Raw genomic sequence first — 245156 nt, forward strand, 5'->3', positions numbered from 1 at the left:
AGTTGAGTCATTTGGTGAAGATTCTTCCTTCAGTACAAGTAAGGGGTAATCTGCCACAGATGTGTGGCTGGGCGTGTCTGATTTTATCAGCCCAGAGACTGGAAAGCTGAGCTCCGTGGAACAGAACAACTGGCAAACAATCCCTTTCTTTAGTAAAAGTAGAGTTTGTGAAAGAGGAGAGAAAACTTGTCTGTGTATATCAGCAAGGCCTGCAGAGCAGTGAATGCAAGCACAGGGAGGAGGAGTAGAATGCACACACAGAGTAGAACACACACACACTGCTTTGCCTGTTTTGGAAATGCAGCCACCTCTGGGGAGGAACATGGTATAGCAACAGCATACAACAATTTAGGATAGGACGTGAAGGAGAATGCGGTGTATGACTTATGCTGTCAGGGGAATTTTGGAGAGTGGTAATTACTGGAGTTAGAATTTGGATTGACCCCTGAGTTACCACATATAGGGTGTTTTTAATACCACATGTGGTCAAGGAACATCTGTTTTTCAACAACTCCAGCAGCTAAGGTAGGGGTCAGTACTGACTCCAGATGGCACCTGCTGAGTCGCCTCCCCTGCTCCCTGCAGCACAGAGACCGTTAGCAACTCACTGAGGCACCAGGGTCAGTACTGAATGAGGGGAGAGCATCCCCACACTGCTCCTTGAAGCGCAGTTCCCCCTAGCACTGCGGGGGGATCATTGATCTTAGCAGTGATTCAGAAGGGAAAGCACTCCTAATTGAGTCACCCACACCACTGCATGGAAGCACATCAACCCCTAGGACGGCACTGTGTCTTTGGGGTCCCCACTGACTCAGAGGGGAAAGCATTCCCTGGTAATAACACCCATCACTGCCTGCAGCACCTGGGCTTGCTCACCAAATGTTAAGCAACATGATTCCCTGAGGTTGCTGCTTAGAACTAGCACTTCATTCTCTAGTATGTGTAGCAATGTTTTTAAAAGCATAATTATTATAAAAGTTATTTACTTGTATGACAGTAGCAGCTAGAGACTCATCAGGGATCAGGGCCCCACTGTGCCAGGTGCTGTACATACACATAATGAAAACACAGTCCCTGCCCTAAAGAATGTACAATCCCACTAGGAATAATACACAAAGCTATAGCAAGGGCGTTCTAAAGACACAAAGCTCCAGCCGGTTAGCTAGGGGGATGGGCAGTTGAAGAGAGGAAAGTAACAGAAGGGAAGAAGATGCACAAAGGTCAGGGATAAGCCAAGTAGTAGAATGGGACTGGATCCTTTTTTTGAATATTGTCCAAATCCAGGATTTATGGAATCATAAAAAACAATTGGATTAGAGAAAGGCTGCACAGTCAGACAAGGTGCATAGGAAAACCACACTGCTAGGTAATGGGAGATGTGAATTACCTGCACAGGCTGGAGTAGCACTGGAAGAAAAGGGATCAATAGCATGTCAGCCTGGCTGTGTATAATAATATTTGACACTCTCTAGTGAGTATTCATTTGATGTTCTCAAACATCACTCAGATACTATGGACATAGGGGCATAAGAACCTACGTAGATCAAAATGCTTCAGTATTCGTATCCTAATGTCACAACGTAGAAACAGAGTCACAAAAAAAGGAAGTGGCTTGTACACAAGTCAGTTACAGAGCTGGATGCAGAGCCCAGGTGACCTGACTCCCATCCTGCTGCTCTACCCTCTAGATCATACTCCCCTCTCATAGCCAAAAACAGAACCCAGGCATCCTGATTCCCAGCTTGCTACTCTAACCCCTACACCAACATGCTCTTTTGGAACTAGGAATAGAACCCAAGAATCCTGACCCTCAGCCCCACCGCTAGATATCATTCCCTTCCAAAGCTAGAAAGAGAAACTCAGGAGCTTGATCTGTAGTCCCCTGCTGTAACCACTGAGAAATATACCCTCTTCCAAAGGCATCAGTGGAACTCAGGAGTCCTGCCCCCTCCCAGCCAGACCCCTTAAGTCCAGTAAACCCTGCTCTGCCCCCACCCTCCTTCATAACATCTCCATTTTTCTATTGGATTTTATCAGCACTGCCAGATGGATAGGGGCCAAAGTCTGACTCTTTCAGTTCTGAAATGCATTCCAGATGGAATCTAAACAAACACAAAGAACAAAGAACATGCTGCCCGAGATTGCTGGGGGGGAAACAGTTAAATAAACCACTGGCAGAGCAAACCTCAAATATTTCCTCCCATCACTGACTTCTGACCCTGTGTCCGCAGTGGGTGGAGCAGGTTTTTATTTTGGGCTCCAGATGGGAAATATTAAATCAGATCTGATCTTCAGGCTGGGCTGGATCAAGGCACAGAGCTACAGGCCCATGCCACCCCTCCCTCTCTGGCTAGGACATGGGGAGAGGGACACCTGTTGCAGCTCCTGCTACTCTTAAGAGTTTCTACTGTTGCCCCTCCCTCTCTAGGGGCAGAACCGTGGGGGCCACATGTGGTGATATGCCCAGGACCACCCATAGCCTTAACCTAGTCCTGGTGCTGGGAGCTTTAAGCAGCAAAATCTATTGCCGCTGTGTTCCGGTAGGAGTCCTGTGAGGTCACCTCACCTGTGTCCTGCCAGGCCAGGTGTGTGATCATTACCAACCACTTGAAGGAGCAGGATACACTGGGCAAGGTTTTATACTAAAATCCTACATTACCAAGTGTCATCTCACAGCTGATTCCCTTGTGCGTGGCTGGCTGGCACTTTTTGCATCACTTCATTGTTACTCATGAGGCACAGCCCCATAAAACATACAACACTGTACACAAGACAGCAAAACACAGAAGGGGAGATGGCCCTGAAGTGGGTCTTGGAAGATGTGAGTTCAATTCCCAGCTCTGCCAGAGACTCCTTGGGTGACTTTGATTAAGTAATTTAACCTCAGTGTTCCACCTAAAAATTAGATAACAATCCTTCCTTTGTCTATTTCGATTGCAAGCTCTTTAAGTCAGCAACTGTCTCTTACTATGTCTATACAGTGCCTAGCCCCAGAGACGCCTTGATCTTGGTTGGAGCCTCTGAGTCCCAGGCTAGTGCCTTACCCACAAGACTGTCATTCCTCCCAGGTGATATACTATTGGATTAACCCTTCTTACTTTTGAGCAGGGTCAAACCTCCTGGTGGTTGAAATGCCACCCCCTCGCCTACACTAGTGCTCCAAAAATTGCAGTTGATGGGAGATTTCATGGGGCAGACCCAGCCGCCAAAGCAATCATGCGCCCTCACGGTCCATGTAGAGAGCTAGGGAAGTGAAGTAATCCCATGCAGGCACAGAGTGAGCTTAAAGGGAAGGATGACTGGGATGGAAAGGAAACTGGAGCCATCCTTTTCTGACGGGGCAGAAGGGAGAATCCCTGTAAGGGAGGGGAATCAGATTTCCACTCTGAGACTTAGTGATTAGAGAAAAAGCTTGGGCTCATTATAAATGCAGAAAAATGAAGAATCAGCAGAAGAGGAAGCAACGCTGGGTTCACTCCTGGGAGTAGGAGAGAAGTCGAACGCTTGCTTCTTACTAATGAGCTGGATAGGGCTGTTCTAGCAAAAATATGACAACTTGCTAGGTAGTGGATAGTTTATTGTATGCTGCAGGTGGGACTTGACGACTCTTACAAGCTGCTGCATTACTGACAATGCTTGGTGTGTGCAGCAGAAGTAGTGTTATGTCAGCCCCAATTGAGATCAGGGCTCCGTTCTGCAAGATGCTGTACAGAAACATAGGGAGAGACACTCCCGGAGCCAAAGAGCTCACAATCTAAACAGAGACGGCAGAATTATTATCCCCATTTCACAGATTGGGAGGTGAGGCCCAGAGAGAAAATAGGTATTGGGTTTTAAAAGGCCCATTTGGGAGTTAGCCACACAACTGCCACTGAATTAAGTGACTTGGCCAAGGTCACACATAGAGGCTGTGGCAGAGTGGGAAATTAACACAGATCTCCTGAAGCCCAGCCAAGTGCCTTGACCACAAGACTCCCTCCTTCTTCCCAGAAGTTAAATGGAAGCTAGGTACATCCCTCCAGCTTTTGGTAAGCCATGACACAGTGGCACAGAGGTGAGCTAGGAAAAGCTCATTTATATGGAGAGAGGAGTTCTGACTCAGTGATGATGAAAGGGAGGCTGCTTCCAGCAAGTTTTATATTTAGCGGTTCCCTCCCAGCCCAAGCCATGGACTTCTAGCCCTGCTAGCAAAAGCTCTGTGAGTACCCAACCCACTTCAAAGGCAGACAAGCTTCAATCACTGCTGGCACCAACCACAGGCACCAACCCTGGCAGCAAATAGCTCTAGAATCCTCTCCGAGGCTGCTCTCAGAAAACCATGTTTATTAATTAAACTAATCGGACATAGCCACAGCAAATCTGCCGGCTCCATTGATAATTTTCCGTCCTCTCCTTCCCTGGTGCCCTAATTACTATTCATCACGTTTATTATGATGGTCCTTACGGACCGACTGAGAATGGGGCCCCATTGTGCTAGGCACTGCAATTGACAGCCCCTGCCTGGAAAAGCTCACAGTCTAATAGACCATGCTTTTGCTTTTGCCCTTGCTTTCCATGAGCTGCTGGTAGTCCTAATCTGGACCCTTTTTAAAGCTCTCTCATTTCCCTCTTTGTGATTTGTATCCTCCAACAGAGATCAGGGTCCTATCATAAGAGACAGTCCCCTAGAGAGCATCTAGTCTAAACAGACAAGACAAAGAGTAGGAGGAGAAACCGAGGCAGAGAAGTGACTTGTCTAAGGTCACAGAGCAGAGTCAGAAATAGAACCCAGGTCTCCTGAGTCATTGCCTTAGCCACTCAGCTTCCTATCATAGAATATCGGGGTTGGAAGGGACCTCAGGAGGTCATCTAGTCCAACCCCCCTGCTCAAAGCAGGACCAATCCCCATATTGCTCCCTCAAGGATTGAACTCACAACCCTGGGTTTAGCAGGCCAATGCTCAGACCACTGAGCTATCCCTCCCCACATCGCTTTGCCTAAATTGTAGTGTCTTTTGGGACACCAGTTATTGTTTAAAGAAAATTAGTTGGTGAATTTTTCTGCATTGTTGAACTGTGTATTTATTTAAAAGGCCACCTCAGCAGTAAGAGCTGTCCATTCTAATATCAACCTCACAAGGAGGCTGTGAAGGGCTTCATTCATTCATGTTTACCTAGGTAATTCAGGTTTTAATAACTCTCATTATTTTATCATGCATCTCATGGTATTCAACTTAAGGAGAAGGCAGTGTGGCCTAGAGGATAAACCACTTGACTTTGATTCAGGAAACTTGTTTTCTGTTCCCAGCCCTGCTAGTAGCCAAATAGTGACCTTAAGCAAGTTATTTCACCTTTCTCTGCCTCAGTTTCCCTGTCTGTAAAAATGGGAATAAGGACACTGACCTCCTTGTAAAGCACTTTGCAATCTACTGAGAAGAACTACATATTTTTATATTACTTATAGCCCCAGCTTGTGGAGATGAGCTCTTATGTGGGAATCTCAGTTTTAATTTACAAAAAAAGTATGTTTCTTTCCTTCATAGCTGTGGAGAAAAGCCTGGAAATGTGATCTGACTGCACATTAATGGCTCAAATAAAAATAACCAATTATGTAAAAAATAAAATCTCATCATTTTTGAGCCAGTCTCATACTTTTGTGGTGCCTGACTTATGAATATGCAGGTTGGTAATTCAGGCATTTGCATGTTCCCACACTGCCATAGCATCGGAGACATGGAGTCATCCTCACAACGCCTCCTGAGGTAGGGAAGCAGCATAGACCTCCATACATATAGATGAGGCAACTGAGGCACACAGAGATGAAGTGATTTGCCTGAGGTCACACAGGGTGGCTGTGGCAGAGCCAGATCTCCAGAGGCCCAGTGCAGTCCCTTAAGCATGTGATCATCCTTCTGCTAGCATGAAGTGTTTTGAGATCCTAGGATGGAATGTGCTACAGAAGTGTAGTATATTGTTGACAGCCTAATATTATGCTCATAACATTAATCTAAATAGCATTGGGGTTGGTCCAAACTTTCTGCTACCATCCTCTGTGATAAGTGAATGGAGTACAGAGTAACACAGACAGGGACAGACATTAGAGCAGCCACGGCTGCTAAATGACAGCCACTGGTCAAAGCAGCAGCTGGTGGCAGATCCATTTCCTCCCTTAAAAACACCAATTCCAGTTACATGAAGGCAGCCTGCTCAAAGGACAGCAGATCTCAAGGAGTCACGAGTAGAACTTGAAATCAGGGAGGAGAAGCACAATGAAACCATTCCTCCAGGGAAGCCAGCCAGTCCGCCCCACCACTGTCCGTTAGCAAACCCACCAGACATTCCAAACAAATTGCAAGTCAGAACCACGGTGCTTTGTTACTTAGGACAGACAATGTTCAGTGTGAGGTGGTTTGCTAAGTAAAGGTTACAAGCTGGCATGACAGGCTAGGGGTTTCTGTCTATGCAGCATATCTACCAATTTAGGACTCCTATGCTAACAATCCAGAAGAATCAAAGTCACCAAATCCCTACACAATTTTACGACAAACCCCTCGTGTTGCTTTGACCAGGGTCAGGCAATACAATACACATAAATAATTCTTTCCCTGCATATGAACGGCCACCTCAACTCAGCCCCCTTTCCCAGCTTTGCTATTCAAATCCTACCACACAGGAACCCCAGGCTTGATTGGATTTTGGACTATTGGAATTCTCCCCACGTAGCAGCTAACAGCCTGGGAACAAAAGCAACACTCAGTTCTAAGTGTGTGGGACCAGCACAGGCTACTGAGCGCTACATTTAAACTCTGCTTGATCTGGAGGGTGGGGGCAGGGGCGATAGGGTGGAGGGGGTGGCCCATTCTTCCTCTCTAATTGCTGTCTCTCTCATTCAAGAATTCTGAATAGCAATTTTATAGAAACTTCTTGATTGTTTTGCTTCTCTTCTAGGACATTGAAGCAGCTAAACAACTCTCAGCTCTGCAAACTAGGCTTGATCGACCCATCCTTGAATCTACAGTGATAGTCTGTTTTAGTTATAATCATATTCATATGTTACATGTTTAATGGGGGTGAGGGTTCAAAGCACTTTAGAAACATGTTGTTGTTTGTATTGCAATAGGATTTAAAGAGGCCCTAAATGAGGTCAGAGCCCCAAAGATTCATAGATTTAAGGCCAGAAGGGACCATTAGATCATCTAGTCTCACCTTCTGCATAATACAGGCCGGAAGATTTAATTCCAGTTACAACTGCATTGAGCCCAATAACTTGTGTTTGGCTAAGCCATACTTTGTTGGTTCCCATACCACCTTCTTAAAAACCAGTTGTGAAGTAAAGGGATGGAACATCAAGCTCCTGTACTACAGTATGGAAATCTTTGGACTAAAGCATATGGTCCAGGAAGGCATCCAAGGCTTGGTTTGGAGACCTCAAAGGTTGGAGAATCTACCACTTCCCTCAGTAGACTGTCCCAATGGTTAATCATCCTCACTGTTAAAAATGAGTACCTTATTTCCATTTGTGCTAGGCACAGTACATACTCATAGAAAGAGATGGTCCCTGTCCCAAAGATCCTACAATCTAAAGAAAGGAAGGATTATTATGCCTATTTTACAGAGGGGGGCTGAAACCCAGAGAGTTTTAGTCCCTGTCTACACCAAAAAGTTGGACCACTTTAGTTATATCACTATATTTAAAACGGTACAACCCGCCCCCACCCGCCAGTGTAGACAGTTGTATCAGTATAAAGATGCTTATAGCAGTACAGCTTATTCCCATATAGAAAGGAGAATAAGCTATACCAGCACAAGGCACCTTTATGCTAATATATCTATATCCATACTAGGGTTTGTAGCAGTATAACTATTGCACATAAAATAAATCACCCCCCAACCACCATAGTTATACAGGAACAAAATTTGTGACCAGATCAGGCCCAAGTAACTCGACTCTTTAAGCATTTTCCATCTTCTTTATAGCCCCTTTGTGAGGAAGCATGTACAATTTATAGAGTAGAGTAGATGAAATAGGAAGTCACTTCATGTCTCTATGGTTCAGTGTCCCTCTCTATGCCATAGGGATAATAGCCTTACCCTGCCTCACAAGGGGGTTGTAAGAATAAATGCACTGAAGATTGCGAGGTGCTCAGCTACTATGGTAATGGAGGCCATAAGCACCTCAGATAGATAGAATAGCAATTAGTGTTTTTCCTAGAGTACATTGCCAGAAGGGACCACGGTGATCATGTATTACTGCAGGAGGTCAGACCTTCCTCACAATCATTCCTAGAGCAGATCTTTTAGAAAAACATCCATACTTGATTTAAAAATTGTCAGTGATGGAAAATCCCCCGCTGGGAAGCTGTTTAATGGTTAATTGCACTCACTGTTAAAAAATTACACCTTATTTCTAGTCTGAATTAGTGTTGCTTCAACCTCCAGCTATTGGATTTGGTTATATCTGTGTCCGCTAGATTGAGGAGTCCATTTTAAATATTTGTTCCTCAGGTCCATACTTAGAGCCTGTAATCAAGTCACCCTTTAACCTTCTCTTCGTTGAGAATTATAATTAAGGCCCGCGATGGGGACTCAGGAGCTGCTATCATCACTGTGTGACTTTGTGGCAGGCACTTCATCTCTTTGTGACTCAGTTCTCCACCTGCAAATTAGGGATAACCCGGTTCCTTTGTCTACTTAGACTGAATATCTCCAGGGCAGGGACTGTTTCTCCCTCTGTGTTGGTGCATCATATAGTACTACAGGGCCCTGACCTCAGCTGAAGACTCCAAGCACTACTATGATACAAACAATAAAAAGTTGTAAGGGGGCCTTCCAAAAACAGGAACACGTGCCTTGAATTCACATTAGAGTTAGAAATCAGCACTCTGGCTGCAGGTAAAATCTCCCAACAACTCTAGGTAAAAGCAGTTAATCTTTTCAGCTTAGAGACAAGATGGATGAGGTAACTTTTTTAATGGACCAACTTCTGTTGATGGAGACAACCTTTTGAGTTACACAGAGCTCTTCTGCAGCTTAGGGACATTCTAATGCATTGACCCTGCCTGCCCACTCTGCAGGACCCCAAATGGCCTTACTTCGGTAACTTCCACTTCGCAGCATCTGCGCTTGGCCAGCCCAACATTTGCCACTAGCATCAGTGCCACCAAAAACAAAGAATAGGGCTGCGGAGGAGAGGGTGAGCAGATTACCAACCTCATAGAGAAAACCATGCTGCTCTGTGCGTTTGGGAGTTGTACTTGTGTTGGGGGAGGGGATCCAGTCTAGAGTAAGCGGGGGAAGAATACGGAGACAATTTACACAGAACCCAAGCATTGGGAAAGATTAGAGGCTGCCTATAAGTCACTCTGAGCTGCTAGTTGTTTCCTAATAGTGGAGGTAAAATAGGTGCTTGGCATGTGTGTTGGAGCTCTCTCTCTATGTACATACACACACTGATCAACAGAATTTTTAAAGTTACACATAGACCATATGGCCCAGTATTACTATTCAAGTCCTGTTTTTTCATACGAAAAAGGCCCAAATCAGGCCAGATTTAGGAGTGGTGACTGCACAGTGTTCAACACTTGGAAGCTCAGACAGCTAGACATGTATTTGTGCCAGTACCTTGGCATTAAGGAAAAAAAATTTCAGTAAGAGAAAGGAATAGCATGTGGTTAAAGCATTCGGTTGGAACTCAGGAAAATCTGGGTCCTTATTCTGCCAGAAAATTCCTGTGTAACCTTAGCCAAGTCCCCTCTGATCTGTGCCTCAGATTCTCCATTTATACATTGAGAATAGTAACCCTTCCTTTGTTTGTCTGTTTAGATGGCAAGCTCTTTGGGACAGGGATTCTCTCTCACTATGGGTCCGCACACGAGTTTCCCATTTTGGCTAGGGTTTCTAGCTGCTTCTGTAACATAATAAAAAGAAATGGGAGGCAGGATTGAAATGATCCACATATAGTAGATTATATAGTACCAGCTCAGAGGCCTCCTAGTGAAGATCCAAGTGCCTCAGTCCAATGGCGTATCAGTATTTTGATTAACATATAATAGAAATGCAGATCATATGGCACTTAATCACCCACACAAGCCACTTTACAGCAATCCAAGTCCAAACAAAGACCTTTGGAATTAACCAGTGCAAGGATCAGAGTTTAAATTCCTCCAGTTGATAGTTGCATGGAAGAACTGCAAAAAAATTTTTAAAAAAACCCATACGCTTTGCTTTAAACTGAGAATTGTCCACAGGTTTGGACAAGTAACACCTGCCTGTCCAAGTCAGACAGGCCTAGCAATGCTGCTGCAATGCATACATTACATAAAGTATGATGGACCCCACAGGGCTACCCGAGTAGAGAGAACCTGTGTGTAATATAGAAAAAGCAAGGTTACTTTCCCAGCTCAGTTGGGATCAATTTAATTTTTGTTTGCTGTAATTTTATGGTGCCAGAGATTGAAACAGATCATCCTCCTTGGTTCCAGGCAGAGGTCCAGGAAGTGTGGATATTACCCAAGAGAGGCAGAGCGATATAATAGATAAGGGAATAGAATGAGATTCAGGAGAACTGGGTTCTCTTCCTGGCTCTGCTACGTGCTGTGTGAACTTGAGTAAATCACAGTCTACCCTGTGTTTCAATTCCCTATCTATGAACAGGGAGATGACTGACACACACTGGTGCTGAGGGCCAGATTATCTAAATAAAACAGACAAAAACCCAGCATGACCTACAGCAGGATCTGAAAATAGAACATCCAGCTCACCTTGAGCAGAAGCCTCTGCTGATACTGACGAAACTAAAGGGATAGCCTGGACACAGAGCTGAAAGCATGAACTTTTAGAAAACTCAGGGTGTATTTTATTTGCAGTTCACTTTGATGAGCTGACAACTTCCCCCTTGGCAAATTACAATGGAAGACAAGCTGATCCAAGTCAGGGCTCCCAGTACACATTTGCATTGACAAGGTTTGCATTCCTGATTGCAACAGGCCAAAGAGCCTTAAAAAACTCTAATACAATGTCTGATTTGCTACAACAATCTATGCACAAGATTCTCCAAAGCATTAGTCCTGAGAGACGGAAAGGTATTACACGGCTCTCAGAGCCCCTTCGCCAGATCATCCTTGTATCTTTTGACCAAATCTAACAGATGTCCAACCAGGCTGGATTTGAACTTGTACTGAACTCAAGGCCAGCATCTCTGTTTTAAGGGTAGGGTGCAGAGAGTCTGTTTAGATTTTGACAACTTGGGCAGCAATGCAAGGACTCTTTCGCTCTTCCTCTGTATCCTGCCTCTGTATGTACAGACGGCTGTAGGTCCCCCCCACCTGGCCTTTGGTGAGTCGTCCTGGGTTCACACACACACAGCCTAAGACATCCTGTGGAGAGATAGGGAACACATTAAAATGACTATAGAGCAGGTAAGAATTCAGGCACAAGCAATCACAGCAAGTTGCAAAGTTATTGGTTTGTTTGAAATGGTTTCCACTACGGCTGTCAAGCGAATAAAAAAATAGTGTTAATCGCATGATTAATTGCGCTGTTAAACAATAATAGAATACCATTTATTTAAATAGTTTGGGATATTTTCTACATTTTCAAATATATTGATTTCAATGACAAAGTGTACAGTGCTCACTTTATATTTATTTTTTATTACAAATATTTGCACTGTAAAAAACAAAAGTAATAGTATTTTTCAATTCAGTGAAGTACTGTAATCTCTTTATCATGAAAGTTGAATTTACAAATGTAGTTACCTAAAAAAAAAAAAAACAACCTTCAAAAATAAAACAATGTAAAACTTTAGAGCCCACAAAGTCCACTCAGTTCTACTTCTTGTTCAGCCAATTGCTCAGACAAGCAAGTTTGTTTACATTTGCAGGAGATAATGCTGCCTGTTGGTTTACAATATAACCTGAAAGTAAGAACAGGCATTCGCATGGCACTGTTGTAGCTGGCATTGCAAGATATTTATGTGCCAGATGCACTAAAGATTCATATGTCCCTTCATGTGTCAACCACCATTCCAGAGGAGATGCGTCCACGCTGATGATGGGTTCTGCTCAATAACCATCCGAAGTAGTGCGGACCGATGCAAGTTCATTTTCATCATCTGAGTCAAATGCCACCAGCAGAAGGTTGATTTTCTTTTTTGGTGGTTCACGTTCTGTAGTTCTGCATCAGAGTGTTGCTCTTTTAAGACTTCTGAAAGCATGCTCCACACCTCGTCCCTCTCAGATTTTGGACTGCACTTCAGATTCTTAAACCTTGGGTCGAGTGCTGTAGCTATTTTTAGAAATCTCACATTGGTACCTTTTTTGTGTTTTCTCAGATCTGCAGTGAAAGTTCTTAAAATGAACAACATGTGCTGGGTCATCATCTGAGACTGCTAATAACATGAAATATATGGCAGAATCAGGTAAAACAGAGTAGGAGACATACAATTCTCCCCCAAGGAGTTCAGCCACAAATTTAATTAATGCATTATTTTTTTAATGAGCATCAGCAGCATGGAAGCATGTCCTCTGGAATGGTGGCCAAAGCATAAAGGGGCATATGAATGTTTAGCATATCTGGCACGTAAATACCTTGCAGTGCTGGCAACAACAGTGCTATGCAACAGCCCGTTCTCACTTTCAGGTAACATTGTAAATAAAAAGTGGGCAGCATTATCTCCCATAAATGTAAACAAACTTGTCTGTCGTAGCGATTTGCTCAACAAGAAGTAGGACTGAGTGAACTTGTAGGCTCTAAAGTTTTACATTGCTTTGTTTTTGAGTGCAGTTATGTAACAAAAAAATACATATATACATTTGTAATTTGCACTTTCACCATAAAGAGATTGCACTACAGTACTCGTATGAGGTGAATTGAAAAATACTATTTCTTTTGTTTGCCATTTTTACAGTGCAAATATTTGTAATAAAAAAACCAATATAAAGTGAGCAGTCTACTTTGTACACTGCATTGTAACTGAAATCAATATATTTGAAAATGTAGAAAAACATCCAAAAATATTTAATAAAATTCAATTGGTATTTATTGTTTAACAGTGCGATTAAAACAGTGATTAATTTTTTTAATCGCGATTAATTTTTGAGTTAATCACATGAGTTAACTGCAATTAATCAACAGCCCTAGTTTCCAACTCTTCAGGTGCTACCGTAATATAAATAAATTATAATAGTAAAATCCCAACTGAGAGTGGGGCCCCATTGTGCCGAGTGCTGCAGAGACATATAGTGTGAAACAGTCCCTGCCCCAAAGAGCTGACAGTCTAAATAAAAGATGGGAGATGAAACAGAGGCAGAGGGGGGGAAATGACTTGCCTGGGGTGACTGAGTCAGTAGCAGAGCCAGGAATAGAAACCAGGGCTCCTGATTCAAAGTCCTATCCACTGAACTATATTGCCTCACAATACAGCAGGTTCCCAGTTGGGCTGCTGCATTCCAATAATATTTTGACAATTTTAGCCCTACAGCAGCTGCAAACCACAAGGCTGAGTTTGTGCTTTTACAGCTCCTCTAGAATCACAGACATGGTCAGACTGGATCAAGATCTAGCCCCTCTAGCCCAGTATCCAATCTCTGACAGTGCCAATACCAAATGCTTCAGAGAAAGGCGAAAGAAACCCTGCAGTTTATATTTAAACTGCCCATAAGGAGAGTTAGAGATAGTAAGCCTCCTGAAGCAGGACATAAAACTATCACTTCCAAAACTCTTGGTTATGTTTTGATCCGTACTAGTGTAACTCTAGAGATTCCTGTCATCCACATAAATGCCCTAATCCTTTTGGAATCCTGCTAAGCTCTTTAACCTCTCTACAGGTTAATTTCAGTGGCAAGGAGGCAACAAGGCTCTCATTGCTCCCACTGTAATTCCTTAAAAGTTTCTCCACATCCTTAAAAACATTTTCACTGAAGACTAGGGATTCTGCTGCGACATCTAACTCCTTGCCTACAATGAGAGAGTTGCAATGTAAAGTCCCTTGAGAAGGTCTGTGCTGACTTGATCAGAGGTGCCAAGGAAAAGAATCTAAAAGTGAAGGGACCTGTTCGTATGCCTGTTAAGACTCTGCGAATCACTACTAGGAAAACACCTTGTGGTGAAGGTTCTAAGACCTGGGATTGTTTCCAGATGCGTATCCACAAGAGTCTCATGGACTTACACAGTCCCTCAGATTGTTAAGCAGATCACTTCTATCAGTACTGAACCAGGTGTAGAAGCTGAAGTTACTATTGCTGATGCCTAAAAGCCCGTCATCTACTTTAATAAAAGTTGATTTTTTTTTTTAAATTACAAGAGCGAGGGAGTTACAGTAATAAATAGTTTCTCTCAGCTAGGGATGGGAAAAAAAACTAGCTCACCAAATGAAAGAGGAAGATCAGTGTGGGCGCAGCCTTCACTATCTGAAACATGGGGAAGTCTAGTTATGCAGATTAGCTGAGTAAAATTTTCAAAAGCAATTAAGGAGCTTAAAACCCATTTTTCAAGTGACTTAGACACTTCAGTGTCCTGGATACTTCTGAAAACCAATGCAGTTTCAGCACCCATGGCACTTCTAAAAATGGATCTTAGGCACTGTTGAAAATTGTATCCAACATTTGTGGTATTGAGAGCAGAGAAATGGTATTAACAGAGCTGAGCCCCATTCCTACCACTCATCTTGCTCTTCCTGTAGGCTGAGTTCTATACTGAGGCTGGGATTCTCAAGGGCAGCCACTTCCCACTGAATTCCAGCAAGCGATGTGTGCCTAACTCCTTAGGCACCATTGAAAATCCCAGACAAAAATGTTTACATGCCCCCAGCTTACCTTAACAAAATATCTCAGCTCAGATGGAGCAACGAGGACATCCGGGGTGACTGGCAAAGGTACGTAATTATAGAAGTTCTCATAATCGACATTCATCTCCTCCGAGGGAGGGTAGAGTGGGTAATAACTGCATAGATCAATATTAAATTATTGATTACACTTAAATACACCACCTTTGCTCCGTTCTCCCCACACACCTTGCTGTCAGCCAGGTGACCAAGTATCAGTCCCACTCCTCCAGCAGCTTAAGGCTTGTGCATTGTGCTATCAGCAGTGTCTCTGTTTACAGAAGCAGAAAGTTGTTCAAAAATGAAACTGAAGGCCTGATTCTCTGTTACCATGCTCCAGGCAGAACAAAATCCAGTGGCTGGAAACTGAAGCTAGACAAATTCAGACTACAAATATGGTACACATTTTCAACAGTGACAGAAATTAACCACTGAAATAACTTAGCATTCTCCATCACTTGGAAGAGTCTTTCAATCAAGACTGGATGTCTTTCTAAAAAGATATGCTTTAGCTCAAAACTTACAGGATCAAGGCAGAAATTATTGGATGAGATTCTTTGGCTTGTGTTAAGCAGGAGGTCAAACTAGATGATCATAACGGTCCCTTCTGGCCGTAATGTCTATGAATCTCATGGGATCATCTACACCAGTGCAGGGCAGGTGTAAAACACTACCAAGTCAGGATGGTGGCACTTTTATACCACTCTCCACTCGTATAAGTGATTACACAGAGTGCTGGCAACAGAGTATAAGGCCCAATATATCAGTGGCAGGTACATGTCACTTTAGACAAGGAAATGTCTTGTGATAAACTCTAAATCCAGAAATTGATCTCACCTCCTCTGTGTCAGAACATGCTTAAGGATTCGGGTGAACCGGTCTGAGACACCGGAGGAGCTGTTTTAAGAGAAACATCCAAAATTTAGCTACAAAAACCAGGGGGAAACGTATCTCTTAAGAATAAGGTAATTTCTTTACTTTCTAATGAGTGGATGGTTTTGTGGTTAAGGCACTGGACTAGAACTCAGGACATTTGGGTTCAGTTCCCAGCTCTGCCACAAACTCCTGGTGTGACCTTGGGTAAGTCACGTGGCCTTTCTATGCTTCAGAGCACCATCTTTAAAATGGGGATAATAAATTTTCCCTTCTGTCAGTCTTGTCTTCTTAGACTGTAAAATTCTTCAGGGCCAGGATCGTATAGTAGGATTCTGCACAACACCCAAAAAAACCCGGGCCCTGATCTTTGCTAGGGCCTCTAGATGTTACTCTAGTACAAAATAATAGTAGTCCTTCAACCAGCTAACACAACAAGTTTAACTTTGTTTTTACATTCTGTTAAGAACCACAGACTCTTATTAAAATAAAATTCTCTAATTTAAAACAGACACTTGACTTGTGAACACATCTTAACATGCTGCAGCTAGGAGAAAAACGCCTTGAGAGAAAATGCCATCCAAGTTTTATTTGGCAGGCAGGACGCCAATGAAACCGAGTCTGCAAGGAAACAAGGAGTGCATGCTTAATTAAAATAACCCCGAGGACACTGCAGGAGTTTTACAGTAGCTTATTCTAGCCCCAAATTTCTAAAGTTCTGTTAAGATTTGTATTATGGTAGTTCCTAGAAGCCCCAATGGTGAGTGGAGTTCCAGTGTATGAGGCACTGTACCCCGTAAGCATAAAAGACGGGCTCTGCCCCAAAGAGTTTACAGTCTAAATAGACAAAGAGTTGGAGTTGAAAATGGAGGCACAGAGAGGGAAAGGGATTTGCTCAAGGTCATTGGTAGAGCCACGATTAATACACAGGTCTCTTGACCTCCTCCTGTGCAGTGCCCTATCCACTATGCCCCACTAGCTCTGATCAAGTCTTCTTTATGCTACAGAGTTTTTCAAAAATCCTATCCCCAAAACAAAGATACTCCGCAACTTTGTAAGCGGGGGCGATAGGACAATGGAGACGGGTGATCTATTCAAGGTTATATTTGATCAACATGCTTTGGGGCTGCATTTGATACTACACAAACCCAGAGTCCTGTATTGGGTTTCCAAGCCAACGAGACAACAGTTAACTGGCAGGAATTTGGAGAGAAACAACCAAAGGGCTGAAAGGGCTGGAGGGAATGATTTATGAGGGAAGATTCACATGAAGAAAAATATGCAGGTCTTGACTAGACAATGGCTATAGGGGTAGGGGAGATAAGGATAAATGCTGACAAGTATTTGTAAACACCAAGGTGGGCGTGGAGTTGTTTAAGATGGTCAGTCAGGTATGTGCATGTGGTGCACACACTCAGTACCTCAGAGCTTGTCTGTGTGCTCAGTCATACTAGTTTAGCTTAAGGCATTATTTTAAACTCATTTAGTCAAACTGATACAAAAGACTGTTTGAACACACTTCTCTTAAGTTTAAGTCAGGCTTAATTTGTTTTAGCTATGTCTTCACTGACAAAAAGAGGTATGTTTTTACCATGGGATAAATAATGTGTGTTAGCGAATCTGCTGTAAAAACATAGTGGAAACAAAGCACTTAGTTTAGGGAGGCACTGTGGCCTAATGGCAGAGGGCTGGACTGGGGCTTAGAAGACCTCAGTTTTATTCCTAGCTTGGCCACGAGCCTGCTGGGTGACCTTGAATAAATCACTTCTCTCTGCCTCAGTTTCCCCATCTGTAAAATGGGGATAATAATACTTTTTAATGTGCTTTGAGATCTGCTAATGCAAAGCACCATATAAGAGCTAGGAATTACTATAGCAAAATAAGCTGCTCTTAAAATAAGTATTCAAACAGTGGTTTGCACTAGCTTAACTAAACTGGTACAAGGCAGTGCATAGATAAGGCCTCTGAGGAAGGTCTACACTGCAGCTAGGAGAGAGCCTCCCTGGTTAGGCAGACTCGTGCTGGCGAGGCTCGAGCTACCAGTAGCAGAGCTCAAGCTAGAGTGCTAAAAACAGCAACATGGACACACTGGCTCGGGCTGGAGCTCAGGCTCTGAAGTTAGGGGGCCAGGTGGACTTGAGAGCCCAAGTCAAAAAGATCCACATTGCTATTTTTGGTGCACTAGCTCTAGGTCTACTAGCATGAATCTTTCTACCTGGGTTGGGAGTCCCAGCTGCAGCGTAGGCATACCTTACAGCTGCTACAGCCATTGTCCTATTTAAAAGTGCGGCAGCATGGAATGCCTAATGTCATCCTAGAAGGCACCAACTCCCAGCTTCCTTGTGTACCTGGACGGGGAAGTAAACATTGGCCCCCTACACACACATTCCTTCTGGCTGTCTCTTTTCAACAAACCCCTATAAGCAATATTGTGGGAGATTAACAGGGGAGAAAGAAAAACCACTGAATTGTGCAAGAGAACTGGAACTCCACATAGGACTGGGAGTCAAGCATTTCGCTCCTATGACCTGAGCATGTGACTGGCCCTGGCCAGCAAGCACACACACCCCAATTTAACATGTGAATCCCTTCAAATGTTCCTTCCCCTCCATTGTGTGTCACAGGAGTTCAACCACCAAGTCCAAACAAAAATGCCTTGCTACAGCCAATAACATTTCCCCCCCAGAACAACTGTATTGCAGCAAAATACCATGAGAGGTCTGGAATCTTGCTCTCTGGTCAGTCGTGACTACCCAGATGGGACTGCATGCAACAACATGGACACAGAATAAAAAGGACGCAAGTAAGTTTGGGCTTTGTCTACCCTGGGATTTTAATCACAGATATATTATTAGTCATTGCAGTACAGTAGAGCCAAGAGGCCAGGGCCTCGTTGTGCTGGGCACTGCACAGACACAGAGGCCCAAAAGAGCTTAGAATTGAAAACTATAGGGTGGGAAGAGAAACAGAAGCACAGAAAGGGGAAGTGACGTGCCTGAGGTCACAGAGCAGGTCAGGGGCAGAGCTAGGAACAAAAGCCAGGTTCCCAAGTCCCAGTGCCCTAAGCACAGGTACAGCTGCACCAGTTCAAACCCAGTGCAGACACAATCTTCCACTGAAGATCAAAGGCTTTGCAAACAGGAATTAAGCTTCTCTGCAAGGTATCATCCTTATTTCACAGACCGGCAAAGCAGCTGTTCAGCATCGCTAGCACATCGATGAGTGTTACTCAGATCTTGATTCCCTTGCATGCAATTACTGCATTACTATGCAGGAGAACCCAGAAGTGTAACAAACAACGATGGGACTACACAATAAAATGCAGCCCTATTTTGACTGGCTGCTGAGTAAGGGGCTAGATATTAAACAAAATGTATAAGTGTTAATAAACAAACTAGTAGTTTTTTAAAAGACTCTTTTGGCTCAAATGTGAATCATCATCTTTCAGATATAGGCCCTGACCCACAGGTAGTGTAAATCTGCATTGATTTCAATAGGGCTACACAACAGTCACCAGCTGCTGATGACCCATGACTTTTTCAACTCAATATCCCTTTAACCCAGTGTACTTCATTTTCTCTGCAAGCTTCTGCTGTGTTATGGCCTGGTAGAGGTGAACAAATGTTTTCAATCAAATTACATGAGCGCTGGGCCCCACAGCTGGTCTCTGTTAAACTAGGAAGGACTTTTCCAAGGAATTGTTTACCCTAAAGTTTCACAGCTTGTTCTAAGCTCACATACCTGCTAATCTCTTCAGCACTCATATGGAAGAGCAGGTCTGTGGAAGTCAGGCCAAAGATGACTCCATTTATTGCCAGAGTGCAGGGGTCGGACACAAAGTGTACTCGCTGAAATGAGAAAAGAAAGGGCAGAGTGCACTTCGGATTCAGCTGTTACCAACATCCTCCAGCTTGATGAATGGGTTTATGAACAGGGTGAGCTGGCCCTTTCAGGGGAGTTGGGCCCCATCTGTCATCCAGTTGATCATCCAGGTGATGATTTTGGCTTTGGGCCCATGGTTAGGTCAGGTGACCAGAAACCACATGATGGTAGCTGGGGAGGGGGGATGTTCCGTCAAAAAGTGGGAGATCAAGGGCTAGGAAGGGCCTATGGGAGGTCTTTCCAGAGTCTGGAATGGGCCTGGCAGAACTCCTCTTCTCAAAGAGTAAAGAGACCCAAAGGGGAGCCAGGGTCAGGGAGGACTGAGGAAGAGGCTTTCCATAGCAGCCAGAGGGAAAGACCTGGCTGGAGCTACTTGCAGTGATGGGCCGGAGAAAACTTCTTAAGAGGAGATTAGGAGCAGAGAAGGGGCACACTGGAGCCCCACAGGACAATGCTGGGAGATTCTGGCTTAGAGTTGAACAGTTATTTTATGTTAATAAACCAGAATCCAGAAGGGTAAGAGTACTCCAAAAGCACCAGTTGTGGCAGTTTGTTTGACTGGGGAAGGAGGAAAACTGAGGCAGTGGCGGTGTCTGACACCATGAGGCAAGACCATGTTAAACCTACAAAAGAAGTTTAGTGAAGACGGGTTGTGAAAGGCACTATTCCAGATACTTTGTAGCTTAGCAGACTGCTTCTTTCTATGGACTGAATAGATGGAGGTGTTTGGGGAATTCAAAGGGGAAGAATAGTAGTTTCATTTTGTGAAAGCAACAACCTCTTCCACGGAGAAACTTTTCTAAATCTTTAGTGATTGTCATGGGGCTTAATCAAGCGATAACCGTGCCTATGGATACACCACAGAGGGTCTTACCTCTTTAATGTCTCATCTACACAGGAAAAATGACCAGAATAGCCATTGTAGAAAAGCTCCCTGTATGGGCACTCCTATTCCGAGACAAGAGTGCCTTTTTCCAATTTAGCTTAATCCAATTTTAAAAGTGGATTGCACTAAATCAGAAAAAGGCACTTGTATCCCAGAATAGGAGTGCCCATACAGGGAACTGTGCTACAATAGCTATTGTGGTTTAAATTCACACCCTATCTTATTCTGCAATAATTTTCCCATATAGACAAACTTTAAGGGGAAACGTTGTTGGTAAAGCTGTATGACTAACATACAGCTCATTGCAGCTTCACAGCTGTATGTTTGATGTCACAATTCCCCACCTCCCCAGTCACAGAGTTAAGTGATGTGGATTTCCTGGCAACAGGCACAGAGATAGTTTGTCACCTTGTATTTCATTTCCCACCCATTTCCTCATGGGGTATCTGAGTGTTTTAAAAAACCACATGGTATAGGGTCTTAGATACAGGACAAGGAGCCAGCACAGCCTGAGTTCTGTTTTCAGCTTGGTCTCTGACTAAAGTTTCAGCTCTGCCTTTACAAGAGGACAAATGATCTGATAAAGCTTTTCCCATTTCTAACTTCTATGAATTTCTGTTCTGGGCTTTCAATTGTTCTGTGCACCTTCCCCCAACAGGCTTAAATCTTTCATTTTTGCTGCACATTGATTGTACCAGACCATGGAATGAGTGAAATGACCAGCTCTTTAGCACCCAGGCCAGGGTGAGTATCCCACCAAGGCTCAGCACTGTGAGTGATCACACTCTATTGAGAGAAACAATAAAACTGAGCAAGATTTTTCCCAAAAGTGACTAGATTTTCAGAGTGTGCGAGCACTGTACTTCCAGGTGGTGCTATTGCAGTCTTCCAAGTGTGAACAAGTTTTGACACTTGGAGAGAAGCATTATGTTTTGGGTTATACAAGTGGGGTTTTTTCTGAGAGCATCAGCTTCAGGTGAAAGGGAGCTTCAAGAGAGTGTGCTCTCTGCCTTGGACTCTGCTTAAGAGTCAATTAGTTGCTCCCTGGGAACCAAGGATTGGTGGTGGGCTGAGTTTCCTGAAAGAAGGAATTGCCATGCATGCCATTTAACCATCTCATGTCAGGACTGGTGTACATGTGTAAATAAATATACCTGGACTAGAAGTCACTGATTTCTCTTCCACTGGGAAGCAGACTTCCAAGGCCCGACATCTGCTATTGCTCAGCAGAGGGACAATGTATCAGAAGTGGGGAAAATGTTTCAGGTTGGGCACCCAAAAAAACGTAGTTCCTTTTGGAAGTCTTGGAAGCCAAAGGTTACATTATATAAGGAATCCAAAGGATTTCTAGTTTTAAACTTTGATTAAGCAGGCTGTGTAGCAACTGATCAAATCCACTTTGCTCTTAGCCATTTTCCTGTTTGGGTTGAAATGAGAGACTTTTCTTTTAGGCTCCTGACCTGCCGGTCCAGCAAACAGCCCATCAGTCACTTTCTCTCTCAAGTGAGCTAGTCAAAGGAAAAGTAAACAAACTAGGTGGTTAGCTATCGGAAGTTACCTGTTTGTCATCTTTAGACAGCTCATAGCAGCTGAAAGGCGGCTGAGGATATATGTAGTCATGGTGCACGTCTCTCAGCGATGGTACAAACACGAGCTGTGAACCAGCACTGTTGGCAGAGGAAAGAGAAGCATTCTAAGAGAGAGACCAGGAACCTAAGAACCCAATACTTGACAAACTAAGCACATCAATACAACAAGTTTAGAGTCCTCCACCTCTTAGTGTGGAAAGCCTTTGAAATTCATTACACAGGAAATTGCAATAATGGATCAGATCTTCCAGAAAGTTGATCTAGACAAGAACCCAAGGTTCTGGAGCACAATACCTAAGTCTGTTACAGGCTCCCCGTGAGAGCTTGGGGTAAGTCACTGAGGCCAAGACTTTCAGAAGTGACTAATGATTTTTGGCTGCCACAATCTGAAACACCTTAAAGGGGCCTGATTTTTTCAGTAAGAGGATGCTCAGCACTTTCTGAAAGCCAGGCCACTTAAGGAGTCCAGCTGTACACTCCAAAAAAAGTCACTAGTTGCTTGTAAGCCTTCGATTTAAATTGGTGACTCAGTTACCCATCTATAAAATGGGTCTTTCCCTTTCGTCTGTATAGACTGTAAGCTCTTTGGATCAGGGACTGTATTACCATACGTCTTCACTGCAGTTAGCCCAGATGATCGGAACCTGGGTTAGCCTAGCTTGGGGGTGTCTGCCGAGCCTGATGTGAACAGTCAAACTGCAAGCCATACCCAAGTCATTCTCTCCTCACTGGTCCTGCACTACCCTGTGTGAGTGTTGATAGGATTTCTGGGGGCATGTCCCATGGTTCTTTGTACTGCCATAAGATGAGCGGCTCTAGGATTCTTTCCCAATGAACTGTGAGAGAACTTGTCTGTTCTTCTGGCAGACAGGGAGAATTGTGGGAGGACCATCACCACGTCAGTGATTTAGCTTGCGTCCTCACTGCAAAGTGGGCAGGTTACTAGTTCAAGTGTGAGTGGAACCTGAGCTTTAACCAAATCCCCAGCTGGGCTAGCTAGTTACATTTTTTACACTGAAAATATCTCTTATGTTTAAGTACAGCTCATCAGTTGGGGGCTCAGTCTTGACTGGGGCCCATAATACAAACAACCAGCAAACTAGTTTAAATAGTCTATCCCTGCTGAAATTGCAGCCTGAGGTACAAGGGAACCCTTCAAGTCCCAACAGTTCTGATCACACCAAGAAAAGGGATTGCTGTGCATTCATTAGGAGATAAGATAAGTAAACTAAGGAGAAACTCCTGTTCACTAGTGAAGAGTTAAGATTGCCTTAGGATTCCTGGAAACAGCTATGCTGCCACAAACCTGATTTTGGAACCAGATCTATAGTTATTTCTTTAACCATCAGATGACGCATCCATTCAAAGCAATCTGTTGTAATAACGAGACCATGAGAGAGTTACGTGATGGATACAAGAAAGCTCAATAGAAGCAAATGGGAATGGGCGACAGGATGGATCACTTGATGATTACCTGTTCTGTTTATTCTCTCTGGGGCATGTGGCAATGGCCACTGTCGGAAGACAGGCTCCTGGGCTAGACGGACCTTTGGTCTGACCCAGTACGGCCGTTCTTGTGTTCTTAATGGCCCATTATAAGCCTGAAGGTTAAAAATCAAGGTGTTTGAGTTCCCGTTGCACAGGCAGCTACAATTCTGTTGGTGGCACTGGTTTAATTGCCGTTGCTACTGCTACAGAAGAGGAAAAATAATGTCTTTACGAAGTGATGAACAACAACACTTCTAGGAGGCTACTGATTGGTTTCAGGGCCTCACTGGCAGATACTTACCCATCTCTTCCTTCCCAACCACAGGAACACATGAATTGTCAAACTGGATCAAGTCAGTGATCCAGGCAGCCCTGTATTCAGAACCTTCTACTTCTAGCGTAGAACTCATCTGCACAGGAGACAGAGCTTTCTCAGAGGCCAGTCTGAGACAGATTCAGGGGAACAGATTCACCCCAGGAATTAAGGACCATCCAGAACTTCCATCTTTGGCTCCAAGTGCAAGGCGTGCTGCTCCGACATGCCTTCTCTAACACACCCAGGCCAGTGCATACATTTAAAAAAAAACAAAACAGAACAAAAAGGGAAACTAACCGCACCCAGACAAAATAATGTCCTGCACACAATACTCCTCTTAGGGAAAGGATGGGAGAGACAACCACATATGATAGATTTAGACATGTCACTTAATGCATGTATTCAGATACTATAGGGATGAGGGTGGAAGACCATCTAGTTCAGGGGTTCTCAAACTGGGGGTTGGGATCCCTCAGGGGGTCATGAAGTTATTACATGGGGAGTCGTGAGCTGTCAGCCTCCACCCCAAACCCTCCTTTGCCTCCAGCATTTATAATGGTGTTAAATATATTTTAAAATGTTTTAAATTTATTAGGGGGGTCGCACTCAGAGGCTTGCTATGTGAAAGGGGTCACCAGTAAAAAAAAAGAGTTTGAGAACCACTGATCTAATTCTTATTTAGCACTTTTCATTAGTAGATCTCAAAGTGCTTCAGTCTTGAATGTATTTATTCACACAACACGCCTGTGAGATAGGGAAGTAAGATAAGAACTTATATAGAATAGAATCCCATCTCCAATAGTGCCCAGCTGTTTCAGAGAAAGGTGCAAAAACACTGCAGTAGGTAGATGTGAGAATCTGCCCCCAGGAAAAGTTTCTTCCTAACCCCATCAGAGGTTGGGCCATGCCCTGAACCATCTGTTGCTATTGTAGTACCCCCTATACAAATTCCACTCTCCGTGTTACTCTGAAAAAACCATTCAGAACAAGAGCAAACTCTTCATGTTTCAGTGTATTAGCTGATCACCAGCGGAGGGTGAAACACTTCCCCTGTTCCATAGTACATGTAGATGCATTCTGGGAGTGGAATTACACCTTCCTCTGAAACAACCTGCAACAGCTGCTATCAGAGGACAATGGACTAGATTGGCCACTGGTACTCTCTTGTATGGCATTTCTATGCTCAGTTGGAAGATATGCACATGTGCAAAGAGCTGAGCAATTTTTTTTTTTAAAATTAACCCCAACATACCATGCAGCTTTGGTAGTAAATGCTGACACAGACAGTCAGGTCAGTAGCTGCTTAAATATTCCTCTCTCAAAATCCACATTCAAATACAATTTGTATTGTGCTTTTTAAAAAGGGGAGGTATTGACCCAATACCAGTGTATGACAGACTCTGGCAGCAGATGAAAGAACCTGGTGGTGCGCAGCGCTCACCCCAAGGAAAGAATGTCTTGTTTGTTCTTTGTTTTCTCCCTTCCTCCTTCCCCCACCCTCACCCAGGACCACACGAGAGGGAGATCAGAGAGGATGAAAGCCAACAGCAGATACTGTGAGGCCCCCAGCCCAAGTCATCTGGGTTTAATGCAGGGGCTGGGGTGGAGGAAGCTGGGGAAGGGACAGGAAAGGCAGTACCATCACTAGAGGTAAACTGGCCAAGCAACAAGTCATCTTTAACCATACAGCTACACTGCTATAGAAATCCTTAAGTGAGTCTACACAGCCTTTTGCAGTTACAATGATGTCAGTTAAGGGTGTAATTTGTAATAACTCTTCATACTGAAAAAAAAAAAAGTATTTTTGCCAATATAGCTTATTTTTTTCAGGGAACTGGTATAAGCTATACTAGTAAAAGCACTCTTTGGCCCGCATAAGCTGTGTATACTCTAGTAGGGTTTACCAGCATAGCTATCAGCAAACCTTTTCTAGCTTAGACTAGGCCTCGGGATTCCAGTTTACAGCCTCTTACAGTATAACTCTGCTTATGTGAAAGACTCTGGGTTGGGAAGCAGGAGGGAAAAAGAGGTCAAGAGAAGGCAGCACTATAATTTATTACAGCAGCATCTAAGGGCCCCAGCTATGATCAGGGCCCCACTGTGTTAGGCATTGGGCAGACACACAGCAAGATCGTGCCTGTCCCAAAGAGCTTACAGTCTAAATGGACAAGACAGACAGAGGCCTTCTCTACACCCAGAATTCATACAGCTATACCTTTTTAATTAGGGGTATGATTTAAAAAACAAAAACAACCAGATATTAACCCCCACCTCCCCCCAATGTGAGTACTGGAATAGCTTATTCCCCTTCCTGTACAGGAGTAAGGTATAAATAGACAAGCACATTTATACTGGTGTAACTGCATCCACACTAGGGGAGTTGTACCACTTTAACTATACCGATACAGTTAAGCAGTAAAACGTGTTAAGACAAGCCCAGAGAGTGGGTGGGGAAACAGAAGCAGAGAGGTGAAGTGACTTGCCCATGGTCACACAGCGGGTGAGTGGCAGAGCTGGGAAAAGGACCCAGGTTTCCTTACTCCCCATTCACCACCCTCTCCTGGGGACAGACTGGAACTGCAGGTCAAGTTACAGCACAACTGAGTCAAGGGACCTAGTTACATAGGCTGACTCTGAAACACGGTTAAAGGGCAGCCCACCCTATGAAACGGGGGAACAGTATTAGAATCAGGACAGAGGACAGCTGCATCCCTATTTCCTCTTGTGTACAATGGCACTTGGAAGACCAGCTAGCTGGTTCTTCAATTTGTTTGGTGTTAAGATCAGTTATGTTTCCAGACAAGATAGGAACAGCCAGATGTGTATTGAACTACCCAGTAATTTAGCTGCGGTCTGAATTCAAGAAAACAGTTTACTTTACATTATGCTTCCTCTCTATTCAAATTTGAGGAGACATCAACAGGCCGAGCTCATCTCCTCCAAGCAAAAGGTATAACTTTATTGGTGTCAGTCTGGAGTACAGTTGCTTAATGAACTGAGTAAGACAGGGGTTCTCAAACTGGGGGTCGGGACCCCTCAGGGGGTCACGAGGTTATTATATAGGGGGTCACAAGCTGTGAGCCTCCACCCCAAACCCCACTTTGCATCCAGCATTTATAATGGTATTAAATAAGTGTTTTTAATTTACAAGGGGGGGGGGGTCGCACTCAGAGGCTTGCTATGTGAAAGTTTGAGAACTGCTGGATTAACATCTCACTGCTGAAGATGTACCAATGAGATACAAATGCTGATTCAAAGTCAGGCTGCTGGCAGGAAGTGGCTGTTGTCAAGGGATGATCAAAGGGAGGGGCTTGCCATGCTGACTCACTGAGAAACCAGCCTCCTTTTGCATTTATCAGATGGTTAACCAGGCATAAATTAAAGTTGTAGGGGACAACTTCTCCCCTATTGTTCAGGGAAGGCAAATGCCTCCAAAATTCCCTCTACAAGACAGGCTGGAAGCATGCACTTCATCCTGAAGTTTCAGTGTGTGTATTTCTTTGTAAGTCTACCATGAAGGAGAGTACGACAAAAAAAATTAGGCCTAATAGTCTACACTGGGGGTGCCTCTGCATGTAATGGGGCCCGTCGTCTAGGCTATGAACCACAATCTACATCGTATCTGTGCCAATCACAGCTTTCCCCTGGTCTACACTAGAAACACATGTCGATATAACGACGTTGCTCAGGGGTGTGGAAAATTGTAGTTATACCAACCTTTAGACAGTGCAATGTTTATGGAAGAGCTTCTTCTGTTGACATAGCTATACCTCTCGGGGAGATGGAGTACCTATGCTGATTGGAGAAGCTCTCCAACCCAGTGGATAGCGTCTTCACTTGGGCTGTCGATTAATTGCAGTTAACTCACGTGATTAACTCAAAAAAATTAACTGCGGTTAAAAAAATAAATCGTGATTAATCGCACTGTTAAACAATAGAATACCAATTGAAATGTATTAAATATTTTTGGATGTTTTTCTACTTTTTCAAATATATTGATATCTATTACATCACAGAATATAGAAGTGTACAGTGCTCACTTTATATTATTTTTTATTACAAATATTTGCACTGTAAAAGTGATAAAGAAATAGTATTTTTCAATTCACCTCATACAAGTACAGTAGGGCAATCTCGATTGTGAAAGTGTAACTTACAAATGTAGATTTTTTGTTACATAACTGCACTCAAAAGCAAAAAAAATGTAAAACTTTAGAGACTACAGTCCACTCGGTTCTACTTCTTGTTCAGCCAATCGATGAAAACAAACAAGTTTGTTTTAATTTATGGGAGATACTGCTGCCTGCTTATTTACAATGTCACCTGAAAGTGAGAACAAGGGTTTGCATGGCACTTTTGTAGCTGGCGTTGCAAGGTATTTACGTGCCAGATATGCTAAACATTCATATACCCCTTCATGATTCAACCACCATTCTGGAGGACATGCTTCCATGCTGATGATGCTCGTTAAAAAAAACGGTGCGTTAATTAAATTTGTGGCTGAACTCCTTGGTGGAGAATTGTATGTCTCCTGTTCTGTTTTACCCTCATTCTACCATATATTTCGTGTTACAGCAGTCTCGGGTGATGACCCAGCACGTTTGTTTTAAGAACACTTTCACAGCAGATTTGACAAAACGCAAAGGTGGTACCAATGTGAGATTTCTAAAAATAGCTACAGCACTCAACTCAAGGTTTAAGAATCTGAAGTGTCTTCCAAAATCTGAGAGGGATGAGGTGTGGAGCATGGTTTTAGAAGTCTTAAAAGAGCAACACTCCAATGCAGAAACTACAGAACCTGAACCATCAAAATGAAAATCAACCTTCTGCTGGGGGCATCTGACTCAGATGATGAAAATGAACATGCGTTGGTCCGCTCTACTTTGGATGGTTATCAAGCAGAACCTGTTATCAGCATGCACGCATATCCTCTGGAATGGTGACTGAAGCATGAAGGAACATATGAAACTTTAGTGCATCTGGCACATAAATATCTTGCAACGCCGGTTACAACAGTGCCACGCAAATGCTTGTTCTCACTTTAAGGTGAGATTGTAAACAAAAGCAGGCAGCATTATCTCCTGCAAATGTAACCAAACTTGTTTGTCTGAGCAATGAGCTGAAGTAGGACTGGGTGGACTTGTAGGCTCTAAAGTTTTAGATTGTTTTATTTTTTAATGCAGTTATTTTTTGTACATAATTCTACATTTGTAAGTTCAACTTTCATGATAAATATATTGCACTACAGTACTTGTATTAGGTGAATTGAAATATACAATTTCTTTTGTTTTTTACAGTGCAACTATTTGTAATCAAAAATAAAGATAAAGTGAGCACTGTACACTTTGTATTCTGTATTGTAATTGAAATCAATATATTTGAAAATGTAGAAAACACCCAAAAATATTTAAATAAATGGTATTCTATTATTATTTAACAGTGCCATTAATCACGATTAATTTTTTTAATTGCTTGACAGCCCTAGTCTTCACTAAGCTCTACAGTAGCGCAGTTGCTGCAGAGCTGTAAGTGTAGACAAGTGGTTTGCTTGTGTAACACTAGGGATTTGTACACTAGGTTATACCCATAGGTAGCTAAAACCAAGACACGGCCTTAATCCCAAAATCTACATGAGCCAGCAAGTCAATCAAGATAGTCCCTCTCCAGCACCTCTGCCATGTGTAACTTCTATGCTCTCCCAGAGTAATCAAGGATGTTTGCTGCTGGCTACACAGAAACCCCATCTATTTTTGGCTTTCTACTCTTCCGGAAATAAAAAGGCTCCCTTTTCTCATTAGTACCTGCCCTTCCTTTAGGCACATAGCTGACATGCTGTGTTCACAGCCCTGTCTGTTTGGAAGAGAGTCAGAAACTCCACCCATACGTTACACTTCCACCAACACTATTTCTGGGTTTTAATCCTTTGTGCTTGTGGTCTGCAGCTATCTGACTGTTGGCAGCTTTAAGGAATGGGGAAGAACTGTTTCTGGGGTGGGGGGAAAATAGGATAAACTTTAGGAAAGGAAAACTCAGGTATGACATCAGGAGAGAGTTATGAACAGTCTTCCACTTCCCTTGGGAAGACTAACTGTAAGCACATAAAGAAAACTATCATGTCATTTTATTCAGTATTTCTCAACCTCTTCTGGTTCACAAAAGTAAAAATTGTTTAAATGATAAACTACTACTACTACATTTAACCTCACAAGCTGTAAAGGTTTTGGATGCCCTGAAGTTATTCTGAAAAGTTTCTTCTCTTGGCTTTGGATTGTAATAAAATGTTCAATGCCTCGTGACCCTGCCCCAGCAGTTGCGACTCACCAGTTAAGAAATACAGATCTAGTTCACCTCCCTGGCAATGCAGAGTTGTTTGTCCATTTATCAGTTTTGTAGTCTAGTTTTAAATGTCCCAAGTGATAGGCTACTCAGACTTACGAGAGAGAGACAGACAGACAGACAGACAGCAGATGGGAACAGTCACACACGAGCAGTAAAGGGACTATTATTAAAATTATCTGTATCACAGTAGAAACTAGAGGCCCCAAGATGAACCCCACCCCCCCCGGTGTTGGATGTTGCACAATCACAAAGTAGGTCTTCACGGCAGAGTTTGCTCGGGTGATTGGCACCCAGGTCTGAGCAGCCACATTGCAAGCCATACCTGAGTTATTCTCTTCTCACCGGTGTTGCCTTCTCCCATGCGGCTCACTGGATTTCTAGGGGAGTATCCTATCATCCTTTGTGCTGCAGTCAGGTGAGCTACTCTACGGATTCTTTCCCAGTGACTTGGGGGAAAACTCGTATGTTCTTCTGGGAAAATGGGGCGAATCGTGGGGAAGGCACTGGAAGACTATCAGCACTATTTCCTCAGTGCACAGTGGATGGGTTACCAGCCCTGAGTGGAACCTGGGCTCTAACTTACCCCACACCAGTCAAGCCAGCTAGCCTGAGCTGGAAGCACCACTCAACTCAGGTGAGGTGTCTACATGTGTGGATCGGAGGGCATTGGGGCAACACCCAGGTAAAAACCTCAGCTAATTCTGCAGTGAAGTTATACTCACAGGGAGAGAGTCTCTGCCCTAAAGAGTTTATCTTAACTAATGGTGAAATTTTCAAAAGCACTTAGTGACTTAGAAACCTAAGTCACATTTAAAAAAAAATAAAAAAATCAATGGCACTTAGGCTCTTAAGTCACTTAGGAGTTTTTGAAAATTTTACTGTACATTTGTACAATGGGGCATGACCTGGCTGACTGTAGTAGGACCTACCTGCATCAAAGTGATAAATCATCTAAATGAACACGAGAAAGGAAGGATAATTACACTTATTTCACATGAGTAATTGAGGAACAGAGAGACTGAGGGCTTGTCTACACTTGAAACTCTATAGCAGCACAGGTACACCACTGCAACGCTGACACTACCTACGCTGACAGGAAGCGTCATCCTATCGTTTTAGGTAATCCACCTCCCCGAGAGGCACCAACTAGGTTGACAGAAGAATTCTTCCATCGACTTAGCGCTGTTAACACTAGAGGTCAAGTTGGCTTAACTATGCCGCTCAAGGCTGTGCATTTTTCACAGTCCTGAGTGACGTAGCTAAGTTGACCTAACTTTTTAGAGTAGAACAGGCCACAGTGACTTGCTCGAGATCACACAGCAAGTCTCTGGCAAACAACAAAATTGACCCCCCCTTATCTCCACAATCCCAGTCTAATGCCCTAACTACAAGGCCATTCTTCCTCTCAAAGGCAGACTAGAGAATCAGACTGGCTTAGGCTCTGTATTGTGAAACGAACCATTTTCTAGTAACCTAAGGAAGGGACAAGGAATCGGGTTTCATGTGTTCTAGTCCCAGTATTGTCACACACTCATCTGCAAATGTGGATGAACATCTCATCTCTCAGCACCTCCCTGAGATACAGCACGCACAAGGGATAGAAAATTTTTTAATTCAGTCACGTTTCCGAATGCTTTCAAATCCTTGGATGGAAACTGACAAAAGAGCACAAAGGCTATTTAATACTTACCTTCTTGTCCCTTCAATTATCATCTTCAGACAATGTTTAAAGATATCCTCAAATGATCCAATAAGTTGACCATTCTACAGACAAAGAAAGAACAACTTGATTTGTTACAAGTTTTCTCTGAGGAAAGTCACATAGACCATGCCAAGAGCAGAGTTCAGCCAAACAGACTGGGAAAGACTCTGGTAGCCTCCCCACTCCCTCAAGGAACATCGGGGAGATGCCAACCAAAGTTTGAAGGTCATCCTTTAAAAGGCTGCCCATAAAGTTAATAAATCCTGGTTTCATTTGGTAACATGGTGATAGCCTCCTAGAGAGGCTGGGATTCATCCACATAAAGAAGCCATGGATATTTGGGTTGCCTGGCAATTCAAGGATTCTAATGGGCAGTAAATACTTCGGACAAAACTCATCTAAATTCTTGGGCAAACTCAAGGAATATCCCTCCATTATTGTTGTACCGGCATTACCTTTGATGTGCCATCCCTCTGAAGGGACATGCAGCGAGGGGTAGGAGAGCCTTCCAAGGACCTGCTCCATAGCAGCCCCAAAGATGTTAGCTCATGGTATTTACTAGACCACAGAGAGGAAATGCATGTGGATCCTCAACTCCCTTGGGGAGCAACTTACCTCAACTTGCTCGTGTTTAGCATCGAGAAAAGGACCAAACTGGAAGAAAACAAGAAATCAAGAAAGAAATTCAAAGAGAGAAAAATCTATCCCTTGCATCCTGCCTGCTCACTGACTTGTGCTCCAGCCCTGAATTGTGACCAAGGCTGCATTAAACATAGGTAATATACAACACGCAGCTGGCAAGAAAGTTTTCTAGAGACTGGGAGCCAAGACTCTTGGGTTCCATCTCCTGGCTCAGGGAAGGTGTGTGGTCAAATGAACAATAACGGAGGAAGGACAGCCAGGATTCCTGAGTTAAGGAGAGAGCATAACTTAGTTGATGATAGCAGTGGACTGGGAGTCAGGTCTACTGTGCAAAAATGGGATAGAAAAACTACGTCACTTTGCCCCTCTGTGCCTCAGTTTCCCCACCCAGGGGCTAACATCTAACTGGAACCCTGGATACCTGGGTTCTAGTCCCAGCTCTGCTACTGGCCTCTGAGTGATGTTAGGCAAGTCACTTTCCTCTCTGTGCCTCAGTTTCTCCATCTATAAAATGGGGATTATGTTACTTGCCTCCTTTGTAAAGCACTCAGAAAGCTACAGATTAAAAGTGTTATCAGAGCAAGGGAAGCTGTGTGATTGATCATATACTGGGAAAGTGCTTTGTGATCGCTGAACATAGGTTTTGCAACATTGGATACGAATGGTGCATTTACTCAGTCTATTGGCCATTACCAGCTGCTTTAGAAAGAGGAGCCCCTTTCAAGACAACTATGGGGAAGTTTTCTTCTTAACTACAGACAGTTAGTGGATGGCTTCTAATATAAAGGAGGAGGGTTCGTCTCTTAAAAAAAGTGACCCCCATCTAATAAATTGTCTGAAGGTATTTTTTTATTTGTTTGCTCTGTCTGAAAAGTTCAAGTCAAATCCATTGGTACTATCCCGTAATCTTTACTAACAAGACCAAAAACCCATGTTAATCTGAACACGTGTTTCTCCACTCCTGAGACAGAAGGTTCTATAGAGTCCTAATAGCCCACGGTGTCCAGATAAAAATCAGCTTAGGCCACGGATCACCTTGTTCTTCTTCGAGTGCTTGTTCATGTTCCCATCAGGTGTGTGCGTGTGCACGTGCACGTGCACAGTAGCCGGAAGATTTTCCCCTAGCAGCAACTGTAGGATTGGCCTGGGTGACCCCTGGAGTTGCGCCTTTATGGCGCCCAATATAGAGCCCTGCCTACTCTACACCCCCTCAGTTCCTTCTTACAGCCAGTGACGGTAGCTGGAACTTCCCCTTGCTCTTCTCGTGCTTTGGCAAGTGGATTAACAGTGCTTTATATGCTGTACATAGTTAGTTTCCATCCTGGCACCCCATGCAGCCTAAGAGAAAGCCAGCGATGATGGCACGCTGATCCCCATCACCTCGGCACCCTTCTACTCCAGCATCGTCATCCTGTGAGCGCAGTCGGTCCCTTGCTTCTCGACACTCTACATCGAGAGGAGTAGCACCACCCTGGTCCTCCTACTCAGAGTTGGACTTATACCGCTCCAACTATAGCAGGAGCAGAAGATCCTTCTCACAGCACCATAGGCGGTCCTGACCGACGCAGTGGACCCCTCAATGACAAAAATCAACCACAGTGGCGCTGTTGGACTCTGTGGGCTTTCCATCAAGTGCAGGGTCAGAGCCAGGGGTCCCACTTGGGTGCAGCATCAGTGGTGTCTGCAACATTCGTTCTGCCATGATTGGCACCGGAGCCAGTGTCTCCGTCATTAACACCGTTATCTTTGGCAACGGAGGCATCAGTGGCCCTGATTGCGGCTATGGCACACCCTCGGCACTGACGCTACAGGAACCCTGGCACATGTTGCACCGGGTGCCGGCACCAGCATGGGGCCCAACGTCAGCACTGACACCTGTGCCTTTCACAGCACCAGGATCAGGCCAACCTACTGCAGTTTCCACGGGGTCAAGAGATCCCTCAGGTGGGAACAGTAGGGAGCAACCACCTCTCCTGGTGGTCTCCTCCTCCTCCTCCCCCCAAGATGAGGCCCTAGCGCAGGGGTGGGCAAACTTTTTGGCCTGAGGGCCACATCAGGGAACAAAAATTGTATGGTGGGCCATGAATGCTCACAAAATTGGGGTTGGGGTGCGGGAGGGGGTGAGGGCTCTGGTTGGGAGTGTGGGGTCCACGGTGGGGCTAGGGATGAGGTGTTTGGGCTGTAGGAGGGTGCTCTGGGCTGGGATCGAGGGGTTTGGAGAGCAGGAGGGGGATCAGGGCTGGCGCATGCGGATGGGGCATGAGAAGAGGCTCAGGGGTGCAGGCTCCAAGTGGTGCTTACCTCAAGCGTCTCGCGGAAGCAGTGGCATGTCCCTTCTCTGGTTCCTACATGGAGGCATGGCCAGGCGGCTCTGCACGCTGCCCCATCTGCAGGCACCATCCCTGCAGCTCCCATTGGAGGGGGCCATTGGAGGATGGAGGAGCTGGAGCAGGGCCGTGGTGTGGCCCCCAAACCTTCGCCCCTGCAAGAGCACCAGAGCGGGGCCATGCCGTGTGGTGCGGCCCCCGACCCAGCGCCCTGGCTAGAGCCTTAAAGATTCCAGAGCCACCTTCAGGTCCCTGGGCCTCTAAACTCCTTCAACGCAGCAGAGAGACTTCTGTCTGCAGCCCCAGCAGCGGTTCAGTCAGCAGAACCCACAAAGATGGATCCAGAAGGAGGAATCAGAATGGCAGGAGAAGACCATGCCAACCCTCTGGCTAGGGCTCAGGACAACCCTAGCCATCTTCAGGCACCAAGCCGGCCCACTGAAGGCACGGTCGAGGACGGTATACCACACCTGACAATGGATCCACCCTGCCTTACCTTCTCGTCCCGACTATCCCCTTTCTACCGTACATGGTTCTGTATCACCTCAGACTGGTGGGTGCTCTGCATGGTAGAGAGGGGATTCTCCATCCAGTTCTGTGCCCTCCCGCCCTTCCAACTCTCTTCAGGGACCCTTCTCATGAGCAGCTCCTTATCCAGGAGATGCAGTCACTCCTGTCTTTAGGGGCAGTGGAGGAGGTTCCTCAGGAGCACAGGGGCGAGGGCTTTTATTCCCGGTATTTCCTATACCGAAAGCCAAAAGGTGGCCTCAGGCCCATCCTGGACCTGCGAGAACTCAACAAGTTTGTGAAGAAACTCAAGTTCCGCATGGTCTCTCTGGCCTCCATCATTCCCTCATTGGATCCAGAAGACTGGTATGTTGCCCTCGACCTGAAGGATGCGTACTTTCATATCGATCATCCAGCCCCACAGGAAGTACCCCAGGTTTGTGGTGAACAACACCCACTGCCAATTTACAGTCCTCCCGTTTGGCTCATCAGCAGCACCTCATGTTTTCATCAAGTGCATGGCAGTCGCTGCGTTTCGGTACAGCTGTTTCCTTAACTCGACAACTGGCTGATCAAGGGCTGCTCCAAGACCCAAGTAGAAGCTCAGGTCAGATTCATCAGAGCCACCTTCGACAACCTGGGTCTCCTTCTAAAGGAAGCGAAATTGACTCTGTCCCCCATCCAGAGAATAGAATTTATAGGGGCAACATTGGACTCGACCCAGGCCAGGGCATGCCTGCTGCAAGCGAGGTTTCAGGCCCTGACCGATATGATTCGTGGCTCAGGTTCCCACCACCACAGCAAGGAACTGCCTGAAGCTTCTCGGACACATGGCTGCCTGTACCTACGTGGTGCAGCATACCAGACTCAGGCTTCAACCTCTTCACGGCTTGCAATCGTGTACCGCCTGGCCAGGGACAGCTTGGACAGGATCATGACCCTGCCTCTCCTGGTCCTTGACTCCCTCCAATAGTGGCTCAACCCTCAGGAAGTATGCTCAGGGATCCCCTTCGCCAGTCTGCAGCCGTCTCTGTCGCTAGTGATGGACGCATCAGACTTAGGCTGGGGAGCACATCTGGGAGACCGCAGGACTCAGGGTCTCTGATATCAGGCAGATCTGGCTCTTCACATCAATGCCAGAGAACGGAGAGCAGTGCGCCTGGTGTGCCAGACCTTCCGGGCATACACATTGTCCCGTTAAATATTAGTCATGAGAGGCAACACCACGGCAATGTTTTATATCAACAAACAGGGAGGTGAATGCTCCTCTCCCCTGTGCCAGAAAGTCCTCATGCTGTGGGACTTCTGTGTAGAACATTCAATACACCTGCAAGCGTTGTACCTCCCTGGGGTACAGAATGAGCTGGCGGACCACCTCAGCAGGTCGTTTCACGGCCACAAGTGGCCCCTTCATCCGGACATCATGATTTCAATCTTCCAGAGGTGGGGCTTTCCCAGATAGACCTATTCGCCACGCGATACATCAGGAAGTGCCAACAATTCTACTCCTTCCAAAAAAATCACAGCTCGGGCTCCAGCGTGGACGCATTTCTCCTCCATTGGGGAGGTTATCTCCTATATGCCTTTCCACCCATACCATTAGTTCACAAGGTACTCCTCAAGATCCAGAGGGAACAAGCTCAGGTCATATTAATAGCACCAGCCTGGCCCCGTCAGCACTGGTACATATCTCTCCTACCCTGCCGCTCTTCCTGGACCTTCTGAAACAAGATCATGGTTGTCTTCAACATCTGAACCTCGAGTTGCTTCACCTCACGGCATAGAAGCTCCATGGTTGAACCCAATTACACTTTCCTGTTCAGGCCAGGTTAGACAGGTCTTTCTTGGCAGCAGAAAACCCTCTACGAGAGCCACATACCTTGCCAAGTGGAAGAGATTTTTAACCTGGTTGGTGCAGCGCCATTCGTCCCCAACACTAGCATCAGTGCTGCTTATTCTGGACTACCTCCTCCATCTGAAGCAGCAGGGGCTTTCGTTACTGTCAATAAGAGTGCACTTGGCTGCCATCTCAGCCTTTCACCCAGATGAGGAAGGCCGCTCTGTGTTTGCTAACCTGATAGTCAGCCAGTTCTTAAAAGGGCTTGACTGGCTATACCCTAACGTCCATCAGCCTGTCCTGATCTGGGACCTCAACCTGGTCCTTTCTAGACTCATGGGACCACCTTTTGAGCCCTTGGTGATGTGCTCCCTGCTCTACCTCTCTTACAAGGTGGCGTTCCTGGTGGCAATAACTTCGGCTAGGAGGGTGTCTGAACTCAAGGCCCTAGCCTCAGAGTCCCCTTATACAGTGTTCTATAAGGACAAGGTGCAGCTCAGGCCTCACCCTGCTTTCCTCCTGAAAGTTGTGTCGCAGTTTCACATTAACCAGTACATCTTTGTCCCGGTGTTCTACCCTAAGCCACATTCCAGCGGCAGGGAGCAGACTCCACTCACTAGATGTCCGCAGAGCGCTAGCCTTTTACATCGAGAGAACAAAGTCGTTCAGAAAAATCGGTCCAGTTATTCATGGCGATGGCAGACAGAATGGAAGGCCTACCCATGCCATCACAATGCATTTAGTTGTGGATCACTTCCTGTATCCATGAGCGCTACAACCTGGCGGGAGTTCCTGCACCCCCGATCGCTGCGCACTCCACCAAGGGGCAGGCTTCATCAACAATGTTCCTGGCACAGTTCACTACTAAGGAAATCTGCAGAGCAGCGACATGGTCCTCCATCCACCCTTTCACCAACCGTTATGCAATTACGCAGCAGGCCTGAGATGACACGGTCTTTGGTAGAGTGGTGCTCCAACCAGTGGATGACTCCGACCCCATCTCCTGAACTCGGGCTTGGGAGTCACCTGATTGGAATTGACATGAACAAGCACTCGAAAAAGAAAAAATGGTTCCTCACCTTCTCGTAACTGTTTGTCGAGATGTGTTGTTCATGTCCATTCCAATACCCACCCTCCTACCTCTCTGTCGGAGTAGCTGGCAAGAAGGAACTGGGGGGGGAGAAGGATCGGCAGAGCTCTATATTGGGTGCCATGAAGGCGCGACTCCAGGGGGCACCCAGGCTGACCCTACAGTTGCTGCTAGGGGAAAAATCTTCCGGCCACTGTGCACGTGCGTGCACACACAAACTGATTGGAATGGACATGAACAACACATCTCGAAGAACAGTTACAAGAAGATGAGTAACTGTTTTTTTCAAGGTGCCTTTCACCTTTTCTGAATAGAAGGGTAAATCACTGACTCCCAAGGGAATTTAATAACTGCCTGTATTTGTTGTACACTCTCACAGAGATTGTGAGGCTATGGGTAACTTTACGTAGTTACATACAGAAACTGGGCTTCATTTTTGGTTTAAATTCATTATGCATTTTTAAAAAATATATATATAAAATGAGATTATCTAACATAAAAATGTTACTGCAACCAGCCTCTTCCGGGCAAACACAGGTTGGTTTTGAAGTCACACTAGGACCTCTAGTGGGCTATCCGATAAACTCTATCCCTTGTGTGGTACATAATCTAAAAGCTCTTCGGTTCACAGCTAGTCTTGTTTAGAATTCAATTTAAAGAAAATCAAAGAAGAGGCAACATGGGCTAATGGATAGAGCACTGGCCTAGCAGTCAGGAGACCCAAGTTCTATTCCCAGCTCTGCTACTGTGTGAACGTGGGCAAGTCACTTCCCCTCTCTCTGCCTGTTTCACCTCCCTTTCTTTATTTGTCTTGCCTATTCAGAGCAGGGACTGTCTCACTGTATCCGTGCAACACCTTGGACAAGAAGGCCCCGAACTCAGTTGGGGCTCTAGGCTATACTATAATACAAAAGCTTCCTCTTAATACTACTGTGCACTTAACTCAGTAACTTACAGGAGTGAGTGTATTTCTCTCTAATATGGAGGAGCCTGAGACACACAGACTTTCCCAAGGCCACAGAACAAGACAGTGGCAGAAACAGAGTCTCTGGACAGATCAGCTTGAGAGGTCCTAGAATCTGAACTGTTATAGACATCACACACTTTGGAATGAGCTTCCTCTGCCCCAAGGAAGTATGTAAACCATTAATCAGTGTGTCTGCCTCCATGCCCGATCCAGAGAGGATGCTAGCATATTACAGCTCAGTTAGAGACAGATTCACATCCTTTATGGATTGGGCACAGAGAAAGGCATGTACTAACTCTAGGTGGCACTCACTCTAGGGCTATTCCTGTCAACCAAGAAGATGTGCACATTACAGCAAGGTAGGCATTTGCATCAGGGAATTCAAAACTTCACATGGAGATAAAAAAGCATTCATGTATTATGGGCCTTGTAAGAGGACTTGCAGCAATAAGCTTTGACCAAGAATGGTCATCTTGCTTTTGGATTGTAGCCTAATTGATCACAGCTGAATTTTCACATCATTTTTTAAGCCTAGTATTTTTGAATGGAAACAGTTTTCAGCTACATGTTATACCATTTAGTTACAAAGCAACGGCATAAAAAAGGGAAATAAAACCAAGGTCCTGAAAGCCCATGTTCATTAAATATCCCATGGCACTTTTCATAAGAGCATTAACCCCAGTGTCCTGGCCAAACTCCAGCTTTGAGTAATTCCATTCTGCCTCCTTCAATTCCCGACCTGCAATTTTAATTAAATATGGGAATCTTCCTCTTTTCTAGTCCTTAACAGTTATGTTGTGTTGCTATGCAGTCAAACAGCTGCAATGATTCTCAGAGGATTTGTGCTTTAGAATCCTATTATTATGGACCAAGGCCACAACTGGAATCAGGACCTCATTGTGCTAAGAACTGTACAAACATACAGGAAGAAACAGACACTGCTCTGCAATGCTTACATTCTAAAGCCCCAATCCTGCAAAAAGTTATGCACATGCTTAACTTAAAGCATATGAACAATTCCCTTGATTTCAATGGCACTACTCACATGCCTAGAGCTAAGCACCTTCGTGCTTTATCTCATCCTGCCCCTCACACTGAGAGGAACTCCCGAAAACATCTACAAAACTACCTCATTATCCTCCTTCAAAACCCTCCTCAAGATCTCTGTTCTGTGATGCCTACAAAAAAAAAAAAGTGACAATAGTTAGGCTGCTGGCATGCTGAGACCACAGCCTAGTATGCTGGCCAATATTGTCTCATTGTTTCCTTGTACTCCCCTGTCTGTCTGTATCCATCTGTTGTCTGTGGTCTTATACTTACAGTTTAAGCTCCTTAGTGCAGGGACCATCTTTTTGTTCTGTTTGTACAGCACCTAGTGCAGTTGGGGGCCTTGGTCCATGACTAGAGCTCCTAGGTGCTATGGTAATACAAATAATAATAAAATATGCTTAAGTTTTTGAGAGATCAGAATGTAATTGACGACCAGATGTAGTAAGTGTAACAGTTGGAGGTAGAGGAGAACAGGTCCTACATAAACATAAGAAATATTTCAGAATAATTACTAGAGCAAAAGCCATTTCTCAGGAGACCCCTAGTTGGGACCGCAGCCCTTGTTCTGCCAGGAACTCCATGTGGGAAGGCCCCTGCATGGAACCCCATTGAAGTCAATGGGCTCCATGCTGGACAGGTGTCCATCTGCATAGAACTCATTGCAGGATCCGAATCCAAACATGCAACTCTTCTCCTGAATAACCCAAAAGGAAGAAATCTTCTCTCTTACCAGGATGCAGACATCTGGCTTGTCTTTGTTGATAATATCAATCAGATCCAACATAGGGTCATAGGTGATGCTGTCGGAAGTTGTGTAGGGCCCACAAGCAAACAAGACCATTTGCAGCTCCAAATCTAAAATGTATTGCAACAGTTTTAGCACAAGTTTCTAAGCTCCCCCTTTGCCCATAGGGCATCCTCTATCCTGCCATCATACACGTGGGGGATTTCCATTTACCTTTGCTTGGCGCTGTTTGCTCTCTCTAAGATCTTGCTCTCAGATGTTGCACACAGAAGCATCCATCAAATGGAAAGAGAGGCACTGTGATGTGATGTTTAAGATCTGATACACACACACAAACCCAGTGCTATTTCTTAGCTGTTCAATTTTTCTGGCTGGGGTGTGCAATATAAAAGAGCATCTCCCCACCCTGCCACTTAAAATATTTCTCTTTAGGGTTCTATCCACAGTGATTCTGGATGATTTTAGACCAAAAAACAAACGAAAAAAACCACTTCTCTTCTTATGCGTCAGATGGTCTTACAAGGGATGCTATCCAGGCAATCATGTTGTGCCACATCACTGATTGAGGGAAGGAGGGTAAAATCCAAGACATTGCTTGTGTTAAGTATTTGCATGGGGAGGATGAGAAGTAGAAGGAAGAGAGACAATTCAGCATCATGAGTGATTCATACTGCCCTGTTTAACTCACCCCCAAGTTTAGCCAGAGGATTTATTGTGCAATGAAGATATCAGTACAAGCCAGAGGTTCTCAATGAAGGGGGCACATCAGACTTTGAGGGGGCTCAATGAGCCTTCTTATGGTTCAGTGGTTATGGTAGAAGTGAGGGGCTGGCAAGTTCCAGGTCACAGCACCACTTGGGTGTGGCCTGTCCACCCCTCTGTCATGACCAGGGGGTGGGGGAATGGGCCAAATTTAAGTGGGTGGTGTTGCCATCTGGTGCGCAGGAGGGGAGATGTGGCATCACCTCTCAGGTTTGGCTCGGCCGCCCCTCCATCTGAGGGAGGAGAAAATGGGCCAAATTTGAGTGGGTGCTGTTGTGACTTAGTGTGCTTAAGGGTGGGGGGTATTTTTGTAGTGGGGGGGAGCCTCCAAGTGCTAAATTGGGCAGTGCTAAAGTGGGGCGTGGTTCAAGGCAGGTTGAGACTCTGATACAGAAATACTGGGGAGGTCAAGAGTGACTCCTTAGCATGTTATGATCTGATCATTTTTCCTCTGGTTCCCTCCCCGATTGCCCTTCCAACAGATGGAAAGCTGCTGAAATATATATCTGGGCGCGTCTTAAAAAATTCTAACTAAAGGCCTTTGGTTGGGTTTAAGCCAGCCCCTGAAATTAATTCAATTTTTCATGACATTCTCAGTGCAGAGTCAGAACACAGGAGATTACTTTAACAGATCACTGGGATTGGATCCAAGAACAATCCCACAATGGACCTATTAAAAAAATAGGAAGCTATGCCCAGTAAAGAGTACGTAATGATGCTTTTAAAGTTTAACGTGCACCAGATCTGAGAAACTGCACTAGCTGCAGTTTGTGCTGTTGAGTGTGTATCTGTCTAATTCTCTAAAGAACCAGTATGCAAAGCTAACCTTGATTTTCTAAGATGGGGGGGATGGTGGGGGAGGGAGAAATCTTTAAAAATAATTGAACTCACCTTCAGCTTGCTCTGTAGATTGGTAGAAAGGAAGAGGCACCCCCTGAAGAGAAAGGATACTAGAAAATCATTGCAAGCAAAGGGAATAATTGCACGTGGCCAAATTCTATTCTCAGCAACACCAATATAAACCCACAGCAGGATTTGGTCCATAGGCTCTACATGAAAGACATTTACTCCAACCCTGCAGGAGTGAGGAGAAAGTTTGATTTGATTAACTAATAGGGACAAATACATTCTTGGGTGATCATCAGATGCCTCTGTGGTACCGTGAAACACAAGACCATAGGGCAAGTGACCTCAACCACCTGTGATGTGCATTAAGCTCTATAAATCTACTACCCACAGGGGCTTAGTGAGATTAAAAATGGGGGGGGGAGTCAGCCTCATGCATTACTGATAGATATCACATTGCTGCAGCAGCCGTCCAAAAACTATACATCTCCAAAGGAGCACTTGGATAGTCTCAGACAAACCCTGTGATACTTAGTGAGATGCATTTACTTAAGAGGTCTTTGCAAGATGTCTAAGTCATGGAATAAAGATGAAGTGTAACCACCCCAGCTGCATGTGCACAAACAGGTGGATGGATGCTTGCTAAGGAAGTAAAGTTAGATTGCTGTTTTTTGGTATGTAGATTTCAAGGAACATCAGCACTACAGGAGGTGTTTGGAAATCAGAATGTGGAGCTGGGGGAATATCATTGGCCTATTAGAATCAGCATTGAAACTGAACAGAAAGTATTCCCTTCTGCACTCTTTAGTTTAAAAGAGCCCTGTTTTATTGACTTTGCAAGACCTATTTACTCAAGCCCTATCAAAGGTGATGGGACTCCTAGTGAGTTGTGGATAGTCTTTCTAGCAGTTTGATTTCTGAATGCCACATTAATAAGTGTTGTATTTTCTGATGTTCTAGGGTGTCACCATATCTAACACCTAGCGATACACAGATGCAACAAACCTGACACAAAAGATGTACACTGAAAAACAAATCTTCGCCTAAATTTTTCAAAAGTCCCTCACAATGTGGGGGGATCCAACCTAAGGCACAATAAAGGGGCCCAGTTTTCAGGAAGTGGGTGCTAAGCACCTTTTGAAAGCCAGGCTTTTTTAAACATATCATGTTGGGGACTCAAAAATAGAGGCACCCCAAAGTCTTTACCTACTTTTGACAGTTTAGACCCATGTTTTAACAGATGTGCCTCACAAATGGTAAGATTAACTTGCACGCAGTACAAGTTACTTAGATAGACAAGACTAACTCCTTTTCCAGAAGGGTTAATTATTTAATCATTCAGAATTATTTCACAATTAAAATTGTTTGATCATCCAACTATAAAAATCGCTTGTAAGCATATGCACCAAGTTTCTAATCTGCCCGGGGGTGCTCCCCCTGGCTCTGTCCCAGGCCCCACCCCCACTTCACCCCTTCCCCTGAGCACATCCAGCCCTCGTTCCTCCCCTCACCCCCATAGCACCTCCTGCACATTGTGGAACAGCTGATCATGGCAGGTGGGAGGCGCTGGGGGGGGAGCAGGAGGCGTTGATAGGGGGGCTGCCGGTGGGTGCTAAGAACCTAGCTTTTTTTTTTTTTTTTTTCCTGTGGTGCTCTAGCCTTGGAGCATCCATGGAGTTGGCGCCTATGTTTGTAAGAACAGAGAAGCCAGTTTCTGGGAAAAAGTTCTAGGCCTGCTCCTGATGTTTCATTGACAGCACAAAGACATGGGAAGAGTAGAAAAGGATTTGTGCTTAGTTGGATTTACTCACCTCGTACAGCTTAGATGCAACCAGTTTTGCACCCGTACTGTTAATACTCTCCATCACCACAACCTGGAAAACAGTTAAATAGAAGAAACCCATGACACCAGGGTGACTGCTTGTTCAGACTCAGGAAAGGGCTAGGCTATCAATAATACCTAGCTTTTATTTAGTATTTTCTTCAGTAGATTGCAAAGCACTTTACAAAAGAGATCAATATCATTAGCCCCATTTTACAGAGGGAAAACTGAGGCACTGAGAGGGGTCATGACTTGCCCAAGGTCACCTGATAGGCCAGTGGCAGAGCCAGGCATAGTATCCAAGTCCCCAATCCAGTGTTGTATGTATTATGCCAAAATAGTTTTATTAGAAAGTAATATATTTCTGCCTATCCCCCAAGTAGTGATAATAAGACCTTGGCTATTATTTTTTCATATTCAGATTTCAAAGTGCTTTACAAAACAAAGTAAGCATCATCCCCATTTTAAAGATGGATAAATTGAGTCACAGAGACTAAATAATTTTCAGAGTTACCCAGATTCCACTGAAACTCATTAGGCTCCTTTGACAATTCTAACCATCCGCACCCAGCATTCTAGAAACCAAGACTCAAACCTTGAAAACTCTCCTATATAATTCCTGCATCTCAAAGTAATGGACAGATTTCCTAGCCCCTTCTGCCCCCAGCAATATGCCCTGTCCAGCACCTCACCTGTCCTGGAAAGAGGGAGTATTCTTTCAGTTCTGATAAATCCACAGGAACTTGCCCTCCTGAAGAGTGTTCTCGATCCCCTTCTAGAATGACTGACTTGGCATTCAGTTTTCCGTTGCTGTCACAGGCAATCTGTCCCAGCACAGTGACCGGTTCCTACAGAACAGAAAGCATAGAATGATCTTAGCCAAAGGGATCTTACTGCACAAATTCATTTCCCATGCAAGACAGCAGTCTCAGAAGCTCCACAAATTTCCAGTGCCTTAAAAACTAAGCTGAATCCCAGGACAAGGAAGAGACCCCCCAGCCCTAATTTTCAGGCCCAATTTTTGACCTGCAATAAACTATCCTAACAATGGACTTCTGGGGAGAGAAATAAAGTTCTCTCTCAATGAATCAGTTGTGGATGCAACTCATTGCAGACACAAATTTTTACCGTAGTTTGCAAATCAGGCCCGTTTTTGCTGGGCCAACTTGGCTTAAGGAGGCGGCAGAGCAAACCAAGCAAACTGATGCATGGTCACAGTTGTATCTAAAGTACTTACACATATCTCAATACTGTAGTATCTGAGAAGCTCACAATATTTAAGGCATTTATCCTCATTACACCCCGGTATGGTATACAAATCACTATTATTCCACTGTACAGATGGGGAACTAAGGCATGCAAAGATTAAGTGACTTCCCAAGGTCATACAGGGAGTCTGTTGGGCAAGCAGGGAATTGAACCCAGGTCTCCAAGTCTCAGGCCAGTGCCCTAAACACTAGACCATCTGTCCTCTCAGCTGGAACCCTTTTGGACTGTTCAGGTTGTGCAAGTCTGCTATGCTGCTCTCCACATCCTACAGACATCCTCACATGCTCCAGCTGGTCTTCTGGCTCTGTCCCCTCAGACAGTTCCAACATACTGCTGACTTTCTGGCTATTGGTTCTCCTTGTATGTAAAAGATGGAGTCTACTTAAGCCTAATTTATATGGATAACATTAACATCCATTGTTACATAAGACAGGAAGTTTAGAAGGAATTTAAGCCCTCCTGCCTAAAGGCATATGCCAGTGCATAAATAACAGGCAGGTGGAAGGTCCCCGATAGGAGTAATTCCATTGTTGTCCTCTTTGATGTTTCTTATACCTTCCTCTAAAGCATCTGGTATTGGCCACTGTCAGAGACAGGATATCGGGCTACGCAGACCCCGGTCTGATCCAGTCTGGCAAGACTTCTATTCTTATAAGTTTCCTTGAGAATAAGGAAGGAGAGAGTAACTACACAACATGCTATTGACCAACAGTCTCAAAGGTGCAACTTCTATATATCCTGCAATATTTAATGGAAAAATCACTGCCAAGGCAATGTAGTGACAGACAAAGAAATAACAACAGAAGAGACTTGCAAACACACCCACTTATGAAAAAGCTCCTGAGATGCAGTGCTTACCTGTGCAGGGACTAACACAGAAGTGAACTCCTCGATCTTGTAATGTTTCTTCAGTGCATCCCCGAGTTCTTCTATCTTCCAGGACAGTACTAAAATCATAAAACAGTGTAAGAACATTTCTGATTTCTGCAGAAACAAGCAGACAGAACATGAAGTCAGGAGCCAATTTAAAATAGAGTTTCTCTTTCAGGATCCAAGGTACTTATCTGCCCCCCACCACCACGAGGGAACCCAAGTGTCTCCCAAATCTTTAACATATACATCCTCACATTACCCCATGTAAGGTAGGGAAGTGCTGTTATCCCCATTTTATAGATGGGGAACCGAGGCACAGAGAGACTAAATGATTTACCTAAGATCACACAGGAAGTCCATGGCAGAGCAGGGAATTGCACCCAGGTCTCCCAAGTCCGAGGATCCATAACGCCCCTATCTCCATATACCCCAGTAGTCACCAATGTCTGATACTACTCTAAAGCAGAAGAAAGTACTCTGCCTAACCAGCAAGGGAACAGCTGTACTCATGGATAGTGACTTCCTGAGATCAGGAAAGGCAAACTTAATTGCCTACTATAACTGGAGGTCAAATGCCATCTTTGAATAGTATGAAGTACCTGGATCATTCCATATGAACATGTTGAACAGTATAGAAAATGTTAATCGGGGGGCTCCTAATTACCCTCTCTCATAACAAAAGCAAAGAGGCAATCAATGAAATTGGAAGGCAGCAAATTTAAAACACACATAAAATAAATAGGTTTCAGAATAGCAGCCATGTTAGTCTGTATCCGCAAAAAGAAAAGGAGTACTTGTGGCACCTTAGAGACGAACAAATTTATTTGAGCATAAGCTTTCGTGAGCTACAGTCAGTCAGTCAGTGGAAATACAGCTACAAGAATTTAGTAGGATTCAGCATTTATATGGACAAGACTATCCACAGTTCCATTAAAGAGGGTTGGGGCAGAGTGGGGGCGGGGGAGAGAAGAAGGAAAATAAACCCACTTGCTTCAAAGCTTGAGCCAACTTCCAACCTGCCCTATGGGCAGGTTATTCCATAACTGACCACCTCAAGTTTCTTGCAGCTTCCACAGAAGCACCTAGCACTGTTCAATATCTTGTGTCCTAAACAAAATGCTGCCCTGAACCAGTTTTGGAATTCCTATTTATAGGGGCAAACCAAATCTCTTGTGTCTCACTAAATTATTGGCTTGATTTTCAGTGATGCTGAGTTCCCACATCCTGAATTCAGTGGAAGCTGTAGATGGCCAGCACCTCCAAATACAAGACCTGATTTTCAGTCAGTCAATCACTGTAGTATCAGAGCTCCTTCCACACAAAAATTAAACGCAAAAGTGAAGTTTATAGCAGACTTCATGGCACTGCTCCCTTTTCAAGGTCTCAATTGTGTGTGGGGGGTGGTTTTTTTTTTTTTTTTTTGGTCTGTTGGTTGGGGTTTGGGTACAAAGGGGTGTCAGTTTTTTGCATGCTATTCTTATGGCGGAAAGGGTTTTGCAAAGAAGGTTTTGCAGCATTTTCTAAATGTGGTCAGGGCCCAGACTCGCCTGATCCCCTCGAGAAGTTTGCTCCATAGCTGGATCTCCTTATCCAAAAATGCACTGCCCCAGTTCTCACATTCTTCATCTTGTGCTTTGTAGTCTGTACTGTCCCAGAGGAAGACAGCTGTCATGGCGGTTAATAGAGCAAAATTTGCTATTTGATCTCACTGGGGGTTGACCCATTAATTGCTTTGCTCAGACTGGCATCGGAAGCTAACTGGGAGCCAGTGGAGGGACTAGGACATAGGCCTGATGTGCTCACAGCAGCCTTCACAATGTTCACCAGAACATAGAGTTTTCATTGGGAAGAAGCTTCTGGCTTCTCTAGTTAGTAAAGATGTTAAGAGCCGAAGCGTAAGGTACCATAAGTCTTTAGGGGTTCTTACATACAAAAAATCTTTAAGGTACCTTCCCGGATGTCATGAAACTTTTGGAACATGAATTTGTAACTCTTGGTTAGCGACTGTTCTGGTGGACCAAAGAGCTTCACACTTGATCCGTGGCCTCCTTTTCCACTCCAGGATGTGCCCTGCACAGAGCCAAATGAGGTTACCACCTCACCTCGGTTGCTCCGGGAGCCATACTTCTGAGAGGGAGTAGCACTGCATGGAGGGAAGAAAAGGAATTGTGAAAAGTGACTTGATCTCATTTGACTTTAAAAGTAACAAATCTAGTACAAGTTAGACCAAGCCTTCTGTAACATGGATTTATTCGGATATCTAATGGCTTAGATATAGAGACGACTTCTTCTGCCACAGAAATTTAGCCACCTTTTGGGTGGGATGTGGCAGCTGTTTAACACAGCATAACAATACAATACAATGGTTTAGAACAAGAATAATCTTGTATCCACATGAAACTGCAGGGGGAGTTTTAAGCAGGCAAGAATATAGGTACCCAAATTGGAATTTAACCAGGTGATGGGATTATTGTCACTAATGCTTACAAAGAAAAAAGCTTCAACACAAACCGTAACTCAGCGGGCTCTTCAATGGCTAAGTGGTTGAGGCACTGGTAGCAAGTTTCTCTTTTCACCTGTGCCTTTCCTACTATCCATAGGCATGTGCAAGTATCAGGATTCCCAGAAACTGTCCTGGGCCAGCAGCTTGTTGAAGTCTTTCCTGCTATACTCTGGGTGTCTCTTAGATAGCAGTACTCTAACCTGTCAGTAGTTTCTGCCCACCCAAACCCAGTAGTGGTAGATCTTTGTCTCTGTTGGCTGTCTTTGGGAGGGGAAAGCAGAGACATCTCTGATCAGATAGCGTCCCACAGTGGTCAGTCATTTCAGAAGAAGGATTGTCCAGTGGGTAGGGCACCAGTTTAGGACTTGGGAAGACATGGATTTAATTCCTGCCCCACCACAGAGTCCCTGTGTGACCTTGAGAGAGAGAGAGAGAAAGTCACTTAGCCTAAGCTCCCCATCATTAAATAGGGGATAATAGCACTGCCTCACCTCACAGGGGAGTTGTGAGGTGATTTCATACTAGTGATAGGGACCATATACGTGGTTAAAACAGACAGACAGATCTGCTCCCTGACTTACTCTAGCTTTGCCCCCATGTCATCAGATTAGCATACACCGTGAGACTGGGAAGGCAGTGTGGATTAGGGCACCAAACCAGGACTCAGGAGACCTGGGTTTTACTCCCAAATTCTGCCACTGACCACCTTTGTGAGCTTGGGCAAGTCACTTTGCCCGTTTCTCTCTCTCTCACCCTTCATCTGTCATGTCTAAGTAGCTCTCTGGGGCAGGGATTCTCTCACTATGTTTGTAGAGTGCCTATCACAATAGGGTCCCCAACCTTAGGTGCAGCCTCTAAGTGCTACCGCCTAGTTATTAATAATCTGTGTCCATCACCAATAGGGTTGTGAAGACAGGAGCTGGAAAGATTCACAGATTTTAAGGCCTGAAGGGACCATTATGATCATCTAGTCTGACCTCCTGTATAGTACAAGCCAGAAAACCTCATCCAATAATTTTTGCATCAAACCCATAAATTCTGCTTGAGCTACAGCATATTTGTTAGAAAAAATATCTAGTTTTGATTTAAGGATTTCAAGGGATGGAGAATCCACCACATCCATAGCTAAATTGTTGCAACAATGAATTACTCTCACTGTTGCATATTTGCACCTGTTTCTAGCCTGAATTTGTCTAGCCTCAGTTTTCAGTAAGTGAATCTCATTCTGCTAAATTAAAGAGCTGCCTACTATCCAAAAATCTCTTCCCCATGTACATACTTGAGGACTGTGACCAAGAGTTTTGGGTAAAATAAAGAGATTGAACTTAAGTTTCTCACTTTAAGGTATGTTTTCTAGACAGCAAATAATTATTGTGGCTCTTTTTTTTTAAACCCTTCCCAATTTTTCAAAATCTTTTTTGAATGTGAACACCAGAACTGGATGTTGTGATCCAATAATGGTCTCACTAATGCCACACACAGAGGTAATACCACTTCCCTACTCCTGCTTGGTATTCCCCTGCTTATACAAGAGGAAATTCAGTTTCTAGTTTCAAATGTCTTGAGGCTTTAGCTTCAAAGTTCAGCCACAATTTAAACCACATTCAAAGTTAGTGTGAGGAGGAGTCAGGGAGCTGCTAGAAGAGCCAACTCAAGTGGGAGACCAATAATACCATACCTTGGTGAGAAGCTGTTTGGAGAGAAAAGCAGGTGGGGGCTACGGGTGGATAAAGTCCTTTTAGACCGTGGAGTTTCTGGTGTCGTTATGTTCCGTTTCTGAGAGCCCTACAATACAGGAAGAACAGATGTGTCAGTCTTTCCCAGACTATTTTGAAATTCAATTGAGGGTTTTACACATATGCCATTTTCTCTCAGCTACTGCTCCTCAGGAGACGCATGAGAGGGCCTTATTCTCCACTGCAATGCACCTTGTGTAGTCATTTAGATCAATACCATGTAAAATTGGTGTAGAATGCTGCCAAACCAGATTAGTAGGGCAACAAAGAATTAGGCCTATGACTTTTAAAGTGACACAGGCCCCGATCCTGCAATAACATTTGCACAGATGGACCCCTGCACCCATACCAAATTCAAAGCAGTACGCAGAAGTCATTGCTGGACCGGGGCTTTATTCCTTAAAAATAGCCCTGCAACAATCATGAAAACTGTCCAGCCCAGCCACAAGATCTATCTTCCCTCCCTTACCCTGATGAAAGGGAAACAATATTTAAATCACACATCCAAAGAAAGAAAATTGTGCTCACCCCAGATAAGAAAGTAAATCTTTGCTTGCATTAAGACAGATGAAATAGCAAACAAACAGTAACACTTTCACATGTGCCCCAAAGCCTTAAAATTCCACCCAGCTTCCAACATCTCAGAGGAGAATGGAGCTGGGTAGCTCTTTTTGGAACAGAAACATACAGAACACTATAGACTTACCTTTGACGGTGTTGTGTAGGCATCTAAGAGGTTCTCCTCTTCCTCCTCTACGTCAATGCTAACAAATATTAGTCACGGAAGAGAACAGAGTAGCGTCTACTGAAATATAGGGTTTGACCATTTGTTGCCCTGCACCTTTACTCAGTCGTTTGCAAAATCCTATGATTCTGTCTTGGAAGTATGTTGCCCTACACACATGCATCCATTTACACTAGTGCAATGGAGAATCTGGTCCATAAATTTCAATTAAAGTGCTTAAAAACAAAAAGACATTATAGAGGTAAAACTATCTTTAGAGGGCTATTGCCCTTCTTGTAAAACGGAGGTCACAAGATTTTTGCCAAGCACTAAAAAATCATTCTTGATGGATTCCATTCCATTGATGGATAGGAAGTATCCTAGGATGCCTAAGGTATCTGAAAAGTTTGCAGTTCTGGGAGCAATTTAAGATATTGACAAGAAACATTACACTAAAGGAATGCATTTTCCAACCCTAAAGTTAACAGCTTTCTCCCATCCTGCTCTTTTATGCATGGAGAAGCCTCCTCAAAATTCAATTCTGCCATAACCACAGGAGACTGCCAGCTGATGCTGTCTACATAGTTTTTGTCACAGCAGAACTATATCAGTTATCTTAAATTACACTGTAGGCTCTTTGGGGTATCTTCCTAAATTTTGTACAGCGTCAAGCACAGAGGAGCCCAGTACAAGCACTGACTCTTTAGCAGTTTCTCCTGGTGTTGCAGAGTAAGTTGTTACTTATCTTTCACCTAATGCTAGGAGAACATTAATATTAAAAATCTTTACTAGAGAAAGTTGACTCTCTTAGGTATTTATATGATTCCTATCATCATAGCATTGGAGACTCTCACAATCTTTAATGCAACATACACCTGCAAGGTAGGGCAGTACTATTGTCCTCAATTTCCAGATAGGGAAATGAGGCACAGAGAAACTAAGTGACTTGCCTATGGTCACAAAGAAAGTCTGCAGCATAGCAGGTAATTGAACCGGTCTCCAGAGTTCCAGGCTAGCACCCTAACCACTGAATGAACCACCCTTCCTCTCTTGAGTAACAGATTACATGTAATTAATTCCTTGTAAGCTATGCTATATAACAATACCAAAGTACAGGCTGAATCAAGAAAGTCAGCTAAAAAAGGACTTATTTTGCCTTTTTATTTAGAAGTCCTGATATTAAACAAATAGAGAAGGATACAGTCCCTGAATGGTGTTGATATCCTTGATTCCGGAGTATCTGTTGTCCTTTTTTTGATGAGCTTTAGTAACTCTTTTGTTGAGTACCTGAGGAACAATGAAAGTCCAAGACTACTTCAAGCTGTACACATAACTTGATTATATAGCACTTCGCATCTCTAAAGATCTTTAGAGATGTTAACCAATTAATCCAACCCAGGGTATTAATCTTCACCACCATTTCACAGATGGAGAAACTGAGGCAGAGAGAGATGAAATATCAACCTAGGCCACAGAGAGAAACAGTATCAGAGTTGGATTAGAATTTGGGAGTTCTCAGCCATGAGCTCAAGCCCTCAGACTTCTGTTGAAAAATAAGTTTAATTTTTTTTTCCCCAAAAGCAATTTGTGATTTTAGAACGTGCTAAAGTGTCTACTGTCTGCTAAAAATATTGCATAGATAGGGACCTGTATAAGATTGGGGGATCCAATATCAACCTAGAAAGCAGTTTCTTTTCCTGCTTTAAAAGTGACGGAGTTTCTCAAAATATTAAGCTTTCCTTTCTCCCACTCTCTGAATGTTTTGTCTGTTTAGATTGTTTGCTTTTCAGAGCGGGAACTTGCTAACTGTGCATATATAGGCCACATCATCATAGGACTGTGGTTCTTAGTTGGGACCTCTAGGTGTTCCTATAATACAAAAAATAAGATAATAATCTTCAGAGCAGCAAGAAGCCAAATCACCATACTCAATTATACCTATATTTAGGGCAAGAGCTGGTTTGAATTTGTTTCACTCTCGGTAGATTTGTTTTAATTATGATAAAATTATATTAAAGAAAGTGTTTCTAGACAACACGTTCTAAAACTGCACCATGTACAAGGCAAGTTGTACGTTAGCTGTGCCTGCAGGCACAGGTCTCATTAATGCCCAGCTAGGTTTCAAGTTGATCTGCTGGTATATACATGCCTCATTTACACCAGAGTGTAGGAATTTAGTGCTAGCTATACGTTCTTCAAAACATGACCTTTCCCCCCAGTCTACACAAAGCAAACTATGCCTCCTTCCAACCCTCTATTAGCTGTTTACTAAACATCATTCTTACTTCATGTTCAAAGACATTCAGAATCTCTACAGTGAGACGAGACCCGTCTTCTTTAGTTGTAGTGAAGGCAACTAATTCATTAGCCAAGTCACTCTGTGCCAGTCTGTGCGTCATGCATAGTTCAACCACTGTAAGAGGACAGATATTTTATACAGAGTTGAATCACTGATGAATTTACAGATGTCATCTCTCTTACTTTAATAGGCAGACACCACAACTACAGTTGTTTAGCACTGCAGAGGATAGATTACAGTCAAATCACAGTTGTTCCTAGCCATTTTCAGACCAAACAAAAGGGGCACTTCGGCCCACCTCACAGCCTCTGGGGCAGAGCACTTTATCAGCTAGCATCCTTGATACAAACAGCAGCTAGTCCCAAACACTAACTTCCCCAACGTTAAACACAGGAAGTGGAGCAACAAAGGACATAAGCGCAGAAGGAAGCAGCGTCCAAAGAGCAAATTATGCCGCTCATCGCTTTTCTGCCTCATACCCCCAAAACCCCTCCTCCTGACCGCCCGCAAGCCCTCTCCCCGCCAGGATTTCAATTTACCCCATCACCTTACTCCCACCACCCCACAGCCCTGTTACCCACCCCCTCCTCACAACCCGCAGGACACAGCCCCACCGGTCCGCTCCCTGCGCCCCCACAACCCCCGCTGCACCTGCCCCAGAAGCCCCTCCGCCCTAATTCCTCCCTCAAGCCCCGTTCCGGCTCCTGCTACCTCCCGCACACCCCCACCCCCAGTGCCCTCCTCCTCCTCCTCCTCCCCCCCCCCCCGGCGGCACGTGCCGCCAGCCTCACGTTTGTCGGGCACCGCCTCCTCTTCGTAGCCCACCCCGAAGACCTTGAGATCCTCCAGCAGCTCCTCGACACAGACCGACCCCATTGCCCACCCCCGCCGGCCGGCTGCTGGGACAGAAAGCAAGCGAAAAACCCGCCACCCTCACGACACTTCAGTACTTTACGGCCGCCGTCACCTTGCCGGCTCCGGCCTCCAACAGCCAAAGGGGCGGGGTCTATTCCGACTGGGCGTGGCTATCTACCCCTGAGCCGCTCATCGGGAGAAGGCGGGGTAGCTGCCTCGGAGATGCCGCGTCGGTTGTGGCGGACCATGGCTGAGGGGCGTGGCTACACACCCGAGCAGCCTATGCGAAGCCCCAGGCGTGGCTGGAGCCCAGTAGGGGCGGGGCTGTTTTCCCATTTTCGGCTCGCTGGGGAAGGTGGGACCGGCGGGTGCCAGGGGGAGGGTGGCTCGCGGAGCTCCCCAGAGGGAGGGGCTGGCCTCGCGCTGCCGTTGGCGCTCAGGGAGCGGGCGGGGGCACGGGACAGTTAGGGTCGAGGATGAGGAGCCTTAGTGAGGGGAGAGTGAGCGAGCTGGGCAGGAGCCTCCTGAGCGGGATGAGCTATATTGAGCCTTCCCCATTTCTCCCCCAAAGGTGGAGTTTATATAACCTCTCCCTGAGGGAGAGCGGTCAGGAGGCCCCAGGGATGGGGCGGGAGCGTTGAAGGGGAAATATTTTAAGGGGGGGAAGGGTCCTTTGATTAGCAGAGAAGAGAGTAGGGAGAAACAACCCCCTTAAAGGCCTAGTGTACCCTCAATGTTGTGTTGCATGGTGTTAAGCCCAACTATACACATTAAATGATGGGGTCTAAATTAGTTGTTATCACTCAAGAAAGAGATCTTGGAGTCGTTGTGGAGAGTTCTCTGAAAATATCCGCTCAATGTGCAGCGGCCGTCAAAAAAGCGAACAGAATGCTGGGAATCATTAAGAAAGGGAGAGATAACAGGAAAGAAAAGATCATGTTGCCTCTATATAAATCCATGGTATGCCCACTTTTTGAATACTGTGTTCAGCTGTGGTTGCCCCATCACAAAAAAGATATATTGGAAAAAGTTCAGAAAAGGGCAACAAAAATGATCAGGGGTAAGGAATGGCATCCATATGAGGAGAGATTAATAAGACTTTTTAGCTTGGAAAAGAGATGGCTAAGAGGAGGTATGATTGAGGTCTATAAAATCATGACTGATGTAGAGAAAGTAGATAAGGAAGTGTTGTTTACTACTTCTCGTAACACCAGAACTAGGGCTCACCAAATGAAATTAATAAGCAGCAGGTTTAAAACAAACAAAAAAGGAAGTATTTCTTCACACAATGCACAATCAACCTGTGGAACTCCTTGCAAGAGGATGTTGTGTGAAGGCCAAGACCATAACAGGGTTCAAAAAAGAACTAGATAAATTCATGGAGGATAGGTCCATCAATAGCAGTTAGCCAGGATGGGCAGGAGTGCTGTGTCTAGCCTCTCTTTGCCAGAAACTGGGATTGAGCGGTGGGATGGATCACTTGATGATTACCTGTTCTGTTCATTCCCTCTGCGGCACCTGGCACTGGCCACTGTCCGAAGACAGGATACTGGGCTAGATGGACCTTTGGTCTGACCCAGTAGGGCATTCTTATGTTAAACACAGTGAGGTAAACTGCTGTAACTTTTCACGTGGTTGCTCTTAAACAGATTTAAACTTCACTTGTAGCAGTTTAGCTTGCACCTCACAAGCTAATCCAGTATCACTAGTTTTAAACTAATGTAAATGTGCCCACACATCGGTTTGTGCTGATTTGACTGAATTGGCTTTTAAACCAATTTATATGAAACTGTTACAACTTGTGTGTGTAGCTATGTCATTAGAGAGCCAGGGCTGCATTTAGGGAATAAGAGAAAACTTGGTTTTTTTCAAAGAAAGAACTACAAAGGATAGAAACAAGATCACACCTGATGAACACAGGGAACAGGAGGATGAGAATGGAAGCTGTAGGTGGAAAAAGAAAAAGCAAGAAAAAACAGACTTTTAAAGTTAGTGAATTTTATTTTATTCCTTCATGTCCCTACATTTTGCTGTATTTTCCTGACTCATGCCCCACAGCTCCACACAGAAGGGAACAGCAGAGTGTTGTTAGTATGTGGAATTACCAGGCCCAATCTCAAGCATTGCTTTGCACTTTTAATTCCCATTGGCTTCAACAGCTAAGGCCCTGTTCTTGCAAAGATGGAGCTGCTGGTGCATAAGTCAAGCTTTCCTCACTGTCTCTTAGGATCATACTCCTAAAGATAAACTGTGAATTATATTTATCTTTGGGCCAATGACTGTCTGCCTTTTTGTTGTGTAGGCTTGCTTGCACAATGCGGGTGGGGTGTCTAGGGCAATGGTTTTCAAACTTTTTTTCTGGTGACCCAGTTAAAGAAAATTGATGCCCATGACCCAGCGGAGCTGGGGATGAGAGGTTTGGGGTGTTGGAGGGGCTCAGGGCTGGGGCACAGGGTTGGGGTGAGGGCTGTGGAGTGGGGCCAGGAATGAGGGGTTCAGGGTGTGGGAGGGGTTCTGGGCAGGGTTTTGGGGTGTGGGCAGGGGTTTGAGGTCAGGGCTCTGGGGTGGGGCTGAGGATGAGGGGTTTGGGGTGCAGGAGGAGTCTCTGGGTTTGGGAGGAGCTCAGGGCTGGGGCAGAGGATTGGGGCACGGGGTTGGGGTGTGGGAGGGGGTCAAGGCTCTGGGCCGGGGGTACAGGCTATGGGCTGGAGCTGGGGATGAGGGGTTTGGGGTGCAGGAGGAGGCTCTGGATTTGGAGGGGCTCAGGGCAGGGAATAGGGGCATGGGGTTACCTTGGGCGGCTCCTGGTCAGCAGCACAGTGGGGGTGCTAAGACAGGCTTCCTGCCTGTCCTGGCACCGGAGACCACGCTGTGCCCCAGAAGTGGCTGGCAGCAGGTCCGGCTCCTAGGCGGAGGCGCGCAAGCAGCTCCATGTGGCTCTTGCCTGCAGGCACCACTCCCATTGGCCGGTTCTTGGCCAATGGGAGTGCAGAGGCTGTGCTTGGGGCAGGGGCAGCACACGGAGCCCCATGGCCTTCCCGCCTACAAGCTGGACGTGCTGCTGGCCACTTCCGGGGCGCAGCACGGTGTCAGAACAGGTAGGGACAAGCCTGCCTTAACTGGGCAGCACCGCCAACGGGACTTTTAATGGCCCAGTTGGCGGTGCTGACCAGAGCCACCGGGACCCAGTGCCTTACAGTACTGGGTCGCAACCCGCAGCTTGAAAACCACTGGTCTAGGGTAGGCACCATTGCAATACAGCTAATAGTAAGAATTGCTTTTCTGGGCTAATAATATTAGCAATTTTGTAGAATTCAATAGTGAATACAATAAACTACCAGGATAAGAACTGACCACTCATCACATCTGTAATGTAAAGTTTAGAGGTGACTTGCAAAGACTTTTTCCATTTGATTTCTCAGTAGGTACTGAATATCTTTAATAACTTCCCTAAGAGGGCCGTCACTATGCATAAAAGAATTAAAACGTTAAAAAAAAATCTTAGATCCCTCAGGTCACACAAAGGGATCCTGGTGGCTCTGGTCAGGCCATTGAATGTCTGGTGTGCGTGGCGCCGCAGTGGGGCTGGCAGGCTCCCTGCTAGCCGCCGCACCGTGGACCATGCGGCTCCCAGGTCGGGAAGCAGCTGGCATGTCCAGATCCTAACCATAGGTGCTGCCCCGCTCTCAGACATAGCTCCCATTGGATGGGTCAGGGCAGGGGAGGAATTAGCACCACTTGTGAGTGCTCACCACGCGGCTGTTGAGGGGTTGCATGGTGCACGCCTTTCCCACTGCTGCCTGGCCCCCTTCTTCTTGCACTCCTTGTGTGGCTGGCTTGAGTTGCGGCAAACTGTGGTCTGTTGCCCCATCAGTGGCACCTAGGAGTTGGAGGTATGTGTATCCCTGTCTCCAAGTGCTGGGAATGGGGCTGCACCCCCATCCTCCTCACTGCATCCCTCCCTGTCCCAACCACCCCCGCACCCCTATTCCCCCTGTCATTGCATCCCTCCCTGTCCCACCATCCCCCTGTCATTGTATCCCTCCCATCCCCTTCACTGCATCCCTCTCCCGTCCAATCCCATCCTGCCCCCCACACCTACCCATCCAGCTCTGTACTCCTTACAGTGCTCTCCCACCCATCCTCTCCACCTCCCAGAGCCACCACCCCCATGTCTGTCGCCCCCTGCACCCCATTAACCTCCATACACTGCTGCACTCCCATTATATCCCTATACACCCTGTATCCCCCACATCCTCACGCACCTGTAGCCTTCTGCCTCCCCCTGCATCCCCATCCACCCCACATATCCCCCCACACCCCCTACTCTCCTTCACTGCCCCCTCTCACCCCCACTCTGCTCTCATCCTTGGCCTCTTTCCCTCCCCATCCTCTCTCCTCCAGCCCCCACCCCTGTCCAGCCCACCCTCCTTCCTTCCTGGCTGGGTGACTTAGGCAGCCCCTGGAAAAGTGTATGGAAAATGGTCTCCACAGGCAAGTGTGTGTAAGAGACTGTGTCTTTGTGTAGGGAGGTGCTTGTATTGCTGCATGTGTGTATACCTGTGTGAATAAAATTTGCAGCCTTACTCTTTGATTTTTATTCCTTTTGCTGGCTTGCGCACAAAAAAATTGATGACATAAAATGTGCGAAAATTCATTTCGTAACAAGTTTTTGGAAGAGAAGGGAACTCTAAAAGAAATGTATTATTTCTTAAAAAGTGAATGTTGTTGACTAGTAATTGCAGAAGAGCCAATGTGTCATACATTTCTCCCCATCTTTGTCTAGCTACATTATAAAGTCTTTGTTGCAGACTCTCTCTTTTTATGGGTATGTCCAGCACCTTCCACCCTGGAGCCCTGATCTTAGTTGGGGTCTCCAGGCACTATACAACAATTGTAATAATAAATAACTCGGAAGTATATGTGTTAGCGCATGCTAAATGTGTACACATGAATACACGTGTGTATCTGCATGTAGGTGTGGGAGTCAGTTTCTACAGATTTATTTTTATAGGTATCTGGACAGGTGTGCATTTCTGTGGTTGTGCTCTATGGATTTGTATTTGGGCTTCAGGAGTGGGCCTTTAATGGACCCATTGCAGCTGTGATAATGTGTGGTCCTAACTCCACACACAAAATTACAATATAGGCATTTATGAAATAAAAATATATTTATTGGTTTATCATTTCCACAAGTTACCACCACTAACAAATGTGAACTGTAGTCCATTTTCTCACAGATGGAACAGAATTGCTGCACCAAAATGTTGCATTATATAAAACATTTATACGGATGATGTGACATGAACAAATCAGGTTTTGTACTTGTCAAGAGAAACATCTGACAAGTTATGAAGAAAATAGAGCTAAGGGTGGAGCAGATTCTTAGTTTCCCTTTTGGATTACCCATTATCCCCCAAGAAAGTAAAATTGATCCCCAATTTCTGTTTTACAAGTTATATTCTTACTAGCTGTCTTAATCACCTGCATTTGAAGCTTAAATTCACTTTGACCTATTCACCCTTTTATCATTCACCATTTTGGAGAGCAACACTAGCGTGTTGGAGAATATGTATATGGCACTGGTGAAACAAATACTCGAATACGGTATCTGTTTCTGTTGTCTACATTTTAAATGGAATGTTGAAAAATTGGAGAGGGTGTAGAAGAAAGCCACAAAGATAATTTGAGGACTAGAGAAAATGCTTTACTGTGAGAGGCTTAAAGAGTTCAATATGTTTAGTTTATCAAAAAGACAATGGAGAGGTGACTTGATTACAGTGTAGAAGTATCTTCATGGGGAAATAATATCAGATACTACAGGGCTCCTTAATTTAGCAGAGAAAGGCATAAAAAAAGTCTGGAAGATGAAGCCAGAAAAATTCAAATTAGAAATAAGGCATACATTTTTATCAGTGAGAGTGATTAACAATTGGAACAAATTACAATGGGAAGTGGTGGGTTCTCAGTCTCATAAGGTCTTTAAATCAAGACTAGATGCACTTCTGGAAGATATGCGTTAGCCAAACATAAGCTATTTAACAAGTTATTAGACTCAATACATGCATGATGGGGAAAAAAAACCCAGAAGAATAAATTTAAGTAGTTTCAATTGGCACTCTCATTAAAACTGTTTTTGGTCTATAGTTTGTGTCTTCTTTACACTTCAGAAGAAGTTTTAAAAGTTTCATTTTCCAGTAGTGTTTAAAATATCTCCCTGGTGAGGTGAAGGGTATCTGAATCACACATTCTATCTCCCACATTCAAACTGTTGCATCTCCTGGTCTTCTCCTGGTGCCTGTTGGGCTTCGCAGTGAAAATGAGCATGTGAGCGAGGGTGCGGAAGAGCAAGCAAGTAAGGAGGGATGGAGTAAGTGGGGGTGGAGCCTCGGGAAAGGGTGGGGCAGGGCAGGGGTGTTTGGTTTTCTGGAATTATAAAGTTAGCAACCCTAGCTGTGAGGTATCACTTTAAAATGTCCATGTCTGTCAGTGACAGGGCTGGGGCAGGGTTCTCTCATCTTGGATTCCTTTCTGCACACAATCTTCATGCACACCACTGGCAAGTTCAACACTATGTGCTTTATTTACAATGTTCCTTGCAGCATAAGGCTTTTCCCCAAGCCTTTACCTACGACCAAGGCACAGGGCAGGAGGGGAAGAGACATCACACGTCTCTGAGCCCTGGTCTACACTACGAGTTTGGGTCGAATTTAGCAGCATTAGATCGATTTAACCCTGCACCCGTCCACACAACGAAGCCATTTTTGTCGACGTAATGGACTCTTAAAATGGATTTCTGTACTCCTCCCCGACGAGGGGATTAGTGCTGAAATCGACATCGCCGGGTCGAATTTGGGTTAGTGTGGATGCAATTCGACAGTATTGGCCTCTGGGAGCTATCCCACAGTGCTCCACTGTGACTGCTCTGGTCAGCACTCTGAACTCGGATGCACTGGCCAGGTAGATAGGAAAAGCCCTGCGAACTTTTGAATTTCATTTCCTTTTTGGCCAGTGTGGTGAGCTCATCAGCAGAGGTGATCGTGCAGAGCTCATCAGCATAGGTGACCATGGAGTCCCAGAATCGCAAAAGAGCTCCAGCACGGGAGGTACTGGATCTGATCGCTGTATGGAGAGACGAATCCGTGCTATCAGAACTCCGTTCCAAAAGACGAAATGCCAAAATATTTGAAAAAATCTCCAAGGGCATGAAGGACAGAGGCTATCACAGGGACCCGCAACAGTGCCGCGTGAAACTTAAGGAGCTTAGGCAAGCCTACCAAAAAACCCAAGAGGCAAATGCCCGCTCGGGGTCAGAGCCCCAGACATGCCGCTTCTGTAATTAGCTGCATGCAATTCTAGGGGGTGCCCCTACCACTGCCCCACCCCTGTACGTGGACTCTTGCAAGGGGGGAGTCTCACGCAACAAGGATGAGGATTTTGGGGACGAGGAAGATGATGAGGAAGGGGAGGTTGAAGATAGTGCACACCAAGCAAGCGGAGAAACTGTTCTCCCTGACAGCCAGGAACTGTTTATCACCCTGGAGCTAATACCCTCCCAACCAGGGCTCCCGGACCTTGAAGGCGGAGAAGGCAGCTCTGGGTACCCCTGGCGGTTTATGTACTCGCCGGCTTGGTGCTCCAGTGCCAAGATAGGGATACGGGTTCCGTCTATGGCCCCACCAGAGTTAGGGAATCCCATTGCAGCAAAGCCATCCACTATGACCTGCACATTTCCCAGGGTCACTACCCTTGATATCAGCAGATCTTTGATGCTTTGGCTACTTGCATCACAGCAGCCCCCACAGTAGATTTGCCCACTCCAAATTGATTCCTGACTGACAGGTAGCTGTCTGGCGTTGCAAGCTTCCACAGGGCTATTGCCACTCATTTCTCAACTGTGAGGGCTGCTCTCATCTTGGTATTCTTGTGCCTCAGGGCAGGGGAAAGCAAGTCACAAAGTTCCATGAAAGTGCCCTTATACATGCAAAGGGGTTCTCCACATCAGAGAGAGAAAATGCAAATGTTCTTCTTTTACAAAATGTCCAGTTAATTTCAGAGACATTAAATCTAGTAATTTATTTTGTAAAATAGGTAAAGATCCAAATAATGGTGGTCCATTCTGACCATATTGCTTTATTTAATTCTGTTATAAAGGTACTAGCCTTCTGGGCAGAACAGTTAATTTTAGTCATACCCACTAACTAGTTTGGTTTTGTACCAGAAACATCTACAGCATATACTCAAGCACTTAGCAGAATATTAAATATCTACAGCATTGGTCACATAATGAAGGATTATTGACAGAAAAAAGCTTTCAACTCAGTTGAATATAAATATTTTTATTTGCTCTTCTACAGAAGATAGGATGTGGGCCAAGGAATACCCAGTACATCTGTTGAAACTGTTAAGATCTGTTGTACCTCCAACAGCTCCTTTCTCCTTTCCTAGTGCATCTAAATGAATTGTGCCTCCACTATGCATAGGATTTTCAGAAACCCCATAGCTATTGAGCCATGGGTTAATTGAGGATAGGTATTCAGACTGGTAACATACAGATCTCACTTTATATACCAATAGCCAACAGTATGGATTTCTGATATCCTTAATCAATTTGGAATCTGCTCGGGCAATAGATTGAGTATAAAAGAATTTTGCTTCATTCTTATACCTAGAACTTTTTACCTAAAGATCTCAAAGCACTTTACAAACATTCTCTCACTCTCACACTTGTACAGTTTTGCAGCTAAAGAGCCAAGTTAGCTGAATGATTGTTTTATTGACCAATGCCAAGGATAGTTATGCTTCTAACATATAAAACAAATTATTTAAACTGAATTAACAGTCTGATTAAAATATTCAAAACCCCTAAACCCTTCAAACATGGATTCATCTATGATGCTTAGAATCATAGAATCATGAATCATAGAATATCAGGGTTGGACGGGACCTCAGGAGGTCATCTAGTCCAACCCCCTGCTCAAAGCAGGACCAATCCCCAACTAAATCATCCCAGCCAGGACTTTGTCAAGCCTGACCTTAAAAACCTCAAAGGAAGGAGATTCCACCAACTCTCTAGGTAATGCATTCCAGTGCTTCACCACCCTCCTAGTGAAAATTTTTTTTCCTAATATCCAACCTAAACCTCCCCCACTGCAACTTGAGACCATTACTCCTTGTTCTGTCGTCAGCTACCACTGAGAACAGTCTAGATCCATCATCTTTGGAACCCCCTTTCAGGTAGTTGAAAGCAGCTATCAAATCCCCCCTCATTCTTCTCTTCTGCAGACTAAACAATCCCAGTTCCCTCAGCCTCTCCTCGTAAGTAAAGTGTTCCAATCCCCTAATCATTTTTGTTGCCTTCCGCTGGATGCTTTCCAATTTTTCCACATCCTTCTTGTAGTGTGGGGCCCAAAACTGGACACAGTACTCCACATGAGGCCTCACCAACGTCGAATAGAGGGGAACGATCACGTCCCTCGATCTGCTGGCAATGCCCCTACTTATACAGCCCAAAATGCCATTAGCCTTCTTGGCAACAAGGGCACACTGTTGACTCATATCCAGCTTCTCGTCCACTGTAACCCCTAGGTCCTTTTCTGCAGAACTGCTGCCTAGCCATTCGGTCCCTAGTCTGTAGCGATGCATGGGATTCTTCCGTCCTAAGTGCAGGACTCTGCACTTGTCCTTGTTGAACCTCATCAGATTTCTTTTGGCCCAATCCTCTAATTTGTCTGTGCCCAGGTCTACACTACGAGTTTAGGTCAAATTTAGCAGCGTTATCTTGATTTAACACTGCACCCGTCCACATGACGAAGCTCTTTTTTTCGACTTAAAGGGCTCTTAAAATCAATTTCTTTACTGCACCCGCGATGAGGGGATTAGCACTGAAATCGGCCTTGCCAGGTCGAATTTAGGGTACTGTGGACGCAATTCGATGGTATTGGCCTCCAGGAGCTATCCCAGAGTGCTCAGTTGTGACTGCTCTGGACAACGCTCTCAACTCAGATGCACTGGCCAGGTATACAGGAAAAGGCCCGCGAACTTTTGAATCTCATTTCCTGTTTGGCCAGTGTGGCGAGCTCATCATCACAGGAGACCATGCAGTTCCAGAATCGCTGAAGAGCTCCAGCATGGACTGACCGGGAGGTATGGGATTCGATCGTTGTATGGGGAGACGAATCCGTGCTGGCAGAACTCCATTCGAAAAGATGAAATGCCAAAATATTTGCAAAAAATCTCTAATGGCATGAAGGACAGAGGCTATAACAGGGACCCACAGAAGTGCCGCGTGAAAATTAAGGAGCTCAGGCAAGCCTACCGAAAAAACAGAGAGACAAACGGCCACTCCGGTTCAGAGCCCCAGACATGCTGCTTCTATGATGAGCTGCATGCCATTCTAGGGGGTGCAGCCACCACTACCCCAACTCTGTGCTTTGACTCAGTCCAGGGAGTGGGAGGCAACACAAAAGTGGGTCTGGGGGGCGAGGAAGATGATGATGAGGAAGAGGTTGTAGATAGCTCACAGCAAGGAAGCGGAGAAACCGGTTTCCCCAACAGCCAGGATCTGTTTATCACCCTGGAGCTGGACCCAGTACCCCCTGAACCTACCCAAGGTGGGCTCCCGGACCCTGAAGGCGGAGAAGGGACCTCTGGTGAGTGTACCTTTGTAAATATTATACATGGTTTAAAAGCAAGCGTGTTTAATGATTAATTTTCCCTGGCATTCGCGGCCAGTACAGCTACTGGAAAAGTTTGTTAACGTGTCTGGGGATGGAGTGGAAATCCTCCAGGGACATCTCCATAAAATCTCCTGGATGTACTCCCAAAGCCTTTGCAAAAGTTTTCTGGGGAGGGCAGCCTTATTCCGTCCTCCATGGTAGGACACTTTACCATTCCAGGCCAGTAGCACGTAGTCGGGAATCATTGCAGAACAAAGCATTGCAGTGTATGGTCCCGGTGTTTGCTGGCATTCAAACGACATCCGTTCTTTATCTCTCTGTGTTATCCTCAGGAGAGTGATGATATTCATGGTCACCTGGTTGAAATAGGGTGGTTTTAGTAAGCGGACATTCAGAGGTGCCCATTGCTGCTGGGCTGTTTGCCTGTGGCTGAACAGAAATGTTCCCCACTGTTAGCCACCGAGTGCGGGGAGGGGTGAAGCCATCATCCCAGAGAATTGGGTGGGTGTGGGTGGGGGCGGGATTAGTTGAGTTTCTGCTGCACGTGAACCCGGAAACCGCAGCCCCTCCTTTTAAACTGCCAACCCATTTTTAATGGCCAACCCAACGGCTACTTTTTATGGGAAGTGAAGGCTCTGCTGTTCAAAACCATTCCCACATGTTATGAAGGTTAAAGAAGCCAAAGGACTGTGGCTTACCATGGCTGCCTGCAAGCCGAATTCTGCTGCCTGGCCCTGCGTGAGTGATCTCTCACACCAAACCGGCATACCCTCAATAAGAGGCAAAATGCGACCTTGTAATGAAAGCACATGTTCTATGTAATGTTAACAGCAAGGTTTACCCGTGAAAGAGCATACCCATTGTTCTATAAAATGTGTCTTTTTAACTGCCACTCTCCTTTTTTTTTCCTCCACCAGCTGCATATGTTTCTCCTTCCCAGAGGCTACCAAAGATTAGAAGGCGAAAAAAAAGCACTCGTGATGAAATGTTCTCTTACCTCATGCTGTCCTCCCACACTGACAGAGCACAGCAAAATACATGGAGGCAGACAATCTCAGAGTGCAGGAAAACACAATATGACCACGAGGAGAGGTGGTGGGCTGAAGATGGTAGATGACGTCAGCTTGCTGAAAGAAGGCAGGAGTCAATGCTCAGGCTGCTGGAGGATCAAACTCATATGCTCCAGTATATGGCTGAGCTGCAGGAAAGGCAGCAGAAGCACAGACCGCCGCTACAGCCCCTGTGTAACCAACCGCTGTCCTCCCCAAGTTCCATAGCCTCCTCATTCAGACGCCCAAGAACGCGGTGGGGGGGCCTCCGGCCACCCAGCCACTCCACCCCAGAGGATTGCCCAAACAACAGAAGGCTGACATTCAATAAGTTTTAAAGTGCTGTGTGGCCTTGTCCTTCCCTCCTCCACCACTCCACCCGGTGCTTCCCTCCTCCACCACCCCTCCCAGGCTACCTTGGCAGTTATCCCCCTGTTTGTGTGATGAATAAATAAAGAATGCATGAATGTGAAGCAACAATGACTTTATTGCCTCTGCAAGCAGTGATCGAAGGGGAAAGCGGAGGGTGCTTAGCTTACAGGAAAGTAGAGTGAAACCCGGGGAGGGGGGGTTCCATCAAGGAGAAACAGAACTTTCACACCATAGCCTGGCCATTCCTGAAACTGGTTTTCAAAGCTTCTCTGATGCGCACTGCGCCCTCCTGTACTCTTCTAACCACCCTGGTGTCTGGCTGCGCTTAATCAGCGGCCAGACGATTTGCCTCAACCTCCAACCCCGCCATAAACGTCTCCCCCTTACTCTCACAGATATTGTGGAGCGCACAGCAAGCAGTAATAACAGTGGGAATATTGATTTTGCTGAGGTCTAACGGATTCAGTAAACTGCGCCAGCGTGCTTTTAAACGTCCAAATGCACATTCTACCACCATTCTGCACTTGCTCAGCCTGTAGCTGAACAGCTCCTGACTACTGTCCAGGCTGCCTGTGTATGGCTTCATGAGCCAGGGCATTAACGGGTAGGCTGGGTCCCCAAGGATAAATATAGGCATTTCAACATACCCAACGGTTATTTTCTGGTCTGGAAAGTAAGTCCGTTCCTGCAGCTGTTCATACAGACCAGAGTTCCTGAAGATGCGAGCGTCGTGTACCTTTCCCTGCCATCCCACGTTGATGTTGGTGAAACGTCCCTTGTGATCCACCAATGCTTGCCGCACCATTGAAAAGTACCCCTTTTGGTTTATGTACTCGCTGCCTTGGTGGTCCAGTCCCAAGATAGGGATATGCGTTCCGTCTATCGCCCCACCACAGTTAGGAAATCCCATTGCAGCAAAGCAATCCACTCTGACCTGCACATTTCCCAGAGTCACTACCCTTGATAGCAGCAGCTCAGTGATTGCATTGGCTACTTGGATCACAGCAGCCCCCACAGTAGATTTGCCCACTCCAAATTGATTCCTGACTGACCAGTAGCTGTCTGGCGCTGCAAGCTTCCACAGGGCTGTTGCCACTCGCTTCTCAACTGTGAGGGCTGCTCTCATCTTGGTATTCTTGCGCTTCAGGGCAGGGGAAACCAAGTCACAAAGTTCCATGAAAGTGCCCTTATGCATGCGAAAGTTTTGCAGCCACTGAGAATCGTCCCAGACCTGCAACACTATGCAGTCCCACCACTCTGTGCTTGTTTCCCGGGCCCAGAATCGGCACTCCACGCCATGAACTTGCCCAACTGACACCATGATATGCACATTGCAGGGGCCCGTACTTTGTGAGAAGTCTATGTCCATGTCCTCATCACTCTCGTCACCATGCTGCAGTCGCCTCCTCCTCGCCTGGTTTTGCTTTTCTTGCAGGTTATAGTTCTGCATATCCTGTTGGATAGCGCGCGTGGTGTTTATAGTGCTCATAATTGCCGCGGTGATCTGAATGGGCTCCATGTTCCCAGTGCTATGGCGTCTGCGCTGAAAAAAGGCACAAAACAATTGTCTGCTATTGCTCTGACAACATGGCTTACAGGGAATTAAAATCAACAAAGGGGGTGGCTTTGCATCAAGGAGAAACAGAATGGCCCCCTCAAGGATGGAACTCAAAACTCTGGGTTTAGCAGGCCATTGATTTCATGGAGGGAGGGAGGGAGGAAGGGAGGAAGGAAGGGAGGAGAAAATGAATACAAAACAAATCTGGTCTATTTCTTGTTTTGATCCACTTCATCTATCTTTACACATCTTGCTGGCAGGAGACAGTGCAGTATGACTGCTGGCCATCGTCGTCTCCTGGCTGCTCATTAGAAGACGGTGCAGTAGGACTGCCGGCAGGACTGAATCGCCATGAGACAAAACTTAAAAGTGAAATGACCTGGCTGAGTCACTCCCATGTTTGCCCAGGCGCCCCGACTGCCCCGAGGTTGGCCAAAAGAGCACCCTGGAGTACGGCAACGATGGCTACCAGTCATAGTGCACTGTCTGCTGCCAAAAGGCAATGAGCTGCTGCTGTGTAGCAATGCAGTAGCATGTCTGCCGGCACCCAGGAGACATACAGTGACGCTGAGCTGAATGGGCTCCATGCTTGCCATTGTATGGCGTCTGCACGGGTAACCCAGGAAAAAAGGCGTGAAACGATTGTCTGCCATTGCTTTCACAGAGGGAGGGAGGGAAGGAGGTGCCTGACAATATGTACCCAGAACCACCCGCAACAATGTTTTTGCCCCATCAGACATTGGGATTTCTACCCAGAATTCAAATGGGCAGCGGAGACTGCGGGAACTGTGGGATAGTTACCCACAGTGCAAAGCTCTGGAAGTCGACGGTTGCCTCGGTACTGTGGGCGCACTCTGCCAACTAAATGCCGACTAAATGCACTTAGAGCATTTGTGTGGGGACACACACAATCAACTGTATAAAAACGCTTTCTACAAAACCAACTTCTATAAATTCGACCTAATTTCGTAGTGTAGGCATAGCCTAGGTCCCTCTGTATCCTATCCCTACCCTCCAGCTTATCTACCACTCCTCCCAGTTTAGTGTCATCTGCAAATTTGCTGAGGGTGCAGTCCACGCCATCCTCCAAATCATTAATGAAGATATTGAACAAAACTGGCCCTAGGACCGACCCTTGGGGCACTCCGCTTGATACCGGCTGCCAACTAGACATGGAGCCATTGATCACTACCCATTGAGCCTGACGATCTATGGATTCTTTAAAATACAGCCAGCTCTCCAGGACTTCTTTCCCCCTCATGTTATTCTCCCAGGGGATCCTGCCCATCAGTTCCCTGAGGGAGTCAAAGTCTGCTTTTCTGAAGTCCAGGGTCTGTATTCTGCTGCTCTCCTTTCTTCCTTGTGTCAGGATCCTGAACTCGACCACCTCATGGTCACTGCCTCCCAGGTTCTCATCCACTTTTGCTTCCCCTACTAATTCTTCCCGGTTTGTGAGCAGCAGGTCAAGAAGAGCTCTGCCCCTAGTTGGTTCCTCCAGCACTTGCACCAGGAAATTGTCCCCTACACTTTCCAAAAACTTCTTGGATTGTCTGTGCACCGCTGTATTGCTCTCCCAGCGGATATCAGGGTGATTGAAGTCTCCCATGAGAACCAGGGCCTGCGATCTAGTAACTTCCGTTAGTTGCCGGAAGAAAGCCTCGTCCACCTCATCCCCCTGGTCTGGTGGCCTATAACAGACTCCCACCAGGACATCACTCTTGTTGCTCACACTTCTAAACTTAATCCAGAGACTCTCAGGTTTTTCTGCAGTTTCATACTGGAGCTCTGAGCAGTCATACTGCTCTCTTACATACAATGCAACTCCGCCACCTTTTCTGCCCTGCCTGTCCTTCCTAAACAGTTTATATCCATCCATGACAGTACTCCAGTCATGTGAGTTATCCCACCAAGTCTCTGTTGTTCCAATCACATCATAATTCCTTGACTGTGCCAGGACTTCCAGTTCTCCCTGCTTGTTTCCCAGGCTTCTTGCATTTGTGTTTATGCACTTAAAATAACTCGCTGATTGTCCCACTTTCACAGTATGAGGCAGGAGCCCTCCCCTCTTGTGCTCTCCTGCTCGTGCTTCCTCCCGGTATCCCACGTCCCCACTTACCTCAGGACTTTGGTCTCCTTCCCCCGGTGAACCTAGTTTAAAGCCCTCCTCACTAGGTTAGCCAGCCTACTTGCGAAGATGCTCTTCCCTCTCTTCGTTAGGTGGAGCTCGTCTCTGCCTAGCACTTCTCCTTCTTGGAACACCATCCCATGGTCAAAGAATCCAAAGCCTTCTCTCCGACACCACCTGCGTAGCCATTCGTTGACTTCCACGATTCGATGGTCTGTACCTGGACCTTTTCCTTCCACAGGAAGGATGGACGAGAACACCACTTGCGCCTCAAACTCCTTTATCCTTCTTCCCAGAGCCACGTAGTCTGCAGTGATCCATTCAAGGTCATTCTTGGCAGTATCATTGGTGCCCATGTGGAGAAGCAGGAAGGGGTAGCGATCCGAGGGCTTGAAGAGTCTCGGCAGTCTCTCCATCACATTGTGAATCCTAGCTCCTGGCAAGCAGCAGACGTCTCGGTTTTCCCGGTCAGGGCAGCAGATAGATGACTCAGTTCCCCTGAGGAGGGAGTCCCTGACCACCACCCCGCCCGCTTCTTTCTCTTGGCAGCGGTGGTCGTGGAACCCGCATCCCTAGGACAGTGCATCTCATGCCTTCCAATCGGCAGAGTCTCCTTCTGCTCCCTTCCCTCAGATGTATCATCTAGTCCACTCTCCGCATTACTACTTGTGGAGAGAACATGAAAACGGTTGCTTACCTGTATCTGCATTGCTGGTACATGGACACTCCCCTTTCTTCTTCTGGAGGACACATGCTGCCAAATTCCTTCACCGTCCTTCTGTCCCTGCTGCGCAGCCTGCTCTGAATCTTCAGAATGTTGTGTCTGTAGAAGCATATCCTGTCATCTGTCCAGGAAATCTTCAGTTTCTCTTATGCAATGCAGGGTTAATTCTTGCTTCTCCAGACCTTGAACCTTCTCTTCCAATATGGAGACCAACTTGCACTTTTTACAGACAAAGTTGCTTCTGTTCTGTGGAAGAAAGACAAACATGGCACATCCTGTGCAGGTAACAACAGCTGAATGCTCACCATCCATATTACCTTCCTTCTAAGAGCTTCCTCAGGTGTTGTAGTAACTACTCAGAGAAGCCTGCAAGATGAAAGCCTCTATGGTTCACAGCTGACTGGCTTTTTATAACTGTCAGGCCCACTCAAGGCTCACCTGGAACAAATTTTACAAACAAACAAATTATTGTAGGCAATAATCCAAATTATCCCATTTTCTGTCTCCCAAGCTAATACTAATCTGTTTGAGGCAGAGCTTCATCTGATGTAAGTTGTTATAGGGTCATAATTGTCATAGTTCCAAATTCATGACCTCAGTGGAGCTATAAACAATTTATACTTGATGACTATCTGCCCCCAGGTTTCCAGTAGTATAATCAGAATGGTAGAATTGCTTTTAAAAGTATTTTATTTTCAACATGAGTGGTAAGTAGGCACACTTTTTTTTTTAATTCAACACACTATTTGGCTTCTCAGATTCAATATATTTTACACCTTAGCTTTAACTCCACAATTCAGAGTGCCAGTTAGTATTTCTCTCTGCAGACGGATTGCTGGCCCAGACCTTGGCACATAACCACATAAGTCCAGCCTGAACCAGAGAAACTTGGATATAGAGTTTATGTTTTGCTTTGTATTGGAGCCTTGTGTATATGCGCTAAGCTAACAACCCAAAATGACAGGATGGCTGAATTTTTCAAACGAACAGAAAGGAATAAACCACAGAGAAAATGGTTTTAATAGTACTTTTAAAATTTATTTTTGGCATTAAAACATTCGGTTTCTGTAATACAAAATAAAACTACTCAATATGTGTGTATAACATAATCCCTGATATTGATTCTTCTGGCAATGTCAAATAAGCATGCTAATCACCTCAAAATCCCCTTATCACATACAGGAATATAAAAAATAGCAAATGACAAGAACATTTTGACCTCAGAGAGAGAAGGCTTTGGAGAGTGTTCATGCCACTTTAAGCTTGGATAAGTACACCAGAAGTGTGAAAAGGCAAAGGTGAAATAGGTGAAAGGTGTTTGGCTATTGTAGTCTTGAGGCTCAAGAAATACCAGGTCAACCATCTCAAGGTGAAGGCTTTTCACAGTGCACCATGAATGAGGTTCACACATTGCCAGTTCACTGGGCCCTTTCTCACTGTCCCTCTCTCATGTATATTCTCAAATGTAAAGAGAGCATGGAACAGGGCTCATTTAAAGAGACCTGCAAATACAGCCCTAATCCTTTTGGGGTCTGTCTCAGGAAATTGAAAACCAAAAAGCCAGAGCCTGAAACGGAAATTCTGGGGGTGGGCGAGGAGAGAAGAGTGGAGAGTAAAGACCAGTAATACAGGGACAGGAAGGGAGTGGGTTGAGGGAAAGAGGTTGCCTTGGCACATTGTAATATTTAGCACTTCAGTTAGAGTCTTCACTAACAAAGCAATCAAGAACAAATCCAAAAAGCAAAGGGCAGAGAAGGAGCCTAGAAAATGTGACCTCTGGAAGGCAGCAGCTTTTCTAGGATACTCTGCATGGTGGGCTCTACATCATCCCCCATTGGCATCATCAGACGTACTTATCCATTTAAAAAAAATAAGCACATAATTGAATGAGAAGGCCCATATGTGGCTTTGGCACTGTGTCCTGCAGTTTCTCACCAAAATGTTGCACTAAAACTTAAAAACAGCACGGCTTTATCTGCCTGAGGGAAGGTGCAGAAAGGCTTCCAAGGACAAGGCAACCAGGCATAAGGGTAGGAACTGATAAGATTATGTCCATGCTTAGGCGTGGGGTCCCTTTGTCCAAAGTGAGGCTTCTGTAGGTGTGGGGCAAGGAGTAGAGGCAGCAAGGAGGAGGAGACATCCCCCCTCCCCCTTATCCCAAGGCAAAGGCACTTGCAGCTGAGATTACATGGGGAAGAAAGCTGAATGGCTGGGTGGGAGTGGCTCCTTTTCTTCTTCAAGCAAACATGGTTAGCTGTAACCACTGCAGAGGAGAAAGAAAGAGAATGTGTATCATCTCCAGGAACCTGCATCTCCATTTCCACCTGAAACCATTACCATATTAACGAGGAATCAGTGTACATTTCTTTGTACTACATCTAAAGGAAGGAAAGCGCCAAAGCATGTATAGCATAACATGTTTGTTTGTACAATAAAAGTATGTGTATATGCCCTCTTCTTGCTCCAAGCCTTTCAGACTCTACTTTCATATCCACCTAAGGGCATGCTCCAAAATCCATTGAAAGCAGTGGAATGACTTCTATTAAAAGTGGTCTTTAGATCAGGCCGCAGATGAGGAGACCACTAGCTGACAGCATTACTCTGCTTGGATAAAATAAATCAGAAAGTCTTGGTAAACCTACCAGTTTGTATTAAAAACCGAAGTAGTTTATGGGAACACTTGGGGGGCAAATTGGTGTTTGAGACAAATTTACAGATTAGTAATTAATTATAATTGCATATCCATAGCCACTTTCATCAAGGACCACAAATTAGTAGTTGTAGTAGTAAGTATTAATAAATTCAAAGCCTCATAACACCTGTATGAGGTAGGTATTTTTGCTAGAGATGGACAAACTGAGGCATACTATTATGCCCAAAATTCGTGAGAGAGCTGGGACAGAACCAAGAAATCCTGATTCTCTATCATTTGCATTAAATACTGGAGAACACTATCACTACCTCTTTTGTGGCTGAATGTGTAGTGAATCGTAATTATTTTTCTTATGACTCATAGAATAATGAGCAAGGGGAGGAGCAAGACTAACATGGGAGGTGTTAATATCTACTCCAGAGTGCCAGCTATGGGAAGTAAGAGACCCACGCAAACCAGGGGGAGGAAAAAAAGTATGTACCTTAAATAAGTCGAAAGTGACAATTCCATCTTTATCTGTGTCCAGAGATTGAAAAAACCCTACATAGATGGGGAAAGGGGGGAAGAGGGGAATGTTTTGTAATTATTATTTTTTAATTGCACCATTTAAAAACTTTTATGCCTCTGGGTAATTCTCAGATCTCCTATAGAAAGTAGTATACCTCTGAATTCTCTCCAAATGGAATAGGTACCACTTCACCAAGAAAACCTGCTGGAGAACGTTTACCTTCCCTTTACTGCATTTTAATCCAACATTGCATCAGAATCCATTGAATGAAACTCATGTACAATTCTTGCTACCAACAGAATAAAGGTAGGGCCCAGCCCTTTCAAATTGAAATAAAGACGGGGTTAAAAAATAAACTGTGGTGCTGGTATTTGCAATAAAATTACTAACAGATGCTTCAACTAGTAATCTCTCCATCAAAGAGCTCTCTGTCCTGCATATTATCCTTGCCTTCTGCCATCTACCATCGTTGATAGTCTACTAATCCCAATAAATAGCTTTACAACAGTTATTAAATATTCTGTGAGTAGCACCATCAACCAATGGCTCACGGTCAAGAGTTTGAATAGTGCCAACGCAAAATGCTGACTGTTGGGAAAATACTCACTGTCAGCACCAAATGGGTTACTTGATACCATGGGCATTAGTACCCAAACTTCATGAGCTGGCACAGATCAAGAAAATATTTTAAATCTGAGTGGTTAGAGTCTGATTTCCAGCTGGGTTGTACACAAAAATATCTATATAGTACCATAATAGGAAATTCTTACCCACATGGTAAGAAATAACACATTAGAAACATAAAAATACTTTCAGAAATTTGTACTTACTGAACATGGTTTCAAGTCGTACTAAACAGCAGACAAAGTTATCAAAGTCAACAGCCAAGTCAGGCTCAGAATAACGGGTGATGATCAATTCATACAGTTTCTTGTTCAGTTTAAAGCCTGTCAAAACATTACTATATTAAAAAGTCAAGCAAGTTAAAACAGCATTACACCACTTGATTTCAGGCACACAGGTATTACATGGAGTAAACAGACCAGTGTTGGAAAGTCTTGTATGTATAGAGAGATCTGTTTATTCATCACTGAGGCCAAGAATTTAGCTTGATTCAAAAAAGGATTGGCCATTTATATGGATAACTAGAATATCCTGGGTTATAGTAAGGATTAAAAAAACCCAGAGTTTTGGAAGGGATATAAATATTTATGTTGTAGGACATTAGCCAAGAGGGGTTAGGAAGAAACTTTCTCTGTGGGCAGGTTACTCCATAACTACAGGGTTTCTGAAGCAGCTTGTATGGGCACTGTTCGAAATAGGGTAGACTGTTAGATGGACCACTGATCTGATCCAGTATGATTATTCTTTGCTACTACCAATCAAATCTTGTCATTTTGGATTGTAACAAGCAACTACTGCGGTTTTCTGTGCAACCACAAGAGGGCAAATAATTTCTTGCACAGAGCACAGTAGCACTTAGGTCAGCTACATCTAAAGCAGAGTTGCATAGATCTTACTGGAGCTCTCTTCTTTGGCTTTACTCAGAATTTTAACCTATCATACAACTGTTTGATCATTTTTCTACAGTGTCTAGATGGATTATCTGGACAAACCTATCGAAATCTTGGTTCCATCGTGGTTGGAATAAAGGGTACAAGTGGTATTTGTTTGGTTTCTGATGGAAATGATTATGAATTAACTGACAAATGAATTAAATGGAAGGTAGTAAGTTAACTCTATCATAGAATGTGATACATCACCTGCAGACTCCAGCGCCATTCGCATTTCATAGGCGCTCATGCATCCAGACTTGTCTAAATCAAACTTCCTAAAGACAGCCTTAACAAAAAACAAAAAAGGACACATAAGGGTACTGGACACTCCTGAAGTGGGGTCAGCAATCTCATGGACTGTAATAAACAGAGTCACACAGTCTACTGAAAATGTGCAAAGATACCACATTGCTGTGTACATGAACAACAAAGGCTGAATAACAAAAAGCACCAAATTGTCAGTGCTGGTACCAGAGCATTTTCAGGTGACATCAGAAATTCTCTGTCATTGATATGGATAAGCTAAAGGAAGCAGGGGATCAATAGCAACTTCACCTACCAGGTAACTCCTAATTTTGTTCCAGAGGATGTTGAATTCCACCAGTCCTAATTTCCCATTTCCATCTCTCTATTCAGGAAAAATTATTAAGGAGAAATGTTTATAAGCTATTGTACTTCCTGAAGAGGAACTTCCTCTCCCATCACACCCCAAGAAGAAACCAATCAAAGTCTCCACTAAAGACTAGCACCCTGGCAGCTATAATATGTCATTTTTACTTAATCTTAAAAAAAATCCCCTCATGACCGGTCTACATCTTACAGGCATGACACAACCCAAAGGGCCAGGAAGTCACTTGCATGTAACAAAGATGCAGAAGGAGGATACATCCATGAGGTTCACCATACTTCGGCATGACTCAGTACTGAACCCTTTAGTCCGGAGGTCTTTATCTGGAATTTAAAGCAAAGAGGGGGCAAAGGTAAGGCACATACCAGAGTTGTTTATAATGCACTGTGTGAAAAGCTAGCACCCTCGTTACAAACATTTGAGGGTTTTTTTTAGATTTCTTGTAAGAATGCAACCTTAATGAAGGAGTGAGGCAATAATTATTTTCATTTCCATCCTCTGCTAGTAGATAATGAGACTGCTTCCAACTGGTGGAAGAGAGAAATATATTGATTCTGTCTCATATACTGGTACAACACTGATACTCAAAAAAGAGTGCCAGAGCCCAAGCTACAGCTACCAGTTTGGATGCATCAGATTGCTAGTACTACTTCAAGCAGAGAGCCACATGGTACGCTGGATTACAGAGACTGACCAAGAAATACCCAGATTCAGACTATGACACTAATAGGTCAGCTGGTTTTCCCATTACTTACGTTTACTTATGATTTTGTTGAGGATAGTCTGCAGTTCTGAGACACTGATTTCCATATCCTGGAAGAACCGAAGAAATAATACTGCATTTCTATAGTGTCTCTCACCTCAAAGTGATTAAATTGTTGTACAAATTATGTACAGAACCACCCATGGCTAAGATGCAGCCACATTTATTAGATGAATGGTGGCAGCAAGTAACAGGGCATAGCAACACCACACATTAGTTTAGGATGGGAAGTGAAGAATATGCTAGCCAACCGAAACTTCCGGAGACGTTTTAGAGGCAGAATTGGAATTTGGCTAAAATGACTTGGGCCAAACCCTCTATATTTCTGTGAGAAGTCAGTGTCTTGAGATTCATAGATTTAAAGGCCAGGAGGGACTTACTCTGACCTTCTGCAAAGCATAAGATGGGGAGTCTCAACCCATAACTTCTACTTGTGCTATAGCAAATCTTTTAGAAAGATATCCAGTCTTGATTTGAAGACTTCAGGTGATGAAGAATCCACCACATCCCTAGCTAAATTATTCTAGAGATTAATTTCCCTCACTGTTAAAAATGTCCCCTTATTTCTAATCTGAATTTGTCTACCTTCAGCTTCCAGTCACTGGATCTCATTGTGTCTTTTCTGCTAAATTAAAGAGCTGTCTATTTTCAGAAATCTCTTCTCCATATATTTACTTGTGGAATACAATAAAAAGTCACTTTTCATTCTTCTCTTGAGTAAACTACATAGACTGAGCTTCTTATGTCTCCGACACGAAGGTATGTTTTCCATACCTTGAATTGTTCTTGTAGCTCTTTTCTGTACCTTTTTCCCAATTGTTCAACAAGCTTTTTGAAATTTGGATACCAGAATGGTCTCACTAATGCCATGTACAGAGGTAATACCACCTCCTTTCTCCTACTTTATATTACCTTGCTTATATATCCAAAGACTGTGTTTGCTGTCTTAGCTACTGCATCACACAGGGAGCTCATGTTCAACTTTAATTACCATAAACTGTCAAGGCAAAACCTCCAGCAGCAGTGCTCCCTCCTACTACCACATGGAGGCATTAATTCAGTAATGATGCAGTTGGAAAAGTGTCACCTAAAAAGATAGTCAACACCATTTCGCATAGAACCTCATTTTTCTTTGGAGGTAATCCATTCAGCTACTGAGGCCTAATCATACTTATCTTCTTACATCATGTGAAGCAAAATATTAGTCTAGCAGCTGGACTAAGGTATGGTATGGGGAGAAAAGATTTAGAATTAGACGATTCACACCTCAAGTGTCCTAAACCTGAAAGAGGACAAACAATACAGCCAGCTCATTTTGCTGAATAATTGGAAAGCATTTCATCTTGTGTAGAGATGATGCTTGTATATGTTAGATTAAAATGTAAGTAAAGAACTGGTTTTGGGGCCTAAAATTTGGGCTTGATAATAATAAGGCCTAGTAAAATATAAGTGAAGTAAAGTGAGACAATTCAGAGGCAAGTTAGAGACAAATTATGGTCAAGTAGTAAATATGTTTTTGTTTTAACTGATTTTAGCAGGTGTTGTAAGGAAATTTTTGGATGGTTTGGAATATTGGTAACTATTGAAACTGCATTGATGCAAATGATAATTAGAATGATGTTTGATATTTATAGCCAATGAGTAAAAGACATTCGGTTTGGGGGTACAGAAGATTAAATATGGTAGTGGAAATATAGATATGGTAAAAGGTAGACTTAATTAATTAACGGATGTTGTTACAATTGATTATAAAAACAGTAGTATGCTAACTTTATATTAGTGCACTCATTCACCATTAAGATACCATTAGAGAGAAGATTATATTCCCCTTCTTCTCATCCAGGGACTGATCATCTCTGGATGCACCATTTCATCTTGGAATGTGCGCATAAAGGTAGTGTACGGTTATATTGTAATGCCTGTTTGCTTCAACTAATTATTTTATTTTAAATGAAATCTTTAATTCTATCACTCATTGTGTCATTCACAGTCCTCCAATAAATTAAATTATCTGTAACTGCTCTGGAGGATCAAATTGAATGAGTGCAGTTTGGTTCTATTTCTTATCTTTAAACTCTTACTTGGGAACACATAAATCAAGGTTACACTTGCTCCAGCTGCTTAGAAAATGATATTGTAATAAGTAGGGACTCCTCAATGGGACCACTATGTATAGTACATAGATTTTTCTTTATACATGTTGCTTTTCCACCCATCGCCAAAGGAATAAGAGCTGCAGCCACACCTCCTTCAAAGTTAGCAGGTTTGACATATACTTGCCCCTTCATCTTAACTCAGTAAGAACAGCACACTTACCGCTCCAGCGAGCTGCTTGAAAAGTTGCTTGAAACTGTCATCAATCTCACTTTCAGAAAGCACTTTCTGAGGAAAGAGAACAAACTTTTGATTGGCTACTTCTCAGATGAGTAAAATACACAGCCCATGAAAGGCATGCAGCAAGGAAATATGTATCCCAGGAAATCTGTTGTGAGCCCATGGCTGGACAGGAGAATACAGAAGTAGTAAAGATATCATGGCAACAATAGCCAAGCAGTAGAATCCCACATTTGAGTATTTGAATCCCACATTCAGCTTCTCACTCCTTAAACCAGTAGGGGAGGGGTTGTGCAGTAAAAATAATGCATTTAGCTCCTGAGGGAGTTAGGTTAGGTCACTTGAGCAATACCTTAGCACCACTAAATCAGAAGTCTTACACAAGTCCAGTTTCCCCAGAGAGCAGAGACATGTTGCATAGGGATGGGGAACTATAGTAGGTAAAAATCTGCATTCAACCCAGATCTTCTGCTGTTCAGGCCGCTGGTTACATGACAGCTAGGTTGAGTCAGCCTCAGAAGTTGTACTACATGGATAGAGCCATAGTAGCTAGTTAAGGATATGGCACTGCAAGAGATGGATCTCTGGCTTCTTATGCAAGGAAACAACACTTTCTAGCTGCCTATTCTACTGGAAAGGGCAAGCATTGGCATGCAGTTTATTAGCATGGAAAGAAAATAATTTTAAAAAGTTATCAGAAGAATGTAAGGAAACAGTAGGAGCCTCTTATGATTGACTATATGAACAGAGCTCTTGGAACATAGCCACAGGCTGTGAATTGAAACCAAGTGACTGTGCTAGAACTCTGAGTGGTCTTAAACCTCAAAAAGGAATCCTTAGTCTCTGCTCTTGCAGAGGTTAGTGGATAAGGGGTTCTTACTTCATCTGGAAGATTAGCCTGGATCTGATCATCCATCTCCCTGCAGAAACACAGACAAAATGTCCATGAAGGAATCAAAATAGCAAAACCCTTGTGGCAAGAGAGGAGGTACTGTGTGGCCACAATATTGTGTGAGCATGTATAAATGCTATACATTAGTTCTCAGGGGGACAAGTTTCTGGGTGCAAGAGAGGCTGGTACCTATGTTTCAGTAATGTTTGGCAGCCCCAAACCCTTATGGGTCCAGGGAAATAGATGTAAGGCTCTAATGCAGGATCTCTAGCATAGCAGGACACAATACTATCCATTGTATCAGCCCTCTCTTTTTCCAACCATCACATCTCCTACATATTGGTTTCCACAGCCACATGAACTACAGGCCTTGGCTGATCTAGAATAAGTAAGTTTGTGACACATTCCTTCTTCACAATCAGTCAGAGAGAAAAATACGAAGCTTGGGAACAAAAGTTCCCAAAGATTACAAAAACCTGATAATAGAGATACATGAATAAAATCCCACACTCGTGTACTAACTGCAGTCCTGTGAAAGGGCCTTGACATTATTAAAGTTTCCCCTATATTGGAAAGCCCTCATAGGCTAGCATCAGTTAGAAAAAGCAAGTAGGGGGATGCCAGAGGTGGTAGTGGTATTGGACATGATTCATCCCTCTCTCCTCTGGGACCCAATTCCTGGAAAAAAGCTACTAGTTCACACAAACACCTGCCATAATCAAAGATGAGCCTTGAGACTTACTCAGTTCCAGCTTTTTTCTCTGAGAAGACCCTGAGGACAAAATCTCCTTCCTTGTTAGGTTCGAAGGTGGAAGGCACAACAATATACTCCCCTGGAGGCAACTTGAAGCGTGTGCTGACTTCACGAAGGTTTATGAACTGCTCCGAGCGGGCTCGTGAGGCATTCGCCAGGAAGAAATCTCGTTTCAGGTGAACTGCAGACTGGCCTACAAACTGCCAGAGAGAGACATATAGTCACCGCCACGAGCTGGCAAATCTTCTGCTCCACACAGGCTGCTAAAGGCCCAGTACAAAGGTCTAGCCAACCAGGATGTTTAAATAGTACCACAATAAAAGATAAGGAAGATCCCTGGAAAAAGGCAGAGGGTCCTTTGGAAGCACACTGGTCAAGACATTGGCATTTTTCCTCTGTGCCACATAGGTTTTCCTGCTCAAATAATGAGTGAAAATAAATGTAATGGCTGCCACACATTGAATCAAACCTAAGGTTCCCATATTCCCAGCCTGCAGGGTCTGAGAACTGCATCGCATTCCTTTGGCTAACTCAAGAGCAGTGTTAATGGGCTCTGATGGGAACTGTGCCCCTCCCTCTTAAAACAAGTATAGGATGGTCCAACCCAGGGAAGCAGAAAGGATAACATTAAAGAGAAAGGATGGTCCAGTGGTCAGGGTAATAGCTGAGGACTTAGGAGACCTGAGTTCAACACCCTGCTCTGCCAGACCTCCTGTATGACTTTGGGCAAGTCACTTAGACTCTCTGTGCCATAGTTCTCCATTTGTAAAACAGGGATACTTCCCTACCTCACAGTGGTATAATGATTAAGGATTTGGAGGTGCTCATATACTACAGTGATAGAGGCAATATAAGTACCTAAGAGATATTTAGAATAAAAATAGGACCTTAGAAAACTCACACACACACAAAATGTCATTACAGTACATCAGTTCCTGTTAATGGTGTGTCAATAGAAGAATGAAAAATTCCATAAAAGTAAGACATGCTGTTCAGACCATGATCTGGATGAATATCAAAGAACTCAGATTGTCTGGGATGGATACAAAATAAAAGCCTTGGAGCCACCTTGATCATTTCTAAATGAAGAAGTGTCTGAATCCAAAGTGAAGCCACATTATGCATCATCATGCAAGGTTATCCCTACCAAAAGGATTGATTTAAATATGCATTACCTATAGTTGGTATCTGATGAAAGAATTTCCATACATACCTCAGGAGGAACCTTTAGAGATACAAATTAGAAGTCAGTAAGTTACAATGAAACTAATGTTCTGTTAGCCAACAGGAAAAAGATAACATCTATATTTAGTTATTTACTTAGCCAGTCATCTTCTGCATTCCTATAATTACCATTTCAAGTATTTATGCTTGGATCAGAGTTTAAGCAATGGTTTCCCCTCACATCTCTTACTTCTCTTGTGTCATTGCAATGAAGTATACATGGTGTTCAGGGGCACCCACCCTTGAAGCCCTAGGTCACCTTCCCCTCCCTACTCCCCATACTGCTGTTCCTATAAGGAAGCCCTGCTGCCCCAACAAGCTGGGGTGACAGGTTAATTCATCCAAGGTACAGAGGCAGTTCCACAATGAGCTAACATTTGAAGGCTAATTATATGCAACTGAGCCTATTAATCTTATAAAGAACTGTTATTCTCAGAGGGGAGAGAGACAAGGAGGTTGTGCTAACCAGAAGCTACGGATCTCTGGGAGCACGGATTGTTACAGAGCCCATAGTTACCTCATAGACAGCAAAGCCAATGGTCTCCATGTCCTTCCCATATTGCCTTTCCCTGCGACGGTGCTTCTGCATGAGTGCCAGGAGAAAGCTGCAGCCCGATTCTCTGCTGTAGTCATCATCATTATCATCCACCTCTTCCAGTCGGATTTTAAACTGAGGGTTTATCCAGAACGTAGCTGAAGGGAAGGAAGAGAAAGGAATAAATTAAACAACAAGCTATCCTTACATATTCCTGGTTGTTTTAAGGTGTAGGGTATGTCTGCACTGCAATCACGGGGCGTGACTATGGATCATCATGTACACATACTTAAGATAGCTTTAACATATCTAGCTTGGGCACTGTTAGCAATAAAGCCATGGCAGCATGGGCTAGCTGCCCAAGTAATAGCCTAGGGTTCTGGGTGAGTTTGTACACCCTATGTTGAGGCCCAGGATGCCATGGCTTCAGTACCATTGGTACCCAAGCTAGGTTGGGTTTATCTACACAAGCTGCAGTCACACACACTGTAGATTTACCCTTTGAGCCAGGAGTCTGTTAGTCCCTGAATGCGATGAAAACCTGACCACCCCAGTACAAAACAGTCACTGGAAATGGATAGACCACTATTCACGGTTATCAGAGTTTTCACTCATTCATAGTTTAAATTGATCGCAAAAGTGTAGTTCAGCAAATATACATCTAAAAATGAGCTTTCCTCATTAACATGGGTCTCTGCAGCGGGTATTCTCAGTAAACGACAAACATTTCCTCAGGGAGCAGTGAAATTGTTATGTCTCAGTGTAAAACTGTTTTAACAGCCAGCATCAGGCTAGTTTGATAAAATCAGGTGTTCTGGGTGGGTTAGCACTACGAGTAGCACACCGGACCATATACCTTACCTGGAAAATTCCTGCAGCCTCCAGCTGTGCTCCCCCGTCTCCAGGTGCCATCATAGAGTGTTGAGTTCCACTTGCGGAACTTGCGTGCTTTCAGTGCATCTGGAGTAAGGTTACAGATCTCCAGCCGTGTGAACTCTCTCAAAAAATCTTGGAAGGACATCCTAAGAAGAAAGAAATCCAGTGAGCTCACACAGGTGTCAGTCAGAGAAACTACCGCAAAAATTTCTCTCAAGTTGAGCTGGGTGTGAAGCGGTTTTCCTATCCCATGTAAATTTTTGAGTGCGCAAAACGTTTTTCATCCCAAATCAGGACAAAATTCAATCACATTTTCACAAACTGAAAAACCAAAAAAAAAAGAAAAAATTCAGCTCAGGTCAATCAAAATATTTCTTTTTGGTAATTCCAAAACATTTTGATTTAGATTTTTTAAAGTTCTAGTTAGCTTAGATTTCTAAATAAAATCATCTCAGACCAGAAAAGTAGATTTTTCTTTTGACAATGTTGAAATGTTTCATTTTCACAATTTCAAAACTTTTTCCTTAAGATATTTTGAGTCAGGAAATTTGTATAAATTGCCCTGTTTCACAAACAGCTTCAGTTTCAACAAATCTGCATTTTTTGGTGAATAAACGTTTTACTGAAAAATTCCTAATCAGCTCTATCCTCAAGACCCATGATGCATTTGATGATCATGTTTTATGTAGATATCAAAGCTTTCCACAGCCTCACAAAGAATAGAGATCTTTTTGTTCTACCCTGATCCTTCACCAATTCATGCCTTTTATTCCTTGCTTGTATGGTAATAATTCCCAGCTATAGTGAATCCAAGATCTTATATTTTGGATTTACTTCTTATTCAAAATCCCACAGCAAAGGAGTCCAAGCCTTTTCAAAACCTTTTTATAATGATTGGTGAAAACCAACAGCACTACTCATTGTTTCCTTGTACCTCCCCACCCACACTTTGATCTGTTATATCCATCCGTTGTCTCTTGTCCTATGTTGAGATTCTAAGCTCTCACAGGTAGGGGCAATCTTTTTGTTGTTTGTACAGTACCTAGTACAATGGAGTCCTGGTCCATGAGTAGGGCTCCTAGGCTTTATGGGAATACAAGTAAAAAATAATAATACTCTATAACATCTAAACAATATATAAAATAAATTTAGAGGGCCAGATCCTCAGATGGTATAAATCAGTCTAACTTCATTATCTTCAGTTGAATTTCCCTGATTTATGCCAGCTGAAGATCAGCCCCATTGAGTTCACGGTGGATTTTTTTTTTCTTTTTTCTTTTTGGTAGGGGAGCAGGAGGGTGGGAATATTATTATCAGCTGCAAAGACCAATCTGTTTTGGTGTTTTTCCAAACTGACTTCATGGTCACTGACTTCATGGTTAGCTGAGTGCCACTCTCCAAAAAAGCACAAAACTGATTCCAGACAGCACTGAGATCCATTTGCAGCAAAAACATTTTCAAACATTTGCTTCATGTAGCATGGGTTTTCACTGGTAAAAACACCACTTAAGACAAATAAAAAAAAACACAGAATCTCAGCTTATTTGTGCATATTTAAAACCCCTTTTAACTTGGTCACACGAGTGTAAAATAAGGGTTAGTGCAAACTGTGCTTTCCACTTACCAGAATTCCCCATCTTCCATTTTAATCCTTAGCTGCTGTCCCACAGATGGGTCCACCACGTTCCACTCAGAAGAGCTGCAGGGGTGAAGCAGTTCATACATGCCGTGAGTCCTAAAGCTTGAACAACTCACAGTAAATTAAATTCTGGAAGAAGGAGATGCAACTCCACTGACCTGTTGGAGCTATGCCAGTTACAACAGTGCTGAATTTGGCCCATTGTGGGCAACATTATCATCCCACACTGCTCATTAGTAAGAAAAATATTATCATTACTGGCTGTAGACACGTGTGGTCTGTATTTCAAGCAGTTCCTGTGCTGTTGCTCAGCAGTTTATTTCCAATTCCACAATTTGGGTGTAGGATCCAACCAAAATAATTCTGTTTTATACAGGTGTGACCCTAAGAGTACCCCACTGCCAGGTGACACGTTGTTAGGATATTCACCCAAAGGGTGACATGTAACGTATCACTGGAAAACTCAGAACTCATTGATCATTAATATTATGTGTGGTGTATGTAATAGGTTCATATATCATCCTCATCACCATAATATCTGACTAACATCTGTCACACACAGTTCATTCTGTCTCTCATCCTCTCCATAGGGGAAGAATTGTGTGTGCAGTGGAATGCTTTGTCTTGGGATTTTTAATTTATTTGTTAAATGTACATGCTGGGGACTGAACAAATTTGCAATAGATAGAGCCTTTTACCTCTAGGTCACTAGTTCTGATACAGATTGGTAATGACTAGAAGCAGTTCCTTTCTGACAGCTATTTGCCATTTATCCAAGGTCCTTATCACCTTGATATCTAAGCAATGAGAGCCTATAGGAAGTGAATTGATACATCTGCAGTCCAATTCCTAGTGGGAAGATATCTACATCTCATGAATCATTATCCTAGTTGGCACTATTTGGTCCCCTTTTTGCCAGTTGCAGCAGTGTACAAGGACTGAACTACCCTCAACTTCAGATCTTCCTTTTAAGTCAGAGTGGAGACATGCTAGCAAGGGTTGTGTGTGGGAAGACTGACTGCTACCTAACCTATGCTGTGGAAGTTCAGTGTCTAGACCTGTCAAGCTGACACCTTCCACCAAGAGTAAATTTTATTTATTATTTTCCCCCTCCAATCTTCAGCATGGGCGCTGGAACAATTTGTGTAGTGGGGGTGCTGAGAGCCATTGAACCAAACTGTAAACCCTGTATATGGTGGAAACCAGTTCAAACCAGGGGCTGTGGCAGCATCCGCAGCACCCCTAGTTCCAGCACTTATGATCTTCAAAATCTGTATAAAAAGGAATTGATCCTTACTTATCACTCCAGGCTCCAGTCCATTCCACCTCTCCCCATGGGTTTCGCATTCGAATTAGATTAACATTCTGTCCTCGGAAGTTAATCTGTAATCACCACAGATATCCAGTTAGAGATACAATAATACTTGCTTTCTGTAGTATTTATGCCTTACAGCCAGGTGCACAAAGAATTGTCATGCAAAAGACTATGATGGAGAGGAATAAAACATAACTAGCTTTTAACATGAGAGTGCTCTGAGGTGATTGCTGTGATTAGCTTTAAATGAAAACAACTTTTTCACTCTGCAGAAACTGTTGTGCAGAATTTGGATACTATTGGGATGAATGCTATAGGAAAAAACCTAAAATAGATCAGATAGTGAGAAAATTATTTCTTATGACCAAGAACTGTGTGCATACATGCCACTGTGCTCCATTAATTAAGGCCCTAGCCACAATGGTATCAGGACCTTACTAGCTACAGTCATATTTAAACATCATTATAGCTAATAAGGTTCTGATTCTATTGCAGACAGTGTTTTAAAGGGGCATTTTCAGGTATCCTCAGATATAGATATTTCTCTGCAGATGTTTAGAAGCCATACATAGCAGGTAGCATTGTGCTTTAAAACTGACCAGTCTAGTTTCACAGTCTTGGTGAATCACATATAGGCATCAAGAAGTATATGAGATTTTAAAATTCTTTCAACTTTAGTAATCCAAAAGTGTTATTAAGTAACACATAGAAACACATGGATTCTCTGCTCCTTGCAGTCTTTAAACCACGATTTGAGGACTTCAATAGCTCAGACATAGGTGAGAGGTTTATCGCAGGAGTGGGTGGGTGAGATTCTGTGGCCTGCGTTGTGCAGGTCAGACTAGATGATCATAATGGTCCCTTCTGACCTTAATATCTATGAATCTATGATTTGTACATTGTGTGAAATCTGTCACAAGTGACAACCCAATATTACAAATGAACAAACAAACAAAAAAGGTTGCCTTATTTTTAAGGCTCAAATACAAAATACTAAATCATGCAGAGACTTTAAAGTGGTAGTTTAAAAAAAGTGAGTTGCTGGTTCAAGGGTATAGGTTTTTATTGCAGATTTATTATTTTTAACCTGACACATTCCCTTAAAACTACCAGGGCATCTAATTGCTGCAGAGGGCATGGGTAAAACAAAGCTGGAGAAAGCGTGTTAATGTGCCAGTTCTGCTCTGTCTCATGGGATTTAAGCAATAGTTGATGGTCACCCAATTACATCAGACAGGAAAAAAAAAAAGAACTCCACTTATTTTCTGCAAAGTCACAAACTTGTAACAAGATACATGCTAGGTGGTTGTGCCACAAAGACCTGCTACAGCAGAGCCACTTGGTATGGGGTGGGCAATGGGGTAGGCAATGAAACATGGATCTGCCAGTGTACTGCACCCACTCCTCTTCTGTTTGACTTACTACCTAGCCCTATAACCCCACGATAAACACTGCAGTTATGATTCTTTCTGAAGGTCTTGAAAATCCCTCCAGACAACACACAACATATTTTGTCTTTTCAGACTGCTTTATATCTGAGACTCTCAAACATTCATGATTTAAATCCCAGGACATGGGTGTCTAAGATATTATTGTTCCTACTATATAGCTGGGCAGGCTCAGGTGAAGTGACTTTTGCAAGGTCACACAGCGACAGAATTGGGAATAGAACCCAGGAGACCTGATTCCCTGTTCTAACTACTGCACAACATTCCCTCTCTTCAAACTCTTCAAGGGAGTGAAGATTGTACCTGTTTGGCTCCTGTGACCGAATAGGCATGACCCTTCACCAGCTTTTTAAATGTTACAGCCTCCATGTCAAAAGCACTGGTAATCTACATTTAAAAAGCACACAAGAATACATGTTAAAGTTGACACTGGCTTCACCTCTGTCCCTAAAAGAAAAAACATATTAACTCATACTTAGCTTCTACACACACAGTAAACCCCAGTTCATGCAAGGACCACAGCTGAACACATACGAATGAGCCACATGCCACTGTTTTATTTTGTTCAGGTTTTTACAATGCAACCATCACTGTGGTACCTAAGCAACAGCATGGTTTTTTTGGATGTGCAGCCTTGCTCTCTCCCTGTTGCTGTAGTGCAGTGTTTCTCAACTTTTTTAGGTTGGTGACCCTTCATTCAAAGTCAAAAAATTTTCCACCCCCCCCCCCGCCCCAATATTTACTAAAAAAGAGTAAAAAAAATGATTAATTATAAGCCCGTATAGTTGGTTTGGGTGTGTTTTCAGAGGTTGACAGAATAACTGACCTTGAAGGTTAAGAGTGTGCAGAGAATGAGAAAGCAAGATTTTCTTTTCTTTAGATTGTAATAAAATATTCAACACTGTACAATGCCCCTGGATTGACTTTCATGACACCCTTGGGGGTCATGACCCACTGATTGAGAAACATTCCTCTAGTCTTTTCTAAGTCATTTATAAAATCTTTTAAAATGAATGCAGATACTCTTGAAACTTTATAGTGTTATGAGCTGGGTGAAGCATTGTTATGGGATTGAGACTGAACTCATCCTTCAATTAACAACTGTAAACATAAGCCCCATCTTAGCCCTGGTCTACATACAGAGTTAGATTGATGTAAGGCAGCTTACATTGACCTAACTCCAAGCATCTACACTAAAACGCATGTCCCACCGATGTTACTCACCCACTACACCGACTTAATAACTGCATGTCCGTGAGAGGTGTAGCACTTAAGTCATTATAGTTAGGCTGACAGAGTGTCAGTGTAGACACTGTGTTGCTTACGTCGACTGTTCCTGCCTTTCAGAAGCAGACCCACAATGCCCCACACGGACAGTTAAATCAGTGCAAGCACTCCTGGTGAAGATGCACACCGCCGACACACAGAAGATAATGTGCATATGCAAAAGCTATTTAACTACTGCGGTGGCTGTACGCTGATATAATGGAGATCAACTTAATTTTGTAGAAAGAAAAGGAGTACTTGTGGCACCTTAGAGACTAACCAATTTATTTGAGCATAAGCTTTCGTGAGCTACAGCTCACTTCATCGGATGCATTCAGTGAATGAAGTGAGCTGTAGCTCACGAAAGCTTATGCTCAAATAAATTGGTTAGTCTCTAAGGTGCCACAAGTCCTCCTGTTCTTTTTGCGAATACAGACTAACACGGCTGCTACTCTGAAACCTTAATTTTGTAGGGTAGTCTTGCCGTTTGGGTAAGGATGTGTATGGGGGAGAAGGTGCAACAGACAAGAAAGAAAGAGAGGAAGACAGTCTAACGGAGCAGCTGAAAACACGGTGGCTGACCCTCGGGGGAGGTTTTTGGGTTAGGAGTGCAGGCTAATGAGTGTTCTTGGTGCTGTGAGCAAAAAGAAGGTGTTTCCTGCTATTTAATTCCCATACCAGCACCGGTCAAGAAAAGAAAGCTTCATCTCAGCCTTTTGTCTGAATTGAGAATTCTAGATTAACAAAAGAGGTTATTTCAGCAATAGTGCTGGAGCTCATCCTGTTGTCATCAAATACGTAGAACCCATTGTCATCATGTTACTATCACAGATAGCAGAGACTGCCATGTTACTGAACAGGCCCATGGTATACAGGCAATAACTCCCCTGGGAAAAGGACCTCTGGCTGCCCAGTGAGAGGGCGAACCATGGGATGGCCATCATGTACAGTTGGTATGGAAACAGCAAAGTAACAGCCAATGGTTAAGAACTCTGTGCACTTTGTATGTGTATCTGAGCTAAGGAAGAAGTGAACCTTGCAGTTAGAAGAGCTGGTAGACAGGCGAACCTGAGACTGGTGCACACATTCGTGAGCTCCAGTAAGTCACCTGAGGGAATTCCAGTGGAGTTACTTTCTGAAGCACATCTAGATTAAGTGCAGTTTCCTACAGTATATATGCAACCATCACCACTTCACACATTTATTTGGATTGGTGCAGAATGTAAAAGCAAGCCTATCCAGGGCTCTAGGCACCTTTGCCATACAAGCTAAACACTAAACAAAACTGAATACAACAATTTTCAAAAAAACAAAATGGAGATGGGAGGAGCCATGGTCCCAACCTTCAATGCATGAATTTCAGCCTTGAGAAAAGACGGGCTTTGCAATGTATGGCAGGGTGTGTATGTGCACACTGCAAGCAGTACATGAAGCGAAAGATTAAGTGACTTTAACCTCCTGATGGTCAGTGAATCCTTGGACACCAGAAGGTTTTGTTGCTATTCTAAAACATTTCTTCTAATGTGGGACTTGGGGATTTGCTGTAAATATTGATAGGAGATGCACATAACTCAGCAGCCATGATGAGTGCTCCATTTGTTTCCAAAGCTTAACAGCCATTTTGGAACAAAGCTCTGTTTTTGTTAATGAATTTGGGCTTGAGAGCCTGCCTAGGATGGGGGCCACAATGTGAGCCTGAAGGTTTATTTTAACTGCAGCAGTTACCTTGGGTGAGTACACTCAAGTTGAGCTAATCTACCTCGAGTGAGAGCAACCATGCTGCAAAACAACACTTGAACTACAAAGAGGGACTGGATTAGCAAAGTGATATTGGATTGGCATCTAGTTTATTATAACTCAAGCTGCTGTATCCCTACTGCATTGCAGTTGGAGTGACAGCAACACTCAAGCTTCAACCTATACACCCCGACAAGCAAATCAGCTCAAGCGTAAAGCACTACTTTCAACTCGACATAGAAATCTTTGTGGATGGGAACCGGGTTGTGGCAAAAATTGAGCTATACCTCAAGCTAACACTGCAGTGAAGAAAAACCCTTAAAAGTGATGTGGCTTGCCTGGCTGAGTAGATGGTTGAAGAGTCCAGCAGACACCAAGAGGAGTTTGCGTGTGTGTGCGCGCGCCTGAGTGTGTGCATTGAATGGTTGACAAAGGAATCCAATATGCCCGGCTAGATGCCCAGGAGCAAAGGGATCATTGAGCCACTGCCTTGTTTTGAGAATGAGCAGCCTCAAATCCCCAGCCTATTCAAATGGTCCAAGACCCACTCACCCATCATCACCACCACCAATAAGAAAAAAGTGCAGGATACCCTACAAAACAAGAACTCACGTCAATGGAGCAGCCAAGCAGAGATCCCCTTTCCAGAGCTTTCAGAATAATTTGGTAAAGGTCACTGGGGGGTTTCCGAAGCTCATACCATTCGGTGACCCCTCCAGTGAAGTCTTCAAAGCCCTCCGAGGTGCTTCCTCCAGACAGAGCTTCATAGCAGCCATTCACCCTGAGTGAGAACGAAGAAGGCAGATAGTTAGAATTTTCCTATTGCTGTCACACACTCTGGGCCACATTAGTCAGGAAATATCCACCAGCCAAGTGCTTAGTACATCATGGCCATTTCCAAAGCAGAGATGGGCAAGCCCAGACACTGGCACTTACTTGGCATAAGCCTTCTCGAGTAGGGCACTCCAGAACTCATTGCCTTGTGCCGAGTGTACAAAAGCCAGCTTCCCATCCTTCGTTGGGAGAAGATCGTCCACTACAACGTCCACCCACTCCCCAAACTGCCAGATCTGCACAGAGGAGAGACATATGTATGCAAACTGATGGTGAAAACAGCTATAGGTTCTAAGGTCACCCTGATCACCATATTATCCAAACACCTTCCAAAAACGCATTAAGCAACATAGTTAATAGGTGGTACATGTGGTTCATTCTCTAGCTCATCTCCCCAGGGAAAGAATTGTGTGGGCAGTGTCTGGTGAGCTAGGTTGTTTAGTGTGTGTTTAGAAGTTCTTGTAAAACACGGTTTCAATTCTAGTGTAGACAAACCCATTTTGAGACAAGAATTAATTTGTATAATACCCCTGTGTAAGCATGGACACTAATCAACTGATAAAAATGTTTGCATTGCCAGTTTTGCTGTACCCTGCGCTACTCACACTGGTGCTGCAGGATGCAAAGGCTATGAAAATGAGAAGGTCTCATGTTCTTTGCAGAGGTCTGGCAAACTGCCCGGGCTATTTGTTACTGCTCATGCCCAAACAACTGTGCAGTAATTAAACCCCCAAAACTTTGCAAGTCAAGTGATGGGGCACTAAGATTCCATTCAGTCCTTACAGTTAATGGGCAAAAAGGTCATGTAGTTGTCTGAAGCCTCAGTTCAGCAAAGTACTTTTGCAACTGCCTAACTTTAAGCATGTGTCTAATTTACCTGACTTCAGCAGGACTACTCACATACTCAAAGTTAGCCGTGTTCTTAAGTATCTTGATGAATTATTGCCCAAATGCCCTGTGAATGTGAACCAGAAATGAAATTTTAATTAATTGGCTGAGCTCATGAGGCATTACACTCAACTTGATGGCAGTTCTCTGAATGGATGTAGAATCAACTTCCAAACATTGGATCTCATTATGCTTTTTTCTCCTAGATAAAAGAACTGTCTACTATTAGAAATCTCTTCCATGTAGATAGATACTTGTATGTAGACCATAGTATAGTCACATCTAAACCATCTCTTAGATAAACAAAATATTTTTAACTCCTTTAGTCTTAATATAAAGCATGTTTTCCAGACTTTGAATCATTCTTGTAGCTTTTTTCTGAACCCTTTCCAATTTTTCCAACCTCCTTTTTGAAGTATGGACACAAGAACAGAACATGGTATCCAGTAATGGTCTCACTGATGCTATATCCAGAAGTAACACCTGTGACACAAGACATATACAATATCATGGACAAACCTTATGGAATTAAATTAAACCTTACTGAACTAAGCTAAACTTTAAGGAATTAAGTTTTAATACCTTTGGAGTCCATTGTACTGAAAATGTAAATGTTTCTATGCAATTCCACCATAGTGCACAACTTCTATAGGAGGAAGGCAGGATTAATGCAATTTCTGGGAGATAAGAATTTCAAAGGACTTTTTGGGACAATGTGTGTGCAGTGGATTTCCTAGGAAATACATGGGGGTGAAGGGAATGCAAATGACCCCTCTCGAATCAGACTTTTTTAAGCTGCATTTTGAGCAGAGACCCATTATTTGGCTGATTACCAATTAGTCTTTTCAAAAACCCAAACTGGATAAATAAGTGAGTCTCTTGGGAGTTCTTGTTCAGAGCAAAGGGTGTGATGAACTTGAAACCCCAGGAAAACACCCGAGTGGAAGCTGAAGGACTGTTCCATCTAGAGTCGCTGTTACAGTTGGGATGATCTCTTGGAAGGTTATCAGCAGGTATATAGGTTCTTTTATTGTTTTTAATATGTTTTCTCTGTATTGCTTTTACCTTAAGAATAAAATGTGCTTGCTTAGGAGGAGCGGTGTGGTAGCTTAACTGTAGTAACTACACTGTTGACCATCGCTGAAGAGAAGGCAAAAGAAGCCTGCTTAGGCAGCCTGTCTTTTGATGGGGATATCACAGGATGGTCAAGGGACTATGCAGTGTGGAAATAACCTGGTCAGAAGGGAGAGAGAGACGTGTCTTCACCCAAGAGAGCCAATGGATAGGGAGCTATAAGCCTAAAGTGGGTGCTCTTGCTGGATCACAGAGGGGGAATACAGGTGCAGTTGCCCTGAATTGTGACAATACCATCTCCCTACTCCCACTTTGTAGTCTCCTTCTTATACATTGAAGGACTGTGTTCATCATCTTAGCTACAGTATCACACTGGGAACTCATGTTATCCTGTGACCCCTAAGTCCTTTTCAGAGTCACTCTTAAGTGACTTATGGCTTGTCTACATTTCCCGCTGGATCAACGGGCAGCAATCGATCCAGCGAGGGTCAATTTATCGCGTCTAGACAAATCAACCGCCAAACGCTCTCCCATCGATTCCGGTACTCCACCAGGGCAAGAGGCGCAGGTGAAGTAGATGGGAGAGCATCAGCCGTCAACTTACCACAGTGAAGACACCACGGTAAGTAGATCTAAGTACCTCAACTTCAGCTATGTTATTCACATAGCTGAAGTTGCGTAACTTAGATCGATCCCCCCCAAGTGCAGACCAGGCCTTAGACTAAGTCCCATTGAAAGTCAATGGGAATGCAGCTCCTTAGTGGAGTAGAGGGATTTAACAATATTTGATATACATGCTTCCTAGGAAAAAAAAAATCTCCTCCTTGTTTCTGCTGCTAGAACTGTAGCAAACTTTGAATGCAGCCTGCTATGATAGTGAGATCTTCCATTATCTGATTTGATAGAGTGTGACATCTACTCACAGCCGCTGGGTACTGGTTGAATCAAAACACTGCAATGTCATCCTCTGCCATCCATGAAGTTTTAAATGCACAGCTCGTGGGACTGGAAAATAAGGTTCTGTAGATATCCAGCTAGTTTGGACACGTGATCAGTAACAGAGCTGGGTGTGGTTCAGTCACAATGCACAAGGGAGGTACAATTTTAAAAACAGTAGAGAATCAGACCCACATGCCTTGCACATTGTGCAGTCACTAACACTTGTGCCAAATATTCCTACTCTTATTTAGCAGCATTTTACAGCTTATTTAGTATCATTCTGCACCAGAGTAAGGAACAAGATGGAGAGTCAGGCTCTTTTTTTTTTTTTTTTTTTTGGTGGTTAGATGGCCCCCATTGCTGTAGTATCTGTGCACATCACACTCAATATATTTATCCTCAGCCCTTGAGGTAGGCAAGAACTATTCTCCTCATTTTATAGAGGGAGAATTGAGGCACAGAGAAATTAAGTGGCTCGCCCAAGGTCACACAAAATCTAGGGCAGAACAGGGTCTTGAACCGAGGTCTCCTAGATCCTGTGTTAATGCCCTAACTACCTGATCATCCTTCCTCTCACAGTCCTGTTGTGAAGACCTCATCTTGGCCAACAACTGGTGATTGAACTGGGGACCACCACAGCTAAAAGCATGCATCTCTAGCATTTGTGCTAAAGAGCCAGGTTCTGTAGCTGTGGGCTAATACAGAATAGGCTTGGGGTAGGGGAAGGGAATGGGTGACCCTGTGTGTTAATGCACTCGTCTTTCACCAGTGGAGACTGGGGAAGTTTAAATGACTTTGGTGGTTTTAACTTAGCCCCTTGTCAACATATTGATCAGATGAGAAAACACACCCTAGTCTGTGCTCAGAAGAGAGTCAGAAATGGTATTTAAAGGGTAGATAGCTGCATTTCAGAATACAGGGACGTTGGCAGAGCTGCTTGCTGACTGGCTGGGATGGAACAGACTGCTGCAGATCAGGACTGAGGTGCACTGGCAGAGTTGGGGAGGGAAGAACATACACTATACAAGTAAGCATTGCTCTCACCAGAACTATTGGGCTCCCTCTGTGGGAAGCACCTATTCCCTTCAAATGTTTCAAGTGTCAAAAACTGAATTTTCAGTTTGTTTTCATGAGAATTCAGAATAACTATTTCACTCTTCAGGGTTTCTACACTGCTTAGTCATTGCAGCAACTCAGCCCGCAGAAACTGGCCTCTGTCCAGATCAGTTTAACTGTTAGAACCAAAATGTGATGGTTCAGTTCAAGGCTGCCCAGAGAACAAGCACAAATTCTTTTATAATCAGCCTGCTTTCATTCCCCATTGGTAAGAACATCTAAGAGGTACCTAGAAAGGCATCAGTGCATTTGCAGTTCCTCTGACATGCAGTAAGACCACAGATCAAGATTCCAAGCTTTTTATTTTATTCAAGTGCCCCAGAAATATCATGATCCTGAAATTAGGCGGTCAATTTTAGGGATTTCTAAGGTGCCTAACACATGGTATATTAAATTCCAGCCTCCAAGGAAGTCATTGGACACTTAGGTAATATGAAGGTGCAGAGAAGGTGCTAACCCTCCAATTAAAGACCAATAATTCTATAAAGTTTATATTAAAATACTTATAAAAAGTTTTAAATTCCAGTTTTCCAAGTAGAAATGCCACAAAATACATGACTGTCAAGTCATGATGCAGCTGATATTTGCCAAGGCGACAACACAAAATTGTCATGCCAAATTTCTACCTACATTAAATATAGGAAATTTATTTTATAAAGTATCCTGGTTAGATGATCTGGTAAAGAACAAGAGCAACGCATACAGCATTTTATATCTGCAAAGTGCTTTACATAATTAGGTAATTAATCCTTAGGGAATTTAAATTAATGGATTTTAAGGCCAGAAGGAACCATTAGATCATCTAGTCTGACCTGTAGAAGATAGGCCGGAGTATTTCCCCTTCACCCCTGTATTGAGCCCAGTGACTTATGCCTGACTGAAGCAGCTCTTCCAGAAAGGCATCCCAGCTTGATCTGAAGACTGCAAAAGATGGAGAATCTGCCATTTTCCTGGCGTGTTTGTTCCAATGGTTAATCATCCTTACTGTTAAAAATACGTGCCTTATTTCTAACTGGAATTGGTCTGGTTTTAGTTTCTTGTTCTTCTTCTAACAAGGCACTGGTTCTTGTTATGCCTTCCTCTGCTCGATTAAAGCCCCTTTTAGTACCCAGTATTCTTCCCCAGGAAGAGACTTACACATTGTGATCAAGTCACTTCTTCATATTCTTTTTGATCAACTAAACTGATTGAGCTCTTTAAATCTCGCACTGAGACTGTTGTCAGAACTGGTATTAGTACCAAGCATTCCTGGCTCCTAGTCCTTTATTACTGCAATAGCAGCTACTGGCTTCAACTGAGATCGGGAACGCATTGTGCTAGATGTTGTACAGACACAAAGACATAGAGGAAGTGACTTGCCCAAGGTCACATGGCAAGTCAGAGGCAGAGCCAAGAACAGAATCCAACTCTCAAAGGCCCAGTCCAGTGCCCTATCCAGTAATTCCCACTGCCACTTGTGGTCCTGTGTTCAGACTGTGCTTCTGCCTACATGGGCCAAACCTAAATGCAGATAATGTTTGTAATTTCTCTTTATTTGGTCTCTCTTGCGCCTAGTGTCAGGCTTGCCTCCAACCCCACAGCATCTTCCCTCCTTTCCCAGCCTGGCACTCCCTGCACAGGATGGGTGTAACCGTGATGAATAACGAATCAGCTTTGCAACTGCAATGAAATTCACTTGACCTTGGGCTTTACGCCACGGGCATTGCTCAGTGGTGATTAAACCTACTGGTTTACTAGCCAAACAAATATTTCTTGGTTTAGATAGAGATCAGTGCAATTTTCTCCCTGCTAAATACACATGTAGAGCACTACACCCAAAATAAATAACAGTGCAGGTAAAGCAAAAATAAATAAATGACATTAGTGTTAACTTTGAATTCCTGCTGAGGATGGAGAGCTGGAGCTGCAGCACAAAGGTAACCACTAGGACCATTGTCCCAACAGCCACTGGCATTGCACCAACAAGGTACAGTTTGTTTAGAACTGAAAATGTGCTCAGTGCTGAACAAAGGCAAAACAAAAGTCTCTTCTTAAAGAGCCAACAATCTAACAGGCAAGAGGGAGAGAGAGTAACGATACCAATATATGCAGATTTATACCTGTATAACCGTATCCACACCAGGCCCTGGTCTACACTAGGAGCTGAGGTCGAATTTAGCAGCATTAAATCGATTTAACCCTGCACCCGTCCACACGATGAAGCCCTTTTTTTCGACTCAAAGGGCTCTTAAAATCTATTTCCTTACTCCACCCCCGACAAGGGGATTAGCGCTGAAATCGGCCTTGCCGGGTCGAATTTGGGGTACTGTGGACACAATTAGACGGTATTGGCCTCCAGGAGCTATCCCAGAGTGCTCCATTGTGACCGCTCTGGACAGCACTCTCAACTCAGATGCACTGGCCAGGTAGACAGGAAAAGGCCCGCGAACTTTTGAATTTCATTTCCTGTTTGGCCAGCATGGCAAGCTGCAGGTGAGTGCAGAGCTCATCAGCAGAGGTGATCATGATGGAGTCCCAGAATCGCAAAAGAGCTCCAGCATGGACCGAAAGGGAGGTACGGGATCTGATCGCTGTATGGGGAGAGGAATCCGTGCTATCAGAACTCCGTTCCAGTTTTCGAAATGCCAAAACATTTGTCAAAATCTCCAAGGGCATGAAGGACAGAGGCCATAACAGGGACCCGAAGCAGTGCCGCATGAAACTTAAGGAGCTGAGGCAAGCCTACCAGAAAACCAGAGAGGCAAACAGCCGCTCCGGGTCAGAGCCCCAAACATGCCGCTTCTATGATGAGCTGCATGCCATTTTAGGGGGTTCAGCCACCACTACCCCAACCGTGTTGTTTGACTCCTTCAGTGAAGATGGAGGCAACACGGAAGCAGGTTTTGGGGACGAGGAAGATTGATGATGATGATGAGGTTGTAGACAGCTCACAGCAAGCAAGTGAAGAAACCAGTTAGACAGCCAGGAACTGGAGCCAGTACCCCCCGAACCCACCCAAGGCTGCCTCCTGGACCCGCCAGGCGGAGAAGGGACCTATGGTGAGTGTACCTTTTTAAACAGTATAAATGGTTTAAAAACAAGCGTGTTTAATGATTAATTTGCCCTGGCATTCGCGGCTCTCCTGGTTGTACTCCCAAAGCCTTTGCAAAAGGTTTCTGGGGAGGGCAGCCTTATTCCGTCCACCATGGTACGACACTTTACCACTCCAGGCCAGTAGCACGTAGCTGGGAATCATTGTAGAACAAAGCATTGCAGTGTATGTTTGCTGACGTTCAAAGAATATCTGTCCTTTATCTCTCTGTGTTATCCTCAGGAGAGTGATATCATTCATGGTCACCTGGTTGAAATAGGGTGCTTTTCTTAAGCGGACATTCAGAGGTGCCCGTTCCTGCTGGGCTGTTTGCCTGTGGCTGAACAGAAATGTTCCCCGCTGTTAGCCACGGGGAGGGGGGAAGGGTGAGGGGCTCACCATGTGGTGAGGGGAGGCAAAATGCAACCTTGTAACAAAAGCACATGTGCTATGAATGTAATGTTAACAGCAAGGTGGTGAAAGAGTGTACCCATTGTTCTATAAAATGTGTCTTTTTAAATACCACTGTCCCTTTTTTTTTTCTCCACCAGCTGCATGTGTTTCAAGGATCACAGGATCTTCTCCTTCCCAGAGGCTAGTGAAGATTAGAAGGTGAAAAAAACGCACTCGCGATTAAATGTTCTCTGAGCTCATGCTGTCCTCCCACACTGACAGAGCACAGACGAATGCGTGGAGGCAAACAATGTCAGAGTGCAGGAAAGCACAAAATGACCGGGAGGAGAGGTGACAGGCTGAAGAGAGTAAGTGGCGGGCTGAAGAGAGGGCTGAAGCTGAAAGGTGGCGGCAGCGTGATGAGAGGAGGCAGGATTCAATGCTGAGGCTGCTGGAGGATCAAACTAATATGCTCCAGCGTATGGTTGAGCTGCAGGAAAGGCAGCAGGAGCACAGACTGCCGCTACAGCCCCTGTGTAACCAACTGCCCTCCTCCCCAAGTTCCAAAGCCTCCTCATCCAGACGCCCAAGAATGCGGTGGGGGGGCCTCCAGCCACCCAGCCACTCCACCCCAGAGGATTGTCCAAGCAACAGAAGGCTGGCATTCAATAAGTTTTAAAGTTTTAAACTTTTAAGGTGCTGTATGGCCTTGTCCTTCCCTCCTCCATCACCCCACCTGGTGCTTCCCTCCTCCACCACCCCTCCCGGGCTATCTTGGCAGTTATCCCCCTGTTTGTGTGATGAATTAATAAAGAATGCATGAATGTGAAGCAACAATGACTTTATTGCCTCTGCAAGTGGTGATCGAAGGGAGGAGGGGGGGTGGTTAGCTTACAGGGAAGTAGAGTGAACCAAGGGGGTGGGGTCATCAAGGAGAAACAAACAGAACTTTCACACCGTAGCCTGGCCATTCCTGAAACAGGTTTTCAAAGCTTCTCTGATGCGCACCGCGCCCTCCTGTGCTCTTCTAACCATCCAGGTGTCTGGCTGCGCGTAACCAGCAGCCAGGCGATTTGCCTCAACCTCCCACCCTGCCATAAACGTCTCCCCTTTACTCTCACAGATATTGTGGAGCGCACAGCAAGCAGTAATAACAGTGGGAATATTGATTTTGCTGAGGTCTAACGGATTCAGTAAACTGCGCCAGCGCGCTTTTAAACGTCCAAATGCACATTCTACCACCATTCTGCACTTGCTCAGCCTGTAGTTGAACAGCTCCTGACTACTGTCCAGGCTGCCTGTGTATGGCTTCATGAGCCATGGCATTAACGGGTAGGCTGGGTCCCCAAGGATAACTATAGACATTTCAACATACCCAACAGTTATTTTCTGGTCTGGGAATAAAGTCCCTTCCTGCAGCTTTTGAAACAGACCAGAGTTCCTGAAGATGCGAGCGTCATGTACCTTTCCTGGCCATCCCACGTTGATGTTGGTGAAACGTCCCTTGTGATCCACCAGTGCTTGCAGCACTATTGAAAAGTACCCCTTGCAGTTTATGTACTCGCCGGCTTGATGCTCCGGTGCCAAGATAGGGATATGGGTTCCGTCTATGGCCCCACCACAGTTAGGGAATCCCATTGCAGCAAAGCCATCCACTATGACTTGCACATTTCCCAGGGTCACTACCCTTGATATTAGCAGATCTTTGATTGCGTTGGCTACTTGCATCACAGCAGCCCCCACAGTAGATTTGCCCACTCCAAATTGATTCCCGACTGACCGGTAGCTGTCTGGCGTTGCAGGCTTCCACAGGGCTATTGCCACTCGCTTCTCAACTGTGAGGGTTGCTCTCATCTTGGTATTCTTGCGCTTCAGGGCAGGAGAAACCAAGTCACAAAGTTCCATGAAAGTGCCCTTATGCATGCAAAAGTTTCGCAGCCACTGGGAATCATCCCAGACCTGCAACACTCTGCAGTCCCACCGGTCTGTGCTTGTTTCCCGGGCCCAGAATTGGCGTTCCACCGCATGAACCTGCCCCATTAGCACCATGATGTCTGCATTGCCAGAGCCCGTGCTTTGAGAGAAGTCTGTGTCCATGTCCTCATCACTCTCGTCACCGCGCTGACGTCGCCTACTCGCCCGGTTTCACTTTGCCAGGTTCTGGTGCTGCATATACTGCTGGATAATGCGTGTGGGGTTTAATGTGCTCCTAATTGCCAAAGTGATCTGAGCGGGCTCCATGCTTGCTGTGGTATGGCGTCTGCACAGAAAAAAGGCGCGGAACGATTGTCTGCTGTTGCCCTGACAGAGGGAGGGGCGACTGACGACATGGCTTACAGGGTTGGCTTACAGGGAATTAGAATCAACAAAGGGGGTGGCTTTACATCAAGGAGAAACAAAAACAACTGTCACACAGAATGGCCCCCTCAAGGATTGAACTCAAAACCCTGGGTTTAGCAGGCCAACGCTCAACCCACTGAGCTATCCCTCCCCCCGGTATTTCAGGCAGGACTGAATCTCCATTCAGGTTTTCAAGGTGCCCCTGACAGACCTCACTGAAATGACTGCTGGCCGTTGATTTCACGGAGGGAGGGAGGGGGGAGCAAATGAATACAAAACAAATCTGGTGTATTTCTTGTTTTGATCCACTCCATCTATCTTTTACATCTTTGGCTGGCAGCAGACGGTGCTGTTGGACTGCTAGCCATCCACATCTCCTGGCTGCTAGGCAGAAGATGGTACAATAGGACTGCCGGCAGGACTAAAGAGAATAACCTGGTCGAGTCACTCCTAATTTAGTCCCCGCGCCCATGTCTGCCCAGGCGCTCCTGACCGACCTTACCGAGGCGGCCAGGAGCACCTCGGACACGATGATGATGGTTATCAGGCCTGTTGCACCATCTGCTGCCACAAGGCAATGGGTTGCTGCTGCTGTGTAACAATGCAATACCACATCTGCCAGCACCCAGGAGACATAGGGTGACAGTGAGCTGAGCGGGCTCCATGCTTGCCGTGGTATGGTGTCTGCACAGGTCACTCAGGAAAAAAGGAGCGAAACGATTGTCTGCCATTGCTTTCATGGAGGGAGGGCCTGATGACATGTACCCAGAACCACCCGCGACAATGTTTTTTGCCCCATCAGGCATTGGGATCTCAACCCAGAATTCCAATGGGCGGCGGAGACTGCGGGAACTGTGGGATAACTACCCACAGTGCAACACTCCGGAAGTCGATGCTAGCCTCAGTACTGTGGAAGCACTCCGCCAAGTTAATGCACTTAATGCACTTAGAGCATTTTGTGTGGGGACACACCCAATTGACTATTTAAAAACGATTTCAAAAAAACTGACTTCTTTAAATTTGACCTAATTTCGTAGTGTAGACATACCCCAGGACTTGTACGCTTCAGCTATATCAGTTTAAAACTGATACAGAAAAAGTGGTACAAAAAACGTGTAGACAAAGTCCTAATACAAGTGCCCTATACAAGTTGTTCTAAGGTCTTTGCTTACTGATGGTGACATGATTTCTTGCTTCCTACCAGCTTCAAGACATGCATTTCTCATCAGTAACTGAGCTCTTCAGGCTGCCAGAGACCTCTGTCTCTAGCAGGTAACAAGTTGCTACTGATTTCTCTCTCTCCAAAGCCTCTTACCAAAATTAGGCCAACACCTTTCCACCAAGGTTTAATGTTCCACCCCTGCCTGCAAAACCCTGGGGAAAGCTTGTCCTACATGTGATCCAATGGTTTTTAAGGTTACAACTGTTAAAAGGTGCCAATGAACATGATACAAAATGGGTATCACACAGCCTGATAGGAACCTTTTTTTGGTCTATACATTATTTTCACGCATACACACACTTTTCACTTGGGCATCTTTGGGAAAGATACCAATAGTCAAGTGTTATAGGGTGGGCTGGCCCTTTAAGGGGAGTTGGCCTCAGGTCTATCTGTACCTAGTTATCTGCCTCGTATGTGATGGGTTTGGCCCAGTGGTTGGCCAGGAATCATGCAATGGTAGTTCAGAGGGTGGGGCTTCCTATAAGAGATTTTCCTGCTTCAAAGAAGAGGAGACCTCTCTGAAGAAGCCCAGAGTAAGCCTGGAGAGAGATCTGGGCCCTGATGCAAAGATAAAGAGGGAGAGAGACCTGCAGGGGATACAGGGTCAAAGTGGGACAGGGAAGGAACCTGCTGGGAGCTACCTGCTGCCAGGGCAGGTAGCAAAGCCCTTAAGAAGGAACTGGGAGCTCAGGAAGGGTGAATTTAACTGCTGAGTTTGGAGAAGAAGGCTGGGAGATTCTAGCTTTGAGTTAAACGGTTATTTTGTATAAAATAAACCAGACCCCAGAAGGGGAGAGTAATCCAAAAGCACCAGTTGTGGCAGTTTTACTGGGGAAGAAGGTAAACTGAGGGAGCAGCAGGGTCCAACACCAAATGAGGTGAGAATTTCTTACATCCCAGCATCTCACCTGTTACGAATTACACCTGACAGGACACGCACACAACTGCTGCGAATTATACCTGGTAGGACACGCACACAAATGCTGCGAATTATACCTGGTAGGACACGCACACAAATGCTGCGAATTATACCTGATAGGTCACTCACAAAACTGCTGCGAATTATACCTGATAGGTCACGCACAGTTTGAATCTAGGCTGAGGCACATGAACAAAGTCCACAACTGCAGAGTTCCCAAAAAACACCAAGTTTATTACCCTCGAGCATGGTGCCCCCCTGCTAGCCAGGAGGGGACACCGAATACAGATTATGCAAAGGTTATATACCTCTTAGCAAAGCATGTTGCCCTCGTGCATCGGAAACCTTAGCCAATAAAGAAACCCTTTTCTTATCTACCACCTATCCCTGCTTGGTGCATTCCTCATGCTAAACTAGTATGTTAATTACACAGCATGGTCCTAAAGCAATGCATCAGTAACTTTTATTATCAGGATGGGAGGCCTCACATCAAAGGCCAGGAGATAGGGAGTTAGGGACAGACAAAGAACAGATACCGGGAGTCAAGGCAGGCTGGAGACAAGGAGGAGGATTTTCACAGGAATGCAGTATCTAAGGAACACTCCTCCTGGTGCATGATGTGCTTGCTTTTAGACAATGGTGGGCCCCAAACCAAAATGGAGTCACATGTGCTAACTTTTCCTTAACACACCTGGAAGTGGAAGATGCCAGCATATCCATTCTGGAAGCTCTGCCCATGGGGGACCACTCGATGGAGGATGGTATCATTCAAGGTGAGACAAGCAATTGCAGCTAGGAGCCAGCAGTCACCTGAATGAAGGCAGAAAGAAAAGTTAGTCAAGAAAGTTCCATTTGCACCAAGGATGGAAAATAACACTCCCGTTTCTTCAGCAGAGCCTAGCTGCGTTGGATCAAATAACTGCATGGTATGCGGCAGTCACATTTTATCCTCAGGAGAAAAATTAAAAGGTGCAGGCCGCAAACATAGTAGAGCGCAAGATTTCAGGCTTGTACATTGCGGGAGCCATTTGGCAACTCAGGCACCTACTGGGGAGAAAGATATTTGCATAAACCACACACCAACTTTTGCAGCTAACCAGAACTAGCTGTGCAATCCCCCATATGAGTCAGAGCAGCCTGGGGCTCCCGCGCAGACATTCTCCTCAGCCTCCTGCTGCAAGTTCTCACACATCCTCACCATTGTTTTCCAAGGCTGCTCATTCTAAGCTTTGCTGCTGATTTGCTCTTCTCACTTATGTGGCACCAAAAATATGGCAATGCTGACGATGAAAGGGATACTCTGGGCTTTAGTCTGACTCCGCAAAAGTCTGATATCCACTTGGTTTTTTAGACCAAAAGTGATGGAAGCCCCCTTGGATTTTTGCACTATGACTGTTACTTGGCAGAGATACGAATATCCAAGGTGAACGGCATAAGGGAAACAACCATTTTGGCCCTCAAATTTACAAGCTGCCTAAAACTCATAGTTCCATGCAGATGAGAGGATAAATTTCCTTCCACTGGAGCTCCTGCCCCCTCACAGTTTGATCAGGTACCTCATAAGTTACAGTCCCCAAGCAAGTTTATCCAGTTCTCTGTGCACTTTGCACAGGGTTTTTGCTTGGGTGTTGGGGGAGGTGAGATCCTGTGCTGGGCCAGAACTCACCGCCCAGGGAGAGAGGAGCTTTAAACAACCCTTGTGATCCTAGGCTGCTCTGGAAACTGGAGCAGCCCCTGGCATAATTGAGACAGCCCCAAGGGCCTAACTTATGGCAGCCTCCTGGGGGTGCCCTATGGGCTGCAGTTCAGCTCAGAATCTATGGAGCACTATGTACTGCAGCCCCACACCTAACACGGCCCCCCTGCCCAATGCCCACAGCCCTAATCCCCCATGCCAGGGCTTGCAGGTTCCTCCCCTGACCAGATATGGAGCTTTTAGAGCCCCTTTTATCCAGCATAAAGGGGCCAGAATGGGGATGAGGATCTCAGCCAGGATAGGTTTTACTTTATGCTATGCCACTATAATTGGTTACACTTATTCAGGACCTGCTGTGGAAGACAAAGTATCAGATGACTAGTACCATCGGCAGGCCACAGAGCTCAAGGCCACTCCGCACAGCCGAGGAGACTGTAGGGAAAGGGTATAAAAATAGTGACTCTTGGCACATCCATAGCACCCTTCATCTCAAACTGCTTTTGAAAACATCAATGAAGCCCTGTATGTCTGTGCAGTCAGTCCTCGTGGAAAAATAGCATCAGGGAGCAGTGAAACAACTTGCCCCAGGGTTGAGCTGCAAATCAATAGCCAAGCCAGGAATAGAACCCAGGAATCCTCTCTCTCTCCTCCTTGCTCTAACCATTAGAGCACTGCCTTAGCTAAAGAACAAGACCCCAGCGTGTCAGTGCCAGGAGGCATGGTCAAAGTGAAGCTTGGGAAACGTCCACACACTGTGTAAATAAATATATATTAAAGATAACTTATAACTTATTTCTGTGCCAAAAAAAAAAAAACCAAACCCCTATGTAACACCATGTGGAACTCCTTGCCATAAGATATCCATGAGGCTAATAGCTTAGCAGGATTTAAAAAAGGACTGGATATTTATATGGATAATGAGACTCTCCAAAGTTACAATAGTAATTTAAAAAAAAATGAAGATGGGATTTTATCAATCCTCTTGCATCAGGCCATCAGCCAATCTCGAACAGGGTTAGGAAGGCAGTTCCCTGAGGGGTAGGATCTCTGATCACTATGGGATTTCTTGCATCTTCCTCTGAAGCAGCTGGTGCTGGCTGCTGTCAGAGAATGGGCTAGGTCAGGGGCGGGCAAACTTTTTGGCCTGAGGGCCGCATCGGGTTTCTGAAATTGTATGCAGGGCTGGTTACGGGAGGCTGTGCCTCCCCAAATAGCCAGGCATGGCCCAGCCCCTGCCCCCTATCCGACCCCCCCCACTTCTCGCCCCCTGACGGCCCCCCTGGGACTCCTGCCCCATCCAACCCCCCCCGTTCCCTGACGGCCCCCAGGGATCCCTGCCCCATCCACCTCTCCTGCTCTCAGTCCCCTGACCGCCCCCAGACTCCCCACCCCTAACTGCCCACCACCACCCCATCCAACCCCTCCTCTCCTTCCTAACTGCCCCCCCCCGGGACCCCTTCCCCATCCGCCCCCCCCCACTCCCTGTCCGCCCCCAGAACCCCTGCCCCTGATTGCCCCCCGCCGCCCCATCCAACCCCTCCTCTCCTTCCTGACTGCCCCCCCCGGACCCCTACCCCCATACAACCCCCCTGTTCCCCGCCCTCTGACCACCCCGACCCCTATCCACACCTCTGCCCACCCCCCAAACTCCCCTGCCCTCTATCTAACCCCCCCCCCGCCCCCTTACCACGCTGCCTGGAGCACTGGTGGCTGCACCAGATCAGGCAGCTGCGCCGTGCAGCACACAGCACTGGGTCAGGCCGGGCTCTGCAGCTGCGCTGCCCCAGGAGCTCACAGCCCCGGTGCCCAGAGCACTGCGCCGGCGGCACAGCGAGGTGAGGCTGCAGGGGAGGGGGGACAGCAGGGGAGGCGCTGGGGGCTAGCCTCCCGGGCCAGGAGCTCAGAGGCCCAGCAGGACAGTCCTGCGGGCCGTAGTTTGCCCACCTCTGGGCTAGGTGGACCCCTAGTCTAATCCAGTTTGGCAATTTCTGTGTTCCCACAGCTTGACAAGGGCAAGGGCACCATAGCAATTTGGGCTTAACTTGTTTCTCATGTCTGCTTTGCTGTTCACCTTTAATGGGGACCAGAAAACGACTTAGTAACCAAGTAGAAAAAGCCAGACGTGGGGCTGCCCATCTTGCCAGCCCGCTCCTTACAAAGCTCTTTCCGTGGTCTCTGCTGGCCCACACTTGCTGCCTCCTCTGCTCCTGCGCCGTCTCAGAGGGACAGTTGAAAGACGGCTTCAGTGCAGTGGCAAAGGAGGAGGTGGATGAAGGCCGGCAGCAGGTGGGAAGGAGTGGACAAGCCGATGAGGCTTTTTAAGTCCAAAGAATGCTGAATTGGGACTCACTTTCAGAAACAGCTGTGACAGCTGGCAACCAGCCAGGTGCTGTTAGTGCCATTTCCCTCCCCCACACTCCCCCAATGGACATCGGAATGGCATGGTTTAATTCTCCACACACTTCTCTCCCCGCCCAGCCCCCCCACGTGGTCCTGGGATATTTAAAGTTTTGTGGCATTTGCACAGAGCTAGACTCCATTCCTGCTCCAAAGGCCAATCTGCTGTCGGGAGGGGCACAGTGCAGACACACATGCCCCCATGCTGACTCTGGGAGGAGCTGGACTGCAGCTGTCAGGGGGCTTCCCTCATCCAGGGCAGCGCTCATCCCTCCCCGGCTAGAAAAAACACAGGCAGCAGGACTGCTGCTGCCAAACTTACTGGTTAACACAGTTCATTGCAGCTTACTAAAGATCCAGTTGGTATGACTCCAAAGTTTGCATCACTCCAATGCAGCTGCTGTTAAGCCTTCCAAATTCAGAGACTCTCCTCCCATTTTGAGACACACTTAAAAAATGTTCATCGTGGGAGGAACATGGCTTCTTTGTGTTTAACTGATTTGCATCTTTGCACTGTGTTTCGATTTAAAAAGTGACTCATGGGTCTGGGAGGAGAGGCAGCGTCCAATACCTGGGAAGAGTGCAGCATCCTCCTGGGGTCGGAACTCTACTGAGCTAGGTTTGCGCCTGTGTTAGGAACACTTCGTGTTAATCTTAAGGCACCCCTCTTCTGGCCAAAGTTCAGAGCTAAAGTTAATTAGTGCTCGTAAAGCACACTGAGATCCTCAGATGGAAGGCGCCATGTAAGTGCACTGTATTATTATTATATAGCTGACTCCTCCACCCTCCCATCCGCTGCTTTGATGGCCCTAATCTTGCCTTTGACAAAAATACAGCTATGCAGGGGCTGTGATTCAAACAGGCTATAGACTGGACTCTACAGACGGGCTTGCCGCTCACAGGAGTAGCCCATAACCCAAAAGGCCTGGGGTAAAATTTCCAAAGGTGTCTAAATTCATCTTCAAATGGGATTTAGGCACTTGGAACCCTAAATCCCACTGACAATGAGACTTGGGCTCTTAGGGTCTAAAGTCACTTAGGCACTTTTGAAAGTTTCACTCTTGATCTACATACAGGTTTTGTACATATACACACACACATATATATTTTAAACGGATATAGTTATAGCAGTACTGTACCTGGTGTGAATGCAATTATACTGGCATAAAGGTGCCTTATACTGATATAACTATTCCTGAATGGAAGTGGAATAAACTATACTGATCCAAACACCTTTACACCAGTATAACTGGATAAAGCTGTACAACCTCTCGCCACACTGGGGGCAGGAGGGAAGGAAGAGGGGGTTGTACAGCTTTAACTATATTGATCTAGTTTGAGCAGTACAACTTGTGTGCATAGATGATTCCATCTGTCTCAGAGCACTATCCCCTCTGGTTTAAATTAATCCAGATCTAGCCTCCAACCTGCAGTAGTCGGGATAATTCATCCAAAGGTAACAGCGCAGATTTGTACATTTCCAGCCCTAGGTTTCTCTCAGGGCCGGCCCACAACATTTTGGCACCTGAGGCGGGGAGCTCAAATGACGCCTCCATGCCCCCTCGCTTGGGCCAAAACTTTGAAAGGTCTCAATTCTGCCTTCTTCCTGTTCTACTCCTCTCATGGTACTGCTCTGCTACCTACCCCATAAAGGAGAACTAACAACTTAAAATGCCTTGTTCAAAAATTTTAAGTAACACTTAACTTTCAAAGGCCTGAACAGCAAATGTAACTTCTCTTGTCTGCATAGTAAACACTGGCATTTTTATCTGTTTGAATAATCAAAGTGGTGCTTTCCGTGCCTTCTTGGTTGCAAAGATTTGAACTGCTGTTGCAAGGCCGACCAGCCTCTCCTGTGTCATTGGGGAGCGTAGATGTGTTTTTATTAACTTCAGTTTGGAGAAGCTGCATTCTCCACTGGCAACTGTTACAGGAAGTGTTAGAAGTATGTGTGACGGGTTGGATCACAGAAACCCCCTTGGGACTGCCACCTGATGTGCCAAGACTACTTCTGCTCCTGCTTTCCTGCCCTGTCAGCTTAGGACTTCAGTGCCCTTCCTAGTTGGAGCCAGACCCACTAGCCTGTTGCAAACCCAGACCCAGGCCTGAACTATGTCCCCTAACAGCTGTAGGCTTAATTGAAAGCAATTTAAGAAATGTTCCTGTCCTTGACACCCAGATGCCCAACTCCCAATGGGGTCCAAACCCTAAATAAATCCATTTTACCCAATGTGGCTGGAACACTAGATTGGAAGAGCTTGCAACAAAAACAGTATGCAGCATTCTGGGTTTTTGAGTGCATAAGCCATGGCCCCTCCGCTTTGTCACCAGTAATGTGTTGGATGGAAACTTCTATTTTCATTGTCTTTGAGGAACATGAAGTTTTTCACTTGCTGTGGCCCAAGCAGTACAAGCAAGTCCCTCAGGCTACTGCTCAAGTGGGTTCACAGTCCTGGATCATCTAGACTTAAGGAACTAAACTCAGCAGCAGCTGTTTCTTGCGCCTCCACCACACTCTTCTCTGATCTACACTTTTCTTCAGGAATGTGCATGGTTACATCCATTTGAGATAGAGATATGGACGCTGCAGTAGCTGCCTGATCACCTGCACTCTGACTAACTGGAAGATCAGGCGCCTCCTCACCACTCACATTCTCACTGGGGCTGGAAGGCTCACCGTGAACATTTGTGTCTATGTATCTTAGGGTTAGCTCCTTCCTGCTTAGATAGAAAAGCTTCCTTTGCTTGCTTTCTTTTTCTGAACGCTGCCCCAGAGGGGCGTTTTCTTCTTTCACTCATGACTGCTGTTCTGTGCCAACTATAGTGACTCTCAACACTCAGTTGAAGGGGACAAATAAGCAGGCTGGTAGCCGGGCCTGAGTGAAGGAAGATATCAGCGTCTTAAGGGCCTAACTGGCTCCTACTACTTCAGTTGACTGCCTGTTCTCCTCAAGTGGGTTCAGGGAAGCAGCAGGAAACAAGAAGCTCCCTGGGAAGCTGGTGTTAATCAGGCCAGGCTGCTGGGGATGCGAGAGAGGTACATAAGAGGCTCCTCCCCCACCCTCTCCCTGCAGCTCCTGCTGCTTTCTGTTATTCCCTCTCACCTTTTCACCTGCCTGCCAGTTATGTCTCTTGTGCCCTCCTTCCTCCAGCGCAGCACTCCACCATCTCTGTGCATCCAGAGCAGAGAGAATACATATGCCCCAGCAGCAGACAATTTTCTACACTCTGGGTCCTAGTGGCACCCCCCACAGTCTGGCACCTGAGGCGGCCTCCTCAGTTCGCCTCAAGGTAAGGCCAGCCCTGGTTTCTCTAGCTCAGAAATATTCTCTCTAATCCATTTTTTGTAATTTAAGGCTGGGGAACTTAGAGAACATTACAGAGAAGAGAGAGCACATGCACACACGCACACATACTGTGCCCAAAGATAAAGCTAAATAGAAACTACAGTAAAGGAAACCAGACACAGAATATCACCATTTCATCTCAGCAAAAGGCAGGACCAGTCTTTCCTTTCTGCCTGTTTTAAAACCTCACGGGGGGAATCATATCTCTGTGGCATTTTTTCCTTCTCTATTATGTGTAATGTGCCAACAGTGGCCTGCCTTGAGTTGCAAAAAGGGAGATTGTTATGGAGTCAGACACATTTTTGCTGGATGAATTGCAGAGAAGGCTTAAAACCACTTGGAAAGCAATTTAGCTTGACCATATCACTAACTCCCTTTTCTCCAGGGGAAATTCAGAGGGTTAGAAGTCAGTGTCAGTCCCAAATAGATCCAATTTCTTTGTAAAAATGGGGCAGTGGCCCTTCATTGGGAAGTTGCAAGAAAAAGAAAGAAAAAAAAGTACAGTTTCCCCTGCTTATTCCCTCCCCCTCGCCCTTTTCTCTGAGCTCAGGGAGCTGTGATATTTCACAAAAGTGAGAAAGATGCTGTGTGTCACATTAAATCCAATCTACTGTACTATTTAAAGTTACACCTGGTGATCTGATGGTTTGGACTAGCCCACGAGAAACCAGAGCTTGGGGGGAGAGAAGAACTGGGAGCATGCAGTCTCGCAGGGCTGGGAACAGCTAATAACTGCAGGAATATGCTGCAAAGGAAGCTAGGAATTACTGGGATTTGCACAGCAACCCTCATGGCTGCCTATAATGAGGGGGCAGGGGAAAATCATGGAATATTCAAGCCCCTCTGTGCACTGATATGCCAAGTCCCTGCCCAAGACCGAGGTCCTGCATCAAGCTCCATGTGGATGGATCCCTCTGAGAGCGCCAGTGAAGTTATCGGCAGCTCCATACAGGACTCTGCCCAGGAGGATCTCATTGTAGGATTGGGGCATAAAGGAGATGAAATTGTAAGTTTTTGGGGGCAAGGACCATTGTTTTGTTCTGTGTTTGTACAGTGCATATCACAATCGGATCCTGGTCTGTGACTCCTAGGTACTTGCACAATACAATTTAATTATTTAATTAATTCATATGGACCTAATCCCCAACATAAGAATACGCAGGACAAGGATTCTCTGCTAGAACAGTGATGTCTGAATGTTATATTTGTCCCTTTACCTTATTCTTAGGTTACTTTCAGGCTTCCATTTCTGTAGTATCCGAGTACATCATTAGCTTATTTATCCTACCAACAGCCCTGTGATGGAGGGAAATGCGATTATCCCCATTTTACTGATGTGAAAACTGAGGCACTCAGAAACTAAGCAATATGGCTACGGTCACATAAGAAGTTCATCACAGAATATGGAATTGAAGACAGGTCTTTTGAGTCACAGGCTAACACCCTAACCACTGGGCCATCCTTCCTCAAATGCAGAATTGGGGGGGGGGCATGGAGGGGGAGAGTTGGACATACAGATTAAAACATATAATCTCTAAAGGCTTTATGAAAGAAGGAAGCAGGAGATGCTAGTCATGTTTAACAGTCCTTCAGAGATGCACCTGTTCCAGCATTCATGTGAAACCACTAAGCATAAATAAGCAAGCACTTAGGAGCAACATTTCTCCAGCAGCAAGAATCCAGCTTCTGCCCCCAGATTCCGTCCTTCCCGGTTTCTCAACAGCAGCACTAATAATAAGCAAGACCCCCAAATGGAAGCCAGCAGCATCCCTACCGAGGGCTCCCTGGCAGATGTCTGTGCGGGTGGCTCCATCAACAATGAACTGCGGGTTGGAACACATTTCCTGAAACAAAACATAGTTTGGTTTTTAAAGTTCCAGTGACTGGGATATTGGTTCTTACAATGCTATGCAGTCCAGTTAGGCAAAGCCATCACCTTTGATCTACATTTGTTAACCCTTAAGTATGTGGCCACTCTTTCACAATGGCAGCCCAGTGAACATTTAGGATTATGTGCATGGTAAGTATCCAAAGTCTCTTAATCATCCTGGTTGGAGACAGTTTTTGAAAGAAGGACAAAGACAATTACTGTTGAGCCTAGCACAATGGGGTCCTGTCCTGGTCCATGACTAGGTCTCTTTAGGTGCTGCGTAATACAATAAATAATAATACTTTTATTGTCAATTCTTTCGAGCAGTCCTTTTGTCACATGGTTATACAGTACCTAGTGCTATGGGGCCCTGATTCCCCATGGGGCCTCTGGACAGTACTACAATACAAACAACACACACTCCTCCTCCATGCTGTGTCTCATAATACAAACACAGGGGAGTCACTCACATTTAATAACAGGTGCTCCACAGGTAGAAGGAATACAAAGAAAAACATTTTCACAAAGCATGCAGTCAGTGGAAAATCCCATTGCAGGAGCTCAGAGTTCGCCACTATATGCACTCAGATACTACAGTGGTAAGGCCATATAAATAGATAGGTATGCTGTTTATTGATTTTAAAGAGAGCTGGATGGTTTAAAGCAGTGGTTCTCAAAGCCGGTCCGCCGCTTGTTCAGGGAAAGCCCCTGGCGGGCCGGACCGGTTTATTTACCCGCCGCGTCCGCAGGTTCAGCCGATCGTGGCTCCCACTGGCCGCGGTTCACTGCTCCAGGCCAACGGGGGCTGCGGGAAGGGCGGCCAGCATGTCCCTTAGCCCGCACCGCTTCCCACAGCCCCCATTGGCCTGGAGCGGTGAACCGCGGCCAATTGGAGCCGCGATCGACTGAACCTGCGGACGCGGCGGGTAAACAAACCGGTCCGGCGCGCCAGGGGTTTTCCCTGAACAAGCGGCAGACCAGCTTTGAGAACCACTGGTTTAAAGACTAGACAGACATGCAGCAGTAAAAACTGCACAATTCACTAAGTATATTCCTCTGAAGCACCAGGTATCAGCCTCTGCTACAAGTGGGATTCCAGACTTATCTTACGAATGGTCCAATCTAGTACAGCAAGAAGCTGGATACCAAAGTAGATGGCTGATTGCTCTGATTTGAAACAGCAGGAGCCAGGTTACTAAGCTAGTAGCATTGATCTGATACAACATGGCAAACCCTGGGTTCTAATTAAGCAGTTGCACTCATTAATCGTTGAAATCAGGGTGGATTGCCAGTTAAATCAGCTAAATCAATGGCAGAAACAGGAATAGTTGCCAGTTCTTTGGCTCTAACCACCAGAAAACTCTGCCTATAAGGGTTTGAAAATTCTACCATTACAGAATTTAGGGAGGCAAACGAAAAACAAAAAACTTTCCTTGTTTCATTGATTGCCCAAAGAAAAAGATTCAGGAGCGATTCTCTACATAGGACACAAACAAATATATCCCATAAGTGGTACGTGGGAGGAATTGATTCTTGCCTCACCGTGGGTCTCTTCCACTTGATTCCATAGGTTTTGGAGGAGTTTGGACCCAATTCTTTGAAGCCCAAGGAGGCGGCTGCAGGAGGGAAGGTGTTATCTCGGAAGAGGGCTCCACTCTGTAAGCATGCATTCCGAAGCTTCTCAAAGTCCTGGCCCAAGTACTTCACTGCATTCTCATGCTGCCCAAGGCCTAGATCCTTAGCCCTCTGCTTCTGGACCTGAGCTGAGACGCCTGTGCAATACACTGGGGTGATGATTTCTTCTGCCATCTTTGGCAACTATTGGACTAGGCAAGCCCCACTGAAACAGAGAAGACAAGAATAAACAGCATAAGTGGAGAATTGAACCTCACAACCCCTTACACAGCTTCAGCCAAGGGACCTAATAGCAAAGCATAGCGTGTAACCTGCTGAGCATACATAGCTGTACTAAGTCCTCACCTTCCCAGATGGACCTGCTCTCAGCTGCATGTAGTTCTCACCTCCATAGATATCTTCCAACAACACTTAACTTTACATGTGTTTTTCTCTCCCCTGCTGTGTGAATGACCCAGCCGAAACAGAGACAGTTCTCTCACACTATCTGTAACAACAGTAAGGCCTTATCTATGCTAGCAATCTGTACCAGGAAATGTTTGGTTTCAGAGTAGCAGCTGTGTTAGTCTGTATTCGCAAAAAGAAAAGGAGTACTTGTGGCACCTTAAAGACTAACAAATTTATTTGAGCATAAGCTTTCGTGAGCTACAGCTCACTTCATCGGATGCACTGGTTTGCATAGTGTCACTAAGGCCATATGTACACCTTACAAGCTTACAGGGCCATATGTACACCTTACAAGCTATAAGATCGCTTGTGTAGCCGCATTATGCCAATAGGAGAGAGCTCTCCTGTTGACATAATAAAACCAGCTCAAGGATCAGTGGGAGAGTGTTTCCCACCAACATAAACACTCATGTGCACAACGCTATGCCAACAAAACTTATGTCGCTCAGGGGTGCGTTTTTTCACACTCCTGAGTGACACAAGTTTTGCCGACATAAGTGCTAATGTAGACATGGTCTAACAAAACTATTTAGGCAGAGCTTGTTCACATCTGGCCATTTGTGCCAGTGTCCTGTGTCTACGCAGCATCAAGTTGCATCAGCAAAATTATGTTACACTGTGGGTAGTGTGACGGAGCAAGGCCAGATGGCTATAGTAAAGTAGTGAGGAACAGGTATGTTAGCCCCAGGCTAAACAAATCCCTGGTACCATGGTAACCAAATGGCAGTTGCTCCAGGTTAATTAAGACACCTGGGGCCAATTGAGATCCTTCTAGAAAGCAGTGGCGATAGCTAGGTTGATTGGGACACCTGAAGCCAATCAAGGGCTGGCTAGAACCAGTTAAAAGCCTCCCAGTTAGTCAGTGAGGTGTGCATGTCAGGAGCTGTAGGAGGAAGCCATGCTGTTGGAGGATCTAAGCAGTATAAAGCCTTATCAGGTGCTAGGAAGGAGGCCCTGAGGTAAAGGTGAAGGAGATATTGAGGGGGGGCTGTTGGGGGGGAAGTGACCCAGGGAATTGTACATGTCCTATTTCCAAAAAGTCAGCTACCAAAGCTGCTACTATTAGGGTCCCTGGGCTGGAGCCTGGAGTAGAGGGTGGGCCTGGGCTTCCCCACTCTACTCCCTGATTAATCACTGAGACTAGGAAACAACAGAGACTGTGTGAGGGAAGGTTGCTTCTCCTCCCCTCCCTTGCTGGCTTATGATGAAAATGGCTCAGTAGGCTGTGACCCTTGTCCAGGGCCAGTGCAAGGATGTTTTGTGCCCTAGGTGAAACTTCCACCTTGCACCCCCCTCTGCCCTGAAGCGCCACCTGTCCCCTCAGGGAGCTGTGTGGCAACTCCCCACCCCAGCTCACCTCTGCTCTGCCTCCTCCCCGAGCATGCCACTGCCGCTGCTTCTCCCACCTCCCAGGCTTGTGGTGCCAATCAGCTGTTTGGCACGCAAGCCTAGGAGGCAGAGAAGCAGAGCGGGGCGGCATGCTCTGAGGAGGCAGAGCAGAAGTGAGCTGGGGCGGGGAGTGGATCCCCTGTGTGCCACCCCTGTTACTTGCTGCAGGTGTCCCTCCCTGTGCCCCTCTGCCCCAGCTCACCTCTGCTCCACTGCCTCCCCGGAGCATGCTTTTGGCTGCCCCCAACCACTTGGTGCCCTAGGTGACCACCTAGTTCGCCTAGTGGTTGCACCGGCCCTGCCCTTGCCTCTAGAGAGAGAAGGGCTACGTGGAGGGTCACAGTGAGTCTCTGAGGCTAGTGAAATCCACCAGGAAGTGTGGGACCCACTGAGATAAGGACAGAGCTCTGTCACAGTAGGCATCCCAGTGTCCTCCATACCACTTTCAGGCACACTACCTTGTGGGAAGTTGATGCTGTGTATTGTACAGCGGATGCTGTGTATTCTGGGATGCTTCCATGCATCTCAGGAAATTGTAGGGTGATGGACTCCAAACAGGAGTGTGATTTTTAAATTGACCATGTGCCTTTGAAAATGCCAGCCTTACTTCGGGGGGGGGGGGGGAGAGCAGAGGCTTTCAATGGGAGTTTGAGAGCCTCAAGACCCTGTGGAATAATGTTCTGAACAGACCCAACAACTGAATGGCTGGCCAGCAGGATTTAGAACACAATGTAAAATGAGGTAACAACCGTTGGATTATACAAACCACTGGAGCCTGCCCATTGCATTGGCAGAATTTCATGAGTTGATTTATTATCACATTTGTTTTTTTATTTCAGCATAGTAACAAATGCAGTGCAATTTCCAAAGTTTCCCCAAGAAGAGACAAAAAGAAAAGGAGTACTTGTGGCACCTTAGAGACTAACCAATTTATTTGAGCATAAGCTTTCGTGAGCTGCAGCTCACTTCATCGGATGCATACTGTGGAAAGTGTAGAAGATCTTATTATATACACACAAAGCATGAAAAAATACCTCCTCCCACCCCACTCTCCTGCTGGTAATAGCTTATCTAAAGTGATCACTCTCCTTACAATGTGTATGATGATCAAGTTGGGCCATTTCCAGCACAAATCCAGGTTCTCACCCGCCCCCCCCCCACACACACACTCTCTCTCTCTCCTGCTGGTAATAGCTTATCTAAAGAGTGACCACTCTTTAGATAAGCTATTACCAGCAGGAGAGTGAGAGTGTGTGTGTGTGGGGGGGGGGGGGTGAGAACCTGGATTTGTGCTGGAAATGGCCCAACTTGATCATCATACACATTGTAAGGAGAGTGATCACTTTAGATAAGCTATTACCAGCAGGAGAGTGGGGTGGGAGGAGGTATTTTTTCATGCTTTGTGTGTATATAATAAGATCTTCTACACTTTCCACAGTATGCATCCGATGAAGTGAGCTGCAGCTCACGAAAGCTTATGCTCAAATAAATTGGTTAGTCTCTAAGGTGCCACAAGTACTCCTTTTCTTTTTGCGAATACAGACTAACACGGCTGTTACTCTGAAAGATTATAGCAGACAAAGCTTTACCCTGTGAAGATCTTTAAAGACTGAAGAGGAATATAGCACTCTGGAGTGGCTGAGTGTTCTTTGGGTACTTTAGAATTTGTTCACATACAGAATAACCTATCCATACGATTCCAATTAACGTGATAGAGTTTTTCATAGAACTAGCATGCAAGAAACCCGCCCCCGCAGGGGATAAAATAATTGACTGTTATGCTGCCCAACACCACCAAGTCCTGCAGCTGCAGAACTAATTACATGATAAAATACCAGACCTGCAGCATTCGCCAGCCACCCAAATAAACAGCAATTCCCACACCCACAACTCGCTCCTTTTCTGGTTACTGGTTGTGAAAAGAATGTGAATCAAGATTCACGGAAAAAGGAGGGAACAAACAGGAACCACAACCACACAGCTGGCAACCTCCTGTGGGCTCAGACCAAGAGCATGGATCTGAACTCTTGGAAGTCTCTCCAGAACCCAACACTTCCAGGCTGCGGTGTATTTCTATCACACAATTAGCCACTTCCTTTCTCCTAGCTGTCATCTGTTTAGAGCAGGGATCGGCAGTCTTTGGCATATGGCCCGCCAGGGAAAGCCGCTGGCAGGCTGGGACCGTTTTGTTTACCTGCAGGTTCGGCCGATCACGGCTCCCACTGGCCACGATTCGCCATCCCAGGCCAAAGGGGGCTGCGGGAAGGGCGGCCAGCACATCCCTTGGCCCACGCCACTTCCCACAGCCCCCATTGGTCTGGGACGGCGAACTGTGGCCAGTGGGAGCTGCGATCGGCCGAACCGGCAGACGCTGCAGGTAAAGAAACCATCCCTGCCTGCCAGCAGCTTTCCCTGGCGGGCCACGTGCCAACAGTTGCCAATCCCTGGTTTAGACTGGTATGCTTTTTGGGGCAGGGACTGTCTCTCAGTATGTATATTTAGAGCACCCAGCTAGGGTTGCCAGTTTTGGTTGGATATATTCCTGGAGGTTTCATCACATGACAAACTTTAAAGATTAATCTCTAGTTCTTGGAGAATCCTGGAGGGTTGGCAACCCTACACCCAGCTCAATGGGGGCCTGACATTAGTTGAAGTCTCTAGGCACTGGTGCAACCTAAACAATAAGGAGGCAGGATTCTGCAAGCACTTCTATTCTTGACGTCATGTTGTGCATTGAGGAACTGCCTGGGAAGAAGTATTAACTCCATTCTATGTTCTTGTTAGGCCTGACCACATTACAACAGAGCCATGATCTAGACTAGCTCTGTTATAGTGTTCAAACCTTCTTCCTTAACATAAGGTATAAAAGTCACATTATGGACCCAGCTGCTGTCAGCCATTTTTAAATGACACTATTCCTCTTAATGCAGTTAAACAGCTGCACAGAGGGGCCTCTCCGATTATACGCTGTTTGTATTATGGTAGCACCTAGGGTTCCAACTGACATCTGGGCCCTACTGTGTTAGACACTCATAGTAAAAAACTGTCCCTGCTGCAGACTATACAGTTGAAATAGGAAAAAAAAGACAAACAGAGGCTGGCAGGGAAAACAGGCACAAAGAGGGAAAGGGTCTTACCCAAGGTGACACATCAAGTCAGATAACTTGACAACACTAAACAGGTGATGTGCTCGGACCACTGCCTATCCTGCTGACCAAGTGTATTATTGTTTCCTTGTTTCCTGCATCTGTCTGTATCCAGCTGTTGTTTCTTATCTTATAGTTAGATCGCAAGCTCCCAGGGGCAGGGACCATCTTTTTGTTCTGTGTTTGCACAGTACCTAGCACAGTGGAGTCCTGGTTCACGACTGGGGCTCTTAGAAGCTACCACAATACAAATAAATTACAACAGAGGCAGAGGTGGGAATTGATCCCAGGTGTCCTGGTTCCACACAAACCATACCACCTCCCCCCTCAGACTTCTGAAGCATTTGCATTAACCTTAGAACAGGTCCTTCAAGTAATACCATGCCTGAAGGAAGAGGGATAACTCATGAGTCTCCACAAGAACATCTCTGCTCTCTGAAATAGACTGACACACCTTGGCCCGGGGGAGGTTGGCATAACTCAGGATCAAAATTTGCAAGTGTTTATCAGGAGGAACCAATCAATGGACATAGGTGCACCTAAATATGTTCTCGGCTGAACTGAACTCCTCCAAGCCCAGGTGAGATTTATTCACACAAAGTATGTTTGGTTGGAAGTGACTCCAAAAATCAGAGCACCAATCTCCCCTCTGGTGCCTTGGAAAGCATTTACATTCAGCTGATAGTTAGAAAGAAGACTGCTTGGCTTATATTAATTTTATGGTGGGGGTTGATTGTTGCTTTCTACTGTTGTATTTTTATTACAATAGTGCCCCAATGCCCCAACCATATAAACACATAGCAAGAGGTATTCCCTGCCCCTTACACTAAATAGACTAGAAAGAAATTTAGACAACATACGTTAAACAGAAAGAGGCATTCACTCATTTACATTGGATTTAGATTATTAAGGGCTTTATATATTAACATCAGACAGATTATCAGTAAGATTTAATTTTTTTTTAATTGCCACAGCTACTAAATATTTCTTATCTGCTGATTTATCATCACACATTTATTTCATCTGGGCACTCCCAAAATTACTCCTTTCCTTTTGGGGGTGAGCAGTAACTTTCCAGCCCTCAGATTTAGTATTGAAAAGGTGAATTTTTAACCCAAGCTGGAAGTCCCCAAGAGCTAGGAAGGTGTGGGGACTAATGACTGAACCCACTTCCCCAGTACAAGAGAACTTTGTTAAACAAATGAACCTTGAGAGCCTCCAGCTGAGTCAAACAAGTTGAGCAGAACAACCCCAGATCCTCCCTGAGAATTCACACAACAGCCTAAAAACATTTACAATTTACATGCTCTATCCTTTAGAGTTATTATTTGTAACATCACCTAAGATTGGAGCCCCATGGTGCTGGGCACTGTCCAGACACACAGCAAGAGGCAGTCCCTTCCTAAGAGAGCTTACAATCTAAATAAGCAAGACAGATAAAGGGCAAAATTATCCTCATTTAATTTTTCTTTACCTGTAAAGTGATTTCCCCGGGATCATTCAGGGAATCTGTGGCTGATCTGGGAATTGAACCCATATCTCCTGACCCCTAACTACAAGACAATCTATCCTCTCATCCTTCCTCTTTATGGCAAGAACAATCCAGCTCATAGGGTCTCAATCCTTTTAATATTTAATGTAGTTGGGTTCAAATGTCAACTGTTTTCATTGGTACCCTGATACCACCCTGGTGGCTTATTAGAAACACCAACATAGAGAAGAATGCGGGATTCACACTTGGGCCTTGAGAGGAGGGAGCCTCTTGAACTGCTCAACAGCAAATACAGAAATGATGGAGTCGCCATCCAGACCCTGGTAACACTGGCTGATGGTGGGTCTTCAGTCAGCGACTGCGGGGAGACTTGGAACAGACACAAAACAAACCCACAGCAGGGCGGAATATAAAATGTCCTGCTTGATAGCATAGTGTACTAGCTGAATAACTGGTGATTGAATCAGGACATAAGCACCATAAAAGAGATGACTGGCCATTTTCAGTGCCTGCAAGGCAAAGGCCTTGTCAGTCCTGCTCCTGCCATAATGCTGGAGGGTTTGGCTGAGACTTCACCAATTCAGACTGAAAGAGGGATGCAGCACCATTAGCTAAGCCTGTCTCACCACCATGCAGCCCAGACAACAGTACTGCTCAAGAATTCTTTCCTTTTACATTTCTTATCTGACTGACACCAAAACATTCCAAAGGCCTGGAGCAGATTATTGGCAACTAGCTTTGGCACACAAAGCTAGAAGAATGGAAGAGACAGTGTCCTCAGTTTGGAGAAGAGAACATCTTCTGGGGTTTTTCAAAGGAGCCAAGGGGAATTAGGTTCCCAAATCCCATTGATTTCAGCATCCAACTCCTTTAGGCTCATTTGACTAGTTCAGCCAGGCGCATTGCTGCCAAACACCAAGCCCACTCAGAGCCACATTACGGTCTCAAAGCACATCCTGCTGCAAGGAACATATATTGCACAGCTGCAATTATGTATAGATGGGACTGGATTTAAGAACAACATCCCGGAACAAAGAAGTGGATGAAAGCTCCATGTTTCTCAGTCTCTGAATGAGACAGCCTCTAAAGAGAGATGGTCTAGTAATTAGAGGACAGGCCAGACTGTGCATTACTGACTCTGTTACAGTCTCTCTGCCTAGCCTTGGGCAAATCACATACATTCAGACCCTCAATTAAATCAGTGGGAGTTAAGCATCTCAATACCTATGGGGACGTAGGCCTTATCCTCTCTACCTCCTGCATCCCACTTTACAAGCAAGGAAATAAATACACCTACCTCACACAGGTGCTGTCAGCATTAATAAGTTAGTTGTAAAATAGAAAGCTCCATGTAAGTACCAATTTCCTCCCGTCCCTTTCTTCACTTTGCCCTGATGGGGCCCAGGGCAGGCCTTTTGGGACTAGTGAAAATCTCAACTCTCACAATAAAAAGCAGGGTAAAGACTAGCAGAGAAACTTCGGACTTCCAGCAAAAATTCAGATCTCTCTCCCCAAACCATGGAAGATTTTACTGTCAATTAAGAGCAGGGTCAATAGCTTGGCAGCATGCCCCCGTTTTTGGCAATCAAATCAATAATTAGGGGAGAGTACAGGTCCCGGTCCCCCTCCTTACGGGTTAAAGAAGGAAATATTAAGAGGGAGAGAAAAATAAAACCAAAGGATTTTGCTCTGTAAACCCTCCCGTGCCGGGAAAGCTGCAAAACAGGCACTAGGATTGTGTAAGAGGCCGTGTCTGCTAAAACTGAAAATGGCTCAAAGGAACAGGAGGACTTGGGGCACCTTAGAGACGAACACATTTATCAGAGCGTAAGCTTTCGGGAAAAAAAAAGCTGATGCTCAAATAAATGTGTTCGCCTCTAAGGTGCCCCAAGTCCTCCCGTTCCTTTTGCGGAAACAGACCCACACGGCGGCTGCTCTGAAACTCGGCTAAAGGGAAACGTCCGCCCCCGCCCAGCCCTTCACTCCCGCAGTCCAGCGGTTTGTAAAGCCCGTCGGGCGCCGCACGCCCAGCGAAGGCAACTCCTGTAAGCGGCAGGTCGCAGGTGAAGGAAAGCAGCCTACCTCTCGGGAATCGCCGCCAAGGTCCTGATCCCTTTACGCTCAGCCAGCCAAGCCGCTCCTACCCAGGGAGATCGTGAGTTCCCCCCTGCGCGACTCCTCCCTTGCAGGCTCCTCCTTCGTGCCCCTGCCCGCACGCAAACCGCTTCTCGCAAATACAAGAGCCTGGCGGGGAACGAGAAGAGGAAAGAGGGGACATTTTGGTGCGGGCAGCGCCCAGCGTTAGCCCGCCGCCCCCCCGCTCCCAGGGGCACCCACCGCGCGCTTGGCAAAGGTCGCTTTAGCGGAGGAAGGGCGGCGGGGGCAGCTGAGGGTTTGTTTCCAAGCCCGAGGTGGCCGCACCAGCGCGGCGCCGGGCACGCTCTCCCCCGCCTCCCCGCAGTTCCTTCTCCGCATTGCGAGAGCCTCCCGGCCGGCCGGCGGCCAGAACTCGCTCTCCGGAGGCAGGGGGAGCCCGGGACCGGGGAATACCGCCCGGTGGGCAGCGGTGATCCGACCCTCCAGGGGCCTCTTTGCTAACGAGTACGTACGTAGCTCTCAAAACACTACGGCAGAGAAAACGGAGCAGGGGAGGAGGGAAAATGGACACAGCCCCCTCGCCGGCTGTGGCCACGCCTGAGCTTCCCGTCCCCTTAGATCTCTGCGCCTAGACACTCACGAACGCTGAGCCCCCTTCCATCCCGGATCCTGGTTCCCTAACCCGCATTTCTGAGCACCCAGGTGCCACCTCTACTCCCTGCTCCTGGCTCCCCAGCGCCTACCTCTCTGCTCCCGTCCCACGCCACTGATCCACCCAAGCCTGCCCCTCCCTCCCTTCCTTCTCTGTGTTTTTGGCAGAGAGAAGCCAGCTAGGGTAACCTGTGTGCATAACCTGCCTGGCTCCCCCCAGATGCACAGGATATGCGGGGTTTCCTTAACACCCCCCCCCGCCCCTAAAATTCTTTCCATCTCTCTTGAGGCAGAGCCAACCCCAAGTGCCTGCCCCTGACTCAGGGCCTGCTCTCAGTTCTGCTCATTGCTGACAACCAGGAGAAGTTTCAGAGTAGCAGCCGTGTTAGTCTGTATTCGCAAAAAGAAAAGGAGTACTTGTGGCACCTTAGAGACTAACCAATTTATTTGAGCATGAGCTTTCGTGAGCTACAGCTCACTTCATCGGATGCATACTGTGGAAATTGCAGAATACATTATTATATACACAGACACCATGAAACAATACCTCCTGCTGGTAATAGCTTATCTAAAGTGATCATCAAGATGGGCCATTTCCAGCACAAATCCAGATTTTCTCACCCTCCGCCCCCCCACAGACAAACTCACTCTCTTGCTGGTAATAGCCCATCCAAAGTGACCACTCTCTTCACAATGTGTATGATAATCAAGGTGGGCCATTTCCTGCAGGAATCCAGGTTCTCTCACCCCCTCACCCCCCTCCAAAAACCACACACACAAACTCTCCTTACAACATGCATGAAAATCAAGGTGGGCCATTTCCAGCACAAATACAGGTTTTTTAAACCCCCCCTCCCCCCCACAAACTCACTCTCCTGCTGGCAATAGCTCATCCAAACTGACCACTCTCCCCACAATGTGCACGACAATCAAGGTGGGCCACTTCCAGCATAAATCCAAGTTTAACCAGAAGGTGGGGGGCGGGGGTAGGAAAAAACAAGGGGAAATAGGCTACCTTGCATAATGACTTAGCCACTCCCAGTCTCTATTTAAGCCTAAATTAATAGTATCCAATTTGCAAATGAATTCCAATTCAGCAGTTTCTCGCTGGACTCTGGATTTGGAGTTTTTTTGTTGTAAGATAGCGACCTTCATGTCTCTGGTTGCGTGACCAGAGAGATTGAAGTGTTCTCCGACTGGCTTATGAATGTTATAATTCTTGACATCTGATTTGTGTCCATTTATTCTTTTACGTAGAGACTGTCCAGTTTGACATGAAGGTCGCTATCTTACAACAAAAAAACTTCAAATCCAAAGATAGCGACCTTCATGTCAAACTGGACAGTCTCTACGTAAAAGAATAAATGGACACAAATCAGATGTCAAGAATTATAACATTCATAAGCCAGTCGGAGAACACTTCAATCTCTCTGGTCACGCAACCAGAGACATGAAGGTCGCTATCTTACAACAAAAAAACTCCAAATCCAGAGTCCAGCGAGAAACTGCTGAATTGGAATTCATTTGCAAATTGGATACTATTAATTTAGGCTTAAATAGAGACTGGGAGTGGCTAAGTCATTATGCAAGGTAGCCTATTTCCCCTTGTTTTTTCCTACCCCCGCCCCCCACCTTCTGGTTAAACTTGGATTTATGCTGGAAGTGGCCCACCTTGATTGTCGTGCACATTGTGGGGAGAGTGGTCAGTTTGGATGAGCTATTGCCAGCAGGAGAGTGAGTTTGTGTGTGTGTGTGTGTGTGTGTGTTTTGGAATGGGGGGGGGTGAGAAAACCTGTATTTGTACTGGAAATGGCCCACCTTGATTTTCATGCACGTTGTAAGGAGAGTGGTCACTTTGGATAGGCTATTACCAGCAGGAGAGTGAGTTTGTGTGTGTATGGGGGTGGGGGGGTGAGAAAACCTGTATTTGTGCTGGAAATGGCCCACCTTGATTTTCATGCATGGTGTAAGGAGAGTTTGTGTGTGTGGTTTTTGGAGGGGGGTGAGGGGGTGAGAGAACCTGGATTCCTGCAGGAAATGGCCCACCTTGATTATCATACACATTGTGAAGAGAGTGGTCACTTTGGATGGGCTATTACCAGCAAGAGAGTGAGTTTGTCTGTGGGGGGGTGGAGGGTGAGAAAACCTGGATTTGTGCTGGAAATGGCCCATCTTGATGATCACTTTAGATAAGCTATTACCAGCAGGAGAGTGGGGTGGGAGGAGGTATTGTTTCATGGTGTCTGTGTATATAATAATGTATTCTGCAATTTCCACAGTATGCATCCGATGAAGTGAGCTGTAGCTCACGAAAGCTCATGCTCAAATAAATTGGTTAGTCTCTAAGGTGCCACAAGTACTCCTTTTCTTTTTGCAGATACTGGACAGGGATTCAAGTGTGTTTGTGTGTGCGCGTGCGCGCGTGCGAATTAAAAGTTCAGTGTGATAGTTTTCCAGTGCTTTCCATCCCAAACGAACCCATACGACTTTAAAGATTACATTGCTTTCTCAGGGATCACTCATTCTGGAAATGCAGCCACCTTGTCAGCAACTAACGGCAATGCCAGAACAAGATGGGGACAAGCAGTGGAGTGTACGGTCTCCAAATTAAACTGCACAGAGACTTCTAGGGAAACAGTATTTTGCTGTACTTTACCAGTGTAGACTGTGCTTTGCATTTCTTCCCATTCTACAGATGGGGAAAATTGAGGCATAGTGCAAGCCTCCACAAGAGCAAGAACAGGGAAGGATGGGTGGTCTAGAGAATAAGACAGCATACTGGGAATCAAGAGATTGAGGGCTTGCCTACACTGCAAAGTTGTCGACAAAACTTTTGTCTTTCACGGGTACTTAAAAAAAGCACCCCCGCGAAAGACAAAAGTTTTGGCGACGCAAGTGGCAGTGTGAACGCAGCTTTGTCGGCAGGAGTGCTCTCCCGCCGACAAAGCTAATGCCGCTCACGGGGCTGGAAGTAGTTTGTCAGCAAAAGTGCCGACAAAGTACTGAAAAAGAGCCTTTACACACGCTGACTTTTAGCGACAAGGCTGTGTCGACACAGCCTTGTTGCTAAAAGCTGCGTGGTGTAGACAACAAGCCCCTAGATTCTATTGCCAGCTCTGGCACTGATCCACTGTGTGCTCTTGGGCAACTCCCTTCCCCTCTCATTCATTATTGATTTAACATATAAGCTCTCTGGGGCAGACTCACTTTTGTCCAAGTGATGCACCTAGAACAATAGGGCCTGGATCTATTTGGACCTGTAGGTTGTACTGTCATGTAGATAACTTATCTACATTAACTAAAGGAGCTGACTGTTTTAAAGAGTGTACTGGACATACAGTGATCCACACTTAGCACAGAAAAGCAGTGCCCTCGGGCATGTATTTTATTTGTTTAAACAGCAGTGCTAGCAAACACTTGTAACTGAATCAAGTGGAAAAAGATCCAGGCTCAAGCTGACACGGGCCTGAGAACTTGGAAGACAGCATATAGCACACATACTGAGGTTAGAAGTAAGGCTGTCGAATAATCGCAGTTAACTCATGTGATTAACTCAAAAAAATTAACTGCGATTAAAAAAATTAATCACGATTAATCGCACTGTTAAACAATATCATACCAATTGAAATTTATTAAATATTTTTGGATGTTTTTCTACATTTTCAAATACATTGACTTCTATTACAACACAGAATACAAAGTGTACAGTGCTCACTTTATATTATTTTTATTACAAACATTTGCACTGTAAAAAATGATAAAGAAATAGTAGTTTTTCAATTCACCTCATACAAGTACTGTAGTACAATCTCTTTATTGTGAAAGTGTAACTGAAATTGTAGATTTTTTTTTTTTTTTGTTACATAGCGGCACTCAAAACCAAAACAATGTAAAACTTTAGAGACTACAAGTCCACTCAGTCCTACTTCTTGTTCAGCCAATCACTAAGACAAATAAGTTTGTTTACATTTACAGGAAATACTGCTGCCTGCTTCTTATTTATAATGTCACCTGAAAGTGAGAACAGGCTTTCGTTCGCATGGCACTTTTGTAGCCGGCGTTGCAAGGTATTTACATGCCAGATATGGTAAACATTCGTATGCCCCTTTATGCTTCAGCCACCATTCCAGAGGAGATGCTTCCATGCAGATGAGGCTCGTTAAAAAAATAATGAATTAATTAAATTTGTGACTGAGCTCCTTGGGGGAGAATTGTATGTCCCCTGCTCCGTTACCCGCATTCTGCCATTTATTTCATGTTATAGCAGTCTTGGATGATGACCCGCAGCACATGTTGTTCGTTCTAAGAACATTTTCACAGCAGATTTCACAAAACACAAAGAAGGTACCAATGTGACATTTCTAAAGATAGCTACAGCACTCGACATAAGGTTTAAGAATCTGCAGTGCCGTCCAAAATCTGAGAGGGACGAGGTGTGGAGCATGCTTTCAGAAGTCTTAAAAGAGCAACACTCCAATAAGGAAACTACAGAACCCAAACCACCAAAAAAGAAAATCAACCTTCTGCTGGTGGCATCTGACTCGGATGATGAAAATGAACATGCATCGGTCTGCTCTACTTTGGATCGTTATCGAGTGGAACCCATCATCAGCATGGACGCATGTCCTCTGGAATGGTGATTGAAGCATGAAGGGACAGATGAATCTTTAGCACATATGGCATGTAACTATCTTGTGACGCCAGCTACAACAGTGCCATGCAAATGCCTGTTCTCACTTTCAGGTGACATTGTAAACAAGAAGCAGGCAGCAGATTGTAACCAAACTTGTTTTGTCTGAGCGATTGGCTGAAGTAGGACTGGGTGGACTTGTAGGCTCTAAAGTTTTACATTGTTTTATTTTTGAATGCAGTTATTTTTTGTACATAATTCTACATTTGTAAATTCAACTTTCATGATAAAGAGATTGCACTATAGTACTTGTATTAGGTGAACTGAAAAAATACGTCTTGTTTTGTACAATGCAAATATTTGAAATAAAAATAATATAAAGTGAGCACTGTACACTTTGTATTCTGTGTTGTAATTGACATCAATATATTTGAAAATGTAGAAAACATTTAAAAAGTTGGTATTATATTATTGTTTAACAGAGCAATTAATCGCGATTAATTTTTTTAATCACTTGACAGCCCTAGTTAGAAGTGAATAGGGCCTCAGTTTTGGGTTTCACCCAGCAGAGGGCACCCTCCCACACCATATGCAGGAAGAGCGTCCTGTTGCTGAGTGAGCAACACCATTTACTGTAGCAGGTTGGTGCTGGAAATTCTTTAAGTGCAAGTCCAAACGAGCTTTCAGAGGTGGGGAAGATGAAGTGCACAGAGAGGTAGCTTGGCACCATTAGTTTGCCTGCTGCAGTTTCAGAGATATTATTTCATGTTTGTGTAGCACTGCTGTCTGTCATTAAACTACTACCATCTTTCAGCCCAATCTAAGCAGCCTCTCTCAGTTGTAGGTGGTGTGACTCCTGGATGAGCCATTTTTCAGCAGCTACCCTTCAGTTCAAGAGGAGAGGAACTAGACAAGACAGGAGCAGATCCATTGCTATAGAGAATGATATACAGAAAGCACAAAATTATTAGCACATGAATTAATACTATACATTTGTTCCCTCTTCTCTTTGGTAGTTTATGTGGGGTATGTTCTGGTCAAAACAAAGGCTCTTCCCTCAAGGAAGAAAATGATACAACTCAGCTTGTTGTTAGTGAATCATAAAACATGGTGCAGGGTATTAAGAAGAGGTGGGATCTTTTTCCAGCTCAAACTGCTGCATTCACTGCTGGAGTGTGACTGAAAGCAATCAAGTGTTTGGGGGGTTTATGCAGGGATTTGAGCACTTTGAACATCATAGAACCATAGGACTGGAATTGGAAAGGACCTTGAGAGGTCATCAAATCCCATCTCCTGTACTGAGGCAGGACAAAGTAAACCTAGGTGAAGGGCCAAAATCCCAATAATATGTAGGTAAGATCTTGACCATAGTCTCTGTTAATGACCTTTCACATAGGCCCTAATTCCTTGGCTTGGTCTGAGGCCTAGTTAAAAATGGACAATACATGACTAAAGAAAGATGGGATGAGCAGGAGACAGCCTTGTTTGTTTCAACTATACATAAAATAAGCAGAGACAGCATAACTCCAGGTAGAGAGCAGTAATTGGGAGGCTTATCAGGAATCATAGGCACATAACTCACTGAGAGGAGACTTGAAGTCTACTCCCTGGTTCAGGAAAAGATAATGGTACATACTCCCCTAATGCTAACCAGGGTTCAGAGAGGCCTAACGTGATAGCATGAGTTATGGCATCCTCCCTCACAGATGCCAACCCCAGTTCGCAGAAACGCAGGGGTAAACCATACACAATTGTCATTGCTGTGTACTGTTTACTTTTCTTTTTGCTTTAAACCCTCCAGCAATGTACCTGTGGGCCAACCTGTCTGGAAAGAGCCACCGTCATTTCTATGGACGTGAAATCAGGATTTAACTTACACATTGCAAGAGGAGAATTTGAGGGATAACAACTGTGTATTAGCAAACATGTTAACCTGAGCTATGGGCGGAGCCATTATGTAATCTTTTAGACTATTGCTAGAACCTATCTAGGGGCTTGGAAACTTGCACTCTGTCGCTTCTCTCCACCCATTGGCACCCTATATAATCTATTGTAATCAATTGTTTAGCAGTGTCTTACTGAGCCTAATAAGCAAAGTGACACTCCGACAGCACTGTGTGTAATAAACCCTCGTGCTTGGCTGTACATGGTGTCGAACTTCCATTCCTTCACTAGGCCATCCCTTTCAGGTGTTTGTCTAACCTGTTCTTAAAACTCTCCAACGATGGGGATTCCACAATCACCCTTGGAAGTCTCTTTCAGAACTTACCTACTCTTATAGTTGGAAAGTTTTTCCTATTGTCTAACCTAACGCTATGGCTACACTGCACACCATACAGCAGCACAGTTGTGCCGCTACAGCAGTGTAGCTGTTCTTTGTTTCTCCTGCTGACAAAATAAAGCCACCCCCATTGAGAGATGGTATCTTTGTGGGTGGGAGAGTATCTCCCGCCAACAAAGCACTGTCCACGGCGGCGCTTTTTGTTAGTAAAACTTTTGTTGGTCAGTGGTGTGGTTTTTTTTTTTTTTTTTTTCAGACCCTCTACCAACAAAAGTTTTACTGGCAAAAGTGCAGTGTAGACAATCTCCAGTATCGAAGACTTAGGCTAAGCCCACTACTTCTTGTCCTACCTTCAGGAGATATGGAGAACAAATTATCACAGTCCTCTTTATAACAGCCCTTAACATATCTGAAGACTTATCAAAGTCCCTCGGTCTTCTTTTCTTAAGAAACACAACCAGTTTGTTTTGTTTTTTTTAACCTTTCGTTGCTCCCCTCTGCATTCCTTCCCATTTGTCTGCATTTTTCCTAAAGTGTGGCACCCAGAATTTGGCACAGTTCTTTGGCTGAGCAGTGAGGGACAGTTACCTCCTATCTGACATACAACACTCCCTGTTAATACACCCCAGAAAAATATTAGCCTTTTTCTGTAACTGCACCAGCTTGTTGACCCAGGTTGTGATCCACTATAACCTCCCAACTCCTTTTCAGCAGTACTACTGAGGGATCATATTAAAGTAGTTCTGTATTAAAATCACAAATGAGTTTGATTCCCCATAGTTTAAATTCCAGGGTATTACTAATTAAGAGGTCTCTTGGTTTTTGGTACGGTTTCTCTCCCTCTCTGTGTGAAACTTGCAAGCTGCTAATTGTGTTAGTACATCCTAAGACAGAGTCTGTTCTCAAAGCAATACTTTGTAACAGAAACAGCACACAGAGACTCCCCCGCTCTTTTGTTGTATTTATCTTGCTTTGGTAACAATTGTGATTAAAATAGAGATAGAGGATGTATGTGGATGGATGCTTGGTGTGGATAATAATTGAATGATCAGGGAGGTGCCAGCCTAAGAATCCAGTGTCCAGCGGCCAAAGAAGGCATCAAGTGGAAACAATCAGAGGACCCCAGAGGGCAGACTGGAATCCACCCAACAGCCTCAAGGATGGGAGAACCAAAGAACAACACAGAGCTGTCAGGAACGTGCCATCTGCTGATAGATTCAGCAACAGCATGATGAAGCAATTCCCAATGATTGGCATAGGAATAAATTCCTATAAAAATGGACTCTAGAAACTGAGCACTTTGGGGTCTGATTCTGCAAACCATCTTCCAGGAGTGTCAGATGGGCATCTGACAAGGCCCTTCTCCCTCCTTGTGTCCAAGCCACTGGCTTGGCATGAGCAACTCTAAGGCTGGTAACTATGATAACAACCTTGCAGAACCTGTGTGTGTATGAATGAATGTGTGAATAAATATGAAATTGAATGGAATGTTTAGCTATAACTAACTGCTTACTACGATTCTTTCTGTATTCACAATAAATGTGGCATGTGAATACAGAACTGACCCCTGTTGGGCCCCCATAGGTCTGGCCTCCCCACTTTGACAGCAAACCTTTGATAACTACTCTGAGTATGGTCTTTCAATCAGTTGTGCGCCCACCTTATAGTGCTTTCATCTAGTTTGCTTATCAGAATGTCATATGGGACTGTGTCAAAGGACTCAAGAGCTGTGACAGGCACCAACATTTTTAGTAGGTCTCCTCTACACATGCCATTTGATTAAGGCATGTCTCAGTGAAGACACACTCTTGTTCCAGAATAGGAGCATCCGCATGGAGAGTTATTCACAAATAGCTGTTCTTAGTTCCCTGTGTAGACATACCCTTAGATTTCTACCACTAAGGTACTGAGAAGGGACATATCCCTCCCATATAACAAGTCAAAGGCAGCCCTAGGAATACAGGGGCAAGACTCCTGTCACCCTGTTTAGTGGTTAAGATTTGCATTTGCCTATTAATTGGAAATAAGATGGAGTTTCATGCCCCACCCAGACGCTGTCCCTACCTCCATAAGTGATGCCAGGCACCACAGCCTGAGAAAGTGCTGTGCCCTGTAGCCCAGGCTCTCTCATTGCCTATAGACAGCTGGGGAGAGGGATGCCAAATTAAAGAGACTACCAAGCTTTGATTCCACATCAATTATTTTACTTGCATCAGATACTGATCCAGATGAACCGTGGCAGAGAGCATTCAGCTTGGTCAGTGAAGTCACCACGGCCCTGACAGAAATGGCATGTGTTGTATTTGCTAACCCTTGTGGTCATTCCCAGTAGATCAAGATAATGTGACTAACACTCCTAACATTGTGCAATTATTCTAGGTTAGAAAAGTGTGTTGTCATGTGTTAGCAGCCAGTACTAGTTGCTCTTAAAACAGAAGCCCAGTATTGATTACATTCTTCCCTCCCACCCCACCCAAATAAAGCCTTTTTGGTGCAAGTGGATATTACTGGCATTGAGTTTCCTTTGAGACCTGAAAGATTCAGATGCTCTGCTCAAACAGACCTACCAGCAATGTAAAAACTCTGATTTTCTTCTCCAGGAATCCCTCCTCCACATCTGTGTTCATCCCAAGCCTTAAACAAGTACAACCATGACACCATAGGTCACTGCTATGCTCACTCAATATCAAGTTTTGTTGCCCTGATAATTGTTACATTCACCAGGATTCTCTATGAACAGAAAATAAACTTTTTTTCCTGGACATTTTTATTAAGAGCCTGTCCAGCTATTACATTGGCATTTGCACATTAAATAAGGCATATTTGAATAGCTGCATCAGCAAGCAATTTTTTTAAATACATAAGTACTGCCCTGTCTTCCTGTTCACAACCAGAATATATTCATAAAGTGCGTGGGGAAAACATAGTTCTGTGAACAGCAGAATGAGAACAAGTCCAGTGCCACTTGCAGTTCCTTGGGAGGAGACATCTTGGTCCTGGAACAGTCAGTCACCCCACAGATCGCCAATCCATGCCAGTTCCATCAGGCTCCATAGTGACTCCTGGCTCCTGCAGGACTGCAGACCAAGAAACCCAAGAGGCTTAACATATAACCACACTGGCAAATCAAGTACCTATACACCTTACTGGGAAATACACAATTATAGCCACTAAACATTAAGTCAGTGGTTGGAGACCACACTGGCTCTTGGATTCCAATAAAACAGCAGACAGCATCTTGGTGCCAAGAACAGACTCCGAGAAGCAGAACTACTAGAGGGATACCCAGAGTCAGTACTTCTGGAGTGTCATCCAAAAGTCACACCCCACCTCTTTGCTGAATTCTGCCCAGAGAAATGCAGCATCAACTCTGGAGGCAGCACAATCCATGCTTAATTTTCCATTTATGGTTTACAGATGTATGTGGGTGGCCCTGAAAAGGTTAAAATCCAAAGGGCTCCCAATAGCAGGCAAGTCTGAGGAGTAAAACTGGCCTCTTTGCCATGCGAGAGGGATTGTTTCCAGTTTCCTGAAAGAAACCATTACACTTAGCCTAGAGGGCTAGTTCTTCAACATGAGGTTTAAATTAACTCAAGTACAGTAACTGCATCCAAACAAGTTTAACTTGCTTATCCCTAGAAGAGAAAGTGATTCCCATCAATTCATCTCACCACTAGTTATGAATATGGAAACTGGGCACTTAGGAACCCTGTTCCTCTAAAAAAGTGCGCGCATTCTTTCCAAATCAGATAACAGAGCTGGAGGCCGGGAGAGAGGGACTGAGCTGGAGCCCGGGAGAGGGACTTGTCCCTACTTACTCTGCAGGCTATATGTTGCCACTGGATCCAGCATTATTTTATGAGGGAAGATAATAAAGTTCTGGGACCACTTGTTAGTGAATGGCAATAGGTCACCATCAGAAGTAATACTGGCACTTGGAGCATTTTCTGGGCTGCCTTCCTCTTCAGTCAGCTCACAAGTGCAGAGGGGGCAGCTTGGAGGTGTAACACCAGGTCCTCGGGGAAGTGAGTCCTTTTCATTCTTCAGGTAGCTTCTCAGTGCTCCACTGTGATGAAGGGGTCGTTCACGTGACCAAGCCCAGTGGGATGGCTCCTTTGACATTATCTAGATCAGAAGAGTATAGACCAGCCAATTTTTTTTCCTCGCCACTGAATCTTTCTGGATTCATTTAAAATTGTATTCAGTAAGATTTAAAACTAAGGCTATATATATATATATATCTTGTCATATCTAGTCGTTTTAGTGTATAGTGCATGGGTGGCCAAACCATGGCTTGTGAGCCACATGTACAGTTAAAGTGTGGCTCGTCGAGCCCCTCCACTCCCCTATTCTCTAACTACCAGACTGGGGGTGGAGGAGCTTGGGACCCTGAGCCCCAGCAGGTGCATCCCAGCTCTTGAACTTCAGAAGATTGTTGTACGAGACTCAAAGGGTCACTAAATTTGGCCACCCCTGGTATAAGGCTTCAAAGACAGTAAGAACTACAGTGTAGCATCTGAACATTCCCCAGATGGATTTATCAGACAGATTTATTGATATAAGAATGCTTTGATCATAACTAAAGCTAGAATAGCAACTGCTAATTAATGTTGGTGGGGAAGACATTTGTAGAACGTAAAGGTTGTGACTGTTCAGTAGAATCCTAGCCATCGCTGATCCACGAATCTTTAAACTTAAGTAGGATTCTGTACTAAGAGTGGTTTGAAAATCCTAGAGACTGAGGTTTTATTTAATGTCTGAGAAATAGCTAGACAGATGCACCCACTACGATATTCTTGACCTTCCTAGTGTGCTAGCAGAGACACTTATCCTCCCATGGTCAGTTCAGGCCTTAACCCTTTATAGGTACTGGATTTGCATAGATTATTGATTCTAGTGACTATTAACGTGTTAGCCATAGTCCCAGTATTACAAGCATGCAAAAAATATGTCTGCCATGGCTAACCTCATCACAACAACGCCGGCTGACCACTGCTCGGTAGTTCATTTTAGCCCAGAAGCCATCCCTCAGTTTTAAGAACTGTGGGAATAGCTGCCGCCAGTTGTCACCAAGGGCCCAGGGAAAGATCTCATACTTGTAATCCTCTTCATCTTCCTCCATGTCATTAGCCAAGTACCTGCATCAGGAAAATGGGGCAAAACAGGCTATATCCACAGAAATTCTTCTAACCAGTGCTTCTCAGAAGCACTCAGCCTAGGAAGTTGTATGGTACAGCCTGGAATTGTTATATTAGCTTTCAGTGTAACAAGTGTTAAGCCTTAACACTCCAGCATTACATTGTATAAAAGAGGGAGCATTCTAAACCCACAGAACTCCAACATAAGAGGCTTTTGCAAATCACTCATTTGCAATGAAGGCCAATTGTGTTTAGGTGCATACAATAGCACGTGAGTTTTTCCTATAGCTGCACAGAATACAAGTGGATTATGTTGTAAATGAGTTCTCACACAACATACGTATGACAGTAGATACTGATTCTATTAGATACATATAGTTTGCAAGGTGATGTGATTAGTTTGGGATTGGATTGATGCTGTGTTTGCCCTTAACAGGAATAATTCTCATTCACACCAACGTAGCTCTACACCACTTTGAAAGAGTAAAGTATCCTTACAAGTGGGTCCATAGCCAGAAGAGCTTTAGCGTAAGAATCAGGCCTCAAGTGCCCATGCAGAACATTCAGCTGCAGGTGTCATACCTAAAACCTTAGTACACGAAGGAGGGATTGAAGAGCAACCCATAGAGGCCTCTCCTGCTACTAGATCATGGAAGTGGAATTCACTTGCAAGCACTATGGGAGATTTCTGCAACTCCTGAAATAGTAATTGTGTTAAGACGGGGGTGGGGATTTTTTACATTCTCTCTCTCATTCATATATAATAAAATGTGTAGGAGCCCAGTCAAGACCTGGACACCAGTGTGCTAGGCACTATACAAACAGAATAAAATGCTCCTTATCCATAGAGAGAGAAAAGACATAAGTATGACTTTGGGATCCCTGCATCCAGCCCATGTAATTAAAATTCATCAGGATCCCACTGATTTGTGTTTTATCATCATTAGCCTCTCGAAACAGAAGGTTAAAAAAAATATCTACTAGCCTCTACCCAATAATGAAGTCTAAAATTAGTGTTAGAGGGAAACCCTTTGAAATCGTCTACTTAAGCTAACTGGAAACACTGCAAGTAAATTGTGCTTTTCTGAGCTGGGGGACAATTATGGCTGATCAGTATGGCATGGGGAATTTTTGGGGGGTGGGGGGGTAGGTGCAGGGAGGTTTAAGTTGGGTATAACTTCTTCAGATACCAGTGTGTGTAATAGTGTCTGGGTCCACAGTAAAACTATACTCCTAATAGCCATTCCTCCTGCCAAACCATTTGGTGGCATGGACTAGGTAACCCAATTCGTCTTCTCCATTCTGCTGTCTATGCATTATTTATATGGTGGGATCGTTACAGACTGGGATCACAAGGTTAAGAGCCACAAGGTACTTACAGAGCAGTGAAAAGGTTCATCCGTGTGTATTCACTAATATGCAGGCCAGCACGTTTGAAGTAAGTCAGAGCCATGGCTAGAAGATACTAAACAAGAGTTACCTTTAATAGACACAGTTCTGGATCAGAAGAAACAAAATATGTTCTATCTAGTATTTAAGTTTAAAAACAAAAGAAATTGAGCCATAAGGGGAGTGAGTGAAGAAAGGAAGCACTTTTGTGGAGGCTTGCTAATTATTTGTATTATCATAGCCCTTAGGAGCCCCAGTCATGGACCAAGACCCCATTATGCTAGTCCCTGTGCAAACACAGAACAAAACTTCCAAGTACAAGACAGGAGGGATACAGACAGGGGCGTACAAGGAAACAATGAGACAGTGTCGGTCAGCACAATAAGCAGTGGTCTATGCACACCAGTTAACTAACTGTTGGCAAAAAAAATTTCCCCTAAGCTTCATGGCAGAGGAATTTGAAGGTGGATAGAGTTAGTTCTCCAGACATTTACAGTGAGCTTCTCCCAAGCGTGACAGGCAGCATGGGAAAAAGCATATGACAGCTTAGGACTGTCGTTCATTTTAATGCAACATCTATAGAATCCCAAGGTCCTTTACCAGAGTGACGGCTATAAGAAGTCAGACTGAGTGTCTGTTCTAAGCAGTGCTTAATTTGTGCCAGGGCTGAGCCCCGGCACCTTGAGGCTTGGCAGTTCATAGCCCCAGCACTTCTGGACTTGCTGCATCAGTTATGAATGTAATAAAAATATTGCTTGACCCCAGCACCTCTTTCATTACAAATTAAGCACTGGTTCTAAGCTCATCCATCCTCCCCGTGGAAGGAAAAGGCCTGGGTAGAGACTGTTGAATCGTGGAAGTCAACGAATGGCTATGCAGGTGGTGTCGGAGAGAAGGCTTTGGATTCTTTGACCATGGGATGGTGTTCCAAGAAGGAGGAGTGCTAGGCAGAGATGGGCTCCACCTAACGAAGAGAGGGAAGAGCATCTTCGCAAGCAGGCTGGCTAACCTAGTGAGGAGGGCTTTAAACTAGGTTCACCGGGGGAAGGAGACGGAAGTCCTGAGGTAAGTGGGGAAGTGGGATACCGGGAGGAAGCACGAGCAGGAGAGCACAAGAGGGGAGGGCTCCTGCCTCATACTGAGAAAGAGGGGCGACCAGCGGGTTATCTCAAGTGCCTATACACAAATACACGAAGCCTGGGAAACAAGCAGGGAGAACTAGAAGTCCTGGCAAAATCAAGGAATTATGATGTGATTGGAATAACAGAGACTTGGTGGGATAACTCACATGACTGGAGTACTGTCATGGATGGATATAAGCTGTTCAGGAAGGACAGGCAGGGCAGAAAAGGTGGGGGAGTTGCACTGTATTTAAGAGAGCAGTATGACTGCTCAGAGCTCAAGTATGAAACTGCAGAAAAACCTGAGAGTCTCTGGATTAAGTTTAGAAGCGTGAGCAACAAGGGTGATGTCGTGGTGGGAGTCTACTATAGACCACCGGACCAGGGGGATGAGGTGGACGAGGCTTTCTTCTGGCAACTCGCAGAAGTTACTAGATCGCAGGTCCTGGTTCTCATGGGAGACTTCAATCACTCTGATATCTGCTGGGAGAGCAATACAGCGGTGCACAGACAATCCAGGAAGTTTTTGGAAAATGTAGGGGACAATTTCCTGGTGGAAGTGCTGGAGGAACCAACTAGGGGCAGAGCTCTTCTTGACCTGCTGCTCACAAACCGGGAAGAATTAGTAGGGGAAGCAAAAGTGGATGGGAACCTGGGAGGCAGTGACCATGAGATGGTCAAGTTCAGGATCCTAACACAAGGAAGAAAGGAAAGCAGCAGAATACGGACCCTGGACTTCAGAAAAGCAGACTTTGACTCCCTCAGGGAACTGATGGGCAAGATCCCCTGGGAGAATAACATGAGGGGGAAAGGAGTCCAGGAGAGCTGGCTGTATTATAAAGAATCCTTATTGAGGTTACAGGGACAAACCATCCCGATGTGTAGAAAGAATAGTAAATATGACAGGCGACCAGCTTGGCTTAACAGTGAAATCCTTGCTGATCTTAAATACAAAAAAGAAGCTTACAAGAAGTGGAAGATTGGACAAATGACTAGGGATGAGTATAAAAATATTGCTCAGGCATGCAGGAGTGAAATCAGGAAGGCCAAATCACACCTGGAGTTGCAGCTAGCAAGAGATGTTAAGAGTAACAAGAAGGGTTTCTTCAGGTATGTTAGCAACAAGAAGAAAGTCAAGGAAAGTGTGGGCCCCTTACTGAATGAGGGAGGCAACCTAGTGACAGAGGATGTGGAAAAAGCTAATGTACTGAATGCTTTTTTTGCCTCTGTCTTCACGAACAAGGTCAGCTCCCAGACTACTGCACTGGGCAGCACAGCATGGTGAGGAGGTGACCAGCCCTCTGTGGAGAAAGAAGCGGTTCAGGACTATTTAGAAAAGCTGGACGTGCACAAGTCCATGGGGCTGGATGCGCTGCATCCGAGAGTGCTAAAGGAGCTGGTGGATGTGATTGCAGAGCCATTGGCCATTATATTTGAAAACTCATGGCGATCGGGGGAAGTCCCGGACGACTGGAAAAAGGCTAATGTAGTGCCCATCTTTAAAAAAGGGAAGAAGGAGGATCCTGGGAACTACAGGCCAGTCAGCCTCACCTCAGTCCCTAGAAAAATCATGGGCCAGGTCCTCAAGGAATCAATTCTGAAGCACTTAGAGGAGAGGAAAGTGATCAGGAACAGTCAGCATGGATTCACCAAGGGCAAGTCATGCCTGACTAATCTAACTGCCTTCTATGATGAGATAACTGGTTCTGTGGATGAAGGGAAAGCAGTGGACGTGTTGTTCCTTGACTTTAGCAAAGCTTTTGACACTGTCTCCCACAGTATTCTTGCCAGCAAGTTAAAATAGTATGGGCTGGATGAATGGACTATAAGGTGGATAGAAAGCTGGCTAGATTGTCGGGTTCAACGGGTAGTGATCAATGGCTCCATGTCTAGTTGGAAGCCGGTATCAAGTGGAGTGCCCCAAGGGTCGGTCCTGGGGCCGGTTTTGCTCAGTTTCTTCATAAACGATCTGGAGGATGGTGTGGATTGCACCCTCAGCAAGTTTGCAGATGACGCTAAACTGGGAGGAGAGGTAGATACACTGCTGGGTAGGGATAGGATACAGAGGGACCTAGACAAATTAGAGGATTGGGCCAAAAGAAATCTGATGAGGTTCAACAAGGACAAGTGCAGAGTCCTGCACTTAGGACGGAAGAATCCAATGCACCGCTACAGACTAGGGACCGAATGGCTCGGCAGCAGTTCTGCAGAAAAGGACCTAGGGGTTACAGTGGACGAGAAGCTGGATATATGAGTCAGTGTGCCCTTGTTGCCAAGAAGGCCAATGGCATTTTGGGATATATACGTAGGGACATTGCCAGCAGATCGAGGGACATGATCGTTCCCCTCTATTCGACACTGGTGAGGCCTCATCTGGAGTACTGTGTCCAGTTTTGGGCCCCACACTACAAGAAGGATGTGGAAAAATTGGAAAGAGTCCAGCGGAGGGCAACAAAAATTATTAGGGGACTGGAACACATGAGTTATGAGGAGAGGCTGAGGGAACCGGGGATGTTTAGTCTGCAGAAGAGAAGAATGAGGGGGGATTTGATAGCTGCTTTTAACTACCTGAAAGGGGGTTCCAAAGAGGATGGCTCTAGACTGTTCTCAGTGGAAGCAGATGGCAGAACAAGGAGTAATGGTCTCAAGTTTCAGTGGGGGAGATTTAGGTTGGATGTTAGGAAAAACTTTTTCACTAGGAGGGTGATGAAACACTGGAATGCGTTACCTAAGGAGGTGGTGGAATCTCCTTCCTTAGAAGTTTTTAAGGTCAGGCTTGACAAAGCCCTGGCTGGGATGATTTAATTGGGGATCGGTCCTGCTCTGAGCAGGGGGTTGGACTAGATGACCTCCTGAGGTCCCTTCCAACCCTGATAGTCTATGATTCATTACCACTCCCTACAGTTTTCCCAAGGGCTAAAGCCTCATGCTTTCTCTCAGCCTAGAATGGGATTTATGGAAAGTTTGAAGAAAAGTGGTGGAGTCATTTGAGTTATGAATGCAAAAATATCAGTCTTCAGTGGTGATGAGGCCCTGGCCCTTGTGTTGAAGTTTGGTTTATAAGTTAGAGATCATAGAATATTAGGGTTGAAAGAGACCTCAGGAGGTCATCTAGTCCAATCTCCTGCTCAAAGCAGGACCAATACCAACTAAATCATCCCAGCCAAGGCTTTGTCAAGCTGGGCCTTAAAAAAATCTCTAAGGATGGAGATTCCACCACCTCCCTAGGTAACCCCATTCCAGTGCTTCACCACCCTCCTAGTGAAATAAGATACTGCGTAAGAGTCAAAAAGTTAGAGTCATTAAACTACTACACATTGCTATTTAGAAAGGTTGTTATAGGGAAGTTGAAGGGAAGTAGGAGCATGAGGGACATACCTTATCTGAAATCTTGTAGCATATGTCCATAGACAAGAATTCTTGTACCAAGTCATCCTCTGGTAAAGGGAAGAAAAAGTGAGGCAGCTGTATTTAGTTGTTTCATATTGTTCAGTGATTGTTGCTTTCAGAATGTGAGTACTGTTTCCTACTCTAGCAATGGTGGAATCTTTGCAAGAATCTCTCTAGAGTGACCTGCCAAGGTAGTTTATAGCATGAATTTAGAACATGGTTCCAACACTATTCTCAGACAAGAGACTTTCACAGCCTGTGGTCAAAGAAAGTTGCTGGAACTCTACTAAATATAGCAGCTTAAACATAGCTGTAGCTAGCAGTGCCATACTCCCAGAGTGGATAAAGTCTAGACTTCCATCAAACTATTCCATTTCTAAAATGGAATTTTAAGTATTTTGCACTTATGACACTTTGTTCAAGGTTCTCAGAGCACTTTAGAACAGTGGTATCATCCAACATTTAGAGGTGGAGATAAGGGAATTAAGTCAAAGAGAATTTTTTTTCCTTGAGAAACCCACATTTCCTTACTCCCCATACTGTGTGCTAAACACAGATAACATTCCCCTTTTGCAAGCAGTTATCAACTTGAACAGTCAAATCATCAACTTGAATCCTCCAGATCATTTAAAATTTATCTTGGATACAAAGCTTATCTTGTTACAGACAGTTAAAAATACCCCTTCCCTGCAATTCCCTACTTGGGTTTACTGCCAGTTGGTCACTGCAGTCTTATCCAGCCTTGGGAACCCATTCCCAATACACAATACAGTTTTGTATACCATCTTTTGTCTAAACTGTATATCCCAAGATGCTGGACAGTTTGAATGACTGGTCTAGCCTCCTACCCAGTAGGTTGAAGAAGGCTTCTTGCTCTTCCTGGTGTAGATGGAATGGAGGTCGCTGCATGCTTTTCAGCACTGCTATGGAATGCTCTCTCTCAGGGATTCGCATCCTGCTACGTGCTCCAATGCCCTTTGTGCTGTTGTGATGCGGCCTCATGTTCCCTGGCTTCACCCCAGTGGTGACCACAGGAGGGACATGGGAAATACTCTGAGTATGCCTCATTTTTTTACTGGTATTAGTGGAGGCTCAGGGGCTTTTCTGCAGTGGAAAGGGATTAAGAAGTAGAATTAACAGAACTGGTAATTCAATAGGAAGCTCTTTCAGTAAAGGTTACCATTTCCAAGTCAAGCTTGAATCAGCAGCAATCAGCGGGGGGCGGGGGGGGGACCAAAAAAAACCAAAAAAACTTGACCAATCCAGTTTCACTGTCCAAGCTGAGTAAACGTTTCGAAAAAAAGGAAAAGCAAATCAGGTTTAAAAAAAACCAAAACCTAAGGCCTATGTTTTCACAAGATCCTAATGATTATGGGTACTCGAGACACCTTAAAGGGGCCTGATTTTCAGAAAGCACAGAGCACCTACTCTCTGAAAAATCAGGCCCATTTAAGGTGTCTCGAGTTCAGCACCTGCAATCATTAGGATCTTGTAAAAATTGAGACCTTAGTTTTTAAATCAAAGATTTTTTTTCTTTACAACGTACTTAATCAAGATAAATGAATGTAAGGGCAATGGGGAGAAAAATCCCTCCAAAATGAAAATAAGTCAGTAGTTGAATACATACAGACAAACCAAGAGAATAATGGTCCTCTGCTAGCCTTTCAAAATTACTTTACAAATTTACAAAATTACTGCTCATTATACATCCAGTGCTGCAGCACAAGACTATCAATTTACATTCTCTGTTTATTAATTCAGAATATCCTGCCTTTGCCCACACAGTGTGGAACTCCGTGACTCATTAGCTATATGGTGCTGACTTGTATAAATCTAAAGGAAAAGCCTAACTTGTTTTAAAACTCCTGTAACTATGTTTTAAATCACTCCTACAATACTCTGGACTTGCAAAGAGCCTTTTGCCAAAACTTGAGCACAGATTTACCAATCTAAACATTTAACTGTTTTTAAAAATAAGAGCTTTAACCATTTAACTGTGCATGTGGGATGGGGAAGGAGGGAGCCATACAACAATACCTGTTAAATTTAAAAGGATAAAGTCAGCAGAGATAGGTGAAAATGGAACTGTGCAATTAAACATGCTAAAGACACATCAATCATTGGTGCCTTAAAGCCTTCCAAAATACCAGTTTAGACCTCTGAATTCCCATTTAAAATTCCCTGTACAACACACACTCAGCCAGTTACTTGTTTTAGGGTGAAGAGTAGGTGTTAAGACATTGTCAAATCTGTTATTGTAGATTAGGATCTAAACTCCTCCCCTCCTTTTTAATCCATTTGCAGAACTATGGTCCCACCAACTCAAACCGATATTTCCAATACCATTTTCTAACCCAATAACTAATTTACACACCGAACAGAGAAAAAGTAATTAACATACAGGTGTCAGGATTACTATAGACAGTGAGAAAATTATAATATAAAAACTTTCACAAAGGAGATGTTTTCCCATTCCTTTTAAGGTGTTTGCCCTGGTCCTACATTTCTGTCTATGAATGCATTTAGCTAGAATACCCACATTTAAGTACTTTAGAAATTAATACAAGACTATATTTTGGGAAAGGAATATTACTACAGTAACTGACCACGCTCCCCAGCAGGGGCACCAGGCGGGCAGAATGGGGCAAGCCCTCGCGCCCCGACCCCGCTCCTTGGCAGGAGCGCCAGGGTGGAGGGGGGCGAGCCAAACAACCTTATAACAGAACGTTGCACAACTTTAAACGAGTATGTTCTCTAATAGATCAGCAAACTAATAATGAAAGAATGTTAACTGGGACGACATTAAGTGAGGAGTTACTGTATGTCAGACCTACTATGAGTGGAGAGAATCTCAAATCACCTCATGTTTAATTTCCACATGCTTTCCATCCCTATAACCTTGTCAGGCCCCACATCTTTGTTCAGCTTGTTTTTCCAACCTTCCCTCCTCCCCCGCCAACTTCACCAACTGTTTCCTAACTTAAACACCTTCCCCCTACCTCCACTTCCCCCCAAAAGAAAGAGTAGTTTAAGTTTAGTGGTCTCTTCCCAGCAAGTGGTAAATAAAATTAAACTGGAAAACAGGATTTAAAATTTGTTCTGAAGTCTAAACAATTTTTTCCTACACCTACACAAGCCACAGGGATTTTTTTGGCCTCCATTTGACCATTCTGATAATATTTTTAACAATCTCACCAAAAAATTAATATGTAGGTATTCTGTAACCTCTTAAAGTCCGTTCCTCACAGGAGGCAATGGAAATAATAACATTTATAGAGAGAAAATACTTATTCAACAGCAAGACTAATCAACTCTACCAGACAGACCTTCTATGACTGCTGACTCCATATTGTATGTAATATTCTTCAAGAGTGAATTTTAATTAGTGAATTACCACCAGTCTAGATAATTAATACAACATTGGGTAAGAGGGATCATTTCTCTCTCTCTTTGGGGACATGGGGCAGAAGATAGGCAATTTGTCTCAAATGTAGATTGAATTCCCCCATTTAAAAGGTTTCCCTTCCTAAAGTGAGTGTCAAATCCAACACACTAGTTTTCTCCTCCTCTCCTATCCCCACCCTACTTTTCATCTGTACAAGCATCCTCCTAACCTTTAGTGTAAAACCAATCCCAAGAATACCACTAATTAACCTTGAAGTTCCCAGAATCACTTTCAGGGCACACACTATTAAAACAGTTTGATGGGTCTAATCCTTGCATCCTTTTTTAGCCATAGAATGAGTGTGTGTGTGTGTGTGTACAGCTGGAATACCAAATAATTTCTAAGTGATCAAAATGCCTCCATGCAGGATATCACTTGGTAGTTCTACTACTATGAAGTCAGATCCTGCAACTCTGAAACAATCAAGCAGTACATGTTGCCATTATATACTGTAGCCCTTTTCAAGTGCATGCACTATCCCAATATTACAGAGAAGAAAAAACTGGGGCACAGAGATGTGAAGCAACTTTGCTCCAAGGCTCAGAATAAGGTATGGAACCTGGGCATTCCAATGCCTAGTTCTGTGCTCTAGGCACTAGTCAACACTCCATTCCAGAGCTGGGAATAGAATAGAAGCCCTCTGCTTTAACTAATGGGCATGCTATCTAGCCACAGCCTACCTGGCCATTTTAAGTACCTACTTAGACATACAACCTTTCCCCCCAGCCCCATTTAATTTTTCAACACCTCAAATGAAGCAAAAGTGATCCATTTTCATATTTTTGAAATGAACTATGGACTGTAGAGGTCACAATCGCCAGTTTTAGCAAACATGGTATCCAGTTTGGAATGACCTGGGGCCAATACCACATGACACATGGAAGTTTTGACCCAACACCTGGGCTTCTTGGCATTAAAGGAAGTTTTGTGCTTTGCATGGACTTAAGCCACCAAACTTTGACCACATAACTCAGCCCATCAGGCTAATGCAATTGGCAAATTTAGGGCAAGAAAGATTTTCACCTCAGATTTCCACATCTGGGGTTGTTTTGTGTTTATTTTAAGAGCTAGACCAAAGTCAGATGAAACCCAACCATTTGGGGCACTTACAAATATCAAACAAAGGTTTAGGCTCATGGACTTTTGTGGAAAGCCTAAGCCACCACATTAAATGGGGCAGAGCTAATTCACCAAAAAGACAGCCTTTCAGGCAAATGTAGGGTTCATAAGAAAAGGGGAGGAAACAGTTTGCACAAACCAAGCCAGCTGTATTTCATCCCTCAGCTTGACCAACCATCCCCTTAGTCTATATGGCAGCTATAAGAAGAGTATTTGGGGGTGGGGGGAGCATTGGTGCCTTATTTCCCTCAGGTAGGGGAAATGATTGGGGATCTTTCACACGCACACTCCCAAATACATACATAAAGGTACATTGTTACCCTCTCAGTATGTGTAGTGGAATAATATGAAAGGACTTTTTACACCACCACCTTACCCATTACAGCAGGGCATGAGGGTGGTAGGAGGGACATTTCTGGGGTCACCACTGACACCCCACCTGATGCATTATTACCACATCGGTGCATGGAGCCAATACTACGCCCTCAGTATCTGGGGTGACCCTCCCACACACACCTTGGTGTCTCGCTCATCCCCGGGGGGGGGGGGGCGGGAAATGTAAGGCACCATTTTGAGGAAGAACAGAGATTCCCTTTTCCAGGCAAAGGAGCCTCCAATTTACCCCACAGTTTTAATATGAGGAATGGTTAATACCCATTACCCCTAGGGGGCCATGGGGGGAGCGTGAGGGGAAGGGAGGGAGCCGCTACTCCTCCCATTGTGGCTCCTCCCAACCAACTGCTTTTCCCGCCTCCCCCGCTCACCTGAGCAGAGCAACCAAGCAGCGCGCACGCGCGCAGCAATCACACAGGGGTGGTATCAACCTTACCCTGCCCCCTTACCCACTGTTGGCTTCTATAGGCTCAAGCCTGCCAGCTCCTAGCCAATCAGCGATGGGTAGACCGGCCTCTCGCAAACCCCTGTCAATCAAAGAGCAGGAAGTCAGAGGCGGGACTTCAGTCCCTACTAGCCCGTGGGAATAGGCTGTGCGGGAGGGGAGGGGTGTTGCTCAGAGCGTAGGCTAAGTTACGCTTCACATGGCTCTGGGCTCCAGGGGCTCTATTTGAGGCCCACACAGCAACTCTCACTATGTATTTATTATAGGGTCGCCTGCAAACATAACTTCCTATAGTAGTATGTATATCAGGTCAAGCTGCCCCCATCCCACACTTGGGAGTCAGGACTCCTGGGTTTTATTGGATTCTGATGAGGTTTCTGGGAGCTATTCAGACTCCCAGCCAATAAGTCTAAAGGGATATTTATTATAGAGTCACCTGTCAATATAGCTTCCTATAGGAACTTGTGTGTCAGAGCATGGTGAAATCAGCCCACATTTAGCACAACAGAGTCAGGACTCCTAGGTTACATTCCCAGCTCACCATGTGACCCTAGTGTGTGGCAAGTCACATACCAGCCTGGACCTCCCATCCTTTGTCCAAATGTCCCTGTTATTTTGCAGTGGTGAGGGTGACAGCTAAAACAAAGTCTCATTGGGGCTCAGGAAGCACAACACACCAAGAGCAGTGCCGTGACTAGATTATCAGACATGGTTGTGTGAGCTACAAAGCCTCAAGATCCCTGCATGGCATGCACAGCTATAGTCTAGTCTAATACATGCACAACTGCCAGCTTGTCAAAGCCCCCAGCCAGCCATCCACTTTAACGCACACACACATACCTACCTGTCATCCATTTTAAAGCACATTTCAACTGGCTTCCAGACAGTCTTAAATACACATACACCCTTTCAGATTAACACACACTTCTGCCATTCAGTTTTGCACATGCAAAGGAACACCTGATGCCCAGTTTTACACACATATCTGCCATCCTATTTTACGTTACTTAGCCCTTAAAATTCAGATTACAATGCCCATCATACTGACCAATATTGTCTAATTGTTTCCTTGTACTCCCCATCTGTCTGTATCCATCTGTTGTCTCATATCTTATACTTAGATTGGAAGATCTTTGGAGCAGGCAGCATATTTTTGTTCTGTGTTTGTACAGTGCCTAGCACAACGGGGTCCTGGTCCATGAATGGGGCTCCTAGGTGCTATAATAATAATAAGTTAATAAATAAATAACCTGATGGAAAGGCATTTGCAAGGCCTGAAACACAATAGGTTAATGTACTCGGCTATCAATTCTATGCACATGGGTTCAAATTTTAGTTTAGGTCACAAGTGAAAAGGTCCTTGGTGCCTTATTTGTGTGCATTGCAAGCATATTTGGCAGTCAGCTCAAGGGAGCTCTGGACTGGAAAATCAGTCAGTACTGTGGGATAAGATCGAGATGTATTGGCAAAACTGTGTGTAGTGAGAACAAGGGGCCCAGCACTACTTAGACATTTACATGAGTGGTGGATATAATTTGCTACCAAATTAGAACAGTGGAATTTTACACACCCACTTTTGAACTCACTTTGCACTGGTGTAAATGACTACCAAAGGTGAAGGGCAGTGCAGAAACAGACCCCCAGACTAGAACAGCAGTACTGCTGAACCATCTTGAGAAGCATTGGTTTGGCAGAGCTATGTGGTGAATCTGGGATTAGAAGGGTATTGCAAATCAGGAGAAATTAACAGTATAAGGGAAGTTTCCAGCAACTGCCCACACCAGAATGCTAGGCATATGCTTTACTTTCTTGAGCACTAAATTAACTCACAAATAAAATGAAAGGTTTCAGAGTAACAGCCGTGTTAGTCTGTATTCGCAAAAAGAAAAGGAGTACTTGTGGCACCTTAGCCACTAACCAATTTATTTGAGCATAAGCTTTCGTGAGCTACAGCTCACTTCATCGGATGCTTATGCTCAAATAAATTGGTTAGTCTCTAAGGTGCCACAAGTACTCCTTTTCTTTTTGCTAATAAAATGAAGCACAAGGTTGTTTGTTTTGCAATAATTTTATTCAATAATAGAGTCACAGAACTGCATTTAATTTAGTTAAATACATTTGCACCCTGAAGGATTTCTTGCAGGAAAGACTGAGCATCTCAGATACAGAAGTGTTCACTTTCTGATGCAAGTGAACAGTAAGACAGAGTCAGATCTGTTACCATAGTGGCAGGGAGGTGACAAATGCAGAATAGAGAGGATACTTTATTCTCTCTGATCTCTCTCTTTCGCTTCTTAATGCTCTCAGGACTATAGCACATACTATAGCATGGGGTGCAGCATATTTTTCACTTGTGTAGGAAATTTTACAGTCAAACTTACCACTGATATCCAAGGATCTCACAGCATTATCTCATAGTATCCTTATCCCTATTTTACATCTGGAAAAACTAAGGCACACAGAGCTTACTTGCCCAAGGTCACTCACATGGCAAGTCAGTGCCAGAGCTACAAATGGAACCCCAAGAGTTCTGACTTCCAGCACCACCCCACTCTAACCCACTAGATCCCACTCCCCTCCTAGAACTGGGAAAGAACCCAGCAGATATAGCTCTCACTCTTGGGCCCTATCTATTGTCTCACAGCGTCATCCCCACCCCAGACCTGAGGGACTCACTTCTCCCCTCAGGGGAGAGCTGGTGGGGAGGTGACGAGAGGGGAATCTGGGATGAGAACATACCCAACTCATTTCACACACGCAGAGTCCACCATAGGTCTGTTCTATAATCTGCCCCATCGCCCCTAGCAACAACCGTTCCTTTCTCATTGGCCAGCAATGGGGATTTTTCTGATTAGAGGAGACCCATGACGCTAGACCAATCAGCAGGAGCCACGGGACCCTCTTTAACCCTTAGCAGTAGAAGGCGGACGATACCAAGTAGACACTGGGATCGTACCGTCTGAAATAGTGGGGGGCACCAGGGAGTTGTGAATTTGATTCAGCCCTGCTGCATCTTGAAACGGGGGAGCTGGTTGGGTTCGAATTGTAACGCTCGCTGCTTTAAGTAAGGGAGGGTTTGAGGCGAGACCCCGGGGCGTGACTGGAGCTAGTCCCCGTAGAGGTGAATTGGGTGGGGTTACCACGATGTGTGCGGATGGTACATCCCAAACGGAAGTGAGGTGTCTCCTAGCTTCAGGACTTCCGGTGGAGGGCGGGGGGAGGCGCAGCTGGTTGTGGTGGTGGGAGCAGCAGCCTGAGGGGCTCCCGGATCTTGGTGAGTCCGGGCCTGGGAGACCTGGCGAGGGACCGATTGTGGGGTGCAGCGGGTATGAGGGAGCTGGGGAGCAAGGGGGCCTGGGGAGGGGCTGAAATCTGGGGAAGGAACAGTGGGAAGTGGGGTTGCTGGGGACGTAGGGGGTTTGGGGAAGGAGCTGAAGCCTGAGGGACATAGGGAGCAAGGGGGGTGCTGGAAGGTCTGGAGAAGGGGAGATCGGATGCGGGTGGGCTGGGTACGTGGTACGTGAGAAGGGGGCTCGATTCTGGGCACCTGAGTAAGGTGGATTTGGGGAGGGGGGCGTGGAGTGGGCAAGTTTAGAGCCTGTGTAGTAGGAGGCATCTGAGAAGCTGGGAGGGGAGTACTGGGATTTAAGTAGTTGTTGGGGGCCTGAGCTGTTCTGGTTGGGGGAAAAGAGGGGTAAAGATGCTGGGAGGGGTAGTAGAGCTCACATGGATGGAGAGTGTCCTTTTATGGCTCCCTTGAAAGTGCTGGAAGCGGTGGGGATTATTGTGTGTTTTGGTGTCACTCATATGGACTGGGGGAGAAGAGACCCTTAAGGAAATTGATACCCTCCCTTTCTTTTCAATATTAAAAATGATGGGAGAGAACTTCTGAAGCAGCTCAGGAAAAAATTAACAATTCTCCCCATTCCAATTTGTGTAACTTCTTCATTTTCCCATCTTTCAAACTTCAATAAAGTTTAAAACCCAACTGGCAGGAGGAAATAATTTGAAGGAGAGGCAAGTATTTAAAAAAATGGATGTGGGAGGAGAAAGGATTGGAGCTGTGAGGGAAATAATATGAATGCTGACTGTCTCCTATCTGCGAGCAAGATTGAAGTATGTCCCAAGCACTTTATATGATAAATCTTGCTTACGTGAAGGGGAAGGCTCAGTTCTACCCTCAGGTTTGAAAGGTTGTCAAGATTCCCTGGAACCAGAGATCGAAGCCCAGTGGGGATAACATTACCACGCTCGAGGCTGATAAATAAGATTCATGCAGTCTACAAACAAGGTCTTATCTGCTCAGGATAGAAACTATAGATCCCGCCTAATCACTCCCAGTACTTTCTGCAACAAAGAGGGCTTATTGGAGAGTCTTTGATCATGATTCACCTGTCCCACCCCCTCATAACACACTGTGCCAGCTACAGTTTTACTCCTTCATCTCTGAATTGGCTGTGCTTTCTAAGATGCTCTGGGTCTGTCTGTCATATGCTCTCCCCCTCCCACCCTCTTCATCTGTTCTATCTGTTTAGACCAGGGGTGGTCAAGTTGTGGCTCTGGAGCCATATGCGGCTCTTCAGAAGTTAATATGCAGCTCCTTGGATAGGCACCGACTCCGGGGGGTGCTCACTGCTCAACCCCTGGCTTTGCCACAGGCTCTGCCCCCACTCCACCCCTTCCCATCCCCTCCCCTCAGCCTGCTGTGCCCTCACTCCTCCCCTTCCCGCCCAGAGCCTCCTGCACCCCATGAAACAGCTGATTGGGAGGTGCGGGGGGCAGAGGTGCTGACCAACGGGGCTGCCAGTGAGCTGGAGGCACTGGGAGCAGGGGAGAGCTGGTGGGGGCTGCTGACATATTACTGTGGCTCTTTGGCAGTGTACACTGGTAAATTCTGGCTCCTTCTTAGGCTCAGGTTGGCCACCTGTGGTTTAGACTGTAAGCTGTTTGGGGCAGAGTCTATTGACTACTCTGTACAGTGCCCCACATAATGGAGCCCCATTCTTGATTGGCCTGTAGGCACTACTGTCATAAACAGGATTAATAATGTATAATCAGTGAAGTGCTTCCAGAGCCTTTGGTCTGAAAGGCACTAATGAAATGTAAAATATATTAGCGAACTCTGTGTTATAAAAGATCCACTTCTAGCACATAAGTATTTAAAGAACTAAATTGTTTTAGTGCAAGGTGGACTGACGGAAGCTGAAAGTGTTTAGTGTGGGACATGGAAATGACATCCGTATAAGAATCTCCAAGTGGTACTCCCTGTAACTTGACTGGATACAGGCTGTCAGCATTTCTGTTATAAGCTACTTGAAATGGAGGGTGTGCATGTAACTCCACTGTTAAAGTAACCTAAGTAGCTAGTCATGTGCAGGCTCATAAACTGTTGTCTAACATTTTAAGGACAACTCTGCCATCTGTTTTATAGAATTTAAATTATCTTAATCTAAACATGGAGATTATAATTCACAGGTTTAGGGGACAAGGGGACAGACCAGTTCTGGTTGAAACTTAACCAAAGAGAAAGGTGTGGTCTCAAAAACTCATCTTATAAATAACTTCCTAAAAGGGGCAAGACATGGCCAAAGAAGCAATCTGGATGGCTAACTAAAATTCCACCCCCCTACATGTGATTTGTGAAATGTATGACAGCCTTAGCGCACAGAACTGCTTTATGTTCACTCTTATGTGTCAGTGTTTTGCTTTGTTATAATGTGATGCTTTAATGTTCTAGCACAGGAATGCTGCTAATTGGACTTGAGTATTTAGACATTCAGAAAGCACAGGTGTCTCTCAGTCTGGTCTGGTAGCTGGAGGATTGTAAGACAATCCTGTGTTCTATGCCTGGCTCTGGAAGAGAATGCTCTTTAGTTACTAGAGCAGAGACTTCTGGGAGGCATGAGACCTAATTCTCTTCCCTTGACTGCTACTGGCATATTTTATTATTTATTATTGCATTAGTGCCTCGAGGTCCCATTGTGCTAGTTGCTTTAAATACACAGCGTAAGAGAGAATACTTAGACTGTATGCTTTTCAGGGCAACTTAAAAAAAGACAAGGATGGGATAGAAAAGGAAAGATTGTTATTCCTGTTTTATGACTCAGGTGCAGAATGATAGTGATGTGCCTGAGGTCACGCAGCAAGTCAATGGCAGAACTGGGAATAGAACCCACATCTCTTGAGTCCCAGTCTGGTGCTTCAGAACTACAGAACCATCCTTCTTCTGACTTGCTTTGTGCCCATGGGTCATGTGCTTTTTCCCCCATCTGTAAGATGGGAATAATGTCTGCTCTTTCTTACAACACTCTGTGAACCTTGGATGCAAGGTGCTAATCAGTATGGGGAGGTAGTGTGGCCTAGTGGATAGAACAGATTGGGACTCAGGATACTTGGGTTCTATTCCTGGCTCTACCACTGGTCTGTTGGTGATCGTGGGCAAATCACTTTCACCCTTCCGTAATTCAGTTTCCCCATCTATAAAATGGGAATAATATTGCCCCTCCTTTGTAAACCACTTTGAGATCTACGGATGAAAAGTGTTATAAGAGCTAGGTGGTATTAATATTTATTAATCAGGGTATTGAATGTTGTCATGTGGCATATATCAGTGGGAATTTTACCACAGAGGTTTGCATAGTAGCTTGAGAAAAAACATTAACAGGGCTTCCCTAGATGGACAGTGTACTGTATAGAATTCATAGATTCCAAGGCCAGAGTGGGCTATTGTGATCTTCTAGTCCAGCGGTTTTCAAACTGCGGGTCGCGACCCAGTGTTGGGTTGCAGAATGTAAGGCAATGGGTTGCAGCAACTCTGGTTAGCACTGCCGACCAGGCTGCTAAAAGTCCCATTGGCGGTGCTGCCCGGCTAAGGCAGGCTAGTCCTTACCTGTTTTGACACTGTGCTGTGCCACAGAAGTGGCCAGCAGCAGGTCTGGCACATAGGTAGGGGGGTCACGGGGCTCCATGCGCTGCCCCTGCCCTGAGCACCAGTTCCGCACTCCCATTGGCTGGGAACTGGCCAATGGGAGCTGGGGTGGTGGTGCCTGCAGACGAGAGCCGCATGGAGTCACTTGCGTGCCTCCGCCTAGGAGCCAGAGCTGCTGCTGGCTGCTTCCAGGGCGCAACGTGGTCCACGGTACCAGGACAGGCAGAAAGCCTGCCTTAGCACTCCCTCTGCGCTGCTGACCAGGAGCCGCCCAAGGTAAGCCTGTGCCCCAATCCCCTACCCTAGCCCTGAGGCCCCCCCCCCACAAGCCCCTTATCCCTGGCCCCACCCCAGAGCCTGCACCCCCAGCCCAGAGCCCTGACCCTCTTCTGCACCCCAGCCCTGAGCCCCCCCTCACACCCTGAACCCCTCATTCCTGACTTCACCTTGCAGCGCTCACCCCTGCACCCCAACCCTCTGCCCCAGCCCCGAGCCCCTCCCAAACCCCTCATTCCCAGCTCCGTTGAGTCATGGGCATCAACAATTTTCTTCAACTGGGTCGCCAGAAAACAAGTTTGAAAACCACTGATCTAGTCTGACCTTCTGTATGACACAGGCCATAAATCTTCCCCAAAATAATTCCTAGAGCAGATCTTTCAGAAATATGTCCCATCTGGATTTAAAAATTGTCAATCCACCACAACCCTTGGTAAATTGTTCCATGGATTAAATGTCTTCACTTTTAAAAATGTGCACCTTATTTCCAGTCTGAATTTGTGTAGCTTCAACTTCCAGCCATTGGATCATGTTAGACCTTGTTTGCTAGATCAAAGAGCCCATTCTCAAATATTTATTCCCCATCTAGGTACTTACAGACTGTGATCAAGTCACCCCTTAACCTTCTCTTTGTTAAGATAAATAAATTGAGCTCCTTGAGCCTATCATCTAAGGCATGTTTTCAAATCTTGTAACCATTCTTCTGGCTCTACTCTTAACCCTCTCCAATTTATCAGCATTCTTCCTGAACTGTGGACATCAGAACTGGACACAGTATTCCAGCAGTGGTCACGCCAGTGCCAAATACAGAGGTAAAATAACCTCTCTACTCTTATTCAGTAATCCACTGTTTATGCATCCAAGGATTGCATTAGCCTTGTTGGCCACAGTGTCATAGTGGGAGCTCTCGTTTAGCTGATTATCCATCATGATCCCCAAATCTTTTTCAGCCACTGCTTCCCAGGATAGAGTCCCCCATTCTGTATGTATGGCCTACATTTTTTTATTCCTGGATGTGTATATTTACTAGGGCTGTCAAGCGATTTAAAAAATTAATCATGATTATTGCCTGATTAATCACACTGTTAAATAATAATAGAATACCATGTATTTACATATTTGTGGATGTTTTCTACATTTTCAAATATATTTATTTCAATTACAACACAGAATACAAAGTGTACAGTGCTCACTTTATATTATTCTTTTTATTTCAAATATTTGTACTGTAAAAAAGTCTTTTTCAATTCACCTAATACAAGTACTCTAGTGCAATCTCTTTATCATGAAAGTTGAACTTACAAATGTAGAATTATGTACAAAAAATAACTGCATTCAAAAATAAAACAATGTAAAACTTTAGAGCCTACAAATCCATTCAGTCCTACTTCAGCCAGTCACTCAGACAAAACAAGTTTGGTTACAATTTGGAGGAGATAATGCTCTCCGCTTCTTGTTTACAATGTCACCTGAAAGTGAGAACAGGCATTCACATCATACTGTTGTAGCCGGCATTGCAAGATATTTGTGTTCCATATGTGCTAAAGATTCATATGTCCCTTCATGCTTCAATCACCATTCCAGAGGATATGCGTCCATGCTGGTGATGGGTTCTGCTCGATAATGATCCAAAGCAGAGCGGACTGACGCATGTTCATTTTCATCATCCGAGTCAGATGCCACCAGCAGAAGGTTGATTTTCTTTTTTGGTGGTTTGGGTTCTGTAGTTTCTTTATTGGAGTGTTGCTCTTTTAAGACTTCTGAAAGCATGCTCCACACCTCGTCCCTCTCAGATTTTGGATGGCAATTCAGATTCTTAAACCTCCGGTGAGTGCTATAGCTATTTTTAGAACTCTCACATTGGTACCTTCTTTGCGTTTTGTGAAATCTGCTGTGAACGTGTTCTTAAAACAAACATGTGCTGGGTCATCATCTGAGCCTGCTATAACATGAAATATATGGCAGAATGCGGGTAAAACAGAGCAGGGGACATACAGTTCTCCCCCAAGGAGCTCAGTCACAAATTTAATTAATTCATTATTTTTTTAATGAGCATTCTCTGCCTGGAACCATGTCCTCTGGAATGGTGGCTGAAGCATGAAGGGGCATACGAATGTTTAGCATATCTGGCACCTTGCAACGCCAGCTACAAAAGTGCCATGTGAACAAAAGCCTGCTCTCACTTTCAGGTGACATTATAAATAAGAAGCAGGCAGCAGTATTTCCCGTAAATGTAAACAAACTTATTTGTCTTAGTGATTGGCTGAACAAGAAGTAGGACCGAGTGGACTGTAGTCTGTAAAGTTTTATATAGTTTTGTTTTTGAGTGCAGTTATGCAACAAAAAAATCTACATTTGTAAGTTACATTTTCACAATAAAGAGATTGTACTACAATACTTGTATGAGGTGAATTGAAAAATACTATTTCTTTTGTTTATCATTTTTTACAGTGCAAATATTTGCAATAAAAAATATAAAGTGAGCACTGTACACTTTGTGTTCTGTGTTGTAATAAAAATCAATGTATTTTAAAATGTAGAAAAACATCCAAAAATATTTAATAAATTTCAATTGGTATTGTTTAACAATGCGATTAATCACGATTAATTTTTATCATGATATACTTTTTTGAGAGTTAATCGTGCGAGTTAACTGTGATTAATCTACAGCCCTAATATTTACATTTAATTGTATTAAAACATGCATTGTCCAGATTGCTCTGTATCAGTGACCGCACTTATCCTCTTCATTAATTGCTGCTCCCCCAATTTTTGTCAACTGCAGACTTTCAGTGATGATTTCATGTTTTCTTCCAAGCCATTGATAAAAATGTTTAATAGCATAGGGCCAAGAACCAATGCCTGCGGGACTACACTAGAAATACACCTGGATGATGGTGATTCCCCATTTACAGTCACCTTTTGAGACCTATCAGTTAGCCATATTTTAATCCATTTAATGTGTGCCCTGTTAATTTTATATTCTATTTTTTAATCAAAATGTAGTACAGTACCAAGTCTCATGCCTTACAGAAATTTATTAATCAAATTTGTAATCTCATCAGTAAATAATGTCAAGTTAGTGTGACAGGATACATTTTCCATTAACTAATGTTGATTGGCATTAATTATATTACCCTTTAATTCTTTATTAACCAACTCACGTATCAGCCATTCCATTACCTTGCCTGGGATCTATGTCAGACTGACAGGTCTATAATTATTTGGGTCATCCTGTTTACTCTTTTTAAATATTGGCACAACATTAGCTTTCGTCCAGTCTTCTGGAACTTCCCCAGTGTTCCAAAACTTACTGAAAATCAGCATTAACTTTCCAGTGACCTCCTTAGCAGCTTTTTTAAAACTTGTGTATGCAAGTTACCTGGACCTGCTGATTTAAAAATGTATAACTTTAGTAGCTGCTCTTTTTCTGTTCCACTAGTATCTCTGGAGGACGTTAGAGTGTCATCATTATGTGATATAACTATGTCATCTGTGTTTTCCCTAAATATAGAACAGAAATATTTATTGAACCCTCTGCCTTTTCTGCATCATTGATAATTCAATCATTTACATCTAGTAATGGACCAAAACATTGTTAGGATTCTTTTTGTTCTTAATGTATTAAAAAAACTCCTTATTGTCCTTAATTCTGCTGGTCATAGATTCTCCTTGTGTCTCTTTGGTTCCCTTATCAATTTTTTACTTTTCCTGGCTTCTGACTTATATTCATTACTGTTAACTTCCCCTTTCTTCCATTTGTTATCATTTATTTTTTGATAGCTGCCTTCACTTCCCCTCTAAATCAGGTCAGTCTGGCCTATAAAATGTAATTGAGAATCCTTGGAGGAGCAGGATAAAAGCTCTCTAGCCTGGAGAAAGCTCAAGTTTTCACTAATTTTTCTGTTCACAACATTGACAATCCAGGAACATTGTTTTCATTATTAGGTTTATAGTCAGTACAATGGCTGTATTCACTTTCTTGACCGAACTGTACAAAGTGTAAAATCTCCACTGAATAAATTGCATTTTTAATGCTAGAGATAGGCTTTGCTTGGATCATGTCCTCGCTCAAGTTTTGGTCTATTCTCAGCAGGCGTTTGTTTTAATATATCCATTGACTGTGTAACGGCAGCAGGCTCAAAACAGTTACTGTTCACCAGTTTTTATGTAGCATTGGCCATTGTGATTATCTAGGTTCCAATCTCCTGCATAACACAGGCCGGAGAATGTCACCCAGGGTTTCCTGCATCAAGTTCATAAATTCTGTTTGAGTTAGATCATGTCAGATATTTTAGCATTGAATTACGCACCTCAAGGGATGGAGGTCTTGCCTGAAAATACCTCCTCGTTTGCATATGCATTTGGTACAATGTTGATAGAAGCACCAGTCCCTCACTTGTGATCATTAAAATACCCCTGATTTCACAAGGATGGGATGCCAAAACCCATGATGTCATGGCCCAATTCCAAATTGGATATTTGCTTTCTTCTTAACTAAAATTCCCCTCAAAATTCCATCTTGGTTGACTTGTTCTTTGCATCCAGTCATAAAGTATTGCTGATTGGTGCTGTGTGGCTGTTTAAGAGCTTCCCTGTCCCACCCCTAGAGGTGGCTGTATGGAATGATTCTTTTGTTTTAAAGTGCTTGATAACTTTTGTTTGTAAAGTGCTTGATATCCTTTGATAACTATTTACATCCAGGTTAAAGGAAGTTTGCTATGTGATCACCTAGTGTTTGATAGGCGTTTTGCAGACAAATATCGGAAGACAAAGTCCATGGCCTGGTGGGAACTTACAGTATGCGAGGCCAAGAACAAAGCAGATGGAGAGGGGGAATGTAATGAAAACTCTGTTAAGCCAAGAAGCAGCAAACCAAATACAGCAATGATCCACTGACCCCTTACAATGCAAATTTGGTGGCTCTTTTGTTGCCTTAGGTGATGTGAAGGCAGCTACGGCTTTATTCTTTATCTCTAAACCGTATGCTCATGTCTGTCTTCCCTCACCCAGGTCGTTGGGCTGGGGAGATGTTCCGAACGGCAGTCATGATGGCTGCCAGCCTGGCTCTGACATCGGTGGTAGTGGCTCACGCCTATTACCTGAAGCACCAGTTCTACCCAACAGTGGTGTATCTGACAAAATCCAGCCCCAGCATGGCAGTACGTATGCAGTCCATGGGCTGTCCAGGTTGTGGGGTGGAGATCAGATTGCTCTGATAATGGCTCAGCCTGTCAACTATTGGTATTTAACTTGCACTGCTACAGTGGCCATCCAAAGCCATGTGGAAGTGACCTGATTCTGGGGGACTGGTAATGAGAGCTAGTTTTTGAGCTCCCAGTTTGGTAGTGACTGAAAGTCATTCCTGTTTGGTGCTCATCAGTGTAATGAGTTTCATGGGGTCTTGCCCTCTTTGAGAATCCAAGCTGCAATTAACCCAGCACAGTTGGCACTAATTGTGTCCCCCTTACTGTCAGCGTCAGCAGAGGGAGTGTGAATTGAGTGTGACATGGAATTTAAGCTTACCTCTTACAGGGAGGGCTCTGGTATGTTGGTGGGATGTGGTATAAAAACAGGAGCAGCAGTAATGAAAATTCCTGTCAAGGCAATCCTTTTAACCAGTGCTATATTCCAATCCCTGGAAACAATTTGTTATGTAGTACCTCTACATTTACACAGGGAGTGGGGGACATCAACATTTTCAAGAGAGCTGAAATCCAGGGTTATTTTGATACAGAGCAGAGCCAAATCCTGCACAGTCTTCGGCTGTCTCATTTCATCCTTGGGATGATTAACTCTTAAGTTGGAGGCTCAGGAGTTGAGGTCCCAAATGAATCTTGCTAGTCAGTCGAAATATTGGCTTCCTTTTTCCTTGTGCTTTTGTTTAACTGAGGAGATGCAATGTCAGTGAAAGATGCTGGATTGACCACTCTGGAGCCTCTCACACTCTGTTTATCCCAAGGATAAGTACAGCATTGCCAGCAGCAGGGCAAGTATTCCATACTGATCCACCACTGGGCTTTAGCCCTGCCTGGAGGTAGTTCTGTCTCCATGGCCTAATGTGTATTTAACCACTCCACTCAGTCTGCCAGCAAGGATACTAATAAGTGCAAACTGTGATGGTGACTTCTGCGTGAGGTTGGCATCCATCTGCTAGGGAGTGGACAGAGTCCTGTCCCTCTCCTCCCGCCCTCAATTTACTTCAGGGAGCACTGGACGGCATTCAAATGAGTCATTTCTCTTTATCAATGTAATTCAGTGGCTCTTTTTTCAGTTCACTTCTGCTTTCTATTCCCTCAGGGTATGTTGACCAAAACAAACACTTCCACGCTACAGCAGATGCTGAGCCAGTAGTACTCGGAACAAACTACTGCTTTAGTGTGGGAAATATTTATAAGTATGTGTGCATGTAACTGACTCCACAGCTGGCTTGCAAAATTCTAGCTAAATTTGGAAAGGCTCATTCATCTGTTTTCAGTTGGGCTTTTTTAACATACACATAACGTGCAGGTGCAAGTGGGGTAGAAATCTGTACATCTCACCAATTCCCTACAGTAACCAAAGTACCTTCAAAATACAAATTCCAGGCCCAAGGGTACACAGATTACACACACCCTGAAGGGCCTTAGGATGTTGTGAAGGGGTTAACTGAAAACTAGCCATATGTTTCCTTGGGGATGGGAAATAAGATGCGAGAGTGTTACGTGCCTTGAAAGTGGACAGAGGACAGTCATAACTGGTTAAAGTAGATCCCTTGGGTGTTGTAAATCATAGACTTTAAGGATGGGAAGGTCTGATCTAGGCTAGAAGCGGTGCTGCAGGATTGTTCTCACCAGCCTTTTCTTTTGGTCTGGTTTGGTTCATAAACTGGTGTGTTTGTGTTTGTGTTTCTTTTGGCTCAATCTCTCCCTTTCCCTTCCCTGCAGGTTCTCTACATTCAGGCTTTTGTTTTGGTTTTCCTCCTGGGAAAATTCATGGGCAAAGTGTTTTTTGGCCAGCTCCGAGCAGCAGAAATGGAGGTGAGTGAGGCCTCTGGCCCTTGTAACTGATTACTTGCAGCACAATCTTATGTTGGGTGACGAAGGTACACAGTAGCAGAGGGTTGCTCTGAGAACTGCATTGATTTTAAGTTAAATGAGATTTTGATGCTGAGCATAAAATCATATCTATCATTGGTACTTGCATGACCCCTATTACCAGAGTGTCTGAGCGTTTGTCTTGAATGTATTTATCCTCCCAACGTCCCTGTGAGGCAGGGCACTGCTGTTACCCCATTTTACAGAACCATGGTACAGAGTTCGATACCCAAGTGTTCTGAGATCCTCAGAGGAAAGGGGGTGGAGTGCAAAAGAAAATGTTTTCCCTTAGAAATTGGGACATACAAGCAGAAGTTCCTTCCCCTCCTCCCTTCAGTACTGAGAGCTAAGATGAGCTGTATGTGGGGAACTGGGACAGTGCTGCTAACTCTCTCTCTCTCCCTCTCAGCACTTACTTGAGAGGTCATGGTATGCAGTCACGGAAACTTGCCTGGCCTTCACCGTCTTCAGAGATGACTTCAGTCCCCGCTTTGTGGCCCTCTTCACCCTTCTCCTGTTCCTCAAGTGCTTCCACTGGCTCGCTGAGGACCGGGTGGACTTTGTAAGTCTGACATGCTGCTGAAAAGGATGCCAGATTGGGGTTGGCTGCAATCTACCTGGGGAGTCATTCAGTGATCTTGGTAACAAAAAGGGATCTGTCTATCTAAGGTACTTCTGTGGCCTTTTGAGGGATGAAAACCATTGTCACTGTGCTTTGATTGTCACAGCATAGTGTGTTCTGTGTGTAGGGAGCATTGGAAGCAGATCCTTTTGTGTCCTCTGCTTGTTCTACATTCATTTTTCTCATTAGTGCTTCTGCAATTGTCCTTCGGGCCAGGCTGGACAGGATTATCTCACTTAAATAAATTACAATAATTTGGACATCTATATGTGCATATTTATTTGTTTTTCCTAAAGTTACTTATGTAACTTTAGGAAAAATTGTCAGAACGGCCACCAGCAAGAGTTAGGCCACCAAAAAATTTGTTGAGAACCCCTGTTCTAGAGTAATACAAATAGTAAAAGCGCTGATTCCATAGGAGCTAAAGTAGCTCAGTACCTCAGTGTGCTCAGCGCTTTGCAGAGCAGCAAGACACTGATGCCAGCAGACAAGGAATCAGCAAGACACGATGATGCTTGTGGTGTAGAAACCAAAATGGATAGAAAATAAGATTGGCCTATTGGTCCTACATCAGTAACTCTTTACAGTTCCTGGGTATCTCATGCAGTCAGAATGCAGAGAATGGAGTTTTGGAAAATTGGGTGGAGAGTCCTAAAAGTTGTTCATCTCTTCCCAGATGGAGAGGAGTCCAAACATCTCCTGGCTCTTTCATTTCCGCATAATCTGTAAGTGCCTTTATTTTATTCCCTTTGCCTGTCCTCCCCTGTTCTTGTTTCTCTCCCCTCCTCTTCCTATTACAATGTAATTGCCATACTGGGTCAGACCCGAGGTGCATCTAGTCTAGTCTCCTGTATCTGACCGAGCCCGGCACCAGATGTTTCAGAGCAAGGTGCAAGAAACTGCAGTGTGGCAGATATGGGATAATCTACCTGCAAGGGAAGTCTTCAGACTTGTAGGAGCAGGATTGGTTCAGCATGTTGACATATCTGCCTTGTGGTGTGAGAGCAGTTACTTCAAATTCTCTTTAGATCATATGTGGAATCTCATTTTCCCTGCCTAGTTCTGGTCCTTTAGAGACTGTTTTGTTAGGACCTAAAAGGTTTCTTATCTCTGAGATTCGCAGATCTCTGTAACAGGCTTAGTCCCCATTTTCCAAAAACAAACATACAATTCACCCTCAACAATCTATGTTTGGAGCTCAGGACTTGAATAGTAGGAGATGCAGCTAGTCAGGACTGAGAGTATTGGCAGATCTATTTCTACTGGAGAGTCCAGGGCACAATTAGTAAGGGTGGGGAGTGGGGCTGCAGGTCAGGACTGAGTGGCCTTTGTAGAGTTGTGTATCTGGGTGGAGCCCAGGGCTGGAATAGCAAGGGCACTGCAGATCAGGATTGAGGGGCATCAGCTGAGTGCTGTGGGGTTCAAGGTTGGAATAGCAGAAAGCTGTGGGTTGGGATTGAGGGGCATTGACAGAGCTGAGAGTCAGGAGTCCAGAAGTGGTATAACAGGGAGTGCAGCAAGTCAGGGTTTAGAAGCAGTGGCAGAACAGTGTGTCAGGAGAAAGTCCAGGACTGGACTAGCAGGGAGTGCAGTGGATTAGAACTGAGAGGCATAGAGAATGCAGGACTGGAGTAGCAGGGATGCAGTGGCTCAGAATTGTGGGGCACTGGCAGTGGTAAGGGAGGATCCGGGACTGGAATGTGGGGGCTGCAAGCCAGGATTGAGGTGCATTGGCAGAGGTGTGGGAACAGATCAGCCCTGGAATAGCAGTGAGGGTGGTGGGCTGCCATTCTGAGTGAGGTGCACTGGCAAAGCTGTGGGTGAGAAGCTTGCTAACCTCTGTCTGCACTGTTAATAATGAAAATGACTTTGTGAGTAAGTGTTACCCATGCAGAGGGTAGGATGTGGAGAAATCATTAAAGCAACGAAGTTTAATGAAGGCATGACTTGGCTTGATACCTGACAGAAATCTCCTGGGGAGGGGGAAGAGTTTCTCTACTCTGAACGTTTCCTCTCCAGGACTAAACGAGCAGCAACAGCTGGCCAGGAAAGATAATTTCAGAAGATAATTTGCATGTGACAGGCTAAATACACTAATGTAAAACCCCTTCTCATTTGTGCAGTTGAGTGTGAGACTGTTCAGAGTCGATAACCTTGTCAGAACAGTATGTAATGTCTTCCAGAAGGCTTTTTATGGATTAGATTGCTTTTTCAACTCTGGGTTGGAGCAGAGCAGCTGTTTAACAGCTCACAGCAACCTAGTTTAAGACAGGATATCAAGGAGAACCCTGTAGCTAGCTAAAACTTCAGGAAGGAAGAATGAAACTATGCAGCACACTGGGGTTAACATACTGACTCGTGCAAGAAAGTGCCATGGGAAACTGAGGCTGGGGCTTTCAGAGGATCCTAAGGGACCCATTGAAATGTGTTTGTGATGTGGTCCAGATCTTGACTGGGGCTCTGCTGTAATATAAATATCAATGTCTGACACCCCAGCATGGCTTTCATCCCATGCAGTTTAGAGTTTGAAATGTTCTGTATATGGGATGTAGCAGTTCAATTTCTTCCACGTGGCACTTGCCTAGTGCTTCCCAATCCCCTGTGAGAAGGGTGTTAGTCCTACTTTACAGATGAGGAAACTGAGACATGAAGCGACTTGCCCACAGTCACACAGTGAGTCAGTGGGAAAATTAAGGTTTTAACCCAGGAATCCTGGCTCTCAGACCTATACTCTGGCTACTAGATCACACTCCATTTCCAGGATTGGGAATAGATTGTAGGAGTCCTGGCTCCTAGTCTTATGCTTAAATCATCCCTTTCTTTAGTTCTGTCAGCCCTTCCCCATGTGTACCCCAAATCACAGCTCAGTATTGTAATTCCAGTGTCTGACCTCCCTTCTTTCTGTGTCCAGCTCTGATGCTTTTGTTGGGCATCCTGGATTTCCTATTTGTCAGCCATGCCTACCACAGCATCCTCACCCGGGGAGCCTCTGTCCAGCTGGTCTTTGGGTTTGAGGTACGAAATAAATATCTGCCTGTGTGGCAAGGAGGGAGGGAGGAATATTTGCCTTGCTGTGCTACTTACTGCAAATCAGAGCTCTGTGATGCATTGTAAGCCAGTGGGGCTGACTAACCTGCCAGTGCATCAGAGTTCTCTTGGCAGCATCTGGATTTTGGTCCCTCTTCTTCGTGGTTCTGTTTTATTTCTCCAAAAACAGAAGTTACGCATATCAATCAAGTCCTTTCCCCTGCCCTGGGATTTCTGATGGAGACCATCTGCTCCATGCAGGTTTGGTTCCCCAGGCCCTCTGCCTTTAATTTAAGGTGAATCTTTACTCCCTTCTGCTTAGGCTTTCCTCCAGCCTGCTTCCTGTAGGGTTGCACTCCCAGGCCATCTGCCAGGGAGCTAAGGAGAGCCTCCTTACTCCCTTCTTCTCTCCCTGAACTCAGGCTGCCTTTTGTATCTGTGCAGGCCTGGCTCGGAGACACCAGTTTCCAACCATGTGACCTGGTCCCTGGGCTGAGTTTGGCACAGGGTACAGATGAGTTCCAATGCCTTTAAAAGATTAGCATCCTGTGATATGCCTCTTCTTTCTTTCCTGCCCCCACAGTATGCCATCCTCATGACCATGGTGCTCACAATCTTCATAAAGTACATTCTGCATTCAGTCGACCTGCAGAGTGAGAATCCATGGGACAACAAGGCAGTCTACATGCTGTACACGGAGCTCTTCACAGGTACGCTCTCTCTCCCCAGCTCTGGATAACAGCCAGCTCCTTTCATAGCCCAGTGGGGACTTGTGTGTTCTCCCATATGAACATCTAACAGTCATGGAAGCCTGAATTGTGGTGCTATATTGGGCCTTGTGCTAGAGCTCTTCATAGGAGCATGGTTGGGAGGGGTAGTTTGTAGATTGTCTCACCACTTCATTGATCATTTGAAGGGAAGAAAGTGGGATTGAAATGGAGCTAAGCATGAGCTGTGTTTGTAAGAGAAGCCTGTGGCCATCCAAAATGATTTAGTGTATCATTAAAACTAAGGGCAATCTACACTACAGAATTAAGTTGACCTAAGTTACGTCGACATACAGCCACCACAGTAATTTAATCAGTTTTACACACTCACACTACGCTTATTGCATTGGCGGTGTGTGTACTCACCAGGAGTGCTTGCACCGATTGAACTTCCAGTGTGGGGCATTGTGGGATGGTTTCTGAAAGGCAGCAACAGTTGATGTAAGCAACGCAGTGTCTACATTGACTCTGCATCGACTTAACTACATTGACTTAAGTGCTATGCCTCTCACAGAGGTGGAGTTAAGTCAGTGTAGTGGGTGAGTTACATTGGTGGCAGCTACATTTTAGAGTAGACACTTACGGAGTTAGGTTGACGTAAGCTGCCTTATGTTGATCTAACTCTGTAGTGTAGACCAGGCCTAAAATGCTGATGGCTTGGTAAGACTGGAATCAAAATGTGGGTTGTGTGGATTTCTGGAGGCCACAGTGGGTTGGTTTGTGCAGGCATTGTGGTCTGGTGGCTAGAGCAAGGAAAATGGGGAGTCAGGATCCCTGCGCTTTATCCCCAGCTCTGGGAGGGGAGTGTTGCTCAGTGGTTAGAGCAGGGAGGAACTGGGAGCCAAAACTCCAGAGTTCTATTCCCAACTCTGGGAGGGGAGTGCAACTGCTTTACTAGAGCCTCCTGGGTTCTGTTTTTAGCTTGGTCATTGACTCACTGTGTGACATGGGGGAGCAAGTTGCTTCCTTTCTGTGCCTCTTTCCCCACCTGTAAAATTGAGGCACTTCCCTGCCTCCCAGGGTTTGATGTGGGAGTTCGCTAGTGTTTAAGGGCAATGAGATCCTCCGAGTAGAGGCACATGAGAAAGAGAGAGAGAGCACTAATATCTCTCCTTCCTCTTCAGGCTTCATTAAAGTGTTGCTGTACATGGCCTTCATGACCATCATGATCAAAGTGCACACTTTCCCTCTCTTTGCTATCCGGCCCATGTACCTGGCAATGAGGTAAGATGTCTCTGGTATCGATTGAGCACGTGCTGAGTGTCTGATACTGTTCCTGTGTGTGTGTGTGTGTGTGTGTGTGTGTATATGTAACTCCAGCAACTTTTGTGTCATTTCAGGCAGTTCAAGAGAGCTGTGACTGATGCCATCATGTCACGCCGCGCCATTCGCAACATGAACACTCTGTAAGTATCCAGTTGGAGAGAAATTGCTTCTATAGAATGAAATCTGTTACAGTAGGGCCTAAAGGCATTGGGCAGGGCACCGCACAGACCCCTCACTCCCTCGACTGAGATTGGGGTGTGGAGGACCACATTGGGCCAGGTGCTGCACAGACACCTAGGGAGATGGCGCTTGTCCCAAAGAGTTTACATTCGAAATAGACAAAGGGTGGGAGTGGGAAACAGAGACAGAGGGGAAAGAACTTGCCCAAGATCAGTGGCAGAGCTGGGAGTAGAATCCAGATTTCCTGACTCCCAGTCCAGTCCTCTGTCCATAAGACCACACAGCCATGTTTGCAATGAATCTCTCTGGCCGTTTAAGCTTAATTAAAATGGGAAATCCACATTAGAGCAGTCTGGTTTAAGACACTCAGTCCAGTGTACAGCTTGTTAGAGGCCTAGTAAATCACAGCTAATCTAGCGCAACCCCCTCAGTCCTGTCTCATCCAGTTTGGAATGCCCTGGGCAAGACGACTTCCCTTGGGGTTGGGTGGACTGTCTCACATAGATCTCCATGCTATCCAGCCTAAATTTCCCTTTGCTTAATTATCTCCTATTATAGCCCCTGCTCCATCATTGACATCACTGCCCTTGTAGATCATCAGAGAATATATATGTTACTGCCTCTTAAAACTCTACTGCTTCCCCAGATACCCTGATGCCACTCCAGAAGAGCTTCAAGCCATGGATAATGTTTGTATTATCTGCCGGGAGGAGATGGTGATGGGCGCTAAACGCTTGCCATGCAACCACATATTCCATACCAGGTGAGGAAAGGCTTATTGCTAATACGTCTGCCCACGCAGCTGCTTGCAGATGGCTTTCTTTGTGGTGTGGAGTTAGCTGCCGAAGGCATGAAAATCCAAGCCTTGTCCTTGTATAATGGAGGAGCCAGGGCATGGTAACTTCCTCCTTGCTGTAGGGTGCATGGAACCAGGGAAGAACCAAACAAATAAAAAGGATTTGTAAAGGAATTCAGTCCCCTCAGCTGTAGCTCACTGCTTCCAATCCATCTCTTCTCAACTGTGATGCCTGGTCACTGTTGTCTGGAGGCCTGTGAGTTGGTGGTTCCAAGTTCAGTCCCTAGCGAGCAGGTCCATGTAACAAACATAATCCGAACTGGACTCTTTGGCTGTCTCTGTCAAGAAGCCATGGATTGAATGGGCTACGCAGGCTGAAATCTCTTCTCTTCTCCACCTACCCATGGCAAGAGTGAGAAACAATAGCAGGCGAGGGGTGTCTCCAGCTAATTGTCGGGACTGTGTGTAAATCCTATTGCCCTGAAAAAGTAACCTGTTTAAATGAGCCAATCTTAACCAGGTGGCCTCTGCCCCCTCCACAGCTGCCTGCGTTCATGGTTCCAGCGGCAGCAGACCTGCCCCACCTGCCGCATGGACGTCCTCCGTGCCTCTCTCCCCACTCAGTCCCAGACGCCACCCGAGCAACAGGAGCAAGCGCAGCAGCAGCAACAGCAGCCACCGCCGCACCATACTCCACTGATCCCCCAGCCACCGAACTGTGAGTACAGCTTCTCTGGACACCAAGCCAGCAGGGCTGAGCAGTTTCTCAGTAATCCTGTCCTGATGCCATTCATCCCAGGTGGGAATCACTGCAGCCACCTTCGGGCTGAGGTGCAGTAGCTGTTGATACTGGGACTACTTGCCCAGCACTGAAAAACTGAAGTGTATTACTACGTTGTACTACTGAATGTACCTCGTTTGGGCCAAATTCTGCCTTCAGTTATACACACAACCACATTACAATACGTTGGGCCGTATGGGAATAACCAAAGACATTTGGCCCTTTAGCTTCTCTGTCATTAGAAGGAAAGTAAGAGCATTGTGTAATGGAGAGGAATTGTGTAATTCTTGGAGCAACAGAGTGGGAATCAGGACTCCTGGATTCTGTTCCTGCTTCTGGAGAGGGAATATAGTCCTGTGGCTGGAGCTGGGTGTGGGTGTGCTGAGAATCAGGACTCCGCTCTGCCACTGTGTGACTGCCACTCTCCATAAGTGTACTTCTGTAAAATGGGTAATACAGTGACCTACCTCCCCTGAGGCTTTGTTAATGTCACAAGTGCCTTGAGACCCTTGGCTGGAAGGTGCTGGAGAAATGTAGTGTCTGTCTGGCATCTCTTCTCTGTGGGTCACCCACTTCTCTCCTTCACTCCGCAGTCCCCCAAGGAATCCTGCCCCCGTTTCCTCCTGGGATGTTCCCCCTCTGGCCTCCCATAGGTCCATTTCCTCCAGTGCCTGGTGTCCAGCCACCCAACAATGCAGAGAATCCCTCTGCTGCTTCCAGTGCACCCTCTGCTTCAGGCATTCAGACAACAGGTGAGAAGCCACACAGTCTAACCTTCTTCTTCATGCCATCACTGGCGCAGGCTTCCCTCTCACTGCCCCACCAACATATTTCAACTGTGACCTGCTTCTGGTCCTCCACGGCCCATTTTGTTCTAGACCTGTAAGTTGGGACTGCCAGCAAGGAGGCCAGTTATGCCAGTCGTGGGTTCTGTGGTTTGGACAGAGACTCACCAACAGACCATAGAGTTGCCACAAGATGAAAACAGCTTTGACGCTATTGATCTGTGGCTCGTCCCCTAAAGGGGAAAAGACCCTATATCCCATTCCCTGACCTCCTGAGCCAGCCAATCTCCCCAGTCTGGGGCTGGATTGGAGCTGGTGCCCCTAAGTGGGGAAAGGCCCTGTCTCCAATTCCCTGACCCTGAGCCAGCCAGTCCCTCAGACATGGTACTGGAACTGCGCTAGTGCACTAGAGAGAAAAAGCTCTGTATTTCATTCCCCCTCCAAGGTAGCTAGTCTCCACCCCCAGGCCAGGTTGGAACTGGCACCCCTAGAGATGAAAGGCTTCATATCCCCTTAACTTTTTGATGTTATTTTATAGTGTGGGATTAACTAACATTGACCCAAGAAAGATACCCCGGTGTTGTGTGTTTGAAGACATGCTGAAACCTCATTGGCTATGTGTAAAGCGGTGGATGGGCATAAATGTACCATGACTGTTTAACCAGGCTGTCATCTGCTTTGTCCCCTTCACCCTCTGCAGCGAGTACCTCGAGACCTGTTGGTGATTCAGCATCTGGATCGGACACTGCCCCTGTGGGAACAGTGCCTGGCTTTCCCTTCCCTCCCCCGTGGATGGGAATGGCATTGCCACCTCTATTTGGTAAGCTAGGGTGGCTTTTTCCATCCAGGGCTGGATGGGGGAAGGATGTTCCTCTACTGGGAGCATGGGGAGGGAAAAGAAAATATCCAAATTTTGTCTCTAAGGGCCAAATTAGCAACTTGCCAGGAGCATGGTGGCTCATATCGTCTTCAGTAAATTGATAGATTTCACCAGTAATTAAAACCTTGTCCATTGGAGAGGGAGTCAGGAAGCTTGCTTTGAGTCCTCTCTTACAGACCATCTGTTTTCCTTCTGAACAGGCTTCCCTCCTATGCCTGTGCCACCCGCTGGGTTTGCTGGGTTGACAGATGAAGAGCTCCGTGCCATGGAAGGACATGACCGGCAGCATCTGGAAGCCAGGCTCCAGTGTCTGCAGAACATCCACACACTCCTAGATGCAGCCATGTTACAGATAAACCAGTATCTCACCGTTCTGGCAACCATTGGGTAACTATCCAGTACTGCAGCAGGGTGTGAGACCTTTTATACTCTGTCAGACACATGGTGCAACCACTGACTTGACTATAATCCATCCGGCTCTGTGCTGGATCCATCTAGCTTAGTGATAGCATATTGTAATGACATGTGATTCCAAACTGCTGGCTCCCTGTCCTCACAATGCTAAAAGTGCGTGGTCTTCATTGGTGATAACAGGTACCCAAAGCTTGTACCACCGATGTGTGGGGCTTAGGAGATAGAGTGCTGGACTGGGACTGAGGAGACCTGTATCTACTCCCAACTCTGCCACTGGTCTTGAGTTTCCCCATCTGTAAAATGAAAATAATTATACTGACCACCTTTTGTGAAGTGCTTTGAGATCTGCTGATGAAAAGTGCCATGTAAGATCTAGGGATTATGTACAAACCTCAAAACATGACATAGGTCAGTAACCAGCTGCATGGTGAAAATGGGGGGCCTGAAGCAGAGTGGTGGAGAAGCTATTGCCATAGATAGCTTCTCAGAGAGAGGGTGAGAACTCAAGACTTTCAGTTCCTGGCAATACCTCCTTTTTATAGCACTGAGTAGATACTTTAAGTCCTGCTTGCTTGTAGGGCAAATTGGCACCGAAGTGTGGAGACATCCTTATTCCTATCCTTGGGCCAGGAATAAGCCTGCACTGGAAGTGCTGGAAGATGCAATTGCACTTGCACTCAGGCCAAGGTTCTGTTCACCACCCCTGTGAAAGGAAACCTGAGCTAGGAAAGCAGAGTTTGGAAGCCAGAGGTGTGTTCTTGTGGCTAAGACACTGTATTGGGACTCTGATCAACTCACATCCTGTGTGAGTTGGGTCACTTCTCTCTCTTTGCCTTAGCTTTGCTATAAATAAAGAGGAGGATGGTAAACCTTTGTGTCTCGCATCCATTTAGATTGTAAACTGTTCTGGGCAGGAGCACTCTTTTTATTACACAAGATTCAAAAAGGGCTTGGATATGGATATCGAGAATATTGAGAGTTGTCATGACAGCAAAAATTTTTGGAAGGGACATTGAACTTACTACTTCATTGCTTAAGCCAATGTGGGAGGGGCAGATTAGCCTGTATCTGCCTACTGTGAGGTTCTTACACCTGCTTCTGAAGCATTTGGTCCTGGCCATTGTTGGAGACAAGATACTGGACTAGATAGACCAAGGATCTGATCCAGTCTGAAAGTTCTTCTGTAAAGTTTTTTTGTTAGGGCCCTGATCTCATCGGGGCCCTCTGGGTGATAGCATACTAAAAAGAATTAATCATGGTCTGTTTATAGCTTTCCACGTTGTAACCCTCTTCTGGCTTCCCCTCTGGACAGGTCACCCCGTCCTACGCAGCTGCCAGGCAGCCTAAACACTTCAACCTCCTCTCAAGAGACACCCACCAGAGAATCCACCACTTTCAATTCACCCGACAGTACCTCTTCCCCAGGGACCTCTCCAGCAGTGGCAGCAGTGGAACCAGACTCGACAGGTCAAACAGGTAGACAAAAGTCCTCCTTGTTGTAGGACCTTGTAGTGCGAAGCCTCATAGTGTCGCTGTTTAGCCACATGGTCTAGGAACAAGACCTAACCCATTCCCTAAGAAACCTTACAGAGGGGGCCAAAAGTTGTAGCAAGAGGCTTTAGCAGCTGATGGCACGTGGCTGCACCATGTTCATCCTAGGTGCAACACATCTACTGACTGTGCAGGGTACCGGTGCATCCAGGATAGGCAGCATCTGTCATGCTGGTGTGTGTCCCAGCTGAGGGTTTGCTGCTGAATGAGACAGGCTAGGTGGCTGTCCCTTTAAGTGCTAATGGCCACATTTGGCTGTTCTAAAGTAGCGGTTCTAAGTCCCTTTGGCGCGAGGGGAAACAAAGGAATCTGGTGGATGTCAACCTCTGATGATTTCCTCCCCCCTTGCTGTCTCAGATGATCCATCTGGATTGGTGGGTGCGGAGGGATACACAGAGCCAGCTGGGCATGAGGAAGAAGAGGAGCGGCCTTTACTGGGGGAGCCTGACACAGCTGAGCTTCGCAGGCGCCGGCTTCAGAAACTGGAATCCTCCTCTCCCCCTTCCCATTGACACCCCTCCAACTCCCCTTTCCTAAGTACCTTGTCTTGCCTGGGTTACCGTTTGACACTGACTTTTTCTTTTGAAAAGCAGCGTGTGCGATGGTGGTTGGGGATACGACAAGAGAAATGAGACTCTGCCATCGCTCTGTTAGGACGTTCTAACCTGCACCAAGTGCTGACTTGACATGAGAGTGCTAGGGCCGCTATGCTGGGGTTCAGAATTGACTCTTTAATCTGCCATGGTTTCTAATTTAAAAACCAACAACAACAAAAAACCCCACCGCCCAGTCTGCAGCTGTCCTCTCTCTGATGTGCAGATTTAGTCATATCCACCTGTGCACTAACTGTTCTAATTCCAGAGCCTTCCCAGCAGCATTCCCTGAAAAGCAGGGTCCTTCTACAAAACATGATGCACAGGACTGAGGTGATCAGACCCCAGGGACTTCTGTGGTGTGCCACTTAACTACAGTGGGCATATCTATTGTTTAGAAAGTTGCCCTTCCTTCCCCCATCTGCCCAACAGGAGTTGGGTGGCAACTTCTCAAAATAGTTCTCTCCTGCTTTAACCCAGTTCTTTCTACCTCTCTGGCATTCATGCGGCGGCTGGCCTCCATCCTCAAGCAATGCCTTCTGGGCTCATCCTAACAATGCTAATGTCTAGCTGAAGGAAGTCCATAAGAAACATGCTCCTATCATGAAAGGGGGAAAGAGGTGTATTTCCTTAACAAACTACCCTTGGAAGGATACCTGTAAGTGAGCTTAGTCTCAGATTTATATGTAGAAGCAATGTATGTAGGTGACTCAGTTCAAGGTGAGAGGAGCTCATGAAACACACTTGTCATCCCCTGCTAATACTCAGCCAGAACTCCCAAGACAGTTAAGCCTAAGGATGGCAGGATCCAGACCCTAGGTGTTGCTGGTAGACATTGCTAGTTTGAATTGGTTTGTGGTGGGGTAAAGTTACAACATCAACCATCGCTTCTGCTTTATACCTTTTTTTGAATTTATTTTTGTTGAGTGAGGAGCACTGAATGGAGCAGTGGACACTGTGGGATACTTGAGGCCCATGGGATGCTGTGGGAGAGTTGTGAGTTGGTTTAAAGTCCATTTTTAACTTTATTTCCTCTCTGAGTGCTCTAGTGTGGGTGGAGATCAACATTCTGCATCATCTGAGGAAGCCCAGTGCGGGCTCTCACAATCTATAATTTAACTTAGTGCAAATGGCTTCAGTATTGATCGCAAACTGTGATGCTCAAAGAGTTTTATCCAAATGGCATTGGGATGATCATCTTAGAAGGAGATAATCATGGAGTTAAAACGACATCCCCTGGCTTACACTGCTCAAATATTCATCCCAGCAAGAATAACATCTTCTGGATGTAGAAAGGAGTCTGTTAGACCTTTGAAACCAGAGTATTGATTTGCCTGTGTTTAGCAATGAATCTATGCTGATGGCACAGATAGTGAAGAATTTAGAAGTTAGTCATATGTAGTTAATATTCCCCCCTTCTCTGTGCCCCACCACCAGAGAAGCACTTGTCATGTTTCCCACATTGAAGGATTGGAGAAGTTTCAGTAGCCATGGCTATTCAGTGATCCTCCTGGCCTTTGATACTCTCTAATGTTGCAGCTTTCACATGCTTTGTTCATCATAGTGACACTTTAGTTGCTAAGGAGTTGGAAGATGAAATACCTCTTCACCTCCAGTCTTACTTGGAAGAGAATGGGCCAGCCTCATCCTTTGTGATTCTACTTAAGTCCGTGCTTTTATACTTGGGATGAAAATGGCTTATTGGCCAGGTTTATGTTGTTCTGTATGCAGGCCCTGGTCCCATAGTCATCTTCTGTGAATTGTCCCTGTGGATCTTGTACGGCTCCTGGCACCACAGTCAGGTTCTCTAAGAGCTGCTTTCAAGACACAAAACAGTCACCTCTGCTCTTTTTCTTTTTTATAGCAGTGGCCCAACAACTTCAGAAGGGCTTATTAACGGTTGAATGGACTCTTGTTGATTGACAGTATTAGTAGTGGAACTCCTATAGGAAAATACCTTTACTTTGAATAAATAAGTAGAAACTTCCCATTAGCAATGAGACCCTGCTCATCCAGTCTGTTTTACTACCCAGACTCTGTAGGTCAATTAAAGGACATTAGGCTAATTGATATGATAAGAACATATGGGTTTGTTACTTGTAGCACCTTCACATATGTTAGATTTTTAGTAACTCCTCCGCAATCTGTCCAGCCTAGTTCTTCCCCCAGATCCTTGCTTGCACACCAATGCACCTTAAAAGACTAACACCAAACTCAAAACTTTTTGAATTGACGTAAGCGAGCAGTTAAACCGTGGTCATGGTTATGGACTGTGAGTTTGTTCAGTCTGCTAGCAATCAGCTGGAAAAAGTTCTTGGCTATCTTGGCCACCTCGATAGGCTATTTCTATCCCTTTTTGTGTGAGCCTATATAGTTTTAAAAACAGGACCAACAGGTTAAAACAACAGGCAGGGATATTAAAGTCCTCAAACATTGTGTTTCAAAAATGTAATTTGAGAGGACTAATCTGGCTTGAGTAATTGTTTGACATGTCTCCTGAGTGTAAGTCCTGACAGGGGGATCACTTAAGTGACTTAGGAGCACCAGTCCTGTTGACTTTCAGTGGGACTGGTGGTCCTAAAAGTCCTTGAGTGATTTGAAAATCCCATCCAATAGTGTTATGTGAACTCACATACCTAACGCAAGCATAATACAATATAAAAACCCCTGTATCTATAGGGATATCAACTTAATGGGGAAGTAAGCCATGGGCTGGATTTAGATAGGAGAGGCAATGAAGGGTTAAATAAGCATTTTTGGTATAGGGAAGATGCTCTGCAACAGGCAATAGATTACATCATAGAACCAGCACTGAATGAGTCCTAAAATTCCTCCCCTCCCCACCCAAAAAAACAAAAATTGTGTGTGTGGTGACTCTCTAAACCGTTGTTTGCTATTCAGTTTACTTTAATTCAGCAGTTGGTATAACCCTTCAGTGCTTCTCTTTAAGTGGCTTCTAATCATACATCTATCTCAGGGAAACAATCCAGAGACAGCACTTAAGGGTTGTAAATTCGTTTAATAGTTGAGTTCCTTCTGGAGAAGGGCAAAAGTAGTTAAAGATTTATATTTTTAAAACATAGATCTGTGGTTTTTTTGGCGGCACATCGGGATTACAATACTGGCTTAGATGGGAGTCCCAGCCACCGAGAACTAGAACTGAGCATTGAGGACGGGAGTGAGTGACTGACAAGGGATGGTGATATTTGGCAGACAGCTAGGATCCTGGTGTTCTGGTGGGGAGAGGGTATCAAAAGGCAACCAGGCTGCATATCACTTTGTAGCAAGACAGTGGGCTAACCTTGCATTTGGTGTAATAACTATGCATTCCTTCCTTTCTTTATATCCAAACCTTAAGAAAGAAAAACTTGGTTTTAAGGAAGAACAACAACAAAAAGCATGAGTAAAATCTATACATAAATGTAGACACATCTGTAAATGTGGATCGAGAACCTCCTGTTCTCTGGCTATGGAACATGAAGTAGTGAGAGAGTGCATTTTTTTCTTTTTTAAAGGGGACTGCATGCTTGGAACATGTTCATTTCCTTCAGTGAGCAGAAGGGCCTTTTCTTCATTCTATAAAGGGATGATAAGATCAATCAACTCAGAATTTGACATGTGTTCCTCATATATCCTCTTTGATTCCAAAGTCCATGTAATGCTGAGGGTCCCCTCCCCTCCTCCATGCCCCCAAAATAACTTGTTTGGCTCCTTACCAGAAATAACTATGGTAATACGAGGAACTCTGCAATAACAAGCTAGCCTGCATAAACATCTTTAATTTACTGCCGGGTGTGCGGAAGAGGAGAAAACTTGGTCTCATGCTTCCAGAGATTGGTTAGAAAGTTTTATTTTTAAAAAATATGCCATATGTCCTGTTTAAAATTAAATTGTTTGAATTTAAAGATGGGACTAGTTTAGGGAAGTGTCCATATTTTTTGTTTTCAATTTCAATAAAATGACTATTTAGCAGAGGATGTGCTAAACTGTGCCACACATTCCGTGACATTTGCATCCTTCAGGAGTTTATTTACATACATAAATGAAGAGGAAAATACATAAATGAGAGACCATTGGGAAATGTTCATGGCCTATATTCATCCCAATGGCTTCCTTTAACTTCTCTTTCATTGTTTTTGTGTTGCAGAGTTATGTGTTGGAGGTGAAGAGGGTTTGGATAATTATTATTTAATTTGTAAATATTGTGTACATTTTTAATAGCTTAAATTGTATATACTGCAAAATAAAACTTGCTTTAAAGATGGTGTTGTAGTGCTTTGATAGTTTTGGATGGGAAGTGTTAGGCAGCCTTGCTTACAAGTGGTGCTACCAGCTCTCCCTATAGTAAGTACACAACCCTACTAATCCATTGCCTCCCTTTGGCGACTGAAGATGATTTAGTACTGATAGCAGGCACAAAAGTGGTAGGATGCCTGATTTTCCTTCATGGTTCTGCCCTTACTGAAAGGGAAACGAGGGAGGAGGCCAGCACCAAGTTTTGTAACTTCCTTGTTCTTCAGTTTACATTTCTATAAAATGTCAATAATAGTTACCACCCAGCCTATGCCCTAGAGCAGGGGTAATCTATTTTTTGTCAAGGACCAAATTTCTTGGTCAAAGGTATAGTCAAGGCCTCCAGAGAAAATAATAATAAACCCAACAATAATAAGTAAATAAGATTTCAGAGTCTATTCAAAAGTGTTTGGTGGTCCTCAGTCTGCCTATTAACTACCCCTGCCCACGAGTAATATAAGGCTTAATGTTGCAAATGCAAAGTGTAACACTGGTAGGCTTAAGCACCTCCCTTCGTCTCCCGCTCACAAACACCTCTGGTGATGGCTGTGGGAGACTGTTAGGCTATGTCTACACCACTGCGGTAAGTCAACCTACACTAAGCAACTCCAGTTACGTGAATAATGTTGCTGGAGTTTACGTACCTTAGGTCGAGTTATTGCGGGGTCGGCAGAGAACGGGTTGACTGGAGAGCGACCTGCTGTTGCTATGGTGGATCTTCACTAGACCTGCTAAATCGACTGCCGGTGGATTGATCTTAGAGCCTCAATCCCAACTGTAGTGTAGACATAGCCTTAGAGACTTGGTGAAAGACAGGATAAAGTTCATCTTCTTTACTTCTCCGCAGACTACATGCAGAGACTTCACGCAGTAGCAAAGGAGTCCATCAGCCACCTGATTGATTGGCCCCTCTAGACTTCTTTAGCCAGGCCTCTATGGTTCCCTTTTGTCTTCTAATCTTAAGAGTAGGGCTGGTGCCATGGGACTCCGGTTGGCACTTGACCCGTTCTTCCTCCCCCTCTATGGTACAGACATGTCCGCTGAGAGGAAGCTCTCTAGCCCCTCCTCAAGGCCTCTGCTCAGCTGAAAAGCCTCTTTGCTGCCCTAGCTCCTCTTCCACCAGCTCCCTATGGTTCCGCCATATAGCACAGAGCCCTGGAACGGGTTAGGGCAGGGGTTCTCAAACTGGGGCTCAGGACCCCTCAGGGGCTCGTGAGGTTATTACATGGGGGGGTTGCGAGCTGTCAACCTCCACCCCAAATCCCACTTTGCCTCCAGCATGTATAATGGTGTTAAATATATAAAGAAATGGTTTTAAATTTATGGGGGGGGTCCACACTCAGAGGCTGGCTATGTGAAAGGGGTCACCAGTACAAAAGTTTAAAAGCTACTGGATTAGGGAGTCGCTCAACTCCTCGTCTGCCAGGTCTCTCTGGTCTCGGTGGGCGTCCCGAACCGGTGATGGGCCGCTCCAGGCTGTTTCCCGCTACTCTCTCTAGTTTCCTGTACTACGCCGGCGGAGTAGCCATCCCCATCCGGGTCCTTGTGACGGGCGCATGCGCACTGCTGGCTCAGTTGGTGGCGCCGTAGTAGCTGCGGGACAAGATGGCGGCTGAGGGGCTGGAGGCGGCGGGGAGCTCAAGCTGTGGCGGAGCCGGGACCGAGAGGGCCCTCGGCGGGGGAAGCGAGAGGGCGGAGAGCGGCCTGGACATTGGTGGTGAGAGCGGGAAAGGGAGGCTGCTCGGGGTCCGGCCGGGAGAAGTCCCCGGCCAAGCTCCTCCCCGAGGGTGGGGGAGAGGAGCGGGCTGGTGGGGGCGGGGGAGTTCCTTTACTGGGTGACCCTGGCTTGTGGGAGGAAGGACCCGGCTGGGGGGATCCCCTTGGCGTGCAGGGAGTCCTGGAAGAGAGTTGGCCCCCGGGGTCTCTCTCAGGAGGGGGGGAGGAGTTCTTGGTATGGGGTTGGTGGAAGGAGGGAGACTTTCGGGAAGAGCGAGTGTGTCCCCTTGCGGACAGGGGGAAGAGGAAGGCCAGGAGCCTGGCTGGGGGGTGGTTCCCACTGGGCGGTGGAGGGGTCTCTCTGGGGCTAGGGGAGCGAAGTGCTCCGAGAGGTGAGGGCCTCCTAGGGATTGGGGGAGGAGGGATTCTTCAGGGGGATTCCCCGGGGAAGGTACTTCTGGGATAGGACCTGGTGGGAGAGAACTGCTGGAGCTGAGGAACACCCCTCTGCAATGGGACCTGTGGTGTTGTTGGTGGAGGGGGGGAATGCTGTAGCATGGTTCAGAGGGGAAAGGGTGGGGTGCTTCCTGGGCTGAGGAGGGGCATCCCAAAAGGGATCACTGTATTGGGATGATCCCTGATGTATGGCCTTCCCTGGGGAGGTGGAGGGTTTGGTATCTCTTGCTGGTCCAACTCTGTCAGCTGGATTAGTCTGAACCGTTAACTTCTTATGGGATAAATCTGTTGGCAGGCTGGTTACACAGCAGGGAAACTGGAGTTGGTTCCTTTCTGGGTTGCATATAAATAGCGGACCTGTGTGTGGTTCTTTTGGAGGCCATAGGACTGATGAGTTCACCTTCTTCATTGTCTGATACTGTGAAATGGCAAAGCTTAATGGTTAGAGACTCCTGGGTTCTATTCCTGGTTTTGGGGAGGATCTAGGGGAGAGAGCAGGGGAAGCCAGAATCCCTGAATTCTATTCTCAGCTCTGGGATGGGGAGTGATTCCTAGTAGTGAGTGTAGGAAATTGGGAGCCTGATCTCTTGAGTTCTACTCCTCTCCCTAACTCTATTTGGGGTGTAGATGTAGAGCATATTGCTTCACTTTTGTGTCTCTTTCCCCATCGTCTCACAGTGCAGTGGATTTTGCCCTGTGGGGCATCTTCTGAAGTATTCACACAAAAAAAGTAATTTTTGACTGATGACCCAGACAGAGACATGCTCCAAATTTAAGGCAGAGGGGCCTAGGTTTTCATGCAGATATTTTGCTTGTGAGTAGTTTTTCTTCCTGCCATGGTCTGCTTGGAATTTCATTCCTTAGTTTATAAAGTACAGGAGTACTTTTGGCACCTTAGAGACTAACAAATTTATTAGAGCATAAGCTTTCGTGGGCTACAGCACACTTCATCGGATGCATAGAATGGAACAAATAGTAAGAAGATATACACACACACACAGATAAGTTGGAAGTTGCCATACAAACTGAGAGAGGCTAATTAGTTAAGATGCGCTATTATCAGCAGGAGAAAAGAACTTTTGTAGTGATAATCAAGATGGCCTATTTAGACAAAAAGAAAATGCATCCGATGAAGTGAGCTGTAGCTCACGAAAGCTTGTGCTCAAATAAATTTGTTAGTGTCTAAGGTGCCACAAGTACTCCTTTTCTTTTTGCGAATACAGACTAACACGGCTGCTACTGTGAAACCTGCCATTTAGACAGTTGACAAGAAGGTGTGAGGATACTTAACATGGGGAAATAGATTCAATATGTGTAATGACCTAGCCACTCCGAGTCTCTGTTCAAACTCAAGTTAATGCCGTCTAGTTTGCATATTAATTCAAGGTCAGCAGTTTCTCATTGGAGTCTGTTTTTGAAGCTTTTCTGTTGCAAAATTGCCACCATTAAACCTTTTACTGAGTGGCCAGAGAGGCTGAAGTGTTCTCCTACTGGTTTTTGGATGTTATGATTCCTGATGTCAGATTTGTGTCCATTTATTCTTTTGCATAGAGACTGTCCGGTTTGGCCAATGTACATGGCAGAGGGGCATTGCTGGCACATGATAGCATATATCACATTGGTAGATGTGCAGGTGAACGAGCCCCTGATGGCGTGGCTAATGTGATTAGGTCCTGCGATGGTGTCACTTGAATAAATATGTGGACAGAGTTGGCATCGGGCTTTGTTGCAAGGATAGGTTCCTGGGTTAGTGTGTGTGTTGTGTGGTGAAATCATGATTTCAACAATTTCCATCCCACCATCAACCTCAGCCTAGACCAGTCCACGAAAGCGGTCCATTTCCTGGACACTACTGTGCTAATAGGCGATGGTCACATAAACACCACCCTATACAAGAAACCTACTGACTGCTATACTTACCTACATGCCTCCAGCTTCCATCCAGGACACACCTCACGATCCATTGTCTACAGCCAAGCTCTAAGATACAACTGCATTTGTTCCAATCCCTCAGACAGAGACAAACACCTACAAGATCTCTATCAAGCATTCTTAGAACTACAATACCCACCTGCTGAAGTGAAAAAACAGATTGACAGAGCCAGAAGAGTATCCAGAAGTCACCTACTACAGGACAGGCCCAACAAAGAAAATAACTGAACGCCACTAGCTGTCACCTTCAGCCCCCAACTAAAACCTCTCCAACGCATCGTCACAGATTTACAGCCTATCCTGAAAAATGATCCCTCACTCTCACAGATCTTGGGAGACAGTCCAGTCCTCACTTACAGGCAGCCCCCCAACCTGAAGCAAATACTCTCCAGCAACCACACACCACACAACAAACACTAACCGAGGAACCTGTCCTTGCAACAAAGCCCGATGCCAACTCTGTCCACATATTTATTCAAATGACACCATCGCAGGACCTAATCACATTAGCCACGCCATCAGGGGCTCGTTCACCTGCACATCTACCAATGTGATATATGCTATCATGTGCCAGCAATGCCCCTCTGCCATGTACATTGGCCAAACCGGACAGTCTCTATGCAAAAGAATAAATGGACACAAATCTGACATCAAGAATCATAACATTCAAAAACCAGTAGGAGAACACTTCAGCCTCTCTGGCCACTCAGTAAAAGGTTTAATGGTGGCAATTTTGCAACAGAAAAGCTTCAAAAACAGACTCCAATGAGAAACTGCTGACCTTGAATTAATATGCAAACTAGACGGCATTAACTTGAGTTTGAACAGAGACTCGGAGTGGCTAGGTCATTACACATATTGAATCTATTTCCCCATGTTAAGTATCCTCACACCTTCTTGTCAACTGTCTAAATGGGCCATCTTGATTATCACTACAAAAGTTTTTTTTGTCCTGCTGATAATAGCTCATCTTAACTAATTAGCCTCTCACAGTTTGTATGGCAATTTCCAACTTATCTGTATGTGTTTATATATCTTCTTACTATATGTTCCATTCTATGCATCCGATGAAGTGTGCTGTAGCCCACGAAAGCTTATGCTCTAATAAATTTGTTAGTCTCTAAGGTGCCACAAGTACTCCTGTTCTTTTTGTGGATACGGAGTAACACGGCTCCTACTCTGAAACCTAGTTTATAAAGTGTGTTCTAAGTGGGAGAGACTCATTAGCTAGCTTTGCTGACAGAGATGGATTTCAACGAAGATATTTGGTGGGATGCTTGTATGAAGACGACTCACTTTCTAAAATGCTGTCATATATTGGGTACTTATTGGAGTGGGGGCATTTGACATCTTTGGTGCTTTATCACAGAGCAAAACCTTGCCTCTTAAAAATGTAACCCATTTAGGTTCTACCTTACGTACAGGTGTGGGGATAGGCTCAAAACTTTAAAATTAGTGACTATTCAGAGGGCTGTGTGACCCAAGTTTGAGTTTAGTCGATTTCCCAGAGACGCCAGGGACTGCATGAACCAGGGAGACTGAACACCTTTGGAGCTAGCTTCTGTGTAAGGGCTGAAGTATGTTGATAGGGTGAGGCAGCTTGCCCTGCTACAGCCCCTGGTGACACCTGATCTGTGGAGAATTGGAGAACTTACGCTATGTCTTTGCTACAGACTTCTGCTGGCACAGCTCTGTTGGTCAGGTGAAGAGGTGCAATCCCCAAATGGCCTAGTTGCACCTGGCAGAACTCCTATACTGGCAGAACAGTACTTTTACTTGTATACGGTAGTGTTTTTTGTTTGGGGGTTTGAAATAAGCTAGACCATAACAGTGCAGCTTTGCTGGCCTAAGCTGCATCCACGCTAGGAGCCATTTGTTGGCATAGTATACTGGGTTAGCTGTACTGGGGAAATGTTCCTAGGGCCTTAGTCTCCGGGGTTGTCAAGCTAGCACCTTTCACTGGAACTAATTTTGCAACAAAATGTAGGAAAAGCTAATTGGAAAAATTAGGCTCCTAGGAGTTGCCAGACTGTTTCAGAGCAGTGTCTAGTCCAGTATTATGTCTTTGATGCTTATCAGTACCAGCTGTTGCAGAGGAAGATGCAAGAAATTGTATAGAAGGCAATTGAGAAATACAACATACTCTCCTGCTGGTAATCTCTCTGGTCACGCAATCACAGACATGAAGGTCGCTATCTTACAACAAAAAAACTTCAAATCCAGACTCCAGCGAGAAACTGCTGAATTGGAATTCATTTGCAAATTGGATACTATTAATTTAGGCTTAAATAGAGCCTGGGAGTGGCTAAGTCATTATGCAAGGTAGCCTATTTCCCCTTGTTTTTTCCTACCCCCCCCCCCCCCCCCGACGTTCTGGTTAAACTTGGATTTATGCTGGAAATGGCCCACCTTGATTGTCATGCACATTGTGGGGAGAGTGGTCAGTTTGGATGAGCTATTGCCAGCAGGAGAGTGAGTTTGTGTGTGTGTGTGTGTTTTGGAAAGGGGGGGGGTGAGAGAACCTGTATTTGTTCTGGAAATGGCCCACCTTGATTTTCATGCATGTTGTAAGGAGAGTGGTCACTTTGGATAGGCTATTACCAGCAGGAGAGTGAGTTTGTGTGTGTGGTTTTTGGAGGGGGGTGAGGGGGTGAGAGAACCTGGATTTGTGCAGGAAATGGCCCACCTTGATTATCATACACATTGTGAAGAGAGTGGTCACTTTGGATGGGCTATTACCAGCAGGAGAATGAGTTTGTTTGTGGGGGGGCGGAGGGTGAGAAAACCTGGATTTGTGCTGGAAATGGCCCAACTTGATGATCACTTTAGATAAGCTATTACCAGCAGGAGAGTGGGGTGGGAGGAGGTATTGTTTCATGGTCTCTGTGTGTATATAATGTCTTCTGCAGTTTCCACAGTATGCATCCGATGAAGTGAGCTGTAGCTCACGAAAGCTCATGCTCAAATAAATTGGTTAGTCTCTAAGGTGCCACAAGTACTCCTTTTCTTTTTGCGAATACAGACTAACACGGCTGTTACCTGAAACCTGTCAAAACAAGATTGAGGAGGCTTGTCTTGTCTTTTATTTTATCTGCTCCAAGATAAAAGCAGAATTAAAGGGTGCACACACCTTTGCTTCTGTTCTTTACCCAGTATGTTGACACATGCTGGGTAATGAATGTATGTCAGGAAATGTTGACACAACTGATACAATATTTCACTGGTGCATATGCTTAAAAGATGGTAATCTTTGGCAGCAAGATAGAGAAACCCAAGATAGATCCCTCACCTCCTCACTGATCTTGATGCTGTAGGTCCCAACCAAGACTTGCTCCCAAAACCGCCAAGTGACAGTACCAGTAAGCAGGAAGACACCAAAGCAGTGCAAGGGTGCAATGGAGTTAACGCCGAAGCCAACGTGTCAGGGCTCAAGGACCCGTATGCAAGTGAAGAGAACTGTCAATATCCTGCCTCCGAGGAAGAACACGCAGCAGTGGCTACCCCTGTGGCAGCGGAAGAAGCCTCCCTCTCATACCCTCTGGAGTTTGAGAAGTACTGGAAGGCAGCTCAGGAGAATCCTCATGACTTCACGGCATGGACTGAACTGCTGCAGTATGTGGAACAAGAGGTAGGGAGTGAACTTTCTTGGTGCATGGGGCTGTTAATTTGTCTACTGCATTTGCTTTTTAACAGTGGCGCAGGTGCCACAAGTTTGTGAAGTTTATAATTCTACAAAAAAGTAGCAACTCCTTTAATTTAGAAAAAAAGGAATGCGTTGTCTAATAGTTAGAGCAGGGTCCTGTGCAGAGAGGACTTCTGGGATCTGTTTCCAGCTTTGGGAGAAGAGTGGGGTCCAATGGTTAAAGCAGTGTGGAGGGTGGGAGGCTGTATTCTATTCCCAGCTTTCAGAGGGGAGTGGGATTGAATGGTTAGCGCAGCAGATGGCTAAGGGACAGGACTCCTAGGTTCTGTTTCCAACTCTGCCACTAACTTGTTTTGTGACAGTTCACCTATCTGTGTCTGTTTTCCCATTTGTAAGATGAGTCACTTATGTGCAGCACTTTTGCTTCACCCTAATTACAAGCCATTTTAAGGTCTGACTAATTTAGCCCTGCCACAAACAGATGCAACTTCATTGAAGTCTCTGGTATTGCACCTGGTTTGTCAAGGGTTAGATTTGTTCTAGCCCCTTTGATTAATTTTAATAGGATAATTCTTAAATAGGTATTGCAAGTTTCAGTACTAATTAGTGAGAGATTTAATGCAAGGACCTTGCAGATCTTCAGATGAAAGATCAAATTGCCACCTAAAAGAGCATTATACAAGGGATAATTTGGAAGAGCCTAAGGCTCACTGCAAATTGATGGAGTTTCCCTTTGAAAGTGGTGTGGTAACATAGTATTTAGACTCCCGCAGCTTATTGTATTGTAAACCCAAATTAGGGTTTGTCAAGTGCTAAGTAAGAGCAACATGTTCTTGTTCGAAAACTTTCAGTCAAAACTGTTTTTCAATGGAAATTGGGAGGTTTGATTAAATGAAACTTTTTGAGAAGTGTCTGCTGTCTATGGAATTTATTTTTTGCTTTCTCTCCAAGAAAAAAAAAAAAAACCCAACCCCCCCCCCCCCCCCCGGCAAATCACCAACCCTGCTTGAAAACCAGAAACCTTTCAGCAGAAAACCCAAGTGTATAATTTCTGAAGTGCACCTGTAATGTCTCATGGAAGTTGTGGTTCGGAGCTGGGCAATATCTTCTATGATTCACTGCATTAATGCAGCTGCCATGATGCACAGTGTCCCATCACAAAGAGGGGGAGACTCCAGTGCATCATGGGAGTTGTAGTCTGACTAAGGGAGCCCATCCTATGGGGGAGAATGGGAGCATGGGACACCTGAACTACAACTCCTGTGAGGCACCACAGTGACATTTCAGAATTGAAACACTTCAGTTTTCAGCCAAAAACATGATATTTTGTGAGGGGGGTGGAGGGACCCTTGTTTTCCTACCAGCTCTATTCGTAAAGTTGCTTTGGGGCTGGCAGGGTTTGGTTTCCAGCTCTCCCAGTTCCAGGGCTCTTCACACATGCTCATTCCCCTCCTGCTACCTTCTCTCTATACAGAATCACATCTTTGCAGCACGAAAAGCCTTCGACGCCTTTTTTGCTCGCTACCCCTACTGCTACGGCTACTGGAAGAAGTATGCAGACATGGAGAGGCGCTTCGACTTCAGCAAGGAGACAGAGGAGGTAGGGGGGAGAATTATTTGGGATTTCTTTGTGCTGTGCTATAGCAGCCCTTCCAAGGTTGATTACCCCAGTGGCTAACTCCTTGTTGAATGGACCAAATGCGATAGGGCCAGGAGTTCTTCACAAAGCCTGTGCAAAAGTCCCTCTTGGTGTCTATCACAGGTGACTTGGTAATTATATAGCAGGAATGCATTGGTTCAGCCAATAAGCAGTTATCTTTAAGAGCTCATGGAGGATGGGTGAAGTCCTGGAGGACTGATGAAGGGCAAACATAGCACCTGTCTTTAAAAAGGGAGAAATTATAGACCAATCAGCCTAACTTTGATTTGGAATTATAGACCAAAGTGGAGTTATAGACTGTGGAATTATAGACCAATCAGCCTAACTTTGATACCCGAAAAGATATTGGAACAAATTAAACAGTCAGTTTATAAGCACCTAGAGGATAATAGGATGTTAAGTAACAGCCAACGTGGATTCCTCAAGAACAAATTATGCCAAAACAAACTAATTTCTTTCTTTGACAAGGTAACTGGCCTAGTGGATAGGAGAGAAATCAGCAGATGTGATATGTCTGAACTTTAGTAAGACTTTTAACATATTCCTACGTGACAGTTTCATAAGCAAACTAGGGGAAAATGCTCTACTATATGGTGGGTGCATAATTGGCTGAAAGACTGTGTTTAGTTTCTGTTCTCAAAGAGTAGTTACGAATGGTTCCCTGTCAAACTGGGAGGGCATATCTAGTGGGGTCCTGCAAGGTCAGTCCTGGGTCCAGTAGTATTCAATATTTCCATTTATGATTTGGATGATGCAGTGGAGAGTATGCTTATAAAAATTAGAGAATGACACTAAGCTGGGAAGGGTTGCAAGCACTTTGGACTGGATTAGAATTCAAAATGGCCTTGATACATTGAAGAAGTGGTCTAAAATCAATAGGATGAAATTCAAGAAGGCCAACTGTAAAGTACCACACTTAGTAAGGAAAAATCAAACACACAACTATAAAATGGGGAATAACTGGCGAGGCAGAAAAGAATCTGGGAGTTAAAGTGGATCACAAATCGAATACGAGTCAGTAGTGTGATGCTGTTGCAAAAATGGCAAATGTTGTTCTGGGATGTGTTAACAGGAATGATGTATATAAAATGCAGGAGGTAATTGCTCTGCTGTACTCAACAGTTATGTGGCCTCAGCTGGAGTACTGTGACTGATTTTTGGCACCGCACTTTAAAAAAAGATATGGCCAAAATGGAGAGAGTCCAGAGGAGAGCAACAAAAACAAGAGGTTTAGAAAGACATGACTGAAAATAAAAAGTTAAAAATATTGAGCATGTTTAGTCTAGAGAAGAGAAGACTGAGGGGAGACATAACAATCTTCAAATATGTACAAGATTGTTATAAAGAGGAGAGCAAGCCATAGTTTTCTATGTCTGCTGAAGATAGGACAAGAAGTAATTCCCTTAGTTTGCAACAAGGGAGAGCTAGATATTAAAGAAAACGTACTAACTCTAAAGATAGTTAAGCTCTGGAACAGATTATTTAGGGAGGTTGTAGAATCCCCGTCCTTGGAGGTTTTTCGGAGCAGATCAGACAAACACCTGTCGGGGATGGTCGGTGGGGGTGGACTAGATGACCTCCTGAGTCCCTTCCAGTCCTATTTTTTTTATTATTGCCTCCTTTGGTGCTGTGCTGGTTTCCCAGGAGCTGGTGGCCAATAAGGTGCTCTTCCCTGTGACTGGTCTTGCAGAGTTCCTGAATTAACTGCACCTCTGACCCCCCTCATCTCCTCAAGGGCACCATACTTAGGTGTCAGGCCTCCAGCAGTCCCCTTTCTCAGGGTGAAATACCACAATTCTCTCTCTCCAGACCAGGTCCTTAGGTGCAGACCCCTGCAATTTACTGGATTGCCTCAGTTGGTCTGTCTTCAGTTACCTGCAATTCTCAATGACAGAATTATCCAGTCCCCAGCCAGTTTTCGTAAAGCAAAGTACCAGTTATTCACAACAAAAGCTTATATGCATGTCTTGTTTACCAGGTGGTCACCTTTCTTTCATGTGGAGACCGTGGCAGGTCTAAAAATACTTGGGGTCTTCTCATGCAGTCTGATTGTATTGGTAAACGTCTCATGCCTGTCAGTTATTGAATGGTTTATGACCATATCTCAGGTCGGGGTTGTTGTTTTGTGCTGCTTCAAATCCTTTGCCTGCTAAGGCCTCTGAGCCAGGTCAGAGCAGTCTGTGTGCTTTTTTCCTCAAGAGGTTGAATCTTCAAAAGACTTTAGCTGCATTGTTTCAGTATTAGGAATTTGCGTTAGTTACCCCACTTCCTTTAGTTATTGGAGGAAGCATTGTGTACCTTACCCTTTTAGCTAGGAATATAATCGCTAATGATCACACACAGATACATACAGTACTATGAAATCAGTCTAATAGTCTTTGAATATACCACAGCATCTTTCACATGGGTCAGATGGGAGGGAGCATTATGAAGCTTCTTTTCGTTTCAGTCATTGTCAGAACCTTTTGCTCTGCAGGTGTTCGAACGAGGGCTGCAGTCCATCCCCCTCAGCATGGACCTCTGGATTCATTACATCTCTTACCTACAGGCCACCTTAGATATGAACCTTCCTGAGTCCATACAGAAGATCCATAGGTACGTAACCAGAACATTGAAAACACAGGACAACACTGTGTAAGGCATTAGGGGAGACTGTAATATTGGCTGGGTCAGTGAGCTACTAGAAGATCCAGGGATCTTGCTTTCTTTGGGGTGGCTGTTTGTACTGCAGTGGTGCCTAGAGGTCAAGCAAGATTGGTGCCCCATAATGTGGTGCACTGTACAGACATATAGGGGGAGTGAGTCTTTGCCCCAAAAATACATACAGTCTAAATAGACAAGACAATGGGTGGAGAGGAAACAGAGGGGAAGCAACCTGCCCATGGGATGAGAATAAAACTCAGATCTCCTGAATGCCAGTCCAGTGCCCCACCCGTTAGATCATGTTGCCTTTCTTGTTTAATGGATGTTCTTTCTCTCTTACAGTGTGTTTGAATCAGCAGTGGCTGCCGCAGGAATGGACTTCCGCTCAGACAAACTGTGGGAGATGTATGTGGAGTGGGAGAAGGAGCAAGGTGACCTGAAGGCCATCACAGCCATTTATGACCGAGTGCTCTCCACACCAACCCAGCTGTACAGCCACCACTGGGAAAAGTAAGTCTCATTCAGGATGAAACAAATCCCTGAGTCTCAGCAACAACCACCACAGTTTGGCAGTGATTGGTTCACTATTGGTGGTCTTTGCAGAGAGGCTAAGTGTTGACTAGGGGTAGGCCATCTAAACTGACCTTCCCTCTTTTCCCTAGAGGGGGTGTGTTTGCAGGATAGCATAAGAGAAACTCACATTGCTGGTACTCTATCTGGACATAGAAATTAGGCTTAATAAAGGAGTGACCGGTTGAAATTCTCTGCTCTGTGTTATACAGGAGGTCAGGCTAGATGATCTAATGGTCCCTTCTGGTCTTAAACTTTGTGAATTACCAGACTGGATCACCCCCAAGGTCCGTCTAGTTCAATATCCTGTCTGCAACAGTGGTCCATCCCAGGTGCTTCAAAAGAAGGCATAAAAAGACCCAGATTATTCCATGTCTGCTAATCTGGTCCCCACATTTAGACTGCTCCTGATGTCTAATAGTTAGAGATTGGCTTAACCCCTGAAGCATGAGGTTTAATGTTCCTTCCATAATATTTGTCATTAGTTATTACAACTCTGGATTTTCTTGATGTCCATATAAGTATCCATTCTCTCTTTTAATCTGGTGGAGTTACTGGCCTATTCTGTAGATGGAGAACTACCCTTTCTATGGCTCAGTGTGGAACTTACTACTGAGGTTAAATTCACACAAAAATTTATCTTTTGCAACATGTAAGTCATCCCAGATTTTCTGGGACAACCCCCTGCACGTCCTTCTCCCAAATTGCTCAGTTCCTAGCTGTAGAAGTCGATGGTCGTCATTTTCTGTAAGGCAGATTTTCCCATTCCTGCAACATCTGAGTGCCTCACAATCTTTTAATGGCCTCGCAATTTGTGCCCCTCCCCCCCCAAGTGAGGTAGGGTGGAGCTGTTATCCCATCCTACAGATGGGGAGCTGAGAGACTAAGTGACTTGCCTAGGTTCACACAGGAAGTCTGAGGGAGCAGACAATAGAACCCAGGTCTCAGGCTAGTGCCCTAACTGCTGAATAATCCTTCCTCTACCCACTTGCTGCCAATTTGAGTAGTTGAGCTGTGGAATTCTGTGACAGGACATTGGAGGCAGAGAGCTTAGTAAATCTGAGGAAAGGATTAAACATGCTTAGTGATTCTTCATCTTCAAGGCATGAGCTGATTGCTAACTGGTTTAGAGAGGGAGGTGGGGAGTATATGTTATCACATATATCTACACATGCAGTGTAGTATCAAACTGGTATGCATTAAGGAGTTGTACATTTTCCTCTGGAGCACCCTGCACTGTTTATTCTGAGCAAGAGACCACACTGTCCATCTGGTCTGATACAGCGGATGCTGGGCTGCTCTGATACAACTGGAGGTGAAGATGAGAGATGCAAGATGGCTCAGCGGTTAGGGTGCTAGCCTGGGACTGGGAGACCTGGCTCAGTTCCCAGCTCTGCCAGCAAGGGTACATGTACCCAAGCTAGCTAGATCAGAGCTAGCTCATTGAGTAAGAGTAGATAAGCTCTGGCAGCACGGGCTAGTCCCACCCACCTGGGATCCTGGGGGCATACTCAGGTGGCCACCACCCATGCTTCAGTGGCTTCACTGTTGTTATTACTTGAGCTGGCTTTGATCTACCTGGATCACCTCCTGATTGCAGTGTAGACCTCTCCTTAGTCTCTCTCTGCCTGAGTTCCCTATCTGTAACATAGGGGTAATAGCACTGTCTTACTTCACAGGAGTGTTGCAAAGATAAATCCATTAAAAATTGTGAGGTGTTCTGATACTGTGGTAATGACCTAAGAAAAACGACATAAAAATTGGTGCAGATGCCTCCAAATTAGCTTGCTGTATAAAATACGATGGCTGAGTGGGACACCACTTCAGGCAGACAGGTGACCTGATTGGGTACAGCAGTTCCTCTGTTTTAGACTCTCCTAAGCAGTTTGAATGACCAGGTTTAAAAGGGCCTCCTCACTCTGACTTGAGTGGGCTTTGGTATCCATCATCAGCTGTTGTTCCTTCCTCCCATGCCTCAGGTTCAAGGAACACGTGATGAGCAACTCCCCCAAAGACATCCTGTCTGCAGAGGAGCTGCTGTGGTTGCAATCCAAGATCACCACGGAGACAGTACAGAAAAGTGTGGAGACAGAGGTGGAGGAGGTGCCACCTGGGGAAGACCTGCCTCCAGGGGTGGAAGTAAAGCCAGAAACAGGAGCTGATGCCCAGGTACCACGCTTCTCAGCCTCCTACCCAAATGATGCAGACTTTGACAGTTATTCTGAGCTGACATCTGCTGTCAGGGTGGGTATTGTTGTTGTTTGTCGTTTGTGTTATGGTAGCACAGAGAGGCCCTGACCAATGTTGGGGGTGGGGACTATTCTGCAGGGTGCTGGACAAACACTTAGTGAAAGAGTCCCTCCCCCCCCGAACTTAGAATCTAAATAGTCAAAGGGTAGGGGGTGAAATGGAGACAAAGACAGGAGAAGGGACTTTTCCAGGGTGTCACAGCGGTAAATGACAGCCAGGAATAGTAGTGCAGTCTCTCCTGATTCCCAGTCCAGTGCACTATTCACTCTTGAATAGACCTGGAGAGATTGCTGTAGAATTGACTATTCTTCCCCCATCAAGAGCCTGCTCTGTGTTACATTGCATCTTATAGACTGCCCAGTGCAATATGAAATTTCCTCAGTTTTTGTATGCGAAGTCCTGCACAGTACTCAAGCTTTTCACTTTGGAGCGTTTTCCCATCCTGGAGAACTGCAGGAATTGGTGGTAGTGACCTCAGCGTGGATCACTTATTGCTGTGAGCCTTTGCCTTCGTAACCCAGCATGGTGGAAGGGATTAAGATGTGAAACATAGATCCTTGTTACTAAAGATGCCCTGGCAGTTCTTGTCAAAGACAGCATGTGATCCTCCCTCTCCTGGACATATTGCAACATATTCCAGCTATGTGCTGGCTCCCTGAAATCCCCCCCTTTCAATTTCATTTGAATTAAGGAGTCTACTTCACTGACTGTCTTAAAGTGTTAGCAGCATGGCTGTGTTCCACCTCGGGGCAGCCATGTTTAGTGATCCTTTCACACATGACTTCTTAAGATCTAAATGAGATGGAAGATGCTATAGAAACATAAGGTTATCACCATCTCTTTGCACTGGTTCGTCTTCCAGGGAGACCTGGACCAGGACAAGATCCGGGAGCTCGTTATCTCCATCCGGCAGCAAGTGTACACCCAGAATGAGGCAGAAGTCAGCAAGCGCTGGAACTTTGAGGAAGGGGTAGGTAACCATGGACTCCGGTGTAGGCAAGGCTCCACGGCATGGGCTATGTGCTTAGCAGCATCCACTATCTGAGCTGATACCCCAGTCCCTATGTGCAGAAGCCTCAGATTCTGTTTGGTGAAGAGGAAATAACGTGCATTGTTTTGGCAGGAATTCACAGAAGCTCTTGTGGGTTCTCTGTTTCGCACAGGCCATCTCTTATGGAGAGATAGAAAGCCAGAGGGGATGGCTCAGTGCTCTAAGTATTAGGTTAGACATACCTAGACTTCCCCCGGTGGAATCACTCCTTCATCCTTCTGGAAGCAGCAACGCTGAACATGGAGCTGTAGTCGGGGGCTTCTAGTCATGGGGCCTTAACCTGAGCGCCTCTCTTTACATGGACATAAGATTTCACAGCGCTCTTTGTAAGGGAGATATCTGGCCAAAATTTTCTTCCCTTGCTGCTGTGTACTGGGGGTTTCTCATCTCACGCCCCCAAAGGTGGCTGCATTTGCTGCCTGGGTAGCATTTAGCAAACTATAGGGAGATAGATGAAGGATGTACCATTATGGTGCCCCTCCATTAGCTCCTCCCTGCGTTGAATGCTGCTCTGAATGTCTGCTCTACAGTGTAGTATCTTTATTGTAACATCGAAGGATCCTAGTCAGGGCTCCATTGTACAAGGCACTGTAAAACTAAATGCAATACCTGCCCCTAAGAACTCACTCTCTAGGTTAGCTCTCCCCCACCCTGTGACTGAGCCTGCTTCCTCTGCAGCCCCCCTCCTGTCTATCTTGCAAATCTCTCTTTATTCCTCCCCATCCCAAACATTTTGCAGATCAAGAGGCCATACTTTCATGTCAAGCCGCTGGAAAGAGCACAGCTGAAGAACTGGCGCGACTACCTGGACTACGAGATTACCAATGGCTCCCACGAGCGCACCATTGTGCTCTTTGAGCGCTGCGTCATTGCCTGTGCCCTCTACGAGGAGTTCTGGATCAAGGTGAGCCCCTTCCCACTTCCCCCTCCTCCCTGGGGGTTGCTCCGCATATCTGAATCCTGCTGACTTCATGCTGAAGATGAGCGACGCTACTCCCCTCCTCCCTACACACTCCTCCATCTCTGCTCCTAAGGCAGTTAAGAGGATGCTCTAAAAAATATCCTCAATGGCTGTGTGTTGTCTTAGCCATGGAAGATGGATCTGTTAGTTTACCGTATTTCGTCATTCACAGAAGACAGGCAGGAGATAAGCCAAAGCCTCGTTGCAGTCCCAAATGTTCAACAATGCCATGACTAGGAGGGTGGATTGGCTTTGGATGGAGGTAGCAGGCCTTGGGAGGATTTGTGTCCCTATTCTGCAGCTAAGAGCAAATTTTAACTTGAATACCCCTGCTTCTTTTTTAAAAAATGGCTGTGGGTAAAGGGAGGAGCATCTGTTAAATCCCCAGGGCACACTGGCCTACAGGGCTTAGCAAGCCCACCCCTTGGGACAGCAGCTCAGAGCTGGAACAGAATGGTTGGATGCAGTCTCTTGTTTCACTGGTTTAAAGTAGATTGGCTTCACCCTCTAGCACTTAGGCAGGGGTTTAGTAATTCTGCTCCCCTTTAGCATTGGGCAGAGTCCCCTAGCTCTTGGACTAAGCCGGCAGCATCTTGCAGGGGTGGGGGTATTAAATGCCCCCTGGGAATCAGAGAGTTAATTCTGCACCAGGGCATGAGATCCCTCTCCCCACCCTGGCTGCTGCCCACATTACTTGTGCAGTGAGCACGAGTTCAAGTGGTGCTCTCTTACGGATTTCCAAACGTTTCATTTATTTTTTTTATTCTGCATGTATATTGTGGAGCAAAATTCTAACACCCTTCTTTTAAATTCCGTTGCTGCTTTTTATCTGCCCGTGTTTCCTACCTGCCTAAGAGGGTGCAGGAAATTCTGAAGAGAGGTGTGTTAAGCCCCTTAACGTGAGTGCACCATAACCTTCTCAATACAAGCTGATGTAGCAGACTTTCATACATTCTATGCCACAGGAAGTGGGCAACCTTAACGCATCCATGTCCTCTTTATATCCCCCCGACCCCTTCTAATCTAGTACACGAAATACCTTGAGAACCACACTGTGGCTGGGGCCAGGAGTGTCTTCCAACGAGCTTGTGGCTACCACCTCCCCAGGAAGCCCAACATCCACCTCCTGTGGGCTGCATTTGAAGAGAAGCAAGGTCAGAGGAAACTTACCCTATCTGCACCTCTCTGCTGATCTGCTGGCCTGAGAAGCCCTTGGTTAGCTGGAAGTTGACTTTACTAAGCAGTTCAATAGTGGGGGAGGTGACAGAGTTTTTCATTGACATTTCACGTAGCCACCCAACCCTTTTTGTGTGTGTTCACAACCAGCCTGCTCAGTAACTCTTTGAAAGATCTCTTTTTGAAAGATTGAGGCCAAATCTTAAGGGGCAGACATGACTGGTTCAGTTCTGGACTCTAAAGTTAGCTCTTCGTGTGCTAGTCTCTTCCAGAATGCTTAGCGGACAATAGAATCTGGGAATGCTGGGCTAAGATTTTCAAAATCAGCTAGTGAGTTTTGAGTGCCCAGCGTGACACCTGATGTTTTCTTAGAGATTGAGTGCTTAGCAATTTGAAAATCCAGGCTCCTTTAAGATGTCTCAAGTTGAGCAAAATCACTAGTCATTTCTGTAAATCTTGGCTCTGGCTCGCTTTTCTGTAAACTCACATGTAAGTTGGGTGCTTGTCTTCAAACCTTCAGCAGAGAAGAGCCACAAAAATGATTCAAGAGTTGGAAAAAATTATTTACAGAGACTTAAGGAGCTCAGTCTCTTTAGCTTATCAAAAAGATCAAGAAGTGACTTAATTATGGGTGGGGGGGGAGAAATACTGGATACTTAAAGGGCTCTTTAGCCTACTGTACTTCTGTACAGTATTTCTTTTCCACCATGTACAGGTGAGGTTCCTCTTCCCGGCCAATTGGGGATTCAGGGACCTGGCTGAAACTGTCAAACTCGTTGGAGTTTGGAAACTACTGGAGAAAGGCAGAACTAGAACCAATGGCTGGAAGTTAAAGCCAGACCAATTCCAATTAGAAATAAGGCATGTTTTTGACAGGATGATTAACGATCAGAACACACTCCCTAGGGAAGTGGTGGATTCTCCATCTCTTGAGGTCTTTAAATGAAGACTGGATGTCTTCCTGGGAGATACTTCAGTCAATTATAAGCGTGTGCGCTCCACACGGGGAACTGGTTGGTTCTCCAGTCTATATTATACAGAAGGTCAGACTAGATGATCTAACAGTCTCTTCTGGCCTTAATCTGTGAACTGCTGCCTAGTAAGGGACATACAGAAACCTAGGAGCTTCTTGGCCGGAAACCCTTTGCTTTAGCTGTGTCCATGTGTTTAAAATGTGTTCTTGTCAGATTTATATTGATTTCAATTGCAAATATTGGCCTGTACCATGTTTAAATTGCAAAGCCAAGACCATGATGTGTATCCGTGATGGTGCGCTATCCCCTTCAGTCTTTACAGGCTTAAAGCGGAGGTTAGATGATTTGGAAAATGCCGCTAAACCCTTTAAGCCCCCTAGTGTGGTAAGTTTTTTGCCTTTGAAACGAGTGAGGCTCTCGTACAACATAGATTTAAAGCAAAATAAATATAGCCTCTAAATTCACAGAGCACCACATGTGCTTGCCATGCTGCCTGCCTTCACTGCCACTGTCACCTCTTTCTCTCTCCCCTCCCGCATCTGTGCAGGAGACCTGGAGGAGGCACGTCGCATCTTGAAGTCTTATGAGGAGTCCATCCCAGGGCTGGCTATGGTTCGGCTGCGGAGAGTGAGCCTGGAGCGGCGACACGGCAACCTGGAGGCAGCTGAGGCTCTGCTGCAGGAAGCCATACGGGACAATGAGGGGATGCCCCTGGCTTCATTCTATGCCATCAAGCTGGCCCGACAGGTGCTGAAAGTGCAGAAGAATCTAATAAAGGCTCGAAAGGTTCTCATGGAAGCACTAGAGAAAGACCCGGTGAGATTTTGGGAAGGGGAGGGTGATGCTCCCAAGAAGACAATGCATTAGGGTTTCTTGGTGAGATACTGTCTCTGTCCAGGAGGGAACAGATGCTGTGGAAGACTGTTCTGCATAATTGCATATTTTTATTAGTATATTGATTGCATCTAGGCTCCAGCTAAGATTGAGGGGGTGCTAGGCACTACACGCAGATCTTGACCAAGATTAGGGGGCCATCCTTCTGTGATGCTGGGCACTGCACAGGCACTTAGTGAGAGAGAATCCCTCCCCACAGAGCTCACAGTAGTCAAGTAGTCAAGCTTAGTGAGGGGTATCACATTGTCTAGAGTGACTCATGACTCTGAGTGCCAACCTCAAGGCAGACACCCCAAACTGGTGGTGTTTTCTATAATTAAATTTCACCAACCCAGTAACAAATGTGAACTCCTAGATCATTATAACGGTCTTACCATGGAGTCAGACGGTCCCCTTCGACTCTACAGTCTATCTTGCCACTCAGACAAACTGGACTTAGTGCTAAATGGTCACTTACCCCAAAAATCACACCACATTCAGGTTGCTTCCAGTCCCAAGAGACCAGACACTCAACCCCAGATCAGTTGGTACCCTAGATCTTACACCACAGACAACGCCTATAGCCAGTCCTTTATTAAACTGTTTAAAGGGTTATTAACTAGGCAAAAGAAATAAGAGTTATTTACAGGTTAAAGCAAACAAACTTACACACAAATGTTACCAGGTAAATCCTAAGAGTGACAGACTTTCAGTCATGTGTCAATTCAAAGTGTCTTTCAGGGAGGACCCAGGAGGCAGACCCTGGGGATCTCTGGCTTCAGTTTAGAGTCTCTGCCCCTGTCAGAATTCAACAGCCAAACAGATGGAAAATTTTCCCATGACTGTTTTCTTTCCTTCATTCAGCTTCCAAGTCCCCAGGACAAGCTTTCATAGAGTCTAAACACTAAATACGTTCTTATAAGACTAATGAGCAAAATGAACATACAGGTGAACTGGTTTGGTCTCCAGCTATGAGTTTGTTGGTTCTTAGCTTATGCCTACAGCCTGGGCAGCAGTTGGCACCTGTGGCCTGCCAGTGTCACAAGAGGAACTGAGGCACTGAGAAAGGAAAGGATGTGCCTGTGATGGCAGAGCAGGGAATAGAACCCAGGTATCCTTATTCCCAGTGCTCCAGTCACTAAACCACACTTCTGCCTGACTCTTGGAGTGGCCCATTCAAACAACTTTAATATGAGAACAGTCAGGTTGAGGGTTTATGGGGGTGTGGGGTGTGATAAGCAAGGATCAAAGGGCAACAACCAACCATTAGCCATTTTGGCTTCTGTTAGTGACAGGGTCCCTGGCTGAATTCCAGGTTGGACCAGTCCATTCTGCCTTATTGCCTTATTGAATCTACTTTCCTCCTCCCCACACACACTCTCTCACACTTGCAACTCAGTGTGGGATTCTTTTGCTTCTTGTACTAAATCGTGGTGTGGTATTTTTTGTGCGGCTCAACAGCTATTGCGCTCCAGTCCAGAGGCAGCTACATTTTAGTAGGGCAGGAGGGAGTCCCGTAGGTAGATGATGAAGCCCTTCAGGATGAAAGGAGCTGGGGAATTTTTGAGTGCAGAAGAGATCACCCCATAATTCTTGGAGCTGAGGGACATTCATCCTTGGTCCTAAGAATGAAGACCGAAGCAGGGAGATTTCAACAAGACTTCCCCGGTGCCTTCTGAACATGCCTTTTCCACCTGGGCCAAGCACCACATTTCTCATCTCTCCCTCTCCCCTATGTCACACAGGAAAATGCAAAGCTCTACACCAACCTCCTGGAGATAGAGTTCAGCGCCGATGTCAGGCAGAATGAAGGCAACACCATGAACTGCTTTGAGAGAGCGTTGAGCAGTGGCCTCCCTGAGGAGACCAAGATTGTCTTCTCACAGCGCAGAGTGGAGTTCCTTGAGGACTTTGGGTCCAGCATACACAGGTAAGAGAACACCCTGTCTGCATGGGGCTGGTTCTGTTCCCTCACCTCTTGGGTACAAAAAGTCAGATAATACAGTAACTCCTTGCTTAATGTTGTAGTTATGTTCTTGAAAAATGCAACTTTAAGTGAAACAATGTTAAGTGAATCCAATTGCCCCATAAGAATTAATGGAAATGGGGGAGGGGGATCGTTTAGGTTCCAGGGAAATGTTTTTCTCCAGACAAAACATATACAGTATAAGTTTTTTAAACAATTTTAAACAAACAGTTTAATACTGTACTCAGCAATAATGATTGTGAAGCTTGGTTGAGGTGGTGAAGTCAGAGGGAGAAAGAGGGTGGATCATCTAGCTGCTCCTTTTGCTGCTCTTTCCAAAGTACCAGGGGGTGTTCAACCACCAGTTCTGCCCCAGGCACTGCTCTACCCCTGAGCGCACCGTGTCCTTGCTCCTTCCTCCCCCCAGCCTCCTGAACGCCGCAAAACAGCTGATTGCTGCAGGCGGGAGACACAGGGAGGGAGGGGGAGTTGCTGATCTGTGGGGCCGCCAGAGGGGAGCTGATAGCGGGGCTGCCGGCCCACCCTGGTTCCAAGCCCCCACGGCCAAACAAGCAGACTTTACACAACTTTAAATGAGTATGTTCTCTAATAGATCAGTGATGTAACAACATTAACTGGGATGACGTTAAGTGAGGAGTTACTGTACCTAACTCTTCTACAATGCTTTTAATCAGTAGAGCCCAAAGCTGGCTGGTATCATTATCCCCGTTTTACATATGGGGAAACAGAAGCATATATTATGGAAGTGACTTGCCCAAGTTCACCCAAAAGGCCAGTGGTAGAGCTGGTAATAGAACCAAGATTTCCTGCATCCCAGTCCAGAGTACTGTCCACTAGGCCACACTGCCTCCCATCCCAGTGCCCACAGAGGGGAGTGTTCTTGGGGCTCTTCTTCTCTGGTGAAAGGTACCTGATTGATGGCTCTAAAGAATTAAGCCCTTTATTCTTACACCCAGAATCCTCTAGCCTGGAACTGACTTTGGGTTAATTGCATCCACAAACGTCAGATCGGTCACAGGGTGACTAACACCAGCCCCTTGCCCTTGAATTACCACTAGGGACAGTAGTTGAGACTTGATGGCCAAATCTACCAATAAGGGAGCCAATCATTCGTTCATAGGTTATAAAGCCAGAAGGAACCACAAGTCTGACCAGCTGCTCAACAGGCCAGTGGTGGTGGAATGAGTTCAGCAGGAGTAAAATACCCATCTTGTTGGGGGTAAAGACTTGGCTCAAGTGGTTGGAGTTTAGCACGCCACTTCTATTCCCACCTCTGCTAGGGAGCACCAAGGGCCAAAGGAAGCTTGGGGCAAAACAAAGCACTTTCAAAGTTAGAGGCGGAAAACTTTCTATTCTCACCAGTGCAAACTTTGGTAAAATCACTGAAACACACACAGGAAGTTCTCCTGTTCTTGACCATCTTTCCCCTTCTGTCTTCCCAGCTTGCTGACAGCGTATGATGAACACCAGAAGTTCCTCAAACACCAGATGACCAGGAAAAGAGCCCCTGAGAATGGGTAAGGCACAGATGCTACCAGATTTTAAACAGCCTCTCATACATTGGGAAGTGTCATAATAGAGAGGAGGGTCAGAATATTATATAAGAAGAACTACATCGGGATGGCCAAACTTACTGACCCTCCGAGCTAAATATGACAATCTTCAGACGTTTGAGAGCCAGAGAATGCCTCCCGGGGCTTGGGGCTTCAGCCCCACTCTTGTTGAAGTGCCAAGCCCCACTAGGCGCGCCCCACGGCGCTGAAACCCCAAGAACCCCTCCCCGCTGGGCAGAAGCCAGAGACGATGCTTGGGGGTTGGGATATGGGATCATACCCGCCCCTCCCCCCCAACACACACACACACACAATTTTTCCCAGGGTTTGCTGGCCCTGCTCAGTTACATGATGTCAGGCCCCTTCCCTGCACGGTAGCAGCTGGAGCCAAAAAGCTGAGAGCTGTGGCCCGAGAGGAGAGGAAGTGGCAAACAGCTGGGAGCTGCAAGGAGCGCTGCTGCTTATGCTGCTGCAGAGCTAAAGCAGCAGCCCCTCCCCGCAGCTTCCATCTGTTTGCTACTGCCTCTCCATGTGGAGCTAACACCTGGGAGCTGCAGGGAGGGGTTGCTGAGGGTAAGGGGGGGGCCATGCCTAGGGTATGTGACTCAAGCTGTTGCGGAGGGTGGGGGAGGAAGAACCTTTAAATTGTGACCCAACTCTCTGCAGGCACCTTTGGCAGAAGCCCTTAGCCCCACCATCCTGCTGCAGGGCAGAAGCCCAGAGCTCTCCCCTCAGCTTGGTAGGTGGAGAATAGGGTGGAAATTGGTGGGCTCAGTGAGCCACACTTTAACTGTAAAAGAGCCGCATGTGGCTCGCAAGCTACAGTTTGGCCATCCCTGAACTAGAAGATCTTGAGGACTGGAGTAATAGAAACAGGATGAAATGTAATAGTACAAAGTACAAGGTTGTGCACTTAGAAACTAATAATTTCTGCTATAAGATGGATGCTCATCAGTTGGAAATGAGGAGGAAAAGATGTCAGTGTATTAGTCAATCACAGAATTACTGAGAGCACCCAATGTGATGCAGCCATGTAAAGGGCAAATGCAATCCTATCAAGTGAGAGATTTCCAGTAGAGAGAGGGAAGTAATAATGCCATTGGACAAGGCACTTGTAAGATTTCATCTGGAAAACTGTGTACAAGCCTGATCATCTGTGTTCAAGAAAGATGAAGCCAAAGTGGAATGTGTGCAGAGAAGGGCTCCTAGGATGACGGGAATGGAGAACCAGTCTTATGAGCGGAGCCTGAAAGAACTGGGCTTGTCTAACGTGCCAAAATGAAGGCTGAGATGGGATCTGATGGCTCTCTATAAATACACTGGGAGATAAACCTCAGGGAGGGAGAAGAGCTGTCGAGGCTAAAGGACAATGATGGCACAAGAACAAATGGAGATAAACTGGCCAAGAATAAACTTAGGCTGGAAATTAGAAGGGTACTAACAATCAGAGGATTGATATTGTGGAACAGTCTGCCAGTAGAGGCAGTGGGTGGGGGCAAAGTAGTTTGAAGATAGACCTTCATAAGTTTATAAACAGGATTGTAACTTGAGGTTGCCTGTGATAGCATGGATTGGATTTGACACAGGAGGTTCCTCCCAGTCCTGATTGCTTTATGGTGCACCATAGCTGTCAGTATCTAATCTTGAATGCCACCCTACTCAGTTAAGACTTCTGCTTGCCAACTGTTGTACACAGACTAAGCAGCATTTTTGATGATAGACATTCTTAATGAAGTAATGCTCACCCCAGAGCCCAGACAAGGAGGTGCTGTGTACCATACTGGGTTTCCTCTCTCTGATTCCAGACCCCTCTAGGTCCTGTGCTATGAACTGAGTTATTGATTGCATTTTAAATTTTTTCCCAGCTGCACTGATGAACCAGAAGACAAAAAGCTGAGAGCTGAGGACTCTCCTGGGATGGTCACCCCTGCGGTCACTACTGCAGGCATCCCACCACTGATGGGTGGAGATATGAGTACCAATCCAGCAGCCGCTTATAACTACAGCACCTGGTATCAGGTCAGCAGTGTGGCACTAATGTGGTGTTCTGAGCCCTGTATTTTAATACCTCTGGCAGGATTGAAATAAATGTGTGTGACATGTTCCCATGTCCATTCCCTGTTATAGCAGAACAGCAGCTCTGCTATAGTTTAGGTTGCGAGTTGCTTAATGGTTAAGATGATTGCTGCATGGTGACTCAGATTATCTTGAAACTTGCTGTGTCTTATGGGGATGTGGGGATAGGGTTAGTGGGTCAGTGTTGGATGTTGAACAGCGGAGAAGTAGGCTGTGTTACAGAGGTGCTGAGAGATTATTTAAAAAAAACAAAACAAAAAGAGGAAATTAAACGCCTAAAAATGTCAAGGTTATCTTAGTGGTGTCTTGTGCCCTTCCAGAATTTGGAGAGTGGCTAAGTTTAAACCACAGAACACCAGGAAATGAAGAGTTAAGGTACATCCCTTGTCCTTCCCCACAAAGCAACCTTAAATCTGCCCTCTTTGAGCAATGCTCTACCATGCCAATAACACCCATACTAGCACTGTCCCTTCACAGATGCTACAGAGCACATGAGCACTGTAGAACCCAGTCTAATGCCACCTTTTTGCTAAGGCAATCCTTGCATTTAGGTCAGGTGTGGTGAACAAGAGGTACTTACACTCAAACAAACCTACTCCACACAAACCACTTCAGCCTTGCTAAATTTTACCTCCCCTTCACCCTTGCCATGAGGATTCTTTCTGAGACATTGCCTTCATTTATCCCTCACAAAGCCTTAAAGACCACAGACTACCACCAAAATCCCTTTGACAAGAAGACACCTTGGTGTACCTCTGTTGACACAACCTGCAGAACTCAGCACTGAAAAGGGGCATACTTAATCCCTGAAGGTACATGTGCACCCCTCATATCAGAGTAACAGGTCTGCAACCAATGCTCCAACCAATCTCTCCACCATTCATTGAGCTACATCTAACACTGAACGCAGGTTGTGTGCATACAAATAAATGCTGGAATTTGGATTTCTGGAAAACACAATGGCACTTTCTCTTAGAACTTTCTTGTATCTACTTATTGTAGATTCATAGCTTTTAAGACAAGCAATGAAAATTGGATTTTCTAGTCTGACCACTTGTATAACACAAGCCAGAGAATTTCAGCCAGTTACCTCTATATTGAGCCTAATAACTTGTGGTTGACTAAAGAATCCAGTCTGGATTTGAAGACCTGAAGATAAAGAGAAATGGTGGATTTTCCATGTCATTTTATTCTTCACCGCCACCCTTACTGATCCATTCCCAGGAGCTATTGCCAGCTGAGGGGTAGCGGGCAGAGTTACGTTTGCATTGAAGAGGTAGTATGTGCCTTAGGTCTGTAGTTTCTGGTTTTAAAAGGTTTTTGGTTAGTGTCTCTGCACATTCTGGAAGAGCACAAGGCAGGGCTGGGCAACCTGAACTGTCTGTTAACAAAGTTCTGGGGTCTTTAATAAAGAAGAGTGTGTGGTCTGGTGATCGGATCAAAGGGCTGGGGTTCAGGATTCCTGGGTTCTATTCCTAGCTTGGAAAGTTTTCTGGTGGTTAGCAGGAGGGCTAACTCTCAGCCCCTCTGTGTTCTAGTCCCAGTTCTGGAAGGGGAATGAGCTTTTTGTGGCTAGAACAGGAAGTCAGGGCTCTCAGGTTTTATTCTGACCTCTACCATTGACTCACTGACCTCCTGTTCTCATCCCAGTTTTATTTGCCTATGGGATTTGCTCCACAATTACACATTCTTAGCCTTCATAAGGTGTAAACTTCCCTGCTCCAGCCCCAATAACTGATTGGTGTTAGTAAGGAAGTTCCCCTAAGGGCAGATGATCCCATGATAGTTTCTGACAGCAGGGCAGCTACTGCAGGATATGGGACTAGATGAATGGTTGGTCTGATCCAGTATGGCAGACTCTTCACTTTCCTATCCTCATCCAGTGTTACTGTGAGCTGTTTAGAGTGGTCATATTGAACTCCAGAGATGGATGAAGTGCTTCCTTTATGTATAGTGTTTGGATCCTTTGGGTTAAGGGTGCTGTAGAAATGTAATTCTTTATGATGGCCTCACTGTCAAAGGAATTTCCTTGGTGCTGGGGGAGAAGTTAGTCTCATGCTTCACCTCACTCTGATAATAACTAATACCTCTTTTGTTTCAAATGTAGAACTACGGCGTCTACGGGTATCAAAATCCATGGAACTACAGCCAATATTACTCTCAGAGCTGAAAGTGACACCGTGTGAGACGCGTGACCGGTTCTAAAGATCAAGGAGCAGCCACTTTACACTTGCTTCCAAGAAAACAAGAAGTGAAAGGAAAGTGGCTGTTGACTGTAAGAGAGGGAAACTGAACTGCCTTGTTAAAAAGCCCCATTTCTCCTCTCATTGCAGTGAGCTGCCCTAACTCCTTCCTTAGCCCACATTATGAACCGGGTTAGATCATGTCTGGCCTTCACCTCCAATGGCAGCCAGGGTGGGCACTGCCTCTTTGCACTGAACTGATCTCTTTTAGATGGAAATGTCTAAGAATCCCTTCCTGTATACAGTGAACTCAAACTGGCCTCACTGCAACACAATGGGGATCCAAAAGCTGAACTCATTTGGCAGCAGCAACAAAGGAATGATCCCTTATTGGAGCTCATAGAGCAGAACTTTTTTTTTTTTACATTAACTTTATTGCAACAGTCACCCAGGGAAGGGTCATTTTGTAAACTTTTCCTGTACATTTCATGTGGTATAAATAAACGTGCAATTAATCAGACATTGTTCTTCAGCGCAGCAGAGGTTGGAGTTTTGTTCACTTTCATGGGGATGTTATAGTACAGCTCCCTCTCTTGGCAAAAAGCATTGTGCTACTAGGACATTATGTGGACACTTCCCCCTTTTCTGGATGGAGTGTAATATGGAGGTTACTGGGACCTTGTTGTGCCCCTGTGGATCCTTGCTGCTTTTGCATAAAAAGTAAGACTGGTTCATCTGGGTCGAGAATAGCTCTGAGCAAGAAAACACATCCTCCTCAGAAGGGGATAGATAGCATCAATCAGCACAAAGAAAACAGGATAGTTGGTTTATTTAAAACCCCTTGTTCAACAACCACTCTTTCAGTTCATTGTCAAAATAGCCCTTGATACGGATGCTGCAGGTGATTTCGTTGACTTGAATAGGTGGTGGTTTCCCAGCGAGCTGAGTGAGGAACTCCTTAACTTCCTCTTCCAGGGCCTGAGGTTAAAGAAACAGAACAAGAATACAGTCTCAATATAACTATCAAATAATGACAGCCCAAAAGTTTAGGCATCAAACACTAGGCCATGCTTTCAGCAGTTAAGAGCTAGTTTGACTGTCTTCGTTTAAAGCTGTGTAAGGCATAACACTAAACAGTTCAGAGATGTTATGTTGTTAATTAGGTCTTGTAGGAGCTGCCAGAACAGCAGTGTCAGTGCTCCAGCTAGTCTGGAATTTTGTTTCCTGGGGTGGTAGATGATTCGCTAACAAATATAACTCTCCATTTTCTGCATCCACACAAGGAGGAAAGTGATCTCTCCTCAAGAAAAAAAGCTTTGCTCCTTATCCTGGACTAGTATAGCATCCCTATTAGCTTTTTCCTAACTAATATCACTGTAGTGGCTGTTACCCTGGGGAATATGTAACTCTCTTCCAAAGCTATATTTAGGGCCCTACCAAATTCATGGCCATGAAAAACGTGTCAAACCATGAAATCTAGTCTTTTGTGTGCTTTTACCCTGTACTATACAGATTTCATGGGCGGAGACTAGTGTTTCTCAAATTGGGGGTCCTGACCCACAAGGCAGTTGTTGTTTTAGTGGGTTATGGTATTGCCATCCTTACTTCTGTGCTCATACCATGCCATGCTACCCTTACTTTTGCGCTACTGCTGGCAGCAGCTCTGCCTTCAGAGCTCTGCTCCTGGCCAGCAGCTGCCATTCTCCAGCTGCTCAGCTCTGAAGGCAGTGCTGCCACCAACAGCGCAGAAGTAAGAGTAGTAGTACAGCAACCAACCCACACCCCCTCCCCAGTAACCTTGCGATTCTCCCCTCCCCACTCCTTTTCAAGTCAAGACTCCTACAATTACAACACCATGAAATTTCAAATTTAAATAGCTGAAATGAAATTTACCATTTTTAAAATCCTGTGACTATGAATTTGACCAAAATGAGCTGTGAATTGGTAGGGCCCTAGCTATATTCCTGTGATTGGCTGTGAAACTGACTTCTGCAGGATACATTCAATATACTTTCTCCTATTATTAAATTTGCTTTCCCTTTTGGGGTAAGGAGAATCACCGAATATGCATTGTTTAAGAATCTGTATTATCACTGGTAGGCTGTTAGGAATGCGTTGGAATGGCACATACCCAGATATCTCCTTCGATTTTCCTGATGACAGTCATCCTCCTGTTGCCACTGGTGATGTCCTTATAGACTGGAACGTTGTGCATGCGGGAACGTCTCACAAAGTAAGGAAGGGCAGGTGGAGTATCTAACCAAAAAAACCTGATTTCAACTCTAGGCCAGAGCACTGTTTGCTCTGCATGCTCCACTAGTGAGCCCAGATCAGAAAAGTGACCCTGGTGAAGCTCAAGTCATCTCAGTTTACAACTCTACTCTCTGTACTACAAACTCCCAGTACCATCTAAAATCCAACTGGGTTGTTCCTGGCTAAACCAGTCACTGGTAAAAATGCAATCAGAATTTAGCTGACATGCATTATGGCAAAACAGATGCCTGCTCATATGCCAGTAGCTTTGCTAAAAAAATCTGACTGGAATAAATTTTAGTCACTTTTCTGATACCAACTGCTTAACAAGGCTTGTATTTCTCAAGCTTTAGAAACAGAGGGGTAAGCCTATTCCAGTTAAAGAGGCAGCATAACCTGCTGGAAGGACTACTACAAGCCTTGATCACTTTTTCTGTACCTTACTCTTAAAGCCACAAATCCTTGAAATAAAACATGCAAGCAACAGTGACGGTAGCTCAAATTAAGTTACAGGAAGCGAGAACAGAGTTAAGGGCCAGTTTGTGTTGTTAGAAGTTTAAAAAAAAAAATACTGCAGGTTGGATGCCTTCTGATCTGAGAAAATGTATCTTTTTGCTCTAGGCTCATATAGCCTTTAGGGTTATGCAGCACTATGGGGGGAAATTTTCAAAGAGACAAATGGCACCCACCTCTAACTGTATGAAAACTTCCTCAGACTAAAAATAATAATCTGAGTCATAGGAATATAGCACTGACACCAAAACCCTCCACTTTAATATCACATGGAAAAATGTTTTAAGAAGCATACGGGACTTGCCAACATTCAGTGCATTTACTGCAGCATAACCCATAATCTGGTGGAAAAAACACAGGCATGACACTAGTTCCCTTTCACTTAGGGGCACTGGATGTTCTAAGATACTCTAGAACAGTGGTCACCATGATCCCAGAGGATCTCCCAGTCGATCGCAGTCTCTGGCAGTGTAGCGGGGCTGCTGCTAAGACTTGCTCTCTGTCTGCCCCAGCCCCAACACGGCTCCAGAAAGCAGCCAGTGCGGGCCCCAGGGGCGGGGGAGAGCAGGGGTCTCCCTCTGCATACTATTGCTACCTGCAAGCACTGCCCCCGTAGCTCCCATTGGCCAGGAACAGGGAGCTGTGGTCAATGGCAGATGCAGGGGCAGCGCTTGCAGAGCCATGTGCCCCCTGCATGGGCACATTGGTCCCTTCCAGGAGTGGAGTGGGGCAGACAGCCTGCCTTAGCCTCGCTGCGTTGCTGACCAGGAGCAACCCACGGTAAGTGTCACCCAGCAGGAGGCTGCACCCCAGAGCCAGCACCCCAAGCCCCCTCCTGCACCCTGACACTCTGCCTCAGCCCTGACCCCCCCGTACTGAAACTCCCTCAGAGCTTGCATCTCTTACCCCCTACTACACCCCAACTCCCTGCTCCAGGCTCAGCCCAGTGCTCCTTCCCACAGTGAACCCCCCAGCCCAGAGTCCGCACCCGCTCCTGAACTTCAACCCTCTACCCCAGCCCAGTGAAAGTGAGTGAGGTTGGAGAAGAGCGAGTAGTGGAGATGGGGGGATGGAGTGAGTGGGGCAGGTCTTTGGGAAAGTGTGTGTGTGGGGGGGTGTTGATGCTGGGTTGCCCTGAAATTCAAAAAAGTGACCTTGCGCATAAAAAGGTTGGAGACCACTGCTCTAGCTCAGGCCAAAGCTGGTCTTCCTCACAACAGCACCATTTTGGACTCATTTTATTGGTGGGAGGAGCTAGTCAATGCAGAACTGGGATACAGGCACAGCATACTAAATCAGCACTCAACAACAAAAACAGCGAGGAGTGCGGTGGCACCTTAAAGATTAACAGATTTATTTGGGCATAAGCTTTCGTGGGTAAAAAACCCACTTCTTCAGATGCATGGAGTGAAAATTACAGATACAGGCAAATATATATTGGCACATGAAGAGAAAGGAAGTTCTCCACATGTAAGGTAACTGTCTTCACGTACCAATATATATTTATGCCTGTATCTGTAATTTTCACTCCATGCATCTGAAGAAGTGGGTTTTTTACCCACGAAAGCTTATGCCCAAATAAATCTGTTAATCTTTAAGGTGCCACCGCACTCCTCGCTGTTTTTGTGGATACAGACTAACACGGCTACCCCTCCGATACTTGGCATTCAAGAACAGTTGCTACAAGTAAGCTTGGCAGAATTTGATTATTTGTTTGTTTTTGATGGATAATATCAATGTTTTACGCAGCTTTTTCAATTTAAATTTTCAGTTGTGCAAAATCATGGATTTGAAGCATTTTATTGATTTAAATGTTCACAGTTGTGGGAAATTAAAGACATATTGAAATTCAAAGTTAAAGCTTTATATCCATTAAAATACAAACTCATCACATATCAAAATATACAAAGTAAATATCCTTAAACCAAATTAAGTTCTTAAGCAGTATTTTTAGGTGGACTATCTGTAAATGTCAATTATCAATAGCAATATTTCAGTGGTTTGGGTGCATGCAGTGAAATTGACGGGTGCCCCATACGGTTACCTGATGGCGCTCTCCAGCCAGACGGGGTGGGGTACTGGGCGTGTTTGGGGGGAGCAGGAATTCTGGTGGGTGGAATGAGTCTCTCCACAAATTTATATTCTTCAGTGGATTCCACAATCCCGGGATAATGGGGGTGGTGGGTCTCAGTTTTGTCCCGGGACGGATTCTGAAATGTAAGGGGGGGGAGGGTAAACAACCGTCAGGTGCTATCCCGCCTGCAGCAGCCACGCGCTGCCTGTCCCGCCCCACGGCGGGCGCCGTTTCAGTGCGGGGCAGGAGAGCCACCCTCTAGCCGCGTAGCGCTGTGGGGGGGGGGAGTCCGGGCTGCAGGCGGTAAGGACGATCCGGCCACCTGAGCCCCCGTCCGCGGTACCTGCTGGGGAGTCACCTGCAGCAGCCGCCGGGCCCCAGCGCCCCACACGCTGCCCGGCCGCCTCCTCAGCCCCGCTAGGGCTACGGTCGCCGCCATTTTGCTGCTGCGTCCGGCTAGGACCGCGGGGGGGTTGTGACGTAAAAATAGGACGCCTCCGCGGGCGACAGCCGATTGCGTATGACGTGACGCTTTACGCACCGCGCTCGTCTCCCTGTACGTATATCAGCGTGCGCGCTCCTAGTCAATTCCTTTTTCTTTCTGGCTCCATTTTGTACGGTGGCGGCGTCTCGTGGTGAGTGAGGCCTCGGTGTCCTGCCCGCCTGAGAGCGCGGTCTCGGGGCGCTCCGCGGGCCTGGATCAGGTGGTGGGGGACGCCGGCGGGAGCGTTGGTTTGGTGAGAGGGACGGCTGGGGAGGGCAGGGATTCAGAGCGGGGCGGGGCGGGACGGGACACGAAGCAGCCCTCGCCTCTCCCGTCCCCCGGCGACTCGTGGTTCGGGGGCGGCAGGGGGCGGCTGGCCGCTGTGGTGCGGGTAGGACACCCCTTGGGTGAGTGAAGGGAGGAGGCTCCCCCGCCTCTTCTTCCGGTGGGCCAGGCGCCTCGCTGGCCTGGTCTGGAACAAGGAGGCCCAACGAGGGAAGGGCCGATGGGTCTGACAGGCAAACGGTGAGAGGGGTTGAGGCTGACTCATGTCCTGGATTGTGACTGGTGAGGAGATCTCTGGATGGTGCCGGGTGCCTTGTGTCGCCCCCCCAAGTTGCTGGTGATTGGGGAGTGGCTCCCCATTCTGCATCTCTTGGTAAAGTTGGCTAGCTCAGCTGGGCACTTTTAATCCTCATTCCCTAGTGAACCACTCCTGGCTTCTATCCCCAGATCTGGGAAGAAAGTGGAGTCAGTGGGTGTTAGAGCAGGGGAGGGCTGGGCGTCAGAACTCCTGGGTTCTCTTTCAGGGGCATGCTAAGGATGCTGCTATTAAGCTTATCCAAACTTCCACATGTTAGACAACCTTTCAAACTAATCCAGGCTCAGCAGGTGGCATTGACTTTTTACCAGTACCGTCTGTTGCTGGGGTGGCAGCAAAGTCCATCTGGGGAGGAGCATCAGTAAAGTTTCCTTGTTTATGCCCTAGCAGATCTGCTAGGGAAGGTGCAGAGACTGACTTTGTTGGGAGGGTGCAGAGACTGACTTTGGCTAGACTGTGCTTGATCTGGGGTAGTCAGAGCAGAATTCCAGGGCCTTTGGAGATTCCTGCCTTTGCCAGGGTTTGTGTATCCTGATTGCATTGTGTAAGTAATGATTTACTGCTGCAGGCTCAGTCACTTAACTCATGTTTTGATATGGGATTCACAGCTAGAGAAGGAGGCTGGAAGTCAGGTCTTCTGAGTTCCTTCACTTGCTCTTGTGTTTAAGCAAGTGACAGGACTTATGGGTTCTCTTTCTGGGTTTCACTGGCTCTGGAAGGGTGGGTGGAGGGAGTGGGGTCTAGTTTTTACAACAAGGGTGCTGGTAGTCAAGACTCCTGGGTTCTATTCCTAGGTGTTTCACTGGCTTATGGTGTCTGCTTGTTTTCTGTTTGGGTTTTATCTGTAGAGCTCCCAGTAGGTTACTGGGTAGCTGCGGTGAAATCTGACAAGTAAGCTGCTTGTCTCTCTCGGCCTGTCTAATGCAATGTAGCCACAGAATGCGACACCTAATGTTTTTAGCCTGCTGTGGGAATGGCCTGATCTCGGGTAACTTGCCGTAACTCTTCTTGTTCTGTCCACTCAGCATAGCTGGAACCATGCAGCTGTTCATCCGTGCTCAGAACCTGCACACCCTTGAGGTGTCTGGACAGGAAACAGTAGCTCACATTAAGGTAAGGATTTGCTAGCCACATACTTTCTTTGTGCCCCACCCCATGCCACCCTAAACACCTCTGTTGGGCTTTTCAGTGCATCCTTCAGCTGATTGCTCCTGCCTGAGGGGAGGGGAAGGAGCAGAATTGCTGCTGATTTCTGATCATAAATATTGGCAAAGAAAGTATTGGGCACTGCATGTCTTTCCTCTGCTTGATCTGTGTTGAAGGTAGCCTTATGAGAGAATCCTAGGGACATGGCTGCCCAAAGCTGGAACACATCAGGCTTTGATCTTGACATTATATGCTGTGCATGTGCTCCAAGTCCAGAACTTGGAAGGAAGACTTTCACAGAAAGCCACAGTGCTCTGGAGTTGAGTCAGTAAGGGGCATTCTGCTGATTCCAGTGTCCCAGCATGGCATTGAAAAGGGCTGTGCTGCAGGGGGTGGGGTGGGATTGAGCCCAGGAGGGCTTGCTCTCACCTCTGAGTCAATGCTGGACTCAACCAGTACTCCCTGGTGTCTGCTCCTTCATAAGAAATATTAAATGTTCCTGATTGCTTATCATTAAAATACCTCTGGCACTTTGTGACACCAAGTTGTAATTTGGGTAATTGCATTTGGCCTTGCAGTTTGAATGAAGGGCTGTTAGTTTCACCCTATAACTCAGTGGTACCCCTCCCCACTGCCACTCTAATCAATTTGGTCAGGCTTTACTGTAGCTCCTGTCTGTGTCCTAGTGCATGGATTCCTTTCCCTCCATGGCATTTACCCCATTCATATCCCCAGAGACTGTTGGAATGCATCAGCTCTTTCCCTGCAAAGCCAGTCTCTACAGATCTAACTCTCCTGCTGAATCAGTTCTTCTCACTCCTGATCTGTCAGTGGGATCTGAACTCCTTCCAACCACTCAACCCTTTTAGCATTGTGCTGCCCAGAAAGAAACTCTTTGATCTGGGATACTGTGGCCCCCTGGACAGCACACCTCTACCTCATGTTATGGGGAGGATTACAGTGATGCCTGCTGACTTGAGGAAGGTGCTTGATTAGCTTTGTTCTCCTGGCCTTACTAGCTGACTGTACCCCTCTGTACCTTGTGTCTCCTATCAGGCTCACATTGAGTCCCTGGAGGGCATCGCACCTGAGGATCAGGTGGTTCTCTTGGGTGGAACTCCCTTGGAGGATGAATCTCTCATTGGGCAATGTGGCATCAGCGAGTTTACCACCCTGGAGGTGGCTGCTCGCATGCTGGGTGGTAAGTATTAAAAGGTTCTGGGAGAGGTGGACTAGACTCAATTCCCAGATAAAGCTCCTGGACAGGTGGAAGAGGTATGCAAAAGAGATCCAGCCCACTGTGCTCTTTAGCTGGGTTTCAAAAGTGGATGGCCAAGCTGTTAACTCCACCAGCTACAGCAGGGTCTTGCTAAACTAAGACCACTGTAGCCATTGGGGCTCTGAATGGTGCATGAGATGCCAGAGGACCTGGAGGATGCCTGTGTAAAACAAGCTTGCTGGGTCTCTGCCCAGTGTACAGGGATTCACATCAGACAGCACTGAGAGGCCCCTCGTATTCAGTCTGTGGCCCCCAGAGTGAATAGAATATACTGAACTCCCCTCCAGTCCAGGACTGAGGCCCGTTGGGTTGGTTGTGGGAACCTTGTCAGTCCTTTGAGGGTACATTTATACTGTGATTTTAAAAAAAAAAAAACCCACAGCACAGTCTGAGCATTGATCAGCTGACTCAGGCTGTGGGGCTAAAAATAGCAGTGTAGATGTTCTGGCTGGAGCCTGGGCTCTGAGACTCCCTGTTCACATGATCTCAGAGCCTAAGCTCCAGCCTGAGCCTGAAAGTCTATGCTGCAGTTCTGAAGCCCTGTGAGAATAAGTCAGCTGATCTGGGCCAGCCATGATCCTAGTCTTTTATTGTAGACATACCCTTAGAGGCCCCCAGTCACCCATGTGTCTTTTACAAAGGAGGTTCAGGAACCAGTTACCAGGGCACTGGTGACACATGGGTTAACTTAAAGGACTGGTGAATAAAGTGCAGGCCCTGGAATAACAAAGTTGAGATGAATCTGGCCATCAGGGCAACTGTCCCAGCCACACTGTACCTATTACCCTGTGTCCTGTGGTGCTGAGTGCAGCTCTCCTGATTTCTCTCCCCAGGTAAGGTCCATGGCTCCCTGGCTCGTGCTGGGAAGGTGAGAGGCCAGACTCCCAAGGTAAGTGATTCTTTTGGTGCATTGATGTACCCTCACCGGGGGGGGGGGGGGGAGGAGGAGCTGTTTCACCTGCTGCAGACTTTGAGGGTTTGTTGCACTTTATCAGTAAACACTTTGAGACCACCACAGCCTAGTGGTTCATGCTGTGGGACTAGGAGCCAGGAGTCCTGGGTCTAGAATGGGAGTGCCCCCTCTTGGCATGTTGCTATGCTAAATGTACTCTCTCCCTCAAAGGTTGCCAAGCAAGAGAAGAAGAAGAAGAAGACTGGCCGTGCCAAGAGACGCATGCAGTACAACCGGCGTTTTGTCAATATTGTGCCAGGCTTCGGCAAGAAGAAGGGCCCCAATGCTAACTCCTAAATGACACACCTCACCCAATAAAGCAGATGTCACCCAAGCATGCGTCTTGTGGCTGCTTTCATTCTCAGGGTCTGGGGGGGGGGGGGTGGTGGTGGTGGTGCAGGCATTCTCTTCTCCCTCCGCTTGCATGTGAGCTGGCTTTGTTCAAGATGCCCTTGAGTCCCAACCACTCCTGCCTGCCTGTGCTTCAGATTCCTATGGGGCACTTCAAGGGAGGGAACCAGCTGTGAGAGACTGAGAAGGAGCTAGGACAACTGGGGATGACCCATAGGTTGTCCTACCTGTGGTCTTCACTCTGAGTTTACATACCGCTGCATGTTCACTGAAGCCTCTGTGCATTCCATGTCCTGTAGGCAACCTTCATTACTGGCACTCCAAGCAAGCAGGGGAATGAGTGCTGGTTTTGTTTCTATGGGCTGAATTCTGAACACTCCCAGTATAAGTCTCCCTGGGGCTTCTTATTTTGGTGCCCAAAATCTAGTGGGGGGGGGGGGGAGAAACCCTTCTGGAAGCTGTAGCTAGGATGAGCAGGCAACTATTTATCCTCTGCTTAAATAGATTAGTAGAAACAAAGAACAAAAAGATTGATCGTGTGCACTAGCTCAGTCCTGTTCTCCACTTTATTTAGACTAAAGCGTGGAAGACGTGAGCAGGGCTCTAGTGCTGATCACTTCAGATAGCTCAAGTCTGTGTGCTTCTGTGCACCAGTTTCTCTATCTGTAACATAGAGATGATACTTCCAAGGCAGTTACGGCTTAATGTGTCAGTATTTGAGAAGTGCTGGGACAGAAGGGCTGAGTGTTACTCCACCTGCCTTTTCAGTAATGATGCACCACGGCCATGCTGCTGCTTTTGTTATTACTGCACCTTTGAGGGTGTATTGCTGGATCTAATTCTGGGAAGAAGGAAATGTACAGACTTTCATGGGACTCTATTCCGCAAGAACCCGATGCAGTTTTGCTGTGGCTGCCTCTGGGTGTGGAGCAGGCTTTTTTTTTTCCCCTGGCAGCTGTAGTAGTGACGCGGGTGATCAACGCTGTGATTATTCAGCTATAGGTGCCAGCCTTGTAAGGGCAGGAGCGGCCACAATGCCACCGACTGTCATACCCTGAAACAGCGTGACCCTACGCCGGGGTCGCCGGAAATAGCCGAACGGGGGGGGTGTTCCGAAGCTGAGAGGCGAAACGCCCGAGCGTTTCCGAATGTAGGGCGGAATTCTTCGAAGTTGTACGAGCGCTTCCGAGCCGAAGACAGAAATAGCCGAACCACACAGCGGCGGTTGCGAGCCCCCTCGAGCGCCTCTGAAGTGAAGGCGGAAATGCCCGAGCCGTGGCGGAAATGTCCGAGCGCTGCCAAGATGGAGGCGGCCGAGCCCTGCGGCCTGTGCCTGCGGGAGCGGGCCCCCTACACGTGCCCCCGCTGTAACACGCGTTTCTGTTCGGTGCCCTGTTACCGGGGCCACGGGGCCTGCGCCGAGGCTTTCCACCGCCGGCAGCTGCTGCTCCGGCTCCAGGGCCAGCGGGGGGACCCGGCCTCCCGAACCCGCCTGAAAGAAGCCCTGCTCCGGCTGCGGGAGCTACGCGAGCTCGGGGATGCGGAGTCCCAGTTAGGCCACGACCCTGAGGACCAGGACGACGGTCTGTGGGAGCGGCTCAGTGCGGCCGAAAAGGCCGCCTTTCAGCGCCTGCTGAGCAGCGGGGAGATTGGAGCCTTTCTGCCCCCGTGGAGGCCCTGGTGGTGGGGATGGGGCCGGGGGCTGGTCCAGGAGCTGGGGGATGCTGAGGGTGCCCAACCCCCTGCTGCCCAGAAGCCAGAGAAGAAGACCCCAGGCTCGGCACCCATCCACCAGCCACTGGTACCCCAAGGTGCTTCCCCCCCCATGGGCACCCAGCAGCCACAGGAGAGCTCAAGTATGGCACCCACCCCGCAGCCTGAAGAAATGCCAAGCCCAGTTCCTGCTGTACCTGCATCCGTTCCACCACTGAGCTCCCTGACCTGCAGCCCAGCCTCACGCCTGGTGTGTTTCCAGCTGCCTAATGTCCTTTATGCCTACGTCTTCGCCCTCACCCTCTACAATGGGGACTTGAGTGAAGATGAGCTGCTGCCTGAGTTCTCTGACATGGTCCTGGATGTCGCCGGGGCATTGGGTGCCAAGCAGGTCTTCCACTCCACAGCAGAGGCGCTGCAGGCTTCCCTCCAGGCAGTGACAGCCAGCCGGTACCCTGAGTGCCCCCTGGGGAATGCAGGTGCTATGATGGCAGTGGCCCAGATCCTGATGGGGGAGAATCAAGCCATGCAGAAAGGCTACAGCCTGGCAGCCCTCTCCCATCTTGCCAGGCTGCTGGGCAAGGCCAAGAAACTGGTGCCAACAGAGGAGCGGCTCAGGGTGTATGGCGCCAAGAAGAAGTGTGAATTTCTGCTCTCCTGGGTCAATGAGAACCAGGAATCTTTGACTGTCCTGGCCCTAGAGGTGCAAAGGGAATATAAAACCCATTTGGAGGCAGTCAAAGAAGTGGATATAGTTACCAAAGAACTGCAGAAGATGTGGGGTGGGAAACTGCCCCCTGCAAAAAAGCCATTGATCGAGGAGTTGGACTGATGGCTGGAACTTAGTCACCCCTAAAACCATCCACACTTAAAACATTGGGGGATTTGAGTGGAATTGGACCCATTTAGAGACCAGATTATTTTTTTAAGTGGGAAAAACTGAATGAACCCTCTCTTGGTGAATAGCTATTTTAGATAAATCCACCACACTGAGTCTTGGCACAAATGTTGATCTGGTTTCTAGGGAGTTGACCTGTTGCAATAAAAAGAGCAAAGCAGCTGGCTGTGTGCATTCCTGTCTTCCATTCAGCAGGACCCTTGGTGTGTTCCATGCGCTTAAAGCTTTGGCTGTTACTTTGTTGGTTTCAAAGTTGGTGTGTTTCCCACTGGTGCTGCACAAACCTCTGGCTGGTCACAGAGTCCCATACTATGTGTTTTGTATCCCACCAAGTATAGATTTTTTGCAGAAATCATCAGTAAAAGGACAGCTAGACACCACCATAGCTAGAGTTGCTGTAAACTAGAAAACTAGCATTGCAAGGACAAACATACTCTGCATCCTTACATCAGTGCTGACAGCTGTTATAAACCACTCAACTTAACAGCAATAACAGACCATGAAAAGTCCTTTCTTTCCTGTGCATTAATATGGGGGATGTATTCCCCCAAGTCCTACTCTGCATCATTAGACTGGAGCTTCAGCTGAAATAAGTAAAAAGACAGCTCCTGTTGAGAGAGAGGCCGGACCCATTCACAGCTCAGGAGAGAGTGAGAGACAGTGGCAGGAAAGAGAGCAAGTGAATATCAGGTATTTTTAAGATCTGATATTTTAATATATGTAGTCTTATCTAGTTAATATTTATTTAGCTCTCTAAGCTATTGTAACTGATCACTGTGGCAGGAACGTAAGATTGCTGGCCTGGATGAGACTCATGGTCCATCTAGTTCAGTATCCTATCTGTGACACTGCTCCAGATGCTTCAGAGGAAAGTGTAAAAACCCCACAGTAGGCAGATGTAGTGTAATCTGCCCTTGCTGCTCTGTAGGAGTTAGACTGGCTTTAAGACCTGAATAGCGAGGTTTAATATTCCTTCCATAATGTTGTTTTGAATTATGATAACTGGATATTCTTGATACTCATATAAGTAGTTTATTCCTTTTTTAATCTTGCTGAATTCTTCACCTCAATGACTTCCTGTGGCAGTGACTTTCACAGTCTAACAATATGTTGTCTGCAAAAGGTGTGTTTCATTTTATCAGTGACACAAAATGCACAGCATGGGACTTTGATTAAAGGTTTGCAGGATTGTTGGAAAATAGGCCCATTTCCAAACTGCCCTAGGATGTCACAGGTGAATTTCATGCCTCTCAAGGAGAGGGATGTTGTCCCCTAAATATTTTTGGAAAACTATTCGTGTCCCTAAGTCCCATTGGCTTGGTGTGATTAGTTAGAACTCTAACACCTTAGTCTTACACTCTGTCCTATGGGGCCGGTGATGGGTGCAAGGCTTCATAGAATGATACCCTAAGGTTTTGGTGTGAGAGAGGTTGAATTTGTAGCCCTTCAGGGCATGCTGCACAGCCTGTCTGTTCTTTTGCTTGGGGCTGAGAGCCAGCTATGGATTGAGAACCATTGGGCATTTTATTTGCAGTGGGTTGGTTGAGTGAGGGAGAATCAATGGGGAAGGGAGAAGTCATGGAAGGTCTGGGGCTTAATCCAATAGAATATGTATGAATTTAAAATAATACCTAGCTCTTATAATGGTATCCAATTGACCGCAACCCACCTCCTACCTCAAATTCCTTTGCCCAACCAAAGAAGGGTTAGGGTGTAAACTTCGAACTAGCATTAACCTATCCTGGGTGGAGTGTGATTCTATGATCTGAGAACTCCATTTGGGCACTAGCTTATGACTCAGGAGACCTGGGTTTAACTCCCTGCTCTGACATAGACTTCCAATGTGACCTTGGGAAAGCCACTTAGCCTTTCTGTGCCTCAGTTTCTTCATCAGTACATAGGGTTAATAGCACTGCCCTACCACATTGGGATGTTATGAGGATAAATACATTTAAAGGTTTTAAGGTCCTTGGATACCACTGTGATTGGGGCCATATCAGTATCCAAGTGTACATCTATGCTTTTATAAAAGATCTGTGGCCCAGCTGCAGCTGGCCAGGTCACCTGACATGGGGTGGGGCTGTAGAGCTATAAAATTGCAATGCAGATGTTCAGGCTGGGGCTGGACTCTGAGATTCTCCCTGCTCGCTGGGATCTCAGTTCCCTGGGCTCCAGCCCAAGAGTCTACACTGCAACTTTATTGCCCTGCAGCATAAGCACCCCGAATCTGAGTCAGCTGACCTAAGACACAGTGCCATGTTGTTTTTTTAATCAAAGTGTAGATGTACCTTAGGATACACAGAGGGAAATGAGTCACTGAAGGTCATCCAGCAGGCCAGCGGCAGAGCTGGGAATAGAACCCCAGTCTGCTGAGTCCCAGTGCTCTATCCTCTAAGCCACATGGCCATAAACATCTAATCCTTGGCTATGGGCCTTCAGGGAATCAGAATAACATGTTCCATGCAGACACCATTCTGTATCAGTCTGCGGGGTTTTCCTGACTGCTGCTGACCCTTCCTTGGCTTCAGAGCCTGTGGCCTTTCTGAATGTCCCATACCCCACAAGCACTTTGTACAGTTGAGACTACACTGTAGATGTGCCCTTTTATGTTGGCACACGATTGAGCCCTGTGGGTCTGTCATGGACCTAAGGCCTGAAGGGACCATTGTGATCATCCAGTTTGTTTCTTCCCCATCCCCCACAGACAGGCTGTAGAATTTTCCCCAGAAACTGGATTAAAGCATGTGTTTTAGAAAGAGATCTAGTTTTGCTTTAAAGACTCCAGGTGGTGGCCAACCCACCCTCCCCTGGCGAGCTGTTCCAGTGTTTACTCACCCTCCCTGCTAGGAAATTGCTTTATTTCAAGATTACATTTGTCTAACTTCAACTTCCAGCCATTGGATCTTGCTGTGCCTTCCTCTTCTAGCCTGAAAAGCCCCATCTATCAGATATTCAAACAGCCCCAGGCGCAGAAAAGAGCTCCTAGGCCAATGAGGGGAGTAGAGAGGCAACCTTACGAGAGGAGACTGAAAGAGTAGGGTTTGTTTAGCCTGGCCATTAAAGGGTGAGAGGGGATCTAATCGTGCTCTATAAATGCACAAAGGGGGTAAATCGTGGGAGGGAGAAGAGCTATTGAAGCTAAAGGACAATGTTGGCAGAAGGACAAGTAGGGATAAAATGTCCAGAAATCAACTGAGGCTGGAAATGAGAAGAAGATTTCTACCCATCAGGGGAGGGAGGTTTTGGAGCAGACTCCCCCTGAAAGGAGTGTTGCCTATTTGGTTGATTGTTTCCTAGAATCATATCATAGACTTTAAGGTCGGAAGGGACCATTATGATAGTCTAGTTTGACCTTCTGTACAACGCAGGCCACAGAATCTCACCCATCCACTCCTGTAACAAACCTCTAACCTATGTCTGAGCTAATGAAGTCCTCAAATCATGGTTGAAAGACTTTGAGGTGCAGAGAATCCTTCAGCAAGTGACCCGTGCCTCATGCTTCAGAGGAAAGCGAAAAACCCCCAGGGCCTCTGCCAATCTGCCCTGGAGGAAAATTCCTTCCCAACCCCAAATATGGCGATCAGCTAAACCCTGAGCATGTGGGCAAGACTCACCAGCCAGACACCCGGGAAAGAATTCTCTGTAGTAACTCAGATCCCACCCCGTCTAACATCCCATCACAGGCCATTGGGCACATCTACCGCTAATAGTTGAAGATCAATTAATTGCCAGAATTAGGCTATCCCATCATATCATCTCTTCCATAAATTTATCAAGCTTAGTCTTGAAGCCAGATATGTCTTTTGCCCCCACTGCTTCCCTTGGAAGGCTGTTCCAGAACTTCACTCCTCTGATGGTTAGAAACCTTCATCTAATTTCAAGTCTAAACTTCCTGATGGCCAGTTTATATCCATGTATTTAAGATCTGACAGTTTGCTCATCTAGCCCTCAAAAGCATCGCAAACAATTGACTCTGAACCCAGATGGAGACGGCATTTAATAAAATCATTGTCACGTCAGTGCATTGTCCAAAACCACACTCCAGCGTTCCCCAAAAGGGGATTTCCCCAGTCCTTAAAATTAATCAGGCCCTTACAGACACAACAAACCAAACTTGTATTCCACTTCAAGCCAAAACAGACTCCCAGCTGTGATTCTCTCTCTCTGGGGCTTGTCTTCTTTCTGGTGTTAGCTCCAGGTTTAAGTCAAGTTTGGCTCCTAACCTGACTCCTGTCCACACACACATTTCTAGCATGAGTTAAGTGGTGCTTTAAAATCAAGCTAGCTGGCCTGTACGGGGTTGGAAGTTGAAGCAGGAGTGCTGCTGCCACTCAGGCTAGTAATGCAGCATCTTGAGTTACAGCAGCACATCAACTGCTAATCCAATCACCCTGTACAGCTCCAGTATTGTTTCACAGTGCAGGTGCTCTCATGCTGCTCTCAGTGTAGGTCTACGCTGCTGTCCGAGGCATGACTGCAGCTTGGGTGGGCACACCTGCCCTAGCTTTACTCTAGCTAGCATGGCTGAGGATAGTGACGATGCAGCAGCACGTGCTGTATAAGCCCGCGCATCCACAGCACTATTTTTAGCCATGTTAGCTATACCAGTCTAGGCTGCACTCACACATTTGATTGCAGTGTAGAGATTCACTTGAGCTCGGCTAGAGTGAGTAACTCCAGTGTACTCACTTGAGCTAACTGTTGCAGTGAAGACAAACCCTCCATCTCATCACGACCCATGTATCTGTTGGGCTGACCTTTCTGCTGTCACCTCCTTACAAGCAGCAGAGGAGAATTCAGGTACACGCCATTCTCAGATGTCCAGGGTGAAGCCTGCAATGAGCTTGCAGCCAACTGTAGTGGTTGTGATATTGTTAGACTCTTTCATTAAAGCCTTACCAATCATGCAGTAAGCTCCATTGTGGTCCCTCATGGAAGGCAACGCTTTAAGCTCGAGTGAAGCACAGAGGAATGCAGCTCAGACATCTAGTGCTGTTATGAGAACATTGTGGGTTTTGTTGTACATAAGAATGGCCATACTGGGTCAGACCAAAGGTCCATCTAGCCCAGTATCCTGTCTTCCAACAGTGGCCAATGCCAGATGCCACAGAGGGAATGAACAGAACTGGTAATCATCAAATGATCCATCCCCTGTCACCCATTCCCAGCTTCTAGCAAACAGAGACTTGGGACACCATCCCTGCCCATACTGGCTCATATCCACTGATGGACCTATCCTCCAGGAACTTATCTAGTTCTTTTTTGAACCTTGTTATAGTCTTCACTTTCAGAACATCCTCTTGCAAGGAGTTCCACAGGTTGACTGTGCGTTGTGTGAAAAAAATACTTCCTTTTGTTTGTTTTAAGCCTGCTGCCTATTAATTTCATTTGGTGACCCCTAGTTCTTGTGTTATGAGAAGGAATAAATAACACTTCCTTATTCACTTTCTCCATACCAGTCATGATTTTTTAGACCTCTTCTGAACCTTTTCCAGTTCCTATATATCTTTTTTGAGATGGGGCGACCACATCTGCAGTATTCAAGATGTGGGTGTACCATGGATTTATATATAGGCAATATGATATTTTCTGTCGTCTTTTTCTTATCATCCCTTTCATAAGGATTCCCAACATTCTGCACCCCAAACCCCTTATCCCCAGCCCCACCCCAGAGCCTGCACCACCAGTCAGAGTCCTTCCCCCCTCCCCTGGTGTCCCAATCCCCTGCCCCAGCCTGGTGTCCCCTCCCACCCTCTCGGTCCCAGCCTGGAACACCCTCCTACACACCAAACCCCTCATCCCCAGCCCCACCCCAGAGCCCACACCTCCAACTGGAGTCCTCACCCCCCCGCACCCCAAGTCCCTGCCCCAACCCGGAGCCCCCTCCTGTACCTTGAAAGTTTGCCCACCTCTGGTGTAAGGCCACGAGTGTGGACAACTTCCCATGTGTTTACCCAACTTTGTTGTGTGGGGGTCTCTCTAGACTCCAGGATGGAGAGAGTACCATCGCCTGCTAATCACACATAGCAGTTTGCAAAGCACCTTGAGTCTGTTCAATTTCTGCACCCACTCTGTGGCACAATGGCTTTCTATTTCACTATAGGCACAAGGTGGGTGGAGTGGCAGCTTCTCTAAGACATAAGGAGTTCAGCTTCCATGAGCCATCCACTTCCTGTGAATTCAGGCAGCTCCACAAACAAATCTATAGTTCCATGTGGGAAATTGCCATGGGGGCAGCATCTTGTCACCTAGGTACTGCCATTTGCCTTGATTTGGTTGCAGTTCCTCTTTAGTGTTCAGTGGCAAAGCTCGGCGTAGCCCCAAGCTGCCTTTGGGCAGCAGTGATGGTAAGTGAGCATTAGTGTGCAGATAGGGCTGATGGCGTTTAGGACACAGCTGGTCAAAGCAACTTCAACTGTGGATGTTCAGAAGGAGGAAGAGTCTCCCCACTTGCTCTGGGGTCTGGATTTACTCCATAACGAAGAAGAAAGCTCCATTATGAGATGATCTTCTCTCCCTCCAGGACCAGTTGCGAGCTGCATTGTATGAACCATTTAAAGCTAGACAGTGCATAGCTCCATGGAATACACTGGAGGGAACAATCCTGCACTTCCAGGGAGATGGACTTAATTCCCTTTGGGGACTGGTTGAGTGGGTGTTTGGCACTGACTCAGCATGGACAGTGTCACAGCAAAGATGCGGTAGAGGATGACAACGTGCCCCAGTGGTAAGGACAGAGGCTAGCATCCTGCCAGCCTTAGGAGCAGAGGTGGGCAGATGTAAGCTGTTGTGCTTGGGTCTGCATGGGGCATGATGTGCTGGGATGCATCTCAGTAAAGGTAAGGGAAGATCCTGTAGGGAACTCGCTGGCAGTACTCCTGCCAGGCGAGCCCGTACTTCCGCAGGCACTGGTGCTCGTCCCGGGCCTCCCGATGAATCAGCAGTACGGTGAAGTAGAAGACGTAGAAGTAGGGCAGGACGTGTGTCAGGCCTGAGGGGGTGGGAGAGACATGGGCCATGAGAAGAGGAGGCCATGGGCCCTTCCTCTAGGACCTTCTTGTGCAATGGTTCGCAACCCATGGGCTGCTTGTGGCCTAATCAGCACACAGCTGTGGCCCATGTGACATCCTCAGGGCATTACAGGTAGTATATATATTGTGTGGATGCAGCCCACATAACAGAGAGAGCTGCATATGTGGCCCACAATGGTAAATAGGTTGAGAACAATTGTTCTAGTGGATAGCCTGAGCTCTGAGCAAGCTTGTCTAGGGGCATAGATTCCTCCCCACTCCCACGTTAATGATCAAAGTGATGGCATCACTTTGAAGGTGCGACCAGTGCCTTCCACCTGGGACTTCAGGCCAACCAGACCAGGCGCCTTCTGCGTGACCTGTGGCTGGAGTATGGGTCAGCATATTGGTTTCATCTGCTTGGGACATGGCTGGGAGGTTGGGCCAGAGCAGGCACCCTCTGTGTAGCTTGTGGAAGACACAGTGGGTGCCCCAAGGCAGACACCACTGTCCTGAGGGCTAAAGAGATGCTGCCCTGTCTCCATTGCAGAGGGTCAATAGGGGTATGTCCTGCATGCCCTAAAGGCACAGGTCCCAGTGGGACACCAATGCTGGGGGCAGGAGAAGGAGACAACACCACCTCCTTGCTAGCCTTTCCACTGGCCCCCTCCAGGCAGGGATTTAGACTCACCACAGGGCAGAGACCAGGCCAGAGCCATGATGAGATCCCCCAGGTAGTTGGGGTGGCGCACAAACCCCCACCACCCAGACACCAGGAGACGCCGGCCCGTGGCCGTGGGGATGGTTTTGAGACCTGGGAGGAGGAGAAGAGCATTACCCACATAGCATCCATTTTCTCCCTCCCTCCCATTACCTAACCCTCCATTAGCATTCCTTTCTTCTCCCACTCCAGATTCCTTCACTCCATGTCCCCCATATAACTCCCGTCCAAGAGATGGTTGCAGCTCACCAGTTACTCTGGGGTCATTGGGGTTCCTGCGGAAAATGTTCTTCTGGGAATTGGCGCTGCGGAAGATGCAGTAGCCCAGACCTGCCAAGAAGAGAACCAGAGTGAGGATAGGCTGTGGGAGCTCTAGGCATGGGGATACTGGCACTTCTGCCATGGATTGGTATGGAAACAGATCTCTCTGGAGAGGACAAAGGGATGAATGACAATGCTGGTGGATGCTGGCTCAGGGGGTGACATTGAGCAGGGCTTTCGATCCTCAGGCTTCAGGGTGTGGCTTGGGGCTGGTCAGGAAGGGATTTCACCCCATTGTACAGTAAGGTGCGTTGTAGGGTTGGTGAGGCAGGGATGGTGGGGGTGAGCATAAGAGAAACTCTGATAGATGGGGTCATGGGGTAAAGTGGGAGGGATACTACACCTATTGGTCTTGGCTAGATGGGTCCATTGGTCTGATCCAGGACAGGGGAGAGGAGAGATATGGGACTGAATGGGCCTATTGGTCTGCTGTGTGAGAGGGAATCACCTGAGCCTCACCATTGAGCAAGAGGATCCCGGCAGCCATGGGCAGGCTCAGCTTCTGTGGGTGGTTGACCAGGAAGTAGGCCTGCAGGCTGTAGATGAACGGCACCCAGGCCAGGTCCCCAAAGGTCAACATGAAGCCAAACCCATCGTGTACGATGTCCATGGTGGTGAGGATGGCCTCCTGCAGGACACAGAGGAGCCACATCCCATGGATAAAAATCAATGCTAAAAAAATTTAAAGATTTAAAAAACCCTAAATCTATTTAAAATTAAATTTGAAACAACCAACCTATGCTAAGGCCTAACCATGCTATAATCTATTAAATCATTTAAATACAAAAAACCCACCCAATATTAGGCAGGACACGTTTGCTGCCAAGTTTAAAGAAAGTGAACACGTGGAACTGCTTGACATCACTGGCTAGGCACCTGGAACCAGAGTTTGTTGAAGCGCTAAACCATCTTTCAACTATTGGCAGTAGTCTCTTCTGTAGGTGTAATTTTCCATTTCATTTCCTTTTATTCAACTAAATCAGTTCAGCGACTAGTTCATTCAAAGTTAAGAAATCAATTGGGAGTTGAACAGTCAGGAAAGTTGGTTTTTCTATTCTAATCTATGAAGAAAAACTATGTGTGAGAGGAAGAGATCTACTAGTTCTAAAATCTTGAATGACATGGTGACCAGAAACAATCAGTTGAATTCACTAACTACAGATACTACTTCCTTTGTTTAATACAATCAGTTTTAAAGTGTATTAACACACAAAATAGTTTTATTTTATTAAAACTCCTAACATGCTGTTTCTGGAGATTTTTTTATTGAATTTTAAAATTTCCATACAAATACAGCTGGACACAAATTGCAAGTAAAACATTAATCATCATACTGTAAATAAATACAACATTCATCATTTTCTAACATAATAAAAATGTAAAAAGAATCAGAATACATGTAAAGTAAGCTATATAATTGCTCAAATAAATCTGTATAGATATATTGTGTCCTCCTGGTTAGCAAAAAGAAATCCTGACTTTATACTAAATTCGGTACATGTTTGGTTGCAAGGTAACATGTTTTAATAATTACTCACCAGTGAGAATCAACCTTTTGTTAGGAAAATAACTATGAAGTACAAATGCAAAACTTGACTACAATCAATTATTTAAATTGCTTTGATTTAAATCAATCCACCCTGGCCACATCTGTGCTTTAAATCACCAATCCCCACTCCCTTCTCAGAGCTGGGTCCTCAATTCCAGCCCCCCCATTCGAACCACTGGACTCCACACTCCTCCCAGACATGGGAAGGGAACCCAGGAGGCCTCCCCTAAGGTTCCCTTTGTAGCCTCTAGGCCACTGCAGATCCCAAGCCAAGGCTAAGTCAGGGATGTGGGAGTGACTCACCTCATTCCAAAGTGCATCCACCACATACAGCAGCTGGAAGGCATTGACCAGGAGCATGGCCAGCGAGGGGCTTCCCCGCAGCTCAGTCTCTTTCACCAGCATGGCCATGTTCACCAGTGCCTGGCAGGAGGGGAGAAATCAAATGGAGTTTGGAGAAGACCTCCCTCCCTGCTCCTTCCCTTGCCCCCAGCACCCTGTCTGCCCAGAGAAAAACACCTGATTGCTGAGTGGGCCAGGAGTGCCATTTCAGATTTTGGGAAGGGGCAAATTTAACCATGATTCCAGAGGCTACTTGAGCACCTAAAAACTCTTGGGTTTTTTTTTGCAGATAATAACTTATATAGAGTGCTCCTGTCAGATAATAATTTTTAATTCCTATATAAAGAAAAAAAATTAAAGAAATATTAGACCCACTCAGCTCTAATACTAACATGGTCTGACATCTTGTGTCAAGTCACTGAAGGGACACTGGTTAGGTTTAACATTTTACTGTATATTCTTAATTTGTAACTAACTCTTGAATACAAAAATTGAAACAACTGTAGAAAGTAATCTACATTACTTTGTATTACTTTTTTGCAGTTCATCAAGCTTGGAATAGATCATTTAACTTTTGGAAACATCCTATCAGGGTAAGACCCCATGAGTTTATACTGCACCTGACTGGGGCTCTAGGGGTGTTACCCCACTACAAATAATAGACCAGAAAATGACTTGAAGCAGTAGTGAAACTGACACATTCAAATCACTTTCATAGTATTGCCAACCCAAAATGTTCAAAAAATAAAAAAATAAAAAAATCAAGAATCAGGCTCACCAACAATCATGAGATGGGCTTTAAAATAATGAGATTATGTAAAAATAATTGATTTGGTGGTGGTGGGGGAGTTAATGTATATTCTGCTTTTTGAGCCTTTAAGGTGTACTGGGGTCACATTTTGAAGCTGTCTCCACAGCCACAAGAACTAGAAACTTGTAAGAATGAAGGCTGAAATCATCACAAATCACTTGACTCCAGGAGCTGGGGCTTTAAGGAAAACAATAATTATCATGAGACTCATGACAAAATCATGAGAGTGGGCAACACTGCTTTCACTTCTGTTTAAAGGCTAGTTACTTTCCAGAAGGGTCTTAAACATAACACTACAGTGATTGAGTTGCTGTTTTTACAGGATAATATTTTAAATCAAACACCAAGAATATTCCACATTTTAAAGTTGAGGGGAAAATTGAGATTTCTGAGGTATATCAGGGCGACTGCAGGCAGGAAAGGAAAATAAAAAGGTACAGCTCTTCCTCTGGGAAGCTCTTCCTCTTGAAAGAAAGTTGGAGGGGCAAATCTTCTAGTCCTTTATCAAGTAAAACTTATATTGTCATCAGCGCCTCCACTCATAGATATAAACATCACAGTGAACATGTGAGGTCAATAACTATGCACTTCATACTTAAGTATCAGAGCCATCTTATCCAGAGTTACACACCTTATATGCATTGGCTCAGGGACTAAATTTTCTGGCATATTCTGAACAGTGCTGGGCACACAGATGGTGCCCAGTGAATAACACAAATCATGACAATAATTGTCGACTTTATGGACTCTGTGGATGCAATTTCTGTTTTGTTCTGGAATTGGCCTGAATACAGCTGAAACCCTACAAATCTGATGTATAATCACATCTGATACTCATACAACACTTTCTCATTTCTTCCTTTTTTTCAAATTCAGAACAAAAAATGGTTTTCAGTTAAAATCTACGGGCATGTCTTCACTAGCAACGTTTAAAGCACTGCTGCAGCCAGTGCTTTAACACGGCTGTGTAGTCGCAGCGTAGCTCTGGGAGAGAGCTCTCCCAGCGCCATAAAAAACCGACCTCCAGGAGGGGAATAGTTCCCAGCACTGGTGCACTGTCTACACTGGCACGTTACAGCGCTGAAACCAGCAGCGCTCAGGGGGGTGTTTTTTCACACCCCTGAGCGAGAAATTTGCAGTGCTGTCAAGTGCCACTGTAGACAAGCCCTAAAATTGCATAGCAGGCATTGCTGTACAACTCAGCCTGGGGCAGAACCTGCCAGCCATTGGCAGTTAAGTGCTCTCCTCTCATCCTCTTTCTTTCTTCATCCTTCCTGACTTCTGTGCTGCTTTTCATACTGTCAACTATGACATTCTTCCCAATCCCCTGGGACCAATTGCTGGGGTCTCAGCGAACCGGCCTTCTTGGTTTTGCTCCCATGCATCAGAGGCCTCTTTTTTGCAGCATGCAGCAGAGAGAAAGGCTGGTCCAGTGGTTAGGGAGCTAGCCCTGAGAGACCTGGGTTCTACACCCCTCCCCCCCCCCGCCCATGACTTCCTGTATGGCCTCAGGTCAGTGCCTTAGGGACAGAGTTTCAAAGGCTTTTAGGCACTCAAAGATGCAGTTAGGCACCTAGTGGGGTTTACAAAGCACCTAACCTTCTAGGCGCTTTTGAAAATCCCACTAGGTGCCTAAATACCTTTGAAGATCTGGCTGTTAGTCTCTCAGTGCCCCCATCTGTACAATGGGGATAACAGCACTGCTCGACCTCACTGAGGGGCTGTGATGTGAGGCACTCAGATACTATGGTGATGGGACCACATAAGTACCACAGGTGGAGTGGGAACTTCTCTATATCACTGCTAGCCATTCCCAGGGTTTTGGCCCCTTCTTTTCACTTATGCCCCTCACATCTTCCCCTTTTCTGAATGTAACCTTGGCTCAGAGGGGTTGGTTGTATTTCTTGCAAGTCCCCTGCATTCTCTCTTCAACGCCCACCCACCACCACCACCACCTGCATCCATAAATCTGGGAATCCTGGACGCCCCATCATCTCAGGCATTGGCACCCTGACAGCAGGATTGTCTGGCTATGTGGACTCTCTCCTCAGGCCCTACGCTACCAGTACTCCCAGCTATCTTCGAGACACCACTGACTTCCTGAGGAAACTACAATCCATCAGTGATCTTCCAGAAAACACCATCCTGGCCACTATGGATGTAGAAGCCCTCTACACCAACATTCCACACAGAGATGGACTACAAGCCGTCAGGAACTGTATCCCCGATAATGTCACGGCAAACCTGGTGGCTGAACTTTGTCACTTTGTCCTCAACCACAACTATTTCACATTTGGGGACGATTTATACCTTCAAGTCAGCGGCACTGCTATGGGTACCTGCATGGCCCCACAGTATGTCAACATTTTTATGGCTGACTTAGAACGCTTCCTCAACTCTTGTCCCCTAGCGCCCCTACTCTACTTGTGCTACATTGATGACATCATCATCATCTGGAACCATGGTAAAGAAGCCCTTGAGGAATTCCACCTGGATTTCCACAATTTCCACCCCACCATCAACCTCAGCCTGGACCAGTCCACACAAGAGATCCATTTCCTGGACACTACGGTACTAATAAGCGATGGTCACCTAAACACCACCCTATACCAGAAACCTACTGACTGCTATACTTACCTACACGTCTCCAGCTTTCATCCAGACCACATTACATGATCCATTGTCTACAGCCAAGCCCGAAGATACAACCGCATTTGCTCCAATCCCTCAGACAGAGACAAACACCTATAGGACCTCTATCAGACATTCTTAAAATTACAATACCCACCTGGGGAAGTGAAGAAACAGATTGATAGAGCCAGAAGGGTACCCAGAAGTCACCTACTACAGGACAAGCCCAATGAAGAAAGTAACAGAACACCATTAGCCATCACCTACAGTCCCCAACTAAAACCTCTCCAGCGCATCATCAGGGATCTACAACCTATTCCAAAGGACGATCCCTCACTCTCACAGACCTTGGGAGACAGGCCAGTCCTCGCTTACAGACAGCCCCCCAACCTGAAGCAAATACCAGCAACTACACACCACACCACACAACAGAAACACTAACCCAGGAACCAACCCCTGCAATAAACCCCGTTGCCAACTCTGTCCGCATATCTATTCAAGGGACACCATCATAGGACCCAACCACATCAGCCACACCATCAAGGGCTCATTCACCTGCACTTCTACCAATGTGATATATGCCATCATGTGCCAGCAGTGCCCCTGTGCCATGTACACTGGCCAAACCGGACAGTCTCTATGCAAAAGAATAAATGGACACAAATCAGACATCAAGAATTGTAACATTCAAAAACCAGTAGGAGAGCACTTCAATCTCCTTGGACACTCAATAAACAGACTTAAAAGTGGCCATTCTTTAACAAAAAAACTTCAAAACCAGACTTCAGCGAGAACCTGCAGAACTCGAATTAATTTGCAAACTTGACACCATCAAATTAGGCCTGATTAAAGATTGGGAGTGGCTGGGTCACTACAAAAAATAATTTTTCCTCTGTTGATACACCTTCTTGTCAACTGCTGGAATGGGCCATATCCACTCTAATGGAATTGGCTTAGTTAGCACTGACCCCCAACTTGGTAAGGCAACTCCCATCTTTTCATGTGCTGTATATTTATGCCTGCTTACTGTATTTTCCACTCCACGCATCTGATGAAGTGGGTTATAGCCCACGAAAGCTTATGCCCAAATAAATTGTCTCTAAGGTTCCACAAGGACTCCTCTTTGTTTTTACTGATATAGACTAACACAGCTACCCCTCTGAAACCTGCTTTACAGGCTCATCTAAGGACTTCCAGAGCTTTAATTTAATTATCTGCCTTTTCTTATCTTAATCATCCTGCCTGTGTTTGGAAACAAAACACTAACTCCCTGCCCCAGGGACACAAGCTGGGAGAAGCACCTCTCTGCAGAACTCACATTCCACACTAATGATGTGCAGTTAAGAGCTCCACCTGGGAGCACACCTCCTGTATGAAACTCGGATTGTGGGTGGGGTGGGAAGGGGGTGTGGCAGCCCCTCCTCCGCCCTACCTAATTGGCATCCTTGAGTGAGACCCCCGAATATCTCACTGACATACTGAGGCAGACTAGCCTGGTATCCTCCCTTCCCTGCTGCCCCGGATTTGACCAAAGGCATATCTAGCCCCTGCGCAAGACCATCCTGCCTGATTTACCCCTACCCCTGCATCAGACCAATGGGCCCACGCATGCCTGGCATCCCATACTCCCTGCTGCCCCAGATCAGACCAATGGGCCCATCCAGTCTGGTATTCCTCACCCCTCCCGCCATGCTTGGTCAGACTAATGGGTCTATCTAGGCTGGAATTTCTGGCTGTGGATAGTATCTGCTACACATGGCCATCTGGAGGGAGGGAAATTCCCCCTTGCAACCTCTCCCTCGGGACTAGTGTTCTCCTGCAGCAGGTTCTCCGATTATCCTTTGCCTTAGCAAGGTCATTATAGCCATGGGTCCAAGGGTCTTTCTGCAGCAGGGAGCCCTAAAATCCCACCCACTTACCCAGCCCAGGAGGCCTGGCCGCAGCTCGCAGAAATACTTCAGGTCGAAGGAGCCAATGCGTGGATTCAGCTCATGGCCCATGAAGAAGTCATAGATAGGATTCCCTGTGTGATCAATAGCAAGTCAGGCACTTCAAGGCGGAATAGCTCCTCCCCTTTCCTCTCCCTGCCACCTTGGATCAGACCAATAGGCCTGTCCAGCCCGGTATCCCCTTGCTGCCTCAGATCAGACCAATGGGTCCATCTAGTGTGGTATGCTCCCCTCCCTGCTACCCCAGATCAGTCCAGGAGGCCCATCCCACTGACCTGGTATCCCCCACCCCTGCTGTGCTAGATCTGGATGTGTCTAGTTTCCAATGGGTGCTGTTGCTGGATGCTTCATTGGAAGGTTAAACTGCCTACAACAAGGGTGGTTCCTTTCTGACCTGCATCAACTGATCAGATACCTCCGTAGAGTCCTGGCTGTTTTTACCCTGACTGGCATCACTGGCTGCTCTCCCACCTGCACTCTCCGTGACACACCAGGTGTGACCTGTGTGTCGAAGAGTGTCTATGTGTTAGTGCATGCACAATTGTCAGTGTGCACATGTCTGTGGCACAATTGTCAGTGTGCACATGTCTGTGTGTGTTCACACATGCATATGTGCACACGTCTATGTGTCTGCATGCACAAGATCATTCCTGTGTCTGTGTGCCCCATGCTCACCTGAGGAAGGGCTCACCTGAGTCCTGAGGAAGGACTCACCTGAGTTCCCACCTGGTGCCAGTGTTGTCTCTGGGGCAAAGAGGGACTTGAAGTAGAGAAGGAAGCTGAGGCCGAAGGCCAGCAGCAAGGCCGAGAAAGCCAACTGCAGGAAGTGGTCATAGATGTAGCTGAGGCGCAGCCCGGCTGCCAGTACAGCCCCCACCACCAGGGCCGTGACCCCCATCGCATGGAAAGCTGCAGTGCGGGAGGAAGGAAAGCAGGACACAGGCTGCTTAGATAAAGCAACAGTTTGTGGCTTTTTAGCTGAGGATCCCCGAGTCACAGTGCACTGTTATTCTGGGAAACAGAGGCACAGAGAGGGGAAGGGACTTGCCCAACATAACACAGGGAATCTGTGGCAGAGCTGGGGATAGAACCCAGGAGTCCTGACTCCTAGCCCCTTGCTCAGACCCAATAGACAGCACTTCCCCCCCAATACTATTACTTTCCCCCAATACTTGTTACAATGAGAAAATTCCGTAAGTGATGTGATTGGCTGCAAATTCTGGGGCAGGTCATAGTTGATCTCCCCTCCCTCACCAAACCCAACACCCACCATTAATGCGATACTGGAGCCGGCTCTTGTCTCGAAGGACGATCCCTTCTGTGACCTGGGGGAAAGCCACACAACCAGTTAGCACTAGTCTCGACTCCAACTCCTCTCACTGATACCCTCCCTGGAGCCTCAGTTCACAACTGTGTAGATGAACTGAGTTTGGGCAGGTCTCTGCCTACATGGTGTAGCCAGCTGGCCATGAGCTGGCTCAGCCCGTGGCCCAGGCAATTCACATATGCCCTTGACCCCCCATGGGCAGCCAAACAGATACCATTAGGCAGATGGCACCCAGCAGGGAAGGGGACGTCCTGCCCTCCCCTCTGCTCCAATGAGGCTGACCCAGCATTACCTTCCCCATAGGCAGCATGTAGAGGGCAGCCTGGAGTCCCACCCAAGCCAGGAGCAGCAGGAAGGTGTGGGGGCTCCACAGGGTGCTCAGGGGTGGCAGTGGGGGCGGGAAGTTCAGCACGCTGGCTTGCTCAGTGCGACACGTCAGCAGAAGATAGAAGACAGTAGCTGGCATGAGAAAGATGAGGATCATGGCTCCTATGGAAGGAGGAAGGAGAGGTTAGAGGGACGAGGTCTCCAGGGTGATCAGAACTGTGGGTGAGTGACAGGCAGCAGCATCCCTGAGAGATAAGATCACACAGTGAGTCAATGGTAGAGCTGGGAACCCAGGAGTGCTGACTCCCAGACCAACCCTGCTCTAACCATGTAGCTGCATAGCACAGCCCTGAAGCAAAGCTCCAGTTTGCCCTGCCTTTCAAGGTATGTGAGCCACTGCCTTCCAACCGCCCTCACCCTCTCGCCTTACCCAGGGGCCCTCCAAACTCCAGCTCTTTGGTGCGTGGGATCTTATACCGATCCATCATCCTCGTGCTCCAGCCTTCTCTGCCGAGACACAAAGCTCTTCCCACAGGAAGTCTCTCAAGCCGCAGTCACTTCCTCCTTCAGGAGAGGCTCTTGTGGATCCCGGACCTATGGGACAGAACATGGGTCATTAGCACCTGCCACTCTCAGCTGACAGTGGTTGCAGTGGGAGGGTCAGAGAGAGCCTGCACTGATCTGGGTTGGATGTTTAGCCTATGGCCATGTCTACACTACAAAATTATGACAGGTTTCAGAGTAACAGCTGTGTTAGTCTGTATTCGCAAAAAGAAAAGGAGTACTTGTGGCACCTTAGAGACTAACCAATTTATTTGAGCATAAGCTTTCGTGAGCTACAGCTCACTTCATCGGATGCATCCGATGAAGTGAGCTGTAGCTCACGAAAGCTTATGCTCAAATAAATTGGTTAGTCTCTAAGGTGCCACAAGTACTCCTTTTCTTTCTACAAAATTATGTCGACCTAACTTACATCTGCATACAGCCACCACAGGTATTAAATCACTTGTGTTGGCGGTGCACGTCCTCACCAGGGCTCTTGTAATCGATTGTACTGTCAGTGCAGAGCATTGTGGGATGGCTCCTGAAAGTCAGTCACAGTCAATGAAAGTCTGCACTGATACTGCATCGACCTAATTACATTGACCTTGACTCTCCACCGCTTGGGGAGGTGGTGTTACTAAAGCGGCGTAGAGAGGCACTTACGTCAGGGGGAGCCAAATTTAAATGAAGACATTTCCACAGCTAGGTCGATGCAAGGCAGCTTACATCGACCTAACCGTGTAGTGTAGACCAGGCCTATGTTATGCTGCTGGGGCTGGAGTTGTCACAGGACTACAAAGAGGTGAATTGAGAGTCTGAGGTTTCCAGCCCCTGTGCAGTGATCATGGGACGGGAACAGGGCATGACTCTTATGTTGCTTAGCCTGGATTGTTTTTTTCTTGCTGGCAACCCACCCCCTGTCAGGACCAGGATGTGGGCAGTCTACCCTAGAGGTTAGACTGGGGAACAGGCACCAGGAGCCAGAGCCAAATGTCAGAATCAGAAGCCACTACCCGGAGTCAATGGTCAGAGCTAGAATCTGAAGCCAATAATCAGAGCCAGGAGCAGAAGCCAGGCAAGGATGCAGGGTCAGGTGGACTGGAGGAGGACCAGAACAGGGCAGGAGCAAGCAGGCACAGAAGCAATTGCACCTATTGAGGCTCTGGGGGGCGCCACCTGCCCACATCTAAAGGCCCCTCCCCACAGCCTATGGGGAGGAACTACTAGGCCCAAGTCTCAACTGAATTCAGGAGACAACAAATGAAAAAACAGGAATGAGAGTGAGGTGCACAGGGTCAAAAGCAGGGATCCAGAGGGGAATGGTAAGCAGAGAACCTTGGACAATGCCTACTGCTCCTCAGAGGTGTCCAGTGGATGCGGCCCAGAGGAACCCTGTCCAGAGATGTGACCTAAGGGAGGATCAGAAATAGATCTCACAGTTGCAGAGCACCTCCCCGTCCAGCTTCCTCCTCCTGGTATGGTGAATGGCCACCGTGGCAAATGCCAGAATGAGGTCAATGAGGAGGTCTTGCAACTTCATGGGGCCACAGATAGATCAGGAGGTGTGGTGAAAAGTGCAGCCAGAACCTGAGGAGGAGGTTCAGGAGGAGCCGGAAAAGGGGCTGCAACTTGGCGCACTCAAAGTAGATGTGCACCAGGGTCTCCCTCTCACCGCCGAAGGGGCAGGTATTGGGGGAGGTGGTGAACCATCCCAGGTACATGCCCATGCTCACAGCTCCATGAAGGAGACGCCAACTAATATCCCTGGCGAGCTGTGCACAAGAGCAATTGCAGCTGCAGGTGTAAGTGTTAAGCTGTGCTGTTGTTGAGCATAAATGCAGAGTTGTTGGCTTCTTTCAGCCAGTTGAATGGCCTGGCCAATCAAGTGATTTTGCTGAAGCCCAGCTGGGCTCATTAACCTGTCTGAAGGCTGAACCTGCTAGCCCCAGTCTCAGCTAGGGAACTCAGCCCCATGGTTCTTGACAGTCCCCTCCTGGTCATTCATGTCTCCCACTCATTTTTCTTTTAATCTTACTCGTTGCTTCAGTAAAATCCAGTAGCATGGAGGTCCATAGGTTTATAAGATATGAGCAGCATCAAACTCCTGTGCAGTGATGGAGGACAGATGTCAATGGGAGTTAGGCACCTAAATACTTTTGAGGATCTGGGCCTAATCAACTTGCCCAAGGTCCCACAGGGAGCCTGTGGTAGAGCAGGGCACTGAATGTGGGTCTATAGCTAAGGGAAAGATGAGGTTGCTGGCTAAGAGAAGACCTGGAAATGCTTCCAGCAATAGCGTTAGAAACAGAAAACAGCCCTGTCTGCTCTGGAGTTCCTAGTCATCTGGCAGAACAGGGTTTTGTTGTTTTAAAGTATGTTTGTAGAAAGGGATAGCAGGGAGGCTGCACATCAGGATTGAGAGGGAGGAATCCATAATGAGAACAGCAGGTGGGCCTGCGGATCAGGACTGAGGGCCATTGGCAGTGCTGCATGTGGGGTGAAGACCCCAGAAATGGAATAGCAGGGGGCTGCAGGCCAGGACAGAGGGGCATTGGCGGGGGGGGGGGGGGCAGAACTAGAATAGCAGGTGAGGCTGCAGGTTGATACTGAGGAGCACCAACAGGGCACGTGAGGGGAGTCCAGGATTGCAACGCAGGTTGGGATTGAGGGGCATCAGAGCACAAAGGGGAAAGTTTGGGCAATGTGCAGCTCAGGCCCCCAGCACTTGCATTTCAGAGCCTCCAAATTCACAAAAGGGGAAGAATTTCCAACTCTTCCAGAAACCCCCTTCCTGGTGGGGATCTCTTGGTTTCACAGGCTGTTGCCGGTGGCTGCACAAGATTGCGCTGTCTTGTCAGCCATATGAAATGCAGCAGCACCGGTCACCTTTAACGCTCTGAGCAATGTCGAGCTGCATCTCTGCCTGCTGCCCGCCTCTGTGTGACTAACCTATGCTCCCCCTTGCCACACAGTCCTACCTGACAGCCCGGTGTCCGTCTCTCCAAAGCACACACAGTAAGTCCTCGCAGTGACTCCGGATTCCTCCCATACATGCACCTCACCCCCTGTCCCTTTAACCCACAGCAGCTGTTGTCACGCCAGCTAATTGTAGCTCGTCCCCGCCTGTTACTATCACCAAACATCCAATCTGAGAGCAGGGAGCTTTGCCGAGCGAGAGGCAAAGCCAGAGCTTCTGGCCTATCAGGATGACTCCGAGCCTCTTACTAACTAAGTGGGTGGATCAAGCTCCCTAAGCTCTCTTCTTACTGGCCAGGAGCTGTGGTCATGGCAATGGCTGCCTTGCCCATCCCAGGAGCCCTGCAGCACAGAAAGAGGCCATGGGCAGCCCAGATCCCAATAGGATCAGGCCATGGGCGGTACCAAAGTGTTTGTATGCAGGGCAAGCCAAATGACTGGGGCCCTACCAAATTCACGGCCATGAAAAACGCATCATGGACCGTGAAATCTGTATAGTAGAGGGTAAAAGCACACCAAAGACCAGATTTCATGGGGGAGACCAACATTTCTCAACTGGGGGGTCCTGACCCAAGAGGGAGTTGCAGGGGGTCACAAAGTTATTTTAGGGGGGTTGCGGTATTGCCACCCTTCTGCACTGCCTTCAGAGCTGGGTGGCTGGAGAGTGGCCACTGTTGGCTGGATGCCCAGCTCTGAAAGTAGTGCTGCCACCAGCAACAACGCCGAAGTAAGGGTAGCAGTACCACAACCCCCCCCACACACACACACACACACACACTCCTTTTTGGGTCAGGACCCCTACAATTACAAGACTGTTAAATTTCAGATTTAAATATCTGAAGTCATGACAATTATTATTTTAAAAATCCTATGACCGTGAAATTGACCAATATGGATCGTGAGTTTGGTAGGGCCCTACAAATGAGTTAGCTGAGATACAGGATTGCGAAGGGTAGGATGTGGCAGTCGGGTGGTGCAGTTTGGGGCTGTGTTGGCAGAGGCTCCCTGCAGTTGTCACTTCTTTGGCCTGTGTGGTTTTGCTAGAATCTAGGACCTCGCAGGGTTGTTTCTGTTAAGAGGAACTGATGATAAAAGCCAGGTCTGTTCTTTGGTGCAATCTTGCAATCACAAAGAATGCACACAAAGTCCTGTTGCCCTGAACAGAGTAGGAATCAACAACAGCAGGTGGTTTCCCTGCTCCGAAATCCCCACGTCTGCCTCTTCAGCGGGCTCTGTGCCCAAGAAGCCCTGCTTCTCTGCTTCCTCTCAGGGTCATGCTCACAACTGCTTCTCCTGGCTTCCTGCCTCCAGCACACACAGGCAATCCAATCTCCTAGTCCTTGTGTCTGCCATCAGGGAAACCCCTCAGCTCTCTGGCTTGGCTGTGACCTGCCATGCAGCCTAGGCTATGTCTTCACTGTCAGTCAAAGGAGGGGTGTTACAGCGGGATAACTAATGAACATTTGCTGCCTTGCTGTAAAATCCTAGTGGAGACAAGGCATAGCCTGTTTTTACCAATGTAGCAACACCATCTCCGCAATCTGGTGTCGCCTATCTGCATTACCAGTGAAAGTTACAGAGCCTTGTCCCCGTAGCGTTTTACAGCAAAACAATTAACATTCATGGGGATGGCAGGGACCTCCTGGATCAACAAGTTCAGTCCCTGCTGTTGCAGAGAACTATGTCATATACTCCTGTTCATAAACTTATCAAGTAGTTATCATTATCTCTATTTTACAGATGGAGAAACTGAGGCACAGAGCAGGGAAACAACTTGCCTAAGGTAATGCAGCAGAACCGAACGCAGCTCTCCTGAGCCCCTGGCCAATGCCCTTATCCCCTAGGCCACACTGCTGTGTTTTAAGAGGTGTGTCAGGAGTGAGATTTGACCCCATGTTTCTACACAGCAACCTGAATACCCAGGGCAAGGGAAAGCAAAGCCCTGAGACTGGTGCCTTGGATCACTTAGCCATCCCGACACATCTAAAAATAAAATAAAATAAATGGGCATCTGTCCCGCTACCTGTCACATGCCACGTGCCAAGTGAGTGTTCTGCCATTTGAGCTAATTCCCCAGCTGTTAGCTAGCTCACTGTAGAAACACACCCTTTTTTAGCAGTGAAGACACCCTTAGTACTGCTTTTGGGGGTTGCTTCCATTGTTTGCAGCTGTCTTTACTACATCGAGGGGTTTAATTGCTCCTCCTCTTGAGCATGAAGGAGGCTGAGTGGGGCAGCCAGTGGCTTGAACTAGGGCTGTGATTGTCTTGGGATGCAAGAATCTGGCGCCATTAGCACCTTTCAGCATCACAGTGTTTTTCATTAGCAACAGAGAGATGTGAGTAGGAAACAGACCCTGCTGAGTCCTGCTGAGTGGCCAGTGCTTTACTCTGAGTCTCTCATGTTTGTGTGCATGTAGCCTCAGCCTGACCCCAGCTTGTGTTCCTGAGACCCTGGTGCCACACCAAATTCCGTCCCTCCTGAACCTCTTTCGCCAGTTATTATTGTATTGCAGTAGTTCCTAGGACTGTTGTGCTAGGCACTGCACAAAGAGAGGCCCCCCACCAAAGAGCATGCAGCAGTTCCACTCACAACACATGCAGTTTCCAAGCTGCAGCTGGGATACTGATTTTATTTCTGGGCACAGAGCAGGGATTGGATGACCCTGGGCAGACACCCCACGTGGAACTCTCATTCCCAGAGGTTTCCTGTCCTGAAGCCGGGCATCCAGTGCAGTGCGGATCTGCCGCTCTATCTGGCTGTTTACCTCTCAATCCCTCCCAGCTGGAAAATTGGAGGCCAGAGTGTCTGACAGGTTGCAGGCATGGGTGGGGCTTCTCCGGTACCTTTCCCTTTGAGGGAAGGGCACTGGTTGTTAACTAGCTGGTCCTGTCCATGCTCTGTCACTGGTTCCAGAGGCACCAGAACCGGGGGGGGGGGGGGCAGGGCTCTCCCACTTTTTGAAAGTCAGGGGGCCTGGCCCGTCCACTTGTCACCTGGGCAGACCCCGTCCCCTTCCCCTCCTCTTCCCGCCGAGTGCCCCTCCCTGGCCATGCCAGCGTGGAGCCTGGCCGGGGAGCCTCAGCAGCAGCTGTGGTGAGCCACTTTTGGGGAGCTCCAGCGCCCCTGACTGGTTCAACGTCCTGTGTCCACTCCTCCACTTCCAGAGGAAGGTCCTGGAGTTCTTTTGACCAGGGAAGCACTGGGTCTCTTCAGGTGTCCTGAGCCTCCATCTGGAAGAGGGATGGTAGGGCCTGGTATGTATACACAGCCAGGTTCATACTTTCCGTCTTCAGGCTCTGCAGAGGCTCCTTTCTAGAGCTCATAGTCCGACATGGAGCCAGTTATGACACGCCTTCCTCTGCCGCCTCTGAGGGCTTTGATATGACTGGCAGCTCTTTTAACTCCAGCCAAGAGTCTCCCTCGAGGTGCCTCTGAGCCGCTGGTCTTTTACCAGGACCTCCTCAATACCTTGAAGTTGGCCTCTGCAGCTGGATCCATTGTGGCTACCGAGGGTGTCAACTCCCTGTTGAACCCTGGTTCCACAATCTACATTGTGTGGCACAGGTGGAGGAGGTGCCCTCGGTGCACAGGAGATTGGTCCTGGCTGGTGACACCAAAGTCGGAGACCTCCTGGACTACAGTCAGCAGGTCTAGGTGGATACTGTACACTTGCTGAGTGTATGGGGTTGCCTACCCCATGTGTCCCCCACCTCATGCTCCAGGATGTAAAGGCTGCCCTGCCCCCTGCCTCTGTATCTTTCCTTGAGTGAGTCCTGCAGCAGGGTGTTCCCCACCAGCCTGTATCCCCTGGCCCTTGCCCTGCAAGCCAGCTGCTTCAAACCTCCCACATGAGCTCCGCTTCCGAACTGCATCACAGGAACAACTACAGAAGCTGGAGCTCCAAACTGTCCTCGCTCTTGTGTCCTGTCCTGATATGAACTGTCCTTTTGCCATCTGTGGAGGGCTAGGAGCCCCGGTGGGCCAGCCTGTATTCCACTTTGGTTCCACAGCCCACTGGCGTTATAGGTTGGCAGCTCCGCCATGGAGCCATGAGCTCGGACACATTGCTGACGCACTTTTCAGACTCCCCAACACTTGTTTTTCTTGTGGCGAGAGGGAGACCTTGACGCATTCATATTTACTGTGCACCAGCTTGCAGCCATTTTCCTGCCTCCTCCAGAACCTCTTGCTGAGGTTCTGGCTTCACTTTTCCCCAGACCTTTTTATTTACACTCTTCCCATCCGTGGTCACGTGAAGTCACAGGACCTCCTCATCAACCTCCTTTGGGAGTTGGCCATGGAAGAGGGGGTAGGACAGGGGCGTTCCTTGCAAACATGACTGTGGGGCTCCAATTTGTGCACTTGCACATTCATGTCTCTGGGCAGAGTTCCTCTGGGCAGTGCCCATTAGCTCCCTGGACTCTTTTGAGAAGTAATGGCCACTGTTCGGGGTCTCCTCTGCGCAGTGTCCCCCTCTGGAACTCTGCTTGTAAACATACAACCCTCACTCCCATTCCTGTCTTTTTCATTTGTTGCCCCCCAGAATTAGTTGATTCCCATGTTGGATTTTTTTGTCCTTCCCCTCTGAGGAGGGGGAGGACTTCTGGTTTACTAGATGGATCTCCTTTGGGGATTCATCACATACATGGGGACCAAATAGGCCTGAAGCAAGGCAGAGACAGCCCTTCTGTGTGGCTCTAGGAACTCTGTTCACTTCTGGGTCCCCTTCCTGCCAGAGAGAATGATGTCAGATCGGAAGATGTTCTAAGAGAAGAACAGCCAAAAATGGCTGGAGGGACTGACTCATGAGTTAAGAATAAAAATTGCTAAATATGTCTAAGCTTGGGTGAGAACTGACTGAGAGGCATGGAAAGGGACAAAGGCTGAGACAAATTAGGGGCTTGCTGAGGGGCATTCAAGGGGTGTGGCTGGGATCAAGTGGCTGAAATTGACAAGAGGGAAATTCAGGGCTGAATAGCAGGAACCTATTCTTAGCAGTGAGATAAAGTTTTCTGTTCTATACAGGCTCTTATCCCACTCTCATCACTGCAGTATCTTTGCATTATGCAATATGATTAACATCTGCCCCGTGGGGGTCATTCTTTCTCTTATCCTCTCCCCAGGGGGAGAATCCTGCATGCAGAGGTTTGTTTAGGTAGGGTTGTGTCTTTGTCCACACTGTTCTGTGTTTATGTCAGAGAAGGCTGGTTGGAGAAGTGAGCCTGGCACTAGGAGTGGAAGTCAAGCAGGGTTGGGATGGTCCTTGTTTCCCAGAGGATTTTGTTCCACATTTTTGGACCGGCTGCTGAGAAAGCTTGGTCTCCTGCACAGACAAACTCTGTGTCCTGCTGGCTTTCCCCCTACTTGATTTTCCTCTCCTTTCTTAAACCCTAGTACTCCCATGTCTTTGTAGCTCTCCCTGCAGCCCTGGCACATTCCAGGGCTCTGTGAATCCAGACTATTGTGTTCTTTTAAAATTGCATTTAAGAATTTGAGGTTTTATTGGCAAAGGTAACAACAAAAAATCAACACTGCTATTTCAGAGAGACCATTTAGGAAATAGCACTCATACAAAATCCCAGCTCCCATCTGCAAGCCCCAACCATGTCTACATACATTGTTATTAATTATGTTGTGTATTGTGATGACGTCTAGAGTCCCAGTCATGGACAAGGACCCCATTGTGTTAGGTGCTGTACATGTGCAGAACTAAAAGACGGTCCCTGCCCCAAAGAGTTTGCAATCTAAGGCCACATCCACCCTTGAAAGTTTTACCAATAGTATTTTTGCCAGCATACAGCTGCTGCTGTTCCAGTGTCACCAGCATGGCCTTCACCAGTACCACGCAGCCTCACTGTGAGAGGCTGTGAAAGCAGACGGCACACTGCACTGTGAGTAGGTGTACTAGTGCCCTCTGTGTCACTGTCCAGCGCACTGCCTTGTGGGTCATTTTTGAAGTAGGGGCAGGGACTTTTTGTTCTGTGTTTGTACAGCACCAAGCACCAAGGGGTCCTGACTAGGGTCCCTAGGCACTACGTTAACACAATATAAGAATAATGAATAATACCAGCACTTCTCTTGGGTGAGCGCATCCCTTGGTCTAAGTAAGGATAAAATGTGTGTTTTTAAACACATGTTAAAATCCTAGTATAGACAAAGTGATTGTAGGTTTAATATGGGTTTACCTTGACAAGCTAACATGTTAAAACTGCAGCTCACCTGGTCTGCACTATGATTTCAACATGTCAACAGGGTTAGTTAACAGAGATGGGCTAACGTGTTAAAATCACACCTTGTTCCCTAAGAAAGACAAGACCCCAGTGACTGGAGTGTAGCTAGTGATTTAACTTGCATCTGTGCTAAACAGACCCTGCCTAATGCCCACAGTGTACCCATAATCCTCCAGGGTTGAGAAAGCATAGTTCCTGCCATGCCAGGAGCTATAAGGGATTTCAACCCATTCTACAGGCATTAAAAGAATAAAGGTGATGACACCGAGCACTTTATAACACCCCAGAGATTTATGAAATCTCCCAATGCCTCTACTGTAAGATGGGCAAAGGAGAATTGTTGTACAGGGTTGTACAGCCAGGGGCAGGACTGTGAATAGAACCCAGGACTCCTGTCTTCCAACACCCCTGCTTTAACTACTAGACCTCTCTCCTCCTGGAGCTGGAAACCAGGGAGCCTGACTCCCAGCCCTCTACTCCAACCCACTAGACCCCACAGAATGGAAACAGAACTCAGGAGTCATGACTCTGAGCCCCC

The 245156-nt window shown here is 45.9% G+C and overlaps 9 protein-coding genes across 15 annotated transcripts; 4 read left to right on the forward strand and 5 right to left on the reverse strand.

The window, feature by feature from the left end:
• Nucleotides 1-10803: 10803 nt before the first annotated feature.
• On the reverse strand, nt 10804-54818 carry POLA2 (DNA polymerase alpha 2, accessory subunit). Of its 3 annotated transcripts, none has more exons than XM_074957942.1 (18): nt 54665-54818; nt 53860-53987; nt 52776-52861; nt 51557-51614; nt 50793-50899; nt 48561-48754; nt 46597-46685; nt 45162-45317; nt 44459-44521; nt 42693-42735; nt 41025-41149; nt 32490-32528; nt 31863-31936; nt 21999-22107; nt 19414-19520; nt 15637-15696; nt 14792-14918; nt 10804-11353 (listed from the first exon to the last, which is right to left on the reverse strand). In XM_074957942.1, the coding sequence occupies exons 1-18, from the start codon at nt 54747-54749 to the stop codon at nt 11207-11209; spliced, it is 1797 nt and encodes a 598-aa protein (XP_074814043.1). In that variant the 5' UTR covers nt 54750-54818; the 3' UTR covers nt 10804-11206. The 3 variants fall into 3 exon arrangements, with proteins under 3 accessions (XP_074814043.1, XP_074814045.1, XP_074814044.1); XM_074957943.1 differs by lacking the exon at nt 14792-14918 and adding an exon at nt 14989-15070 and having other exon boundaries at nt 11250-11353; XM_074957944.1 differs by lacking the exons at nt 14792-14918; nt 15637-15696 and having other exon boundaries at nt 11212-11353.
• A 17331-nt stretch (nt 54819-72149) lies between these two features.
• On the reverse strand, nt 72150-123963 carry CAPN1 (calpain 1). The gene is made up of 22 exons (XM_074957941.1): nt 123660-123963; nt 115011-115308; nt 113373-113442; nt 104850-104968; nt 92300-92433; nt 91976-92144; nt 88664-88747; nt 86895-86980; nt 85583-85657; nt 83944-84104; nt 83065-83240; nt 82537-82548; nt 81312-81523; nt 80558-80597; nt 79660-79725; nt 77336-77393; nt 76839-76903; nt 76512-76580; nt 76160-76238; nt 75227-75343; nt 74370-74428; nt 72150-73498 (listed from the first exon to the last, which is right to left on the reverse strand). The coding sequence occupies exons 2-22, from the start codon at nt 115275-115277 to the stop codon at nt 73472-73474; spliced, it is 2145 nt and encodes a 714-aa protein (XP_074814042.1). The 5' UTR covers nt 115278-115308; nt 123660-123963; the 3' UTR covers nt 72150-73471.
• A 10148-nt stretch (nt 123964-134111) lies between these two features.
• SPDYC (speedy/RINGO cell cycle regulator family member C) lies at nt 134112-179201 on the reverse strand. Of its 2 annotated transcripts, none has more exons than XM_074957956.1 (7): nt 178556-179201; nt 143123-143378; nt 142263-142321; nt 137754-137839; nt 136203-136374; nt 135055-135361; nt 134112-134313 (listed from the first exon to the last, which is right to left on the reverse strand). In XM_074957956.1, exons 2-7 carry the CDS (start codon nt 143340-143342, stop codon nt 134246-134248), a joined length of 912 nt encoding a protein of 303 aa, XP_074814057.1. In that variant the 5' UTR covers nt 143343-143378; nt 178556-179201; the 3' UTR covers nt 134112-134245. The 2 variants fall into 2 exon arrangements, with proteins under 2 accessions (XP_074814057.1, XP_074814056.1); XM_074957955.1 differs by lacking the exon at nt 178556-179201 and adding an exon at nt 147603-147659.
• Nucleotides 150833-177871, forward strand: SYVN1 (synoviolin 1). Of its 2 annotated transcripts, XM_074957954.1 has the most exons (17): nt 150919-150950; nt 155618-155692; nt 159894-160042; nt 161807-161899; nt 162366-162518; nt 163255-163303; nt 165490-165593; nt 166189-166315; nt 167497-167596; nt 167713-167778; nt 168465-168581; nt 169157-169332; nt 169989-170147; nt 170881-171000; nt 171261-171447; nt 172787-172950; nt 173383-177871. In XM_074957954.1, the coding sequence occupies exons 3-17, from the start codon at nt 159911-159913 to the stop codon at nt 173535-173537; spliced, it is 1902 nt and encodes a 633-aa protein (XP_074814055.1). In that variant the 5' UTR covers nt 150919-150950; nt 155618-155692; nt 159894-159910; the 3' UTR covers nt 173538-177871. The 2 variants fall into 2 exon arrangements, with proteins under 2 accessions (XP_074814054.1, XP_074814055.1); XM_074957953.1 differs by lacking the exon at nt 155618-155692 and having other exon boundaries at nt 150833-150950.
• Nucleotides 179202-179470: 269 nt separating the features above from the next.
• LOC141990590 (pre-mRNA-processing factor 39-like) lies at nt 179471-206125 on the forward strand. Of its 2 annotated transcripts, none has more exons than XM_074957957.1 (14): nt 179471-179628; nt 185330-185643; nt 187133-187258; nt 189795-189913; nt 190304-190471; nt 192511-192775; nt 193644-193751; nt 194572-194736; nt 195821-195947; nt 197491-197759; nt 199562-199746; nt 201246-201320; nt 203222-203375; nt 205540-206125. In XM_074957957.1, the coding sequence occupies exons 1-14, from the start codon at nt 179517-179519 to the stop codon at nt 205600-205602; spliced, it is 2250 nt and encodes a 749-aa protein (XP_074814058.1). In that variant the 5' UTR covers nt 179471-179516; the 3' UTR covers nt 205603-206125. The 2 variants fall into 2 exon arrangements, with proteins under 2 accessions (XP_074814058.1, XP_074814059.1); XM_074957958.1 differs by having other exon boundaries at nt 192511-192700; nt 205540-206116.
• On the reverse strand, nt 206059-210953 carry MRPL49 (mitochondrial ribosomal protein L49). Of its 2 annotated transcripts, none has more exons than XM_074957961.1 (4): nt 210814-210953; nt 210426-210591; nt 207747-207871; nt 206059-206593 (listed from the first exon to the last, which is right to left on the reverse strand). In XM_074957961.1, the coding sequence occupies exons 1-4, from the start codon at nt 210892-210894 to the stop codon at nt 206447-206449; spliced, it is 519 nt and encodes a 172-aa protein (XP_074814062.1). In that variant the 5' UTR covers nt 210895-210953; the 3' UTR covers nt 206059-206446. The 2 variants fall into 2 exon arrangements, with proteins under 2 accessions (XP_074814062.1, XP_074814061.1); XM_074957960.1 differs by having other exon boundaries at nt 206061-206593; nt 210799-210951.
• Nucleotides 210954-211019: 66 nt separating this feature from the next.
• On the forward strand, nt 211020-215251 carry FAU (FAU ubiquitin like and ribosomal protein S30 fusion). Its single transcript, XM_074957962.1, has 5 exons — nt 211020-211090; nt 212566-212653; nt 213743-213887; nt 214799-214854; nt 215089-215251. Exons 2-5 carry the CDS (start codon nt 212579-212581, stop codon nt 215212-215214), a joined length of 402 nt encoding a protein of 133 aa, XP_074814063.1. The 5' UTR covers nt 211020-211090; nt 212566-212578; the 3' UTR covers nt 215215-215251.
• Nucleotides 215252-216517: 1266 nt separating this feature from the next.
• On the forward strand, nt 216518-218043 carry ZNHIT2 (zinc finger HIT-type containing 2). The gene has a single exon (XM_074959761.1). It carries the CDS (start codon nt 216533-216535, stop codon nt 217811-217813), a length of 1281 nt encoding a protein of 426 aa, XP_074815862.1. The 5' UTR covers nt 216518-216532; the 3' UTR covers nt 217814-218043.
• Nucleotides 218044-223767: 5724 nt separating this feature from the next.
• Nucleotides 223768-238582, reverse strand: TM7SF2 (transmembrane 7 superfamily member 2). Its single transcript, XM_074959762.1, has 11 exons — nt 238389-238582; nt 235298-235461; nt 234833-235029; nt 234484-234538; nt 233928-234122; nt 233184-233287; nt 227784-227903; nt 226391-226559; nt 225860-225940; nt 225581-225703; nt 223768-224870 (listed from the first exon to the last, which is right to left on the reverse strand). Exons 2-11 carry the CDS (start codon nt 235353-235355, stop codon nt 224710-224712), a joined length of 1263 nt encoding a protein of 420 aa, XP_074815863.1. The 5' UTR covers nt 235356-235461; nt 238389-238582; the 3' UTR covers nt 223768-224709.
• Nucleotides 238583-245156: the final 6574 nt, after the last annotated feature.

The sequence above is a fragment of the Natator depressus genome, chromosome 7 (assembly GCF_965152275.1).
Source record: "Natator depressus isolate rNatDep1 chromosome 7, rNatDep2.hap1, whole genome shotgun sequence".
Taxonomy (NCBI): Eukaryota; Metazoa; Chordata; order Testudines; family Cheloniidae; genus Natator; species Natator depressus.

What these genes read in the sequence shown, in the direction of transcription:
- FAU (XM_074957962.1), top strand. Translation starts at nt 212,579, where the DNA reads ATGCAGCTGTTCATCCGTGCTCAGAACCTGCACACCCTTGAGGTGTCT. An exon ending in AAACAGTAGCTCACATTAAG is followed by an intron (nt 212,654 to 213,742) that starts GTAAGGATTTGC and finishes GTCTCCTATCAG; the next exon opens with GCTCACATTGAGTCCCTGGA. An exon ending in GGCTGCTCGCATGCTGGGTG is followed by an intron (nt 213,888 to 214,798) that starts GTAAGTATTAAA and finishes TTCTCTCCCCAG; the next exon opens with GTAAGGTCCATGGCTCCCTG.
- CAPN1 (XM_074957941.1), bottom strand. Translation starts at nt 115,277, where the DNA reads ATGGCAGAAGAAATCATCACCCCAGTGTATTGCACAGGCGTCTCAGCT. An exon ending in AGGCTGCAGGAATTTTCCAG is followed by an intron (nt 83,241 to 83,943) that starts GTAAGGTATATG and finishes CCTTCCCTTCAG; the next exon opens with CTACGTTCTGGATAAACCCT. An exon ending in GTATGGTGAACCTCATGGAT is followed by an intron (nt 76,581 to 76,838) that starts GTATCCTCCTTC and finishes TTTCCTGAATAG; the next exon opens with AGAGATGGAAATGGGAAATT.
- ZNHIT2 (XM_074959761.1), top strand. Translation starts at nt 216,533, where the DNA reads ATGCCCGAGCCGTGGCGGAAATGTCCGAGCGCTGCCAAGATGGAGGCG.
- MRPL49 (XM_074957960.1), bottom strand. Translation starts at nt 210,894, where the DNA reads ATGGCGGCGACCGTAGCCCTAGCGGGGCTGAGGAGGCGGCCGGGCAGC. An exon ending in TGCAGGTGACTCCCCAGCAG is followed by an intron (nt 210,592 to 210,798) that starts GTACCGCGGACG and finishes CTTACATTTCAG; the next exon opens with AATCCGTCCCGGGACAAAAC. An exon ending in AAATCGAAGGAGATATCTGG is followed by an intron (nt 206,594 to 207,746) that starts GTATGTGCCATT and finishes CTTTAACCTCAG; the next exon opens with GCCCTGGAAGAGGAAGTTAA.
- TM7SF2 (XM_074959762.1), bottom strand. Translation starts at nt 235,355, where the DNA reads ATGATGGATCGGTATAAGATCCCACGCACCAAAGAGCTGGAGTTTGGA. An exon ending in GCTCCAGTATCGCATTAATG is followed by an intron (nt 234,123 to 234,483) that starts GTGGGTGTTGGG and finishes CCCGCACTGCAG; the next exon opens with CTTTCCATGCGATGGGGGTC. An exon ending in TGGATGCACTTTGGAATGAG is followed by an intron (nt 226,560 to 227,783) that starts GTGAGTCACTCC and finishes TGTGTCCTGCAG; the next exon opens with GAGGCCATCCTCACCACCAT.
- LOC141990590 (XM_074957957.1), top strand. Translation starts at nt 179,517, where the DNA reads ATGGCGGCTGAGGGGCTGGAGGCGGCGGGGAGCTCAAGCTGTGGCGGA. An exon ending in ACGAGGAGTTCTGGATCAAG is followed by an intron (nt 194,737 to 195,820) that starts GTGAGCCCCTTC and finishes CTTCTAATCTAG; the next exon opens with TACACGAAATACCTTGAGAA. An exon ending in ACTACAGCACCTGGTATCAG is followed by an intron (nt 203,376 to 205,539) that starts GTCAGCAGTGTG and finishes TTTCAAATGTAG; the next exon opens with AACTACGGCGTCTACGGGTA.
- SYVN1 (XM_074957953.1), top strand. Translation starts at nt 159,911, where the DNA reads ATGTTCCGAACGGCAGTCATGATGGCTGCCAGCCTGGCTCTGACATCG. An exon ending in AGCTGGTCTTTGGGTTTGAG is followed by an intron (nt 165,594 to 166,188) that starts GTACGAAATAAA and finishes CTGCCCCCACAG; the next exon opens with TATGCCATCCTCATGACCAT. An exon ending in ATTCGCAACATGAACACTCT is followed by an intron (nt 167,779 to 168,464) that starts GTAAGTATCCAG and finishes CTGCTTCCCCAG; the next exon opens with ATACCCTGATGCCACTCCAG.
- POLA2 (XM_074957942.1), bottom strand. Translation starts at nt 54,749, where the DNA reads ATGGGGTCGGTCTGTGTCGAGGAGCTGCTGGAGGATCTCAAGGTCTTC. An exon ending in GTTTCATGACATCCGGGAAG is followed by an intron (nt 46,686 to 48,560) that starts GTACCTTAAAGA and finishes TTATGATTTTAG; the next exon opens with TACTGTCCTGGAAGATAGAA. An exon ending in TTGCATCTAAGCTGTACGAG is followed by an intron (nt 42,736 to 44,458) that starts GTGAGTAAATCC and finishes CTTTCTCTTCAG; the next exon opens with GGGGTGCCTCTTCCTTTCTA.
- SPDYC (XM_074957956.1), bottom strand. Translation starts at nt 143,342, where the DNA reads ATGAGGCATACTCAGAGTATTTCCCATGTCCCTCCTGTGGTCACCACT. An exon ending in AGCCTTCTTCAACCTACTGG is followed by an intron (nt 142,322 to 143,122) that starts GTAGGAGGCTAG and finishes TCCCTTTACCAG; the next exon opens with AGGATGACTTGGTACAAGAA. An exon ending in GCTACAAGATTTCAGATAAG is followed by an intron (nt 137,840 to 142,262) that starts GTATGTCCCTCA and finishes ACTCTTGTTTAG; the next exon opens with TATCTTCTAGCCATGGCTCT.